The sequence below is a fragment of the Bos grunniens genome, chromosome 11, assembly GCF_055505025.1.
Source record: "Bos grunniens cultivar Pamir isolate PY7600 chromosome 11, Bosgru_T2T1.0, whole genome shotgun sequence".
Taxonomy (NCBI): Eukaryota; Metazoa; Chordata; class Mammalia; order Artiodactyla; family Bovidae; genus Bos; species Bos grunniens.
This window is the reverse complement of record NC_141175.1, coordinates 70393262-70677186: the sequence shown is the minus strand read 5'-3', so window position 1 is coordinate 70677186 and position 283925 is coordinate 70393262. Positions and strand designations below refer to the sequence as shown.

The 283925-nt window shown below is 43.7% G+C and overlaps 2 protein-coding genes across 11 annotated transcripts; one reads left to right on the top strand and one right to left on the bottom strand.

The window, feature by feature from the left end:
• Window positions 1–68992: 68992 nt before the first annotated feature.
• LOC147363306 (uncharacterized) lies at window positions 68993–72882 on the bottom strand. The gene is made up of 2 exons (XM_086326897.1): window positions 72355–72882; window positions 68993–71454 (listed from the first exon to the last, which is right to left on the bottom strand). The coding sequence occupies exons 1-2, from the start codon at window positions 72880–72882 to the stop codon at window positions 71410–71412; spliced, it is 573 nt and encodes a 190-aa protein (XP_086183023.1). The 3' UTR covers window positions 68993–71409.
• Window positions 70965–283606, top strand: SPTBN1 (spectrin beta, non-erythrocytic 1). 10 transcript variants are annotated; one of them, XR_015136915.1, is made up of 37 exons: window positions 72086–72316; window positions 136740–136936; window positions 214663–214814; window positions 225972–226145; window positions 229897–229988; window positions 231419–231499; window positions 231856–231971; window positions 235161–235273; window positions 236401–236588; window positions 237596–237713; window positions 238754–238912; window positions 239531–239833; window positions 241757–241910; window positions 242545–243415; window positions 243509–243646; window positions 244431–245187; window positions 246101–246303; window positions 251013–251103; window positions 256446–256592; window positions 257415–257678; window positions 259147–259371; window positions 259988–260077; window positions 260230–260508; window positions 261140–261270; window positions 262688–262892; window positions 263237–263611; window positions 267537–267781; window positions 268877–269015; window positions 269836–269920; window positions 271657–271853; window positions 272950–273062; window positions 273751–273814; window positions 275242–277378; window positions 278148–278386; window positions 279581–279754; window positions 281445–281487; window positions 282288–283606. XR_015136915.1 is itself a non-coding variant. In XM_086326888.1 (37 exons), the coding sequence occupies exons 3-37, from the start codon at window positions 136789–136791 to the stop codon at window positions 282504–282506; spliced, it is 7092 nt and encodes a 2363-aa protein (XP_086183014.1). In that variant the 5' UTR covers window positions 72086–72316; window positions 73006–73048; window positions 136740–136788; the 3' UTR covers window positions 282507–283606. The 10 variants fall into 10 exon arrangements, 9 of the variants coding, with proteins under 9 accessions (XP_086183017.1, XP_086183018.1, XP_086183014.1 ...); XM_086326888.1 differs by lacking the exon at window positions 275242–277378 and adding an exon at window positions 73006–73048; XM_086326891.1 differs by lacking the exons at window positions 72086–72316; window positions 275242–277378 and adding an exon at window positions 70965–71150.
• Window positions 283607–283925: the final 319 nt, after the last annotated feature.

Sequence of the window (283925 nt, the reverse complement as noted above, 5' to 3'; positions counted from 1 at the left end):
CAGTCATTTCTGACTCTTTGCAACCAATGGACTGCAGCACTCCAGGATTCCCTGTCATTCACCATTTCCCAGAGCTTGCTCAAACTCATGTCCATTGAGTCAGTGATGCCATTCAACCATCTTGTCCTCTGTCGTCCGCTTTTCCTGCCTTCAATCTTTCCCAGCATCAGGATCTTTTCTAATGAGTCAGCTTTCGCATCAGAGGGCCAAAGTATTGGAACGTCAGCTTCAGCATCAGTCCTTCCAATGAATATTCAGGACTGATTTCCTGTCCAATTGACTGGTTTGATCTCCCTGCAGTCCAAGTGACTCTCAAGAGTCTATATATACCCTCCCAATAAAATTTAAAACAAAAGAGTCCACATGGTGTCTAAGTCAATGAGAAAGGTGTTCCACTGGAACCTAAGGCATCCAGAGGAACTGTCCAGGATCTTCAGTCAAGCCCTTCAAAGCCAAGGGTAGCACAGAGAGCAGATTGCTGGAGAACACCAGCTACACAGGCATGGATTTTCCAGGCCCCACCGCCACCCAAACCCACATTGGCATCAAGATGCCTTCACTGATTCTGTGGAGCTGCCAGAAAGAGACTGAGTCCCTCTCCAACTCAAACAAGGCCGTGCTTTTACCCAGAGAGGAAACTGCTCTAATCTATTAAACTACAGGCTGGGTATTGAATCCTCCTGAATAATGTATCAGCACTTGTATCAGCGTTCTTTCAGTGAGGAGCTAGGAAAAGAGGGAGAGAACAATGGGCTGCACCCATCCAGGTGGTAATATATAAAGGTGAGAGAGGAGGCATTCAAAGCACTCATTCAAACGGCCATTTCATTGTTTGCTTGTCAGGAGGAAGGAAAAGAGGAGTGGGGGTGGGGAGGAAGACATGCCTGTTCTAATATATATATATATATATTTTTTTTTTTTTTTTTAAGAAAGGAGGTCACTAGGACGTTATCTCTGGAGAAAGCGTTAATTCCTCATCTGACCACGTCTGCCCTCTACAACCTTTACCTGTCCCTCCACCTCCAACTTACTTTAATGAAGGCTTTAGGTAGAGATTTCTTCTGAGGCTGACCTGTGTTTTAGACTTCTCCACACCGAGGGGTCTGTGAGCATTCAATTACTGAAAGGAAGCTGTCCTTAAACACAGGGCCCTCCACACCAAATGGCAGGTCTTTGGCTTTCTGGACCTTGTCAGGGACCTTCCATTTTTGATGGAACTCACCACATTTCAATCCCTTTCAATTTAGAGATCTTAAGCATTTAAGCATTCTTGCCTGGAAAACTTCATGGACAGAGGAGCCTGGCTGGTCCATGTGGTTGCAAAGAGTCAGACATGACTGAGCACACGCATCCACACACGTGTGCACACACACACACACACAAGCATTTAAGGCTCTGTTTCTTATGCGCTCTTATTTAAAATGCTGTTTTTAGTGTCAAAACTTTCAAACCTTAGAAGGGTCACTACATGTATCTCTGGGTAGAAATGAATTTGAACTATACAGATCCTGAAAAAATCAATGGAATACTCTGGTTAAACACTACAATCTGTATATTAATGTTATTTCAATATTTTTCATGTTGCTGGGATGTTCCATAATCAATACATATTCTGTGCTTGAAAGATGTTTCCATTTCACACTGGTCAGAAATTACAGAAATGACATATAGTCAATATAAACTGCACTTATATCTTATAAATGTAGAGACCTAAATTCTACCAAACATTAAAAATAATATTCTGAGGGTAATGAAGGATATTCAGGGAAAGATTTTGTTTCTTTACATGGTCAACAAGAAAGTCTATCTTTTTACCAATTAAACATGCATTTTTTATTTTTCCCTCTTACCTTAAATTTTCAAGACATTAATTTCCCTTTCAAATGTCTAATCATTATATTTTATGTCATTCATGTTAGTTAAAATTCTACTATCCTTAAAATATTATTTAAAAACCCCAAATATAATGCTTTCTAGCTTTCTGATCAAATTGTGAGGAGCAACTTGGTATGCAATTCAGAGATGGAAGGATAAGTCACAGCTCAGATGAGAAGAGCACATGGATCTGAAATAATTATAATGTGGGCAGGTCAAGGGTAAACGCACTTGAGGGTGACTGAATGTGTGAAGTTAGCAGGATGCAGTGTCTAATGATAAAGTGACAGCTGCAAATACCATAAGCCTCTCTAGCTAAATATACATCTTCCAAATTTCCCTGGAACAGTTTAGTGTGTCTGTCATTAGCAGTTATCACAGTGATGGTTTTAAAGAACTACCACATCCTTTTGTAGAAGTGAGTCGCTGGTTCATTCTACCAATCTAGACGTGAATGAAGGCTCTAGTTTCCCATTAGAGAAAATTATATGGGTTTAAAAAGGTATGTGTGAGAGAGAGAAAGACAAGAAGTCCAGGAGCCCAGTCATAAACGCACCCTTGGGCACCCAGGCTGCTAATGGCAGATCATGTATCGTGTGTTTTGCCTCACCTGACCCCTTAGGATGATTTAGCAGAGGCACTTTCTCTAGAGTCACTGAGAATTAACCCAGAAGTGCTGGCCAACAGGGAACTTTCCTTCAGCGGAAGTTTTAAAGCAAAGAAACTCCCTGGTTTTCTCTCCTGCACATCCCCTCTCTCCACCTCGAGGAAGTCAGTGAAGACCTAACTTCAGCCAGAGCTCTTATTGCTCTGGCTACTTGAGAGCATGACTCAAGGAAACTTCTTTTCCCCCCAGGGCAGTTTGTGTGCCTTGACCACTCTTATTCTACTCCAGGTGTCTATTAATTTTCTCATCTTTTTGTATTTTGGATAGTTTATGCTGGGCTTTTAGTTTTATATGCTCCATCTCAGAGTCTTTTTATCATGTCAAGGGAAAACGCTCACATTTTCCCACCATCAATTGAGCTGGCTGCTTGACTATAAGGCACATTATAGAAACATGTGTAGAAACACAAGCAGGACACTAATGTTTTTATAGTCTACTCAGCTGCCTTTCTCTGTGGTGAATGTGTATTGTGTCCACGTAGCTAAGCTTGGACTACATGTCCCAGAAATTCTCTTCCTTACACAGTTGGCTTGGGTCAGAAGAGAAACTCTGTTTGGGATTCAGAAAGTGGGAATGAGGCAGCCATATTCTTTTATGCTCAACTGGGCTGATGTTGGTGTGGGGTGTGACTGCCCCTCACAGGTGTCATCGCAGATGTGCTGGTCCCACTGCTTGGGGTGGGGCAGTGGCCTGGCCCACAGCTCCTCTGGATCCCACTAAGTCTCCTGGGTCAACTTCTCTGACTCCAGGACCAAGTCCATGCTTCTCTGTGAGAGAGGGTACCAGCTTATCCTGCAGGCCCCCTGTATCCAGCGTTGGAGGCTTGGATGTAGTTGAGCTTCCATTCCAGTACTCAGAACATTTTAAATGTTTTTTTTCCCAGCAACTTTTCTTTAGGTTCTCCGACATGAACGATTCTGGGATGGGTAGTGGAGTACTGAGAGGCCCAAGTATAATCTTGACTGCTGGGAGTGTCCTGCCGCCAGTCTTTTATTGAGGCTGGGCAGTTCAGGGCACCACAAGGCCCTCTGATCTGCCCAATAAGCCTCCCCACATTACAGGATGGGTTAAGAAGAGGGCTTCTTAGGGAAAACAGTAATCTCCTTTGGTAGCCAAGCAGTGAGAATTCATTTGACTCTTCTACGTGGGTGGTTCTGTTGATTTTAAAGGATGTGTTTTAAATTAAGAGAGTTGCCCCAAAGCCACAAAAATACATTTTGGTTATATGTGTGTTTATGCACAGAGTTGGTGGGATCTGGAAAACCCTTCAGGAAATTCTCAGCATTGTTCCCATGGCTGAACTTTCTTGAATGCCTTTTTTTTTTTTTTTTTTTTTAATAAACAAGAGTTTCTTCTGGATCCACTTAGGTGCATGGGTCATGACTCGTACTGGATCTTAAATAATCTCAAACCTAGATGAATAAGGGCAGTTCCCAAACACAGCTGCTTGACAAAGAAGATTGCCAATGTTCTTTTTATGAAGGGAAGGAAAGGATATTTTCAGAAATCTGTTTTCTTTCCTCCTGGAGTTTGTTTTTCACTCAATCCCAGAATGAAGACTTATTTTTTTATTAACTCCAAATATCCATCCTTGAAATAATTTGCAGGTAGTTTTACTGCCTTAATCATCTTTACACCTTAGCTAAATGATGCTTGCTTCATTTTGTGTAAGTTCGAGAAAAAAGACTAAAATCATATTATGCTTAGTGAAATAAGTCAGGCAGAGAAAGACAAATACTGCATGGTATCATTTAACATGTAAAATCTAAAAAATAATACAAATGGATGTAGATGCAAAATAGAAACAAAGATTCAGAAAACACACCTGTTATTACCAAAGGGGAGAGGGAAGTGGGGAGGGAGAAATTAGGGGTATGGGATTAACAAATACAGTCCACTCTGGACAAAACAAATAAGCAACAAGGATATACTGTAGAGCACAAGGAACTACAGACAGTACCTTGTAACAACCTATAATGGAGTATATATATATATATATATAGTAAAAAAATCACTGAATTTTTGCAAAATAAGCCTGAATTTTTGAAAAAGCTGAATCACCAGGCTGTATACCTGAAATTAATATAATACTGTAAATCAATAAAAAATGAATAAAATAAAATGGCTTATGAAAAAAGACTAAAATCAGTCCAGCTAGGCCTATACATGTTCAACTACATGATTCTGGCAGGAAAAAGTTAATAGACATGGAAGTCAAACATTACCCAAAAAATGGGACTACATCTTTTGATGCTAGCTCCATATTCAAATTTAACAGTGTGGGTCATTAGAAACTTGAGTGTCCCCAGGCTATACCAGGCTGAGGATACAGAGGATTTCATGCATTTAGGGTTATTCACACATAATATCTTTACCCAATTGAGTTCAATAAAAAAAAAATTAAGAACTAGACACAGGTCTCAGAAAAAATAACAATCAAATTACTGGCTTCATCACTGATTAAGTCTAAGTTAGAGGATACAGCTGGGTTGTGCAACAGTAGGCTTATTCCATGCTGTCCCAGTCAAGGCACAGCTGGACAACCTCAGTCCTCAAGCACAGGGTCAAAGGCTGTCCACTAAGCTTCCTGCATAATCAGGAATACATGAGTCAGGAGATCCCAAGAGAATGCAGGAATGAGCTGAGCACGCCTAGTTCTTCCACCAAAAATCCCCCATCAGAGGAGTCTACTTCTCTAGCGGGGATAGTGGAGTAAGGGGTAGGGAGAGAGACCAAGATACTGTTCTAGGGAAGTTCCTCCACTGGGACACTGCCACCCTTCCTGAGCTCTGCTTCAGTTTTCTACCAGGTTCCACCAGAACTTCTGGAGCTGTCAAGGAACCCCATGATCTTCCTCAAAGCAGGAGAGAATTTATCTACTCTTTGTAAACTTTAGTGGCAGTATCTTGCTAACACAATTCCAATTCTGCTCAGGTAGGCAATATAACAAGCTAACTATAGTCTTCCCCAGCCCCTTTGCATCAAGGGATGGCTATGTGACACAATTTGGACCAATGACACATTAACAAAAGTCTCTTGAGCTTTTCTGTGAAATATTTCAAACTTAAAAGATATATATATATATATATATAGAGAGAGAGAGAGAGAGAGAAAGCTATTAGCATGCTCTCCTCCCACTCCCTTCTTCCTCAGATTGGAAATGATAGATTTGTAGCCATCTTGCAATTACAAAGAGCCAAGGATGAAGATGAAAACTGGCACATTAAGGATGGTGTGACAGATACTAGGTGCCTGGTGGTACTATGATCAGCTGTGCTAAACAAGTTTCAGCCTACTTTTGTGTTTCCTATTTTGTGGGAAAACAAAATCAAGACAGAAAGACATTTGTGTAAGACACTTTGAGATGGTTTTTTGTTTTCTGTTACTTGCAGATAACTGTAATCTGAACTAACAGCAGCTGTTTCCCCAGGCAGCTTCAGGAGAGAATTTCATGAAAGCAGTAAAGGAGGAAGGAGGCACCTCACCCTCCCTTCCCTCTACCACTCAGCCAGCAGAGCACCCAAAGTAACACGGGAGACCACAGGGATGAAATCTGTGGCCGCCTGACCCCCACCCCATCCTCACTCAATTACATTGTGGGGCAGAGCCCTTTTCTTTACTCTTGTCACCCACATATTTAAACTCCACTTTCATTGCCTATACCAAGCCACCACCTCACTGACAGTAATCACAGAGTCCATCGTCCTGGCTTTCTTGTTTAACCTAAAGATCGGCTAACTTGCTGAGTCATCTACCATTTAGAAAAAACAGGGTAATTTGGAATGGTGCTTCTAACAGAGAGTCCATTTAGAATAAGTTATTTGGTCACCAACGTCTCCAGCTTTGGACAACCAATTGCTTTCTCAAAAAACCTCCAAAATTGTTACCTTCAAAACCAGATCTGTATTGAGTAGAGACAGAGGCTGAGTTAAAGAGTTTCCTGATATTATAGAGTAATAAAGAAATCATATTCTCACCCCTTAAGTGGTGTATCCTCAATTCCCAGGGAGCGCCATCTAACAACTCAGCAGTATTCTATGCTAGTCAAAGAGGTCGGAGGATTCAGGGAGGGAGAGAAACCACCACCACCTCACGCTCTAAGAGGCTGCTTCCTGACACATACAAACTTGAAAAAGATTATAAGCCAAAAAGGTGTCTGGATGCTTGTTTTATAATAAGTAGAACTATAAAATAATATATTTTTTTTCTATCAGGAAATATTAACAGATCCAGGGAGCTTTGCAACAAATAAATTCTTACCAGGTTATTAGTTTTTCACTTCCTTCTATAAGAGAACTACATTTTTCAAATTAATCTGTATATTTGTTGTGATGTTTCCTGTTCTTGTGTGGTTTCTATACAGTTAGCTCTGTGTGCCAATAGGTTTTAGTTTTGTCTGGCTGCATCAGTTAGAATGCACTGAGTTTCAAGTAACGGAAAACCTAATAGTGATTCAAACCACAAGGACATTTATTGTTATCAAGAAGTCTTAAGGCAGTCTGTCCTGGAGTTTATTCAGTGACTCGGTGATGCTGTAAGACAACATCATGTATCAAGGATCTTTCTATCATCCGGCACCACCCTCCTCAAACAGTTGGAGATGTTTCAAAATGGCTGCCACAGCTTCCAGAATCAGTCCGCATAAACAAAAAGACAAAGCAAAAAGGATTTTGTTTATGGGTCTCACTTCTTTATCAAGGAGGAAACTTTTCACAAGAGCAGCCTAGCAGGATTCCTCTTGGATTTCATTGGCCAGGAATGGGTCACATGGCACACGCTGGCTGCAAAGGGGGCTGGAAAATCCAACATGGCATTTTCAACCTTGTGCATAGGAGACGGGCAAAGAGGAAGGGCATTGGAAACAGCTGCTGGGGAGGCCACAAACATGTGCCACAGAGTATAAGCCTTTAAAGATCACCAATTCATATTTTATTTGCTCTCTGTGTCCTTTCATAACAAAACAAAAAAATGAAAACTATAATGGTAGTAAATATATTCAAATAGTACTTTGAAAAAAATAGAAGAAAAATCACCCATAATTCTATCCTTGTTACAAAGATTTCCTTTTTGTGTATTATTTTATATTCACTGCCCATAGTCTACTTATAAACATTTTTACCTTTTTACAAACTAATTTTGTACTTTTTCATTTACTATCACATCATAATTATTTTCCATTTTTCTATATATTTTTCATAATTATAATTTTTAATGTAAAAATAAATTTTTATAAGATCTAATATACATCACAATTTACTTAACCATGTCCCTATTACTGAACTCAGTTGACTTTTCATTTTGTGGCTAATATAGATTATAGTGCAATAGCATCTTTCTGTGCATACATTTCTGTGCAAGGAGGTTAAGTGTTGAAAAAACTACAAAGTCATAGGGAGTAAGGTATAGCATGGTGATTATAGTTTAAAATAGTAGTAAATTTGAAAGTTGCTAAGAGTGAATCTTAAACACTCCATCACATGAAGAAAAAATTTTAACTATCTATGGTAACAGATGTTAAGTAGACTTAATGTGGTGATCATTCTGTAATAGACACAAATATAGAATTATTATGTTGTATATGAGAAATTAATGTTATATATCAACTGTGCCTCAAAAACTATGAATATTTTTATAACTTTTAAAATGTCATAATCTCAATCTGAATGACTGTTCAAATTTAAAATACTACTAATTATATATATACACATATGCAAATTTCATCACAGCCTAACGTGGTGCTATCATTATTTAGATGCTTGTTTGTTTGATCACTGATTCACCAACTATAAAATGTTAACACTATATTTTATTTCCATTATTTTCATTTTTTCTGACAGGGAGACCAGAGAACTAAGCTAGCGAGATCTTATTTGACTACCTTTGGAGCAAGACAGTTTCTTACCCAGAGCTAAGTTAAACCAAAATGCTAAAAATCTTTTGAATCTTTCTGAAAAGTATGTGAGAGAAATTTTGTCTGATTTTTATTTCCTGCCATGTTTTTTTCTAATTACACTATATATATATAGAGAGAGAATTACTTTATATGTATTTAAGCAATTACAATATATTATTTCACTTTCAATGAGTTAAACTTTGACAGCACTGTCATAGATGTGTAAGCAAAGAAAAGAGTCCAAACAAGTCATCAGAACATGGAGAACCTAAGAATACACAGATGGGATATACAGCCAAGGCTTGGGGAGTCCACACAGACCAGTGTCCAGATCAGCAGTCAGGAAGCTAGAAACAAGGGCTGAGGGACAGCTGCTTCTGAGACAAGGCAGAAGACAAACCAGATCTTTAGACTATGGAAGGAAGAACAAATTGTACCTGAGATTACTGCCTACGCGTCTTCTTACTGTTACTGTTCTTGACTGAATTATCTATTCACATCCTAAAACCTGCCTTTGTAATTATATTCATTCATTTCACAAATGTTTGTCGAATACTCCTTATGCACCAAGCACTGTGGTAAGTGCTAGGATGCAGTATTAAAGACAACAGACATAAAGTCCCTAACCAGAGAGGAAGGTTGACTGTCACAAAGAAAGGAAAAGAAGGACAATGGTATAGAGCGTGTCTGGCAGAAGAGGCAAGTCTCTCTCTCATATAGCAGGTCCAAGAATGCTTCTCTGAAGAGGTGACATTTGAAAGGGACCTGGATGAAAGGAGAAAATAGGTATGCAAATACCTGAGCAAACAGTCTTCTAGACTGAGAGAGAGAGAGAGAGAGAGCGAGCGAGCGAGCGAGCGGAAAGCACTCCCAAGATCTGAGTGAACTGGATGTGTTCAAGTAAGTGAGGGAGAAAGTGGTAAGAGATGTGACTGGAGAGAAACCTAGAAGCCAGATCCCATAGCTTTCACAGGCCAAGGTAGGAATTTGGGATTGTGCTCCCAGTATGGGAAAAGTAGTCGGGTTTGCAAAGACTTACGTTTTAAAGGAACCATGCATGGGTGCTGTTTGGAGACTAGACTGGGGGTGGGGGATGCTGGAGGCAAAAACGAAAGCTGAGACTTATTGCAATAGCCTAGGTGAGAGGAGCTAGGGGTTTGGACTGAGGCGGAGGTGATGAGCTAGTGAACAGCTGTCAGATTCCTGATTTTTCAGGATAGAGCGGCCAGAATTTGCTGATGGACTAAATGTGGCAAGCAAGAGAAAAGGAGGAATCCAGTGTGACTCCTGGGTTCTTGGCCAGGTGAATCTATAGTCCTTTGTACTGCACTCTGGAACACTGAGGGAGGGGCAGGTATGGACGAGAAAATCAGAAGCTCAGTTCTCTTAAGTGTGAGATTAGGAGTTCCATTGAGGATGTTGAGCTGGCAGTCGAATATATTTCTTTGGTGTCCTGGGCAGAAACTGGGACTGGAGGTTTAATTTCAAAATCATCAGGTATAGGTAGTATTTAAAGCCAAAAGCCCAGATGGGATGACCTAGGGAGTGAGTACAGGTGGAGAAGAGAAGCGGCTCTCTGTCACATGGGGCCTGGCACAACCAGGAGGATCCAGCCAAGGTCACTAAGGAGTGGCCAGAGAGATGGGAAGAGAACTGGTGGGTTCAGGGTCCTGGAAGCCAGAGGAAGACACTATTTCAAGGACTATTGCAATTAACCATGTCAAATGCTACCAAAAAGTTTAGTGAGGTGAAGACTAAACGTTGATCTGCAGAGAGTGATGTTCCAGCGCTAGGTAAACTCCCACATGCCCAAGGTGGATCAAAGCATGAAAAGCAACCCCAGCAACCACCTCTCCCCAGATGCTTTCAAAGTAACACTGAGGATTCGGATCTGTCTTTATGTAAGTAAGGACTAGTTGGCTGGTAGCTGGAAGTCCCACAAGTTGCTGTAATTCCTTGTTGGAGATGAACGCTCTGGTATTCCTGAGGTTATTTTGAGAGGATTAAAGGGGCAGTAAATGCAAAGCATGAGGCACAAGGTCTGGCACATTGTAATCACCCAACACTATCAGTGTGAACTCTTACTGTAACCCTGGTGAGTCTCACCTAATGTTCAGCTCTCATTTCAGGCCACTGCTTAGCAGTCTTCCAAATATAAGCCCTAAGTTTTCTGGAGATGATTGAAAGTCATCACAATGCCTTATAGCTGAAAGGGCTACAGAGATTAATCACTCCATTCTCTTCACTTGACAGATGAGAAAACAGAGATCCACAAAGATTAGGTGACTTTCTCAAGGTCACCTACCAAATCTGTGGCAAGACTTAAACCAGAGCACAGGTCTCCAAATGCCAAATTCTTAAGAATTAGAGTAAAGCTTACAGTTAGAGAACTGAACATTCCATTCCAGGGGATCTCTCTCAGATAGCTAAAGCTTATTCTTTTTAACCAGGGAAATTTACCAACAATCATTATCACCATCATTTATCACTCTTGTTTAAAATCTTCTACTGCTTTTGATTAAAACAGTTCTGCAGAGTGGAGTTATTTCAGCCTAAAAGAGCTGAAATCCTTAGAGGAGCTTTTCTTGTTACCTCATTTCTTTACCAGCTGCTTTAAGCTTTGAGCCATCCCTTTGACTTATAAAGCAAGTGACAACTTCATTATGATAGTGTTAGAATATTGTCAAAGTGATCACTTGATATTTTCTGAAAAGACAAATCTAAGGAGTTAAGAACAGCAACAACCACATGATTCCGCATCTCAGAGTATCCACGTTATGAGTACATTTATTTATATTATATATGTATATGTAGATTTGTAAGTGTATTATCATGGAAATTTCAGTGCACAACACAGATCTGAAACTCATGGAGGAATTAATCTTAAATGAGTCTGTGTTATCTTTCAGTTTTTCAGAGTACACATGAGGCTCATATATATTTAGTTATTGAAAGTGTCTCCATAGTATTTTTCTGTAGAGAGATTCTGAACATCACTTCATTAAACACCTAAAGACTCCTATGAGAGATGAGGAATCAGATATTACTATTCCTATTCTAGAAACGAGAAAGCTAACATCCTCACATGTTAATATGCCCAGAGGACCTATATGAACAAGAACAAAGTCCTGTTCTCCCTTTGCCCTCTCATCAGGCAATCTTTGAGTCTCTCATCCTGGAGTCTGAATTTAGCCCTCAGGATTTTCAGCTGTTCCAGGAATAGGCCTTGCCAGAAAATAAAGCCCACTGATTCCTGATGCTTACAAATCCACCCTCAACTTTTCCCATCTCTGGTGACCTCAGGCTCAGCTTCTGCCTGCCTTTGAGGTCAGGGGGTCTCTGTTGCTACAACAACCATGAATCCATCGCTGTTATAAGGAAACTGCCAGTCACTTACATTGGCCCAATCTTGTTAGAGCAGACGAGCTGTGTTATCTCTAGAGTGGAGTAGCAAATAACAGGCCAGCAAAGGATTCCTTCTCTGCCTCATTAGATTTTGCTGCCTTTGAGTGATGGGAGATATGGCTGGATGTTGGGCATGTGAAAAGTCCTGGAGGAAGAAATGACACCTGAATAATTACAAGGTAGTTGAAAGGATTAATATTTAAAAAGGTAACATGTGTGAAGTGCTTGCTCAAGGGTCTTGCTCAAAGAATGTGTTCAACAGATGTTAGCAGTTGTTAGTATCTGTAGGTTAGCTGGTAGAATTTGCAAAGAGCTGATTATCATGATCACGATTGCCATTTATTCAGTTGGACTTAAATTTCACAGCAAGATTACAAGGTGATTGCCATTTTCCCTATTCCACAGAGCAGAAAGTGGCAGACTTGGGATATGACAAAGATTTCTCTGATTTTACCAAGCTTGTTCATTCATTCATTTATTCATTCACTCACAAGTACTAACTAAGCTACTGTGTACTAGGCACTGAGTTAGGCAAAGAGGAGAATAAGACAGACCTGTTCCCTGTCCTCACAGGATACGGAGCATAGACAGGAATACAGTCGGGTAAAACCCAAGGTCATTATATCCCCATTCTTGCTCCGTCACCTTGAATGCAAGCCTCTTCCCTTCTCTTCATCTTCCTAAAAGAAATCCATTCTATCAGGCAAGGAAGAAAAGGATATTTGACTGGAGAACACATAGGGGAAGAAGTTTACATTGCATAACACACAGAATTTCTCTCCATAAGTCCCCCACAAACTCTTTGTTTTTTTCTACCGGATCAACCCTAAACCTACTCACCCAACTCTACTTTACCCCCAGCCTCCCAGCCCAGGGACAGGCCCTGGCTCCTCCTTCCTTATGCAAACTAGTTAAGTCTTACATCTCCAGTACCAAAGGTCTTCTTATTAGCAAGATACCCTTCCTTATAAGATGAGCAGAGGATTCAGTTCAGTTCAGTCGCTCAGTCATGTCCAACTCTTTGCAACCCCATGGACTGCAGCATGCTAGGCTTCCCTGTCCATCACCAACTCCTAGAGCTTATTCAAATTCACATCCATTGAGTCGGTGATGCCATCCAACCATCTCATCCTCTGTCATCCCCTTCTTTTCCTGGCTTCAATCTTTCCCAGCATCAGGGTCTTTTCCAATGAGGCAGTTCTTCACATCAGGTGGCCAAATTATTGGAGTTTCAGCTTCAGCATCAGCCCTTCCAATGAATATTCAGGACTGATTTCCTTTAGGATGGACTGGTTGAATCTCCTCACAATTCAAAGGACTCAAAAAAAAAAAAAAAAAAATTCAAAGGACTCTCAAGAGTCTTCTCCAACACCACAGTTCAAAAGCATCAATTCTTCGGTGCTCAGTTTTCTTTATAGTCCAACTCTCACATCCACACGTTGACTACCAGAAAAACCATAGCCTTGACTATACAGACCTTTGTTGGCAAAATAATGTCTCTGCTTTTAAATATGTTGTCTAGGTTAGTCCTAGCTTTTCTTCCAAGGAGCAAGTATCTTTTAATTTCATGGCTGCAGTCACCATCTGCAGGGATTTTTGAGACCCAAAAAATAAAGTCTCTCACTGTTTCCATTGTCTCCCCATCTATTTGCCATGAAGTGATGGGACTGGATGCCATGATCTTAGTTTTCTGAATGTTGAGTTTTAAGCCAGCTTTTTCATTCTCCTCTTTCACTTTCATCAAGAGGCTCTTTAGTTCTTCTTCACTTTCTGCCATAAGGGTGGTGTCATCTGCATATCTGAGGTTATTGATATTTCTCCCGGCAATCTTGATTCCAGCTTGTGCTTCATCCAGTCCAGCATTTCTCATGATGTACTCTGCATATAAGTTAAATAAGTAGGCTGACAACATACAGCCTTGACGTACTCTTTTCCCAACTTGGAACCAGTTTCTTGTTCCATGTCCAGTTCTAACTGTTGTTTCTTGACCTGCATACAGATATCTCAGGAGGCAGGTCAGGTGGTCTGGTATTCCCATCTGTTCACGGTTCATGTACTGTTGAAGCCTGGCTTAGAGAATTTTGAGCATTACTTCACTAGCATGTGAGATGAGTGCAACTGCGCGGTAGTCTGAGCATTATTTGGCATTGCCTTTCTTTGGGATTGGACCTTTCTCAGTCCTGTGGCCACTGCTGAGTTTTCCAAATTTGCTGGCATATTGAATGCACCACATTCACAGTTTCATCTTTTAGGATTTGAAATAGTTCAACTGGAATTCCATCACCTCCACTAGCTTTGTTTGTAGTGATGCTTCCTAAGGCCCACTTGACTTCACATTCCAGGATGTCTGGTTCTAGGTGAGTGATCACACCATCGTGGTTATCTGGGTCATGAAGAGCAGAGGATTATAAATACATTATTTTTTCTTGGTCCCACAGAAAACAGTAAACAAGCAGATCTACTGTAGTATGTAGAAGATCATAGAGTGTCTTGGAACTTGGACTTACTTAGAGAGGCAGGGCAGGCGTCCTGGGAAGTGACATCTAAAGTGTGGTGGACATTATGGTTGCCTTCTGAACATCTATTGTTTAACCCTTGGTAATTGCTCTAATTTGGCTGGAGTGGAGTAATATTTGTATCCACAAGCTTTGGGGGAACAATTCCAAAGCCCCAACTCAAACCTCACTTCATCCCCATCCACCTGACCTCACCACAGTTATTGGTTCAGGGGTGAACAAAGACATAAGCTAAGCCAGTAAGACTGATAAAGATGTTGTGGAAAAGAGGAGGGGAGAAATGGGGAAAGGTCTAGAAAAGAAACGCTGTCTCCTCTTTAATGGATATAAATAAAGAAAGGCATGTGTTTAATCAATACTGTTGGCCGCTGATCACAAGGACCACCAGCCTCAGCAGGAAGGTTATGTGGCCCTGCAGACTGAAGAACGAAAAAGAAACTAAACCCTTTACTACCTGGTAGAGCTGCCGAACTAACCTCAGAGATGTGAATCTCTCTTATCTAGGGCAGTTTGGCTTGCGTTTTCTGATACCTACAATCACACCCAGCCTAACTGATAGAGGTGAGATTAGATCAACAAGTAGGTAGGCAAGTCTCAGATCTACAACATGAAGTTCATTTAAATAAAGATTTAGCAAATCTGTGAGGAAGAGACTTTTTTCCTTAAAACTTTATGAGGAATCACAAACAGAAAAAGATAGGCACATTCACATATAAATTTTAAACTTCTAGACAATAAAAAATATTAAAAACATAAAAAATACATAATATGAAAAATCTATAGCATATGTAACAAGTGACTGGGTCATAAATAAGATATAAAGGGAGTTTATTTAAATGTATTAGCTATATATCTTTGCTCTGATAGATAAATGGGCAAAGAACATAAACCAGCAATTCCCCCCAAGGAGAAAAACAGTAAATAAACACAAGAGAAAATGTTCAGCCCTGGTAATAATCAAAGAAATGCAAATTAAAGCAACCTTGAAATATCATTTGACACCTACTAAATTATTATTTTTAAAAAAGATGGGCTGGCAAGGTGACAGTGATATTGGCACACTCATTCATTTCAGGTGGCAATGCAAACTCGTACTGCCTTTGACAAAGCACTATGGCAACATGAGAAACATTCATGCCTTTTGACCCAGCTAATTCCAGTTTTTCTAATTAGTACTAAGGAGCATAATTTGACAGAAGCAAAGAAACACCCTCAGCACTGTTCTTCAGAGCCTTGGTGATTCAATTAAATTCAATTAGCATACACTGTATACCTTCCACCTGCCAAGCAGAGGCAACAGGGAATCAGAAATTAATAAGATACCGTATCTGACCTCAGGGGGCTCATAGTCTGGCAGAGGAGGCACGTAGGTAAATAGCTGCATTACAAAATGGTTCAGTAAGTCCAGCAAAAAACCCACAGGTGCTGTCAGGTAAGCTAGACTTTTATGATGGGGATGAGTGAGGTAGGTGAGCAGAGAGCAGGCAGGGTTAAGCAAAGGCTTACAAAGGGGACAAGGTGAAACTCCAGTCAAAATGGCAAAGAGAGTTAACACAGGGACAATGAGTGGTCCAGTACTATGGGAACAGAGATTCCAGGAAGAAGTCTGTGGAAAACCAAGATTTGTGCGCAGAGTGGAAGAAGAATTTTATTGCCCTTGTTTAACATCTGTAATCGCCAAAAAAAAAAAAAAAAAGGAACATTCTTAAATCACCAACATTGGAAATATCTCTTAATGAATTATGATACACAATGGACCACTATCCCACATGAAAAATACATAAGACACTTCAAAACATTTACGATATGCAGGCAGGATACCTAGGGGAGAGTGGCTGGCCTCGACAGCCCTAAGCATTGCTCCAAAATTCCCCTTTCTCCCTTTTGTCCTCAATTTTTAAAATTGAAATATAACTCACATACTATAAAATTCATTCTAAGTATACAAGCCAGTGCTTTTAATATATTCATAAAGTTGTGCAAAATTCACCACTAATTCCAGAACATTTTCATCACCTGAAAAAAGAACCCATCAGCAGTCACTCCTCATTCCTTCCAGCCTCTGGCAACCACTGACCTACCTCCTGTGTCTATACACTTGCCTGTTCCTCCTCACTTTGCCCTTGGAGTAGCCTCCCAAACCCCTGCTGTTCTCCCCAGGCCTGGTGACCAGGGGCAACATCTATTTGATGTGCTGGCCCTCCCCGGAGTGCAGCTGACTGAACATAAGTAAACACCATCCATTAAAGCCTCAGACAGACTACAGGGGAATTCAACATGGATTCAAGTGAAACTAAAGACTCTGCCACCGGAAGAGTTAGCTTGCTCTGTGGGGCGCTCAAGGTCATAAGCCAACTTGAGCCCCTTCTCCCTCAGGTGAGCATCAGCTTAGCTTCCCCTCCACCCCCAGCTTCCTTCTTTATATATCAAGAGCCAAGAGAGCAGGACCAGTGAAAACCAGCATGAGGAGAAAACGAGGGCAGAGCAGGAAGCACACCATCCTGAGCTAACACACACAAAGGAAACACACGGTACATTTTCATTTTTCTACTTTGGCACTTGCAGGAGGCCGCATGCTTCATGGGGCGGCTTGGCCTCCGGCTGCCTTCACCTAAGTGATTAACTCTTTTCCTCTCCAGCCTTATCTCCTGTAGGACACTGTTCTGTTCCTTTCTTGGTGACATTGAGTGTAAAAGCTCTAGTGCCCTGTGGAAATGACCACAGATGCATTTCTTTGCAATTTGGGTTTGTCGTGTTCTCCTGACCAGTTAAGGAGGACACTGTATATTTGATGGTGAAGTTTGACTTCTTTGTCACTAGGTGTCTCAAACGTTAGAAGTGGTCCCAGGGGTTAGAAGGCCTTACTCTTCACAAACAAACAACAGAATAGTTTATCACCTCATTCCGCCCAGTTTCCTGGTAACTGTGAAACACGGTGTTACAAGTTCAGTCACAGAGGCAACCTGCTGATGTGGCAGGTGGAGCACTGACCCAGGAATCAGGATCTGGCTGTAGCCTCTGCTCTCAGTTCCCTCACTGATAAAGTGAGGGTTGGAATAGAAGGAGCCCACAGGACTTGCTACTAATTGAAATTCCACAGTTTCTCTAAGTTAGTAAGGTTGAGAACCAGGCCTTTCTGTTTAGGAGTCATCTGGTCTCAGGCTCCTTGTGAGAGAAAAAAGGGGAGGGGAAGGAGAGGAGGGGACCTACAAAAAACATGGGAAGGGAGGGGAACTTCAGGAGGTGATGGAAGGAAAGGGGGTGAGAGGGGATAGGGAAAGACACAAAGAAAGGGAGGGGAGGCACAGGAAATGGGGGACAAGAGGAGAGAGAGAAGATGGACAGATGGACAGGAGGGGAGAGGAAAGGAATGGAGCGGACGGAACAGAACCATGGAGAGGACAGGAGCAGAGAAGAAGGGCAAATGAATGAGACTTCTTTGGAAAAAAGATGAGAAGAAGGGAACATTTCTGATATCCTACTAGATATTACTTCTCAAAACTGCCTCTAAGGTATGTGCCGCTACTGCCCTCTCACCAATGGGGCCCTGAAATTTCAGACTCTTCAGTACCCTCTCCTGTATGTTGGCTGAGCAATTCCTCTCTCCTCCAAGAGATTTCAGTGCAGTTGGACAGGCTCTGTAATAAGCTTGGCTAAGTAATGTGTCCAAAGTCTTACACTGAGTTAATCACAATGCTGAAATTTAGACTCAGGTCTCTCCAGTCCTAAGACCTTGTTCTTTCCACTTCTGCTAGGAAGCAAAACAGAAAACAGAAAGAGAAGTGAGGACAGGTTTCAGAGTGGATTCCTCTTCAGGTACATAATAAGAAATGGACTAAGAAACCCTCTCAATAAAATCCATCCTCAAAAAAAAAAAAAAAAAAAGAGGAAGGAAAGAGTGGGCTGAGTTAAATCTATTCAATACAAGGGAACAGATTTAAGATAAAGTCTCAGAGGCATTCCTTGAACAATAGACTTTTTCCATAATTGACACATCTCCCTCTGCACTGGGCTGGCAATAAGTCTTACTGCCTTATTCTTTAACAATGATCTTGATGTAACAATAATGCTTTTCATTTTAAAGCACACTAACCATTTTTAAAGCATGTACACATTTATTATTCTTTTTGACACTTAACAATAACAATTATAATAGGCAGGTCAAACCAAAGTTTTGGAATAAGACCTCAGTTTGATTGACACCTTGGCCACTTATGAACTGTATGACCGTGGGCTGATTAGTTAACCATTCTTAGCCTCAATATTCTCTCCCATCAGATGGGATAATAAAAGTACCTACCTCACAGAGCTGTGGTGAGCATCCAAAGAGATAATACATGTCAAGTGTTGCCCAGCACATTGTCAGTGCTTAAGAAACACTAGCCAAGTATTATTTTTACATGTGCTTGTCAGAAAAATTATCTAGCATTCCAAAATAGAGGACTTCCCTAGTGGCTCAGACGGTAAAGTGTCTGTCTACAATGCAGGCGACCCAGGTTTGATCCCTGGATCAGGAAGATCCCCTGGAGAAGGAAATAGCAATCTACTCCAGTACTATTGCCTGGAAAATCCTGTGGACAGAGGAGCGTGGTAGGCTACAGTCCATGGGTTCGCAAAGAGTCGGACACGACTAAGTGACTTCACTCGAAAATAGAGACTATTGGGCCTTCTTTCAGGGCAGTAATGGAATTGATTTTCCGCTGTGCAGAGGCTAACATGAAGGTGAAGATACAAATGTTGTGTTGTTGTTTAGTCACTAAGTCATGTCCAGCTCTTTGCAACCCCATGGACTAGAGCACACCAGGCTTCTCTGTCCATGCGATTCATACTGGAGTGAGTTGCCATTTCCTCCTCCAGAGGATCTTTCCAACCCAGGGATCGAATCTGCATCTCCTGCATTGTGGGCAGATTCTTTGCCACTGAGCCCCCTAGGAAGTCCAAAGATGCAAATAATTTCTGTTTAATAGGGCAGATAAGCACAAAGATTACAGTTTATTGTCATGTTGGACATTAACCTGTTTTGTATCTAACTTGGCAATCTATTTTTAATTAAATTATATACACACACATAGCTCTAATGCTCTTTGAGCCAGTTTTAACATCTTAATGTTCCCTCAATAAATAAAATCTTTGACATGTATTCATATGATATTTGACTGAGAGATACGGTTTTACCCTTTTATATTGTAACATACTAACTAATTCAGACAGGCCTGCCCCATTTACTGAGGAACTCTGAAACTCAAAAGTGATTTCAACTTGCCCAGAGTTAGGAGCAGAATTTGGTTTTCTCAAATTCCAGTCCTGTAGTTTTTGTTCTATCTTTTGCCTTTGTGCAAATGATTTATGAAGATAGGACAATAACAATGAAGAATATAAGGCCTCCTCTCTCAGGCTTTAGCAGCTCCCAGGCTATCTTCACAGCCATCACTCAATCAAAGAGGAATGTGAGAAACACCATGTGAAGCTGCTTTCAAATGTTCTACTTTTCTAAATGATTTTCAAACTTGTAGAGGAAAAGAACACTCTTTAACAAGACAGCAATGGTCGAGCAAAGGGATAAGGTGGGAAATCTGATATTTCACTAAACTGGTGAGTGGAAAATCAAAACTATTCTATGCAACATAAAGGTAATCTATATTGATTAGGTGGAGGGAGACTGAGTTGAATCTATCTTGGAATTTAAGCAGACTCAGCGTCTCTGAATATTTTATATTCTCTTTTCTCGGCATGAAAGGAAAGTAAGCTCTCAGAATTAGAGGGTAATTGAGAACGATCCCTGTGCCACTGGACTGAACGTGCTGTAATGCCCTCAACCCGGAAAGTAACCAAACCTAGCATGTTGCTCAGAGACCAGAGGCCCAGGCCTTTCTGGAAGGCAGAAGCACAAGCAGGGGAGAGCATGGAGCCAGGGTTAATTTAGATGAAGCAGTGCCTGAATCAAGTAAGAGGAACTACCTGTACATGTACTACAACTGTGGGTTTATTAAAACTACATAAATGAAGAGGGGTTTTGGTATTTTAAAAATTTCACCAACACTGCATTTTGGTACAGATGGCCCCTCATTTGTGCAATTCTTTTGTCTTCAAATTTCCCTGGACTTCCTCCTATCTCTCTAGCTGTTCCTTCTCAGTCTCCTGATTGTTTGCCCCTAATTCCTCAGTGTCTATTCACACAAGAGTCATTCATTCCTTGGCCCTATCTTTTCACCCCTACCTGATTTAAAAGTCATTCATAGACTAAGGCTTCCCAACAGCCTCAACCTCTTGCCTGAACTTAGAACTAATATATCCAGTTGCATATGTGAAATCTCCATCAGATGCCAATGATCAACTTAAAATGAGTATGTTCAGGACAGAGTTCTGATTTTCACACCACACCCCTGTCCCCTAGAGAACAAATTTCAGGTTAGGGCCTTTGCATAGGCTCTTCCCTGGGCCTGGAACAGACTTCTCACAATCATTCATGGAACACTCATTCAGATCTTGTCCAAACATCACTTCCTTCAGGGAGCTGCCTCTGAGCCTCCATCTGAAGCAGCTCTCCCTTCCCCAGCACAGATCATTCCAGCAGTCTTGGAGATGACCTGGAAACTGCTCCATAACCTCAGATTTATCACCATATGGACATCTGTTACTTAAGTGTTGACTTGTGACCCCTGCCCCCAAGTTCTGCCCCCACCTCAACAGAAAATGAGCCTCTGCGAGGTGGGACTCATATGTCCTAGTCACTGCTATTCTATCAACACCTAGGAACTCAATAAATTGTTACTGTATGCATACACACATGCAAAAAATGCACTTCTAGAGATCTGTTTTTCCGGAAAACTGGAGCGTAATTATCACAAAAAGCATGCATGATGACTGAGAAGGAAGAAGATACCAGTACAGTCATGACCTTGAATTTCTAAATTGATTCAGAGTTAGTAAATGCCATTGGGGTGATGAGGAGAGCAGAGGATGTGTGTGGGGGTAGGGGGAAGGGAGGAGGGGGGAGCAAACAGAACACAAGGAAGTGAATTGTTCAATTTCCAGACTCTGAGATTCCAATAATTCCTAAAGGCCCAGAAAACTAAGAGACTGACATAATCATTTTATTTATTTTGCCAAGTAAAATGATTAAGGGGAAACGTTATCATCTACTGTCACCACCACTGTCATAAAATAAAGGACATTTAATTTCCAAAGAGTAGAAAAGATGTAAATTTCACATTTTTTCAAGCTGAATAAACTTGGTTTCATGTAAACTTTCTATATTGACTATTTCTCTCATTGCTCTATGGTCCTTTGGAAAGGTCACCACGGACACTGTGGGGAAACACTGATTTAAATGACTGGTTAAGATCAATAAGGAATCACTGGGAAGTTTCCCAAGTCTGTACTTGTCGACATGTCTCTGGCTAAGTAAAGCTCTCTGATAAATATTCTCTACTAGGGCATTGTAATGTGCATGTGTCCTCAGAAACTTGGCATTGAAATGTTACTTAGAATTTTTCTCATACCTTAACCAATGATAGGGGCAGGCATGCAAAAAAAAAAAAAAAAGGAAAGTATCTGAAATAAATAAATGAATATGTGAGTGTGCTTGCATGGGTGTGTGAGTGTGCATGTGTGTATAAAGAAGTTGGTGGTGGATCAATAGTGGTAATACGTAAAAAAGATCAGTAGATCTACTTAAATTAATAACCAAGACATCTCAGATCATAGTTCCATTACATAAAATACAAAATAGAATTTCTTTCATTTTACTGTAACTTGTTTTTAAAATAAATATTTTTTCAAAAGAGTAAGATTAAAAGGAGCACATAACAGAGACAAGCAAAAAAAATATATATATATATATGTATCAAGGGTTCTTCACATTTACTGCTGAACCAATTCTCCAGGAATAAAAAACTCATATGAGAAGGAGAATATATTTTGAAAATGGAAATATGAATAATTTCCTCAGGTGATTTAGTTTATATGAAAAGAGAAAAAGCTGATTGCAGAGAATATGCAGGACACAAATGACAGTGAACAGAAACAAACTGGAAGGGGAGGAGGAGAGAAAGATCTGGGGCGAGGAGGCATCGGCCAAGCCCGTGCAGGAAAGAAGCAGGGGTGGCTGGGACCAGTGTCACAGCGCACGAGATGCCACTTTAAGAAATGAATTATTCAGGCTCGGGGGAGCACTGGGTGACTGTAGCCAAACAAATAAGCAAATAACAATAAGGACTACGTGTTCTGGTTACTTCACTGACCTACGGCTCCTGGAGGGCAGTAAGCAGGGACTAGGTGTCTGGCTATCTAGATACATAACAACAATAACAGAAAATAATAAGAGGAATAACGGCTCCGATATGTAACTCCAGCTCTGCAGGGGCAGCCGCATAATCCACTCAAGTCAAGAAGTAAGAAAACTCAATTAGCAGCTGTCTCGTCGCCCCCTCGGATGCGGGAAAGGAGGAGAATTTTCTCCCACACACTCTCTAAGCCGTAGGGGTGTCTTCTGAGCTGAACAGCAGTCAGGAAATGAGGCTATTCAGTAAGTTGATACTGTGAACCACACGTCCCCCGAAGAGCTTAAGCGGAAAATAATACCAGAAGATAGATTGGAACGCCCAAGAACAAACACCAAAGCAATTCTTTAGTTCTAGTATAAATTGTATTTTAAATAAACATTGTACTACTACATTTGTGACTTAGAAGCAAATTCAAAATCTTACCTTTTGACGCAACAAGGAGGCAAGCCTTTTACTGCTGTTCGGGACAAACAGTTGGTACCAAGTTTCTTGGAGCAGAGACCTTCCGCCCTGGGTGCTCCCCCCGGAAACAGCGTGAAAACAAAATGGCTCCTAGACCTTCTGGTTTCCCTTGGTTACCGCTGTCAGTGCGCTTCGTGGGCTTCAATACTGCGTACTGTCCGAGATATTGGGTTGGCCAAGAGGTTCATTTGGATCTTAAGGGGAAAAACCCGAATGACCCTTTTGGCCAACCCAATATATTCCCAAGCCGAAGACAACAGACCCAAAGACCCTGACCTATTTGAATTTTAGTAAAAAGGTTTCAGAGATTTCTATCATTTGTTCCAAAATTCATCTCAGCTGAACTCAGGTTAGTCTTTCACTCACCTGGAGAGTCTCTGTGACCAGCGAGGGAAGACAGGAGAGAGAAGGAGTCAGGAGACCTGGATTTGGTCTGCCTGGACCAGCAAGCAAGGCTAGTGGTGGTGGTCAGGCCTTGTCACTTACTTTCACTGTACTTTCCGTTCCTTGGCTGGGTAATTAGGGTATTGAGATCTCTCTCTCTCTCTCTGTCTTTTTTGTGTACACTGTGGCATGCGTGCCAGATCTTAGTTCCCAGATGAGGAATCAAACCCCTGCCTGAAGCATTGGGAGTCTTAACCCCTGCACCACCAGGGAAGTCCCTTGGTGATCTTTAAGATTCTTTCTAGTTCCAAAATGATATGATTTGATGTTTGTAACTGTGTGATTGGACACAAAGTTTGAATAGGTCTGTTGCCCAAGAATAAATTGGCAATATCATTCAGTTATTTGAAATGACCAGGATAACTAGATTAAAAAAAAGAAAAAAAAAAAAAAAGCTTGGTCGATTATTTCAGTAACACTGACATGACCATGGCTTCCCTGGTGGCTCAGAAGGTAAAGTGTCTGCCTGCAGTACAGACATGACCATGAAGCAGTCCTTTTGATTGCTTCTTTTTGTTGTGCTTAGTCGCTCAGTCATGTCCAACTCTTGATGACCCCATGGACTGCAGCCTGCCAGGCTCCTCTGTCCATGGGGATTCTCCATGCTAGAGTACTAGAGTGGGTTGCCATGCCCTCCTCCAGGGGATCTTCCCAACCCAGGGGTCGAACCCAGGTCTCCTGCATTGCAGGTGGATTTTTTACTGTCTGAGCAACCCAGGAAGCCCATGCTTACTACTACTACTACTAAGTCACTTCAGTTGTGTCCGACTCTGTGTGACCCCACAGACAGCAGCCCACCAGGCTTCGCCGTCCCTGGGATTCTCCAGGCAAGAACACTGGAGTGGGTTGCCATTGCCTTCTCCAATGCATGAAAGTGAAAAGTGAAAGTGAAGTCACTCAGTCATGTCCAACTCTTCGAGACCCCATGGACTGCAGCCTACCAGGCTCCTCTGTCCATGGGATTTTCCAGGCAAGAGTACTGGAGTGGGTTGCCATTGCCTTCTCCATTTGATTGCTTAAGATAGCTTAAAAAAAAAAAAAAAGAACAGCAATCCATTGATCTCCATCACATAATCTGATCTTGTTCATGGATATCTTGAGACACGAGTCCCACAAGGTTATTTTGTAAACTCTCCCCTAGAGCACAGCGTTTTTGCTGCATCCTGGATGCTTCTTCTTGCTCTGTTTTCCAACCCCTCTTTGTCTGCCCACTCCCTACATATTACTTTCTTAGCGCTCCTTCTCAGAACTTTTCCTCTCTTGTTGTATTTGCCTTCTTTGGATGATTTCACCCTCAACCCACAATAGTGTGTGGTAAATGTTAACAAGCAGCTCTTCCAGGAGGATAAAAAAAAAGCCCAGATTTGTAGTGGTTGCTGATTTCTGTAGTGTACATGCGTTCTCTCTCCACCGTTGATTCCGTTCAGTTCAGTTCAGTTCAGTCACTCAGTCATGTCGGACTCTTTGTGACCCCATGAATCGCAGCATGCCAGGCCTCCCAAGCTACCAATCATTGTGGAGCTGGGAACTGATGCACAAAGTCAGCCCTTCCCATCTGTATGAGTCCGCTCCAACACACCACTGCACCACCAGTGCTAACTACCACCTACAGGCTCAAACCTCTCTCTTTTGTGTTGGTACCAAACTCAAATCTACTTGAATGTCATATCTTTTTAACATCATCAAAGGCAAAATGGACACACAATCTTCCTGTAAAACTTTTCCCATATTCCATGTTTCTTATGGTTTGTGCTCAGTCACTCAGTCATGTCCAACTCTTTGTGACCCCATGGACTGTAGCCCACCAGGCTCCTCTGTCCATGGAATTCTCCCAGCAAGAATACTGGAGTGGGTTGCCATGCCCTTCTCCAGGGCATCTTCCCAACCTAGGGATCAAACCCAGGTCTCCTGCACTGCAGGCAGATTCTTTACCATCTGAGCCATCAGGGAAGCTCTTCCTATGGTAACTGTGATTAAGAATTGATTTCCCAAGCCTATGGGAAATATGCTAGCCTTAAGCTCTTGTGTGAATGCATCTTTTGAGCAATAATAGAATACAACCACAGGCTGGTGGGTAGATATGGAGTTTCCCTCAGGAGAGAATGGATGTTTTTTTCTCCATCATCCTGTGAACTGGCTTTTCTTAGGACAAGAAATAGGAACAGGGGAAATACTTTGAACTGGAAGAGGAAACAAAGCTATAGGATTTAAGATCAACTGAGTCTGAACCTCAGATACAGAGAAGTCTAGAGTCATTTCACTAGCACCAGCAGAGTAACTGATGCTGTGACATGGAGGCAGTGAATGTTAACATCAAGTCTCTTAGCTAGCAGTAACGTGGAGGCTGGAAATGCGAAACAAACAAACAAACAAAGAAGAGGAGGAGGAATGGTGGGGAGGTGGGGGTTGGGGGGCAACTTGTGGAAAGTTGAGGCAGACTGCCAGACTGAGGCAGCAAATGTGGACATAGTTAGTCCCTGGAGGGCACATCCCATTTCCTTGGCTGGAATGGGGGTCCACAGGCAGCCATACTCATAAGTCATCTGATCCTGAAGTCCTGATCTCTGAAGGGCATGAACAGTAGCAGCAGCAATGAAGCAGTAAGATTAGAAGGTTAGAGGGGAAGAACCCAAGAGACTTGCTCTGTGACTCAACTGAGAGGCGCTTAAAGACACAGTCAGAAATAACAAACAAGGCCCTCTGACAGGAGCTGGTTTCTAGCAAGTGGTTTCAGGGCAGGCACTCTGCTATAGGGGTTTAGCTAGACTAAGGAAAAAATCACTTTCCACAGGCTAGTGGGGCCAGCGTATTCCTTCAGGATTACGTTTATTTTTATCTAAATCAGACCATTTACCCCAATGCCTAAGCCTCAAAACTAGGTATCATTCTGCATCGTATCTAACCCACCACGGATAATCAGTCACACAGTGCTGGCAGTGCCATCACCATTTTCTTGAATCCATCCTTGTGCCCACAGTCATTCCTTCATTCAGGCCTTCAACCTTTCTCACACGGATTTCTCTGAAAGCCTCCCAACTAGCTTCCCCGATTTCTATCTTGCTTCTTCCAATCAGACCATCTACCACATTGCTACAGAGAGATCTTCAAACAAAAACCAGTTCAAGTCACTCCTTTGCTAAAAATCCTTCAGCATAAAATCCAGACACCTTGGATTGGTGTGTGGGATCCTTGATAGTCTTTCTCAGCTCAGGTCATCCTCCCCTCTCCTCTCTTTCACACAGAGTCAGCTAGGTAGGAGAGAACTTTGGACCTTTGCCCTATCTTCTTTTTTTTTTTTTATCGTAATAATATGGTTTTAAACTTTCATGCCTTTTATTGTTGGTGGGAGTACACACTGGTGTAGCCACTATGAAGAATAGTATACAGATTCTCAAAAATTTAAACATAGAACCACCATGTGCTAAGTCGCTTCAGTCATGTCCAACTCTTCACAACACAGTGGACAGTAACCCACCAGGCTCCTCTGTCCATGGAGTTCTCTAGGCAAGGATACTGGAGTGGGTTGCCATGCCCTCCTCCAAAGGATCTTCCATATGACCCAGCTATCTCACTTCTGGATATTTATCCAAAGAATACAAAGCACTCATTTGGAAAGATATATGCACACCTATGTTCATTGCCACATTTACAATAGCTAAGATATAGAAGCAACCTGGGTGCCCATCAGTGGATGAATGGATAAAGAAGATATGGTGTGTGTATATATACACATATATATGTATATGTATGCCATAAAAAGATGAAATCTTGCCATTTGCAACAACATGGATGCACCTTGAGAATATTATGCTAAGTGAAATAAGTCAGACAGAGAAAGACAAATTCTGTAGGATTTCGTTCACATGAAATATAAAAAACAAACAAAACAAAAACAAACCCATAGAAACAGTGAACAGAGTAGTGGTCATCAGAGGGAAAGGGGTGGTGAGCAGGAGGGTAAAATGGGTAAAGGGAATCAACTGTATAGTGACAGACAGAAACTAAATATTCGGTGGTGAGCATGCTGTAGAGTATACAGTAGAAATACTGTGTTGTACACATGAAACTTATAAACCAATGTTATCTCAGTTTTTAGAAATGAAAAACTGTGGGCAAAACTCTCATGCCTTTCTTCTACTATATTGGGTTGGCCAAAAAAATTGATCAGATTTTTCCATAAGATGTTATGGAAAACTTGATAGAATTTTTTGGCCAACTCAATACCACTCTCTTCTGGTTTTCCTCTTACGTCTCTGGTTGTTTCTTCTCACTTTCTTCCTCCTCTACTGCTGCTGCTGCTGCTAAGTCACTTCAGTCATGTCCGACTCTGTGTGACCCCATAGACGGCAGCCCACCAGGTTCCCCCGCCCCTGGGATTCTCCAGGCAAGAACACTGGAGTGGGTGCCATTTCCTTCTCCAATGCATGAAAGTGAAAAGTGAAAGGGAAGTCACTCAGTCCTCCTCTATAGATGCCTTAAATATTGATTTTCCCCAGGGTTCTTTCCTCAGTTCTCTTTTCTCTCATCCTGGAAAAAGAAACTCATTTCTGGGGCATCTGCTTTCATCGAATGCTGAATACTGTTGAATCTTTGCCTTCAGATGAAACTTGACCTCTCAACACCTCTACACTGTGTTTCTTAGGTATAGTAAACTCTAAACATCTATTTCTGCTTTATTGACTATGTGAAAGCCTTTGACTGTGTTGATCACAATAAACTGTGGAAAATTCTGAAAGAGATGGGAATACCAGACCACCTGATCTGCCTCTTCAGAAATTTGTATGCAGGTCAGGAAGCAACAGTTAGAACTGGACATGGAACAACAGACTGGTTCCAAATAGGAAAAGGAGTATGTCAAGGCTGTATATTGTTACCCTGTTTATTTAACTTCTATGCAGAGTACATCATGAGAAATGCTAGGCTGGAAGAAGCACAAGCTGGAATCAAGATTGCCGGGAGAAATATCAATAACCTCAGATATGCAGATGACACCACCCTTATGGCAGAAAGTGAAGAGGAACTCAAAAGCCTCTTGATGAAAGTGAAAGTGGAGAGTGAGAGAGTTGGCTTAAAGCTCAACATTCAGAAAACGAAGATCATGGCATCCGGTCCCATCACTTCATGAGAAATAAATGGAGGAACAGTGGAAACAGTGTCAGACTTTATTTTTCTGGGCTCCAAAATCACTGCAGATGGTGACTGCAGCCAAGAAATTAAAAGACGCTTACTCCTTGGAAGGAAAGTTATGACCCACCTAGATAGCATATTCAAAAGCAGAGACATTACTTTGCCAACAAAGGTTCGTCTAGTCAAGGCTATGGTTTTTCCTGTGGTCATGTATGAATGTGAGAGTTGGACTGTGAAGAAGGCTGAGCGCCAAAGAATTGATGCTTTTGAACTGTGGTGTTGGAGAAGACTCTTGAGAGTCCCTTGGACTGCAAGGAGATCCAACCAGTCCATTCTGAAGGAGATCAGCCCTGGGATTTCTTTGGAAGGAATGATGCTAAAGCTGAAACTCTAGTACTTTGGCCACCTCATGTGAAGAGTTGACTCATTGGAAAAGACTCTGATGCTGGGAGGGATTGGGGGCAAGAGGAGAAGGGGACGACAGAGGATGAGATGGCTGGATGGTATCACTGACTCGATGGATGTGAGTCTGAGTGAACTCTGGGAGTTGGTGATGGACAGGGAGGCCTGGCGTGCTGCGATTCATGGGGTCGCAAAGAGTCGGACACGACTGAGCGACTGATCTGATCTGATCTGATGTGTCTCAAACAGAGTTCTTTGACCTTCACGTGGGCTTGCCCTCCTATATCCTCTCTCTCAGTTTATATCTGTTTGGAAGTCATATCAGTTATTTACTGTTGCCTGACAAATCACTCCCAAACAATGGCTTAATTCAATAGTCATCAGTAGTCATTTATTATTGTTCATAAGTCTATGGGTCAGCTGGGCATTTCTGCTGACTGGAACCAGACTCAGCTGATCCTGGCTGGGCTCTGTTGTGTCTGGAGGCTTGGGTGGGACAACTGGACTAACTTGGGCCCTTATGCTCTCTCACCCTCCACCAAGTTAGCCTCAGTTTATTCACGTGGCAGACGGGCAGAGTTCCAAGAGAGAAAGCAAAACTATTCAAGGCTTCTGGAAGCCTAAGACAGGAATGAACACACCATTACCTTCATTATATTCTATCGACCGAAGTCACAAAGCCAGTCCAAGCGCAAGGGATGGAGCACATCAGCTCTTGATGGCAGAAACTGCAAAGTCAAATTATAAGTGATGTAGAAATGTAGAGTGATATAGAAGTGCAGTAGTTTTTCAATCTACCACAGAAGTAATCCTAGATACCTCCTTAATGATAATGTGCTACTACTGCTGGTGGTATGGTGGCGATGATGACGATGGCAGTAAAGTTTCCTGATGCCTAGTGCCTACCTTGCTCTGAGTTAATGTCAAGGAAAATACAAATCCTGCATTGTTAGAGGATATTTATTAAAATCATCTTTCATTTTATTTATAAGAAAATCTCAACTTTATGATACAATATAGAATATGTGTACATTTAGTCAACTTATTTCATAAGGATCAAATCAAAACAAAATACTTGTCATTTAGTAGTACCTTTGATTTACTAGTCCCCTTGTACTGGACTGTTCTAACTATAGCTTTAAAGACTTTCTGAATATTTTCTCCCAAATTTTTTATCAACTAAATATGGGCAAAGAAAACTGAAAGATGTAATCTTATCATCTTCAATAAAGTACATGTTCATATTCTCTAAAATACTGCATTTAGAATATGATACAATATTTATACATATTCCACAGTTGCATGTATTCACAAAGAAAATGATAGAAAATAAGTGCTGAGACTTTTTAAAACTGTTCTCAGTCTTGCAAATTTAATAATAATAAACAAATACATTTTAATGATAAATAAATTGTATCCTCTGGTTTTAACTTTAATTTTGTTGTTGTTATTCAGTCACTCATTCCTGTCTGACTCTTTGCAACCCCATGAACTGCAGCATGCCAGGCTTCCCTATCTATCACCAACTCCCAGAGCTTGCTCAAACTCATGTCCATTGACTCAGTGATGCCATCCAACCATCTCATCCTTTGCCATCCCTTTCTTCTCCTACCTTTGATCTTTCCAAGCATTAGGGTCTTTTTAAATGAGTCAGCTCTTTGCATCAGGTGGCCAAAGTATTGGAGCTTCAGCATCAATCCTTTCAATGAATATTCAGGACTGATTTCCTTTAGGATTGACTGGTTTGATCTTGCAGTCCAAGGGACTCTCAAGAGTCTTCTCCAACACCACAGTTCAAAAGCATCAATTCATTAGCATTCATCCTTCTTTATGGTCCAACTCTCATATCCGTACAGACTACTGGAAAGACCATAGTTTTGACTATATAGACCCTTGCTGGCAAAGTGATGTCTCTACGTTTTAATATGCTGTCTAGGTTGGTCATAGCTTTTCTTCCAAGGAGCGTCTTTTAATTTCATGGCTGCAGTCACTATCTGCAGTGATTTTGGAGCCCAAGAAAATAAAATCTGTTACTGTTTCCCCATCTATTTGCCATGAAGTGATGGGACCGGATGCCGTGATCTTAGTTTTTTGAGTGTTGAGTTTTAATTAAGGCTAAATCAAATATATCTGGGGTTTTTGTGTGCATACTAAGTTGCTTTAGTCATGTCTGACTTTTTGCAACCCTATGATCTATAGCCCACAAGGCTCCTCTGTCCATGGGATTCTCCAGGCAAGAATATTGAAGTGGGTTGCCTTGCGCTCCTCCAGAGGATCTTTCTGACCCAGGGATCAAACCTGAGTCTCTTAGGTCTCCTGCATTGGCAGGTGGATTCTTTACCACTAACGCCACCTGGGAAACCCATTTGGGATTTATATGAACTTTTTTCCAAATAGGTACTTTTTATTAGCTCATTTAGTTCTCATAATAATTCTAAAAGGAAGTTATTGTTTTTATTAATTCCTTAATTTATAGTTGAGGTAATAGAAGTTTAGTATGATAAAATATGTAGCTCAAGGTCACACAGCTAGGAAATGATGTGTCTGGATTCATGTAGTCTGACTTCAGCTCCACTCTTAGACAAAACGCTATATTTTTATAGTGTTATTGTTTTTATAGACAATAGCTATATTGGCAATTCTCTTTCCTTATTCCCCATTGATCTGCCAATTTGATCTCTTTCTCATTTATTGACACAACCCCTCCTCTCCTATCCGCTGGTTCTAAGTTTGTTCAGGCTTTCTTAAACTCTTGCCGAGATTATTCCTGTAGCATTCTGATTAGTTTCCATGTTTCTAGTACTGCAACTAAAGTACAAATCTGATAACTTCCCTCCCCTATTTAAAAAACTTTGAGGAGTAACATATAAATTAAAACTCGAATGTGATGCCACTATTCTATTAGCCACCTTGGCTTTCCATAACAAGATACCACAGATTGGGTGGCTTAAACAACATATGCTTGTTTCCTCCCAGTTTTGAAGGTTGGAAGTTCAAGATCAAGGTTCCAGCAGTGTTTGTTTCTAATGAGGACTCTCCTCCTGGCTTGCAGTCAGCTGCCTTCTCACTGTGTCTTCACATGGCGTTTCGTGTGTGTGTGTGTGTGTGTGTCTGTGCCTGTGTGTGTGCAGAGAGAGAGAGGTGTCTGGAGTCTTTTTCTCTTCTTTTATGGACACCAGTCCTATTATATATTAGGGCCCCTCTCTTATGACTTAGTTTAGTCATAATTACCTTTATAATGGTTCTAATTTCAAATACAGCCACAATGGGGGATTAGGGCTTCAATATATGAATTTGAGGGTGAGGCAAAATTCAGCCCATAACAATTACACACACATGCACACGCACACAATGGCTAAAATGAAAAGGACAATATCAATTGTTGGAAACTGAAACAGCTGGTACTGTCATACATGGCTGCTGGGGTTTTAAATTAGTCCAACCACTTTGTAAAGCCAGAAGAATCCAATTAAGCTGGATATCTACTCAGCTTGTGACCCAGAGATTCCACTCCTGGGTATTTTATCCAGTGGAAATGAGTACATATACTCACCAAAAGACATGGACAAGAATGTTCACAGCAGCACTGTTCGTAATAGCCTAAAACTGGAAAGTACTCAAATGTTGAAACATAATAGAAATGATAAAATTATGGCAAATTTATAAAATGAGGTCTTGTTCAACCATGAGACTGAATGAACCACATCTCTATAGAATGGAACAGGTGGTTCTCAGAAACATCATGCTGGCTGGTAGGAAACACATGCGTATGTGCTTAGTCGCTCAGTCATGTCAATCTCTTTGTGACCCCAGGGACTGTAGCCCACTAGGGTCCTCTGTCCATGGGATTCTCCAGGCAAGAATACTGGAGTGGGTTGCTATTCTCTTTTCCAGGAGATCTTCCCAACCCACGGATCAAACCCAAGTTTTCTGCATTGCAGGCAGATTCTTCACTATCTGAGCCACCAGGGAAGCCCAGAAGACAACATATTTTACAATTTCTTTTAAGTAATGTTCAAAGACAGGCAAAATAAATCTCCCATGTTAGAAGTCAGGCCAGTAGCCCCCCTTCAAGAGGGAAATAGTGACTGGAAGGGAACAAGAAGGGCTTCAGGGGTTCTGGTTACATTATGACCTAGTTTCTGACTACAAAACTGTGTTGAAGTCGTAAAAATTCATCCATCTGAGCATTTGTCATATGTGCATGTTCCTGCACATATTTTATACTTCGATAAAAATTTTTTGAAAAAAGAAATATTCTGAAGATTCCATTTCAACCCAGAATAAATTTACAATACTTTGTGTCTATGCTCAGTCATGCCCAACGCTTGCAACCCCATGGACTGTATGTAGCCCATCTGTATGTAGTCTTCCTCTGTCCATGGAATTTTCCAAGCCAGAATACTGGAGTGGGTTGCCATTTCCTACTCTAGGGGATCTTCCCAACCCAGGGATCAAACCCACGTCTCTTGTGTCCCCTGTGCCATCTGGGAAGCCTGGCCTAAAGTCCTTTGTGACCTGGTCCCAGGCCAACCTCGCCAGCCCTATCTATTCTACTCCGGGCCTAAATTCCAGCCTAAATAAGCCATCATCAATACACACAAGGCATGATGCTCTCCCTCTTTCACACTCTCCCCCTGCCTTCATACTCTCCTCACTTGGTTTATTGGTTAACTCCTTTCTCAACTTTCAAAGTCAGCTCAGACCTCATTCTCCACTCAGAGGCTTTTCCTCACTCCACTCAACCCACGCTGAGTTAGGAGCCCCTGCTCTGTCCTCGTTCAGCGTTCTATGTACGTACACCCTTACTACATGGCACCGTCATTTATGGTTTATGCATCTGTTTTCACTGCTGGACTGTGAGTGTGATGAGACCAAGGACTGTGTCCTTTATCTCTGCATTTGCAGCATCTAATAGTGTCCAGCACATAGCAAATACCCAGTGAACAGCAAATGACTTCATAAAAAGATTAATGAAATTCCCCTTGCATCTTCATTTGGGCACAGAATTTTTCTTCAGTCATTCTAACAAAAAAAAGAGAAAGAAAGAAAGAAAAACTAATTTGATATAGATTACACCTTGCCCAAAATTTCATTCACAATGACTTCTTTGTTCCCTTTGAACATTCATGTCAGGGAAACGAAACACACGTTTCTTAAAACATATAATAGTAATATCGCTCATTCCCTAAAGACTGTCCAACTGTACAAAATGATTGCATTCCTCTGGAATATGGGTGAAGTGTTAATGTTCTTGGTTGGCTTGAAACTCAAGAAATTCCTCTGACATCTAGATTGGCCATGTTGCTTGGTGGATCTGCCAAAAATTCCTCAGATAATGCAGTCTGGGATTTATGGACTGAGAGGTTTATAATATTTTAGAGTGTAGAACAGGCTATTGTTTTATGTATTAGACAAGTCAAGCAAATGCAGAGAAAGCTGTGATTGGGCTGGGGGCCCAAAAAGCGAACCTGGTTGACAACAGTCATTTTCTGTGCAAGTTTAAAACAGACTTAAACCAAGCAAAATGCCAAGCAGTGATTATATTGATTCATAACAGTGCGCCTTTTTACTTTCAAGCTTGGGTGACAGATTCGGCTTCATAAGTCTCCATAATCAAAAGCCAGAAAAGGCATTAGTGATGACAGGTGGGATGATGGAGAAATTGCCATGACAACGATTTGTGGTGAATAAAGGTACACAAAGTGCAACAACAAGTACAGGTGGGAACCCAACTGCTTGTCATCCAAAAATGTTACGGCAAAGGTAAAGAGGTAGGAGTCGAACTATTTTAATAAATGTATAATCTGGGTAGTGAACCTCGGCCTACCCTTAGGTCATTTACCCACCCACTCTTCGCAAGGACTTCTCACCCTCTCCACCCCAAGGATCCCCCTAAAGGCTGATGTGTACTATCCCTTACTCTATACATCCTCTTGAGCCACCAGCTGATAGGACCAGACATGGTCACTTGGCTCAGGCTGGACCAATAAGATGCTCTGGATTTGGAACTGAGCTGCAGTTAAACCAGGGCTCCAAGCTAGAGGATGTGCAGAACCGTGCGCCCTGCTATTTGGAGTGTGAAGTAGTGGGGAAGCAGAAAAAGTGGTTTGCAGAGAGAAGGGAGAGATACAATAAACTATCATGGCGGGAGAGTGGTTGGCAAGAAGAGAGATCAGTTCCTGACACCTTTCCTATTTCTTTTTCCAAGCCTCTGGAAAGATCTGATATATCCCCTGCGCAAGTCCAGCCTGCTCTTTTCGACAAAATACCACGTTTTGTTCATGCTGCTGTGGGTGGATTTCTGAGGTTCCAGGACTAGGACACAAGCATTGGTATTTGGGTAGGTCTGTCTTCACTCCCCCAGTGCTTTCAGAAAAGGAGAGATGGTGTGAATGAGCCTAGATCCACAGCCACTGCTGGCTGGAGTTTTAGCTCTGAGTGCTGGGGCTTCCAAACTGCTGGTTTGTCGGGGTGTTACTGTGGTTCTTTAAAAAAAGGAGCAAGGCATTATGAATGTTGACATTTGAGCATCAACAATACAAGATTGAGCCTGTGGAAAATTTTAATTAAGATAACTGACACAGGAAATTGTATTTATGTATGGAGACTAAATTTAGAAGCCTGGACAGATTGACAGGATCCTTCCTAGATCCATGTAAACAGCCTATGCCAGGTGCCAGGAAGTAACTTCCTTAGAGGGACTGGCTAGGCCAGTAGGGCCATTGGCTGTCCTAAAATCTGAAGAAAGAGAAAGGACTTTCTCTAGCAAATTATATTTTCAGAAGTCTTATCTTCCAGAGTAAGAGAGAATGGACAGTTTTTGAAAGAACCATTTTCTAGGCGGTGCCTATTCTTTCTAGGCTTGGTGTCCATAAACAAGGAAAGGGTGTGGTCAGGATTTGGATTTGCTCTGGGTGATGTTTATGCAACCCGGCCAGCTGCCAGACAGGACCCAGTGGAAAAGGGGAAACGTGAGTGCGGGTGAGGGGAAATCTCTGTGCTTCCTACTCTTAGGGTTCCCTGCTTCTCACAGCATTCCTCTTCAGCTTCCAGTTCCAAATTGGTCTCAGAGGCAGAGGGGAGACATTAATGGTGGCTGAGTAGGGTAAAGACATTGGAACTGGGCAGACATGTTTGGAGCCCTTGTCAGCTTAAAAATAGTCTTAACCTAAAGATTGAGAGTTATGTTTTATTCTGTCGGAGTTTTTAGGACTTCAAGCCTGGGAGACAATATTGCCAGTAACCCTGAGAGAACGAGGAGGGTGTCAGGTTATATAGAAGTTTGCAACAAACGGCAAGAAATTTGAACATTGGAAGAATTTTTGTGAATTAAAGAAAACCAGATATCTCAAGTTAAGGAATTTAGCACTTAACTAAAATCATGTCATCCCGTCCCATCACTTCATAGCAAATAGATGGGAAAACAATGGAAACCATGACAGACTTTATTTTCTTGGGCTCTAAAATCACTGCAGATGGTGACTGCAGCCATGAAATTAAAAGACACTTGCTCCTTGGAAGAAAAGCTAGGACTAACCTGGACAACATATTAAAAAGCAGAGACATTACTTTGCCAACAAAGATCCATCTAGTTAAAGCTATGGTTTTTCCAGTAGTCAATGTTTGGATGTGAGACTTAGACTATAAAGAAAACTGAGCACTGAAGAATTGATGCTTTTGAACTGTGGTGTTGGAAAAGACTCTTGAGAGTCCCTTGGGCTACAAGGAGATACAACTAGTCCATCCTAAAGGAAATCAGTCCTGAATATTCATTGGAAGGACTGATGCTGACGCTGAAGCTCCAATACTTTGGCCACCTGATGAGAAGAGCTGACTCGTTAGAAAAGACCCTGATGCTGGGAAAGATTGAAGGCAGGAGGAGAAGGGGACGAAGAAGATGAGATGGTTGGATGGCATCACGGACTCAATGGACATGGGTTTGAATAAACTCTGAAATTTGGTGATGGACAGAGAGGCCTGGCGTGCTGAAGTCTTTGGGGTGGCAAACAGTCAGACATGACTGAGCAACTGAACTAAACTGATGTGTGGGAAGATGCAAGAGTCTGGGCTCACTGAAAGCATTCCTTTCATATGCATCTCCACTATCTGGGGTCAGTATTCTGCAGTTTTTCCTCAGTGCTCACTATAGGGAGTGGCTGCAACCTGATGGCTGCTGGATAACAGGTATTATTCTCCTTCCCAGCTGCCCTTAGGGCTCAGAAATTCACATTTGGAGGGCCAAAATGGATGATGACTGTGACAGCCTTGTTTACTGATATGGCAGGAAATACTCCATTTCTCACTCTGGTACTATGACCAATGCTACTGTCAGATCCAGACAAGCAGGTCCTCTTCTCTGGGCCATGAGCTCTAGAGGGCTCCACTGCAGCCCTTCTCAAGGTGTGCTTCATCTCATAGAGTGAAGGACAAAATGCAGGTCAAAAAATATGCCCCGCAGAGCCGATATCCACTGCTCTAGACCTTAATAAACACCAGAATTCCCTGCCAGTAGCCATGAGCCTGCTTCCAGGACCTGTGCAGGCTCCTTCCAGGTGTGTCCTCCCTAAGGGTCATATCACCTAGATTTCAGGATGCCTTAGGGGCAGCTGTTTGTAGAGTATGGACAGGAGTAGGTCATGGATGCTGGAGAATCTGTATGTGAGTTTCAGCGGTGAGAAGAGAAGGGCACTAGGCCAAGGACTGAAATCTAACTCTCTGCACCACCTCTTCTGGATCAAACCAAGAAGTCTGAAAACTAAATCTGAATCTGATCTTTCCAGATTGTTTCAGAGACTTATTTTTCAAAGCAAGAGAAGAGAACACATTTTATTTAATTTTAGACAAATGAGTCCCCAATTGTACTTTTGCTACAATCCTCCAAATGTTAGGGGTGGGCTCTGCCACCACTTCAACACTGTATGATCTTTAATCAGTTACTTGCCTCTGAGCCTCCACTTCCTTCTCTGCAAAATAAAGGCAGTATTAGTAATAGTTACTCTGAGAATTTAAAATGTAGTTAGTTTAATTATTATTATATTCCCTTTGCAAGTTATTTACTCTCTCTCTGTGCCTCAGTTTTCTCATCTGCCAGGTGGGACGGTACTATTCCTACCTGTCTTATAGGTGTTTATCAGTTGATGCGTACCAAAGTCTTGGAACAGTGTCTGGTACATAGTAAATGCTATGTAAATGTTAGCTGTTACTGTTATTATTATCCACTGCCCATGACGGGATTAAAGGAAACAGCATATGCCGTTTGTAGGTCATAGTGAAACACGCCTCTGGCACAGTTTTTAGTTACTTTGAGACTTGCCTCATACTCCAGACTCATCCTGTGATTTCAAAATCCCTACCAGACTTAGGAAGCATGAAGCCTGTTCTTGCCTCCAACTGGGACTGTTACTTTGGCCAAGTGTAATCTGATGAATACAAACTGAGTCCTGTCCTGGGATAACCCTTCTTTTTCTCTGTGAAGGGCTTTGAGATCCACTCAAAAAGGTGCAAAATAAATCTTAAGTCTCTGGGCAGAGACACGGTGGTGGCAGTGAGTGAAGAATGGGGTGGGACATTGACCCCTCTCCTGAAATCCACAGATTACCATTCCTCGCTATGGACGAGTTTCTTCAGCCCTTGTTTTGGCAGGCACTCAGGGCTAGGCTGTCTTTGGGAATTAACTTAAAATATTAGTTTTGTAAATATCTAGAGAGGGGTAATCTTCCTGAGGAGGAGACTTGATTGTATAGGAAGAAGCTATAAGCTAGAGTAAGCTACAAAAGTGTCTCCCACCTGCAAGTCCCATTTCTTACTCCTACACAACACTGCTGCTGTGAAGTAGCAGCTCTTTCTTTTGCTCAGGACCCAGGCAGCTCACTCTGCTTTAGCTTTGTGAAGGATCATCGACCCAAGAGGCAGCTCAGACACTGGTGCTCTGCATGGGAATGAAACTTACAAGGGGTACCGGGAGGAGCCCAAATGTTCATTGCAGGCAGGTTCTTCCTATATCCTTGAGCTCTGTGTACACTTATCTCAGCAACATGCTATTCTTTATTCATATTAAGAGATGAGTAACTCAGAACAGCATACAGTATTATACCTATTTCAAGTATTTTCATTTTAGAAAGACTTAGGAATGCCCTAAGCCAAAGAAATAAGGAGATTTCAGACAGCAGTTAGCAGTTAGAGAGGGTTATTATCACATTAGTGGTCCTGGGGAACCACAGGCCTATTCCAAAGTCCTTCTCATCTCAGGATCCATTTATTCAGTCTTGATGCTTCTTTATTTTAACTTTCAGGTATTATATTAGGGATCACTCCACAATATCACTGACATCACTGTGGTTAGGGGGCAGTATTACAACTATTCCCCAGGGCCTATAAGCTGTGACCAGTGGCCATGGTTTCCAGCAAGATCTTTGCTTTGAACTTCGCTTCACATTAGGTCAACAACTTTGAGCTCTATGGACAGTCATGGAATGGTGCCTAGACCACCTTTGATTGTGTTGGATGGTTCTGACCACATACATGCACTGCTACATCATAGGAATGGGATTATTTGAATAGCTTGGAAAATGTTAGAGAGAGGTAAAGCATTGCCAATGGAAGTACCTGATTTCATTGGCTTGAGCAGTGTATTTAAGATCCAATTTGAAGCTGGATGTAAATATGTAAGTTGATTTGCATGCTATGCTGAATGAGTCCAGCAATAAATTATAAGCATCTTTGTGACATTTCTTAAAGGAAGTAGTTGCTATGTATGACTAGTAACCACTTTTTCAAGAGTTAAACATCTGAGCTATTTAAATTGCTCCACAAAGTATGAAAAGCATATTAAGTCATCATGGCACATCACTCAAATCACAAGGATGAGGAGTGCAGTCGATTTTGGGTTTTTTGTGTTTTTTTCTCCTTCTTTTAACTGGTGAGGTGATAGGAGAACATTGAATCTGATTGTCAAAATTCAGTCTCAGAATCTCTGACAATTAAAAGTTTTTAAGAGATAAAGATCCCCCAAAGAGTACTAGCTAGGATGGATGTCCTTGTGCCACAATCACAACAACATGTATTTGATTGTTGACTGCTGTATACCACAGAGTGTGTGTAAGGCCAGGGTGTGGGGAGACCATTGTACGAGTGTGTCGTGGGTGTGTCTGTGAAGCAGCAGGATTATTTTTCTCAACATTCTGTTTATGAAGCCTAATTTGTTGAACAGCTGTTGAGAAGTCCGACCATCGCTTCTCGGCCTTTTGGCTAAGATCAAGTGTGAGAAGTCCGACCAAAGGATATGATCATTAGCATGTTTCATCCATAAGACCTAATTAGAGTAAATTTAACAATAGTACTATAAGCTATATATTATACCAGCTCTTTTCTGTAAAAAAAAAAAAAAAAACACAGAGATATTGCTAGTTTGTTTCCCATGAAGGAAAAGTTTTTATTCCATCCTGAATGTACCTTTGTTTATTTGTAAAGCAATTTCCTTTTTTTTCTTATCAAAATATTTCAGCTGTAGCTTAAACTGAGAAGGTATTGGAGGCTCTATCCCAACAGAGTCAGATGAATGTGTTTAATTACAGCCCTGAAGCTATGTTAGCAAGTAGAGCACTTAAAAAAAAATTAAAGGGAAAATATTTTTATTTCAGTGTCTCCCGTGGGGAAAAAGGCAGATGGGAAGAATAGCAGTGTTGAGACAAAATTAATATATCCATATTATATAACAACCGAAAAGGCTGCTGTGTAACATTTCCATATTTCCTTCTACAAATAATGTGCATTTTTTTCTTTGAATATGTGTTTAGGCTTGAGTGGACAGTAGTCAAGCCTTAAAGGCATAGGCTAGATAATTGACTTCTGTCCCTTTAAAGAGATTTTACTGTCTCGGCCCAGTGCCATTATGTGTTGATTTCATGGTTTATCACTCAGAAAGTATGTTTGTTTCCTTATTTCCTATTCCTTGGCTGTATGTATTTATTTCTCTGTTTCCTATTTTGTGGCTGTATTGGGGGTGGGGGTGGTTTTCTTACTTTTGCCCTCATGAACCTCCTCAGTTCAGTTCAGTTGTTCAGTCGTGTCCGACTCTTTGCCACCCCATGAACTGCCTACGTGTGTGAAATCAAATTCTGAAGTAACATATTCTAACTCCCTCTAGATGACATACGAAAATATTTTACTGTTGGAGACTGAATGTATTTCTGATTGCTGACAAATCCAGCTCTGAGATATCCAAAGTTGGAGATTTTCCCCTTTCTGTTTCTTTCTATAAAGGAGTCAATAGTATTGAACAAGAAAGAATTGCATTACTTTTAGGGCAGAAAAGGGCAGGCAGCACTTAGGAGAGGTAAGAGTGAATCACGTGTCCTAAATGGAGCTGGCGGCCATGTGCCTAGTGCATCCAGTTAACTAACCTTTAATTTGTGTACTGGGCACAGAGCCAGCACCTCCAGTGGACCGGGAGAGATGATTAGGGAGAACATTGTGAAAACTGCTGACCATAATTCACTATCCCAAATATAGGCATCTCTGAAGCTAACAATCTTATTCACAGGAAATGCAATGACATGATCCAAATTGTGAGAAAAGGATTCCAACTTGATTGGGATAGGAAAGACAAAATGAAAACAACAAAATTTTGGTCCACATGTCCTTTCTGTTTGGAAAGATTTCTAAAGATTAATCTTAGGCCTACAGTGCACCTAACAGCAAGATCTGCAGGCTGCTATAATGCCACCCCAGAACCAAACCCAGCAGAAAATTAAATGGACAGAGTCTACCTTCTGAAGATGCTGTCTTTTTCTTTTTTTTTCTTTTCTAGAGGGTGCTCATCTTATCAGAGCTTTCTGAGACCTTCCATAGTGATGGTTTCCAAACTATGCCCAGCCGTTGCAGGGGGGTGGGGGGAAGGGGGAAAGAGGGGATTTGTCCATCTGTGGACATTGGATTCAATTCCTTGCATCCTATTTCCAGCTTCAGAGCAATTTCTGCCTCTACCTTATAACCCACCACAGCACGATTTTAAAGAATCTAAAGTCGTTTATTTTTTTGACAGAAACTGACCACAGAGAAAACATTACCCACTTTCAGTTATACATATAATATATGTATGTGTATAAATACATAGTGAAAAGTGAAAATATTAGTCACTCAGTCATGTCCAATTCTTTGTGACCCCACAGACTTAGGTCATCAGGCTCCTCTGTCCATGGGATTCTTCAGGCAAGAATACTGGAGTGAGTTACCATTCCCTTCTTCAGATGAATACATAACATTTATTTTATTCACACTAGAGATTTAAATCAAATGGCTGTTCAGGCTCTTTTCCCTATGTGGAGAGTTCACAGAGAAGGATCTAAACATGGTGTCTTCCTAAGTTAGGCATATTCTTTGGAGCACATTTCATAGGATGTTACTGAAGTATTCTAATTATCTGGACAAAATAATTATTTATACATACAGAAAACAAATGGTTAATTTCCTTGGTATAAAAATGAGCCTTAGACATCAATAAGTAAAAAAAACAGTTCGGTAGGGAAATAGGCAAAGGATATATACAGATCGTTCAGGGAAAGGAACAAAAACAGGAAATAAGCATGTAAAAATATTTACTCAACTTCGCTCATAGTTTAAAAATTCAAATGGTGATGAGATAGCAATTTTTACTTCCCATTAGCAAAGATTAAAAAGAGTAGTAATACCAGGATAAGATGTGAGGAAACCATCACTCTCATGCATTGTTGGTGAAAGTATTGATTGGGGTAATGTTTGTGTGGTGGCAAGTTTGCAATATCAAAGTTGACCCAGAAATTTTACTCCTAGGAAGGTAACCAGAAACACTCACATAAGTACACAAATATACATGAATGATGATTGCAGCATAGTTCCTTATAGCCAGAAGCTGGAAACAAACCCTAAAAAAAAAAAAAAAATGAGGTATACGTAGAACACAGAAAGTATTCTAAGATATGGCAACCAGTAAAAGGAGAAAGTTACAAAAATGACATAGAAATGGTTCCATTTTTGTTATATCCAAAGGAAAGAAATCTAATGGCATATATACTAAAATATAAATACTGGTTATTTCTAGGAGTGGCATTTTGTAGCACCTTCCATTTCTCCTTATGTATTTCTATAATATTTGATCTCATCTAAAAGGTAAAATAAAAAAGTTTTTAAAATAACAGTATGAACATCACTGAAGTCATTTTTCTGCCAAATATTAAATCTGAATCTCAACTTGAGGAGACAATCCCGTAAATTCAGATTATGTAATATTCTACAAGACATCCAGGCCAGACTCCTCAAATTTATCAGTGTTTTGAAAAATAGGAAGAAACTGTTTCTAGATTAAGAATAAAGAGAACTAATAACCAAGTGCAGTTTGTGATCTTTGATTGGATCCTGCATGCATAAAATATATTATAAAAGACCTTTTAGGACACAATTGCTGTGGTGAATCCAAGTGAAAGAATAGGATTTCTAGAATTATATTTTGGGAAATATTAGTATAGGAGATGCCCCTTTAACTGAAATGTATTGATGGCCTGTAAATGCCAGATGGTCCCATGGATATATTATCTTGCAAGAGAGGAAGATACTTCTTATTGGAGCTAAAACTTTAATTATTACTATTACTTCCAAGGGATACCAATAGATTCAATTCCAGAATATATTAACTGGTTTACAGATTTCCAATTAGTGCCTACATGCCAGCTAGGATTTGTTCAGTGGTAAAGAATCTGTCTGCTAATGCAGGAGCTGCAGGAGACGCAGGTTTGATCCCTGAGTCTGGAAGACCTCCTGTAGGAGGAAATGGCAACCCACTCCAGTTTTCTTGCTGGGATAATCCCATGGACAGAGGAGCCTGGCAGGTTACAGTCCATGGGGTTGGAAAGTTGAACACTACTGAGATCGAACACTTGGGGAATTTCAGAGCTAGAAGGTGTCTTTCAGATGACATGGCCAACTTTCATGGTTTTTAAGGATGGAAAAAAGGGACCCATTTGGGCTATGAGGTACCCATACTCAGAAGGAAAACTGGTTTTGGAAATCTTGCCGTAATTGAGTACACTTAAATAAAACCCTGTAGAATTATTGAACTCTTGCTGAAACATCAACAAGGGACTAGGGATCATAATGGTCCATCCTGTGATGGGCCCTTTCTGCATAGAAAGAGGCTTAACACTTAGAAAGAAACTGGGTGATAATCCCCAAAGCGCATAGAGCCTCCACCTCCCAGCACTTGTGATAATGTCGGCAGACTGCCGAGTCCAAGACGAACCAAGGCATGCCCTTTGCTTGACTTTTTTATTACATAAGAAAGCACGTGGAGTTCCACCCAACACTTTTTTTTCTCCATTAAAAAAAAAAAATACAAAAGCAAAAAGAAGTGCTTGCTTACAGAAGGTGGATAACAAAATAATCCTAAGTCCTTTACTATCCTCCTGATAAATGTTTCCCTCACGACATTCCCAGAGGACTTCATTCCATCTGGCGGAATGATAGGAGAGAGATTAAATCACTTTTTCTCTTTAAAATGTTTGTACCTCCTTCTTGACTAGACCAAGACTCCAGGTTTACATCCCCTATTTTATATTTCCTTCTGAGAAATAATCTCCTGACCTACATGGTGAATTAAAGAAAATCAAAAAGCTCCTCTCCATAAAATTATTTCCCTGACTGGCTTATCCTCTCCAGGAGTCCCACAATGGTGGTGGTGGAACTGTGACTTCTTGTAGGGGGGCAGGTACTGGCATGAGTCAGGCAAAAGTCTCTAGATGACACAGAGAGCACACAGGTGGACCAAGCTAACAATTGTAGAGGGAAGTCCAAGTCAAATAACTGGAAGAACATATACAAAGTCAAGTCAGGAGTCAACTGAGCTTGGGTTTGCTGCCTCAAGGGTTTGGAACTGAATGGAAGTGGGCTTGTAGGACAGACAGTTCAGAGCCAGGCAAGGTTTTTTGGAAAACAGTCCCAGGTTTGATCTGGCATACATGGCTCACCAGCTGTGACTGTCAGGACCTGGTGTCTTGAAACAGGATCAGGTGGACTTGGAAGAATCACTGGTCAGTGAACAATAGTTAAAAGCACCAGGGCCTGCATTAGGGTCTGGAACAAAAACTGGATCCCCACAGAAAAGGGGATCAGCATGATGTAAACTCAAGGATAAACCCATTGCTGCTCCAATAATCAAATCAAAGGAGGAGTAGGAATGGAAGCAGAAAGCCCCAATGGGAAGCAGCCAAGGTTGTCAGTATTGGAGATGTCCACATGGCGCTGGGGTGGGATGGGTTAGAGTGATGCCAGAATCAAAGGGTGGATGGTACGGCCACTCTCCATTCTGTTCCTACTGCTCTAAATGCGATGCGTCTTATGCCATCAAAAGTTCTACCAGAATATTTGTTTCCTCTGTTTCCTGGCAATTAACTGAGAGTGTGAAGGAGAAAGGACATGTTTGCTTATGGGGAAGATTGTATGTTAGTGTTGACAAGAAATTTGTCTCAAAAAGAATTCCAGAATTTTGATCCTGCAGGCATTCCTATTGGAATCTGCTGGGACAGCAGGAAATGGGGAATGCAGCCAGAAGGATTGCCCCGTGATCAGCCTCACTGAGTTTTCCAACTAACTCGTTGGGGATCCGTGAGTCAAGCCAAGGTGTTCTTTTTAGAAAAACTCTGTGAGAATGCACTTGCTTTGGGAAGGATAGGGAACATCAGCACACACTCAAGAGCTTTAACAGCTCAGCCAAGAGACAGTCATGCATAAGCCTGGAGAGAATGGAATGGAGGAAGCTTGGGTTCCAAGGAAGGCAAAGTTTCCAGCATGGCAGCCTGAGAACAGAAGGCACCAACAGGGCAGGAGGCAGAGGGAGGCTGCACCCTAGGCATGCTCCAGAGCTTGCTTGGAGGAGGCGGAGAGTGGAGCCAGCAGACCGGATGCCAAAGTACCCACCTTTACCTCCACTTCTACCACAGTAGGTCAACCTGAGTGTGTTTTGCACAATGAGTTTCTGTGATTTTCTTTCATTTGGCTTTAGATCACCTGAAAAGCACCCCTTGACACCAACAGCACTAAGTGTCGTCTATATTCTCAGCTCAGTGTCAGATGCTATCTTAGTTATTCATGTGGAAACCTCTCCTCCAAGAGTTTATATTCTCTCTGGAAATTTCCATTTTCTCTAATGGCAAAAAGGAGAGAACGCTCTAGGGTAGCACGTAAGTGCTAGGTGTGAGGGTCTAGAAGTGAATCACAGGTGCAAGAGAAAAGAAAGAGATCTCTGGGCTATGGAGGTGAGGGGCCATGTCAAAAAGGTACCCCCTCAAAAGTGGCATCTGACCCTTAAAGGAGACGAGGAGGAAAAGTGAGGAGGGTATTCTAAGCTGTGAGAACAGCATGAGCAAAGGTGTAGGGATAGGAACGCTCAGGGCCAGCTTGGAAAATAGTAGATGAAGAAAACATATGGATGACTGACTGTTTTCCATTTTCTAAATTACTTATTCAGACTGTATCCTGAGCAAGAACAATTTCCTGTGGTTTATAAATAGGTCTCAGTTATTTTAGTAGAATGTAATGCTGATGATCATTCATGGAATGTTCCACAGAGACTTCAGTTTTCCAAGAGTCAAGAGAAAAAGTATAAATGGATAAGACATAGGGCAGTATATGAAATATTATTCATTACCATAGGGTCATCAAACCTAGCACAAAGTTCATGCAGAAACCAAGTACTGGTCTCTGTCTCATTCTCTCTCCTGGATTTGTTCCTGATTTACTATGCAAAGTGGCGAAGGCTTCAGATGACATGTACCTCTGGATACAAAAGAAGAAGAGAAATCGGGAGATTGAAAAAAAAAAAAAAACAGGCACAAGAGATAAAGTCATTTGTTTGAGCTCACAGGAGGGTGGTGTCAAGGTTACAATTCAGGATGACATGTCAACTTTCCTTTCATCTAATATCTTGAAAACAGCCTGCTGCTGCTGCTAAGTCGCTTCAGTCGTGTCCGACTCTGTGCGACCCCATAGACGGCAGCCCACCAAGCTCCCCCATCCCTGAGATACTCCAGGCAAGAACACTAGAGTGTATTGCCATTTCCTTCTCCAATGCATGAAAGTAAAAAGTGAAAGTGAAGTCGCTCAGTCATGTCTGACTCTTAGCGACCCCATGGACTGCAGCCCACCAGGCTCCTCCATCCATGGGATTTTCCGGGCAAGAGTACTGCCTACCCACCTCCATAACAAGAAATCAATAGAATTGTACAGAGTTCCAATTCCTGTGATTCCTAAAATGAGGATTTTTTTTTTTTTACTAGGCTGGTATGTTTCTTGGGTTGTGGATCCCAATAGCCTATACTTGAGAAACATTCCAATGTATATGTTTCCACACAGTCAAAGGCTTTGGTATAGTCAATAAAGCAGAAATAGATGCTTTTCTGGAACTCTCTTGCTTTTTCCATGATCCAGTGGATGTTGGCAATTTGATCTCTGGTTCCTCTGCCTTTTCTAAAACCAGCTTGAACATCAGGAAGTTCATGGTTCACATATTGCTGAAGCCTGGCTTGGAGAATTTCGAGGATTACTTTACTAGTGTGTGAGATGAGTGCAATTGTGCGGTAGTTTGAGCATTCTTTGGCATTGCCTTTCTTTGGGATTGGAATGAAAACTGACCTTTTCCAGTCCTGTGGCCACTGCTGAGTTTTCCAAATTTGCTGGCATATTGACTGTAGCACTTTCACAGCATCATCTTTCAGGATTTGGAATAGCTCAACTGGAATTCCATCACCTCCACTAGCTTTGTTCGTAGTGATGCTTTCTAAGGTCCACTCGACTTCACATTCCAGGATGTCTGGCTCTAGGTCAGTGATCACACCATCGTGATTATCTGGGTCGTGAAGATCTTTTTTGTACAGTTCATCTGTGTATTCTTGCCATCTCTTCTTACTATCTTCTGCTTCTGTTAGGTCCATACCATTTCTGTCCTTTATCGAGCCCATCTTTGCATGAAATGTTCCTTTGGTATCTCTGATTTTCTTGAAGAGATCCCTAGTCTTTCCCATTCTGTTGTTTTCCTCTAATTCTTTGCATTGATCGCTGAAGAAGGCTTTCTTATCTCTTGTTGCTATTCTTTGGAACTCTGCATTCAGATGTTTATATCTTTCCTTTTCTCCTTTGCTTTTCACTTCTCCTCTTTTCACAGCTATTTGTAAGGCCTCCCATACAGCCATTTTGCTTTTTTGCATTTCTTTTCCATGGGGATGGTCTTGATCCCTGTCTCCTGTACAATGTCACGAACAAAGACTTTGACTGTGTGGATCACAATAAACTGTGGAAAATTCTGAAAGAGATGGGAATACCAGACCACCTGATCTGCCTCTTGAGAAATTTGTATGCAGGTCAGGAAGCAACAGTTAGAACTGGACATGGAACAACAGACTGGTTCCAAATAGGAAAAGGAGTACGTCAAGGCTGTATATTGTCACCCTATTTATTTAACTTATATGCAGAGTACATCGTGAGAAACGCTGGGCTGGAAGAAACACAAGCTGGAATCAAGATTGCCAGGAGAAATATCAATAACCTCAGATATGCAGATGACACCACCCTTATGGCAGAAAGTGAAGAGGAACTACAAAGCCTCTTGATGAAAGTGAAAGTGGAGAGTGAAAAAGTTGGCTTAAAGCTCAACATTCAGAAAATGAAGATCATGTCATCCAGTCCCATCACTTCATGGGAAGTAGATGGGGAAACAGTGGAAACAGTGTCAGACTTTATTTTTCTGGGCTCCAAAATCACTGCAGATGGTGACTGCAGCCATGAAATTAAAAGACGCTTACTCCTTGGAAGGAAAGTTATGACCCACCTAGATAGCATATTCAAAAGCAGAGACATTACTTTGCCAACAAAGGTTCGTCTGGTCAGGGCTATCGTTTTTCCTGTGGTCCTGTATGAATGTGAGAGTTGGACTGTGAAGAAGGCTGAGCGCCGAAGAATTGATGCTTTTGAACTGTGGTGTTGGAGAAGACTCTTGAGAGTCCCTTGGACTGCAAGGAGATCCAACCAGTCCATTCTGAAGGAGATCAGCCCTGGGATTTCTTTGGAAGGAATGATGCTAAAGCTGAAACCCCAGTACTTTGGCCACCTCATGCAAAGAGTTGACTCATTGGAAAAGACTCTGATGCTGGGAGGGATTGGGGGCAAGAGGAGAAGGGGATGACAGAGGATGGGATGGCTGGATGGCATCACTGACTCGATGGATGTGAGTCTGTGTGAACTCCGGGAGTTGGTGATAGACAGGGAGGCCTGGCATGCTGTGATTCATGGGGTTGCAAAGAGTCGGACACGACTGAGCGACTGATCTGATCTGATATGGTTTCCAAGAGAAAAAAGATATTTATAGTGGTAATTAATTAGGTTAGGGATGGATCTGTATTCTGTTGCAATTAGCATTATCCTCAGTTCCTGTTCCATTTTCCAATCTGCTTCACTAGCATTTGCTTCAGAGAAGGCAATGGCACCCCACTCCAGTACTCTTGCCTGGAAAATCCCACGGGCGGAGGAGCCTGGCCGGCTGCAGTCCATGGGGTCTCGAAGAGTCGGACACGACTGAGCAACTTGACTTTCACTTTTCACTTTCATGCACTGGAGAAGGAAATGGCAGCCCACTCCAGTGTTCTTGCCTGGAGAATCCCCGGGACGGGGGAGCCTGATTGGCTGCCGTCTATGGGGTCGCACAGAGTCAGACACGACTGAAGCAACTTAGCAGCAGCAGTAGCAGCAGCATTTGCTTTACTATATACTATTCACTTTGGCCTAAGAAAGATTATGAATGAACACATTTTTTTAATTTGAATTTTCCTTTGGGCTCCTTTTCTCATATAAGCTAAGGATAAAAAATGAACTGATGATAAACCTCAACATCCCACCTTCTAGTAATAATGCAGTTGATAAAAAAGGGAGCCTAGACTTCACAGCTTTGAGTGGTGAAAATTAAGTTTTAGTGGCAGTAGCAGCAGCAGCAGTAAACTACTTATTACAAAAAATTTCTTATAAGACAAAAAGAACACTCAGTTCTGTCTTGGGGCTTACTAGGTGGCTCAGTGATAAAGAATCTGCCTGCCAAGCAGGAGACATAAGAGACATGGGTTCAATCCTTCAGTCGGGAAGATCCCCTGGAGGAGGAAATGGCAACCTGCTCCAATATCCTTGCCTGGAAAATCCCATGGACAGAGGAGCCTGGCGGTCTACAGTCCACGGGGTTGTGAAGAGTTGAACACGACTGAGCGACTAAGCACGCACACATGCACAGTTCTTATACCTAAACTGATCACTCTCAAACATCCCCTAGACTACAAAATAACACTACAAGTGATTCTATAAGTTTTTGCAAAAATTTGAAACCCACACCCCAGCTTTCAAAATAAGAACAAATGTTATTAAGTAGCCTTTTTATTCTTAAAATTAGGTCAGCTTATTGGTAACAAGGGCTTCCCAGGCTGTGCTAGTAGTAGAAGAACTTGCCTGCCAATTCACGAGATATAAGAGACGTGGGTTCAGTCCCTCAGTCGGGAAGATCCTCTTGGAGGAGGAAATGGCAACTCACTCCAGTATTTTTGCCTGGAGAATCCCATGGACTGAGGAGCCTGGCAGACTATGGTCCATAGGGTCACAAAGAGTCAGACACGACTGAAGCAATTTAGCATTCATGCACATTGGGTAATAAAACCACCATCAATAGCATTTTGGTCATTCCAACAATCCTTCCCCAAATTCTTAAAATACTACCAAAATTGAAAAGGAAACTCCACCCAACTTACCAAATGTATTAACAGTTGCCTACAAAAATGTCCTTTGATAGGTAGAATGTGTAGCCAGTCAAAGAGTATTATTTTCACAGTGTTTAAGATTGACAGAATCCTTTCTTAATGCCTAAAATTTTGCTTAGTTCAGTCATGCCATGTGTAAGTTTTATACTTTATGAGGATTTTCAGAAGGGAGAGGGTGAAGGTATTCTTTTTTGGACATGTTATCATATCACTATAGTGATAAGAGAGCAACCGTGGATTACATATTAAACCACCAGCTAATTGGAAATTAAGTTCACAGGGATAACCCAATCCAGCATGATCTACATATATTTTTTGGTTTCTGACATCCAAACACATTTACTTAGAGTATGAAAAAACTAGACTAGGAATTGGGAGATTTCTACCATAGAAAGCATATCAAGTTTTTCCATTTTGATCCCTAAAGCAAACAATTAAACAAAGACAAAAACAAAAACCCAAACATACTGGGTTTCTGAGATGTGGAAGTTTAGATAAGGTCTTTTCTGTGCAGTTCTCAGGAAGTAAGATTCAAGTGCCCTTTGTATTTCAGTGTTGTGTATCTACGAAGAGAGGCCACAGACCCAGGTGATCAGGAAACACACCTTTCCTTCCTTTCTTCGGGATGCTCTATGTAGGCTTTCCCAAACTAGTCAGTGACCTCCCAGGGCCATTTCCACTGAATGTGATCTGAACAAAGGGCTTGGGAGTGGTGGGAGAGGAGGACATCATGATAAAATTAGCTTCAGAAATGTGAGACATATACCTTATGAAGTATGGTAGTGTATTGACATCTGAGAAAATCTGCAGTTGTATTAAGGTCTGTTTTGGATCATCTGAGTGTTTCCCAAGCCAGGCTCACCCCAGAAGCCCATTCCTCTCTAGGCCCTGGACTAGCATTCTGTGGGCTATGTTTAGATGAGCAAGAGCACTGGCTTTTGCTGGTACATGGGGTCTTCAAAGGCTTTCTCTGCCCCTTGACAACTTTGAGAATTTGAATAATTCACATTCTCAGGGGCTTCCCAGGTGGCACTAGTGGTAAAGAACCCACCTTCAAGGCAGGAGACACAAGAGACGCGGGTTTGAACCCTGGGTCGGGAAGATCTCCTGGAGGAGGGCATGGCAACCCAGTCCAGTATTCTTGCCCAGCGAATTCCATGGACAGAGGAGCCTGGTGGGCTACAGTCCATGGGTCACACATGAGGGTCAGAGTCAGACATGACTGAAGCGACTTAGCATGAATGGACCCTCTTAGGGTCCTAGTTTTCCCATTTAAATTATGTAGAGAATAAATCTAGCTCTGCCCACCTGCCCTCAGCTCCACCACAGTGCCAAGGAGTGAACCTGGGACCCACATGCTGGTGGACACCCAGTGGAGCCGGCACCAGCTGCCTTCAGACACCCTGATGTCCAAGTAGCACAGGATTCCAAGTCTGTGGAAGACATAAATAACCTCCTGCCTGCCCTTCTGCCCTGCTCTCTGGCCTTGCTGGTGTCTCAGGATCTGAGATGCTGACCTTCACTGCTCAGTTAAAGGCTCAAGAACCCATCCAGCTGAGTAAACCTGGGATGTTGTTACACCTGAGGGAAGTGAGGAGTGGGTGGTCAAGGCGCCGGAGCAAGAGCCTTCTGTGACTCAGGCAGAGGAGTGAACCTGTAACCAAATGGGAAGATGAGTGAACTTGGGGACAAACTGGGCTGACATATATAGAGAAACCCCTGCTGAAGAAGAGGTGACAGATTGACTGTACTACAGTTAACAAACCAATGAACTTTGTCCGCCTGACTCACATTGGGTCTTTGGTGGTGGGGCCAGAGATCGACTTGCCATGACAGGGACAGCTCAGGAGCAGACGAGATCCAGGTGAAGACGAGATCCAGGCTAAGCTGAGACAGGCTGGGGAGCAATTCTAGATGCTCTAGACACCATGGTTCTGCTTTGTGTCTAGCCTTCACTCTGTCCAGCCAGAGTTGCTGCCCCCACCGGTTTCCCTCTTGCCCTGTCTGTCTAATAGAACCTCAAAAGGCTTGGGGCTGGGATCCCTGTACTCCCTCTGGCTAAATCCCATCCTGGAAATGGGGTCAAGGTCACACGACCGACCAAGTGACTGCTGGTTGGCCAGAGGAGCTCTACTGTAGCCCTGGACACTCTCAGATCTGAGGTAGATTTCTGGGAACCTGGAATGAGTTCCCTTCTCCTGATTGACAGACTAGGTGCCATATGTTGTTAAACTCTTAATCTGGAACTCCTTAAACGGGGTGGGTAGTGAGACAAATCCAGTGTCCTTGCCTGGAGAATCCCAGGGATGGGGGAGTCTGGTGGGCTGCCATCTCTAGGGTCGCACAGAGTCGGACACGACTGAAGCGACTTAGCAGCAGCAGCAGTGAGACGACCAGAGCTGAAGCCAGCTTTGCTGAGAAGCCCCCTACCTCCCTGCCCTTTTCTTTCCTCCTGGAATGAACCCAAGCAGAGGTCAAGCATGGCCTGGGAGGGTAACCACTGGCTAGTCTACTCTTTTCTCTTTAGATCTCAGACTTTAAACTCACAGTCCCTCTAATCTCTCTGCCAGTACTAGGGTCTTTCTCCAGGTAAGCCTTTAATCCTGTGTTTCTGTAGCATTGCTGGCTCCCTAAGATCTTTCTTTTTAAATTAATTTAAAATTTAATTTAAAAAAGAAAATAAATCGATCTGTCATATTTTGAAGATATAGTGTATATTTAATAAACATTTACCTCCTTTTCTTTGTAATTCATGATAGAATAAATCTGTGTTTCAACAAGTGTTCCAATATCCTTTCTAAAACAACCACTTTTTTGTTCAGTCTCATTTCCCAGTAACAGGAAGAAATATTATCACTCTTTTAAAGCCAGACTGTCTAGAATGTAAACTTACTAGCTGCATGAATTGTGATTTAAGGCCAGTTACCTACCCTGTCTTTGCTTGAGTGTTCCCACCTGGAAAATGGAGCTAATAATGGTAACTGCTTCAAAGCATTGTGAAGATTAAAGCACACTGATAAAGCACTCAGAATAATACTTTGTGTAAGGCGCTCATTACTTTGCCGACAAAAGTCTGTCTAGTCAAAGCTGTGGTTTTCCAGTAGTCCTGTATGGATTTGAGAGTTGGACCATAAAGAAAGCTGAACACCAAAGAATTGATGCTTCTGAACTGTGGTGTTGGAGAAGACTCTTGAGAGTCCCTTGGACTGCAAGGAGGTCAAACAGCCAATCCTAAAGGAAATCAGTCCTGAATATTCATTGGAAGGAGTGATGCTAAAGGTGAAGCTCCAATACTTTGGCCACTTGATGTGAAGAACTGAGTCATTGGAAAAGACCCTGATGCTGGGAAAGATTGAAGACAGGAGGGGAAGGGGACAACAGAGGATGAGATGGTTGTATGGCATCACTGACTCGATGGACATGAGTTTGAGCAAGCTCCAGGAGTTGGTGATAAACAGAGACACCTGGTGTGCTGCAGTCCATGGGGTCGCAAAGATTTGGACACAGCTGAGTGACTGATCTGAACTGAAGTGCTCAATAATCTCATTCAAGCTACAGTAGTTTTATCTTCTAATTATATTTCATATTCCAGACATATGTGGCTCTTGGATACCCAAACTTACCCCTGATGCTTTCCCACATCCAGGTCTTTGCTCTTGCTGATCTCTTCACCTGGAATGTCCTTCTTAACCTTGTTCTATCTGTTGAAATCCTACCCATTCTTCCAGACCCAACCATGAACACTACCTTCCTGATGAAGCCTTGCCAGATTTCCCTTAACCTGGTTATCTTCCTCTTCAAAGGACTCTCCTCAGGGCTTCATAGCTCTCTAGTGGCTTTTGTCATGTTCACTTTGGATCCAGGGAATTTTATGCTCCTAGAGGAGCAACACACACACACACACACACACACACACACACAGAGCACTGAACAGTGTGATCTATCAGGGGCAACTTCAGGATGGGAATCAGGAAATCTGGAATCTGGTCCCAGAACAACCACTCTGTAATCTTGGGCAAGTCTTATTTATACACGCCTAAAGAGACCCTGGTCTCTGGCTGGTAAAGAATCCGTCTGCAATGCAGGAGACCCCAGTTTGATTCCTAGGTAAGGAAGATCCCCTGGAGAAGGGATAGTCTACCCACTCCAGTATTCTTGGGCTTCCCTGGTGGCTCAGATGGTAAAGAATCCGCCTGCAATGTGGGAAACCCAGGTTCGATCCCTGAGTTGGGAAGATCCCCTGGAGGAGGGCATGGCAACCTACCCTAGTATTCTTGCTTGGAGAATCCCCACAGACAGAGGAGCCTGGCGAAATACAGTCCATGGAGTCACAAAGAGTCAGACATGGCTCAGTGACTAAACATAGCACAAAGAGATGCTGGGCAGGTATCTCTTTTAGAGAGAGAGGTTCCCTGTTAGAATACATAGAAATTTATTTATTTATTTATTTGGCTGCAGTGAGTCTGAGTTGCAGGATCTGTAGCTAAGGCATGCAGGATCTAGTTCCCTGACTGGGGATTGAACCCATGCTTCCTGCATTGGAAGCATGGAGTCTTAGCCACTGGAGCACCAAGGAAATCCCTAGAGTACACAGACATTTTAAAAGTGGTTGCCTATAAATTGCTTCGGGTAGTATACTCATTTTCAGTATATTGATTCTTCCAATCCATGAACATGGTATATTTCTCCATCTGTTAGTGTCCTCTTTGATTTCTTTCACCAGTGTTTTACAGTTTTCTATACATAGGTCTTTAGTTTCTTTAGGTAGATATATTCCTAAGTACTTTATTCTTTTCGTTGCAATGGTGAATGGAATTGTTTCCTTAATTTCTCTTTCTATTTTCTCATTATTAGTGTATAGGAATGCAAGGGATTTCTGTGTGTTGATTTTATATCCTGCAACTTTACTATAATCATTGACTAGTTCTAGTAATTTTCTGGTGGAATCTTTAGGATTTTCTATGTAGAGGATCATGTCATCTGCAAATAGTGAGAGTTTTACTTCTTTTTTTCCACTTTGGATTCCTTTTATTTCTTTTTCTGCTCTGATTGCTGTGGCCAAAACTTCCAAAACTACCTTGAATAGTAGTGGTTAGAGTGGGCACCCTTGTCTTGTTCCTGACTTTAGAGGAAATGCTTTCAATTTTTCACCATTGAGGATAATGTTTGCTGTGGGTTTGTCATATATAGCTTTTTGATTCAATGCAATCCCTATCAAACTACCAACGGTATTCTTCACAGAGCTAGAACAAATAATTTCACAATTTGTATGGAAATACAAAAAACCTTGAATAGCCAAAGCTATCTTGAGAAAGAAGAATGGAACTGGAGGAATCAACCTGCCTGACTTCAGGCTCTACTACAAAGCCACAGTTATCAAGACAGTATGGTACTGGCACAAAGACAGAAATATTGATCAATGGAACAAAATAGAAAGCCCAGAGATAAATCCACGCACATATGGACACCTTATCTTTGACAAAGGAGGCAAGAATATACAATGGATTAAAGACAATCTCTTTAACAAGTGGTGCTGGGAAAACTGGTCAACCACTTGTAAAAGAATGAAACTGGAACACTTTCTAACACCATACACAAAAATAAACTCAAAATGGATTAAAGATCTAAATGTAAGACCAGAAACTATAAAACTCCTAGAGGAGAACATAGGCAAAACACTCTCCGACATACATCACAGCAGTATTCTCTATGACCCACCTCCCAGAATATTGGAAATAAAAGCAAAAATAAACAAATGGGACCTAATTAAACTTAAAAGCTTCTGCACAACAAAGGAAACTATTAGCAAGGTGAAAAGGCAGCCTTCAGAATGGGAGAAAATAATAGCAAATGAAGCAACTGACAAACAACTAATCTCAAAAATATACAAGCAACTCCTACAGCTCAATTCCAGAAAAATAAATGACCCAATCAAAAAATGGGCCAAAGAACTAAATAGACATTTCTCCAAAGAAGACATACAGATGGCTAACAAACACGTGAAAAGATGCTCAACATCACTCATTATCAGAGAAATGCAAATCAAAACCACTATGAGATACCATTTCACTCCAGTCAGAATGGCCGCGATCCATAAGTCTACAAGCAATAAATGCTGGAGAGGGTGTGGAGAAGAGGGAACGCTCTTACACTGTTGGTGGGAATGCAAACTAGTACAGCCACTATGGAGAACAGTGTGGAGATTCCTTAAAAAACTGGAAATAGAACTGCCTTATGATCCAGCAATCCCACTGCTGGGCATACACACTGAGGAAACCAGAATTGAAAGAGACATGTGTACCCCAATGTTCATCGCAGCACTGTTTATAATAGCCAGCACATGGAAGCAACCTAGATGCCCATCAGAAGATGAATGGATAAGAAAGCTGTGGTACGTATACACAATGGAGTATTACTCAGCCATTAAAAAGAATACATTTGAATCAGTTCTAATGAGATGGATGAAACTGGAACCTATTATACAGAGTGAAGTAAGCCAGAAAGAAAAACACCAATACAGTATACTAACGCATATATATGGAATTTAGAAAGATGGTAACAATAACCCTGTGTACGAGACAGCAAAAGAGACACTGATGTATAGATCAGTCTTATGGACTCTGTGGGAGAGGGAGAGGATGGGAAGATTTGGGAGAATGGCAATGAAACATGTATAATATCATGTATGAAACGAGTCGCCAGTCCAGGTTCGATGCACGATACTGGATGCTTGGGGCTGGTGCACTGGGATGACCCAGAGGGAGGGTATGGGGAGGGAGGAGGGAGGAGGGCTCAGGATGGGGAACACAGGTATACCTGTGGCGGATTCATTTCGATATTTGGCAAAACTAATACAATATTGTAAAGTTTAAAAATAAAATAAAATTAAAAAAAAAAAAAGAAAGCTGTGGTACATATACACAATGGAGTATTACTCAGCCATTAAAAAGAATACATTTGATTCAGTTCTAATGAGGTGAATGAAACTGGAGCCTATTATACAGAGTGAAGTAAGCCAGAAAGAAAAACACCAATACAGTATACTAATGCATATATATGGAATTTAGAAAGATGGTTCTGAAAGAGATGGGAATACCAGACCACCTGATCTGCCTCTTGAGAAATCTGTATGCAGGTCAGGAAGCAACAGTTAGAACTGGACATGCAACAACAGACTGGTTCCAAATAGGAAAAGGAGTACGTCAAGGCTGTATATTGTCACCCTGTTTATTTAACTTATATGCAGAGTACATCATGAGAAATGCTGTACTGGAAGAAACACAAGCTGGAATCAAGATTGCCAGGAGAAATATCAATAACCTCAGATATGCAGATGACACCACCCTTATGGCAGAAAGTGAAGAGGAACTACAAAGCCTCTTGATGAAAGTGAAAGTGGAGAGTGAAAAAGTTGGCTTAAAGCTCAACATTCAGAAAATGAAGATCATGGCATCTGGTCCCATCACTTCATGGGAAATAGATGGGGAAACAGTGGAAACAGTGTCAGGCTTTATTTTGGGGGGCTCCAAAATCACTGCAAATGGTAACTGCAGCCATGAAATTAATAGATGCTTACTCCTTGGAAGGAAAGTTATGTCCAACCTAGATAGCATATTCAAAAGCAGAGACATTACTTTGCCAACAAAGGTCCGTCTAGTCAAGGCTATGATTTTTCCTGTGATCATGTATGGATGTGAGAGTTGGACTGTGAAGAAGGCTGAGTGCCGAAGAATTGATGCTTTTGAACTGTGGTGTTGGAGAAGACTCTTGAGAGTCCCTTGGACTGCAAGGAGACCCAACCAGTCCATTCTGAAGGCGATCAGCCCTGGGATTTCTTTGGAAGGAATGATGCTAAAGCTGAAACTCCAGTACTTTGGCCACCTCATGCGAAGAGTTGACTCATTGGAAAAGACTCTGATGCTGGGAGGGATTGGGGGCAGGAGGAGAAAGGGATGACAGAGGATGAGATGGCTGGATGGCATCACTGACCCAATGGACGTGAGTCTGAGTGAAGTCCAGGAGTTGGTGATGGATAGGGAGGCCTGGCATGCTGCGATTCATGGGGTCGCAAAGAGTCGGACATGACTGAGCGACTGAACTGAACTGAACTGAACAATAACCCTGTATACGAGACAGCAAAAGAGACACTGATGTATAGAACAGTCTTGTGGACTCTGTGGGAGAGGGAGAGGGTGGGATGATTTGGGAGAATGGCATTGAAACATGAATAATATCATATATGAAATGAGTCGCCAGTCCAGGTTTGATGCACGATACTGGATGCTTGGGGATGGTGCACTAGGACGACTCAGATGGATGGTACGGGGAGGGAGGAGCGAGGAGGGTTCAGGATGGGGAACACGTGTATACCAGTGGTGGATTCATGTTGATATATGGCAAAACCAATACAATATTGTAAAGTTAAAAAAAAATCTGAAAGATTTACAAATATTCCTGGATAACTCAGGATAATATGATTAATGATTATGTCTGAAAAAAAAATAAAAAATAAAAGTGGTTACCCATGGGAAATGGAGGTGGGGCTGTGAGGTGAGTGGGGACAGAGTGAGAGAGAATTTCAATACCATTTTATACCTTTCAATACCATTTTGTTTATTTTAAAATGTGACTGTATTGCTTTGGCAAAGAAAAAGCTAGAGTTAAAAGAGAAGACTCTGACTGTGACTGTATTTTAAACAAAACCAGATATTTATCTTGTTGATTTTCAGTTTTCAGTGAGGCTAGGAAGGAACTAAGGAATGATTTACCAATTTATTGCCACAGCTTTGTACTGGGGTATAAATCCCTATGGCAAGCTTGTCATTGGAAAGAAGAAACTTTGGCAGTTGATATGTTCCTGGAGTTTTTTTCTCCAGTGAGCCACATGATGTGTCCAGTTTCTGACACAGATGCTCGGAAACCAGAGGCCTTCAGCTGTCTGGGGTGTGGCCAGTCATTGTGCGAAAGGCCCCTGACTCCAGCATCAGCACCCCTACCCTTTCTGGAAGATGGGGGAGAATTCAGTTAAGGAGGGGGACAGGGTCAGTCTAAGCAAATTCTCAGGTCCACTTGGAGGGCAAATTAAAGGAATTTATGACTGGAGTCGGCTCTTCTCTCATGGACAGGAGACAGTTGCACCTACCTGCTGATAACCAAAACATAATTTAGAGAAAGCTTTTGGATAACCTCCCCATATAATCTACCCCTCTGCATAAATCTTCCCACCAACTGGGTAAATCTTCAGTTCTCAAATTCAGTTAGCCCACCACCATAAGAAACTTAGACCTCAAAATATTTTTGTTCCTACCAGAGTCCCGCAGCAATCAGAAATCCAGTATTTGATTTTTCTCAGCTTGCTTTGGTCTCAGGTCCTCTTTGGAGAGACTCCTGAGTGTCAATTACTTGCAGCTGAGAAGGGCCCATACTGACCCAGCAGGTACCGTATCAAACCCCAGCATCCCGCCTGGCTGCTCCTGGGAAGACTTCAGAAGAGCTTTTCAAAGCAGACCTCATAAAAACAAACACTCCCACCTCTACTCCATCCTCCTGTCCCCTTCAGAAAACAAACAACAATACAGCTCTGTTCACTAAACACAGGGGGGTTTTCTGTTTCAAGTATTTTTTTCTTATTCCACATTGGCAGCACTTATTAAGGAACGGATGACTTTCAAGTTGGGTGAACTTTGAAACATAAGCACAAGAATCCAGGTGCTTAACATTTTTTCAAACTTAGACACATCCTTACAGCCCTTGCCTGAAAAATATCTTTTTAACGTTTTATTAGAACTATGTCAGTTTTTTTTTTTAAGATGACTTTGACCACGTATCTCGAATCACTGTTTGCTTTTAAAGCCTGTAGTAAAATGACTAAGATCCTATTTCTCTTTTCAAACTTTTGGAAACAGCTTTGGTGTCAGATGGACCTGGGTTTGAATTCTGTTTTCATCACCTGTTAGTTTTAAGACCTCAGGCAACTAACCCAACCTCTTTGTGCTTCAGTTTCTTCATCAATAAGATGGAGACAATTAGTACATACCATATAGATTAGTTGTGAGGGTTAAATAAGTACATGTAAAGTACTTAACAGAGTGCCTATAAATTGTTGTTGTTCAGTTACTAAGTCATCTATGATTCTTCTGTGACCCAGTGGACTGTAGCCTGCTAGGCTCCTCTGTTCATGGGATTTCTCAGGGAAGAGTACTGGAGTGGGTTGCTATTTCCTTCTCCAGGGGACCTTCCTGACCCAAGGATCAAATCCACATCTCCTGCAAGTCTCCTGCATTGCAGATGGATACTTTACTGCTGAGCCACCAGGGAAACCCATGCCTATAAATACATTGTAAAAATAATAATGTTAAAGCGATAACAAAAAATTATTATACCTTTTATCGCATTTGAGGAAAATGCATATTAACTGAAATTTAGCAAATATTTCTTTTTGTGATTTTTTAAGGGCCTCAGTTTCAGTCTTAAATGAAGGTTTATTATTAAAATTGAACTCTTATTTCCAATATGTGTGTAAAATAAAGAACCCAGAACCAGTCTGCATACCATGAAGAATAGGCAAGGTCAGAATTTCATTGCCTCTAAGGCAAATGTTCAGATATTGTTTTTGTCATGTTCTGAGAATCAGATGTAACATTTGTGCTGTAACCTCACATCCCCACTCACCCAGTATCTGAGGGCACAGGATGGGAAATAAGGATGCCCCGATGTCAGAAGTGTGATTAGGGGGACAAGATCCAATCACACAATCCAGACCAAAGAGTTTCCCCTCAGACCAGCTACATGTTAGACTTCTCTGACCTCTGGAGGGAAGTGGTTTTTCTCTCTGTTTCTCATTCCTCACCCATCAGTTCAGTTCAGTCGCTCAGTCGTGTCTGACTTTTTGCGACCCCATGAACTGTAGCACGCCAAGCTCCTCTGTCCATGGGGATTCTCCAGGCAAGAATACTGGAATGGTTTGCCATGCCCTCCTCCAGGGGATCTTTCCAACCCAGGGATTGAACCCAGGTTTCCCACATTGTAGGCGGATTCTTTAGGGAAGAACACTTAACACTGTTCAGGGAACAGGGAAGCCCAAGAACACTGGAGTGGGTAGCCTATCTCTTCTTCAAAGGAACTTCCCAACCCAAGAATCCTCATCCATCAGCCTATGAATTTTTGCCATTTCTTGAATGAATTCTAGGCACGAATCTAGTCCACTTCTGGAATCCTTTACATAGGCTGGTAAAATATGTCAAATTGGGGTGGGTGGGCGGTTTATCTTGAGGCAATGGCATGATGTCATCGCCAAGGTCATCTTTGGACTTTCCAAAAGAATGACACCAGTCATGAAGACATTAGCCATGCCTACCTTCTGCTTTCAAGAAGAATCATGGCTTGCTGCCCACAGATACCAAGGCCGTTATGATGGAGGCATTATGGGAAGCCTGGGAGTTGGAAACGACCTCACTTTGGAGTCTTTGTTTTGTGGCATATTCCAAATTCTAGTTGCTTTTCTTCAGTTTCCTAAACTTAAATAGTCAGGATGCCAGTGATTGAGGTCCCTATTGAAAATGTCTGGAACAGAGTTACTCAATAGAATTATAATGTGAGCCATATACATAATTTTAAAATTTTGCAATAGTTATATTTGAAAAAAAATAAGAAAAGGTGAATTTAAAAAACTTTTAACCCATTATACCTGAGATGCTTCCCAGGTAGTTCAGCTGGTAAAGAATCTGCCTGCAATTCAGGAGATCTCAGTTCAATTTCTGGGTCCAGAAGTTCCCCTGGACGACGGATAGGCTACCCACTTCAGTGTTCTTGGGCTTCCCTGGTGGCTCAGATGGTAAAGAATCTGCTTGTAATGTGGGAGACCTGGGTTCAATCTCTGGGTTGGGAAGATCTCCTGGAGGAGGACATGGCAACCCATTCTAGTATTCTTGCCTGGAGAATCTCCATGGACAGAGGAGCCTGGTGGGCTATGGTCCATGGGGTCGCAAAAAGTCAGACACAACTGAGCGACTAAGCACAGCACATATCCAAGATAGTATCATTACAACATACAACTGATATTTTTAAAACAGAGATATTTCCACTTTTTAAAAACTAAGTCTCTGATTTTAGTATGTATACAAATTTCATAAAATGTAAGTGCTCACTAGCCATGTGTGCTGCTGCTGCTAAGTCGCTTCAGTCGTGTCCGACTCTGTGCAACCCCATAGACGGCAACCCATTAGGCTTCCCCATCCCTGGGATTCTCCAGGCAAGAACACTGGAGTGGGTTGCCATTGCCTTCTCCAATGCATGAAAGTGAAAAGTGAAAGTGAAGTTGCTCAATCGTGTCCGACTCTTAGCGACCCCATGGACTTCAGCCTACCAGGCTCCTCTGTCCATGGGATTTTCCAGGCAGGAGTACTGGAGTGGGATGCCATTGCCTTCTCCGAGCCATGTGTGGTTGGTGGTTATTGTACTGGACGGTGCAGGTTGAGAAGAAGAAGAAAAGTGCAGGTTGTTACCTGGAGCCTTTGCACTCTGCGCTCTTCCCCTCCTCATTCTCAGCTGCTACTGACCAAAAGGAGATTCCAAGAAACTCTTTTCTAAAATTTCTAGTTTTATTCAAACAATAAGGACTCAGAATCGCTTTTATATTCATGTGGTGGGATAATTACAATCAAGCTGCCTGAAAATATGCAAGTGGAATAACTAGTTTATATCTGAGAGGTTAACTGTGATAAACCCTTTCTCAAGAGGAGCATGCAGGAAAGTGTTAAAGAATATGCAGAAGCCCATTCACCTGATGTGACAAGTGGTTGGTTGGTTGTTAAAAATGATGCTAAATGGGGAATAAATTTTTTTTCAATTTTTATTTACATTTAAAAACTGAATGAAATTCAAATAATATAAAGGTATCCATTTTAAAAAGCAGAGGCATTACTTTGCCAACAAAGATCTGTCTAGTCAAGGCTATGGTTTTTCCAGTGGTCATGTATGGATGTAAGAGTTGGACTGTGAAGAAAGCTGGGCGCCAAAGAATTGATGCTTTTGAACTGTGGTGTTGGAGAAGACTCTTGAGAGTCCCTTGGACTGCAAGGAGATCCAACCAGTCCATCCTAAAGGGTGTTCCATCCCTGGGTGTTCATTGGAAGGACTGATGCTGAAGCTGAAACTCCAGTACTTTGGCCACCTCATGCGAAGAGTTGACTCATTGGAAAAGACTCTGATGCTGGGAGGGATTGGGGGCAGGAGGAGAAGGGGACGACAGAGGATGAGATGGCTGGATGGCATCACCGACTTGATGGCCATGAGTTTGGGTAAACTCCAGGAGTTGGTGATGGACAGGGAGGCCTGGCGTGCTGTGATTCACGGGGTCGCAAAGAGTTGGACATGACTGAGCAACTGAACTGAACTGAACTGGTCCATGTTAAAGCAACTGTTTCAGCGATATTTAGTATATTTGCTGTTATGCAATTATTGCCTCTATCTAGTTCTAAAACATTTTCATGACTCCAAAATAGAACTCCATACCCATTAAACAGTTATATCCCATTCTCATCCCCATGCCTCCACCAGGCCCTGGTAACCACAACCTGTTTTCTCCTGTATGGATTTACCCATTCTGAATATGTTATATAAATGGAATCATAAAACATATGACTTTGGGGCCTGGCTTTTTTCATTTTATGCTAAGGGTTCATATGCTAAGTGTACAATGTACCAAAACACTGTAGCATGTACCAGTGTTTCATTCTTTTCATGGCTGAGTAATATTCCACTGTGTGTATCCAACACAGTATCCATCCACTGATGAACTTTTGCATCGTCTCCACCTTTTGGCTATTGTGAATAGTGCTACTATGAATATTTGTATCCAGGTGTTTGAGTACCTGTTTTCAATTCTTCCGGGAATATAGCTAGGAGTGGAATTATAATATGGTAATTTAGTTTAACTTTTCGAAGGACTGCCAAACTGTTTCCCACAGCAGCTATACCACTTTACATTCCCACCAACAATGCATGGGATTCCAATTCCTCCACATTCTCACCAGTAATGATTATTTTCTGTTCCCTCCCCCTAATTTTGTTGAGATATAATTGACATATAGCACTGTATAGGTTTAAGGTATACAACGTAGTGACTTGACTTACATGTGTCCTGAAATGATTATGTAAATATCAAGTTTAGTTAATATCCATCATCTCTTAAATATACAAAATAAAAAAATTTTTTTTGTCTTATGATGAGAACTGTTAGGATTTACTGTCTCAAAAACTTTCACACACATCCTGGAGCAGTTGTCATCATGTTGTACATTATTTATTTTATAGCTGGAAATTTGTACCTTTTGATCATCTTCGTCTACCTTCCCCACATCCAACATCTCTCGTGACCACAAATTTCATCTCTTTCATTTTACTTTTTTTGTTGTTGTTTTAATTAAAGCTACCCTTGATCCTAGTGGTTTCATTTCCCTATGACTAATAATACTGAACATATTTTCACAGGCTTGTTGATCATTCATGTATCTTCTTTGGAGAAAATTCTACTCAACTCTTTTGCCTATTTCTTAATTGGGTCGTTTGTCATTTTGTTGTTGAGTTGTGAAAGGTTTTTATATATTCTGAATACTACATCCTTATCCGATGTATGATTTGCAAATATTTTCTCCTATTCTGTAGATTTTTTTCAATTTCTTGATACGTCCTTTGGTGCACAAAAGTTTCCATTTTGCCTATTTTTGGTAAAATCAATTTTGTCTATTTTTGTTATTGTTTATATTTTTGGTGTCATAGGTGTAGCAGCGGTAACGAATTCAGATGCCAGTGCAGGAGACGTGGGTTTGATTCCCCAGGTAGGGAAAATCCCCTGGAGGAGGGCATAGCAACCCACTCCAATGTTCTTACCTGGGAAATTCCATGGACAGGGGAGCCTAGAGGGCTGCAGTCCATGGGGTCGCAAAGCATCGGACATGACCGAGTGACTGAACTGAATGGAACTGACCACACATAATCTGATGGTAATATTTTTAGCCTTTCATCAGACATTTCAAAAATACACCACTTCGTTTCCACTGAAAGAACTCTTTCATATGCATATTTAATTGGTTTATATAATGCTTAATTATAATAAATGTAATTATTAGGTATAGTAAGTATAACTGGCGTAAACAAGTTTGAGGAGAGACATAACTGCCTTGGTAAATACACAACACAACTGGTGGGAACTGAAATACACAGATATAGAAGAGTAAAGCCTTCCAGCAGGGTGTGTTTATTGTACCATAGACATCAGTGTGCATACAACACAGCAAGTAAACAGTGTAATCTAACATGTGGGTTAAGTGAAGAATCGTTGAGAACATCTAATCTACTATTCCAGAGTAGAAATCTAAATTCAGAATTACTTTAAGAATTAAAAAAAATGTAATATATACATAGTATTTACCATCTTAACCATTTTTATTTATTTTTTGATATGTCTTCATCTGTTTGCTGACTAACAGTCAATGGACAAAAGAGTCTATAAAGTACTAAAAATATTTTTAAACATTTTAAAAAATACTGCTTTTTGTTTTTTAATTGGAGGAAAAATTGCTTTACAATGTTGTGTCAGTTTCTGCCAAACAACTTGAATCAACCATAATAATACAAATATCCTCTCCCTTGTGAGCCTCCCTCCCCTCCCCCTACCCTACCCCTCTAGGTCATCACAGAGTGCCAGGCTGGGGTGCCTGTGTTATATAGCAACTTCCCACCAGCTCTCTTTTACATATGATAGTTTATATATGTCAACGCCACTTTCTCCATTTGTCCCACCCTCTCCTTCCCCTACCGTGTCTACAAGTCCATTCTCTATGTCTGCGTCATTCCTTCCCTGTATCGGTACTATTTTTCTAGATTCCATATATATGCCTTCAGTTCAGTTCAGTCGTTCAGTTGTGTCCGACTCTTTGCAACCCCATGAATTGCAGCATGCCAGGCCTCCCTGTCCCTCACCAACTCCCAGAGTTCACTCAAACTCACGTCCATTGAGTCGGTGATGCCATCCAGCCGTCTCATCCTCTGTTGTCCCCTTTTCCTCCTGCCCCCAATCCCTCCAGCATCACAGTCTTTTCCAATGAATCAACTCTTTCATTGGTCAAAGTACTGGAGTTTCAGCTTTAGCATCCTTCCCTCCAAAGAACACCCAGGACTGATCTCCTTTAGAATGGACTGGTTGGATCTCCTTACAGTCCAAGGGACTCTCAAGAGTCTTCTCCAACACCACAGTTCAAAAGCATCAATTCTTCAGCGCTCAGCCTTCTTCACAGTCCAACTCTCACATCCATACATGACCACTGGAAAAACCATAGCCTTGACTAGACAGATCTTTGTTGGCAAAGTAATGCCTCTGCTTTTGAATATGTTATCTAGGTTGGTCATAACTTTTCTTCCAAGGAGTAAGCGTCTTTTAATTTCATGGCTGCAGTCACCATCTGCAGTGATTTTGGAGCCCCAAAACATAAAGTCTGACTCTGTTTCCACTGTTTCCCTATCTATTTCGCATTAGTATACAATATTTATTTTTCTCTTTCTGACTTACTTCACTATGTATAACAGGCTGTAGGTTCATCCACCTCACTACCACTGAGTCAAATTCATTCCTTTTCATGGTGAGTAATATTTTATTGTTTATATGTATCACATCTTTATCCATTTGTTAGCACTTTAACCATTTTCAAATGTACAGTTCAATGTCATCAGTTCAGTCACATTGTTGTGCCCCCATCACCACCATCCATCTCTAGAACTTTTTTCATCTGGAAAAGAGAACTACTTTTTAATAATTAATATGCAATGCTCAAGCACACGGCTCTGATGTACTAGTTTCTAAGTAGATATCACTGTTACTTAGCACTTGTGTAAACTTAGAAACTCAAATTATGTCTCAGTTTTCTCATTTATAAAATGGGGTTAATATCTACCTCACAGAACTGACAAAAGGACAAGAAAGTATGTTATTTGCTGCTGCTGCTAAGTCGCTTCAGTCGTGTCCGACTCTGTGCAACCCCATAGACGGCAGCCCACCAGGCTCCCCGGTCCCTGGGATTCTCCAGGCAAGAACACTGGAGTGGGCTGCCATTTCCTTCTCCAATGCATGAAAGTGAAAAGTGAAAGTGAAGTTGCTCAGTCGTGTCCGACTCTTAGCGACCCCATGGACTGCAGTCTACCAGGCTCCTCTGTCCATGGGATTTTCCAGGCAAAAGTACTGGAGTGGGGTGTCATTGCCTTCTCCGTGTTATTTGCTAAAACACTGTAAAAACTGGAAAGTACTTTATAGTTGCTACTTACTGGGCTTTCCAGGTGGTGCTAGTGATAAAGACTCCACTTGCCAGTGCAGGAAACAAGAGAGACGGGTTTCATCCCTGGGTCAGGAAGATCCCCTGGAAGAGGGCATGGCAACCTACTCCAGTATTCTTGCCTGGAGAATCCCATGGACAGAGGAGCCTGGTGGGCTGCAGTCCATAGGGTTGCAAAGAGTAGGACACCACTGAGGTGACTTAGCACGCACACACATGATCCTTACCATTGTTAACAGAAAATTTTGAAGATCCTATATAGAAAGCTGAGACTATTTATTCTGATCATGTTATAAATACTGTTTCTAAACATTTATATTACCATATAGTCAGATTAATAATGATACATATATTGTACTTGTTTATTGATCATACCCTCTTCTACAATGGAAGCTCCCTGAAGGCAGTGATTTTTTTTTACTGTTTTGCCCACTGCTTTATTTCACAGCCCAGAACAGATTAAGGCATACATATTTCTTGAATAATTGAAAGAATGAATTATTTTACTGAGCAATAAATGTGCTATTGGTGCTCAGAAACTATTCATTAATGGTAATGATACTTGAAACATATAAGTCTGGAGGTTTCCCCAGTGCAAAATAAATATGTGTAAATCACCAGATGGAACATTTCTAATATGAGGAGACTTCTCAGACTAGTTCAGCGTGAAAAGGAAGTCAAGTTTAAGAATATTAGAAATGAAAAAAATTTATTCAAGTTTTCAAAATGTGTCCTTTTAAAATTTTAGCATGTTAATTAGTACAATAAAAGATGGGCTTTCTTTTTCTAAATTTTTATTGTGGTAAAATATATACAACTTAAAGTTTATAATCTTAATAATTTTTTTGTTATTTTAAAATATTGTCTGTATCCTCTGTGTTGTACAATATGTCGTTGTAGCTTATTTTATACATAATAGTTTGTAGGTATACAGGTATTAGTTGGGCTAATATAATCAAGTAAATAAAGTACCATTTCCTCTTTTCTAAATAAAACAAGTGGTGGCAGACATCACTATTGTTCATCAATCTTTGATTTTAGTTGTAGTCACCTGACAAAGCAAGTCATGTAAAATGCAAGTGGAGAAAACTTTGTGCCATTTCTGGGCAGAAGTATTTCTGATATGAAGGTACCATAGCATCTAAGTATTCCAGAATGCTGAGCTGACATTTGGAAGACAGCTTCCTCAGAGAGTTTCTTGGAACCACAGTTGACTGTGTATAAGCAACAAAGTTTTTGCTGATTCGTAACTAGCATATTATACTGAGATTTGGGGACTGGGTATTACAGCATCATAACCTAGTCTATACTGACTAATAAGTAGGTTGACAAGATTTCCCCCTACATTTCTAATGGAAAGTTAAAGTAACTATATATATCTGTAAAAAAATTTTGAAATAAAGTGCTATATCCACTTTATTGGAGACAAATAATGCCTGGCGACAAAGCCATATATACTCACAAGGTTTTGAAAATGGAGAGTAGGAAGTTACAGAGAGGACACTGATGAGTTTTAGGTTCCTTTAAATCAACCTTAAGTCTAATATGAGGAAAGACTTCAAAGCTGCATCTGAGATACTTAAGAATAATCCTTTTGAGTTACCTTTATTATTGCCTAAATGTTTTTTCTTTTTCTCGGTTCTGTCCTTCTACAGAGATATGTGCCTTCTTCAGTGATCTCTCCAGATTGACTTTTTTGGGGATGGGGGACATGTTAATTTTTCCTGGTCAGTGATACCCTGGGCTCTCCTGGGTGATGTTTTTTTCCCACCAAAGGTTGCTATCAGGTATTTACAGTGAAACTCTGAATCCTTGTCTTTCACATTTTTTGAATACTTGCTGCCACTTTACTGGAGTACCTTGCTAAAGATATGTCTGGCTTCCCTTTCTGAAGGAAAAATTTTTAAAGTAAGGGGGAGTAGACTGGGGTACGGCAGGTGACTCATCCATCAAATGAAGATTTATTCGAATACTGTTATCTGTGATAAAGGAAACAGTTAAGAGTCACAATTTCAGAATAACACTGAAAGAATTTAAACAGGCATTTCTCAGTACTGCCATTGTTTTCTTTGGTATTTCATTAACATTGTGTGTGGGGTGGGAAGGGGCTAGGGGCTCTGGCACAAAATAAGTGAAAGGGAAACAACTTTTATTTCTAGTCGGATTTCGCCTTACCTAATAAGGGCAGCCACAGACATGTTGATTCTGTTCAATTCAACAAGTATTTTTTGAGTACCTTTTAAATGCCTACTATGTATAAACAATGGACAAAGAAACCTGCCCTTTGAGAGTTCACCTGGCTGTGGTGATCAGCCTTGTGAGAAAAATGTTAAATTATTTGCCTTCCTCAATTTTTTTCATACAGTTCAAATATAAACTTTGGTCAAACATTCAAACATATGGTGAAGGCCTGAAAGGAAGGATCATCTTCACTTTGCTGAGATGATTTTGTTTAGTTTTATTTTTAAATATTCATTAAAACTACATACAAAAATACAGTAAATCTACCAGGTCCACTGATTGGAGATATAAGCATGATCGCATGGACCTGGTTGATTTATAGATCTCTCATGGTCTATTATTATTGTTATTATTAAAAAAAATTTTTTTTTTTAATTTAGGGTTTGAGGGTCATATCTTCAGGAGAAAAGCCTTAAGGCTTTAAAAACAAACAATGGAGAAAGGCCTCTTCCCTCGGAAGGCTTACACTGCCGCGTTGGGCACTTACAGAGCAGGCAGAAAGTCAGTTTCTCCAGACTGCTTTCTGAAGAGCGTTTCTATTTGTGGTCCTGGTGATGACACCATCTTTTCTCCTCAATAGTGGCGGTTCCAGAATTTCTACATAGCCCGAGGCATTGACAGGGTGAGCAAACTGGTTGAGAACCTGCTCGCACACTCGCCGAATCTCGAGGAAACGTCCGGTGTCCGTCTCACGGTATGTGGGTAAGAGGAGAACTCAGCCCTCCCGCCATCGCCGGGTCGCCAGTGCACCGGGGACGCCCCCACTCCGCGGGAGCGGCTCGGGAAGGGCACCCAACCAGGCTAAAGTGAGCGTTGGGGCGTCAGGCGAGGGAGGCAAGAGTTGCACGAACCACTTGTGGGGTCTATTACAGCTACCGCGAGGGAAAGGGTGAAAAATCACTCATGAAGGACGAAGATGTTGACTTCGCCGAGCAACAACCGCTCTCCTTCCATCACCCAGGTTCGTCACCATCGCTCTTCATCAGGCCGGGCAGAACCTATAAGGCATCACCAGCTAGATCTAAAACTAAACCAACCAAACGACTTTCCAAAGCCTCCCTCCACACGCTCTCTCCATCGCGTTTCAAACGCTAACGTCGCGGGCGAAAAGAGGCTGCACAAGTCACGTAGAAAATTAGGCTGCCCCTTTCCATGGCGATAATCGAATTAGCCTCAAATGAAACGTGAAATTGGACTTCGCCGGCTGTGGGGACAAAGCCACCACCGTCCCTTGGCTCGGAGAGCGCGGCGTCTGTGCCCACCCTGCCCAGGCCAGCCCCGGCCAGTACCGGCGGCAGGGGACAAGGCTGGCGCTTGGCCAGGGCAGAGCCTCCGCGGGGAGAGCGTGGACGCGCCCGAGGTTCGGGTCGCGCGCGGAACAGGCGCCGGGTGGGCGACTGCGGGGCTCTGGACGAGCGCAGAGGTCCTGCGCTAGCGAGCAAACGAGGAGGGAGGAGCGCAGGGGCGGGGTGGAGGGTGTGCGGGAGAGAACGTGTGAGCGCGCGTGTGTGCGCGCGCCCGGCGCCCGCCCGTCCGCGTCCGCGCGCTCCTCTCCCCGCCCCTCGCCCCCTCCCTGCAGCTCCCTCCCCTCCTCCCCCCGCCCCGCGCTCCAGCCCAGCCCCCGGAATCAGTGCAGCTGTTGCCGTGCAGGCTGCGGATTCCTCCAGTCCCTCCCTCGGCCGCCTCTCCGCCCGGAGCGAGCGCGCAGCCCCGCGCAGCAGCGCCCACTGGTCCCGTCCTGTGAGCCCCGGCCCCAGCCGCGGACAGCCCCGCGGAGTCGCTTCCCGGCCCACCCGCCCGGCCGCCGAGGAGCGGGAGGAGGACGGGACCCCGGCGCCCCCACCCCCCTATCCGCGGGAGGTAGGTAGGGGGCCGGAGGCTGGAAGATGCCAACTCACTGGGGCTGCCTCCCGGGCTGGCTCCGGGGCGGCGGGAGGAGGGGCGCGGGCCCAGGCCGGGAGGACGCCGCTGCCCCGCCGCTGCCCTACGCCCGGGGAGCGGCGTGGGGGCAGGGAAACTGCAGAACCCGGGCGGGGGCGGCGCGGGGAGCCGGGTCCCCAGTGCTTCTGAGTACTCGGGCGGTGCGGGGCGGGGGTCGGCGGGCTTCTCAGTGAGGTGGCTGCACATCCGCGGAGCGCACCGCGGCCGCCTAGCCTCATCCCCTGGGCCGAATCCTCGTTCCTCCCTCCGCCGCCTCTTCCCTCCAGCTGGGGGCCGCTGCGCGGGGGTGGTTGCGGAGTGGGCAGACGCAAGGGTATATTTTCAGGTGCCCTCCCTCTAGCCCCGGCTGGTGGCGAGCGGGGGCGGCGTTGACAGGGCCGGGCTCTGAGCGTAACGGTACGGGGGATGCGGCCAGGCGTGGTCCCGGCTGCGCCGCGCTGCAGCTGAACCGGAGGCGGCGGCCCGGCGCCCCCACTCCCGCCCATCTTCACTCCCGCCCCCCGCCCTCCCTGCGGTCCCTGCTCTCCCAGGGCTGGGCGGGAGCCGCCTCGGGGCGCGGAGCTGCCGCTGCGCCCGCCCTTCAGCTCCTGCCACCCTCTCTTCAACAGGTTTGTGCCAACGCGGGGACCCTCCGGGCCTGACTTTGGGGAGGTGAGCTGAAAGCCCCTATGGTCATCAGCCCTCACACCACGCCCGCGGCCCTCTTTTGCGGGGAGCCTTCCCTTTGTTTTTGTGATAGGAAAGATGCCAAGTGCCTGCCATCAGATAGGGGTGGGGGGGAGGAGGAGTGTTGTGGGGCTCGGTACACAAGCTGTGCCCGTTATTTTTCCAGTCAAAAGCTGGGCGAGATAGTGAGTGAGGAGAGGGCGAGTGTGGGGGGTGCTTCGGCAGAGGAGGAAAATGGATTCAGTAGGGTTTATCTGGACGGGGATGTGATTTTTTGGCAAGATGGATGGCTCCCGTTGCCTTCGCCGTGATGCAGCACAATGCAGCAGTATCGCAGCCTCCCCTGCTTCTCGCTGGCGGGGCTTGGCACGGCCACTGGGCGCCTGCGGCCCCCGCCCGGCCCCACCCAGGCCCAGGGCTGCCCTTGGCTGAGACCCGGAGCCGCTTCTACCTTGTCATGCTGCTTCAGCTGGATGGAGCGTAAGGAGGACCAGGTCACCTAGCTGTGAGGGGGGGAGGCTTCTCTTGGGGTGACCCCCGGCTGCCTCGCCTGTTGGCCGTTCTGGGATGAAGGGGTGTCCTGCAGTGCTAATGCGGGGCAGAGGGAGTCGGCCTGCGGCTGCGGACCGGAATGTAATCTCTAACCGAGGGACCTCAGCCTCGGTAGGGAGGGGCTGCGGAGAGGACCCGGCCCCAGCGGTGTGCGGAGGCCATGGTGCACTCTGTATTGGGAGTCTCAGCGTCTTTTGGTGGATCACCTGTAATCCGTAAACCACAACCCAATTCTCCATCAATTTCATCATATGTGGAAAGTTGATATTTATTAATTGAAGCGTTACAGCTACGGGATTACAGTACCTCTTTGATCAACACTATGAATTTTTCCTATAGGAAACCATTTTTTGAAATGAAACAATTGATATATTTTAGTTCATATGTCCCTGAGATATTTTTAAAAGATATTAACATGCAGTAGATTGTTTTAAAAGGAATTTACATACGTTTTTGACAGATGGTAAATGATTTCTTTAACCTGTATTTGCTTTGTTTTAGTCGTTTGCTTTTTCTGTATTCAAATACAATGACATATTTGGATTCTTTATTAAGGATTATTTAGTAAATGAGTATTATGATTGATGGTACATTGGTATTCAGGTTGGTTTTAATAGACGGGTTGTCTTCCGTCATGAATAGTGGGATTGTGGTAGTAACTGACTGCGTTTGTTTGTTTATATGTATGTATATTTTTATGCACATTTTTTTTTTGCAGATGGGGACCGGGTGGAGAAGGGCAGACCACTAAGGCCTGTGTGGCTCTATCTGGTTAGAAGGAGACGTTCCAGCGTCCTTGTCTATTTAGTCTGGGGTAGTACACAAGGAATTTCCCTTCTAAATGCCACTTCTACAGTTCAGTGTGGGATGGCCAACGGGATACATTTCAGATTGTGCACCCCTCCCCCCTCCCCTTTCTAGAATGTAGAGGTGAAAAGGGAATTTCAGTATGCTAACTGGAAGGGAAGATCAGTGTTTCAAAGCAAGGGTGTGTCTGCTTTTATTTTTTAGATCTCTAATTAGTCTAGGTTAATGGCATTTGATTTTCTGTAGACCAGCCACAGAAGTAGAATCTACTGCAGACTGTGTGGTTTACGTGCCTCATTTTGAGTTTCAGTAATAGAGGGCCATTAAAATATAGAATTTTTTAGATTTGGGCTTCGTTGTTGTGCTGGTTGTATAAAATCATGTTGCATTGAAATGTTTGGGAGTATTGTTTCCATGGATTATCCAAACATTTTGGATTTACTATGTTGTAAGAATATATCCTGTGTTGATGTCACCAGAGGTTTAGCTGTTCTGACTTAACCAGGTGCAGAATTCTGTTAGGTCAAGCTCTTTGTAGCTCTGTTGGCTCTGGTCTGACCAGAACCTTCATCAGAGAGAATGAGAAGCATCAGGCCAGTGAAGAAAATGCTGTCACTTGGTGGTCTCCTGCTGTGCAGGCTTTCAGTAAAGAGCAGCCCTTGGATGAGAGTAGTAACAACTGTCTGTGATGTTGTTGGAGCAAGGGACAAGACCTTGCTCCCCTTGTGACAGACACATCCTTAGCAGAGACTTGACAGTGGCAGAGTTTCCCTGGAAGAGTATTGAAGTGGTTATTTTGTCTTGCTGTATGGATTTTAAGTACTACTAAACAAACATAGACATGACAGGTGGAAATTATTTGATATTTTTATTGAGATAGTAAACTTTTCATTTTAAAAGCATACTCTTAGAATTTTAAAGCCCAACATATATATTTTTTACATGCAGTGATGTTATGCTCCACAATTGTGTTGTTCTCGCCACCACTATCTGCATCATAATCAAGGCTTAATTAATGCTCTGTGAATATCGTTTATGGTTGTCCTGGTTTCTTCTATTGAGACTGTTGGGAATGTAAACCATTATTCCATAAGAAAAGAGCTAATACCTAGGCTGAAAGAGCTACTTCTTTAGATCTCTGGAGGTGAGTAAAACCTCTCATGGAGTTCTCTTGTAAATTTTCAGTCTTTGCTATTTTCCCAAAGCACCTTTTCTTTGCAAAAGACCTAGTTAAGTATTCTTGATTTTTGGATAGAGATGTCCTGTATCTAAGTTTTTGTAATGTAGGAATAACGTCATCAGTCTCTACTTTGGGGGCAGAATGAAACTATCTGTACTCTTATATTTACATTTTTAAACATCACCAGAGAAGGCATTTTCATGATATCTCACTATCATCCTGAGGTTCAGCACAGGATCATTTACAAAATGGGAGCTTGTTGCATATGCAAATTCTTAGAGGCCCAGTCCTCCCAAATAGCATTTGCATTTTACCGTGACCCCTAAGTGATTTGTATGCACATTAAATAAAAAAACTGCTCTACACCTTCAGCTAAGGGACCTCCGTATCAAAAGGGTCCTTCTAGTATCTTACTTCTCTTTTGCTGAAGTATCAGCACATTTCCCCCCTTGCATCATTAAGAAATTGATACACATACTATATATAATACAGAAATACTTTTTAAAGTTCTTCTGTAACTTTTAGGTGGAAGAGTTCTATTTATTAATATTATGTTTATTTAGACTAGTCAATTTCTTTAGGTTCTTTTCTGAAACACCTCTGAAGTTGAAAAAAACAATCTTCTCCTCCTTCTCCAGAAGATGGTGTTAGCTTTGACACAGCAAAACTGGAGTCCAGGAGGCTAAACCCCTGAGCTCTACCTCTGGCATCTTGTTTTTTCTTATCAGCTGTTTTTCCTGGTATATTCAGTATCCTGACCTTCTGGCTCATTTTTCCCCCCTTACAGTTGTTTTTTATTAAGTGATTTGTATATACAGAATAATGTTCATCAAAGATGCTACTGAATCATAAACCAGTGAACACACAGGCAGTCAGCACCTAGTTCAAGAAGAAGAAACTGTCATACATTCAGAGTCACCCATGTGCCCCCCTATCATCCCATCTGAAACAACCACAGCCCTGAATTTTGTGTTTATCATTCCTTTGATCTTCTTTATGGGCTATCCTTTTTAAAATTCTTACTTATTTTTTTATGTTTCTGAACTTTATATTATATAAATGAAATTATACTTTATGTATTCTTCTGTGACTTGTCCTTTTAGATTAACATTCCTGAGACTCATTCATTTCTTTGCTATAGTTCATTCATTTTCATTGCTGTGTAGTATTCCATCATGACTTATTTATTCTTTCTACTGTAGATGGAGATTTGGATTGATTCTAGTTTTTTTCTTTTTTCTTTTATAAAAGGACAGCTATGAATGGGTCCTCTGCATGTCTCTTATTAAGTATGTAGGCGTACATGCATATGCACACAAACATGTTATTTTTCTCTCCTTCTCAGGAATGAAATTTGCCAGATCATAGGGTATGTGCATCACCAACCTTACTAGATAATGCCAGAGTGATTGTACTGATTATATTCCTACTAGAAGTATATAGCTGTTATAGTTGTTTTACAACCTTGCCAGACTTCAAAATGTTGTCCAGTAATACTTGTGAAATGTTATCTCATTAAGCTCTTTATTTGAAATTTCCCTGATTATTGGAAGTTAAGTATGTATTATTGACCTTTTGGGTTCTTTCTTTTGTGAAGTCCTGATTTAGTCATTTGTCTGTATTTCTTTTAGCTATTTTCTTATTGACTGATTTAATATAGATTGTCTTATAATCCGTTGTGGATTTCATGCGTTGCAAAAACTACTTCCCAGTTTATGTTTTGTTTTAAACTGTGGTTTCTTTTGATGAGCAATCACTCATAATTTCAGGAGAATCATAATCAGGTTTTGTTCTTTAAGGTTTGTGGGGATGATTATGTTATTACAGAATAACTTTCCTTAGTTTGGGAAGAACTTAGATTTTAGAGTCAAATCAATCTGGGCTCAAATCCTAAATGCTGTTATGTACCAGCCATGTGCTCACATCTAGGTCCTTGGGTTAGTTCATTATTCTTGAAACCACAGTTTCCTCATAAGTAAAAAGGGAATAATACTTCCTCATACAGTTGTGAGACAGCAGCGTACAGTCCTGGGCACCTAGTACGTGTTTAGCTGATAACAGTTCCATTCCTTTCTCTTTGGACTACAAGCTATACAAGCCACTAACCCCCTCTTGGAGTGTTTTCTCAAAACTACCTTAACATTTTTATGTCAAAAGAGCTTTATTCTTTTATTTTTTAAAATATTCTGTTACCAGTGGAATTTTTATATTGATTAACACAGGCTGTGCAAGACCACTTAGTGAAAACCCTTTGTCAGTTCAGTTCAGTTTCCTGTTCTTGAAAGGAGTGCTTCTTCTTCTACCAAGAAGCATTTATATGAATGTAATGCCTTTGCTCCTACTCTAAAGTTACTTTCCAGTATGATTTTTAATGCAGTAAATAATTATTGAGTACTATCTCTTGCCAAGACTTGTGATTGAGTTAGGATGATGGGCTGACCTACAGTTGAGTAAGAATCAGTTCTGATCCAAGGACTGTATACTCCTACTGTATAGAATATGCCCTGTTGCTGTGATGGAGGACCCTGCCCATCTTGAGCCAGGCTGAGGAGGTCACAGGGCAGCCGGGAGGAGGGCTGGACGCCTTGTGACAGTTGCCGGCCTCAAGACAACCTGGCTCTTACAGAAGAGCAGGTTTGGACACTGGTGTTCAGTTAAGTTCAGTCGCTCAGTCGTGTCCGACTCTTTGCAACCCCATGAATTGCAGCATGCCAGACCTCCCTGTCTATCACCAACTCCCGGAGTTCACCCAGACTCACATCCATCGAGTCAGTGATGCCATCCAGCCATCTCATCCTCTGTCGTCCCCTTCTCCTCCTGCCCACAATCCCTCCCAGCATCAGAGTCTTTTCCAATGAGTCAACTCTTCGCATGAGGTGGCCAAAGTACTGGAGTTTCAGCTTTAGCATCATTCCTTCCAAAGAAATCCCAGGGCTGATCTCCTTCAAAATGGACTGGTTGGATCTCCTTGCAGTCCAAGGGACTCTCAAGAGTCTTCTCCAACACCACAGTTCAAAAGCATCAGTTCTTCGGCATTCAGCCTTCTTCACAGCCCAACTCTGACATCCATACATGACCACAGGAAAAACCATAGCCTTGACTAGACGAACCTTTGTTGGCAAAGTAATGTCTCTGCTTTTGAATATGCTGTCTAGGTTGGTCATAACTTTCCTTCCAAAGAGTAAGCGTCTTTTAATTTCATGGCTGCAGTCACCATCTGTAGTGATTTTGGAACCCAAAAAAATAAAGTCTGACACTGTTTCCACTGTTTCCCCATCTATTTCCCATGAAGTGATGGGACCAGATGCCATGATCTTCGTTTTCTGAATGTTGAGCTTTAAGCCAACTCTCTCACTCTCCACTTTCACTTTCATCAAGAGGCTTTTGAGTTCCTCTTCACTTTCTGCCATAAGGGTGGTGTCATCTGCATATCTGAGGTTATTGATATTTCTCCCGGCAATCTTGATTCCAGCTTGTGCTTCTTCCAGTCCAGCGTTTCTCATGATGTACTCTGCATAGAAGTTAAATAAGCAGGGTGACAATATACAGCCTTGACGTACTCCTTTTCCTATTTGGAACCAGTCTGTTGTTCCATGTCCAGTTCTAACTGTTGCTTCCTGACCTGCATACAAATTTCTGAAGAGGCAGATCAGGTGGTCTGGTATTCCCATCTCTTTCAGAATTTTCCACAGTTTATTGTGATCCACATAGTCAAAGGCTTTGGCATAGTCAATAAAGCAGAAATAGATGTTTTTCTGGAACTCTCTTGCTTTTTCCATGATCCAGAGGATGTTGGCAATTTGATCTCTGGTTCCTCTGCCTTTTCTAAAACCAGCTTGAACATCAGGAAGTTCATAGTTCACATATTGCTGAAGCCTGGCTTGGAGAATTTCGAGGATTACTTTACTAGTGTGTGAGATGAGTGCAATTGTTCGGTAGTTTGAGCATTCTTTGGCATTGCCTTTCAGGGTACAGGAAGTTCCCACGATGGAGTTTTCCAACATGTACTTTCCTTTTGCATGCAATAAAGTCTTCAACTTAAAAAAAAAAAAGAATATGCTCTGTATGTGTAGAAGATAAAAGATCTTTTACTGACCAGGTATATGACTTCAGCAAGCCATTAATCCTTCTGGTCTCAGATCTAAATTTATAAAATGAAAAACTTAGGTGAAATCATGAAGAAATGAAGTGTTAGTCGCTCAGTTGTGTCCTATTCTTTGTGACCCCATGGACTGTAGCCCGCCAGGCTCCTCTGTCCATGGGACTCTTCAGGCAAGATATTGGAGTGGGTTGCCATTCCTTTCTCCAGGGGATCTTCCATAGTGAAGGTTAAAATCTGCCACAAGGGCACCACTCTCTGTGTCCCTAGCAGGCATAGAAAATCAGTCAGGGCACTCTTTCCACAGAGCTGATCTAGAGCTCCAGAAACTCTCCACACAGTGTTTGAATCCGGAACTACCAGCTGATCGTATCTGTTACTTAGTTTTTAAGATCCTGTACATCTAAAATTCTGTGATGATAGTTGAATAACACAACACTTCAGCCATGTTCAAAACACATGGAACAGAAGCTAGAAGCAGGGAGACAGGAACGAGGTGATGGTGTGAGTCCAGAGGTTAAGGGAGCAAGTGATGGTTGGAGGCTGAGAGAATGAGGAGGGGAGGGCTGGGAGAAAGGTTGTGAAGACTGGATCCTTTGCTGACTCTTTGTAGGATGACTGGATGGGAGTGGACCTGAGTGGATGAGAGCTAAAATAAAGAGTTCATATTTGAATAATGACAAAGAACATGGTCGTCATCACGATGAGAGACATAGACAAGTGAAGGGGAAGAGTGGATATCTCATTGGGAAGAAAATCAGTTTTCTTTAACTGTGCTGAATTTGAGGCTCTGGAAGAACTCTTAGTGGAGGTAATGTTCGAGAAACTGAAGGAGACAGGTCAGGGCTAGGGTGACTGGGGAGAGGCTGTTGGATGCGGGGGTCCCAAGCCTTAGGCCCTGGAATTCCTCCACCAGATCACTCCATCCACTGACCCTGGGCAAGCTGCCTTGACCTGTCTTCAAGCCCCAGTATCTTCATTTGCAAAATGGTAGCATTAAGTTTCTGTCACAAAGGACTAAGAAAGTTGAGTGGAATAATCCAGTGCCCATCACAATACATTTTAATTGTCATAAAATGTGGAAGTTTTGCTTAGTTTGTGTCACCTTTATGCTTCCTTGCAAATAAGTAGTTTGATTTATTCAGAAAAGATACATTCCCATAAGCAATACCATCTTGCACCTAAATAATGCTGTTTAGTCTATATTAAACTTGTCCCTATGTCTAAATTATAGGAAAGGAAAACCTAATTAATACTTATTTTTAATAAACAAGAAAATGCTAAAACCCTAGTGCTTAGGGAAAGGATAGGAACATAGTTTATAAAAGAAGGTAACAACGAAGCCAATAACCATATTCAGTTGTTCAAACTCAGCAGTAATATGAAATATTAACTAGAACAGTTAATTTTTCACTTAAACTGGTAGATAGGTAATGCTGTCTGGGATGCTGTGAGATTGGACCTCTGCATCACCTGTTGGAAGAATATTTGGATTAATACAGTTGTTGCTGCTGCTAAGTCACTTTAGTCGTGTCCAGCTCTGTGTGACCCCAGAGACGGCAGCCCATCAGGCTCCCCTGTCCCTGGGATTCTCCAGGCAAGAACACTAGAGTGGGTTGTCATTTCCTTCTCCAATGCATGAAAGTGAAAAGTGAAAGTGAAGTCGCTCAGTTGTGTCCGACTCTTAGCGACCTCATGGACTGCAGCCCACCAGGCTCCTCCGTCCATGGGATTTTCCAGGCAAGAGTACTGGAGTGGGGTGCCATTGCCTTCTCTGATACAATTGTTAGTACAGTAATAATAATATACATGTATTTATATGTATATATATATATATAACCAAAAACATAAAAGTTTATACCATTTGGACTGAAATTCCCCTTGTAGTTCTGTAATCTAAAGAAAATTAAAAATAAGGACAGGTTTTTAAACAAGAATTTTCTTAGCATTATTAATAGTGAAAAAGCAAATGTGGCATAGTCAAATATATTATGGAGCAGTACATAGGATGGAATTCAATGTACTGAATGGTTTGTTAGAGTCTTACTGAAAAGGGCAAATGCTAATAATATAATATTCAGTGGAAATATCTCTATGCAAAGCTGTATAATGTGGTGTAACTCCTATTTTGTTATATTAAATAAAAGCCTGGAAGGAAATACGTGAAAATGTTAATGGTTTGCTTTGGATGGTAGGTTGATGGATGATTTCCTTTCTTGTATGAAAGGAAATTCCTATGACTTAATGTTTCTCATTTGGAGTTTTAAAATATTTTACAAATAAGAGTGCAATAAATAATAGACTACCATGAGGATCATTTTTTTCTTAGCCAAAAAAATCAATCAACCCTTTAATTTTTAAAAAAAGAAAAGAAAAAAGTAAGCCTGGCCAGTTGTAGATTATTGTTAGGGAATAGTTTAAGATTCCAAAGGATTGTCATATCTGTCTTCTGCTCTTATGTGGAGCAGTGGGAGAACATCAGCATGTGTAAGTCACTTCTGAATGAGTTTGAGAGGGCTAGAACATTCACATATGCTGGAATGCTAGCTTGACTTCACAGTCTGCATCAGTTTAAAGAGTGGGGAAGACCCGGTTTCTCTTATTATGTCCAAACTGTACAGTTGCTCGAAGAGAGCAGTGGAATTCTGTGACATATTTGTTCTCACTTGCAGAAGCCCAAACACTACTGCTGGAACTCATTTTGTAACCATTAGACCATCAGGTTTCATTGGAATTGGTCAGAAATGCAGAAAAAATTCCAAGTGAAAATGTTAAGATAAATATGACTTCCGATTTAGATTTTCTTCCAATTAATGGTTTCTTGGCATTTTGAGAATATTCAGTCTAAGAGTAGGAGGAATGAATTTTAATACTGTCCTTTTTTTATGAAAAGAGATTCTTATATAATGTTATATATGATATTTCTGTATGCATATAATGATATCTTTTTGTCTGTGTGTCACATAAATGAGAAAGAGATGTGTGTGATTGAAAATCCTCAGCCATGAAGGGAGACAAAGGACTATTTTAAGACTTTTTAAGTGGGGAATTTTATCGGGATAGTGGTTTGAAGGTGAATCCCAGAAATGAGTCACTTTGTCCTTAGCCGGTGAGGGAAATGTTAGAGAGGAAATAATATTATTAATGTTTTCTGGTTTATGGTCCAAGCCCTCAAATGTACTCAGTTCAGTTCAGATGCTCAGTCGTGTCCAACTGTTTGCGACCCCATAAACCGCAGCATGCCAGGCCTCCCTGTCCATCACCAACTCCTGGAGTTCACCCAAACTCATGTCCATCGAGTTGGTGATGCCATCCAACCATCTCATCCTCTGTCGTCCCCTTCTCCTCCTGCCCTCAATCTTTCCCAGCATCAGGGTCCTTTCAGATGAGTCAGCTCTTCGCATCAGGTGGCCAAAGTATTAGAGTTTCAGCTTCAACATCGGTCCTTCCAATGAACACCCAGGACTGGTCTCCTTTAGGATGGACTGGTTGGATCTCCTTGCAGTCCAAGGGACTCTCAAGAGTCTGCTCCAACACCACACTTCAAAAGCGTCACTTCTTTGGTGCTCAGCTTTCTTCACAGTCCAACTCTCACATCCATACATGACCACAGGAAAAACCATAGCCCTGACTAGATGGACCTTTGTTGGCAAAGTAATGTCTCTGCTTTTTAATATGCTATGTTGGTCATATTATTTTAATATTTTATATTTTAATTATATTTTAATAGTCTAGGTTGATTATAACTTTTCTTCCAAGGAGTAAGCGTCTTTTAATTTCATGGCTGCAATCACCATCTGCAGTGATTTTGGAGCCCAGAAAAATAAAGTCAGCCACTGTTTCCACTGTTTCCCCATCTATTTGCCATGACGTGATGGGACCGGATGCCATGATCTTAGTTTTCTGAATATTGACTTTTAAGCCAACTTTTTCACTCTTTAACTTTCATCAAGAGGCTCTTTAGTTCTTCACTTTCTGCCATAAGGGTAGTGCCATCTGCATATCTGAGGTTATTGGTATTTCTCCCGGCAATCTTGATTCCAGCTTGTGCTTCCTCCAGCCCAGCTTTTCTCATGATGTACTCTGCATATAAGTTAAATAAGCGGGGGGACAATATACAGCCTTGACATACTCCTTTTCCTATTTGGAACCAGTCTGTTGTTCCATGTCCAGTTCTAACTGTTGCTTCCTGACCTGCGTACAGGTTTCTCAAGAGGCAGGTCAGGTGGTCTGGTATTCCCATCTCTTTGAGAATTTTCCACAGTTTATTGTGATCCACACAGTCAAAGGCTTTTTACTTTGTAAATTGTAGCTTAGAAAAATGAACTTAGTTTACATTCAGGAATTTTGTGTTTTTTCCACCTTGAACTTTAAATGATTGATTGAGAAGGGTTTCAGGTGAAGTGTGCTTTGAGATATGAAGGTAAGATGTTATAATTTCAAGATTGCTATAACATTGGCCCATGTACATAGGCATCATAGTTCCATTCTTTGTGAACTCTTAACAGTACACGTAAACACCCAAATGGTTTTAGAACCATTTGGCATCTCTGCTTTAGAATCTGGAGTGCCTTGCTGGTTCTGATCTTTTAATACATTAACTTGAAGCCATTAGCTAGTCAATAAAATCTGTATCAGAATATAACTACAAATTTTTTTTACCCAACAGATAAACTAGGAAATTTAGAATGGTGTATAATTAGAATTCATTCTTTTGAAGTGTGTATGCTCAGTGTTTAATTTGTATAATAAAATATGTCTCTGCTTAGTAAGTTCATTAGTCTAACATTGATTATCTCTGGGTATGGGATTGTGGAGGAATTCTAATTTCATCTCTGCATATTTTGGAAAATACTTAGCAATAAACTTTTGGCCTTTATCAAGAACATCCTGACACTTCCTGTAACAAACCTCATTTTAGCTGGATAAAGACTAATGAATGAAATAATTAATTGGCTAAATATATGCCCTATTTGTTTCTACTGGGGCTTTCAGAAATGCAGCATTCATAGTACTGAAGGTGTAAAGAATGCTGAAGTTTTGAAAAGATTTTTCCATTCCTCATTTAAATATGCAATTTGTTAGAGCCTTGCCATTTCCGTAGAGTGTGGGAAAAGATGTAGAAACTGGGCCACAGGGGAGCGTGATAGGAGCATCCTCTGGCTGAAGGCCAAGCCTTTGGTTCTGGATGAAATTTTTTTTTGTTGTTTTCCTACCCTCTTGGGTGGCTGTTTCAGGGATAATTTTTGTCCAGGTATGTTTGCTTCAAAGCCAAATCTAAATATTCATGGACTACACATTTTTCTGGAATGTTCTTCACCAGCTATACAGAGACTTCGGGGTGGAACAATACATATTTTTATTCTGCTCTAGGGCTTTTTTCCCCTTTTATTTAAAGGGGAAGGAAAACCTAGATTCTTCCTTAAGACAATTTTTATTTATTTTTCTCTGTGATGTTTAAACATTTTCCTTTGTATTTTTTAACCTGTAGCATGGCAGTGCTCTGATAGTACAATTGTCTTAAAAGTTAAAATATTCATTTTTTCCACCTTTTTAGAATCCTTGAATTTTTGACAGTGTCTGCTAATTTATGCAGTATGCATAGTTTTTTCTGAACAATTTATGAAGAATATATACTTTCAAAAAAATGTAAATTAGCGTAAAGTCACCACAAAATAAAAATTTTAAAAATGTCAGGAACTTCCCTGGTGGTCCAGTGGTTAAGAATCTGCCTTGCAGTGTGGGGGACACAGGTTCAGTCTATGATGGGGGAACTAATATCTCAGATGCCACGAAGCAGCTCAGCCCTGGTGCCACAACTTCTGAGCCCTGGTGCCACAACTAGAGAATCCCTGCATAGTAACAAAATGCGGTAACAGTCTTTGTGTTGCAGTGAAGATCCATGTGCCACAGCGAAGACCTTTGCTGTTGTTGTTCAGTCACTCAGTCATGTCTGACTCTGCAACCCCATGGACTGCAGCAGGCTAGACTTCCCTGTCCTTCATCATCTCCTGGAACTTTCTCAAACTCATGTTCGTTGAGTCAGTGATGCCATCCAACCATCTCATCCTCTGTTGTCCCCTTCTCCTGCCCTCAGTCTTTCCCAGCATCAGGGTCTTTTCAAATGAGTTGGCTCTTCTCATCAGATGGCCACAGTATTGGAACTTCAGCTTCAGCATCAGTCCTTCCAATGAATATTCAGGACTGATTTCCTTTAGGATTGACTGATTCGATCTCCTTGCAGTCCAGGGGACTCTCAAGAGTCTTCTCTAACACCACAGTTCAAAAGCATCAATCCTTTGGTGCTCAGCCTTCTTTATGGTCCAACTCTCACATCCGTACATGACTACTGGAAAAATCATAGCTTTGACTAGACGGAAATTTGTTGGCATAGTGATGTCTCTGCTTCTTAATATGCTGTCTAGGTTGGTCATAGCTTTTATTCCAAGGAGCAAGCGTCTTTTAATTTCATGGCTGCAGTCATCATCTATAGCAGTTTTAGAGCCCAAGAAATAAAGTCTGTCACTTTTTCCATTGTTTCCCCATCTAAGATTCCCTGGAGAGGGAAATGGCAACCCACTCCACTACTCTTGCCTAGAAAATCCCATGGACTGAGGAGCCTGGTGCAGGCTACTGCCCATGGGGTCGCAAAGAGCCGGACATGACTGAGCGACTTCATTTTAATGGGACTGGATGCCATGAACTAATGGGACTAGATGCCATGATCTTCATTTTTTGAATGTTGAGTTTTAAGCCAGCTTTTTCAGTCTGCTTTTTCACTTTTATCAAAAGGCTATTTAGTTCCTCTTCACTTCTGCCATAAGGGTAGTGACATCTGCATATGTGAGGTTATTGGTATTTCTCACGGAAATCTCCCCACTCCAGTACTCTTGCCTGGAAAATCCCATGGATGGAGGAGCCTGGTAGGCTGCAGTCCATGGGGTCACTAAGAGTCGGACACGACTGAGTGACTTTGCTTTCACTTTTCACTTTCATGCACTGGAGAAGGAAATGGCAACCCACTCCAGTGTTCTTGCCTGGAGAATCCCAGGGACGGGGGAGCCTGGTGGCTGCCGTCTATGGGGTCACACAGAGTCGGACACGACTGAAGTGACTTAGCATAGCATAGCATAGCATGGAAATCTTGATTCCAGCTTGTGCTTCATCCAGCCTGACATTTCTCATGATGTACTCTGCATGTAAGTTAAATAAGCAGGGTGACAATATACAGCCTTGCTGTACTTCTTTCCCGATTTGGAACCAGTCCATTGTTCCATGTCCGGTTCTAACTGTTGCTTCTTGACCTGCATACAGGTTTCTCCGGAGCAGGTCAGGTGGTCTGGTATTCCCATCTCTTTCAGAATTTTCCACAGTTTGTTGTGATCCACACAGTCAAAGGCTTTAGTCAGTGAAGCAGAAGTAGATGTTTTTCTGGAACTCTCTTGCTAAGACCTAATGCAGCCCAATAAATATTTTTTTAAATTTCAAAATAATATTTATTAGCAAAATAATAAATATTGTAGAGCATATGGAAAATAAACATAAACACAAAGAAGAAAATTAAAGTTACTGACTCCATTTGGTGACCCCAGAAACATGCAGTTGTCATTTTGATGTTTGTCTTTTAAACCCCTTTTCCCTCTGTACATATTTGTTCATCTCATAAATGAAGATCAATTCTCAGACCTTAAGCTCAGTATGTGAATTTTTCACAGTCTAAATCATCCCTTGGTGTTTATCACCTTTCCAGTTTGTACACAAAGCATGACAGGACATAATATCTTATTGTTACTGTTCACATTTAAAACTGTGGCTTATGGATACTGTCGGTTTCCCCGAGTTGTTTTAGTGGTGAAGGTGTTAAGGAAAATGGCAAAGATTTAGAGAACCCCACATGTGCTTATTATAGATACTTTCTTTAAAAATTGTTTTACAGTGGAAAAGTACCAGAAATCAAGTTCTCATTAGATAATGTGTGCTTTCTGTTTTGTTTTAAGAGGAATTCCCATCAGAGTTGCATGAATTCCCTTGAGCGAGATCCCTCTATGCTTCAGACAACAACTGATTTTATTTCTGTCTTTAGATTTCAGAGTCTGAAACAGCTACCCTAGAAAGTGTGGTGGATAGGATGGAGGTGGTTATCATAATCTTGGTTTTAAATGTAATAAATTTTACGGGGCTGGGTTTGGTGGTAGCTGTTGAAGGCACACAGTAGGGCTCCGCTTTCCTAGGGTCTTTCTGTTAGCTGAACTCTTGAGAATTCTATCTTTGGATCCAGAATCTATTTATAGGAGAAAAGGCAGTATTGCATACTTGATTATGCAGACCTGTTCCTTGAGTCGTGGGGCAGCCGATGGATGGATGTGATGCGGATGACTTGCTGGTGCTTCTCTGTTGCCTTAATTCTAGTAGGTGGCCTCTTGAACTCCTGAAGAAGGTGGTAAAATGATTTCTTCATGTGCTGAGGGAATGAGGATGTGAGAAGAGGGGAGAAATGCCCTTTCATTGGAAGAGAAAGAAAGCCTTTGCCATCAATTTCTGTGAGGTTCTTTGTGGTTCTCACTTGGGTTGGTTGGCCCCAAGGAAAAGTGGCAAATGACCTTCTTCCCATGTTTATACACTAAGGCCAGTGGTAGCTCCTTGTGCAATTTAGAGGGGAGATCTGAGCTGGGCCCAATGATGGATGGGGGTGAGTAGATGGATGGAGCAAGTTTGGGTGATGGAACTCAGATACATTGTGTGAACTTAACTCTCTCCAAATGAGGAATTCTTCAGAAACTCCCAAACTGATGGGAACCATTTTCTTTGAGGGTGGCCAAATGCTTGATGGTTAATGTGCCTGGGCTGACCGAAGTGTGGAGCTGGGAGGGATCTCAGCTGACCTACAGGCAGCTACAGACATTGAGTCTTGACACGAGGGGAGGCATTGAGCGGAGACAGCGCCCAGAGCCTGGCCGTGGTACCCCAGGGTGGGGAGAGCAGGAGGCTGGAATGTAGCGTTGTCTGGCCCTCTGACTGGGTGAGCATGCCTGACACTGTTTTAGAAGGTATTGGTCAGCGATATCAGTCGGGTGACTTCTGTGAGAGGGGTCTGGTCCTTCTCACAGTGAGGTTGACAACTCTGCTGCCAGCTGTCCTTAAATACCCATCTTATCTCCTGGGGCGGAGTCCTGGTGCTTCCTGGAGCAGAGACATTTGTGTGCCATTTGAGCAGAGGAGAAACCAGGGCACACTTTGTGTTTTATTCTCTGTTTTATTTAAGGTGGGTTTTGTGTGTGTGTGTGTTTGCTGGTTTTACATTGGCATCCGCTGCTAAAAGAGTTCCTGAGTTTCCCTGATAATCAGGGTGATTTCTCATTTTGAAAGGATTGTTTTGCTTTGGAAGTATATGTTCCTCGCAGTAAGAACATCAGTTTTCATCCTAGTTCTGAAAATCTCCTCTGATTCAGAAAGGATGAAAGTTTAATTAGAGATCAGGCTAATTTATTGTCTTGTTCCTGGGGAAGACTGTTTCTTGTCTGTCAGTTGAGTTTTATATATATTTATATGCATATATTTATAAATATATATTTCCAGCTCTGAAGGATGATTTTGTTAGTATACATTTACATGAATATTTTAATCTAAATTATAGTATAGATTTCCTTTGGACTATACCCTTGTAGAAATGAACTTGTTCCCATGAAATAAATATATCTTTAGTGGGTCATGCTTGAGAACTGCTTCACAGTCTTCTCAACTTTTGAAGTGAGTAGTTATTTCATGTAGAGCCTGTGTCGATAGCTGGCCTATCACTGGAATGCTGTGCAGCTGTGCAGAGCATAAGGATCAAATGTGCTAATTAATTTTTTTTTTTTTTTTAGCAAGAATGGAATGTAACATCGTGTGGTTAACCATTCCAGTTTGTTTTTGAAGAGGACTTTTTTTTTTTTTTTTTGGCCAAATATGAACAATTAGAGAGTACATTGACTTAGAGGATGTAATGCTATGTTAAATCATTCTTTTTATGGAGGTAATAGGACTCATTAAATACTGAGATTATCCTTTAAAATACACTCTGATTAATAATCTGCCTCAAAATGTAGGCAGCGGCAGCATGCCTGGGGTCTAACATCTGTAGTCAGGGTTTGAACTTGCTTTTGTCCTACAGTATCAATTCTCCTCCTGGGCTAGTGTGTAATCAGCCTTCCTCAGAACACTGTCACACAGCATTTCCTCCCAGTTTGAATAATATTCTGATCCATCTTTTGGGAACCCATGTGAATTAGATCATGTGGATTTAGCTGCATCCACGCAGATGGTGGTCTGATTTTTTGTTGTCATTGGGCAAAGTGAACGGATGGGAATAAATGGCAGGTTGGTTGTGTAATGTGGCAACATTTTACTTAGTGTGTCTTTAAAGTTAAGTGGGGTGAGATTCCAGCAAAACTGTGCATAAAAAGTTGGAATGTGTTGGAGAACTGCCAAGATTAGGAGCAAGCTGTGTGACGAGCACTGATGCGTCTTTGTCCTGTCTTAAAATAGCCACCATTTAACAAAATATCTTGAAACTTGTCATTTCACTTGAGCAAGTAAGTGAAACAGAGGTGGTGGCTTTCATGTTTAGTTTAGCAAGGTTTATTTTTACTGATTTATCTTTTTGTTCCAGTTATCTTAAATCTTGTGATGATATGGAGGCAAATATTTCTGTGTAACATCAAATCTTGAGTGGTTTTCCCTGGACTAATGAGACCTCATGTGGAGCATCCTCTACCCCACCTTTTCCACTCAAGGCAAAATATGCAATCTTTGTGGTTTGAATGAAAATTGGGACCCTGAAGTTAAAAAAAAAAAACTCCTATATTTTATATATCTGATAATCATTTGGATATGAATTATTGATGGTTGGATGCTAAAACATTGTAGAAGTAAAGCAAAAGGCATTGGTTGCTGCTGCTAAGTCACTTCAGTCATGTCTGACTCTGTGCGACCCCATAGACGGCAGCCCACCAGGCTCCCCCGTCCCTGGGATTCTCCAGGCAAGAACATTGGAGTGGGCTGCCATTTCCTTCTCCAATACATGAAAGTGAAAAGTGAAAGTGAAGTTGCTCCCTCATGTCCGACCTGCAAATTTTATTTTTTCTTTGATTACTCACTTTTTGACTTTGTTCATTGGCCATTTGTCTGTAGTACCTGATTCTTATGTGTATTGATGTGCTTTGTAACTGTAGTCTTTCAATTTTTTTTTAAATTGAAAGTCTTGTTTTTTTAAGTCAACATGATAAAAACAAGGTGGGTGTGGGGCGGAGATGTGCAGTCTTGCTGTGCAGGTCATTTGGAGCCTGATGGTGACATGAACAGCACATATGGGGGAGCTGAGGGGGCTGGATGAAGGCAGGGGGCTGCCCGTGTGGATAATCTGAACAACCTATCAGTTTGAGTTCTATGAAGATGAAATTTTCTGATACAATATTTGGATTACTGAGTGGAAATAAAAATGGAGGATTTCAATGTTAAATATAATATGAAAACAGTGAATGAACTTTATCTTAAAGGGCTTATATACAAACCAAGTTCCTAGTAAGAATTTTCTAAAGGTTTGTTTTAACAGATATCTTAATTATTCTCTAATTTAAAAGCCATTAGAAGTCTGGACTTAGAACTAATTGTAATAGTTTTATAGCTTTCTAGGGGACCGTGCAAATGGCTTTGTTTCTTTTATGTTGCCATCTTCAGATTTATATTTTGAATTTTGCTTTGCCACTTTTAGTATCTTACATTTATTTCAGAGGGCTTCTCCTTGTATAGAGACATCATTTCTGGCTCTATGTAGGTGCCTCATACAGAGGCAGATACTTAATAATTCTTAGGCGTTTGGTTAATAGAGTTAGGGTTGCTTTTCTAGGTGGTTTCAGAATCTTTGAAGAACATTTTGGTTTTTTACAACATGAAAAAGTTTTGTAGAAATTGTGGAGATACTTCTCAGAAGTATTGATCTTTTTAATTCTTAAATGACAAATGAATTCTCTATGTGATATGGTTGACATATTGGAAAATTTATGATTTCTAAATTTTTTAAATTAGTTTTTTCATTTCCCTTCTTTTACACATTCCGTGTCTTTTAAAACATGCTCTTGAATAGCCTTACTGGTAAGTTGAGTTCAGAAGGTGTGAAATGTGAGCCAGAGCCAGCAACCTTCCCTTTTTACGTACACCATAGTCTGATCTGCTTTCGAGATTCCATTTTGGGTTGTTTTCATTTCAAATCATTCCTTTAATATGGCAGAAGAGTTCAGTTATTCTCTGTAAACAGTGAAAAGCAAGCAAAAAGGAAAGTATTTGAATATCCCTTTTCTGGGTTATGGTCTAAATTAGAAAATTATTCGTTTCAATTTTATACATGCATATTGCATTTTATCTCTCTCTGTATGCCTTGTATTGTCAGAGCTTATAAGACTAGGAACAAATAAGGTTAGCATTTAAAGTATTCCAGACATAAAAATTTACAAGCATTTGCTTATGTATGTTGGGAGATGCACAGAACAGACCCACGGTTTTAATTGGTTCTTTGTGCCCTGTGAAGGCAGATGGAAACATTACAGACATCTGCTGTAGATGGCAGTGGGGTGGACAGGTGAGGACCACATGGAAGTTCATACCAGGGGTAGGTGGAGCAATGAGTTGGTTTATGAAATGCTAGCTGCCTTAGATGTTTCTACAGCTGTTGTCAGCTGAAAATAAATTGAACTTGTTGAAATGGGAAGAATTTAGCTGTCTGAATAGGCTTAGATAAAATACTGCTTCAGATGCCTATAAAAATGTCTATTGTAACATTATTATGTTAGAAAAAAATGGTGATAACCCAGATGCCTGTCATTGGTAAATAAGAGGAAGAAATATTATGGAGACAGTACAGTATAGTGGTTTAGAGTGCTCACCCAGAGGCTGCCTGGGTCTGGATCCCAACTCTACCACGGATTCACTTTGTGACCTTGGGCAAGTCGTTAACCGTACTCTGTCTCAGTTTCCTCATCTGTAAGATGGGGTCAGTTGTAGTACAGACCTTGGAGAGTTACTGTGAGGATTAAATATGTTAATATAAGTGAAGCGATTAGTCTAATACCTGGCAAATAAGTAGCTATTAGTTCTTATTAGACTGATAAAAATACTATTATTGAAAACCTCCTAATAACATGGAAAAGTTTTTAAAATAAGGGGAAGAAAGCAGAACACAGCCTTATATATGATGTGATTCCAACTATATAGAAAAACAAAGAAAAAAAGAAAAAAACAAAGGAAAAGAGATAAGAAAAATGCAAACATTAATTTTGAGGGGAGAGTGATAGGATGACTTGTGATTTTTGCTTTTGTGTCAGTGCTTTTCTGTATTTTCCACTGTTCTACAGTGAGTACATCTTACTTTTATAATTTGAAAAAATAAATTTTTTTTTGAGAAGTGCCTGTTATCCTTAGTAAGCAGTTAGTATGTTGATTATAAGTACATCCTGTTTATTCTTTAAAAGCTCAAGGTCTTTCATTTGAAAGTTTGGGCCTTTTTGATTCTATAATACTTTTACATTCTTACAAGGTGCATTAGAGTAATGATACTCCAAATTATTTTTTTTTAAGTTTCCTGATTTAGATATTTCTACTAATTCAGACTAGCAATATAAGAAAAAGAATATAGACACCTATAGTTCTATAAATACCATTTATTAGTGGTATGATCTTAGGCAAATTAGTAGAGTTTTCGTTTTCTCATGTGAAAGGGAGATGATGTGAAAAGTTACCTACCAACTATCGCAGAATCAAGATTAAAAGTAGCAGTCTGTACACTGTTTCTGAGTCTGGCACAGTATGGGCACTGGTTGAGTGATGTTACTGCTCTCACTCCCACCTGTGCCAACAAACGAAACTGCAGGCAAACTAAACTTGGCCACTTCAGTTTAGTCCATGCCATGGTATTTACTTTTAGCTCACTGATCTTTTGTTCTTGACTTAAGATTCTGTAGACCAAAGTGGCCTTCTTAAAGATGCATTCTTGTTGTATCTACCTTCCCATCCTTCAATTATTTCTATCTCTATATGTATCTTGTCTCTTAAGTCAACTCATTGATTTAAGAAAATCCACCCCCCGCCCCCGCGTCTCCCCACAAAGTGTATTAGGCAAGTTAACTGGTGCTGCAGTAACAAACATCTCCAAAATTTCAGTGACACAGAGGTGCATTCCTCATTCATACTCTATGCCCATCATAGGATGGCAGGGGGCTCTCCCCCATTTTTTCTCCCTCAAGAACTCTGACTGATGGGTCCATATGAGTTAGTAGCCAGAACTAGTCACATGACCTTGCCCAGGTGCAGGGGAGCAAGGCAAGTGTAATATGGATACCCATGTGACCAGAAAGAGAAGAGATTGGGTATGTGTGGGCATTAAAAGTTTCTGACCAATAGTATATGATAGTGTAGGTAGTATGATCTAATTCGGCATTCCTTATCAAGTTCTTCGAAGTACTAGTTTTGCAGTATGTTAACGTGTTATTTAAAAAGAGAATGCCAGGCGAAACAGACTGTAATGGGTTTCTTTCTCAGAGCCTTTATAAATAGGCGTTGTAGAAAGAAGAATGATGTATGTTTCCCAGACTTCGCTGACTTTGGAATTCTTTTTTCTTTTTTTCATAGCTTCTCTTAGATCAGGGTTTCATAGGATATACTTTGGGATGCTCTAGTCTACTCTGTTCTCCTACAAAGCAAAGCTACTAGAATCATGTTTTAATTATTACATATGCTGAGAAGAAGCTTTGTTTTTATCCTTTGCTAGAAGAGTTGATTGAAGAGTCTGATTTCTGCTACTATGAGTCAAATCACAGGCAGTGTTGTTTTAAAATTTTAGTCTATTGATTCCATGCCTGTGTTGAATCTGTAAGGTTTTGTTTTCATGTAGTTGCTTTTGTGTTCTAAACGTACCATTGAAAAGAGAAAGGTAAACAAATCGCGACCACACGTCTTTGTGGTGATAAAAGCCTAAATTGGTTTGAGCAGATGGCCTAAACATATATAATTGTTTATCGGTTTCTGCATTTTTCTTGATTCTCTCTGACTTTCCAATACAAATTTTCTGGAAGTTTCAACACTACTGAAATGAGGGCTCTGATAAGAAGCAGAGAGACAGGTTTTGTCAAGAGGTATTACTTATTTCTCAACCAGAAGGCTTTGGTTTAGTTTAAACATGATGCTTGTTGCCAGGGATTTTATGCCTGCAAATGTAACAAATCTCAATAAGCAAGTTTTCACTGAAATGTAAATTTCATGTGGTAAAACTTCGGGTGAGAAGGTGCTCCTCCTGTTTCATAACTATGCGTGAGTAGAACTTTATCATTACTAACTCCCCAGAGCGTTGAGCTTATGAGTTATTTTAAGTAATGAATTCAGTTTCTGTGAAAAAAAATCATGTGAAATCCAGGCTGAGAATTCAGTTTTTATTTTCTGTGTTTTGTTTTGTTTTTTTTTCCTTTTGTGAGTGATAAGACATGAAGGGCCATTGCTGTTACGTGACAGAAAACACACTTTTAACTCTATCAGTTGAATCAGCAGGCCCCGCCCCACCCCTTTCCCACTCCTGTTACAATTAGGACCTGACCAGTGTATATGCCTTTTGAAGGTGACTTGTGAGGATTTGAGGCAGGAGGAAAAAAGCTTCTTTGGAGCCATGATTCCTAGCTTTGTCCTTTTTGTTGATTTTACTGTCATTGTAGAAAAAGCATTCATGACCCGTCACAAAAATAAACATTGGAAACCATTTTTCACATGGCCTGGGGGTGACCGGAGTCAGGCTTAATGTATCAGCGAGTACGACAGACACAAGAACATAACTGCTTACCAAAGGCTGCTCCCGGGCCAGGTCACAGGACTGCCATCTCTTATGGTCTTTAAGGTGTTTGACCCCCTCAGATGCTTGTGTTGGCTTTCCACAAAAATAACTTTGGTTTAAGTCTGCTTTTAAGAGAGAAGTGTTGATTTCCTCACCTTTGGGGACTTGTGAAAAAAGGGAACGTGTTAGTCGTTCAGTTGTGTCCGACTCTTTGCGACCCCATGGACTGTAGCCCACCCGGCTCCTCTATCCATGGGGTTCTCCAGGTGAGAATATGGAAGTGGGTAGATCCCCCTTCTCCAAGGGATCTTCCCAACCCAGGGATCAAACCTGGGTCTCCTGAATTACAAGCAGATACTTTACTTCTGAGCCACCAGGTAATGCTGTGCTTCCGTAGACCATCCTTGTGGACCGGCCAGCTGAGAAGCCAGATGTTAGGAGAGTCTGTGGTGGAGCAGAGTTTTTACATTGTAGGTTGCAGTGGAGAAGGAAATGGCAACCCACTCCAGTATTCTTGCCTGGAGAATCCCATGGACAGAGGAGCCTGGCGGGCTTACAGTCCATGGGGTCGTAAGAGTCGGACACGACTGAGCGACTTCACTACTACTGCTAGGTTTCGGTACACGGTCAGGAAGACTGAAGGGAGCACATAGAATCAGAAGTTTCAGAATCAGGCTGGGCCCTGTGGACCTTAGTCCATCCTCTCCTTTGTATAAGGAGGAGGTAAGCTGGGAGAGGCCAGGGGGAGTCATACAACTTCAAGCGTTAAGGGCTGAAATTACCACATTAAGTGGGTGACAGTTTTTGTGAAGCATTTGCAACTGTGTGGGAACACTCAGTCTGCTTGTGACCATTTCCTTGTCCTGAGCCTTGAGGGGCATCTTACCTGTCCTTAATGGGACCACTTGTCATGCATTTCACAATGAGGTATATGAGGGGAGCCTACAGGTTATAAAAGTTCCTGTTCACTTTCTTCATGCTGTCAAACTAGCATTAATGTTTATTGGGAAGCATTTATTGGGAAAATCATGTTTTATCGAAGATTTTATTAGAAAAAATTTTTATTATTAGGGAAAGACAGGAAGTTCATTGTGTATGTAACTAAAAACCAGCACACACAGTATCTCAGTGGTAAAGAATCCACCTGCAGTGCAGGAGACTTGCAGGAGATATGGGTTCCATCCCTGGATCAGGAAGATCCCCTGGAGGAGGAAACGGCAACCCACTCCAGTATTTGTGCCTAAACAATCCCATGGACAGAGGAGCCTGGTGGGCTACAGTCCATTCGAGTGCAGAGGAGTCAGACATGACTGAGCGACTAAACAAACAGTGTGCTCACCTTTGTTTTAATAAAAATAGCCACAACCATGCTCTGGCTGCCTGGACCCAGCTGAAGGAAGATGAAGGTCATTCCAAAATAGAAAAAGATCTAGTTAAATATTACTCTGATTAGTTAAGTTAGTTTAAAAATTTTCAGACCCTGTGATGTGGATATAGCTTAGCTGAGGAATTCTCTCTGCTCACAAATGATTTTTGCTGGGTATTATCAATGATTTAAAGGCAGATAAGGGACAGATGTGAAAAACATGACCTTCACCTCTCCCCCGCCTTTACCCCACGTTGATTTGTAACCATGTAGGAAGCCTAGGGTATAATGGATAGACGGGAAAAGGTTAATCCCATCTCATTTTGGAATCCTCTTCCTGGAAGTTAGGACTGGATCCCTGTGTTTCAGTGGCTGGTTTCTGCTTCTGGAGCTGCACTGCCTAGATGGAGCCCCGCCTTTGCTACTTACTGACTGTGGGGCTTTGGTAAGTGACCATGTGCCCATCATCCACACTGGGTAATTCATGAGCATTTTAACAACTGTGCCAGCACAGTGGGCATAAACTGGAACTGTCTGAGGCAAGCTAGAAAATATTATCCCCCTAGTCTTATCAGATTACCTAATCTCTGTGTCTTGGTTTCTTCACCTTGTAAAGTGGACGTGATAACAGTACTCACTTCTTAGGGGATTAGAATTAAGTGCACTGGCGCATGTAAGGGGTTTGGAATGTTGTTTGGCACATTGTAATTGTTCAATAGAGTTAGTTATTTTAAAAAATATTGTTTATGGTGCTTAATTCACATAATAATCCCTTATATATTCAGTTTACTTTCTGTTGTCTTCATGTGATTTCTCCATAGCAAGTTTTGCTTTTAATTTTATTTAATCAATAATAGCATTTACTAATGACTTCTTCCATTTAGGGTACCATCATACTTAATGGCTTGTTATATCTGAGCCCTTTACCCCTGGCACTGTTTTATATAGTTAGCATCTGTGGTCCAGAGAAGCATAGAATTAGGACTCTTGTTTATCAGAAGGTGGCTAATTAGTAGCTGCACTAGAGGGCACAGTTTTCACAGTTGACCTTGAGATACGGGAATGGTTAGGTGCTTGAGTTCCCAAACTAGACTTCTTCCTTGCCTCTCTCAAATTGAATTTTCCCAGCATACTGATATGTAGGGTTGCTAGATTTAGGAAAAACAAGCAAGACTACTTCAAGTTTAGATTTCAGATAAACAGCATATCATTTTTAGTGGAAATATGTCTCATGGAATATATATGGGGTGTACTTGTACTAAAAGTTCATTGTTCATCTGAAATTCACCTTTAACTTGACATCCTGCATTTATCTGGCAGTTCAGTTATATAGTTGAGAAAGGTTTTTTATCCTGTAACCCACATTCAGATGTGTATACAAAAGTATAATCCCATTCCTATTAGAAGTACCGTGTCAGCTTTTAAAAGTCCATGTTTTTTATCCTCCATTGGAAACGACAGTTGAGAAGTTGTTACTGAGTGGCTGCTGCTGGGTATCCACTAAGACCAACACAAAAAGGACTTCAGTCTGGTTTGCCACAGCCTCAGGGATTACATTTGTTCCATGAGAACTTCTTGGCTGTGAGTGTGGGTGGACTCAGTCCAGCTCTTTCTCCTTGGAGGGGAGTCCATTTGTTAAGGTGACTTACTGAAGTCTTGACTGATTTTGGAGAGTTCTTAGTTTGAGATTGAACTACTTTGGTAATAATTTGGGAAAGGGATTTAACTTTGGATCATTTATATTTCACTTGTAGAGGCAATAGCTGTTAAGAGTGACCTTCAAATACTCTTCCCATTAAAATCACTTTTCCCGATTTTTTACTTTCCCATAGTGCTGTCTTGGAGAAGGCAATGGCACCCCACTTCAGTACTCTTGCCTGGAAAATCCCATGGACAGAGGAGCCTGGTAGGCTGCAGTCCATGGGGTCGCTAAGAGTTGGACATGACTGAGCGACCTCACTTTCACTTTTCACTTTCATGTATTGGAGAAGGAAATGGCAACCCACTCCAGTGTTCTTGCCTGGAGAATCCCAGGGACTGGGGAGCCTGGTAGGCTGCCATCTATGGGGTCGCACAGAGTCGGACACGACTGACGCGACTTAGCAGCAGCAGCAGCAGTGCTGTCTAGAAAATGCTGGTGAGGTTTTTGCATCAGTCTTGGAACTCTGTTAGCATTCAACCTGAAGGGTCCTGCATACCTTTGGGAAATACTGATTGGAGGATTAGAGGTCACGGAAACCTGAGTGTCTTGTATTTTTTCTTTTTTGCACTCTGGATATGATATCTCTGTTAAGCCAAGTCTCAGAGAAAAAGCTTCACCTGGTTAAGGATACACTGGGTGAGATTAGTAATGGCCAGTGAAGGTTGCCGCTGTCTGCTGAAGGACAGTGAGGCAGAGCGAATGGGTTTTGGACCAATGCTGGCATCTTAATTGCTACCATTTAAAAAGTTTAACACACCCAGTGAAAAAGCACAGGTTTCAGATTATCTTTTGAAGAAAAATGCACAGTGGTGAGAGCTTACTCTGAGGCACAGATAGTGTGTGGGTGGGTTAGCCAAGGAGAAAAAAATCCAATTATAGAGCTGTTTGTTCAGAGTATCCGATTTTGAGGTGGATTTTATCGTTAACTGGTAGCTTTCCAGAAAATAAATTACTTATGTGTAAGGACTCATGCTAGCTAGGCTTTGAATGCTGATGATTATTTGGAACAACTCTTTCTTTCCTTTCGGAGCTGGTCTCCTCATTACCTTTGATGGCCTTTTGCCTTTGGACAGAATTTGCTTCTCAGGCTACAACAAGCCTGAGGTTTATCTGACTGTAGTAGAATTAATTTGCAGGATGGCTTGAATATTCAACCTAGTTGTTTAAATGGCTTAGTACTTGGAGGTGTCTGATTGGATGAAGGTTGGCTCTTCATGGTAGGAATTTTCACCTTTTAGAGCAGTGATTCTCCATCTTGGCACCACATTGGAAATCCACTTGAGATTTTAAAAATGCAGAAACCTGGGTCCCACCCCTAAAGAATTTGGTTAAATTATCTGGGGTGCAGAATGGGCACTGTGGGACTTTTAAGGATTCCCCAGGTAATCCTGGGGCTTCCCTGGTGGCTCAGGCAGTAAAGAATCTACTTCCAATGCAGGAGACCCAGGTTCAGTCCCTGGGTTGGGAAGATCTCATGGAGAAGGGAATGACTACCCACTCCAGTATTCTTGCCTGGAAAATTCCATGGACAGAGAAGCCTGGAGGGCTACAATCCATGAGGTCACAAAGAGTCAGACGTGACTGAGCGACTAACACTTTCAGGTGATTCTAACCAAGTTTGCACATTAGCCTTTGGTCTCCTCAGAGTTATGGCTGTAATCTGTGCTGTTTGGAAGGGAAGCTAGGAGCCTTAGTGTGGCTACTAATATTTAAATTAATTAAGGAAAACGAAAGCCTCAGGTCCACGTTTCAGATGCTCAGTTGTCACATACAACTGAGAGCCACTGTAATGGATTTTGCAGATGCAGAATATTTGCAGCATGGTTGAAAGTTCTGGTAGACAGCCTGCATTTAGGCTGTCGTAGGATGTCAGCAGAACTGGGGTGGGGGGTGGGGAAGCTGTGAACATTTGAGAAGTCTGACACAGGAAGGACAGGCTTGGAATAGAGCGAATCCAGCAGGACTTGCCAGTACCAAATTGCCACATACATTTTTAGCAGCCTTTTTGTCAATGGTCTTTTGGCACCAGAAGCCCTGCCACAGTTGGTGCGATGTATTAGGTATCACATCTTGCTGAAAGGTCCGGTTTAGAGCAGGCTAGCCTGAAGGGGTGTGGTAAGCTCCGAGGGCAGGAAGATGTGAGCCCTGGGGAGTACAGGGCCAGGAAGGGGAGAAGTAAGTTTTATTCTTGCAGAGCTAAGGAAAGGCTCTTTTAGGGACCAAAGCCTGATATGTGGGGTAAAACTGGGTAGAGTAACTTCTGTCCCTTCTGTTCAAAAGACACCTGCCTCAGTCACTTGCCTCTCATGGCTCATCTCTAGTATGTGGGAGAGAAGGGTGGTAATGGCACATATTTCCAGAGAAATAAAGTTCCATGTGGGCCCCTGTGTTCTTGGAGCATTGAGGAGATAGGGCTTGAGAGGATGGGGAAGAATGAAATCACGTTTATTCAGACATCTCACCTAGACAGCCAAGTCGGGTAGGGTCTGGCAAAGAAAAGGGATAGAGGAAAAGAGGAGGACGCTAAAGGCTTGGATTTTCCAAACCACTCTCCCTTTGGGCAGGTCCTCTGCAGGAGTGGGAAACCTGCCAGGTGGAGAGGCTGCCATGAGGCTGGCGGTCTTGTCTGTACCCTCCAGCCTGAGCCCTCTCTCTCATGTTTCTCTGGACATTAGCACCTCCCCAGGAACAGATTTCTGTTGGTTTCTGTGAGCCCACTGAAAAGAAAATGCCAAGTATTCATGGGCACAGGGCAAGCACGGGAAGAGCTCTGATAACGGGAAGAACTCTGATAACACATGAATCAAAAGAATGCAAGTGGTTCCTGGTTGTGTGTGTGTGTCTCAATAGGGTCAATAGGGTCTCTGAGTCACTGGAGTTTTTCCTGTGTTATTTGTCATTGTCTGCTGTTAAATCAGGATGAAGTGTCAATGCCTGTCACAGGGCTCATTTCCTCACTTTGGGACACTTGCCAGGTAAGTGTTCTTGACATGGTTGCATCTAAATATCTGTATTACCAAATTATAACCACACAGCACTGCCTGCTTGCCCCAGTGGAGTAAGTGGTCAGGACATCCCCCCCACCCCCATTACTTACACTCTGTACTTTGGAGGAGGGGTTAATATTTTATTTATTTTTAATTTTTAGGATTTTTATTGAAGTATAGTTGATTTACAATGTTTCTGGTGTAGGTGCAGTGATTCAGTTTTATATATGCATACACACATACATATATTCTTTTTCAGATTCTTTTCCCTTATACATTATTACAAAATACTGAGTATAGTTCCCTGTGCTGTGCAGTAGGTCCTTGTTGGTTTTCTGTTTTTTCTACAATAATGTTTATCTGTGGGCTTCCCTCATGGCTCAGTGGTAAAAAAAATCCAGCTGCCAATGCTGGAGATGAGGGTTCGGTCCCTGGGTTAGGAAGAGCCCTGGAGAAGGAAATGGCAACCCACTCCAGTATTCTTGCCTGGGAAATCCCATGGACAGAGGAACCTGGCTGGCTATTGTCCTTGGGGTCACAAAAATCGGACATGACTTAGCAACTCAACAACAACAACGTGTATATGTTAATCCCAAGCTCCTAAATTATCCCTACCCCCTGTCCCCACCTTGCCCCTGTGGTAACCGTAATTTTGTTTTCTATATCTGTGGCTGTTTTTCTGTTTTGTAAGTAAGTTCATTTGTATCATATTTTAGATTCCACATAAAAGTGATATCATACGATATTTGTCTTTCTCTGACTTACTTCACTTAGGATAATCTCTAGGTCTTGCTGCAAATGCATTGCATCGTTTCCTTCTTTTTATGGCTAAGTAGTATTCCATTGTATATAGATACCAAAACTTCTTTACCCATTCCTCTGTTGATTGGTTGTTTCCGTGTCTTGGCTTCTGTAATGGTGCTACAGTGAAAATGAGGGCTCATGTGTCTGCTCTGCCTTTGACTGTTGGAAAAGAGGTATGTTTTCTTTTTGTCCCCTTGTCCGTAGTTTATACACACTTTATTAATGCTCATCTTTTATTTTGAACTACATCCAACACCTACTTTGCCTAATTTTCTGTATTCTCTTTTCTTAAGCTCAGAGAGCTAGAAAGGAAATGTTAACTTTTTTAAAAAAGCAGGAAAATGGTAGATTAGAAAGACCAAAAATAAATGCTAAGAAGATTAATAGAAAAGCAAGCATTGATTCATCAATATCTTGTGTAGTAGGAAGCCATCCTGGTAACTCATGGAGTGCAGCTGGTCCTCTTTTGCTTGTGGATTTCAGAGGTCTTTATAGAATTGAGTTTTAAAGGGCAAGTAGGAAACTTACCCCCAAACTATGGAAAATTTGTGTTCTGTAATACTGTAACCTTTCAGTTTTTAGTGTACTAAGTACACTGAGAAATCTTCCGGAAATAAATAGACCTGGATTCTTGACAGTGAGGTTAGGTTGCAATTAAAAAGATGAGGTGGTACCTTAGAGATCCTCTTGTTTGGTGGTTTCCAGACATGTACATCAGAATCACCTGAGAAACTTTTTAAACAATCACAGGTTCTGACCACATCACATCCCTGGTGAATAGAATTTATAGACATGGGCCCAGGAGTCTGTGTTTAAAATTCCTAGGTGATTTCCTAGGTGATTTTGGTCAGAGAAGGCAATGGCACCCCACTCCAGTACTCTTGCCTGGAAAATCCCATGGACGGAGGAGCCTGGTAGGCTGCAGTCCATGGGGTCGCTAAGAGTTGGACATGACTGAGCGACTTCACTTTCACTTCTCACTTTCATGCATTGGAGAAGGAAATGGCAACCCACTCCAGTGTTCTTGCCTGGAGAATCCCAGGGATGGGGGAGCCTGGTGGGCTGCCGTCTCTGGGGTCGCACAGAGTCGGACACGACTGAATCGACTTAGCAGCAGCAGCAGGTGATTTTGGTGAGTTGCCAAGTTTGAGAACCATTTCCTTCCATTTTCAGAAGAATAATCTGAGGACTAGGGAGGTGAACTGATTTCCTTGTTGTTACTGGCAGCCAGAAGGACGACAAGACCAGGGACCTTCCTAAGTCTCCCCCACCACCCCCAAGAATCAGTGATTCTCCAGTTTCACCTTAGTCAGATGTGATGTCTACCTCACTCTGTAGTCTTCTTTTTGAAATTGACTTCACGTTATTTTTAAAATTTGGCTGTCTTGAATTCTGCTCCCGTTTCCTTCCCAGAGTCCTATTTTTTTTTCTCTTCATTTTAAAAGGTGGCATGTTATAGGTCCTGTGTGGTCACACAGCTGGTGTGAGCTTGGAGGGTGATCTCTGGAACCCCTTTTCTCAGATTTCAGTGTCATTCGTTGTCTCATCCCAGTGGCAGTGAGACACTTTGGGATTTACCATTTCTTCTCAGCATTAAAATAAAAAGTCCTATCTCCTGATATATTTTTGGCTGCAAAAATAACTCCAGATGGTATGTTTTGTATAGGGAAAAAAACAACAGAGTTTTTCACACTTTCTCCATGAATTATTTTCCAGCTTTCAATTTTGATGAAGTTATTAATCTTACAAAGGACTCATTCTGTAGAGAGACTAAGCACTGAACAAATGCACTTGTATACAGCATTTAATTTTACTGGCAAAAATTAAGAGAATTGTTACTCTTGAATCTTTACATAATTTGTTACTCTTTTACATCTTTAACACCAGATGTTAAAATAACAGTCCAGTTTTCTAGAGATAGAAAATTAACAAAAAATTTTAATCCTTGGATTTGTCATTGAAAAGTGAGTGCCAAAAATGGGATCAAATAAAATGACATAATTGAAAGTACCTTGAAAAATACATGGCAATATACAGATGTAAGGTACTGATTTTTTAACTTTAAATTTATTTATTTAGTTGAAGGGTAATTGCTTTACAAAATTCTATTTGGTTTCTGCCAAACATCAATATGAATCAGCCATAGGTATATATATGTCCCCTCTGTCTTGAACCTCCCTTCCATTTCCCCAAGGTACTGATTTTTAAAAATCACAATCCTGATTTGATAGCTGATATTTTTCAGATGATTAAGAGCTTTTGCAAAGAGCATGCATACTGAAATCCCTAATTGGGACTTTTTTGCAAAATAGTATGTGGGTTATTTATAGATAATGTTCTTTGAAATGATCTTTTCACTGGGGTCTTTAATTAGTTGGATTTTTCTGGATCAAGGAGAGGACCTGTGATTATTCTTCAAGCCTAAAATATATTTATTCCTAGCTGTGTGTTTCCATAGGAATATGAGAGTACCTCAGCATTCCTCATTCAAGATTCAAGATAATCTCTCAGGCCACCCCAAATCTGTTTACTTTCGCTGGGTTGATGAGGCAGAGAATAGAAAACAACTCTTTGGAGATTTTATAAACAGATCTTTTTAATTCTGGAAGTATCTAAGGGGTCTCCTCTGGTAATGCTTTAATTCAGGTAGGGGCCACCAAAAAGGGAAAATAGGACATTTGCACAGTCTTCAACACGGAAATGGTGATAAGCGCATTCTTTCAAAAGGCAGTTTCTCCAGAAATTTTGGATTGAGAATGAGCCCTTTAAGATAACTGGATACTGTGATAAACTGACAGTGTCTGAGTTTCCTCTGAGTGGCAGAGGTGTTTTATGGGACTTAGTAGGGCCACTGCCTCACTGTCATTGGTGGACGTGGAGCTTCAGTCAGAATGTTGAGTACTTCCCTTTACAGACTCTGTGCGGGCACCTGGGCACAGAAACAAGACAGTTCTTCTCTTATGGGGCGAGTGCTCAGGGAGGAAACAGGGAACCAGTAATAAGTCTTTGTCCTGATCGGTGTAAACTGCAGGCACAGAACTGCTGTATCTTGGGCAGGTAGGTGATGGATAGGTGTAGGGACACCTTTCTGAAGAAGGATGATGCCTGAGATGACTCTTGAAGAATGAATGGTGTTAGCTGGAAAAATAAGGGTGTGGGAGGTCCCAAGCAGAGGAGGATCTCCCTGCATAAAAGGAAGGAGAAAGAAGATAGTATGCTTTGGTCAAAGGGCTCTATTACAGCTAGAACAAAGGGAATGTGTTGAGGATAAAGAGAAGTGAAGCAAGATATAAGGTCATGTACACCTTGAAAGGAAGTTTTTCCCAAAAGACGAAAGGGGGAGGGTGTTGAAAGATTTTAGGCAAGTTTGTGTGTTTTTCAAAGCTCACTTGAGCTCCAGTATGGAAGAGGATGAATTTTAGTGGGCATAATGGCAGAGTAAGCAATAATTAAGTCAAGAAATGCTCTAACCAAAGTCAAGGTTATAGTTCATAATTTTGGGGGGAGCCAAAGAAATTGCTAATAATAAACCTGACTGACAGGAAAAACTGTATCCCAGGGCATCATGGTCCATTACTGTGAGGGTGTCGGGTTAAATTGCTTCAGTCATGTCCGACTGTTTGTGACTCTATGGACTGTAGCCTGCCAGGCTCCTCCATCCATGGGATTCTCCAGGCAAGAATACTGCAGTGGGTTGCCATTTCCATTTTGACCTTTTCTCCCACATAGTCCTATATTATGAAGAGTCTCCAGATCCATATTCAAAAGTTGAAGATTTTTCCTACATGATTAATAAGACTCAAGAATTTTCAAATGTGTTCTCTTCTGATTACTGTAGAGTTAGGTAGAAAAAATTTTCATCACCTACTAGATATTAAGACTTGAGCTATTGTAGTAGTCAACGTTCTTGGTGAAGAACTGGTCAGAAATTTTTAGTCGTATTATGTTAGAATGATTTTTTGGAGTAACATATTCCTGAAGAGCTGTACGTGAAGTAAAATTTTGAACATTGTGTTTTAAGTGCCCTCTGAACGTGCAGCATTTAAATTAACCCTTTTGAAACTTCTGTGGTTTAAACAATCGCTTTTATGTAATTTTCTTCCTATTTTTCTCTTGTCTAAATCCAGATTTTCCAATTAGCCTTTGTTTACAGGCCCTTGAAGAAATTAACATCTGGCATCACTGGGGAACTTAGGTATTTCTTTAGATGTTTCCAGAGAAATAACATGGTACTATAAGAACTTAAAAAAACTGGTAAAATATTTGTTTTGCTGGTATATTGTAATTAAAATTAGCTTCTGATTATGATAGCAATACAGTTCTATAATCCCTTTTAACAGTTTAGTATACTTCTTCCTGGTCTTGCTTATTTGAACTTGCTCACACACACTTGTGTCCTTATTTAACACTTTTTAAATCGTGTTCATTTTGTTACATTATGTGTTGTATCCATGTTAATAATGTTTTCTGAAAACTTTTTTTCTGTGACTGTAAGATCCCTTATTAGGGATTTAAGTGGTCTTCAAATTTTTTCGCCCCTATAAAAAGTACAAGATGTGAGCATCATTGCACTCAAATTTTTATCCAAATACAGCTTTTCCCATACATGCCTAAGACAAGAATTGCTGAAACTAAAGAGTTTCATTTAACACCTGTTTGTAAAGCTGTGCTTTCCAGTAATCTCCTTGCAGGTATCTTACTGCCCCTGTGTTGACTGACTGACTTGTGTGGCAGATGCCTTCAAACTTAAGCAGGCTGCTGCTGCTGCTGCTGCTGCGTCGCTTCAGTTGTGTCCGACTCTGTGCGACCCCAGAGACGGCAGCCCACCAGGCTCCCTCATCCCTGGGATTCTCCAGGCAAGAACACTGGAGTGGGTTGCCGTTTCCTTCTCCAATGTATGAAAGTGAGAAGTGAAAGTGAAGTCGCTCAGTCGTGTCCGACTCTCAGCGACCCCATGGACTGCAGCCCACCAGGCTCCTCCGTCCATGGGATTTTCCAGGCAAGAGTACTGGAGTGGGGTGCCATTGCTTTCTCCAAAAGGTTTGCTTCTGGAGAAGTAAAGTGAAGTGAAGTTGCTCAGTCATGTCCGACTCTCTGCGATCCTGTGGACTGTAGCCCATCAGGCTCCTCCATCCATGGGATTCTCCAGGCAAGAATACTGGAGTGGGTTTCCATTTCCTTCTCCAGGGGAACTTCCTGACCCAGGGATCGAACCCAGGTCTCTCGCATTTCGGGCAGACGCTTTAACCTCTAAGCCACCAGGGACGCCCAATGTAAATCAGTGGTTTTCATGCTGAGGACACATGGACAAGTGTCTTATGTCTCAAGCAAAGATATTCCTAGCCTCCAATAGAAATGTAATTGAATTTCTACTGGGTGGGTTTCCTTTCTTTTCATGTGGAATAAGAATGAGATTTATTGGCTTATATCAACTAGAGCAGCAGAGTTAATAGAAATAATAAAAGCTGTCAGACTCTGTTTATCTCTATTATGCTTTTATACACAGATTCTTTTAAAACTATGTTTAGAAAATTATTATTCAGTTTAATGCATCTTCAGAATATTTAATACAATATTTACCAGAAAACCCAATCCTTTGAAGTTTAGATAGGGCCAAAGAGCAGTTTTCTTATAATTTTCTCTAGGCTCCTTATTACTTTTATATTCTATAAACCATATGCCTATATGTGTTCTGAGTTTAAATGGGTCTAAATCAAATCCCTTATGATTATACAGTGGAAGTGAGAAATAGATTTAAGGGACTAGATCTGATAGAGTGCCTGATGAACTATGGACAGAGGTTCATGACATTGTACAGGGGACAGGGATCAAGACCATCCCCAAGAAAAAGAAATGCAAAAAGGCAAAATGGCTGGCTGAGGAGGCCTTACTAAAAGAAGAGAAGTGAAAAGTAAAGGAGAAAAGAAAAGATATAAGCATCTGAATGCAGAGTTCCAAAGAATAGCAAGGAGAGATAAGAAAGCCTTCCTCAGCGATCAGTGCAAAGAAATAGAGGAAAACAACAGAATGGGAAAGACTAGAGATCTCTTCAAGAAAATTAGAGATACCAAGGGAACATTTCATGCAAAGATGGACTCAATAAAGGACAGAAATGGTATGGACCTAACAGAAGCAGAAGATATTAAGAAGAGGTGGCAAGAATACACAGATGAACTGTACAAAAAAGATCTTCACGACCCAGATAATCACAATGGTGTGATCACTCACCTAGAGCCAGACATCCTAGAATGTGAAGTCAAATGGGCCTTAGAAAGCATCTCTACGAACAAAGCTAGTGGAGGTGATGGAATTCCAGTTGAGTTATTTCAAATCATCAAGTTATTTGAAAGATGATGCTGTGAAAGTGCTACAGTCAATATGCCAGCAAATTTGGAAAACTCAGCAGTGGCCACAGGACTGGAAAAGGTCAGTTTTCATTCCAATCCCAAAGAAAGGCAATGCCAAAGAATGCTCAAACTACCGCACAATTGCACTCATCTCACACGCTAGTAAAGTAATGCTCAAAATTCTCCAAGCTAGGCTTTAGCAATATGTGAACCATGAACTTCCTGATGTTCAAGCTGGTTTTAGAAAAGGCAGAGGAACCAGAGATCAAATTGCCAACATCCGCTGGATCATGAGAGTTCCAGAAAAACATCTTTTTCTGCTTTATCGACTATGCCAAAGCCTTTGACTGTGTGGATCACAATAAACTGTGGAAAATTCTTCAAGAGATGGGAATACCAGACCACCTGACCTGCCTCTTGAGAAACCTATATGCAGGTCAGGAAGCAACAGTTAGAATTGGACATGGAACAACAGACTGGTTCCAAATAGGAAAAGGAGTTCATCAAGGCTGTATATTGTCACCCTGTTTATTTAACTTCTATGCAGAGTACATCATGAAAAGCACTGGGCTAGAAGAATCACAAGCTGCAATCAAGATTGCCGGGAGAAATATCAATAACCTCAGATATGCAGATGACACCACCCTTATGGCAGAAAGTGAAGAGGAATTTTTAAAAAGTGTCTTGATGAAAGTGAAAGAGGAGAGTGAAAAAGTTGGCTTAAAACTCAGTATTCAGAAAACGAAGATCATGGCATCTGGTCCCATCACTTCATGGCAAATAGATGGGGAAGCAGTGGAAATGGTGGCTGACTTTATTTTTCTGGTCTCCAAAATCACTTCAGATTGTGATTGCAGCCATGAAATTAAAAGATGCTTACTCCTTGGAAGGAAAGTTATGACCAACCTAGACAGCATATTAAAAAGCAGAGACATTACTTTGTCAGCAAAGGTCCATCTAGTCAAGGCTATGGTTTTTCCAGTGGTCGTATATGGATGTGAGATTTGGACTATAAAGAAAGCTGAGGGGTGAAGAATTGATGCTTTTGAAGTGTTGGAGAAGACTCTTGAGAATCCCTTGGACTGCAAGGAGATCCAACCAGTCCATCCTAAAGGGGATCAGCCCTGGGTGTTCATTGGAAGGATTGATGTTGAAGCTGAAACTCCAATACTTTGGCCACCTGATGTGAAGAGCTAATTCATTGAAAAGACCCTGAGGCTGAGAAAGATTGAGGGCCAGAGGAGAAGAGGACAGAGGATGAGATGGTTGGATGGCATCACTGACTGAATGAACATGGGTTTGGGTGAGCTCCAGGAGTTGGTGATGAACAGGGAGGCCTGGCATGCTGCAGTTCATGGGGTCGCAAAGAGTCGGACATGACTGAGTGACTGAACTGAACTGAAATTGGAGAGGGTCCCAGCCTAAGTGTCAAGATAGGATATTTCTATGTAGAATTGCTTTCTTTTTTCAGCTTATGTTGTACTAACTGCTGAATAGGCCTTTGCACAGAAGGCCTTTTAAATCTCCCAACTCATTTTGGGTGCTGATAGGGTGGCTGTCAAAGGCACAGAAAGTTACTATACCTCCCCCAAGTCACATGAGTGGGTTACTGTCTTTTCTTGGAACACATACAAAGAAGGATCCTTTTCAAGACTGATATAGTTACCACGTCATGCTCTTTCTTACAACACTGCTCTAGAGACTTCCAGTGAGAGAAGCAATTGAATGGTGCCGTCCAAATCCTGAAAAGAACAAGGCTCAGTGTAGGGAAATTGGTCAGTGGACAGAACGCAGATTTTTATATAACTGTAATTAATATAGGCATGACTCATTTGCATGGTAAAAAAAGCTTCATATGTGAAGATTGAATTTTAAAAGTCACAGAGAATGTTCACACTGTAAAATGACTCGTCTCTTATAAAAGGATTTATTATCTTTCTTTAAAAAGGATATTCCCCTGGTGCATCTGCTCATTGATTTCTGCTTTTTTAAAAAAATTTTATTAGAATGTCCTGTCGTGCAGTTTCTTTAAAAAAAAAAAAAAAGATCATTTGACCTTTAATATGACCCAAGGATTCCTAGGCATTTACGCAAGAGAAATGAAAGCACATTTTCCACATAGTAACTTGTACACAGATGTCCATAGCAGCCTCATTTGTGGTAGCCCTAAATGGAAACAGCTCAGGTGTCCATCACAGGTAAGCAGATACATAAGCTGAGTTATAGCCATATAGTTGAATACTACTCAGCAATAACAAAAGAATCAGTTATTGCTGTATGCAGCATATGAGTGAATCTCAAAATAATTGTGCTGAGTGAAGAGGCCAGACAGAAAAATAGTTCATACTAAATAATTTTATGTATATAGAAGATGCGGACTATAATCTGTGGGGACATAAAGCAGATCGGTGGGTATCTGGGGGTCAGAGATTGGAGGGGGGCGGTTAGGTGGAAGTGGGCCAGGAGGAGCGAAACATAGAGGGGAACAGAGAACCTTTCTGGAGTGATGGATATGCTCATTTTCTTCATGGTGGTGATGGTTTCACGGGTTGGTGTATTTATGTCAGAACTTATCAACTCATGTAGTTTATGTATGTGCAGTTCATTATAGCTATTAATTGTCAACTCTCCCTCAAGGAGTTCTGTCTCCACTTGTCTACTGACTCTCCCACTCTGCTTGCTGTATCCCTCCCAACTCACTCACAGTCAAGAAGGTGGGCAGGAATGAGCCGATGATTGTGGTTCAGTATGCAAAATGCTGTGCACAGGGATTACCATGAAGGCCCCCTGTGGGAGGGGAGCTTGAGCTGAGTGTGAGTGAGGGGTGTCTCAGTGGACATGCAGAGTCTGGGAACTGTGAGAGAGTTGAGCTGCCGAGAATTGAGGGTGTGCAGGTTTGTGGCAGGGGGTGACACTGGGGGAAAGCAGGGGCCTTGTGTGCTTATCATATAGTTGGAATCTTTCAAAGTTTGAAACTTTGTTTTGAAAGCCTCGGGGCATCATTGCTGGATGGTAAGCAGGAGAAAGATAAAATCAGCTCGGGCCTTTCCCCATGTCTATTGTCTAGGAGGATGGGGAGGCGGGAATTACCAACTTGAAGCTCAAGGAGCCCTGATGAGATTCCACTCCCCAGTCTGTCCAGAGAATGTTCCTGCCAGAGAGAATCTTGTTATCCAAGAGGGGCTGCCCTGCCAGACAGCTCTGCACTGTCCAAGAAACTGGACACCACACTGGAATCCCACCTGTAGAAATACTTAACATTTCTCCTTTCAAAAAATGCAGTGTTCTTTGCAGAAACTAAGGAGAACATGGTTTTCTTTCAAAAATAAAATTTAAATTGCCTTTTATACCATCACCCAGTGCTAAGAACTACTTTTAACATTCTGGTGTGTATATTACTCCTGATAAGTATACGTTTTCAAACAGAAATAGAATCATCATCTGTTTATTTTGTTACCTGGTATTTCATCTGAGCATTGTTCCATGTTTTACACCTAAATATTGATGCATGAGAGTCAACATATTACATATATCATGATTTATTTAACCAAACTTTGTTTTGGAATATTTTTTGTTATAAGATTTTATTATAAAGTTTTTAAAATTCTGGAAAAATGCAGAATTTTATTAAAATTAAATCTATGAATGTACAATTTATTAAAATTTGATTCAGATGTATTTTTTATTTATATTACAGAAAAATAGCCTTGATCTAGTGGATATTATAACTAAATGAAGGAGAGGGAGGTCCACTGGTACAATTACATGTAGATACATACAGTGATTCTTTGTTATCCAGTGATAATTATTTCATCTGTGCTGTTCAGAAAAAGTAACCACCAATGTGAACTCTATTGTTTCAAAGAAAGATTTCTTATCAGAAATAAGTTAAAAAGTATAAATAATAAGTTATTTTTAATGTTCTATGAATTGTTTTAAGCTTTTTATATGCATTAACTCAATTCTTTAAACAGTTTTATGAGATAGAGAATTATTATTATATAATAAGTGATATTATTATTATATATTACAATATTATAATTATTTTTATAAATTATTTTTCCTGTTTTACAGATAAACGGAAGCATAGAGAAGTTAGTAATTTGCCCAAAGAAGTGATCAGTTTAGATAATGAAAACGTTCAAGGTCACATCATTAGTAAGCAAAGACATGCAATTGAATCTCCTTATTTCTTATCTTAATTGGTGTGATCAGGGTGAAAGGAAAACAGGCCCTCTCCTGCAGTGCTGGTGGGAGAACCCATTTTTCCAGGGTAGTAGGTTTCTTATCTTGAAATTGACCCTAACAAAATAATGGACACAGTTAATAGTGATATTACCACATTCATGAAAATATTTTTGAGAATAGTGAACAAAACTTCCCTGGTGGCTTAGAGGGTAAAGCATCTGCCTGCAATGTGGGAGACCCGGGTTTGATCCCTGGGTCGGGAAGATCCCCTGGAGAAGGAAATGGCAACCCACTCTAGTACTTTTGCCTGGAAAATCCCATGGATTGAGGAGCCTGGTAGACCTACAGTCCATGGGGTCGCAAAGAGTCAGACACAACTGAGCGAGTTCACTTAGTAGGAACTTGGTTAAATAAAGTTATAGTACATCTATACTGTACAACAGCACTCAGCAGCAATCACAAATGATGATGTGAGCACATGTCTGTGGAGATAGTTGTTCAGGAAACTGTATTCTCATCTCTTGGTATCTGGGGGCATTGGTCCCAGGAACGCTCTCCCACTCCATACAAAATTCTACAGATGCTCAGGTCCCTTATATAAAGTGGCATAGTAGAGGCGGCCCTCTGTGGATGAACCCATGGATGCAGAGGGCCAGCTGTGAATGGGGACAGCCATATGGCATGGAACATGAAGATCTGATGTCCAGCCACATTGAGCTCCTGCTGCTGCTACTGCTAAGTCACTTCAGTCGTGTCCGACTCTGTGCGACCTCATAGATGGCAGCCCACCAGGCTCCCCTGTCCCTGGGATTCTCCAGGCGAGAACACTGGAGTGGGTTGCCATTTCCTTCTCCAATGCATGAAAGTGAAAAGTAAAAGTGAAGTTGCTCAGTCGTATCCGACCCTCAGCGACCCCATGGACTGCAGCCTACCAGGCTCCTCTGTCCATAGGATTTTCCAGGCAAGAGTACTGGAGTGAGGTGCCATTGCCTTCTCTGATTGAGCTCCTGGTTGTGGGTATTTGATGCCACCACCCCCACCCTGAGCCAGGAGGCCAGCATACCTGGCTCCCTCCTCTGTTTACTGCCAGAGAAACTTGTCATCTGTTGACCCATATGATGCATGGGTGTCAAGGAAACCCTGGAGTTTCTGTGGGGAACCCTCTGGAGTTCTCTGAAAGGAATCATCATTTTTTAAAAAATGCCTAGTTTAGAAAAGGGAGAGAAGGAATGCAAATATAATATTTTGTTATAGATCTTTTATTGGCTTCATTTAACAGAGAGAGAATTTTACAACTGGGACAGCCACAGCAGAAGTATGAATTCATTCTGTTTTGTTTGTTTTCAGTCTTCCTACTTTCATTCTTCTTCCCTTGATACTCACTCCACCCAAAGTTTTTTCCACTTTACTTCTTTGTTTTCCTAGCCCTTAGTTCTGGGACTTGACTCTTTTTCTACCAAAGTTTACCCGCCCTGTGTCTCATTTCCCCTTAAGTCTTTTTGGGTTCAGATGTTATATTGAACAATGATGTGATGTGTTACCCTTCTTAGGTAATTAAACTTTCACAACTGCTATTTTGGGAGTTGTAGTTATTTTGGGAGTTGCAGAAATCCTAACACCCCCTCCAGTCCACCCCTCAAAGGCAGCCCACTCTGAATCCTCCTCTGAGACAGAATTTAAAGCTGCCTTGATACCAAAAGCTTTTGTTTCCATGTTACAGAAAGAACCACATGTGATATGCGTTTTGCATTTTTTTTTAATGTCCACAAATATTTTGGGAGCTGAATTTTGGGAAGGGCTACCCTCTGGCTGAACTCTGCTTACAAAATCTATAAAACAGAATTTCTGCCCTTCACAGCAGGACAGGTGCAAGTGTGCACCAGTGACCTAACAGCCAGAGACCATTTCTGCAGACATCCTGCCAGGAGAAGAATAGAGTATAACAAAGGAAAAAACAAGCCCAGCTTTCTTGTTGAGGACATCTATCAAGAGTCAAGCTGCTATCGTTTTTACATACTTTTGCTTGAAGAATGGGTGTTACAGAACTCCAGTTGGAAAGCCCCTTCGTGTTCTATTTTGCTGCACTGGGGGCTCAGCACGGAGGTGGGAGTGCAAGGTCTGGGGCCACAGCCAGGTGGAGAGGCCGCAGTGGGGCATCGCCTGAGAGTGGAGACCACGCTTCCAGTGGGGCTTTCTGCTGTGGGGGAGTGTTCCCCCAGGCATGGTTCAGTTCTGTCGCCCTGAGCTACATGTGGTTCCTGAGTGCACATAGCTAGTACATTGAGGGGTTGAATTTTGATTTTCATTCCGTTTTAATTTATTTAAAATTAAATAGCCTCATGTGATTGCAGCAACCATATTGGACAGCAGAGGATAGACTCAGGAACTAGACTGGTTTCAAATCCTGACTCCACTAACTTTCTTTGACCTTAAGCAAGTTCCTTCACCACTCTGTGTCACAATTTTCTCATCTGTAAAATGTGAAAGATAAGCATGCCTGCCTAGAAAAGGACATTTTGAGGATTAAACGAGTTAGTATTTGTAAAGGTCAAAGACCTGACACATAGAGTTCTTAATATAAGTGTTTGTTAAGTAATACAAATATACATACATACATAAAATTAAAAATTACAGCCAGATCCATGTTATATTTCTTTCAGGAAGCTACCAGACATCAATCATCAATGCATCTTTCTTAAAATCCTTTAATACTGCAGAGGTGAGAAAAGTCATTATTTGGTAAATATTGATTGAGCCCTTACTTTGTGGCAACTGCTGTGCTAGGTGCTGGAGATACACACCGTGGGGCATAAGAGACATGGTTCTTATCCCTCGTCCTAATAAAATAGGTAACAGTCTAGCAGAGTGTTCTCATCTAATGGTTGTTGGACTTCAGAACAGGAAGGGACTTCAGAAGTAATGTCCAGGTAGAGATGCAGACGCCTGGAGGAGCCTTGTGCCTGTTCCTGATCAGGTGACTTGGGTTTCAGTGTTCGTCATCTGCCTACCAGCTTATGCTTCCCTTTGCACCTGTGGGACCAGGTGTGTCGTGGGTCACTCACTGCCCACTTGAGAAGCCTGATGTGAGATCAGCGTTTGTCCTCTTCTGCATAGGGTACATACAGATCTTTGCATTTTCCGATGATGATGGTGATGGTCCTTGGAGTCTTTATAGAATAGTGGCAGTATCACGTAGTAGTCTTTCTTGTTTGTTGTAGTTTTTGTTCTTTACTTAATAGAAGTTAGAAACCTGTATTGGTCCCTTTTTTGTTGTTGTTTAGCTTTAGAGGTTCATGAGATTGAAAAGCCTGTACTGGACTTGTACCACTCCGTTTGGCTTTTATAAACGTTTCAAGAAAATGATAGAAACCCCAACATTTATGAAGTACTGAAAGTGAGAGACTTTTGAGCCATAATTGATGTGACAAGAAATGGACATAAGGAAAGAAGGGGACTGGTTGTTGGTCTGGTGATTTGTTTTCCGCACTTGCTAAAGAGTGGAGCCAGAGGGGAAGAACACTGACCGGTTTGCGTTACATATGAAAGATATTAAAATGTCAGCATGGCCCAGCCACTGACGTAAGAAAAATTGTTTAACGTTAAGTATCTAAATGATGTCCTAAAAATATAACGTTTGTAATTACCTAATTAATAAAGCCTCCAGGTAATAGAAATAACGTGGGAGGCATTTTCTGGCAAATAGAACTTCAGAAACGTTCACATCTGCACACGATTACGAAGCCCCTGTTGTTACTTCGCTTTCTCCATTCCCTAGCCCACGTTTCTCACTGTGAACTAATGGTACATAATAATAAAACCCTGGATGTCAGCCAGTCCAGAGTTCTGGCTAACTTTTAGAGTGTTTGTGTAAGTTGAAAAACCAATGCAGCTGTTATCCTGGGTACTTTCCAGCGGAGGATATGTTTTCCAGATGAAAGCGCAAATAGTGATTGAAATGTAATCAGTATTTTTGGCATCTTGGTATTATAATTCTTTTCAGTTTTTTGTTATGTTAATTGTTCATTTCTTAGGACTTGTTTTATGTTTTTTTCTGTGATCTGTTATCCACTGAAAGTGAGGAGATGAACGAATGCTTAAGTAGTTTTTCATTCTTTGTTTAAAAACAAATCAACAATGGCAAACAGTCTCATTTGTTAGCTGAAGACTTATTTAAAATAACCACAACATTTTCGTTGAAGATATAGTTTATTGTGAGACTCATGTTTCAGGCAGCATAGGGAAGAAAATCTAAATCCCAAATCCAGTGTCCACATTTCAGAGCTGACTGGAAACTTGAAGATCCTTCAGGGCGGCTGCAGCCTCTGTGCTCATCCCGTGTTCCTGGGGCCGGGATGGCTTTGACAGTACTTGCCTTACTTAGCAGTGCACTCACTTTTTAAATCCCCATCCACTGCCCTTTAAGGGGAGGAGCGCAGATGACGTCATTGATATTTGGGGCTTAGGAATTTTTTTTTCTGTTTAAGTTAGAAGGGGCTCTAGTTGATCCATTATTCTCAACACTTAAGTAAAGAATCGGCCTGCAATGCAGGAGACCCTGGTTCGATTCCTGGGTCGGGAAGATCCACTGGAGAAGGGATAGTCTACCCACTGCAGTATTCTTGGGCTTCCCTTGTGGCTTAGCTGGTAAAGAATCCGCCTGTAGTTCAGGGGACCTGGGTTTGATTCCTGCGTTGGGAAGAGTCCCTGGAGGAGGGAAAGGCTACTCACTCCAGTCTTCTGGCCTGGAGAATTCTATGGACTGTATAGTCCATGGTGTTGCAAAGAGTCGGACATGACTGAGCGACTTTCACTTTAGTTTTACAGATCCTGCTGCCTGAGTCTAATTTAATCACAGAATCACCAAAAGTGATTGTAATGTGTGCACAGGGTTGGGAACTGCTGTTCTGGCCCAGTCCTCTCTATAGACGAGGCAGCCGAGGCCCAGAGCCTCTGGGTTACCTGTCCCAAGCCTCCCCTGGTTCTGACCTGAATGTGGGGTAATTGGTTTCTGGAAGGGACAGCAGAGTCTCTGATTGCAGATCCCTGGTGATCTTTCCCCAAAGGCCCTTGGACTGCCCTGTGCAGAGTCAGGCCAGGAGGCTTCGGAAAACAGGACCCAGTGCAGAGGACAGGGCCTTGAGCTCCCTGTCCCTTTCCCCCAAGTAGAAACCCCCTCTGTTTTCCCACTGGAGCTGCCTCATTCCTCAGTGAGAAGGGAGGTGAACTGCCTCAGGTTCTTCTGCCCCACAGCCCGGATCCCCCCCCACCCCCCAGAAACAGATTTGTAATTAGCTAAATGAGATGGTAGCTTCTGGACCACTTGCTGTTTACCACCAAATAGCCGGTCCCCTCCTGCATCTCCCAGATGCTTCCTTCTCTTTTAGGGAACAGTATGTATTAATTAGGCACAGTGTTTGCTATAACTGACCATGGCTAATGCTGTGTATGTCCATTAAGGATAATTTAAGCCAATTAAGTGCTAACCTGCTGGACAACAAGGTGCAGGTGTGTGGTATCCAATGAGAGGGGATGGACCATGTGCACTCTGAGTTGGTCGTTTCCACCTCTTCTCATGTCTTTGTCTGCGAGGCCCTCCTCAACTGTACTTCATCTTGGTGGTTACTGCTCCGGCAGGTGGGTGCTCTGGCTGTGTGGTGGGCTGTGGTGCTGGGGGTGGTGACCCGGCTCACCCTGTCTGCTCACACCGGGCACTCCACTCGGGGGTAGAAGCCCCCTCTCCTAGAGGAGAGGAGATCACGAAGAAGGAGGACTGGGGAGTTGTGAGAGGAGAGGAAGCCAGGGGGTTGGAGCAGTTTATGTGCATGGAGACTTTTCTTGAAAGTTTGAAGAAATTTTGGTAAGTATGTATAGCTCCCTGAAAATGTGTGCTGCAGTAGATGATTAGCATATTTTGGAATGTGTGATAGAAAAACATTTGCATTGTAAAGCAAGACTGGACTAAAGAGCTTCGGTTCATTTCCAGACCTGCCGTCTATTCTTGTAATATGACAGTATCTGTTTCCAAATGTGGAACTCAGGGAAATGGAACAAATGAAGGAAAGGAAAATGTGTGTGTTTTTATTCTCAGGGTGTCAGTTGGAGAATTCACACATCCTTTATTTAAAGTACTCACTGGCCTTTGAAGTGACCCTGCACCCACACCCCTCCCAGAGAGACTGTGGCCGTGATGGGGAAGCTGGTGATTTTCTGCTTTCTGGACCTGAATACCTTAGCTCTGCTGTCATCGAGAGGCTGATGTGAAGGTTTGTGACTCTAGGAGCCGGTCACAAGGACCTGAGAATTGTAGGCTGCACTGGGCAGCGTGCGCTGAGCTCCTGTGGGATGGTCAGGCCGCCAGAGTGGTCTGATTTCCCTGCCTCCCACCTGCTGCTCTGTGAGGAGCTGGTTTACATCAGAGAGGCTGCTCCTGACCTCACTGTCTGTTTCTGGCAAGAGAGGCACAGCAGAGATGGAAGAGACCTCCTGCCATTCAGAGGAAGTCAGATAAATACTCACTTCAGAGAGTGTGTCTTGAGCCAAAATGCATATGAGTAGGTGACAGCTCCCAGCCTACATTGCCTGCACAGTCCTGGATGTAAAGATTAACGGATTTCTATTGGAGAAGGAAATGGCAATTCACTCCAGTGTTCTTGCCTGGAGAATCCCAGGGACGGGGGAGCCTGGTGGGCTGCCGTCTATGGGGTCGCACAGAGTTGGACACGACTGAAGTGACTTAGCAGCAGCAGCAGCAGCAGCTCTGAGTCAGAGACGTGTTAATGAAAACTCTCCATCAGTGCAAAACCAAGGGCAAGTGCTGGCCTTGCTGATTTTGTTTTCTTCTTCTTTTTGAAATGTACGCTGAGAGCAAGGGGGAGGGGACTCCTCATCCTTCACCTGGAAAGCCTGTCGAGCTGGTTAGCAGGAACTTTCTGGAACTTTAGAGAGAGTTCCTGGAGTGTGTGTGAGTGGTGAGCAGTCAGGTTGAAGAGAGCGAGTGTTTGTTGGCTGTGCCTCCCTTCAGTCAAGAGGGAGCTCTGCACAGAGTCCAGGGCTGACACAGCAGCCAGCTTGCCTCTGAGGAGAGAGCACTTGTCAGCACTGCATGGTCCCTCTGGGGGTGACCCTCCCTGCCTGCGAAGCTGGCACTGGATTTTCCACTAAGAAGGGCTTCAGCAACTGAGTACATTCTTAGTCTTCTGGTAGTGATCCCGAAGTTTAAAACAAATTTTGTTCCCTTGTAGAGCTTATTCTACTGAGCTTATTGGTTTAAAAGAAGAGACATTTTTGGACCCTGGTCATCCAATCTCCACCTGCCCGCAGAGGCTGGAGTCTCCATTCTGATGTATTTCACTCTGTTTCTTTCCATCTGGAGACAGGAGAATGATCTCGCGGGAACTTGGCCAGTCTTTCAACACTCTGTGTACACGGAAGACTAGGCGTCATGTGAGGGGTCTGTTTGCTCACTTGCTTAGTGCCTTTGCAGTCAGAGCATACAAAGAAGACCAGCACACTTCCTGTCATCCTTCTACAGACCAGTGTGGGGCAACATGCATTTTAGAGAAATCTCTTCGACAGCGGCTCCCTAGTCCCTCAGAGAATCTGAGGAATTTCAAAGTATCCAAGGTGAAAATGCAAAAAGTCTCCATAAGCTTGAGAATGATCATCATTGTAGGTCACCATGTTGATCCATACTCTCATCCCTGGTCTTACAAACAGGCCTTCTCTTTCTGTCTTTGAATATATCAATCAGTTCTTTTCAAGAAGCACATCAATGTCAGAGACCCATCTGACACTTTGTGACCCCAGGGACTATACGGTCCATGGAATTCTCCAAGCCAGAATACTGGAGTAGTAGCCTTTCCCTTCTCCAGGGGATCTTCCTAACCCAGGGATCGAACTCAGGTCTCCCTCATTGCAGGCGGATTCTTCACCAGCTGAGCCATAAGGGAAGCCCTAGAGACCCATCACCATAAGGCAAAAACAACCAGCTTCTGGCTTAGGAACTGCTAAATGCCTAACTCTTCATTGTCCCATAGCTTAGTGTGATTGCAGTGAATGGCTTTCTCATGTTTTCTTGATGCTTCCAAACATGTACGTTCACTTTTTTTCAGACATGTTTTGGTGGTATCATGATCTGCCTATAAAAAATGGGTGAGATAAGGATGCTTCTGGGAACTGCATTTTAAAATAGCCAAAATAAAACCAGTTTGGCAGCAGTGTGGTACCTTGGTTGTATATCTGGTTTGTCACCAGCTCATCTTCTGAGTATCCCCATCCTCATGTCAGAACTAAGCTGCAAAGTGACTGATGCTGGATATGTGAGCACCTTTAAGTACAGTGGGTGGGACTGATGCAGTCCAGTCCCCACCGTTAGAGCAAAACTCTGATCAGGAGAATCACAGAGTAATTTCTTAGGGAAATTTGAAACGCAGGTACAGTCTCCTCCTCAGACTGAAGAATCAAAGAAAGGTTTTCGTATAAGCTGTATCAACAGAAGAATTATAACGCACAAGCTGTTTCATATTGTGATGTTCTGTGACTTCCTTAGATTAAAAACTTTTTGCATCTTCACACCTGTTCAGATAGCAGGAATGTCTCCACTTTTTGTGAAGGACAAAATCCCTGACTCAGTAATAATGCCCTCAAAAATATGTCACATCAGCATGGGCAGTATTTTCTAAGGAAGTTTTTTTTTTTTAATGAACAGATGTTTTATTTGCTACCTGTGATATTAAAGAGTATAAACTTAACTAATAGTTGCAATGATAAATATTTCCAGTGGTACTCTTAAAATTAATGTTTGCATTAAAATATAAAAGGCATTCTCAAAACCTTTTGCCCATTTTTTTCCATGGGGTTGTGAAACCCAATGTGAATGTTTATAAATGTTTGCAGAAGAGTACTTTTATTTTAAAGAGAATGGAGACATTCTCTTAATATGAAAATACCCCAACAAAGAATGGTTGTAATTAAAGTAATAAAAGATTCCATTAAAAATACGAAAAACCGTTCTTTCGGAATATGCTCAGCCCGACGGAAGAGGGTATGGTGCATGCCTGGGGAACCACATTGTGAGCACTGTAGTTATGACTACAATGTGTGATCAGAAGAACGGTGAACACTTTGTGGTTAACCAAATCACAGAGGCCTGTTAGTTGAAAGGGATGTTGGAATTCCTGCAGCCCCTCTTTGCACCCAGTACTCAGCATGCTGCGGCTGCTCTGTCAAACGATACTTACCCACCCTGGGTGAGCCTCTGCCGATGCTGGTGAACTCCCTTGCTCTCTGGCCAGCCCTTTGCATTTTTGGACAGCTCTAGTTGTTAGAAAGCTCCTTCTAACCCTGAGTCACTATGAATTTGTTGCTCACAGCCTGCCAAGGAGTCTGTGCCAGTGCCCACATGAGAGCTCCTAAGCTACTTAAAGAGAGTTGTCTGGTGTTGCTTTAAGAGTGTTTTCCCCTCGGGGGTCCTAAGTTTTGTCCTGGACTCCCAAGGTGTCTTACAGCCTGGCTGCCCGCGTCTGGACCCTCTGAGCTGCTCAGAACCCTTGGTGATTATTTTATTTCTGACAGTTGCCCTGCCTTCTGCTGGTGCTTCCTATTGAGCTGACCACATTTTCTTTGCACTGCTGTCAGTTTTCACCTCTTCTAACTTTGGGTAGTTAAAAAATCTAAATGTAGAATGTGTTCTTAAATAAATAGGAGCCCCTTCTTGGTCCAGGGTCCTCTGTGTTGCTGACTGTGCCTTCTGATGAGGAGGAAAGTGTTGACCAGCCTGGGCGCTAGGCTTTGAATCTCTCCCACTACCTTTTAGTTTTGCAGTCAACCCTCTGAGTATTGCTATTCAGCCAGCAATAAAGACTTGACTTGGGAAATCAACCTTTGTAATTTAGATAGACATTTGAGGTTGCCATTTGAAGTTTTTCCTTTGATGATTATGGGAAATCAAAAAATTTAATGTTATAAGTATAGTAGAAAATGTAAAATATAAATAATTCTTAGATTTATTTCAGTTTTGTTTGAGTTTTTACTATTTATGGCTTTAATTTGAACAAAGTTACCTTTGGATAAACTGGAAATTTTTTGTTGATACAGCTGCTCTGTTAGGGACAGTGCCTCTAATACCGTTGGATGATTAAAAATTTTTCCATATGAAGTTTATTCATTAAATGTTTACCTATTGTCTACCATGTGCTACGCATTATACCTAGGGATATGTTGCTAAAAAGAGATACCTAGTAATTCATAGAGAGTATGGTAAATAAGGTGAGCTAATCTTTTAACAGGTAATTTTTTAAACACTCTTGGTACATGCCACGAGGAAAAGATTTAACAGGATGCCCTGGGTTGGGGGCTTCAGAATAGCCTTCCTGGAGAAAGGAATGTTTAGGCTGACTCAGTTCTTATTTGTCTGTTGTCCCTATCTTTAAAGTCACAAATGATTGAGAGAGAACGTCTCTGCTGATATGAGATTAGAAAGCCTTCCTGGGACTTCTCTGGTGGCCCAGTGGCTAGACTGTGTACTCCCAGCACAGGGGGTCCGGGTTTGATCCCTGGTCAGGGTACTTGATCCCACATGCCACAACTAAGACATGGCACAGATAAATAAATGAATATTTTAAAAAAGAAAGCCTTCCTAATTAGGATACTTTCTGGGTTGAAATTCGCATTTAATGCAGGAAAGGCAGCTTTAGAGTTCTCTCAGACACCACTAAAAATTGAGCCCCTGCTGAGGTGCCCACTCCATTTTCTCTCTGCACAGAATCAACGGATGCTAACATAATTTGATTCCCTCCAGTTCTCTAAATTGTCCTCCTGTCCTGTTCATTCTTTACTCCGTTGCTGAGTTTGACAAAAGAAACAGCAAACTTCTTTGAAAGTGTTTGGAGGAAGAAAAAACTAAAGTGTGTGTTATGTTGTAGATATTTTGGGAAGTAGAAAATTGGTTTATTAATAACGTATTTTTAAAATACGTTATTAATCACATAACAAGGAGATGACAGTACAGGCTTGACTTTGGTCAGATAAGAAATTTAAAAATAGTTTCCAAAATCACATCACCAGGGAACTCTTAAAGAAAGTCAAAGCTGTTTGGATCCTCTGATTCTTGTTCTTTTAAGCCTATATCCTTCTGCAGGAACAGGGAAGGTTGCTGGTTTCCTTTGCATTCTCTCCTTAAAAAAAATTTTTTTTTAATTATCAATATTTTAATTCAGGTATAGTTAATTTATAGTATTATGTTAGTTTCAGGTACGTAGCATAGTGATGCAGTATTTTTGTAGATTATACTCCATTGTAGGTTATTACGCTTGTTCCTACAAAGAAAAGGTATGACAAACCATGTGTTAAAAAGCATAGACATCATTCTGCTGACAAAGGTTGGTATAGTCAAAGCTATGGTTTTTCCAGTAGTCATGAGTGGATGTGAGAGTTGGACCATCAAGAAGGCTGAGCGCCAAAAAATTGATGCTTGGACACCAAGGAGATCAAACCAGTCAATCCTAAAAGAAATCAACCCTGAATATTCATTGGAAGGACTGATGCTGAAGCTCCAATTACGTTGACCATCTGACGTGAAGAGCTGGCTCATTGGAAAAGACTCTGATGCTGACAGAGATTGAGGGCAAGAGAAGGGGGCAACAGAGGATGAAATGGTTGGATGGTATCACTGACTCAATGGACATGAGTTTGAGCAAATTCTGGGAGATGCTGAAGGACAGGGAACCTTAGCATGTTTCAGTCCATGGAGTTGCAAAGAGTTGGACACAACTGAGCAACTAAACAACAGAAAATAAGTTGTTTCAAGATAATGACTGTAATTCCCTGTGCTGTACAGTGTAGCCTTGGTGTGCTTTTGCTTTTGAACCCGATTGAGGACTTCACCAGCTAAGACCTCATTTTCATTTTGAAGTAATTTGAGCAATAGAGCGGGAGCCAAGCAAAATATGGACAGGTTGTGCTTGCTGCTTTGCCTTTCTGCCCAGTTTGGAACATTGGTTGGGTTCTGGCTTGGCCCTTCAGTGGATGTGTGTGCTTGTGTCTGGTCACCTACAGTGAACACATACTTGGTTGTGTATCAGAGAGATCCTCTGTAATTCTAAGCTTAGGCAGTATTTTAACCAGGGTAGCTCATTTTTCTCCTATGCCATGCTAAGTCACTTAGTCATGTCTAGCTCTGTGCGACGCTATGGACTGTAGCCTGTCAGGCTCCTCTGTCCATGGGATTTTCCAGGCAAGAATACTGGAGTGGGTTGCCATGCCCTCCTCCAGGGGATCTTCCTAACCTAGGGATTGAACCTGTGTCTATTACATCTCCTGCATTGGCAAATGGGTTGTTTACCACTAAGGCCACTTGGGAAGCCCAATATCTGTGTTTAAATATTACCAAAAGTGAAAGGGAATCTCCACATTTGCTTTAACTGACCTTTGTTACCAGGCTTGGTGCTGAGGACCTTTGTAATCAAGTTTTAAACAGTAAAGTGTAAGATTCATATGGATTTCAGTCTGTATTGTTAAAAGTTTTTTTAAAAAAGAACAAACTTTTTTTTTTTCAAATTGAGAAAGTTTAAACAAATTTTGGTAGTAGAGGTTTGATCCTGTTAAAATGGTGATTATTTGAATGTTTCTTTCCGGGATTGATGTCATTTTTCCTTTTCGAGTATCATAGGCCAACCTTTACTCATTTTGTTTATTTGAAAAGTTGCAGATTTCTAAATAGTTTGGGAAACATTTACCAGTCACACAGAGGGGAGGGTTTGCTGCTAAAGTGTAAATCCAAGCAGTGAGGCTTGTTTGAACTGCTCTTCAAGACAAATGAATTCATATTATAATATTTAAACCTTTGGAAATTGGTATTATTAGACAAGCCTAAGATCTTAGCCATTTTGCAAAGGAGAATGATTCTCAGAATATGACATATTTAAGATCAGTATGTTTATTTATCCCAAATGAGATTTGTGAAATTTGTGATTATTCCATTCCTCTCCAGATAGGACCCTTCATACTTTGTGAGTTGAAAAGAAATTTCTTATAAAAATTCATTCTTTCCTAAATGAATCTGAGTTAGGAGACTGTCACCCCTTACATAACAGTTACAGTTTATCTGGATCCAGGATTCATAGAATTTAGGCAGAAGGAGGCATTGTGGCCCAGCATTAGAATGTTCCTTGGTGACACTGCCCATGCCTCGCGCCGTTTTCTTTCACCATTGTTTTTGAGCATCTGCGGGGGCTGAAGTGCTGGTGCTGAGGGTATAAAGGTTAGCAGGACAGGGAGGACCCCAGCTCTCACGGATCTTAGTGTGTGTGCCTTGTTCATCATTTCCTGTAGCGCTGCCTTGCGTTGTGGTTTTACATTTTTCTGTCATTTGATCATTATTCCAGAAAATTGAGATATGCGTTTTCACTTGATAAGATTTGCAGAGGATTTTGGCAATGGGCTGTTCTAGAAGTAAAAGTCAGCTTCCAAATAGCACGTTATTGCTCCTGTGTTGTGCAGGCACTCATTCCTGATACCATTTCCCAAAGAATAAGGCTGTGAAATGCCAAGCTCACTCAAAGTCAGGATTGGCGTTTTGGCAGCAGTACCATTAGACCGACATCCTAATGTAATTTAAAACTATCTGGAAGTAAAAGTAAGACCAAAGTGGTTATTTATGGTGGCTCAGAAACTCCACGTTGGCTATAAGACCGTGATGTTAGGTCTGCATTGAGGTAATGATTTCAATTGTAATTGCCTTTCTATGTTAATAGAACAAAAACAAGGATAACTGTAAAGTATATGAGGAAACCTTGTATTTTAATAGGAATTATTTTTAAATGTTTTTAATTGGTTCACATTAGGTGATTTTCAGGCTTATAGGTAGATACAGGAAAAGCTGACCTTACTTTTGCAAGTCTTTTTTTGAAATAAAGCTAGTGCTAAAAAATTTTAGACCTTACAAATTTGTATTTAGAATCTAGATGGTATCATATGTAGGTAGAGAAAAGAAATAAGGTACTTTGTTTAAAATTTTAATGTATGAATAGTACATGGGGATAAATTTCTATGCAGTATATAAGAATTTTTATTTTGTTTAAAGACACTCAATAAATCTGTTTATAATTTCACTGTTCATTGTAAAGTTTATAAAATGGGAAATGCTTTGTTATTCCCCCTACATTGTAATTTTCCTTAGAGAATAATATTCTTGGCCATACTGTATAGTAATGATAAGTTTTTAAGCCACCTTGATGTGATATTTTAAACAGATTGTTATAAAATGAATTATGGTCAGTGTATCTTCTGATAGTGAATCTTTTAAAATATGTAATTTTCTTTATAGTAAGGGTTAATTTTGCTCCTCCAAGTAGTAGAACCTATTTTAATTTGCCCATATTAGAAAATAAAATTTATCGCTAGAACTTTATTCATAAAATTAGAACTGGCCTTCCAGTGGCATCTATCATCTGGATAGTAAAGAAGTTACTTCTGAATGTTGGGAATGAAAGGGTCTTAGTCTGTATGGGCTGCTGTTACAACATATTATAGTCTGGGTGGTATATAAACAACATTTATTTCTCGTAGCTCTGCAGGCTGGAAAGTCCACCATCAAAGTGCTGGCACATTTGGTGTCTGGTGAGGGCCTACCTGCTTCCTGGTCCGTGTCTTCCTGGTCTGTGTCTCCTGCTGTGTCTTCACATGATGGAAGGAATGCCGACACTCTGGGGTTTCTAATTCCATTAGGTGACCTAATCACCTCCCAAGGCCCAGGTCCAAATGCCGTCACATTGGGTGTTAGGATTTAACATGTGAATTTTGGTGGGAGGGAGCACAAACATTCAGTCTGTAGCAGAAGGTTTGTTGTGAGTGCTTTAGGCTTTGAGTGTTGTAGACAGAAGATGGCTAAACCATCACCGCTTCCCTGAATTACTTATGTTAGTGTGAGGCAGGAGTCACTACTGTGAGTTTTTACATCAGAGATGTGATGAATGGGACCCATGGTATATGAAATTCCAATTCTTTAGTACAAAGTAATGTGCTCTTATGTTCTTGTCTTCTAAGCCCTGCCTTCAAATCTTAATTTGTTTAAAGGTAATACACACGTTTTCTTTAGCCTGAACAGTGGTTTCTTAACCTGTTTTTCATATTCCTTCATATCTTTTCACAGATATACCATATCTGTGCTTACATGAAAGAAACTTTTTTTCCCCAACCCCCAAGTGGGAATTTTCATTCTTCGGGAAATATTGTCCCCATTTGGGAATATGTGAGCTAGGACATCTGGCTACGTGGGTTGCCTGCCTTACATGGTAATTAGGCTTTAAAGGAGGCTAATCTATTTTCTTATTTATTAAAGAACTTTGGGTCCATTAGATAGTTTTCTGATATGGATCACTATTAAAGGGTTGTTCCTCAAAACACAAGCTATTTATTCATTCATATAGTCATAAATACTTGGTTCAAACCCTCCTGGCTTCCTCAGTTCCTTGCTCCACCACCACTGGCAGAGCAATTAATAAATAATTAAATTAATAAATATTAATTAATAAATTTATTAATCTATAAAATAAGGTAATAATGGTATCTAGCTCTGAAGGTTACTGGAGATGACTAATGAAAAAGCAAATAAAGCACCATGCTCAGCATAAAGTAAGCCAGCAAAAAAATTAAGTTGTTTTTAATAGTACTAGAGTTCTCATTCGGAGAAGGCAGTGGCAACCCACTCCAGTACTCTTGCCTGGAAAATCACATGGATGGAGGAGCCTAGTAGGCTGCAGTCCATGGGGTCTCGAAGAGTCGGACACAACTGAGCAACTTCACTTTCACTTTTCACTTCATGCATTGGAGAAGGAAATGGCAACCCACTCCAGTGTTCTTGCCTGGAGAATCCCAGGGACGGGGGAGCCTGGTGGGCTGCCGTCTATGGGGTCTCACAGAGTCGGACAGGACTGAAGCAACTTAGCAGAGAGAGAGAGCAGAGAGAGAGTGGTCATTGATTGCCAGCCTCATCAGCTCTCTGCATTTTAAAGATTAGATGATTCTAGTGGCTCTAGATTCAGTGGTGATAAAAAATTACAGATGTTGGGTTCATGGCTGTATGATTTGATCCTATTGTTTTAAGTCTTCAGGCCCCAGTTTCCACATTTTGTTAATTAAGATAGAAAGCAAAATAATTTGGTTGAAACTTCAAATATAGCAGTAATCCTAATAAATATACATGGGTTATATTTGCCCACTAACTGACAGACTCTTGGATTAGAATAAAAAATAAGAGACATACCTAAAACAAAATTAAAGAGCAGAATGAGGGTGGGGAGGGACAGGCAAATATTACTATCAATAAAAGTAGAATTAATATATGCATGGGGATAAAGTCAGAATATTTCATAATGTTGACAACCCACCAAGAAGATAATTATGATTTTGCATGTATCCAGGGAGCTACAAGGAAAGCGTGTTAATCCACAATCATAGCGGTAGATTTTAACACACTCTGTCACTCATAAGTAAAGCAGACAGATGTTAAGATGACTATAGAGTATTTGAAGACCACCTTTGTTAGTGAGATTTAAGTTTAAACAGGTCTTTGAGCACCCTTCCCTCTCAAAATGGTCTGAGTCGATGAATTTAGGCTGCTTTATGCAGCCGTATCATACTCTGTACAGTAGATGTGTTCCCATAAAAAGTTTCAAGTAAACTAGATAATCGCATAAGTGAATGGTAAACGTTTCTGAAGGACTTTGTGTGCCTTTTGTTATGTTGTCAGCTATCACACTGGGACTTTTCCTGGGCATCCTGGTGTTGGTGAGCAGAGAGCGTTGTTTAGGATGGACTTCTGGGCCTTTTTGTGGAACTGGCTCCATGAACCTGAGCAATGCTTGGTTAGCCAGATTTATTCATCACAGTGATTCCAGGTGTGGCTTCTTGCAAAGACTCCTCCCTCTTGGCTGACACGTGCTGCGCTTCAGAAAGCTTCAGGAGCAAACTGTGAACAGGGTGTGACTCTCTTGCTTTCTGGCCACTGAAGAGTTGAGAGGGTTAAGGCAGAACTCTCAGAGGTCCCTTTCTGGAACCTTTCAGATGTAGTTTGGTCCCTCCAGAGTCCCAGAGCAAGATCTTTTTGTTTTTTTAAGATGAGACCACCAGCAGTCCAATGTATCCTTTTTCAAGTTTTTTTTGTGAGCGAAGTGAGAGGGTTTTTTTTTAAGTGTTTGAAGAACATTTGGATTTGTAAGTCCTGTTGAAGTAATGGTTAGCATATGGTTTTCCTCCTCAAAAAGGGTTGGCAAATGTTAAGTCACCTTCTTCTTTATTTAGTTTATTTAAATCTTTAATTAATATTGGGTACTAATGAAGTATGTTTGTGCATGTATGTAGTGCCAATGGAAATTCCATTTATTCTCTCTTTGTTGCTTTGCTGTTTAATATCTGAGTAGTTGGGACAAAAAATAAATTACTTTCATGGACAAAAACTAAATTAAAAAGGGAAACATACATTTTAATATATGTGTATAGAGAAGCACTTTATTAAATGTATGTTCATTTTCATTAACTGCCTAGTCTAAAAGAGTGACTGCCTTGAAAGCAGAGAGCCCAGCATATCTGGGTAGCTCAGGAGAGTGTGTGTTCTGGGCTTTATATGACTGATGGAGATGGTACCAGTGTGGCAGCTTGAATTGCCGTTGCTTCTGTGGCCTCACCTTCCCATCTTCCATCCAATCTCCCACTCACCCAGCCAGTTCATAAATAATTGGCCAGCACTTAACTTCTAGGTACCTTGCTGGGAGTTGAGAAATATAAGGACATTGTGATGGAGACTTGAACTTAAGAGTTTGTGTCCTGCTGATGGTTAGTAAGTAGATGTTTTGAAATTATGAAACAGTCTTACAGTGATAGGGTAGAGGTGTATGAGAAGCCTAGGAGGGAGGACATAGGTGGGCTGCCTAACTCAGACCGGGTGGTGGTGGTGGAGGAAGCACCAGGTGTGGCTTCCGGGATGAGGTAACAGCTAGCATCTGTGGGAAGAGCAAAGAGTTGTTCTAGGCTGTAGTTTGGAGGTGAGACCAGAGTGTGCCTTTTCCTTCACGAGTTGTAAAACTTGAGAAGACTATTGAAACCAGGCTGGAGAGCTGGGCTGGGCCCTCACAGATGTTCTCATTTCTCTTCACAGGGTTCTGGGCATTATTCAGAAGGCATATGGATTTTTTATTCTGAAGGTTGGGGGCATTTGGTGGATTTTAGTTGTGGGAATCAAGTGATTAGAATTACATAGTAGAAAGGTCCCGCTGGTGGCAGTGTAAGGGGAGTGGGTTAGGGATTGAAATCAGAGGTGAGGCTCTGGAATGAGAAGCTATTGCTTGAGCCAATTTGAGATTTTTCAGGAGGTGCAGCAAACCAGGGGGCCTGCATATGGGAGGAGAGAAAAGTGAAGGATGACCACAAGGTTTCTAGCTGAGGTCGGTTAGGAAAATGAGGTGTCGTTCAGTGAGGGAGTGAGGCAGCAGTAAACGGGATTTGGAGGAAAGAATGAGTTTAGTTGTAGACACTGGCTTGGTGATCCTTAGGAGACTCTGCCCTTAGCCATCTGGGTTGTGATTGTTGGCACAGAGTAGCGGATAACATCATCCCACAAAACAGAAGAGGGCGTTGGAAGGAAACCTGGAGATAAACCATAAAGAACAAAACCCTGTGCGTTGATCTAATACCCATGTGACAGGGAAAATAGATTTAGTACCTTGGAAAATAAACAGATCATGTTTTCCCTCTAGACTTTGCCAGGTGTTGACTTTCAAAGAAGAGGAGAACTAATAACTCAACTCCCAAAGCTGGGAGTGGTGAAGCTCCAGTTTCTTTTCTGTTGTTTGTGACCTTGTGGCCACACAGGCCAAAGCCGGTGGCACCTCTTTGCCTCGTAGGGCTACAATAATAGTTTCCTCATCTATTTCTGTCTTTGCCAGCTTGAAGGAATAAAGTTGTCTTCTTCATGAAGTAGAAAATGATAAAGCTTTGTGGAATGTCTGTATTTTTGGAAAATTCCAGTTCATAGGAATTAGAGAAGGACAGAGGATTAGAGCAGACTAATTTGTGGAGGGGGCTTGTCTTTTTAACTTATTCCTTACTTAAACACACACACACACTCTCACGTGGTAAGAAAAGAGCAGAGATGCCCTTCTAATTATCTTCCCAATATGTAGCCACAGAAGACATGGGTTTTATTCATATCACATCTAGGGTATCAGTGATTTTTATTCACTCAAGGATTATTTAATGGATTCCTGCTGTGGTGATCAAGTCGGAATTCAGGCCCTCACTGAGCCAGGGAGGCAGTAAGAACCCCTCTCAGCAGTGGAGGTGGTTTTATCTCACGCCAGCCTTAAACAGTCCTCTCCAGCTTTTCTGATGGCAGACCAACCACCAGGCAGGGTTCCAAGATGGGCAGCCCTCCTCTCTTCTCTCCTCCTAATCTTCCCACAGCCATTGAAGTACAGATTGCTTCACTGGCCCTTGGGACACATGACTGATAGCACCTTGGGAAAATCTAGCCCTTCATAGATAACCTCCTGGGGACACCTGTATGTGTGCTGCAAGTTGGCCCCGCAGCTGACACCGTTGTCCTTGTTGAAGTGGGTTATAGGATAGTGATGTGTGTTGCTTGCTGGGCTTTCTGGAATCCCTGTGTCAAGGACATGCGCTTGTCCATGCTCTTGCCTTGTCTCTGAAGTTCCTTCACCGTCAGGTTCCTGCACGGTTGCTCTTGAATACCTAGAGGCACCTTTTCACTACGGCCCTGATGGGGAGGTGGGATTTTCAGCTTTGACATACCCCTGAAGTTTTTTTAAAAATTTTGTCATCATAAACACTCTATAGTTTGGCACGGGTATTGTCTTTGGACAGAGAACATTGAGGAAAAAAATGCCCCTGGTATCCAAGTTCTTAGGAGCTCAAGTGAAACAATCAAAAATAATATAATCGTATTTCTTTTGTTTATAGACTCATAGGAACTCTTGTTTCCCAGTCCCCTCTTGAGGTTTGGAGGAGCAATGGCATTATTAAAGAACACCATTAAAGAAGAAAACTTAGAGGGACTTCCCTGATGGTCCAGTGGTTAAGACTTAGCCTTTTAATGCAGGGAGTGCAATTTGATCCCTGGTTGAGGAATCCCGCATGCCTTATGGACTAAAACATAAAACAGAAGTAGAATTGTCATAAATTCAGTAAAGACTTTTAAAATTGTCCACATCAAAAAAAAAAAAAACTGGAAAAAAAAAGAAGAAAATGTAGAAAACCTGTGCTTATATTCTTAAAATTACTTATTTTAAACTTGCGTTAAGGACCCAATACTTGCTTGTTGAGGAATTTGTGGATAAGTCAGTGGTTGGAAGATTTATGGGTTGTAGTTGGTCTTACTGTATAGTCAGAGGTTGGCGGAGGTCAGGGTGGGGGGTGGCCGTTGGTGGAGCCCAGGTTGGTCACTGCCCTGACGTGGTGTGGGTTGCTCTCATCGGGCAGCAGGTGGCACCAAATAGCCAAAACAAATCTGGAAAGAGGTACGTGGTAGTCAGATTTCACCTTGGGTTGGCTTAAACATTTTGGAATTAACAGTACTTTCACATTTTTCCCCTTAGAGATCACATCCTCCAAGGCTAAATTTTGTAGAAATCTTTGGTTTTAATGGAGTCCTAAAAATTAACATCTCCAGGTTAAATGGTACATAACAATATTGATTTTCTTTTTGAAGGGATTATGACTGTGGATGTTGAAAGCAACTGTAAGATTCTTCTGTAGATACACTCACTGGCTTAGGTGTCTGAATTTTACTGTTTTTATGAAATCTTCTAAATACATTGCTAATGGAGGTGTTAAAATTAATCTACTGTTAAATGTATGTTGTTGACATGATAATGTCTGCCTCGATGGGAATCTGGGAGTGTACTCCCATCCAGGAAGTTTCTGTTTGAGCAGAGGTGGCTGACTCTGTGAGTTACAGCTGCGTGGCTCAGTTGTGAGGTGGACACGATACCTCTCACTTAGGAACATGGAGGATGTGCTGGTCGACAGCTTGTGAGAAAACAGCTAGTGATGAGAGGGGGTGTCTGTGCTTTTGGCACCACAAGGTGAACTGCACCTCAAGCAGTGCTTTTGTCCACAGCTCAAGTGGTCCCTTTGGGATTGCCAGGTGGTGTCTGGTTTGATTAGAGCTCCAGCGATTGGGTCTGCTGACTCTGGTCTCTGTGCGCATTCTTGGTGCACACTGAATGAGGTTTTCATGAAATGAGCATCCAGGTACAAAATCTTATCATTTTTGAATCTTAAGATGGGGCAGGTGGGGCAGGATAGTTGGGGAGATGACAAACATCTTTTTCCTTGGGACATTTTCCCACAACTAAGTGGAGGAGGGTAGGCATCTTTCTTCCTCTTCCCTTTTTTAATTTACTCGGATGGTTGTGTATACAAAACATGCAGGAATTTGACTACACTGATACAACTTAAGCACATATCGTTGCCTCCTAGAATCTGTTTTTCACACAGCACCAGGATTGACCTTTTAAAGACATTCGTCCAGTAACGTCAGTTTTTGGGTTAAAAGCCTGCTGTGTCTTCCATCACACTTAACAGCCCTTCGTGTCTGGCCCCACCTGCTGTTGTATCCCCATCTCCTTGTCTCTCACCCTGCCCACCTGACTCTGGCCACACCGAGCTCTTCATTCCTCCAACAAGCTGTGCTGGTCTCACTGTAGGGCCGTTACACGTGCGGTTTCCTTTGCCGAGAACGTTATTCCTCTTGATCTGAGTGTGAAAGATCATTGAGGTCTCAGTTTACATACTGACTCAGGCCTTCCCTGACCCACCACCAGCTCTAAAATAGCCATTCATCCATTCTTCTCTGTTTTATTTTTAAATTAAGATATAACCGACATATAAGATTAAGCTTGTAAGTTTAAAATGGTGTAAGATATGTTGTTTTGATATGTTTATATAATATAGTGTGATTACCACTGTAGCATTGGCTAAGACCTCTATCACTTCGCATAATTATCATTTCCTTTTTGTGGTAAGAATGATTAAGTCTGGCCTCTGAGCAGCTTTGAAGTTTATAACACAGCTAACACAGCATTATTGATGTTATCCTCTGTCACATCGCTATAGCTTCGTTTTATTTTCTTTCAGCTGTCTTGCCTTTTCTTGTGTGCTGTATGTCCAGCTCACCCTACTAGGGCGTAAGCTTCACTAGTGCTGGGTCCTTACCTTGTTTACTGTTATCCCCGGCACCTGGAACAGTGCTGAGCATGTACTGGGTCCTCAGTACATTTTGGTTCCATGAATGAATAATAGCTATATTGAAGGGAGAAGCTATATATTTACAGCTAAATATGTTTCACCTAACTCTCTTGAGGGCCCTGTGATAAAGCAAAGATGTCAGTGGGCCAAACATTGAGACCAAAGTTCTGAGAATTCCCATTTATCCCTGTAAAACACTGTGGCCGTGGTTGGGCCCCTGAGGCGGGGGTATTGGGGTTGGTAGTAGAATTTGAAATAACACAATCATATACGTAATTTCAGTCATTATTTAGTCACTTTTTTGATGCCTGTTAAACACCACCAGTACTGTCACTCAGTTCAGTTCAGTTCAGTTCAGTCTCTCAGTCGTGTCCAACCCTTTACGACCCCATGAATCGCAGCACGCCAGGCCTCCCTGTCCATCACCAACTCCCGGAGTTCACCCAGGCTCACGTCCATCGAGTCAGTGATGCCATCCAGCCATCTCATCCTCTGTCATCCCCTTCTCCTCCTGCCCACAATGCCTCCCAGCATCAGAGTCTTTTCCAGTGAGTCAACTCTTTGCATGAGGTGGCCAAAGTACTGGAGTTTCAGCTTTAGCATCATTCCTTCCAAAGAAATCCCAGGGCTGATCTCCTTCAGAATGGACTGTTTGGATCTCCTTGCAGTCCAAGGGATTCTCAAGAGTCCTCTCCAACACCACACTTCAAAAGCATCAATTCTTTGGTGCTCAGCCTTCTTCATGGTCCAACTCTCACATCCATACATGACCACTGGAAAAACCATAGCCTTGACTAGACAGACCTTTGTTGGTAAAGTAATGTCTCTGCTTTTCAATATGCTATCTAGGTTTACTATGTCATTTAATATTAGGCATCAGTTTTCTAACATGTAAATGAGATGGTTAGATAAAGTCATGTTAGTTCTCTCGCATCACGTTGTATGAATTTCTAGGAGAAGCTAAAAGCTTACAGTTTATGATGACATACAATAGAAATAAATTTGTTCATTCAGGGACTTCCCTGGTGGTCCACTGGCTACGACTCTGTACTCCCAATGCAGGCGGCCTGGGTTCAATCCCTGGTTAGGGAACTAGATCCCACATGCTGCATCTAAGACCTGGCACAGCCAAATAAGTAAATAAACATTAAAAAAAAAAATTTGTTCATTCAGAAGCCTGAGGGAGGTGTTCATCCAGCTCCAATGAAATTCTAAAATTACAAAGTTTAAGTATTAGAAAGAAGGAAGAACCCACCCTTTGTTGGGCATCTATCATCTCATGCAGTCTTCTCAACAATCTGTAGAGTATCTTCCCCCTTTAATGTCTGGGGGAACGGAGTCTCAGATGTTAAGTGCTGCGGCCAAGGTCACACACATGTTATGAGGCATTGCTGACCTTACAAACCAGCTCTTATGGACTCCCAAGACCTACTCTTGGCACGTAGGACCTGTGTTACCTTCTGCTCACCTTTGCTCAGTAGATTTGTAGGGACCAACGGCTTAGACATCTGACTAGGGTTTTCCTTTTCTTTCTCAGAGACCTGTAAGAAGGCGCTGATGTGGAGGAGCAGCTGAGACGGTCCAAGATGACGACCACAGTAGCCACAGACTACGACAACATTGAGATCCAGCAGCAGTACAGCGATGTCAACAACCGCTGGGACGTGGACGACTGGGACAATGAGAACAGCTCCGCACGGCTCTTTGAGCGGTCGCGCATCAAGGCTCTGGCAGGTAGGTCTCCCTCCCGCCCCACCGTCGAGGCCTGGGATGCCTTACAGATCCCTTTGAAATCAGGCACTCTGTTGCCCTTGCACGATAGACTCATATCTACTTGACCATGTCCTCCGAGAGCAAGCTGACCATTTTAGAAGATGGCCAGTCCCCTATTTGGAGAATGGTCGGTCTCAAGGCCAGAATGATTCAGAGCACAGGGTGTTTGTATAGCCATTCAGAAAGAGTTGCCCTGTGTTTGTCAGACTGTTTTATTTTTAGCACATCTTACGTTTCAGAATATTGAAGTGTACTGTACCTTAGACATAAAAATACAGTTGACCGTGGAACGACATGGGAGTTAGGGACACTGACCTGCTGCACATTCGAAAATCCACATTTAACTTTTGACTCCCCCAGAACTTAACTTCTAATAGCTCACTGTCAGAACTTAATACTAACATCCCACTGTTGACCTGAAACCTTATCGATAATATAAACAGTTGATGAATACATATTGTGTAAGTTAAATGTATTATATATTATATTCTTGCCATAAAGTAAGTTGGAGAAAAGAAGAAAATGTTAATAAGAAAATCATAAGGAAATACATTTACTGTGTATCTGTATATTTATTGAAAAAAATTGTGTAAGTGTACCTGCACAATTCAAACTCATGTTGTGTGAGGCGGGGGTCCCCAGCCTCTGGGCCATGGACTGGTACTTCCTGTCAGATAAGCAGCAGCTCTAGATTAGAAATAAAGTGCACAACAAATGTACTGCACTCGAATCATCCCAAAACCATCCCCCTACTCCTGGTCCATGGAAAAATAGTCTTCCACGAAAGTGGTCCCTGGTGCCAGCAAGGCTGGGGACTGCTGGTGTAAGGGTCAACAGAATACAAATAAACACGTTTACTTACGGACTGTGCTACATGAATTAACCAGATGTGTTACAGTACTCACTTTGAGTGGCTAAGGTTAGTTTGTATCACATGGCAGAAGTTTTTGATCTGAAGAGCAGTAGCTTAATCTGGTGAGGGCACATTTAATACAGGTAAGTCTGCCATTGATCAAGTTGACAGGCACGTGTCCCCTACGTTGTGATTTCTCACCCCCTTGTTGCTGTTCAGTTCTTAAAGCACACTTTTACCAGGGCCCTAGGTGAGCAGGGAGTGTTCTGTCCTGAGATGGCCCTGAAGATCAGGAAGGGGCTCAGTCACAGTGAAAAGTCAGCAGTACTGAATACATGTAAACCATGTGGAGTTTATTCAGAATCTTGCCTCTGTACTTTGAGATTTCAAATAAAATGATTTCTGAGTGAGAAAATCAGGTTTATGTATTTTTTCCTGATATCTTTAATTATGACCTATAAATTGAAGTCACAGCTTAAAAAGGTAAGTTTACTGTTAATTGTGAAGATAGCTCACTTTTTTGTTACCTTTACAGCATAATGTGATTAAGAGGCATGTACTGCTTAGAGGAGGAACTTAATCCTGAATGGTTTAGATGACAAAGAGAAGTGACAGAGCAGTAGATAAATTCACCTTTAAGCTAGACTTGCTCCTGACCTTAAATGGTGTGACCAGGATCCATTTTCTGTCTCTCTGCATTTTGGCTTTGCTTGCTGGTGTAGACGCCATTATCAGGTAGGCTTTTGGGTCCTGGAGTCCCAGGATGGCTGCCCCAGGTTCCGGATCTGTCTGAAAGGACATCCAGCAGAGAAGCACACCTCTGATTGCCCAGTCTTGTGCTTCTCCGAGGCCCTGGGATCGCCTCACCAGCTTGACTGATTATGCTCATTTCACATGCCTCTCTCAGAACCTTTCTCCACTGGAGTCACAAGAGGTTATGCTGGTTGACATCAGCTAATCAGGGTGCATCTTGGAGTGCAGGGAATGGGGAGTGGTGGGGTTGATGAGGGGTCAGTCCCACCCAGACAGCTAGGTTAAAAAGTGTGGAATATAATGGGAAAAGAGGAAGAGGGAAATGGATGTTGGGGATGAAGCCAACTGAATGCTGTGGGAAAATTCTCAGTTGCCCTTAGGAGAGTTTGTTTCTTGAGTGGTGGTGACTTAAAGATCTTTCTTGAACTTACCTGACTTGAGGTAAGTTGACTCAAGTAAGTGACTAACCAGATAGTCACTCTAGAATTGGAGTGTTGTTTTCTAGCTTATTCACTAACATGGAACCTCATGGAAACCATGATCCTGTCCTGTGCTAGTGGATTGATTTGTACTTCAGTCTCTTGCCTCATTTTCTTGAGTTTTCATTTGAGCCTTTAGACCAGTGTGGTACTATAGTGACCAGTCATCTTTGATCACCAGTCAGCTGCTTTCTGGTTCCAGACTGCTGTGTACAGTTGACCCTTGAACAATGGGGATTTTTAACTGTGTGGAGAATTGGTGTCCCTCACCCCTGTGTTGTTCAAGGGTCAACTGTAGTATTTTGCTTTTACTTGCCGATTGCAGAGCAGATCCTTGTTCTTTGTTACTGTAGTTCCAGAGGAGGTCCCCATCTGTTCTAGGATTAATCAGCTGTCCTTACACTTCCTAAAATGTCTTTCCTTCTGTGTTATCCAGGTGCTTGAACAAATGATAATGATAGTAAACATGCTTCCTGTGTGTCAGGCACTATTCATGGCATATTTTAACAGTTAATCCCTTAGCAGTTGTGGGGGAGGTTATTATTACCTGCAGGTAAGCCCATGAACTGACTGAACTGACAGGTGAGGAAACTGAGGCACAGGTAGATTAAGTAGCTTGCCAAGGTCACACTGCTGACAAGCGGCTGAAGGCAGACCAGCTCTGAAGTGTATAGCCTACTATTTTTTTATATTCGATAAAATGCAAAATGATTCAGAGCTCATGGGTGAGAGGAATGATAATGGGTAATTCAGACGTGTTAGAAAGATCTTGAGAAGGCTCAGGAATGCATCCTGTGGCTTGAAGAAGCCATGAATAACTGTAAGGAGTTATTGAAAAGAAAACATGCTGCCTCCAGGATATTTAACGTGAAAAGAAAAAAGAAATTGCTTTTAGTGAATCCAGAAGACTCCAGGAAAACTATCTGTTTATTGAGGAAACTATCTTGCTTGTTTTCTGACTTCCCAGGTCTGTGTGACAGAACAATCTCTGAGCTCTCCAAAAAGCCTACCATGCTAATGGCAGGAATAACAGTCCAGTCCAGCAGTGTCTAGAACCGTGGTTCTGGAATTTGAGTGGGCTTCAGAATGTTGTGGAGATCTTATCAAAGCACAGATTATGGGCCCACTCCCAGAGTTTCTGATCCAGTAAGTCCAGGATGGTACTTGATGATTTACGTTCCTAGCAGTTTCCCACATGATGCTATCACGGCTGTCTGGGGAATCATGTGTTGAGACTGGTGTAGAGGACTGATGGTCATCTGGTCTACTTTGTCAGGTGTCTGAGGCCATTTCATCTAGAAACAAAACAAATGAACAAATAAACCAGAAACAAACTCACAGAGATCAGATTAGTGATTACGGTAGGGAAAGGGGGTGAGAGTGGGTAATGGGGGTAGAGGGTGTCGACTGGTGAATGGATGGTAACTGGAATTGTGCTGGCAATCACTTTGTAGTGTATATAGATGAGAATTCTATTGCTGTGAGCCTGAAGCTTACATGCTTTTTTAAAAAAAAGCTTTTACTCTTTTAAAGAAATGTAAAAGGTAAATGTTTTCTTTTTACAAGTGATGGGTGTTTATGGTTTAGGTTATATTTTGTAGAATCAACACAAATTAAGGCAGGTAGAAAAAGTAATCTTTTTTAAAAGTGTAACATTTAGCCTGATAAAGTAATTAGAATTAATATCTTTATATCAACACTCATAAACAGTGAATTTTAAAAAATAGGAGGCTGTGTACCAAAATATTTCGTGTTTCTTTCTGAGTGATTTTTTTTTTTTGTATCTGTATTTGAACTTTTTCCTGAAATAAATCTGAACAATTTGGTAATTAGGGAAAAAGCATAAAAACATCTTAACATCTAATATCACATCCCAAAATTTTGATTAATGTCCTCCCCCCCAATATAATGGCACAGAGAAGTAGTAGGAGAAAGCCTGTGTACAAATGAACATTTCAAAAAATGTCAGAAATTAAAACCAAAATGACTTTGGGAGTTGTCACTCATCAGCATTTATGAGCTAAAATTTTTCAGGAGAGCCTTTCTGCAAAGCTGTGGGAATGACAAAAGAAATTGACCTTGAGTTTATGTGGTTGTGGAGAATCAAGGAAGCTGAGAAAATGAAGTGAAAGCACCTAACTGTATCTTTTACATTACATGGATAGAGTAAATAACACTTATTTAGTAACTATGTATCAACTAGATTCCCTTTAAAGGGAAGTTTTCATTGGGGTGACCAAGCATTTCTTGCTGAAATCCCTGTCCTCATTATAGGCCCCTTCAGGGTGGATCCTCCTCCAGGAGGTGATTGAGGTTCCCCCCAACCCCCACTCCCACCCCCAGGCCCTGTGGTTGTATGGGTCTTTTAATTTGTAATCTCCGGGAGAGCAGGAAATTTCTTAGGGCACTAAATGAGCTCTCTAGTGCTAATTAAAATTAGTGGGGACGTTTCAAAACTATATCCTAAAAAAACTCTGCAGTTACAGATAAAAAAACTTAGGCCGAGGTTTTCTCCAGAAGAAAAGACCTGGATTCTATACAATGAGAGTTAGAGCAGAACTTGCCTCTACTTTCTGCCCGTTGATTGCAAATTTCAAGCTATCATTAAGGTTACATACTTATATGATTTAGTATACTTAATTCGCAAATGGGTAGACCTGCACAGATGGTGGAAACTTATTTTGAAACTGCAGAAGAGGAGATTTCCCTGGTGGTCCAGTGGCTGACTCTGAGCTCCCAGTGTAGGGGGCCTGGGTTCGATCCCTGGCCAGGAAACTAGATCCCACATGTGTGTGCTAAGTCACTTCAGTTGTGTCCAACTCTTTGACTATGGACCCTAACCCGCCAGGCTTCTCCATCCAAAGGATTCTCCAGGCAGGAAGACTGGAGTAGGTTGCTATGCCCTCCTCCAGGGGATCTTCCCAATTCAAGGGCTGAACTCCTATGTCTCCTGCATTGGCAGGCAGATTTTTTTTTTTTTTTTACCACTAGCGCCACCTAGGAAGCCCGGATCACATATATCATAACTAAAGATCCTGCATGCTGAAACAGACCCAATGCAGCCAGATAAATTAATTAAAAGCAAAAAAATAAAAAAAAAAAACAGTAACTCCTGTTTAAAAAAAAAAGTAGAAGATTTTTTTAATTTACCTTTTTTGAGAGAGATGTCTTATTTTTTCTACCAGTAATGAGTTTTTTAATTAGATGGTTTAGATACTGGCTTCATATTTTTTAAGATCTCCTGTACTATAGTGGTTTTACATAGAATTCTGCTTCCCAGAATACGCCTGTTAATGTACAATCCATCTCCCCTGCCAGGATGAATACATAAACAAACAAATATATATAAAATATTTTACTTCCTTCTAGTGAAAGTATGGCGCCAGCTTGCTGTTGAATATGCAAAGAGATCTATAAAACATGGTCTGGAATGATCCAATTAGGAAGATAAAAGCCTGTTTATTTGTATGCCAGTGCCAAGAAAGTAGTGTAGGCAACTAGCACTCTAGTAATTTAGAGAGACAGATTGATTGCAAGAGGGAAAAAAACCAAAACCATTTTTAAGAGTCTGAGTCTAGTAATATAAAACCCATTGGAACTTGGAGAGAGACTGAGTCTTGAACCTTTGTGCAGCTGCTTCCGTTTCCACTGCAGCAGAAGAGGAGAGGCTGGGCTGCAGGGCTCTGAGAATGCCTTTTATGAAAATAGAAAGCACTTTCAGCCTTCCAAGATGGTACACCACCTTGAGCTTGGACTCATTCCTTGAAAATTAAGCTAGAGCTTTTCTTATTCGCGTGCTCACCACCCTGTTCAGATGGAACACTTTTATGCCCCAAGGGAAAGGCTTTTTGCATGATGGAGTGGGGGGCTTCTCTGGTAGCTCAGTGCAGGAGACATGAGTTTAATCCCTGGGTCAGGAAGATCCTTTGGAGAAGGAAATGACAACCCACTCCGATATTCTTGCCTGGAGAACCCCATGGACAGAGGAGCCTGGCAGGGTTGCAAGAGTCAGACAGGAGTTAGTGACTAAATCACCAGTCTCTGTTCTCATCTACTCTTGAGGCTGTTTGCCTAAATTATGCATTATTTGGGATTATTTCTGAGAGCGGCATGGTCCCTAGTGCCCAGTAAATACACCACCTATTGTTTGTGAAATCTGAATCTGGAAGAATATTTCATATCAAAGGGGTTTATGCAAAGTTATTGAGAGAAAGTCTGTTTAGGTCATTACATGCAGTCCTGGATTATACCCTCAATTTATTTTTTGTATATATAAAGCTTCAGTAGTGTCCCATCCGTAGGACTACAGAAATCTTTTCTTTCTCTTTTAGATACAGATTCCTCAGATTTCCCTCCCATCTCTTTCTCCTTGCTGCTGTAGATGACCCCCTCCTGACTTTTGAAATCTGCTTGGATTCCTGCTCCTGTTCCTTATAGTCTTCAAATTCTCTCTCATCTCAGCAGTGGCTGAAACTCCATAGTAGCTGAGATGAATGATCCTGTCTGGGAGCACCAGCCTCTTCTTTATCAAACCTCTTAACCACACACCATTCCTCTTCCTAACCCAGCCCCCATTCCTGCCCCTCAGTCACTTTCAAGTTTTATTCATTTGGCAGAGAACTTCTCTATCTTCATTCCCTTATCATCTCTTGCTGCATCCCCGGTGGCTCAGACAATAAAGAATCTGCCTGCAATGCAGGAGACCTGGGTTCTATCCCTGGATCGGGAAGATCCCCTGGAGAAGGGAATGGCACCCCACTCCAGTATTCTTGCCTGGAGAATGCCATGGATGGAGGAGCCTGGCGGGCAACAACCTATAGGGTCGCAAAGAGTAGGACACAACTGAGTGACTAACACTTTTACCTTCACTACATCTTAGCCCTTTTCTTAACTTCTCACCCAACAAGAAAATTTTCCTTAAGTCAGTCTCTTATTTTTGAGGAACTCCGATCACCATTTTTAGGGGGAAATTCCTTATATTTTATGGTTGATTTATGATTTAACTTAGGGAATGTGACCTGTCTTTTGTTGGAGACTACCTAGGTAAGCAAAAGAGGAAAACATTATCATTTTTATCCAGTCTTCTGCTTTTCCTACTCTCTCTGCATATGTACACCCCCTACCCACAGCCATCTGTCTGTCTGTTAAGTATCAGCTTTATTGAGATATTACTTCAGTTGCTCAGTTGTGTCCAACTGTTTGTGACCCCATGGCCTGCAGCACGCCAGGCCTCCTTGTCCATCACCGGCTCCTGGAGCTTATTCAGACTCTTGTCTGCCAAGTCTGTGATGCCATCCAACCATCTCATCCTCTGTTGTCCCCTTTTCCTCCCTCCTTCAATCTTTCCCAGCCTCAGGGTCTTTTCCAATGAGTCAGTTCTTCGCATCAGGTGGCCGAAGTATTGAAGTTTCAGCTTCAGCATCAGTCCTTCCAATGAATATTCAGGACTGATTTCCTTTAGGATTGACTGGTTGGATCTCCTTGCAGTCTAAGGAGGTATTACTTACATATTGTAAAATTTACCCCTGTAAAGTATACAATTCAGTGGTTTTTAATATACTCACAGTTATATTTAATAACACTAATCTCAGAACATTTCATCACCCCCAAAAGAAGTCACATACACATTAGCAGTCACTTCCCATTTTCATTCCTCCCCATCTCCAGGCAGCCACTAATCTAGTTTCTGACTATGGATTTGTCTACTCTGGACATTTCAACTAAATTGAATCCTACAATATGTGGCTATTTGTGACCAATTTCTTTTACTTTAGCAAAATATTTTCATATTGCTTGCAGTGGCGTGTGTCAATACCTCATTTCTCCCTCTGTTCTCTTATGTAAGTAATGGTGGTAGATGAGTGGGAAGAACAGAAAAAATTCTGTAAAAGTTGCCAACACCATAATACTGTGATTTTATTTGGCAGTTGCCTTGGAGCAGGTGGCAGATCTCTCGTAGGCATCTGATACTGTGGAGTTAAATACTTCTTCATTTACTTGGATGTGGTCACCAGAAAAACCTACTGATGGATGTTTGGTCATCTTGTATGGTCATCTTTGTTCCCTCTGTTGAATTCACTTATACCGTTCAACTCTTTAGCCAGTGTTCCACCAAAGCGGACCCATGAGCAAATAAAGAAGAAAATATAAGAAAGTAACAAGATAATATATCATTTACATGCAAGGCATTTATAAAGTCTTGTCCACTTTAAAAACACATCTCACAATGAGAACAAACTAAAAATATCACAAAGTCAATTCTACAATGAAATTCAGATAGCTACGGTTTTTTATTTAACTGCCATTTTCAGCAGTACCATTCAGTTTAGTATTCTAATTTGTAGAGAAAACTGATCTGGGGAGATGTTAGTTTCTTGAATTACAGTTTTGATGTTTGACACCAAGCTGATTTAAGAAGATGGCTTTGGTTATTAAACGGTGTATCTGTCATGAGTTTTTACATGATCACATTCAATACAGTAATCCAGTGGGAAGGTTCTGGGTACCATGGTAACAAGCATTTGGTTTATGCCTGCTGATGGGCTTCTCTGGAAAGAATTCTGCATTCAGAATTATTATGGCTTCGCCCTTTCTGGTTGTCAGAAACAGGGATTCACTTAAGTATCTGAATAAAAAAAGGTAGAGTGTGGTGAAGTAGGGGCACAGGTTACTGCAAAGCTTCCAGCTTGGGAGACCCAGAAATTCGTTAGTGACTGAGGTTGCGGTAGGGCTGGAGGCGATCTTCATCTTTCAGGTGGGGTGGGTGCCTCGCTGACGGGAGCCCTTTGCATAGTGCTGGTGTCTGCTCACCATACGTCAGCTCACACGTGGCTGTGGTGTGTTGTAGTTCCAACTCTACCTCCTGCCAGTCTTTTCTGTTCTGGTCTCATTGCTAAATGATTCAATACCTTGGCTTCTCTAGTCCACATCTCTGTGAGGTTGAGCATGGAGATGGGGCTCCAGTTGGCCCAGAGAATCTTTTTATACCAGGTCATGACCAACTGATTACTTACAAATGACTACCTTTAGGAGCAGTATCCATAACATTGGTGAAGAGTAAGAAGCTATGTGGATAAAACACACCAACCCCGTCCATCCATGGCTTAGAGAGAATTCAGCTGGCAGTTGGAGGCTGTGGTTGGCATTTCTCATGCAGAATTGTGGTGTGGTGGGGGAAGGCACTTTATGTTAGGACTTTGGGGGAAAGATACTGGTGTATTTTGTGTGACCAAGGGAAGAGCCAAACAGCCGATCAGAAGAGAAGGCAAGGTGCAGACAGGCCCCAGAACAACAGAAAGTAAGGGTTTCTATTCCTCAGTCTGTTGATTTTAGCTTCTATTTCTGCTCCTGCAGGTAGTCTTCCAGGTAGCAGGGAATGTAGCTGCCATGTGCCCCTGAGCTTTGCTATCCACCTCTTGCCTCATTTTTCTAGTTTCAGTTGGCAACATTGGTGGCTGTTTGATAAGGAGGCTGTAATTTACTAGACTTTGGTCAAGGGGTAACTCCTGAACGGGTGAACTGTGATGTGGGGGTGCAGAGGGATGGAAGAACATGGTAGCTCTCCCTGGAACCACATGGAGCTCTTCCTACAAAAGGGGGTGGGTGCTGGGCAGATGGCAGTGCATAACAGTAGATGCTCATGGCCTGTTTTCGGATAGATTGATGTTCTTGATTCAGAGATAAAACTATTTTATAAAATGGCACGGTGACTTTCACCATTGATTAACTGCTTCTTTAAAACAAAGCAACCAGTAAGCTTATAGCTTCCTTTTGGTTAGTCGCTTAGTCATGTCCGACTCTTTGCAACCCCATGGACTGTAGCCCACCAGGCTCCTGTGTCCATGGCATTTTCCAGGCAAGAATACTGGAGTGGGTAGCCATTCGCTTCACCAGGGAATCTTCCTGACCCAGGGATCGAACCCAGGTCTCCTGCACTGCAGGTAGATTCCTTACTGTCTGAGCCACCAGGGAAGGCTCAGCAGCTTCCTTTAATACCTTTGAAAAAATATAGAGAAATGAACATTAGTGTGTCAGTCTTTAGAGTGTGCCTTATTAGAGTTAACTGTTCAGTTTGTACCTAAATTAACTTGTGAATTTGCTTGGTGATTTAGGGACTTGGAAACAGTCTAGACTGTTGTTTCTTTTGGGGCCTCAACGACCAGAAGAGTGTGACAGGTGCCTGGTAATAGCATGTCACTCCAGATTTCTTAGCAGTATAGTGACGTAAGTACATTAGCATGTTCCTTACCAGTACATTTTCTATTTTGGGCAATAGGCTATATAAGACAGTCAGTACATGGGACGGTTATATCAAGGTGTCACAGTTTCCCAAAATCTGAATCTTAGTCTCCATTTTCCGATTGATAAACATACCCATTTCCCACAATTCTGATTTCAGATTATCATTATTTAATTTTCAAGGGAAGTTTTGATCTCTTTTCTGTAGACCTGTGAGTTTTCAGAACCCTAAGGTAGTGATGTATTACTGGGTGAGGCTGATAAAAATTTTGCCACACACGTTTAAATTTCTTCAGAGTCCTTTGATTTTTTGAGCATGTATGTGAAATGGCTTTATTAGCCACATGATTGTGTCTGTAGGCATCGTAAGAAACAGATAGCTGAAGTCAGGGAGATGCTGGGCCATTTGCCAGGTCCCCAGGCACCCTCTGCATTGCACATTACCATTTGGGTCACCTTCTTAAGTCTTCGGGAATACCAAGCTCTCACTGCTGCTCCAGCCTGAGTCTTATTAATTTTGTGTGTGTGCTCAAGGTGGATGTATCCGTGCTTTGTCTCTCTGGCTGATTGCTAAGAAGTCCTCAAAGACAGTAAAGGTGTGTCACATTTTTTCAACATTCTTTGTGTAAGTCAGAATGTGATACTGCTACTTGTGCTGAAGAACCAGTTTATGGTCAGAACTAATAAGTGTCACTTCATTGGGGAAAATTTCTCCCTAATTTCTGTAATACCCATTGAAAAATTAGTTCTATGTATTTAAGACTTTTAGCTTAAAATATATTATAAAATATTAATATTGCATTATATATCATACTTTGCAATACATGCACTGTAAAAAAAAAAAGAAAATCCAAACTCTTTGGAAGTAGACAGTGAATGTTCCCCTCCCCCAAGCCTGTCTCTATTCCTAAAGATAATTCCTTTTGAAAGTTTGATGTATGTCTTGATGACTGTTTTATACAGTCTATTTCCTCAAAACAGATTCCATGTTGGTGAGGAACATGCTGATGTTGTGCTTAATGTCACCATACTGGGAAAAAAATCTGGAATGGCACTTTCTTACAGGGCACCTGTCGTACTATAAAAGTTTGAAATATTTTCCATGTAAATTATTGTGAACAGTAGCAGGACCAGCTGATTGTTAGAATTGGGAGTTTAGTCTTCCCCCACCAAAGAGCATTGCTTTAGACTTCTGTCCTTGCAGGATCTGATCTCCCTACTGCATTGTTAATTGACAGTGAGGTTTCTAGGGGTTTGGGAAATTGTTTGGAAGCTGCTATAGACCATTATACGGTGGATCAGACATTCTTCCACGAAGCCGTCAGTATGGCCCCTGCCTCTTTTTGTTCTGCACAGGTCTGCCCCTAGGTTTTTTTGTCTGTTTGTTTATTTGTTTTTTGGCCAGAAGAGTTAAAGCTGAAGATTTCTTGTTTTGTCTGCTCCTCCTTCGGGTCACTGCAGTGTTTCTGGGCCTCTTCCCTCTTTGTCTCTCTCTCTCCCATGTTTCTGGGATACTATAGATGCTTAATGTGGGGCATCTCTAAAGAGGCAGGCACTCCTGGATGGTCCTGAAGTTTGCCTGTGTTCTCCTGTGTGTCATTGTTAACCTCAAGTGGGTGCCAGCAACTGGCGTTTGATAATTTAATGGTTCATCACAAATTTGTATGTCAGCCAGTTTTCCTCCTGGAATACTGTATCCTGACTTTAAGGGCATAGGGAATTTGGTACATGTGGTGAACATGCATGACAGAGAAGGGAATGCTATCAATATAGTGTGTGGCTCCTAGATTACTTCCCATTTTGCTGCGGTGGCTCAGATGGTAAAGCATTTGCCTGCAATGTGGGAGACCTGGGTTCGATTCCTGGATTGGGAAGATCCCCTGGAGAAGGAAATGGCAACCCACTCCAGTATTCTTGCCTGGAAAATCCCACAGATGGAGGACCCTGGTAGTCTATCGTCCATGGGGTCAGAAAGAATCGGACACAACTGAGTGACTTCACTTTTGCTGTGACAGCCAAGGACCACTCCTCTGTCCCCCAGACTAGGCTCCAGGTGGACTTGAGTGCTGTTGTCATGGTGGTTGCTTTCACTGTTGTATAATTTAAGCCTTTTTTTTTCTGTGGTTAGCAACAACAGAAACAATCTAGTAACTTTCTAAATCCACAGCGCTAGCAGCCTGTCATTTAGCCAGCTTGGCCCCCCGGTCAGTTTTACCTTTCTTCTAACCAGTATGTGGGTTTGATAGTTCCATGGATTGATAGTCCCAAAGCTGTGTTATATACTGATCTTGGAGAAATAAGATTAGAGATGAAATCTGTTACCCTCCGTGTGATTCTGCAGTGAAGATACAGACTTTTGTATTTGGAACTGGTCATTCTGCAGAGGATCAATGTATGCCTCCCGAGTTTGCCCTGAGCACACCATCCCTGGAACTGCCTCCAAGCATATGAGGGAAAGCCCATGTTCATAGGATGCTTGTAAATAATGGAGAAGTATTTAAGACTGCCTTGAGAAATACAGGATGGCAAGGAGGCCACGCTGGAGGAGGCACTTGATACTAATTTGAAACCCCAAACCCCTGGCACTGAATTAACAGGTGTGCTTGTGCCGTCTTTGTGCATTTAATCAGCCATAATCTTCAGGTGTGCCCACATGTAGTTTTTTTTTTTTTTTCTTTTTAACTCTTTCACATTCAGGGAGCCATTGTAATTGGCACACTCAACATCATTATTATCTGAACTCAATTTTATCACGAAGCATGTAGTTTCTATGTTTTTAAAACTGAATGGAGGACCTTAGAGTAATCACATTGATCTAACCTATAACTGATTTAAGATTTTGAAACAAAAAATTTGAGGGAAATAATCAGTAAGAAATGAATTTTTGTAGCAGTACAGTATGCACATAAATTTGTGTCCAGATCTTCAATGAGGTTATGTCCTGATAAACCCATCAGCAAGTTGAAAATGTCACAAGTCCAAAATGCATTTAATACACCTAACCTGTCGAGCACCATAGCTTAGCCTAGCCCGTCTTAAATGTGCTCAGAACCACTTAATATTAGTCTGACTCTAATAAAGCCCGTTTGATAATAAAGTGTTGTCTGTCTCATGTAATGTATAGTGTACATGTAATGTACACTAAAAGTGGAAGCCAGAAGGGCTGTAGGTGTATTTGCCCTCTTGGTTGTTTGCCCTCTTGATCACCTGGCTGACTGGAGCTGCTGCACAGCATCACAAAGCAGTATCATAATGCAGACTGGTACTCTGGGAAAAGATCAAAATTCACAGATTGAAGTATGGTTTCTACCGAATGCATATTGCTTTTGCAAAATTAAGTTGAACTATCCTAAGGGACTATATATGGGTATATGTGTGTGTGTCCACCCACATTTGAATTTTGCGAAGTAGTGTTTACATGTATTTCATGCGTTGCTCTGATGTTTTCAGTTTCTATTTTTTAATGCTAGTATTGATATCCTCCTGCTGCTGCTAAGTTGCTTCAGTATTGTCTGACCCTGTGCGACCCCATAGACGGCAGCCTACCAGGCTCCCCCGTCCCTGGAATTCTCCAGGCAAGAACACTGGAGTGGGTTGCCATTTCCTTCTCCAATTCATGAAACTGAAAAGTGAAAGTGAAGTCGCTCAGTTGTGTCCTACTCTTAGCGACCCCATGGACTGCAGCCTACCAGGCTCCTCCATCCATGGGATTTTCCAGGCAAGTGTACTAGAGTGGGGTGCCATCGCCTTCTCCGATATCCTAGTTCAAGTTTATAGCAAGTGTTGGAAGATCCTGTGGTAACAGGTTCATTTGAAAGTACATCTGCATGGTCTCTGTTTTGAAACTATGAATCACGATGATTAGAGTGATTATTTCATGTTTTGTTTTATTCACTCATTAGTGAATGAATGAATGAAGTAGTTATTGAGCATTCATTATGTGCCAGGTACTGAGAATAGCATTAGAAATACAACTGATCCTGCAACAATGCAGGGGTTAGTGATGCCAACCCTCCATGCAATAGAAAATCTGGATATAACTTTATAGTCAACCTTCTGTGTTGTGGTTCCTCTGTATGTGTGGTTTTGCATCTGCTGGATTCAGCCAACCACGAATCATACAGCACTGTAGCATCTACTGTTGAAAGAAATCCATGTATAAGTGGACCTGCACAATTCAGACCCATGTTGTTCAAGGGTCAACTGTATAGAGATAGATGATGAAGTGGAAACAAGCCTGTGGTCAGCAGAAAAGATTTTCTGTAGTTCTTGCAGAGGAGAGACAGTGTCAGTAGATGCAACAGAGTTTCACGGTGAGCAGGTGGTGCCCTGAATGGCATGATGGTGCCCAGCTCCCTCGGGGAGCCACCAGAAGTGAGAAGGATCTCAAGCGAGAGCCATAAGAGTAAATGAGGAGGGCCTCGAATGTCATGCCAAGGAGTTCAGTCCTTCGTCCTTCAAGCTAGTGGCTTTCTACACTTGAGTTCAGGAGAGTTTTTAGGTAGACTCATACTTGTTATTTCAGTATGTAAAATGGCAAGCCTGGAGCCACTCTGCATGAAACAGAATGGCCTCACCTGGTTTTTTTAGCCCCAAGGATCCTGAACCTTCTGGTGACTTAACCTGAGAACACTGGTAGGTGGGACTTGAGCCCTCCTGGGGACACCATGGAGGAAGGCCAAGGAGAACAGCTAGATGGAGGGAAGCCATTTAAGGAGACTGTCAATTTGTCTGGAGATGAGGAGGAGGCCCTAAAACTGGGGCGATGGCCAAGGGTTTGAGAAAGCAAGGACTTAAACTGGATCTCTAGGCCTTGCTCTGTAGTGGACTGTTGAGGGGTGGGGTGGGAAAGGGCAGCTGGGGGAGAGGGAGCTTGGTTCTGCTCATATGAAGCCTCATGCTAAGTTGTTTGCTCTGGTGCCAGAAGCTGGGGTATCTTCAGAGTTTCGTGGGGCATTTTGGTCGCAAATATGCAAGGCAGGTCACTGTTAATTTTTATTTGTTTTTGCTCTATCCCATGGCCTCCAGTTTTCAGGACTATATTATGTTTTCCTTAGCTTGCATTTGCCTCTATTCTCCCTGGCTTTGGGGAACCATATGGGCCCTAGGGCGCTCTCATCTGCTTCCCCACACACCTATGCGCAGGTCCTCCTAGGGCCTGAGCACCCGGCTACTCCTAGGTTTGAATTCAGGCATCCAGGGCTGCCCATCTCCGGTCTGATGCTGAGACAGGAGAGTGGCTTTTGAGGCCTGGAGTCTGGGATTAAATGCCTATTCTGCTGCTTACCAGCTGTAAGGTAGTAGACAAAGTTAATTCTATAGGATGAGAACCATAATATCCTCCCTATGGAACTGTTGAGAGAACTTTAACATGGAAGGTGCCAAGCTCAGCATCTGTACACGGTAGGCATGCGGTAGGGGCTGTGAATTATAACACTGCATTAGGAAGAAGGGTGGCATGATAACCCACTCCAGTATTCTTGCCTGGAGAATTCCACGGGCAGAGGAGTCTGGGGGCTACAGTCCGAGGGGTTGCAAAGAGTCGAACCCAACTGAGCACCTAAGACACACACACATTTGGAAGATCAGTCTTGTGAAGAGAGGGCTCCTCTCTCCTCCTACAAGGAGGCCTTGCATATTGAGAAATGACACATGAATGCACAGTGGGTGGATCAGAAGTCAAGTGGAAAAACAGGAACGCGGGCATATGTCTGATGGCCTGAAGACAGGGCTGACCTGTGCCCTTTTGTGCTGTGGTGTTCACAGGGCATTTGTGAGGCCAGGCCTTCTCCTGGGAGTGGGGGAGGGGGGTTGGGGGAGGGCATTGGAAAAGCCTCATTTTTTTAATTAAAAAAAAACTCTTAAGAAGTTCTTCACATTTGTGTCTTCTCTTGCTGCATTTTCCTATTTTGGGGTTTTTGCACTCAGTGCACATTACATGATCAGAACCTTAAACGTTTCTTGAGAGAATGATTTAGGGAAAGCGTGTCATAAAAAATATTTTAAATCTTTTCTTGGAGTGGAGGTTGACAAAAAAAATTTTTTTTCTCTGCAAATAGCTAAGATTGGAGGGAGCGGGAGGGATGGAGATGTAAGTGGGAGACTCGTGTTCCTTGGAGGGAGACAGACGAGCTTAGCATAAATCATCGAAGTCGAGGGACTTCCCTGGCCATCCAGGGGTTAAGACTCTGCCTTCCAATGCAGGGGACTTGGGTTCAATCCCTGGTTAGGGAACTAAGGTCCCACATGCTGTGGGGCACAGCCAAAAAAAAAAGAACATCCAAGTCAAGTTGCCTGCACTTGCTGGGAGAAGGCTGGTCCTCTGCGGGGGTTATTAGCTTTAGGGCCCTGTTCCCTTTTGTTGAGACAGCTGTAGTCTGGTATCAGGGGATAGTAAAGAAGAAATATTGCTAGATTTTCAGGGGGATTATTTGTAATACTCAAAATTTGTGTATCACTTTCATCTTGGGCAAGATTATAAAAATATTACTATAATATTAAGAGCAGTCTTCAGTAGGGGGCATTAGCCCCTGTTTCACAGATTTCAGTCTGAGATTTTCTGAATTAGGTTGTTATTTGCCCAGCCTGCCTGCTTTAGTGGTGGTATAAATCAGGGGCCCTGCGTTCCAGGGCAGTAATTGAAAGCCTCTGATGCCTATCTGTGACCCAGCTTCTCTAACTCCCTTGGAAATTGTCCTCCTTCCCATAAGTATTTGTTGGCCTCTGAACACCCTTTAATTCATGGAAAAAAGAATATTGTACCTCTCCCTGTTAGAGAATTATGAATAAGACTTTGAGATACCTTGAGTAAACTTAGAAGATTAGAACTACTGTAGGAACAGATATTAGAACAAAGCTTTTAGATTTTTTTTTTTAAAGTAATGAATACTCATTTGTGGCATCAGTGGTGATTAAGCAGACTTTAAAACCTTTCCTGATAGAGTCAAATGTCACCAATGTTTAATAGGAAAGCTGAATAAAGAATCAGATATTTTATAGCGTTCTTTCTTCTGATTGTCAAGCACAAGAGAAGTGTGACCAGTTTTAAAAGGGAGACCTAAGTGACCTATTTTTTTTAAAGGTCAAACATTTGTGTTAAGTAGTATACTAAAAAGGTATGATGGTATAAATTACCTTATAAGGTATGGAGGTATAAAATATATCCTAGATATGACTGTTGGTAGGTTATAGAAACAACTTGGAAAACATCTTTTGAAAAGTGGTACGTTTTATTTAAGGAAGGATGAAATTAAATTAGTAAAGGTATCCTAGGATCCTGCAAAGTGACTGGGCACTTTATTTAAATACCTACTGTCCCACTGCTCTTCTACTGTTATAGAAAAGCCAGACATTAAAGATGGGCATTAAAGTCTAGGGAAAATTATTTTTAGGTCCCAAAGCTGTTTATGGCATTGATGAAAGTGCTGCTGTCAATACTATTAGTGCAGTCCGGAGATTGGGATGCTGCTGGGCTTGGCTAGTTGAGACTTTAGAGAAATCATCTAGCCTCTCTCAGCTTCACTGTCCTCATTTGAAAAACAAGGAGGTGGACTGGTTAGATATAATAAGGTCCATAGGCCCCCATGGACATGTGGTACTGGAGAAGACTCTTGAGAGTCCCTTGGAGCTCAAACCTAAAGGAGATCAACCCTGAATAGTCATTGAAAGGACTGATGCTGAAGCTGAAGCTCCAGTACTTTGGCCATCTAATGTGGCCAAAGAGCCAAAATGTGAAGAGCCAACTCATTAGAAAAGACCCTGATGGTGGGAGAGATTGAGGGCAGGAGGAGAAGGGGGCGACAGAGGATGAGATGGTTGGATGCCATCACTGACTCAACGGACATGAGTTTGAGCAAACTCTAGAAGATAGTGAGAGACAGGGAAGCCTGGCGTGCTGCAGTCCATGGGGTCACAAAGAGTCGGACACAATTTAGTGACTGAACAACAATAGGCCCCCAAGAGTGTGTGTGGGCTCCTGAGGAGTTAGCAGACTGCCTTCCTGTGGTTGCCAGGGTGAGTTATGGCCTCTTTTCCCAGTGGTTTGTGTGTACACAGTGAGATGTAGACTGTGTATTGATAATAGCAACCTTTGTCCTTCTCCAGGAAATATTAAATGCCATGTGACTCTGACTCAAGTCCTAGTCTCTTGTTAATTTTTTGTAAACTTTTTATGTTTGATGAGTCAGAAATGCAGGCTCTTACAGAGTGTTAACAAGACTTTGAGTATAATCACGTCCAATTACAGGCCCTTCTTCTATGTAATGATTTTTGCCATTTGCCCTTCCATACTCTTACCTAGGCAGGATGGAGGACACTTTGATCAGTCAGAGCTGTGATCCATTGCTTAATGGGCCCTTTTTACATGAAAATTATTCTTGACAGAAAACTATGGATGTACCCACACTAAGAGGGTATCAGTGAGTCTGAATATTTCAGGAGAGTTGATGATGGAGTATCACAAAACCTTAGGAGTATGGAAAGCATTTCTGTTTAATATCTACCAAGGTGATCCTGTGCACCTGTGGGCCTGCTCATGGAGACACTCACTCACACCTGTACCCACACCCAGATTGTATAGGTGTGTGCATGCCTGCTGAACTATGATGTGTTGCCACTGATTCTTCCTAACGTACCAAAAACTGCTATTACAAATTTGTGGTTTGGGGATTCGACCTCAAAGAGGCTGATTGAAAAAATAATTTTTGAACAATTTCATGAAAGTTGGGCATGTAGAGATCAGAAGGCCTGACGTTAGGGGTAACTGGGGTGAACGGAAGTGACTCTGGAGGACTATGTATGCAGACATGAGGCTTGGAGGCAATTTGGAGTCAATAAGTAATTTATTGGGACTTTTGTTGTAAAAATGGGAGTTGGCAGAATTCCCATCCAGGTTTTTCTTTTTTTCCTTCTTAAGGGTTAAAGAGAGGACTTGAAGGAATCAGTGTGTTGGTTGATAGCTTTTGAGAACGTTTTGTTCAAGTTTAGAGTCATAGGCACGAAACTTGGCCTTAGATCTGCTTTTATAGCCATGCCCAGTAGTGGGTTCCCCCTGAGACTGTAAGACCTTTTTAATTTTATTTTTAATTGTGGTTAAAAAAACTCATTACATAGAATTTACCATGTTAACCATTTTTAAGTGGACAGGTCAATAGTGTTAACTGTATTGACATTGTCATGCAACAAATCTCTAGAACATTTTTATCTTGCAAAACTGAAACTCTATTCCCGTTAAACAACAGCTCCCAGGTTCCCCCTCCCCCAACTCCTGGCAACCTCCATTCCACTTTCTATTTCCTCGAGTCTGACTGCTCTACATACCTCATGTGAGTGGAATCATACAATACCCATCTTTTATTTTTAACTTTTTTATTTTGAATTGGAGTATAGGTGATTGACAATGTCATGATAGTTTCAGGTGAATAGCGAAGGGACTCAGCCATACGTGTACATGTATCCATTCACCTCTGTACTCCCCTCCCATCCAGGCTGCCACATAACATTGAGCAGAGTTCCATGTACTGTAAGTACCCGTCTTTTTATGACTGGCTTATTGCATAATGTCCTTGTAATGACAGCATAATGTCCTTAGGGTTCTTCCATGTTGAAACATGTGACAGGATTTCCTTCTTTTTTGTATGTATATGCCACATTTTCTTTATCCATTCACTCCTTCATAGACATTTGGATTACTTCCACCTCTTGGCTGCTCTGAATAATGCTGCGGTGAACATGGGTGTGCAGATATCACTTTGAGATTCTGTTTTCAGTTGTCTTGGGTAAACCCAGAATTGACATTTCTGGATCATCTGTAATTCTATTCTTAATTCTTTGAGAAGCGATCATACTGTTTTCCATAGCAGTGGCACCGTTTTCCATTCCCGTTAGCAGTAGACAAGGGTTCCAGTTTATACCCATCCTTTATTGAAGCATTTATTGTTATTAAGTCAAAGGTGCAAGTGGAAAAAAGGTATCATCATGGTTATAAGGCCTGGTTTTCCTGGTAGATGGTAATTTAAAAGGGTGATAGAAATGGTAGCAAAAGATGAGTGGAGAGGTGGTTATAAGTGAGCATAGCAGGTTTTAGAAAAGAACCTAGTCTCTCTCCTCTCTCTCATTATTTACCTGTCATTGAAGTGCTAGCTATAGTGAAAAAATCCATTGGTCAGATTAAAAAAAAAAAAAAAAGCCTCCTGAGTAAACTGTTCCCCTGAACATCATAAGAACAATAGAGGAAAGTCCAGTGAAGAAAACTGAGAGAGGTCGGGGCCGGGGTGGGGGGGGCGGGGAGGGGGGTGTCTTTGCACAACAGGCCTTGGGATTCAGGTTTCTGGTAGCTGACTGAGTCCAGGTCTCTACTAGGCTGGGAGGGTGGTATCAAAGAGGCCAGTACCATAGTCCAGGGCCTCCTTGTCTCTCTGCTGGTACAAGTTGGATATCAGAAAGATATGGGCCATCTGCCACTTAGTACCAGCCTGTAGGCTCCGTAGGCTTGGTGTTGGATGCTAGACAGGAGGCAGGTTGGATGCTGCAAAGGAGGCAGGTTGGATGCTGGAAGGGAGGTAGGAGATGGGATGAGTGTGCCCTTTCTCTGATTTCAAGCCCTGGACTCACTTCCCTGACCATAAGGCACAAGAAATGCGTGCCACTTCCTTTGTCCTCAGCCCCTGTTACCTTCAGGTTTTCCCTGGAAATGAAAGAGCAGCAAAGATTCAGAAGGCGTGCTTTCTGATTGCTGGTGTGCAGCAACTACCTGTGTCTCTGGGCATGCTGCTCTGGGCCTTGTTTTTCTTCTCTGTAAATAAGATGGTTGGCTCAGATGGGTGAATTTTGAGAAGGCCCTTTTTGACCCCGGTTTGGAGCTCTAGCTCTCATCCTCTTGTGAAAGATTAAGGTATGGACAAGGGAGTATAACATAAGGTGGACAGGCCCTGCAGTTCACCATAGAGTGTCAGTTCCCTTCACAGAGCCCTGACTCTGTTCTGTGTTCAGGCTTCTGATGTGGCTGTATCGCTTTTGAACAGTTGTTTCTTAGAGGATACTGGACTAGGTGTGAAGATTATGTGAGACTTGCGTCTTCCCTAAAACAGATCATGATGTATTTCCAAGAGCATTGTATCCATAGGACCCTGGAGATTTGGTGCTTCAGATCCCTTGGTTTTTAGCGAGAACGTTGTGAGCAGCCGAGGGACTTGAGTCAGGTCAGCAAGGCTGGTCAGCGTCAGTGGCTGAGACTGCAGCCCACTTTTCACTTCTGTGTAGCTGGTGCACTTTCCATTATTTTAATTAGGTAGATAAGACCGGTTCTTGGGAAGAGATAAGCAGTACTCTAGGGCAGCGGCAGCCCATGAAAGGTGCCAGACAAGGGGGGCCGACAGTGCAGGTGTAGGGTTTCTGAGAAAGAGCCAGAATCCCAGCTAGGATAGTCTGGGAAGCCTTCCTGGAGGAGGGAAGTTTTGAGCTGGGCTTGAAGGATGGGTGGACTTCAGACAGAGGGAGAGGAGAGGGGAGTGCCAGGACTGGAGGCGTGGAGATGGGAAAGCCTGAGACAGGTGATGGGGCAGGGACTGGTCTGGCTGAAGCAGACAGACAGGTAGGACGAGGGGATGGGGACTGACATTTATGGGGCATCTGTCTGGTGTCAGGCACAGCATCTGGCCCTTTACCTATGCATCTCAGCATGCTGAGCAGGGGAATGACACCCTAACCAAGTACTTGTTTGAGGAAGTCACTCCCCCGCCACTCAACACCATCTATACTTGGGACCCTGTCCTCCTTAGAGTAAAAGTCAACTACATTTAGATCTGGTGGAAAAGTACTTGGTTTCGCTTGGGAAGAAAAAGAGCATGGGGAAGGATTGTCAGTTCCTGTAAAGAAGGTCTCCGAGGTAGTTGATAGTATTTCATTCTTTCATCGTAGGCCTGGAGCCTGCCTCCCAGTTAATGCCAGCTGGCGGGCCTTGGCACTACTGAGTGACTGGGCGGACAATGAATTATTCAGGGCCTGTGCCCAGTGGGTGGCTGCCTCACCAGGCCCTGTGGGAAGGAGGCTGTGCTATCTCCTTGAGGGATCAGCAGAGGCTCAGGTGCTGAGAATGAAGAATGACTGCTCCCTTAAAGTATTTCACGCTTCGTCATGCTGGGGCCGTGAGCACTCTTCCATGGCCCTGCAACTGGGTTATCGGGGCCTGTTTTTCCAAGAGCAAGAAATCACATTTCTGCACCCCCCTTCCCCCCGCAATTAATAAACGCACTTACACTCGTGTTCGTATGGCACACGTTGGCAGAGATGTGGTGAGAAGCCACATTGAAACTGCTGACAGGATGGTGTGGCAACAGAGAGCGTTTGGGTGGAAGGAAGCCTGCTCTGCTCTGTTCTTCTCTCAGCAGGAAGAAAAGTACTGTTGTTGATCCATTCAGAGTGGTCCTCGCTGTGACTGTCACTAACCTAACTGTTAGGCATTACCACATCTTTGCATTTGGGTGTGTATGCGTGTGTTCTGTGTCCTCCACTAGGCTGAAAGTGCCTGCAGAGAAGAAATCACTTATAACGCTGTAGGTCCTTCCAATGGCCGGAGCTGGGGACATGGGGGGCCGAGAACTTGCTGGAGGGGTTGGCTTTTGCACTCCCCAGACCAGGAGGGGCGGGGCCTATGTCTTAAATGGAGTTTGCACCCCCTACTCCCTTTCCCTCCTTTCCTCTCCAGGTGCCTGTTCAGCCTGCTGTATTCCTCTTATTACAGCCTGGTCTGTGTTAAGCTCCTGGAAAAGATAAAGTGGGTGTGAATACCGGTGGGCAGGGTCCAAAGGCCTATTTTCACAAAGAATAGATTTGTATTTCCTCTTTTCCCGGGTCTTTCCCACGAGTTGTGCCACCAGGAAGCAGCGTCTTGTCACTGTCCCATCTGCCCCTTTGTGAAACGCTGGCCTGATGGCTCTGAACACCTGGGTGTCAGCCTTTCCCCTCCAACTTGGAGGTGGGGAGCAGAACCAGAAATCCTGGGCAAGAGCAGACCTGGCCCCAACTGCATTCCTCACATGTTCTTTCCTTTGAACCACTCTACCTGTGTACAGGAGCCTTGGCTCTGCCTGGTGTTGTATATTCACAGGCATAGCAACACCTGTTTGCCAAAGGTGGGGCTTCTAGACTGGGGCATTCTTTTGCCTGTATGGGGAAGCTTTGCATGTACAGATAACAGATGAGATAAGAATGCAGGATTAGCTTTGGCTGGGCTAGAAGATTCAAAAAACTGCATTCCTTCCTTCTCCGGGACCTTGGGTGCTTGTTACTGAGTGTAACTTGCCATTTTTTCTCCTTCTCAGCAGAGATGTCGGTCGTTTGTATTCAGTTCTGCTGTGACCCGTGAAACAAGAAACAGGAAAAGGATATAAATAAAAATTAGGTTTGCCTGCTTATTTCAGCCATATATAACTAGATGATTTTGTGGGAGGGGTGAGTGAGGTGTGTGTGTGTAAAGAGAGAGATCCATCCATCCATCCATCATCTTCAAGGCACAGAGACAGCAGTTGTGGATGCAAAATACCTTTAGCCCTCCCTTTAATCTTTGTTCTAGTTACTCTTAGTCTTGAAGTATCATATCTGATGTGCGTGTGTGCTCACTTGTGTCTCACTCTTTGTGACTCCATGGACTGTAGCCTGCCAGGCTTCTCTATCCATGGAATTTTCCAGGTGAGAATACTGGGGTGGGTTGCCATTTCCCTCTCAAGGAGATTTTCCTGACCCAGGGATCGAACCCGCATGTCTTGTAACTCCTGCATTGGCAGGTGGGTTCTTTACCACTGCACCACCCAGGAAGCATCAGCCCCACCTCAGAAGAACATTGGCCTTTCTAAAAACATAGGCCTTTTGTAACTTGTTTTATAGTGAGTACTGTGTTCTTACTATCTCTGAGATATTATTACTTTGACTATAAAATATGGTTTTGAATATGCCTTTCCCAGTGCATAATAGGGTGAGTTAAAGAAAAGGGAATGGGGTTTGTGAGTGCTTTCCAGGTGGAGGACTGGTCTTGCTCTTCCAAGTTGCCCTTGTCCCCACATCCAAAGGGATTCCCAGCCCGAGAACAGTGGTTTCATATGGAACCTGCAGCATCCTCCAGCTGGGAGCCTTCTTGGTGAAGAGGTGGGGCAGAATTAGTTTTGAGATTTCCTCCATGAGATGTTTAAAGACTATTACTCATAGCTGCTATGATGGCACTAAGATCTCTAAACATTTAACTCACTTAATTATACTCACTCAGTGAGGTTGGTACCATTTTTGTGCCAGTTTTTCAGTCTCAGAGAATCACAACAGTTAGAAAGTGGCAGAGCCAGCTGCCTAGATTCCAAGTCTGTCTTTAACTACTTTTCCCTCCTCTAGCTTTGCATTTCCAAGCCCTGACCCAGACCCTCAGTGGGCAGTGCTCCAGGGTTAAGTGTTGGGGTGGTCTCAGCCCTGATCCCGGAGTCGTGTGGGTTGTGAGGGAAGGGGAAGTGCTGCTGACTGCTTCCAGCTGCCCAGGCCCTGAAAATGGAGACATTCTGGAGAGGCTGGCAGGCAGGGAGCGATGGCACAGAAATGCCAGCGTCACAGATGTGTCTGCCAGTGGGACTTTGTGAGAATTGCTCTTTGTGGTGGAAAGAGGAGGTTTCAGATAATTTCTTGTTTCGGGGTTTTGGCTGGATTATGGTTGTATACTTGGTTGGTTGGTTGAGTTTTCTTCTAAGTGAGGCCCTTTCGACTGAGAAAAGGGATTTTTTTTTTTTTCCTTTCCTGAGAGCAGCTGCTTGCTGAGCAGGCTGTGGGGAGTAAGGGCAACGGTAATAGGTAGTTATTGTGTGGGAGGCTCTCCAGGCATTATGTATGGAAATAGAAGGAGAATGAAGACTGGAGGAGGTGGGCAGGAGGCTCCTGGAGGAGGGAGTGGCTGGACCAGAGAGGTAAGACAGACTGAGAATCAGGCAGATGAGACAGAACAATAATGATTGGAAGCTTGCTGGTCTGTCTGGCCACATGCTTGGAAGAGGATTATTTTTGTAGTAGTATTTTGGTTTCCTGTAAAGAACCGCTTGGGAGAAATTGGCTGTGGTCGTCCAACTGTCAAGAGATTTGACGGCAGTGAGCACGAAAGACAGATCTGGAAACCACAGAAGAAAGTGGCAGAGAATTTGGCAAAACAGTTTGTATGTGAAACCTTGTTTTCTGTCGCTCCCTGTTCCTACCACTGCTTTCCCAGCTTTTCAAGTCCTTGAATGTGCACAGATCCCATCACAGCTTAGCATTTTGGCCATCCTCCCCAGACATTTCAATCTCGCTAATGTTTAGATGTTCAGGAAATGAACACCCCGTGGTTTATACCCTGTCAAGCTTGCTGTGATGCAGGAAAAGCATTCCTTTTTTTTTTCCTTTTGACCTCCCAGACTACGTAAAGCCTTTTGGCACAACCAGAGGTTTAATCTCAACCCCTTAGTGTTCTCACATGCTCCATGCTAAATCATACTGAATGTTAGTTACAGGTCCACCAATTATGAGAAAAGGAAGAAAAACAAGACCAAACAAAACCTGTTCACAACAAGAGGACCCTCCAAGTGGTGACTTCGGTGTGAACCAGCAGAGAATGTGCCTGATCCTGACCCAAACCGAGTTTTGTCTAGGCGTGTGGAGGCTGTCTTGGGTTTTAGGTTCACCTTAATACCATTTCAAGAGTCTTAGGGCTTCCCGCATGGCTCAGCAATAAAGATCCATCTGCCAATGCAAGAGACGCAGGTTCAATCCCTGGGTCGGGAAGATCTCCCAGAGGAGAAAATGCAACCCACTCCAGTATTCTTGCCTGGGAAATCCCATGGACAGAGGAGCCTGGCAGGCTACAGTCTATGGGGTCACAAAGAGGTAAACATGACTTAGCAACTAAACAACAACAGGATTTTTCTGAGAAGCGCAGACACCATTAGTTAGCTGATATTACACTCTGAACACCTAGGAGAAACAGCACTAGACCAGTAGGTCTGCTGTCCAGCTGTGGCTCCGACTCAGCACCTGTGGGCCCTGGGCCCGCTATCTCTCTCTGAACCTTAGTTCCCTTGTCTGAAAAATGGACACCATACCTACCTTACTTGAGAAGATGCATGTGAAGGGTACAAGGTGCTATAATAATGTGATGTTGTTATTGTTATGGCCACTCAGTTTATGTGGAGATTGAACCAAAATCACTCATACTTTTAGAACCAGAAGGAGTTTTTATGACCATATATTCCAACCTGTTTGATTTGGGGGCGAGGATTGCAAGGTCCAGGGTGGTAAGGCACCCATGCAATTACTTAGCTCCTTGGGAGACCCTCAGGAGTTGAGGTGATCCTGAGTACCTGTCTGTGGACTTGAGTCTTTCCACCACACCCTAGCACTTCTGATTTGTGCTGTCTGCAGATAACCATAGCGACTGGGCTTTTCCCGTTCTGTCATCACAAAGATAGCAGATACATGTTACTTGGGCTTCAGTTGCTTTAGTCCCATAGCTGACTTGACCAGTTGTGTCCATTCATTACACCTTGGAACCGTTTTTTGTTTTTTTTTTCTTGGCAGTGCCATAAGGCTTGCAGGATCTTAGTCCCCTGACCAGGGATCAAACCTGTGCCCTCAGTAGTGAAAATGCCGAGTTGTAATCACTGGCTGCTGCTACTGCTGCTAAGTCACTTCAGTCGTGTCTGACTCTGAGCGACCCCATAGACGGCAGCCCACCAGGCTCTGCCATCCCTGGGATTCTCCAGGCAAGAACATTGGAGTGGGTTGCCATTTCCTTCTCCAATGCATGAAAGTGAAAAGTGAAAGTGAAGTCGCTCAGTCGTGTCCGACTCTTTGCGACCCCATGGACTGCAGCCTACCAGGCTCCTCCATCAATGGGATTTTCCAGGCAAGAGTACTGGAGTGGGTTGCCATTGCCTTCTCCGACCACCAGGGAATTCTCACGCCTTGAAATCTTGATGCAACCTGAAGGCAGGCACAACCAGTCCTCAGGGCTGGCCATGCGTGTTGATATCCTTGGCATGGGGGAGGGACAGTAATTTTTTAAGTTAGAGAAGATCGGCGGGGATAGGCCAAAATGGCAGGGGCTGTTTCTGTGGGCAGCTTAACTGTTGAGCGTTTTGACCCCTGATGTTCCTGACGCCATCTGATGTTCCTATTCACATGCTGCATGGTTCTGCCATAGGTGTCCTCAGGATTCTTTTTCATAGGTCACTATAAATAAAACTGTGACTTGGACCCTTGATTTCTTGCTTTATCAAGTTGGAGTTGGGCAAAGAGTGAAAGTGAAGTTGCTCAGTCGTGTCTGACTCTTTGCGACACCACAGACTGTAGCCGGCCAGTCTCCTCTGTGCATGGGATTTTCCAGGCAGGAATACTGGAGTGGGTAGCCATTCCCTTCTCCAGGGGATCTTCCTGACCCAGGGATCAAACCCGGGTCTTCCACGTAGCAGGCAGAGTCTTTACCATCTGAGCCACCTTAAAGAGCCTTAGAGATGGGCAAGCTCCTTTAAATTCCTCCTTTCCTCCTCAGAATATCTCTAGCCCTCTGGCCTCTGAAGGTAAGGGGGCCCCCTCTTGGCTAAGACAGCCTGTCCACACCTGTGAGCCGTTTCCCATCGGCTTTTTCCTGCCTGCACCAGCTTGAGGTTGAAGCGAAGGACATGCCAGCCGGACCGGCCCTAGAACCCTTTCCTAGTCCTGAAGCTCTCTTCCCTCATCTTGACTTCACCATAGCTACCTTCTTGTCCTCCATCTTCCCTCTTGTTCTCCAACTCCCCGTGGCCTCGCTTCAGCTCGTATTATCCCCATGACCTAATTCACACACTGGACCACCTGTTCTCTGTTCCTTGCTCTTTCTGCAGCACGTGCTGCCATCTGTCTGCCACCTTTCCTGCTTGAGTATCTCTTCCCCTCTCTGACTCCCTTGGTATCTCCACTGTTGTTTCTCCTTCCTCCCAGACACCAGCTTTCCCCACAACTCCCTGCTCGGCTACTTGCCTCTTATGCCCTTTCCTAGACCTCAGCTACTGCAGTCTCCACTCTGACCCTGTACGTGGACTTTATCTTCAGCCTTGAGCTCTGTTTCCACGTCCCTGACCACATCTGGACATATCACCCCATGGAGCTGCAGCCTGTCTGGAAGGAAGTGTTCAACCCACCCTGTACACCATGGCCATCTCTAAAATCCCCAGAGTCTGAAGTTCAACCCTGACCTTTGAACCTCCCGATGACTTTGAAGTCCTATAGGACTCGAGTTGGTTACCAAAGTCCTGTGGATTAACTCTTGCATCAGCCCATTCCTTTCTGTTTCTATTGCCACATGCTAACTAGCCTTTTGACCTGGACAACTGCAGTGAACACCTAAGTGACCTTGCTGCCTTTGGTCTCTCTGCTTTCTATTAATTCTACCTACCCTACCCTGCCAATTAATCATCCCTATAGCCCAACCCAGACCCTGTCCACCTCTGGTTCACAAATTTCTGTGGTTCCAAACCTGACTCTTTTGGCTTCTCTCTTGCCCTATCCCCCGCTGGTGCAGTTCCTTCAGTGCAGTCCCGCTCTTTTACTTGGGCTGCTCCCCGCCCCCAACTAGGAGAGGGGCTTCCCCCTCATCTTATTCTGTAGAGGGTCTGCCTGTGCTCCACGGTCTGGCCAGATGCCTGTCTCTCCTGGAGTTGTTCGTTCCTGCCTCCCTAGGCAGGTGTGCCCTTGTCTTCTGAACTCTAGTAGGTCCCCTGCCGACCCCACCTTCTGTTCTTCTGGTTTCGGACTATTGGCATACGTATCTGTCCCATTTCTTCTGGCCACCAGCTCTCCCAGTCATCTCTGACACCTCCAAAAACACCAGGCAGCGTGCCCTGCACACAGTTGGTGTCCAGGAGATACTGCATGGAATAAAGACTGAGCGCCTCTGGCCTGCCTTTCCCTTCTCCTCCCTGCTGAGGTGGAGGTGGTCACGTGAGCCATTAGGGTTGGGTCCTTTCTTCTTCCTTGGCCCCATCACACCAGACATTCTCACGTTTCACGTCTTGCCCCTAGGGGGTTATTTAACCCTTTGCTAACCTCAAAACCTTTCTAATATTTACACATGTTCACTTTGCCTGGCTTGTTCGAAGTCTGCTCTTTAGGATCAAATGTGGCTACAATAGTCCCAGCCGTCCCCTCCGCCATATCACATGTAACCTGGCTAATTAGAAAGCTTATTTTACCTAGTTCCCTATATCAGAGGGAACTGAAAGGGAGACTAAGAGTGGGGTGACTCATACTCTATTCACTAAGTGGCTTAAAGATTTAAATTGTGTTGTAAGTTGGCAAGCACTTTGCAGTCCCATTTTCTGTACCCATAGCTAGACACTTAAGAGACTTACCACACCACCAATATATTTAATAGTGAAGAGGGGCCTGTTAGGAGGACATTTTCAGTTCTGCCCTTTGTAGCTTTGATGTGATACATAGGGGGAAAATAAAATACTCCTAATTGTGAATACTATGATGACTTTTAGGGCATTTTCACATCATTCCCTCAGTAATCTTGTGGGTAGGCATTAATTATCCCTGCCTGACAGTGGAGATTTAGAAAGAATCCAGGGTTTCTTCTAAGGTCATAAGTGATTAAGCGGCTTGGCCAGGACTAGAAACTCAAGTCTTGGGAATCCTCCTCAAGTGCTGCTTCCAAGATCCCACATTTTGCCACCTTGCTGTCAGTGTTTTGAACTGCAGTAAAGTGGCTTTAGAAAATGCTCTACCTCTTGGAGGAGGAATAGCTTCGAATCCTGGGACTGGCTTTAGCACGCTGAGGGTTGACACTGGATGTATTAAAAACCCAGCAGTGTGGATGGGAGGAATGGAGGTTGTTCCAAGTTGAGCAGTTAGCTGGATGCTGGATTTGTTTTAACTTTAGCCCTGAATAGGATGCAGTTGCTTGAATTACAAGTGCCCTGGGGACTAAAGTAAACCTGTGGTGGAGGCCCACCTCTTTAGTGCAGGTTGGAATCCTTTAGGAATGAAATTACCTTCTTCAGCAAGTATGGCTGCAAGGCTCCACGCTTGAAACCCCAAGTTTGTAATTTGTTGTCTGCCTGTAGTTACTAAAAAAGGGGATGGCTGGGCGCGGGGTAATTAGGGTCAGTTATTTTCCAAGAACACATTTTGATCACTGTTCTATGTTGGGGGCTTCCCTGGTGGCTCAGACTGTAAAGAATCTGCCTGCAATGCTGGAGACCCGTGTTCCATCCCAGGGTCAGGAAGATCCCCTGGAGAAGGGAATGGCAACCCACCCAAGTATTCTTGCCTGGAGAATTCCATGGACAGAGGATCCTGGGGGGGGGGGGGGACACCCCATGGGGTCGCAAAGAGTCGGACACGACTGAGCAACTAACACAGACATTTCCTATGTAGAGGATTTTATTTTGAGTTGAGATTGGTGGGAGAAGCCAGGGAGGAGAGTTTTAAAGTCCTGAAGAACTCAAAAACTGAAAGGTTTCGTTTTAAAAATCACAATAGGATTTGAGCGGGGTTTCTTTTATCTCCTCACTGGTTCCTCAGATCATCCAGGTCAGTGATCCCGGAGGTGTTTACCTGTGTACCTTTCTCCCACAATGCCTTGCAACATGGTGCTCCCAGAAATCTTGCGTCGTTACTGTTATGGGGCTGGTGTTACCCAGAGACCCTCCGCTTAACATGGCGTGCCGGCAGCAGAAGCCTGCTGAGAAGATCCTTCCGTGAGACTGAACTTACAGCGCTCCCCCCATCCCCTCGCTGTGTCCCTGCCCCGGAGCCCAGAGAGACTTTGTTTTACTTTCACCCGCCGACACGGTGCCACCGCCGCGTGGTCGGCGCCCGCGCGCTGAAGACAACGAGCGCCCAGGTGCGCGGTCCGCGTGGCCTCCTCAGACGCTGCCTAGTGGATGAGCCGCCGCGGCCGGGGACCTGCGGGACTCCTGACCCTCCAGGGCCGCCTTCTTTTCCTGTGATAGTAATCGGAGACTTTTCCGTTACGTGAGGCTCTCAACAAAAGATTGTAATTCCAGCAGCTTGGTTCGGGAAGGTACCACCGCAGCAGGCGCGTCCTGGACCCGGCCTGGGGGTCGGCGGCTCCGCGGCGGCCGATGGGTGGGGGGCCGCGGCCCGCCGGCCTCCCCCGCGCCCCTCGTGGTACAGCCTGCGTTTCCTCTACAATGCTGTTATGCTAATCAGGTGACATCACCGCCCAGCGCACGGCGAGTGGCTCCTGATTAAATTACAAACCGGCGGCCGCCACGGGCAGCGGGGAGGAGGTGTGTGCGCTGCGCCCGCGAGCTCCTGGGCTCGGCGACTAGGGCATACTCAGGATTGGCCGTATTTTTAAAAAATTTTAAGTGGGATTTGCGGCCTCCCTCCCTCCGCCCTCCCGCCCGTTCTCGGTAATTTATTTCAAGCCTGGAGCCAAGGGCCACAAAAGGAAGGAAAGCCACAGGAATTGGATGCGTGAGTGACCGGGCTAAGGTAGACTCTCCTGCGGCCAGCTTCCTATCAGATCACCCTGCTGGTCTTTCACACCGGCATGGGGCTTGCCTAAGGTCCAGCCCTTTTCGCCGGGGCCGAAAGCCAGGCGTTGCGGAAGCCGCTGCGTGCTGAATGGGGGTAGGAGGAGGCCGGAGAGGGATTTCCACCGTTCAGCCCGCCGGGGCGTTACGCTGGGCATAATGGAATTGCAGAGGACGTCTAGCATCTCCGGGCCGCTGTCGCCGGCTTATACGGGGCAGGTGCCTTACAACTTCAACCAGCTGGAAGGGAGATTCAAGCAGCTCCAAGGTAAGCTCCGCACTCTAAGGCCGGGCCTGCCCTGGAGTCGTGCCTCCGGGGTTCTGAAGCTTTATTTGTGCCATATGGTACGTGACCCTGCTGAAGCCCGGCGGCCGCATGCCCAGCTCCAAAGCCTCTGGTTGGCTGCAGGCAGCCCATGCACTACTTAAAGGAGACGGTTTCTCACTCTTGACTCCAGAGAAGCCACCATTTGGAGTCTCCCTCTCCAGTTTCCTTTGGGCTCTCTCGGTTGTCAGGTATCTACTGCCCACAGCACACACATTTTCTCCCTTTTTAACTGTCCTTGCATTTCAGTAGACCAATGCTAATAGACCTATTAGTATGCAAATATTTGATTCCAGGACTTCTGTATCTCCCAGTCCCTAGCCTGGGAAGCCTAAAGGTGTAAAGTGCACTGCTGGACACCCTGTAGCACAATGGCAAAGGGAAGGAGGGAGTGGTCTTTTTGAACCTAAGCCTTGGGTAAATTACAGTTTTGATTCCGGAGCTTAATTTTAACTCTTTTGATGTTTTGTGTTGGGATAGAGCCTTCCCATCAATTTAGTGGGCTATGTAATTTATAATGAAAACCAGTTATTGCCATTCCAGCGCTATTGGGTTGGATTAGTTGGATCAATTGCAAGTTTCTTGGAGTCTTTATTAGTCTCAAACAGTTGAATGAATCTTTTACCGCACGTACTTTTATGGGGAGCACTTTGTGGGGGTAATGGGCCTGCAGCCTGTGGCTGGGGTGGGCCTTGCCCTTGGCGGGCCCTGCCCTGCCCTGCCAGCAGGCCTGGCCGGCGGAGTCTCCTAGTTGATTCATGAAAAAGGATTCATAACTGAAAACACAACTCCTTCCATTAGGAAGCCCCCGGAATCAGCAATAGACTGGAAATGACTCTGGTGCTCTGAAAAGTAGCCTTTGCAGACCTCGTTTGTGTTTCTTATTTTAACTCCTCTCAGTGCCACAAATGTGGTTCCTGTGAGGAGGAGGAAGGAAGGAAGCAGCCCAGTCTTCCAGTGTTTTCACTGGAAAGAGGGGGGAGGATATATTTCATTCACAGGTTTATTTGTCTTGTGAAATAGTTGACAGTAATGACACTCTTCTGGAAAACAAGAGGCAGAACAGGACGTGATTTTAAACATTAGCTAGGCTGTGCTGCATTCCTCCAGCAGTTAGCTAAGAGGAAGCTCCATTCCCGCTAGGGAACAGTTGTGGGTCTTTGCCTCCTTTCTCTCCAGCTCTTCGAAGGTAGAATTTGCTTTTTGGTGCAAATTTAGCGAGGCCGGAGCTGGAACTTGCAGGTGGAAACTGGAGGAGTTGGGTGTGTCCGTTATCTTCTGGGTGTGTGATCAAAGGCCCCAGTGTGAAGTTTGAGGTTCTGAGAATTCAGAATGCACCTCTTCTTCAAATGACCCTTTCTCCCCACTTCATTGTGTCACACTGCCCAGGAGAAAACACCACAGGCTGTCCTCGACTTGAAAACCTGTTGCTAAGGTCCAGTCAACACTCTCCTGTAGTCTCTGGAGAAATACAGAACCAAGGTGAAAATATACAAAGGTGTGGGGAGGAGTGTGCCCACAGGGCCACCCATAACAAAAGACTGTTATTCTGAAAGGTTTGAGGACGGTTGTAAAACTGCTCTCTGAGAAGGGTGGAGTTAACACACAGGAAATGTCTTAAACTGTCCTCTCTGGAAAAGTAAAATTTAAAGTTCAAAAAAAAAAAAAAAAATCAGTGTGTCCCTTTGATAGTTTATCTCATAAGTGTTTCCCAAGGAAATTCCTTCAAAAGGGATGAGCTTCACATTTTGTGTGGTGATTTTTTTAAAAAAATGACCTTTGCCCCCTCATTTAGTTCCAGATAGCTTTCTTATTTCTAAATATCGTGGTTTAGAAGTTGCACAAGTTTAGTGTTGGTATTTCTATAACCCATGTTGAGGAACTGAGAAAGGGTGAATTAACTCCCAAGTGTGGTGAATCCCAGGAGAATTACAAACAGTTGGCATCGTCCTTCGTTCCAAATGGGATAGATTGCATTTGAAGCACCTTGAGGAATTTTTTTGATAAAACTTTTCCCCATCCCACCTGCATCCCCTGTGTGGTGTATATTACTAGTTTTTTAGTATTTGTAGTTCTTCCTATCATCATATCTTTGATAACATATAGATTTTGTCTGCTGATTTAATTTTGTACATGCCTATTAAGCAACCTTTTCCCTCTTTTTAATCCTTCCTAGTACTTCCAACCCAATACTAGCAAACAGTGCCTCTGAATCAGTATTGATTTTTTCTTTTTCTAGTGCTTCTTGTTCTAACTTATTCATTTAGCATCTATACCTGAGAGTACTGTGATTTTGTAGGAGATATTTCTGCATTTTTGTTGATTTCAAATATTTTCACACTGGATCCTAAAAATCTCAGGAGGGACTGATTTTTGATGTTGTCGCATAGGGAAATACAATGTTATAAAATGAGCCTGGTCTTTTAGATAAAATAGTTTATAGAGATTTATCATAAGTAAATAAGTACAATTAGAAACAAAACCTCACTGACTTAAGGGACTGAGATCTTTTTCATACTGATGCTCCTGACAAAGGTAGGACCTTCCACCTGTAATGGCTTCAATCGTTAACCACCAACACCCAGCACACACCTGACAGGCACACCCCTGCACACTGAGATCTCTTTCGAATTTTTCACCTGTAAGATCAAGTTACCACCTTACTCAGAATCTGTTCATGTAGCTAATACAGTTGGATTTGTTGTTTTGTTTTTCTTTGTTAAGTAAGAGAGGACTGCTGAAACACAACAAAACTCAACCTCACATGTTTTTAAAAATGTGTTCGTAGTAACAGAGAAGTTCATGATGATACCTTTTCTCCAGTTTCACATCAGCTAGCTTCCCTTCTTATCAGCTGGATACTCCTGCTCCTCCCCTACTCAGAACCTGTCTCGCCTGCCTCTTGCATAAATTAAATTCCAGGCTCCTTAGCCTGGCATTCAGGACCTTCCTCCAAATGGCCGCAGACCACGAAATTCCTATACCAGCTCTTACATTCCTACCGAATAAATCTTCCAGGTGGGCAGCCTGCAACTCTTCATGAAACCCAGCACTGGGTTTTGCCTTCATTGTCTACCTTCTGCCTCAAAGGCCCGGTCCTTCCATTTTACCAATAGAAACCCTTCCTACCGTTTTGTTTTTTAAGACTGTGCTTACGCTCTTTTATTCCAGTATGGTTCTCCTTGTCTCCTCTGATGAGTTGGTTGGAAAAAGATTTCATGGAGTGCTCACCATGCATCAGATGTGTTAGTAGGAGCTTTGTCTATATCTCATCTTGTGTGCATACCTGTAAGGTTTTTTAAAAATTGAAGTATAGTTGATGTACAGTATAAGTCACTCAGTTGTGTCCGACTCTTTGTGACCCCATGGACTGTATAGTCCATGGAATTCTCCAGGCCAGAATACTGGAGTGGGTAGCCTTTCCCTTCTCCAGGGGATCTTCCCAACCCAGGGATCGAACCCAGGTCTCCCGCATTGTAGGCAGATTCTTCACCAGCTGAGCCACAAGGGAACCCCAATATATAAGTTACAAGTGTGTATAGTGTAGTGATTTGCAATTTTTAAAGGTTGTACTCCAATTATAATTACTATGAAATATTGGTTCTGTTTTCTGTGGTTACAATATATCCTTGTAGCCTTCATCCCTTATCCCTATATTGCCCATCCCTCTGAGGTTTTAAAGATTCGGTGAAATTGCTTGTTCCAGGTCCCAGGCCGTACTAAGCTCAGGCTGCATATTGTTATTCTAGAACTTTCTCCTCCCAGACTTCTAGATACTTAGATAAATTAATACTTAATTTCTACAAAAAGAAGAGACAAGGTGACCTTGTGAAGTGCTTCCCTCTTCTTCCTACCTGCCTGCCCCTCAGAGCACTGATCCTATCAGTTTTAGCTGTGGAGTTGTAATGAAGACAGAATCTAGTTGAAAAACATCAGAATGAACTTTTTCCTGCCTTCTTTGCATCCTGACCCTGATGTCCAGCACCTGATGTTTCCGGAGAAGGTATTTTCTCTTAGCTGTCTTGGTTCCGTGAATTTTTCCAACTGTTTAGAAGGAGAAATGGAGAAATTCTCCACTTGTCTTCTTTGGGACATTGGAATGTGTTACTCTAAAGTTTATTACATGCTATCTCAGGGTTGCCTCCTTGAATTTCTTCATCTTTTGGTGTTGATTTCTAAACTGCTAGGGAAAGAATATTGCTGGTTTTATACCCAAGGGTCATGAGGAAAATGCATTCTTAAGTTTTTAAAAAGAATGTTTCCAGTTTGTTATGGTACCTAGATGTTTGTCTTATATAATTTCATAAAGCTTATAGAGAGATGATTGCTAGGTTTACACCTGCTTGTCATGAAGAAAACTTTTAATTTCTTAGATATAAAGTAATAGCCTTCAAATACTTCCCAATGTGACAGTGGAAAGAGTTGGTGACAAATGATAACCCTGATCAAATGATAACCCTGGTTGGCGGGGTGGATGGGTGGGTGGGGAGCAGCAAAGATTTATAAGAACATTCTGTGTTTACCGAAAGCGTAAAAGATTGGGGTTTTGGTCTGGATACTTTGAATACTGTACTATAATACTATAGATTTTCTAAGCCCAGATAACTATGTGGGACAAATCATCAGGTAAAATTATTTTCACCAGTTTGCCAGAGTTTCAGCTTAAAATTTAGAAGTTCCTAAGAGATTTGTAAATTTGAATCCTTTTTGAGTGATGTGCTACTACTGCTAATTATTAATATTTATAGCACTTTAATATGTACCATCTTCCTTAATTAACTAAATGAGATTATTCAGAGTGCCCAGCATGGGATCTAGTACTTTGTTCTAAATAAGTGGGCATTTCCTTGGAACTAATAATAATCCTGTGGGGTATTCTCTTCCTTTTTATAAAGAAACTGATAATGGGTTAATCAACCAGTATGATGCTGCCTTTCCCAGAATCCAGGTTTTCTGTTTATTTTTTAATTGGAGTATAATTGCTTTACGTAGAATCCAGGTTTTCTGACTCCCAAGTTCAGTCTCCTCCTGTAGGACCATGCTGCTGCTGCTGAGTCACTTCAGTCGTGTCCAACTCTGTGCGACCCCATAGATGGCAGCCCACCAGGCTCCCCCGTCCCTGGGATTCTCCAGGCAAGAACACTGGAGTGCATTGCCATTTCCTTCTCCAATGCATCAAAGTGAAGTCGCTCAGTCGTATCCGACTCTTAGCGACCTCATGGACTGCAGCCTACCAGGCTCCTCCATCCATGGGATTTTCCAGGCAAGAGTACTGAAGTGGGGTGCCATTGCCTTCTTTGTGAATACGTTTTGGTGACATGGAAAATTAACAAGCCCAGAACCGCTCAGATTTCTGAACATGTGACACCTTCAAATTTTGATGAGCTTGAAACACTGATTCTTTTAGCTTAAGTCCAGTGTTTGACTGGGATGACTGTTAAAAGGACTCTTGGAGACTAGTTAGGAAAAAGAGGAGGGACATAGATATTCCCTTTGAGGAAAAGATACCACTTCTCTTAAGGGAGTAAAAGAATGGGACTGTAAACATTGTGGCTCAAGGAAGTTTTTGGGTGACTGTTGTCAAGTTGTCTCCTCTTACACTTTGAACCTAGAAAGGGGTTTGTCTACAGCCCCACTGCCTCCTGCTCTGTGTTCATCTCTTTCTGTGGTTTCCTTATGCCCAGCTGGCCCCATGCAGCTGCCCTAGCCTCCCCAGAGGCAGACTCTGATAAGAGATCTCCCTGCACAAACATGTGAGATTTGACTCTAGCCAGCCTTCCCACCTCCAGCTTTTCCTACTTCTAGCTCCACAGTATTCAGGATTCCCTAAAATTCCCCTGCATTTTCCTGGCTTTGAGACCCTGCTCACCTGATCTCTTCCCCTAAGAATTATTTCTTTTTTCAGGACCTTTTTTTTTTATTTTGAGGTTCCATTCAGATGCCACTAAATTCTAAGTATTCCTCAAGGGAGAGGTGATCAGAATCTTTTCTTGGTTTCTTTTCCTTTAAGATTTAAAGTCTAAGTACTTGGTCATTCTTTTGGGATTTTCACATCCTGCCTTTGGTTACAGTTTGAGAATCTGCCTCTGCATGCTTTACATTTCATGAAGCCTGGGTGGGTAAAGATCAAAGTCTGATACAGCCTGTCTTACCTGTAGCAGTCACTAAGTATTTGTTAAAGGAGTAAATGAATGAAGGTAGTATTATGAACTATGTTATGGGAATGGTTCTCGAAATGAGGTTCCTAGACCAGCAGCATCATCATGACCTGGAAACTTGTTAGAAATGTAAATTCTCAGGCCCTGCTTCTGACCTAGTGAACCAGAAACTCTCAGGGTGGGGCCTGTTCATAGGGGGTTTTTGAATTATTATTCAGTTCAGTTCGGTCACTCAGTCGTATCTGACTCTCTGCGACCCTATGAACCGCAGCACGCCAGGCCTCCCTGTCCATCACCAACTCCCAGAGTCCACCCAAACCTATGTCCATCGAGTCAATGATGCAGTCCAACTATCTCATCCTCTGTCTTCCCTTTCTCCTCCTGCCCTCAATCTTTCCCAGCATCAGGGTCTTTTCAAATGAGTCAGCTCTTCACATCAGGTGGCCAAAGTATTGGAGTTTCAGCCTCAACATCAGTCCTTCCAATGAATATTCAGGACTGATTTCCTTTAGGATGGGCTGGTTGGATTTCCTTTAGTCCAAGGGACTCTCAAGAGTCTTCTCCAACACCACAGTTCAAAAGCATCAATTCTTTGGCTCTCAGCTTTCTTTATAGTCCAACTCTCACATCCATACATGACCACTGGAAAAACCATAGACTTGATGAGATGGACCTTTGTTGGCAAAGTAATGTCTCTGCTTTTTAATAGGCTGTCTAGGTTGGTCATAACTTTCCTTCCAAGGAGTAAGCGTCTTTTAATTTCATGGCTGCAGTCACCATCTGCAGTGATTTTGGAGCCCAGAAAAATAAAGTCAGCCACTGTTGCCACTGTTTCCCCATCTGTCTGCCATGAAGTGATGGGACCAGATGCCATGATCTTCGTTTTCTCAATGTTGAGCTTTAAGCCAGCTTTTTCACTCTCCTCTTTCACTTTCATCAAGAGGCTCTTTAGTTCTTCTTCACTTTCTGCCATAAGGGTGGTGTCATCTGCATATTATTGATATTTCTCCCGGCAATCTTGATTCCAGCTTGTGCTTCCTCCAGCCCGTTTCTCATGATGTACTCTGCATTATTAATTTATTTTTAATTGAAGGATAATTGCTTTACAATATTGTGTTGGTTTCTGCTATACACCAGCATAAATCAGCCATAGGTATACATATGTCTCCTCTTTCTTGAACGTCTCTCCCACTTCCCACCCCTTCCCATCCTTCTAGGTTGTTACAGAGCCCCAATTTGAGTTCCCTGAGTCATACAGCAAATTCCATGGAAAATACACTACCATACATTCATAGGTTTTTAACTAGCCTGCCAGGTGACTGTGATGCACATTCAGGTTTGAGAAACACTTTCTTACTGGATCATGTGTACCCTCTTTACAGTTTGGGGGTGGAAGGGTTTGGGAAGAACAGACTGCATGATTTGTTCCCAGATAGCAGTAAATACTGTTATCTGATTTATTACTAAAGAATGAAGAGTTGGGGGAAAGTATATTTTAGAACAAAATTGTGTAGCAGCGGAAAAGTATTTAACTAGTCAGGAATGAGCTCAACCCTGCTCAACTAGAGGAGCCGTTTAGCATCTGCAGGCCTCGGCCACCTCATGACTGCCAAACGGGTTCAATCATCTATCTGGGCTTCAGTTTTCAGGGAACCAGAGCTTCACAGCCACTCATCTGTTCCTTCTAGAATCACACTTATGCACATTATCAAAAATACGCCAGGTAGATCCCAGCTGTTCCCCCCCCCCCCCCAGCTGTTTTTAGATCTTAGTGCCTGGGCTTCCCTTGTGGTTCAGCTGGTAAAGAATCCACCTGCAATGTGGGGAGACCTGGGTTTGATCTCTGGGTTGGAATGATCCCCTGAGAAGGGAAAGGCTATCCACGCCAGTATTCTGGCCTAGAGAATTCCATGGACTCTATAGTCCATGGGGTCGCAAAGAGTCAGACATGACTGAGTAACTTTCACTTCACTTTACTTCTTTCTCCCTTTTGCTTGACAAGCTTCTATCAACTCCTTGAAGCCTCAGCTTCAATAATAATGGGGGGAGATAAGTGATAGAGGCATTGTAATGCCTTTTTGCACTTCAGTATTTTTTGCTTAATTGGCTTAATTAAACATCTGGCAGTTTGTATATTATGGGTGCAAAGGACTTGTCATTTAAGCGCAAAGTTGTTGTTTAGTTGCTAAATCGTGATTGACTCTTTCTTGACCCCATGGAGCCCGCCAGGCTCCTCTGTCCACAGTAGTATTCTCCAGGCAAGAATACTGGAGTGGGTTGCCATGCCCTTCTCCAGGGGATCTTCTCAACCCAGGGATTGAACCCGCGTCTCCTGCATTGGCAGGCATGTTCTTTACCACTGAGCCACCAGGCAAGCCCATAAAAGGCCAGTAGTTGGTTACTAATCTAGGCTTTTTTAAAGCAAGAAGATTCCTAAGAAGTAAAATGATAAAACTGATTTAAATAACATAGGGCTTGCTTTTGGTTCTGTTTATTAATGCGTAATACTTTCTGATTGCCTGCTTTTCAGTAAGCAGCTGTTCTCTGGTTAGGAATCCTGTGAGTAAGCGTGGTTCGGTTATGCTGGAAATGCTGGCCGAGCTGATGAGTAGAAGCAAGTGGAGGAATAAACATGTTCCAGGTGAGAGCCCAGGTAGGCAGAGCTCAGAGTACAGAGAGAGGAAGGGTTGTTAAGAGGGGTTCTAGAGGCCAGAGGATGCATGGTGGTGTCAGTCACGTCAGGGAGCTGGGGAGTCAGTCAGGCAGTGGGAGACTGCTGAAGGATTTTAAGTGAGTGACTTTTTCAAATGATTTCTTTCTCCTTAAGGGAAAGCTGGTCTGCTTCCTGAGTGTAATAATTGTCTTGGAGGGTGGATGATGGTCAGGTGAGGATGTCGGAAACCACTTAAGCTATTGCATTTGCTGTGAGGAGAAACAGGAACAACATAACCTCCCTGAATTTTGAACTGCAAGATATTTAGAACCTTATTACTCAGTGTGTTCTGTAGATGGGAATTTGTTAGAAATGCAGAATCTCAGGCTCACACCCCAAACTCACTGAGTCATAATTTCATTTCAACAAAATCCTCAAGTGGTTTGTAGGCACAGCCAAGTCTTCTAAGAAGCACTGCCTTGGAAATAAACTCTGCCTACTCCTCTAGCCCTTGAGCTGGGAAGGACATGGCCTAAAGAGGCTATGACCCCTCTAAGGTTTAACATTTGTGTTTCATACAGAGTCTGCTTTAAAGGAAGGTGTTTTGGGGGGGTGTGTTTTAAGCAAACTGGATTATTTTACCTGTAAAAATAATATAGTATCTAGATAAATAATAGTTAATTAAAGCAATTTATTATTACTCTAGGAGATTACAGGGCTTTAAAGCATGGTTGGTTAATTCCTAGCTTTGTAAATCTTTGTAGAATTTGGCTAGGATTCTCTTACTTAATAATCCTGCAGTTCTAGACATTTGTGAGATTTATTTTTAAAAACCCGCAAGTTTCTTTTCATTTATCCATTTGGTGTTAATAGAGAATTAAAAAAATACTCGGGAGTACTTTCTCTAAGTTCTTCCAAAATTTCAACATGGTGTCCTGGGAAGTAGAGGCTTATTAAGTCCATTCTTGCTTCATGATTTAAACCTTTTATATACTTTTAAACTATTTTTTTCCAGCAAAAATACCCCCTTTCTCCCACACTCCATCTTAATAAAATAATCCCAATTAAATGAATGTTGATGTTCTTACAGTTGGTTAGACTTCAGTCCAGTCTCATATATATCAGACTTACCCAGCAGTGCCTTTAGGTTTTGGTGTTAAAGTGGATTTGAAATACATTAAATATCTGTTACTTGAGAAGTGCTCATTTCCTGTGAGCCTGCAGGTGAAGCTTCAAAATGACTGGTTATTGATTAGGTAGGGGAGAAAAAGCACCTGCTGAAGCTTGTCGGCCAGAATTTTTCCCTTTTAGAAGAAAGAAAAGGGGTGGGGAGAAAAGTGACTTCTGTTCTTGACTGGCTTCCGTCCAGAACCTTTGTGACCAGGGAAGGGGCGTGGGTACTGAAAGAGTAGTAGTCAGGAGGTGACTCAGATGGTGTTCTTTCAAAGGCAAGGTTGAAAGTTATTAATAGACAAAGTTTAAACGTTTAGCTGTTCTTTGTATTACTTAAAAAACTTTTTTTATATTATTATTTCATAGCCATATTAGGTCACCTCCAAAAGGAATACAAATGAAACAGTAATCCTGCAGTCCCAACAGATCTTAACTTTCTTAGAGTTCTTGTCTACATACAGTGTAACACTGTTATAGTCATTATGTTTTGATTCTTTACTTAGCATTTTATCATACACATTTCATATGTGATTATTTCTATGCCTCTTGCCAAATTGCTTTCCAAACCAAGGCAATTTATCTAACGACCCGAGCCTGCTGTCTCTGCTATGGGGTGGGGTTAATACAAGTTCTTTGTAACAGGATTGTAGGAAGAATAAGGGAGATTGTCCATGGAAAGTGTCTTGGCACATAGTGGGCCCTCAGTAGTCAATGGCAGCCTTTATTATTACAGGTCTAGGTGGAAAGGCAAAGCAGAACCCAGCAGGGGCGAGTCTTTGAACTTGAGTGCCTCAACCCCCACCCCCACCCCTGAAACCTGCTCTGGGTGTGGCTTCCTTTACCAGGTTTAGAAAAGTGTCAAGTTTGCCTGAAAATGCACCCAGCCGGAACATGGCCTTTTATGTTTCCTTTTAGAAAGTACACAAGGTTGGCAGCGCTCTCTCTGACCTGGTGACTTTTGATGTAGGTTGAAGACACAGTAGTGGGGCCTCTTCCGAGTTCATAAAAAGTATGCGGAGCAGCTAATGCTGCAGCCAGAGCATCCACCCCATCGTCAGAAGAGACTACTGTAGCCAAACTCACATTAACCGCCCTCTGTGGATTGTTGAATGCCTCTTCTGTGTTTGCTTTTGAAAGGCCTTTCTTAGCCTTTCTCTCTCTCTCCCCCAACCTTGTTTTCAAGTAGCACAGGACCTTTAAGTCGGAAATCCAGTAATCACACACAGTAGCATGGAGACACAGGCTGGCCTATATTTGGTCTCACAAAGGCCCTATGAAAGCTCTGGCCTTAAAGTCTTTTTTTAATGCTTAAATGATGCGAGTGGAAAGTTAATTTGAGGATCACTGAGGCACGCTTCATTCATGAAGAATGTGAGCAAAACATAAAAAGTCTGGAGGCTCTGTTCTCCTGTGGCAAGGAAATTACATAGGGTGTGTCATTACTTGGGTGAATTTTACCCCCCCCCCCCCCCCCCCCCGCCAGCTGAGGGTGCAGTTGTCTTGGAATTTTGGAACGAGAGCTGTGGGTTTAAGCACAACCAGTTGCAGGAGTGTGTGTGTGTGTGTGTGTGTGTGTGTGTTTTGCCTGAAATCCTTATGCAAACCATAGACATTATTTTGGCCACACTGACAGGCAAAAATGGTGGTTATCCCTTGGAATGTGGCCTTGGCATTTTGAATTAGGTTTTCTTTTTTCCTTTTTTTAAAGAGAAACTTTGAAGGTCTGTTTTAAAGTGGATGGAGCCTTTGAAAATCTGCCTAGTCTGTTTGAACTGTTAAATGCCAGTGAGTTTCTGTACATTGCTAGCTTGAATGTATAGTAGTTGAGAGGTGAATACAACTTGAGTGCAAAGTATGTTCTTGGTGCTTGAAACATACTTTTCCTGATTCCTATTGAGGGAGACGTTTATTCCTACAGAGGTTTAAACGACTTGCTATAAAAAAAATCTGGCCTTATAGTGGTAGAGGGAGATTACGTGTTATCTGCGAACAACTGCCAAGCAGATGAAATCCCAGCTGCACTCAGCCTGTGGTGGAGGCTGGGTAGCAGCAGCCAGGGGAGAGCGCTCAGGGAAAGTGGTCAGAACCTGGAGGTGGAGAGAAAGGCTGTCGTGTTCAGAAGTAGGACATTTTCTCTGTCATTTCAGAAACACAAGGGTGGTGGAAAGCACACGGGCTGTGGATTCACAGAAGCCAGCATTCACATTCTGGTTCTGCCAGGGACCTCATTGAGCTCCATGTTCTTCATCTATAAAAACTGGGAAGAATAAGTAGCCCCCGGAATGGTTGGGAAGCATGAATTAGTATATTATCTAAGCAGGGTGACCACTCATCCTGATTTGACAGACTCTCCCAGTTTAGCACTGGGCGTTCCACATCCAGGGGATCACTCCAAGTCCCAGGCAAGCTGGGCGCTGGGTCACCCTAACTGTGTATGAAAGCACCTGTTACTGTGTATGGAGGACAGAGACGATGTCTCTGTGTGTGTGTGTTAGTTCATCCCTGCATTCCTTCCTGGTGCTTGGCACATAAACAAATGTTTCACAAACGAAGGAACGTATGAATGGATGAATAAAGTAATGAAGGCAGTAATATCTATGGAGTTGTTCTAAAATGAGTTAGCAGCTTTTCTTCCGTGTTGCCTCTTACTCCCTAGGAAGAGGTGGCCTCATGGGCCACGTGGTGAGAAATATGTTGAATGAAAGAATGAATCACTCACAATAAAGACTTTAGCTCTATGATGTGCCTATATTATAACTTCAGGAAGGGCTTATCTGGATCTTTCTTCTTTTTTGATAAAATGAAATTTTGGTAAGACCCTCGGGACCTCCCTTAAGTAGTCCCTGTACCCTGAGCAGCACCGGGAGACTAACTGAACTTTGATGGGGAGGAGAGAAGGGCGCCCACAAGCACTACTGCAGTGCTTGCGAGAGGGGAACTGGTGCCTGGAGATTAATGTAAGCATGGGGTTGTCTCTTCCTTTTGTTGTTTTTCTTTTTCCTTGACTGAGTGGCCAAGAGTAGTTGGACCAGGAGAAAAGTTTAAGGGTGATGTTAATACACGGCAAAAGAGGTAAAAGTGTGCCCTGAGAAACCGCCATCCATTCTTCTGGGTGTGGTAGCCATTCAGAGTTTTACATTGTATGGCTGTAAAATAAAACTCATGATATTTCTTTCTTGGAGTGATGTCGCATGAGTAATGTTTTTCTAGAAGACAGGCGGTTAGTAATACTCTGAGCAAATAAAGGCAGAGCCTCAGAAATTTAGATACCAGATAATGTGCAAGCTTGGCCTTTGAAACGGAAGAAACAGCCATGGAGAAAAGTCATTTTGGCCCAAGAACTACTACTTCCCAACCCTCAGCGCCTTCCAGTTTCTACCCCCGCCCCCCCCAAAAAAAAAGAAAGGCACAGTTTTCCTCAGTAAATATGTATGATTTCAATTTTGAGATAGGTTGTTTTTTCACTGGACACACAAGGAAGCAATTTTTAAAAGTCATACTCATTCTGCAGTGGGCTTGACTGTAGCTGGGCTTAACCAGGAGTCCTTGGCCCCAGAACCACACGCACTCTTTATCAGGGTAGCAAATTCACATGGCCCTCCGGGAAGGGAGAGGATTGCAACTGAGGGAGGGACATTGGACCCGGCTGCCTCTGTGAGGATTTGCCCCCACCCCCCGGTGTGCTGGTGGTCAGAGGGGAGGGCAGGCCCAGATGTCCATCCCAGCCATTGTCACCCAGGAATTCTGAAATGACCTCTCTTACCTCATTTTCCTATGAGCTCATAGTTGTCTGCACACATGAATTGTGTCCTGGGTCCTGGCTCCCCCTTTGTTTGATCAGGAGCCGCTTTAATGCTCAGGTGCTTTTTGGGAGAGGAAAGTGAGGCCCAGGTGATGCATCAGTTGATTTGGGATCTTCTGTCTTTGTCTCCCCACCCCCACCCCCTCCATGGAAATTCACACTATAAGTCATTTGCTAAGGTTCCCTGCATGAAAAACCCAGAAACCAAACTTCTATTGGAGCAGGAGACCTGGTTATTAGAATAATGAATGGCGTTACTCAGCCCCTGTTGAGCTTTGTGCCTGATGAGGGCCTCTGTCTGTAGTTCCTTGCTAGGCAGTGGGGTACAATTTCCATCTGTGTCCTCAAGAAGCTCACAAACAAGAGACAGGAAAACCATTTTTGTAATAGGATTTGATTGGGTGTCTATGAGGAAGGGGAATTGCTTTGTATACTTGCCTAGTGGAGAACACCAGCCCTCCCCTAGCTTCTGGGGTTGCTGTAAGAATCAGTTTACATGATAATGTACAAACTCCCTGTGAAAAATACAAATTCGTAATTGATTCTAAGAAGTTTTTGGTGCGGAGAAGGCAATGGCACCCCACTCCAGTATCCCTGCCTGGAAAATCCCATGGATGGAGGAACCTGGTAGGCTGCAGTCCATGGGGTCGCAAAGAGTCGGACACGACTGAGCGACTTCACTTTCACTTTTCACTTTCATGCATTGGAGAAGGAAATGGCAACCCACTCCAGTGTTCTTGCCTGGAGAATCCCAGGGATGGGGGAGCCTGGTGGGCTGCCGTCTATGGGGTCGCACAGAGTCAGACACGACTGAAATGACTTAGCAGCAGCAGCAGCGGTTTTTGGTAAGAAAACAAAAGGTGAGACTGTCCTCATGCTCAGATCTACTCAACTGGCCTGGTGTCCCCGGAGGACAGAAGCAGAGACCTTTCAGTAACAGTAACCTAACTGTGCCATGTATCACACACATTACCTCGTTGCGCTCTTGAGAGAACGCAAGAGATGGGCACAGATGTTATCTCTGTGTACAGATGAGGAAACCAAGCCTTGGAGAGGTGAGGCAACTTGCTCAGCGGCAGACAGCTAGTACTCGGTGGGCCTGGAAGTCATACCTGGCTGTGTGTCCACAGAACCCTCCTCCTCACCGCCTCTCAGAGATCGTTATCACCCGAGAGGGTCTAGGTGTGGTGCGGTGTGGAGGGAGCAGTTGGACCACATCTTCCAGCAGCAGCCCACGTGGTTTCTTGTCTGCTTTGAAGCATCTCTCTCAACACTGGCTCCTCAGAAAGCGTCCTCCCCTCTGGGAGTGAGATTTATGATGAGGTTTCCTGCCTCCTGCCTCTGGAGGCCAGCACTTCTGCCCCAGGGTCAGGAAGCCCCTCCACTGCTGGAGTCACTGCCCACCCTGTGTTCAGCAAGGGTCATGCCTGTGTCACCCTGCGGTGAGCTGGGGTGCTGTGAGTGCTGTATCAGTGTGGTCTGGTTTGGAATTGGAGGTCACACCCTTTCCATCACATTGTTCATGAGTCTGCTGATGCCGGTGATACAGAAGTTCAACCACAAGCTGCTTTCTCTTGCCCTGAATGTAACTTAAAAAACGTTTTTGTGGGCCCTCCAGCCTGAAGTCTAGGTGTAAATCAGGTGCCATCACCTACATAGGATTTACCTGTCCATTAGCCCTGTGAGATAGTTGGTATCACACCTGCTGAGCAGATTGAAGAACTGGAGGATCAGAAAGGTGCAATGAGGTGGCAAGGTTCTTATCCAGCATGTGGCAAAATGGGTGACTTTGGGAAATTCTGTAGCAGGAAGGAACCCTTTTCAGCATTTCTTTGAGCTTGAAGCATGTGCTTTTTCTAAATAGATGGAGGCCGATAGCACGGCTTGTGTACATGGCTGTCAGCACAGAGGTGGACTGCATTGGTTTTTATTATTGTTTTTAATTTTGTTTAAAACCTGTATTCAGTCATTCTTATTTGCGATCTCACCCAATTCACAGGTGTTTAAAAGTGTACCATTTAACCTAGGAACACATTGAACACATGCTTGAAAACAGAAGGCTAATAGTTTTCTCATGTGTCAATTTCTGATAAGACTGTTGTTATTGCTGAGTAAATCCTTCCATTAAAAACAGTGTAATCTGCTGATTTGCTTATCATTGATATTTCAAGGGGCATAACATTGTGGGGATGGGTAATGTATCTGCCTGTCTTAAAGCAGTGATCCTCGACTCTTTTGGCACCAGGGACAGAATCTGTGGAAGACAATTTTTTCACAGACTGGGGGTAGGGGAAGGTTTTCAGGATGATTCAAGTGCATTACATTTATCACACACTTTATTTCTATTGTTGTTACATCAGCTCCATCTCAGATCATTAGGTATTAGATCCCAGAGGTTGGGGACCCCTGTCTTAAAGGACAGAGCTAACGCTCACCCACGTGTGGATACAGTGTTTGGTAAATGCACTTAGGCTCTTTGTGGGGAGTGGGGTATTGAGCCATGTAATAGCCTAAATTCAGGTGATTTTTCAGCCTTGGCATATCAGGGTCCTTTTGAATGTAGTTATAGACATGGATATAGATCCACTGCTAATACTGTAGGGCACTGGGTACTGAGTTGTTGGCCATGAAATACCTGCAGCCAAGCCTCTCTTGTGATACAGTGGTGACTCAGTGGCAACCAGACTGCTCAGCTTCCTATATACCAGAGGCTCACTTGAACCTGCCCACAAACCTCTGAACCAAAAGGGGAGGGAAAAACATGCTCACCTACATTTGGAAAACTGGGTCCTAACACGCCTCTGCTTAGGCCATCGTGGAAACCTTGTATTTCTTCCTTTCTCCTAGGTGAGACAGGAATCGACCTGTAGCATTAGAGAAACATGTTTGGGTGGGTGCTTAGGACAGCTTCCAGAGCCTGGTTCAGTTTAGGTTATGGCAGCAGAGTTAGAGGGAAAGGTGGATATGTTGATGGCCTTTGTTGATTCCTGTCATCACCCAGATCTGCCTTTTCTGCTACCTTTGCTCAAATAATGACTTAAAGCTAGAACACTGATGGGAAGTTTTGAAGATCAGAAAAATTGCTGTTGGCTCTAGTTTCTTTATTTTGGTGATAAATATTATCTAGAACTTGTCTTGAAAATTCAGCTGTCAAAAAACCTGAGAGTCAGTTGCTTAGAATGCACTCTAGTTGTTTTCCCAATTCATACTGGTGATTGGAATAGAGTAGCCTGCACCTCTAATTAATAAGAATAAGTGCTATGGAGGGATTCCCTAATGGCTTAGTGGTAAAGAATCCGCCCGCCAATGCAGGAGATGCAGGTTCGATCCCTCAAGTCGAGAAGTTCCCCTGAAGAAGGAAATGTCACCCACTTCAGTATTCTTGCCTGGGAAATTTCATGGACAGAGAAGTCTGGTGGGCTATAATCCATGGGCTCACAAGAGAATCAGACACGACTTAGCGACCAAGCAACAAGTTCTGTGGATGAAGGCGGTTAAGTTTTTAGAACACCTTTATAGCTCTGAAATCTCTAAAGGAGCCAATGAATCCATTTACCCATTCAGTCTGCAGCAAGCACAAATGAACACGTTACAGTACTAATAAGCAAACACTAGAGACACAGGACTTGATGGACACGAGTTTGAGCAAGCTCTGGGAGTTGGTGATGGACAGGGAAGCCTGGTATGCTGCAGTCCATTGGGTCACAAAGAATCAGACATGACCGAGCAACTGAACTGAGAGACACAGAGGTGTAAAAAGGTAGCCACTGTCTGAAATTATGTTCTAAAAGAGAATACTTGGTGGAAAGTGGCTGGTATTCTGAGACATGCAGGTAACATCCCTGGGTTGTGGGATCTGAGAGAGGCTTTTTGTAGGAGTTGACATTTGAGCTCAGGACCAGGATTAGGTAATGAGGTGGTGGGTGCCTAGGAGTGGGAATGGGGGCTTCAGAACCTTGAGATATGTTGGAGAGACTGGACCTCTGCCTCAGATATGATGTATAGATTTCAGTTATTAACGCTTATTATTTTTAGTTGGGATTTTTGCCTCCTTTTTGTTAGCCAGCATTCAGCTGATGTTGGCACAGGTACAGGGAATCAGGTGCCTAGCAGCTGATGTTGGTGAAATGACCTTGCACATGCAACTTGCATCTCAACTTCTCTCACCTCTTGGGAAGGGTTATTAGATCATCATTGGGTGCAGATTTAAGGGCCCCTGCAAATAGATGCATTGAGGGTGCTCCTGGCCATCTGTGGTAACTTTCATTTCACCAAAAGCTCCTTTGAGGCCCCACCAGGTAGATGCCCACTGCCAAAAACGTGCAAGCATCTCTGGCTTCTCTGTTCTCTGGCTCACAGGACCAGTCCAGTAGTGGAACTTACAGGCTAGTGAAGAAGGGGAAAGCAAAACCAGCTATATATCCTCTTGCAAAGACAGAAGGAAAGTAGGTCCCTCCTTACAGTCTAGCCTAGCAGTCATCGTGGCTGTAATGGTAATACAGCTAAAACCTCTTGATCTGTAACCCTGGGCCAGCACAGTTCTATATAGTAAGTCCACTGCGTGTGTTGATTCACAGGCTCCTTCCAGCATCCCTGTGAGATGAGAATCATCTCCATCCTACGATGGATGGTGAGGAAACCGAGGTGTAAGGGACCCTTGGCCCAAGGACACATAGCTATGAGTGGTAGAGTCTGCATCCCAACCCAGGCAGGCTGCTTCTGGACTCTGAATCCTTAGCCCTGAGCTGTGCGGCCTCTCAAGAGTATTTCCTACATGATGAGTGAGGCCTATGGCTGTGTAGATCTTTGATTAGCATTTTGTTGCTGCTAAGTCACTTTGGTCGTGTCCGACTCTGTGCGACCCCATAGACGGCAGCCTACCAGGCTCCTCTGTCCCTGGGATTCTCCAGGCAAGAACACTGGAGTGGGTTGCCATTTCCTTCTCCAATGCATGAAAGTGAAAAGTGAAAGTGAAGTCGCTCAGTCGTGTCTGACTCTTAGCGACCCCATGGACTGCAGCCTACCAGGCTCCTCCATCCATGGGATTTTCCAGGCAAGAGTACTGGAGTGGGGTGCCATTGCCTTCTCCAGCATTTTGTTAGGACCTGGGAAACCTTGATTTGGTGAAAGTCATTGCCGACAAGTGGAAATTCCTGATCCTATTCCAACTAGTAAGGATTTCTGCTGCCTTTCGCTCTTAATTGGCAGCAATAGTGAGGGGGCAGCATGATAGATGTGATATAAAATTCAAACCTTGCTTAATCTTGAAAGACTTTGTTTCCTTTTCTTTGATGGTAGTTTACTTTGGCCATTCTGTCAGAATAAGAGGAACTGAGCTGACAGTGCACACTCTGATATTTTCCCCCAGTGGTACAAGTTATTCATCACCATATCATAAACTCTCCATTTCTATTCTCACAGTATTGAGTTTTTGTTGTTTAGAAATTTTGGTTTGGGTAGTGGTATTTTTTGTTTGTTTGTGTCTGTTTGTATCTGCCTGGTATCTTGCTAGTATACAAAATTATTTGTAAAGGAACTTTGAGAACATAGAATGAAGGACACCAGCCCTTAAGTATTACTGATAGAATTTTGGAGTTTAACATCTGATAAATGCAGTACTTGGATGCAATCTCAAAAATGACAGAATGATCTCTGTTCATTTCCAAGGCAAACCATTCAGTATCACAGTAATCCAAGTTTATGCCCCAACCAGTAACGCTGAAGAAGCTGAAGTTGAATGGTTCTGTGAAGACCTCCAAGACCTTTTAGAACTAACACCCAAAGGAGATGTCCTTTTTATTATAGGGGACTGGAATGCAAAAGTAGGAAGTCAAGAAACACCTGGGGTAACAGGCAAATTTGGCCTTGGAATATGGAATGAAGCAGGGCAAAGGCTAATAGAACACAAGAGAAGACTCTACACACGGACATCACCAGATGGTCAACACCAAAACCAGATTGATTATATTCTTTGCAGCCAAAGATGGAGAAGCTCTATACAGTGAGCAAAAACAAGACTGGGAGCTGACTGTGGCTCAGATCATGAACACCTTATTGCGAAGTTCAGACTTAAATTGAAGAAAGTGGGGAAAACCACTAGACCATTCAGGTATGACCTAAATCATATCCCTTATGATTATACAGTGGAAGTGAGAAATAGATTTAAGGGACTAAATCTGATAGATAGAGTGCCTGATGAACTATGGACAGAGGTTCGTGACATTGTACAGGAGACAAGGATCAAGACCATCCCCAAGGAAAAGAAATGCAAAAAAGCAAAATGGCTGTCTGAGGAGGCCGTACAAATAGCTGTGAAAAGAAGAGAAGTGAAAAGCAAAGGAGAAAAGGAAAGATATAAGCATCTGAATGCAGAGTTCCAAAGAATACCAAGGAGAGATAAGAAAGCCTTCCTTAGCGATCAATGCAAAGAAATAGAGGAAAACAACAGAATGGGAAAGACTAGAGATCTCTTCAAGAAAATTAGAGATACCAAAGGAACATTTCATGCAAAGATGGGCTCAGTAAAGGACAGAAATGGTATGGCCCTAACAGAAGCAGAAGATATTAAGAAGAGGTGGCAAGAATACACAGAAGAACTGTACAAAAAAGATCTTCACGACCCAGATAATCACGATGGTGTGATCACTCACCTAGAGCCAGACATCCTGGAATGTGAAGTCAAGTGGGCCTTAGAAAGCATCACTACGAACAAAGCTAGTGGAGGTGATGGAATTCCAGTTGAGCTATTCCAAATCCTGAAAGATGATGCTGTGAAAGTGCTGCACTCAATATGCCAGAAAATTTGGAAAACTCAGCCGTGGCCACAGGACTGGAAAAGATCAGTTTTCATTCCAATCCCAAAGACAGGCAATGCCAAAGAATGCTCAAACTACCACACAATTGCACTCATCTCACACGCTAGTAAAGTAATGCTCAAAATTCTTCAAGCCAGGCTTCAGTAGTACATGAACCGTGAACTTCCAGATGTTCAAGCTGGATTTAGAAAAGGCAGAGGAACCAGAGATCAAATTGCCATGATCCGCTGGATCATGGAAAAAGGAAGAGAGTTCCAGAAAAACATCTATTTCTGCTTTATTGACTATGCCAAAGCCTTTGTGTGGATCACAATAAACTGTGGAAAATTCTGGAAGAGCTGGGAATACCAGACCACCTGACCTGCCTCTTGAGAAACCTATATGCAGGTCAGGAAGCAACAGTTAGAACTGGACATGGAACAGCAGACTGGTTCCAAATAGGAAAAGAAGTACGTCAAGGCTGTATATTGTCACCCTGCTTATTTAACTTGTACGCAGAGTATATCATGAGAAACGCTGGGCTGGAAGAAGCACAAGCTGGAATCAAGATTGCCTGGAGAAATATCAATAACCTCAGATATGCAGATGACACCACCCTTATGGCAGAAAGTGAAGAGGAACTCACTCAAAAGCCTCTTGATGAAAGTGAAAGAAGAGAGTGAAAAAGTTGGCTTAAAGCTCAACATTCAGAAAACGAAGATCATGGCATCTGGTCCCATCACTTCATGGGAAATAGATGGGGAAACGGTGGAAACAGTGTCAGACTTTATTTTTGGGGGCTCCAAAATCACTGCAGATGGTGATTGCAGCCATGAAATTAAAAGACGCTTACTCCTTGGAAGGAAAGTTGTGACCAACCTAGATAGCATATTCAAAAGCAGAGACATTACTTTGCCAACAGAGGTCCATCTAGTCAAGGCTGTGGTTTTCGCAGTGGTCATGTATGGATGTGAAAGTTGGAGTGTGAAGAAAGCTGAGCGCCAAAGAATTGATGCTTTTGAACTGTGTTGTTGGAGAAGACTCTTGGGAGTCCCTTGGACTGCAGGGAGATCCAACCAGTCCATTCTAAAGGAGATCAGTCCTGGGTGTTCTTTGGAAGGAATGATGCTAAAGCTGAAACTCCAGTACTTTGGCCACCTCATGCGAAGAGTTGACTCATTGGAAAAGACCCTGATGCTGGGAGGGATTGTGGGCAGGAGGAGAAGGGGACGACAGAGGATGAGATGGCTGGATGGCATCACCAACTCAATGGACATGAGTTTGGGTGAACTCTGGGAGTTGGTGATGGACAGGAAGGCCTGGCGTGTACAATTCATGGGGTCGCAAAGAGTTGGACACGACTGAGCGACTGAACTGAACTGAACTGATGGACTCCTTGGTGCAGGCTGTACAGAAGGTAATCCTGGAGCAGTTTTCAACAGAGATGGCATTAACTAGGAGCATAAAGTTGAGCCCAGACCTACATTTTAAGTTCAGATTCTTGAAGTTGGCAGATTTTTCTTGACTTTAAACATTTTCAGCTGCTGGAGCATTTGTGGGTGTATTTGGGCCAAGTTAGTTACCTTTTGTTCTGTGATTTCCAATGTGTGAATGAAGTAGATAATCCCTATTTCTGGTTTGGCTGCTGCCAAGTGTATGTGAAGACTTCCAGCTGCTGTTCAGATATTTTTCCCCCAGGCCACCTTTTGAGTTCCCTGTAGCAGATAGAAAAGTAGGTTTTTAAGAGGGCCACTTATTCATCCTTACTTCTTGTTCTACCCTAAAAGCACAAGTTTGATTTTGTTTACCATCTATTGTGCATTTGGCATAAAAGAAGCAAGTAATTTGGTTTTCTGTACCCCACCTAGTCCAAGAAATTAGTTAATTTGGCCTGGGCAAGTGTCTCCTGATGGTCATGTGCTTGTGTGTGTGTATGTGTGATGATAATTCTACTGCTGGAGAGTCAAGAATCACAAGACTTGTCATGGGGTCTTTGGTTTGGTGAACACTAGGTTTGTTCTCTCCCTGCACACCTCTATCCAGAAAAATGTGAACGTCTTTCATCTTTCTTGGCAAGGTCTGACATTATTAAGCTGAACGGTGCCATGTCACTGCTCCACATTTTCCCCAAGAAATTTTCTGTTGAGAGTGCTATGGAAAATTCTCATATGGCAAGTGTGTGTGTTGTAAACTCCCATTTTGATCTGAGGGTAAAGCTTATTTTATGGATTTGTATATAGTTCAAGTGATCTCTTTTACCTTATCTGCAGAGATGCAGTGTGCTTCAGATGTTGGAAGGAGCATGCAGTCAGAAGCAAGCATGCAGTCAGAATGAATAACAGCTTCCATGCAGCCTGTGGTACCCCACACGTGAAAGAATGTCCCCCAAAAGAGGCAGAATACATGATTATCAGTTACAGGGTTTTTTTATTCTGTAGAGATGACAGCCAGTGTGTTTGTGATATTATATGATATATGGGTAAACCATATAATATCACAAACCAGATGTTTCTGAAACCACCTAAACTCACAGTCTTTCACATTTCACATGGAGGGACTGTAGCACCCAGTGAGGGTTGCTTCTAATCTGTATAGTAGAAAGAGCACAGGAGACAGGAAAGTGCTGCTGTCTTAATACCAGCACTCTAGGCGGACCAGATCCTCACTAGCTGGGGTGCATGTCCAGAGGGGGCACATCAAGGGAGCTGAGCACCGCTGCTGGTCCTGCTTTTGAATGGGGAACACGTATCTGCCATGTGCAGTTCTGAGTGTTGACCTTTAGGTTTAGATTAATGTCAGTCTCACAGGGTTGATGAGAATGTCGGAACCGGTTCTAGCCACCGTATGAAGACTGGAATGACTGTATTGTTTCAGATCTTTCCAGAAAGTACAGTGTGACAGAGATCCTAAAACTGTAAAAGTAAATACCCTTGAGCAGTTAATTGTATTTACTTTGGAAGCAGGTTATAAACTCGAATCTCTGCTGAACTAATGAGTGTTTCTTTTCTCTTCTCCCAGAGTCAGAAAGCTGCTGGCAAGAACTGCTCTCTGGTGTTGCTAGGACAAATGTTGTATGACCTTTTTTTATGTCAATAATTAATGGGAATAATTTCATTTACATTAAAGCCATCTAGGAAAGTGTTCTCCAGGCTGGCACTAACAGCCTCTGGTCCTCGTGGGGAAGGAAGCAAATGCTGAAAAAATTCAGGCTTCTCCCTAGAGTACCCTCTTCATGGCAAAGATGGCTGCAAGGCTGTTTTTCTTTGAAGTAAAAACCCAGTGTGTGAAGGTTACTCTGGGGTGACTTTATTGTTACATAAGGAGGAGATTTTGTTTCTTGCTGGTATGCTGAATGGTGGAGGTTAAAGATAGAACTATGTGTAGAACTAAAACAAAGAACCTGAAACTTTTAGGAAACCAGCAACATTTAGAGGCTCCTGACCCACTTTGGCCATGCACTTTTCAGTTTTAAGGCCCACACTGGCTCTTCATAGCCTGTTTCTTAAATATATAAAGAGCAGATTCATCCACATTATTGAGAAGGCAATTTGAAGCACAGGCCTTGTCAACTAGGAAGATAACTAGTATTGCCATCAGGGGTGTGTGTGTGTGTGTGTGTGTGTTAGGGGGATAAGATTATATAACTAGTATTGCCATCAGGGTGTGTGTGTGTGTGTGTGTGTGTTAGGGGGATAAGATTATATAACTAGTATTGCCATCAGGGGTGTGTGTGTGTGTGTGTGTGTGTGTGTGTGTGTGTTAGGGGGATAAGATTATATAACTAGTATTGCCATCAGGGTGTGTGTGTGTGTGTGTGTGTGCGTGTGTGTGTGTGTGTGTGTTAGGGGGATAAGATTATATCCGAGTATAGTCAGATTCTCTTTGAACAAAAAACTTCCCTCCCTTGTTGTTTCTTGATAGAAGGAGAAACTTGCTCCTTGTTGTTCAGTCACTTAGTCGTCTCTGACTCTGTGACCCGTAGACTGCAGCATGCCAGGCATCCCTGTCTTTCACTGTCTCCCAGAGTTTGCTCAAATTATGTCCGTTGAGTTGGCGATGCCATCCAACCATCTCATCTGTGCTGTCGCTTCTTCTCCATTTGCCTTCAGTCTTTCTCAGCATCACCATCAGGGTCTTTTCCAGTGAGTCTGCTCTTCACATCAGGTGGCCAAAGTATTGGCGCTTCAGTTTCCCCATCAGTCCTTCCAGTGAATATTCAGGGTTGATTTCCTTTAGGATTGACTGGTTGGATCTCCTTGCAGTCCAAGGGACTCAAGAGTCTTCTCCAGCACCACAGTTCAAAAGTATCAACTCTTCAGCAGTCAGCCTTTTTTATAGTCCAACTGTCAGATCTGTGCATGACTGTTAGAAAAACTATAGCTTTGACTAGATGGACCTTTGTTGGCAAAGTGATGTCTCTGCTTTTTAATATGCTGTCTAGGTTTGTCATAGCTTTTTTCCCAAGGAGCAAGTGTCTTAATTTTGTGGTTGCAGTCACCATCCGCAGTGATTTTGGAGCCCAAGAAAATAAAGTCTGCCACAGTTTCCACTTTTTCCCTATCTATTTGCCATGAAGCAATGGGACTGGATGCCATGATCTTAGTTTTTTCAAAGTTCAGTTTCAAGCCAACTTTTTCACTCTCCTCTTTCATCTTCATCAAGAGGCTCTTTAGTTTCTCTTCACTTTGTGCCATTAGAATGATATCATCTGCATACCTCAGGTTGTTGATATTTCTCCTGGCAATCTTGCTTCCAGCTTTTGATTCATCGAGCCTGGAATTTCGCATGTTGTACTCTGCATATAAATTAAATAAGAGGGTGACAGTATACAGCCTTGACGTACTCCTTTCCCAGTTTTGAACAAGTTTGTTGTTGAATGTCCGATTCTAACTATTGCTTCTTGACCTGCATACAGGGTTCTCAGGAAACAGGTAAGGTGGTCTGGTACTCCCATTTCTTTAATAATTTCCTACTTGTTGTGATCCACACAGTCAAAGGCTTTAGTGTAGTCAGTGAATCAGAAGTAGATGTTTTTCTGGAATTCCCTTGCTTTCTCCATGATCCAATGAATGTTGGTAATTTGATCTCTGGTTCCTCTGCCTTTTCTAAACTCAGCTTGTGCATCTGGAGGTTCTGGTTCATGTACTTTTGAAGCCTAAACTTGAAGGATTTTGAGCATAATCTTGCTAACATGTGAAATGAGCACAGTTGTACAACAGTCTGAACATTCTTTGGCATTGTCCTTCTTTGGGATTGGAATGAAACTGAGTTTTTCCAGTCCTGTAGCCACTGCTGAGTTTTCTAAATTTGCTGGCATATTGAGTGCAGGACTTTAACAACATCATCTTTTAGGATTTTAAATAGCTTAACTGGAATGCCATCATCTCAACTAGGTTTGTTCCTAGTGATGCTTCCTAAGGCCCACTTGACTTCATACTCTAGGATGTTTGGAGTAACCACACCATCGTGGTTATCCGGGTCATTAAGACCTTTTTTGTACAGTTCTTCTGTGTATACTTGCCACCTCTTCTTAATCTCCTCTGCTTCTATAAGGTCCTTGCAGTTTCTGTCCTTTATTGTGCCCATCTTTGCATGAAATTTACCCTTTGTATCTCCCAATTTTCTTGAAGAGATACCTAGTCTTTCCCATTCTGTTTTTTTTCCTCTTGTTTCTTTGCATTGTTCATATAAGAAGGTCGTCTTATCTCCTCGTGCTATTCTCTGGAACTCTGCATTCAGTTGGGTATATCTTTCCCTTTGTCCCTTGCCTTTTGCCTCTCTTCTTTCCTCAGCTATTTGTGAAGCCTCCTCAGACAACCACTTTTCCTTCTTGCATTTCATTTTTTATGGGATGGTTTTGGTCATTGCCTTCTGCACAGTGTTAATGAACCTCTGACCTTGGTTCTTCAGGCACTCTGTCTACCAGATCTAATCCCTTGAATCTATTGGTCACCTCCACTGTATAATCATAAGGGATTTCATTTAGGTCATACCTGAATAGTTTTGTGGTTTTCCCCATTTTCTTGAATTTAAGCCTGAATTTTGCAAAAGGAGCTGATAATCTGAGCCATAGTCAGCCCCAGGTCTTGTTTTTGCTGACTGCTTAGAGCCTCTCCATCTCCGGCTGCAAAATACATAATCAGTCTGATTTTGATATTAACTGTCTGGTGATGTCAATGTGTAAAATCATCTCTTGGGTTGTGGAAAAGAGTATTTGTTATGACCAGTGTTCTCTTGACAAAAACTCCGTTAACCTTTGCCCTGCTTCATTTTGTATTCCTAGGCCAAACTTGCCTATTATTCTGAGTATCTATTGACTTCCTACTTTTACATTCCAGTCCCCTATGATGATGAGGGCATCTTTTTGGTGTTAGTTCTAGAAGGTGTTGAGAGTTTTCATAGAACTGGTGAACTTCACCTTCTTCAGCATTAGGGGTTGGGCATAATAGACCTGGATTACTGTGATGCTGAATGGTTTGCTTTGGAAACAAACCAAGATCATTCTATCATTTTTGAGATTGTACCCAGGTAGTGCATTTTGGACTCTTGTTGACTGCGAGGGCTACTCCATTTCTTCTAAGGGATTCTCGCCCACAGTGGTAGATAATAATGGTCATCTGAATTAAATCCTCCCATTCCTGTCCATTTTAGTTCACTGATTCCAGAGACATTGATGTTCATTCTTAACATCTCCTGCTTGACCATGTCCAATTTACTTTAATTAATGGACCTAACATTTCAGATTCCTATGCAGTATTGTTCTTACAGCAAAGGACTTTACTTTCACCACCAGACACATCCACAGCTGAGTGTCATTTCTTCTTTGGCCCAGCCACTACATTCTTTCTGGAGCTATTCATCTTAGCTCCAGAAAAAATGGAGCTCTTTCCCATTAGCATACTGGACACCTTCCAACTTGGGGGCCCCCTCTTCTGGTGTCATATCTTTTGCCTTTTCCTACTGTTTGTGGGGTTCTCTAGGCAAGAATACTGGAGTGGTTTGCCATTCCTTCCTCCAGTGGACCACATTTTGTCAGAACTCTCCACTATGACCCGTCCTACTGGTCATAGGACGGCCCTGCACAGCATGGCTCATAGCTTCATTGAGTTATGCAAGCCCCTTCACCACGACAAGGCTGTGATCCATGAAGGGGAATTTGCTGCTAGTAACTAGTTAGTTCTGAAAGGATTTGGGTTCCTGCTGTGCAGTTTTTAAAATGATGATCCAAGCGCAGGATGGAGAGCAGAAGAGATTCCCTTTGTTATTAAGTGCTGCTTCTTCATAATTAATAGCCTTTTAAATATTCTTAGTTTTGGGGAGGAAGGGATGCTCAGAATTGAGGATTCTCTGTAAGATCTTCAGTGAGACATAAGATGGTGACTGTCCAGCTTCCCCAGGGTGTGGTCACTCTTTGATGTTGACAAAATTTGGTGCTGCTCCTTTGGGAACTATGGCTGGTGCCAAGCTGCCACAGCCTCTGGGCTCCCATAGCCACTCCTCCTCATCTGGTGAACCAGCTCTGGGGAAGCCAGCATTCATGCTTTGGTTTCTTTGCCTTTAAAAAAGAAAAAAAAATTTGTTTAATATGCCCTGGGACCACTTTGAGGTTTTCAGGAATTTTCTTGGGGGTATAGCCCCACAGTTTAGGAGAACTGTCCAAGGCCTGGGCTCATAACAGGAATAAAGCCCCTTTTCCCTTGTCAGTACTGCTTTCCTCTTCACTGACTAATTAGCCAGCTGCTGCAGGTCTCATTAAACTTCATTAATTCTGAGCATTTGTCTATTGGAACTGCCTCAAGATAAAAAGGGAGAACTCAGCTAAACACTTTGGTTGCTCCTGCTAATTACCCCGAGCTATGTATTTTTATTAAATAATTGCTCTACTTACTTTCAAATCTGAATGAAGACCTTTCCCCATGCCAGACATCAGGCGTTTCTCTCTGCCCTGGCTGAGGAGGCACTGCTCTGTGGTTTGGTATGTGGAGTGCCTGTAGTTATCAGGGCCAAAAATAGGATGGCTCTGGAAACCAAGCTAAAAGGAAAACACACCTGGAGTCTGGCTGTGTATAACCTAGGCCTGTTCAAAGCTTTGGGTTGATATTGATGCCTTTAAAAAAAAAAAAAAAAAAACAAGTACAATGTTAAATGATCTCATCTCTCTGAAAAAATACATGATGGCAAAACAATCACAAAGCTATTTTCTTGACTCAGTGGTTCCAGAATCTAAAAAAATACTTTAAATGGGGTTTGGGATAGGAGAGAATCATAAGACATTTCTGTGTTATAGCTAAAGGTGATGGCAGAAAGAAAGGTGTTGATCTTGGGTTTGGATTGGTGGTGACTGAGGGCACGGTGAATTACACCCCTCCCCAGTGGGAGGCAGGGGAGAAGAGCACCTGCCTTGATGTACCTTGAAGAGACCCTGGTGAAAGGGGAAGAACAGCTGAAAACATGGAGGGCTTTCTGATGAGGACCTCTGCCATCATTGAATTATAAGTAAAAGTTTTGGTTTTGGAATTGTCAGGAATTAAGGTGGATGGAACTAAGGGAATTAGTTCTACATAGTCCCTGTAGGTTGGGAATAAACCAGTTCATCGTTGAGACTTGAGCCTAATTTCATATTAATTATGCTGGTAAGGTCTTTGCTGATGTACAGTTCTGTTTGGAGTAGTGAGAGCTGTGGCACCAGTCCTTGCGTCTGGCTTCTGGAACTGTGCTTGCTTTGTGACTGTGGGCAAGCCACTGAACCTTTCGGAGCCTTATAGTTTATTCTTAGGCAAAATATGTTTGATGATAAGAGTACCTGCTGCACAGTGTGGTTGTGAGAATTAAATAAGTTTGGGTGAAGTGCTCAGAAGGGCGTTGTGTGGCCCTTCTGGTAAGTGCTCCATAAACTCGTAAGTATGGGGGTGGATATGGGAGATCCCCAATTGTTCAGGATCACGTCCGTGGAGCTTCCCACTTGAGTGGCTGGAGTGCTGGTAGGTAGATCAACCCCAGCTGGTGGGCTCTGATCCTCTCCTTGCTGCTGATTTGTGATGTCATCTTGAGTCAAATCTCAACTGTGAAGCTTTGACCCCTTGACTCATGTCTGATCGGTTAATCTCTCCGGTGCGTTGCTTGTTCCTCATTGCCGTGCAGTATAATTACCTGTCATCGAGGCTGGTGTGTCATTAAACAGTAAACTGCATAATATCTCTCTTTATTTCCCGTTGCTCAGTACAGCAGTTTGCAAATACCTTTTAAAAATAGAATTTGTTTTTCCCATAAATCTGAAGTGGAACTCCAGTAATGGAATGTTTCTGACCAAAGCACAGGTGAGAAAGTGTACTTGGAGCATGCCCTTGGGGATCCTGATTTGAAAACTAGTGTTTCTTCAGTGATTGTCACTAATTTTTGTGTTATAATAATATCCTCAGTTCCCTATTGAAAGGGAGTATTAATATTTGTTTGCCTTATTGTGCTTATAAGTGTTTTATAAGGTTAAATACTCATTGAGTAGTCTCCAGAAGAAAGACATGGAAATTCAGGTTGGTATTTTATTTATTTAGGAGTGCTCACTGAAGGCAGCATTTCACATTTGACCCTTTGTGGTGCCCAGGGAGAATTTGTTTTTCTCTGGTGAGTGCCCCTTTTTTCCCCCCCATACTCATCAATCTCAGACCCACTGGTGAACCTTAATTCTCTTATCAAATAAAAATGAGTTACATGTTTTTCTCTGCAAATGGAAATGCCCTTGACATATTTAAAAAATGGTATGTGTTCATTAACAACAGCAAAAAAAACAGTGCAGAAATACAGAAACAGAAATGCCTTCTACATCTGCTGCTCTCTTGGGATAATTAGAGTTAATGGTTTGAAAAGTATCTTCCTATACCTTTTTATATACTTAAACGTAAATAAATAGATACTAATAGGATCATGCAAAATATATATGTGATTCTCTAAGTAACTCTTCATTCGTTTCCCTTACTCTATTTTGGCATGTATATAGTGTTCTTTTATATGAATGAATCATAGTTTAATCAGTCTATTAATATATTTAGTTGTTTTTGGTCTTATGGTTTGTTTTTTTTTTTTGTAGGGGTGGGGGGCAGTAAGGGCTTCTCCAGTGGTGTAGCGGTGAAGAATCCGCCTGCAGTTCAGGAGTTCAGTCCTTGGGTTGAGTTGGGAAGACCCCCTGGACAAGGAAATGGCAACCCACCCCAGAATTCTTGCCTGGAGAATCCCATGGACAGAAGAGCCTGGAGGGCTACAATCCATGGGATCACAAAGAGTCTGACATGACTTAACAATTAAACAACATGTTGTTTTTGCCCTCCATTTATTACAATTATTTAAAAAAATCTGCAGTTCATATCCTATACATCTTTATGTACAAGTATTTCTACAAAGTATATAGAGGTGTGATTGGTACATGGAGGAAATGCATTTAAAATTTTTTTATATTGCCCACTTAGCCTCCTACCCAGTACATACTCATATGTCCATTTCTCTGTGTCTTTGGACAAGATTTGTTTTTCAAATTCAAGAAACAGTTTATTTTCGCCTTCCTTCACCTAGTCCTGGAAGTGGAATTTCTGCTATCTACCACCCCAACGGAACATCTCTGAGCCTCCAGCCCTTCCCACCCAGTTCCAAGATTATTATCTTTATAGAGTCTGTTGAGGAGAAACAGCCAAGGTCTTTATTAAGCAATAAAATGTCCCAAAGAACAAGTCAGCTATAGCAGTAGAGTTCCCAGGCCACGTCTAGGTAACCAGGAGTCAAGCTTCTCCTGTGACAGGCCCATTCCCTTACAGATGGATAAAACCACAGCAGCCGGGTCAACACACCTGTCATAAGCCCTCAATGTTGTGAAGTGAGAGTTAACATATTGCTTGTAGTGATGGGAGAGAAAAGGGATGGGTGAGGGCCTGCATGTGGGGTGTGTGCTTTGGGACGTTATATAAGTTCTATGGAGGGACTTTCCTAGTGGTCCAGTGGCTAAGACTCTGTTCTCTCAATGCAAAGGGCCTGGGTTTGATCCCTGGCCAGGGGACCAGGATCTCAGTAACTCAGGTCTCACATGCTGCGACTAAGAGTTTGCATGCCACAAATAAAGATCCAGCATGCCCCAATTAAGAGCAGGTTCAGTTCAGTTCAGTCTCTCAATCATGTCTGACTCCTTGTGACCCCATGGACTACAGCACACCAGATTTCCCTGTCTAACACCAACTCATAGAGCCTACTCAAACTCATGTCCATTGAGTTGGTGATGTCATCCAACCATCTCATCCTCTGTCGTCCCCTTCTCCTTCTGCCTTCAATCTTTCCCAGCATCAGGGTCTTTTCAGATGAGTCAGTTCTTCACATCAGGTGGCCAGAGTATTGGAGTTTCAGCTTTAGCATCAGTTCTTCCAATGAATACTCAGGATTGATCTCCTTTAGGATGGACTGGTTAGATCTCCTTGCAGTCCAAGGGACTCTCAAGAGTCTTCTCCAACACCACAGTTCAAAAGCATCAATTCTTCAGCACTCAGCTTTCTTCACAGTCCAACTCTCACATCCATACATGACTACTAGAAAGACCATAGCTTTGACTACATGGAGCTTTGTTGGCAAAGTAATGTCTTTGCTTCTTAATATGCTGTCTAGGTTGGTCATAACTTTTTTTCCAAGGATAAATAAATATAAATAAAAAAAATAGAAAGGTTCTGTGGGAAGACACTTGCATTTAAGTTAAGCAACACTGTGCAACAGATTTAAGTTTCTAAGACAAATAAAACAGCGAAAAAACTAATCTTCCTGTTCACGCCCCCTTTTGTTACTTTTTCATTTTAAGAAATTAAGGTAAATGACCAGTTGTAAGCTAGGAAGATTCCACCAGATCTAGGGCATACCTGGTGCATTGTCTTCTGTAAAACTGTACTTTAAAGCTTTGATGAGAGTTCCCATCAATGAGAAATAGATACTGATTAAAAAAAAAAAAAAACTAGTTAACTGTCCTGGTCTCCTTTGATTAGAGTGAGGGCCTGTCCAGGGACACCCTCCGCCCAGCTGTTTGACTAGATCATTAGAGGGTTTGACTGTGAGGCCATCTCCTCCTCCAGTTTTTCTGTCCTCCTTTATTAAAGCAAAGTACTGTACACTGTGTACTTATAGAATCTGCCCACCAAAACTGTACTATTTGGCTTTGTAAGAAATCTTGGGTGACCACTTATTCTATGTGTGGGGTTGAGGAAAACCACAGAGGAAGTTAGCAGAATTGTTTAACCTGTGAGTGATAATTTTCTCTTTTTCATTTTGACACCCTAAAAATAACTAAATGGTAGTTGAGCATGGGCATCAGTTACCTAGTGCTATGAATTCTTAAGGAATTGAAAATTGCTGGTAAGCTTTTTAAAATTGAAATGCAGTTGATGTAAAGTATTACCAGTTTCAGGTGTTCTATATAATGATTTAATGTTTGCATATATTAGGAAACGATTACCATAGGTAAGAACTCAGAACTTTTAGGTGTTCTTTCCAATGTCTTTATAGCGTTTACTCAATAAATCATTGCTCATTGGTTGATAGATTGACCCAAGTTGGGAAAAAAAAAAATGACCGTAGACCTGTATGGCTGAGTGTCAGATACTAGACTGTAGACCATTTTCTGTTCTATGTGGAGTCAATTTCCAGCAAAATAGTTGGCTGAGTTAAATATATAATCGAAGATTGGGTCAGAATTTATCATTCAGTTATTGCTTCTTGGATGAAGAATATACAGTAAGAAGTGAAATTTGGGTTTGATGCATTATGATATCATGTAGAAAATAGTGCTAAGCTCTAGAATTATTTAGTGCAGTCCAGAGAGGAGCTTATCTTTATAGCATCATGCATTTTGTATTTTCATCTTGGCACAACTGCTAGTTAGAAATCCAAGTGTAGTTTGGACGTCTTTCCCCAAACACACATGAAAGCTTGGGCTTATTTAATTTTGAAGTTTGGCACTGAAGTTGAGACAGCCTTACTTAATTTATTATTCTGCCACTTCATCCCTGATAGTTTCTGCGGTGCATCGTGGTTACTGGCAAGAAGGGGTGTAGGTGACTAATTTGTAATGCTCTTCAGGAAAGAAGCCAGTTTTAAAATTGGCCAGTTTTAAAATTTTGTTTCATTTGTTTTTATACATAACTTCTCTTCTCACTAAGTGAAACCTTGTCATCATTATATAGATACAAGTGATAACAGGCATCACTGTGGCTTCTTTGTTTCAAAATGCCAGTTCTTTTTAGATTAAATTTACACACATAGCCTTCTTTGGAGGCCTTCCATGATACCTTAGATTTTTGTTACATGGGCACTTCCATAGTCAATTCATTCAGAGATGATTATTTTAGTAAACACTATTGTTGTTGTTGTCATTTAGGTGCTAAGCCATGTCCGACTCTTGGGACCCCATGGACTGTAGCCCACCAAGCCTGTCTGTCCGTGGGATTTCCTAGGCAAGAACACTGGGGTGGGTTGCCGTTTCCTTCTGCAGGGCATCTTCCTAACCCAGGGATTGAACCTGCGTCTCCTGCACTGGCAGGTGGATTCCTTACCAGTGAGCCACCAGGGAAGCCCAGTGAGCACTATGTATGCATGCTAAGTCGCTTCAGTTGTGTCCAACTCTTTGCGACCCCGTGGACCATAGCCGGCCAAGCTCCTCTGTCAGTGGGATTCTCCAGGCAAGAATACTGCAATGGGTTGCCATGCCTTCCCCCTCCCTCCAGGGGATCTTCCCTATCCAGGTGTCAAACCCACGTCTCTTACATCTCCTGCATTGGCAGGCTGGTTCTTTACCATAGTGCCACCTGGGTTTTCTTGTTGCCTCTGACAGTAAACACTATACTATTCGTGAAAAGCAGACAACTTTAGGGTGACTTTTAGGTCTTTGCTCCTTCCTTCTTGTTTGTGTGGTTTAAAACAAGAGTCTTTTGGATCTGAGCTTTTTGTCCTCAGTGAATTACAGTTAATTTGGACATCCTCACTGTATAGACTAGCTATCAGGAACTGTACCGAGAGGCTGGAGTTGGAGCAGTCATCTTGTTGGCAGCATCAGCCTCTTTGAAAACACCAAGTAGTAAGTATCCTCTTGTATCTTGAGTATCTGACAATAATGTGACTCTAGTGTATGAAAGACATTTCAATTTTACTCCCTGCACCATTGACCTGAAGAATTCTGGAAAACTAGAGAAGAAAAGTCATCAAGAGCTAGGGCATGCGCTGTTTGATTTTCAGTGTACTGTCCAGAATAGCTCCCTTTTTTGCTCATTACATGAAAAAAGATGCATAGCAAACTCCTCTCTCACCACACGTACCTGAGAGTCCTGTAATACAAACCTCCCTTTAAGCCCTTAAAAATGAATTGCAGGAAAAGCCCTTAACAATGACTTGCAGAATTTTACCTTTACCTGTGAATTTGTGTGCCATATAGTAGTCTGGTTTAGAATATATTATTCACTGTTTCTTTAGTTGTTGCTTAGAAAAAGTAATACCACACACACACCATCATATATTGCAATTAAATTACCTTCATAAAGGCTTTAGTGTACCTATTATGTTTGCCCCTTAGAAAATTCTCTCCTAGTTAGTCTGTATTAATGTGAGCATTCTGCATAAAAGTTTATTAAGGATGTACCATCTTTTTAGATCCAAACCTGTTCCATCTTTTGAGTATATTCACCTTTACCTAATATTTTGTAATCTCCCAGGAAGGACTAGGGAGGAGAGGTGATGGTGAATAAAATGTCCTTCAGAGTAAGAATCGAGAGCCTGAGGTGTGTGTGTGCGCACGCACGTGTGCAGGGGGCAGGGCGGGAGCCTGGAATCTGGGCCCAGCCTCATGGCCCTTCCTCATCCTTTGAACAGGAAGTGAAGGTGTGGCCTTGAGTTCCAGCGTGTGGTGTTCACCATGCCTTGTCTCTCCTGACAGCCAGGGTAGCGCTGTTAATCCTGTTGTGTGGTGGTAACCAGATAAATACTCCTCAGCTGAGAGGGTCCCCCCACCTCCTCACCCCGCCCCTGCCTGACCCGATGTGTGGGCAGAGTCCTAGTAAAAAAAAAAAAAGGAAAGGGCATGTGGCCATAGCACATCAGCCTAGCTGCATGTCCTTGAAAACAGAAGCTAGCAAATGGGATGTGAGACCAAGGATATTCTAAAAGATGTTTTAAACCTGGACTCAACAGACCTTTTCTGTGGAGGTCAGATAGAAACTATGTTAGGCTTTGCCGCCATGCAGGGTCTCTATCTTGTCTCCTCATCCTCCTTCAGTGACCCTTCCCAACCCTCAAAAGAAAGAAAAAGCCCTCTAGCTCCCAGGCTGTACAGAAACAGACTCTAAGGCCAGAGTTTGCTAATGCCTGTTTTAAATTTTGGTCATGAAGAAACTGAGCCAAGATGGATGGCTGAGGTTTTTGTGCTGTTTGGGAGATAACGTGTTTTCCGCAAGCACAGTAGGAGGGGATGTGAGTGGGAGCTTCAGGATTCCTTTAGGCTCTGATCCTGGTGTGCCTTTGCTAGCCGGATGCCCTCAGCAGAATCCCCAGACCCTTTCTGGGCCTTGTCTAGTCAGAACTGGCAGCTTACAATAAACAAGGTACTGCTGCAGCGTCCAGCAGTGCATAGGAGTGAAGGAGGACTCACTCCATCCCTCACCCTCTTGATTTCCCTGGCTGTAGTTTCAGGCTGATCCCTGCTGGCCTGACCCACAGAGATGGAGAGTAGCAGAGCCAGTGGGATGGATTTCTGTCTGTAAAGGTGTTTTGAAGCATGCCACAAATTTCTAGGCAGGTTGAGCAGATGATTTCAGAATATTTCTTCCTGAGGTTGTGTCTCTGTGTTTCAAGGCACTCACTCGTCCCTTCTGGTTTGGTGGTGTTCACCCTGGTTCTCATCTCAGGGGAGTCAGTGCTACTGTTCTGCCTTGGTTTCAGAGTTGGCCCCTACTGTCACCTCTGGCTCCTCCACAGCCTTGGTGTCGGTGTTTGTGACTTTAAGGGGCTCACCTTGAGGTGATAAAATGGCAGGGCGGGAGCCCTGGAATATGGCCTGCTTTCTCAGTTCATCACTGCAGCCTCCTCCAGAGCTTCCCCCTGTGTGCCTTGGTTTCCACCCTGGCAGAGCCGGGCTGTGCTGCTTACAAGAAAGACCCTCAGGAAGCTGCAAGCCCTGCCCCCTGACATAAACTGTAGGCGCCGGGTTACGGGGAGTTCACGGTTGTTTTATAGTCTGCACATCAGAGTGTTAAGTGTTAGCAGAGAATTTCATATTTACTACACATGCATTTAGAACAGATGTTTACATGTGTTTTGTCCGTGAAGCTGGTTAAACTGTTGGGAAAGTATTTTAACTCAAGTTCTATTTATATACAAATCAGCAAACATAAATTAAAGGCCCCCAGACTAATCCGTCACAGGGCCTTCAGTCAAAAGATTAGTTTCCTTCCTTTTGCTGCCTCAAGATAACAGTTTGATTCTCTATTATCAATTCAGCCAGTTGCCTGTTTCCGGTTTCCTGCTCTGTGTATTTTGCATGTCACTCTTGGGAAATGATTTATTTATTTTTTCAAGCCAAGGCACATATGGGGCCTCCACCCTACTGTATTCTTTTGTTTTGAGTTAGAATTCTTTAAAAAGAAAAAAAAAAAACCTCAAGAATTGGGCTTTAATGGATAAGTTGTTAAAATTAGTATAAATTAAGTCTTGTGACTTTTGGCTTGTTTGGGTCATGTTGAAATAATGTTATAATTATACCCTTCTGTGTTTTTGTAGCGTCACTCTTATTGTATGGGCATGTGGTGGCAATTGTTCCCAAACAAAGCAGAAACAAAATTCTGTGAAACTACTTTTTAGATTAGCTTTTGGACCCCTTCTTATCTGAAAGACAATATCACAAAATTGCATTTTTATCATTTATCAGACCCCAAAGAACAGTTGCAGTTCAGTTTTCTTCATGAACAGTTGGAACCAGCAGTGGAAGCCACAAGACTTAACTTGAGAGCTTATTTGTTAGGCACTGGATGTTCAGCAAATGTTTATTGTGCATCCTCCACCCCCCAGTCTCCAAGCGCATGCTAAGGCTCTAAGCGGATATGGAGTTGGGTCCTTGGCCTGGATGCAGTTACAGACAGATAAGGAGATAGGACACAGGGTACATAATAAACAGAGGAGAGAGAGACTTCATCCCATCAAGTACATTCCTCTTAGAAGAACTAATCTTGACTTGGGTCTTAAAAGAAGTACTTTCCAGGTTAGAATGGTGTAAGCAAAGGTGGAGGAAAGGAATGTGCAAAGTGAGTGTTGAGAACATGATGAGTAGGGATCTTTTGGGTTGGATTTGAGCAGGGAGATGGGTGGGTATTGGGAAGGATCCCAGAGAAAGCAGGTGTCCTGCCAGAGGCTGCTTAGGACCCTTGAATGCCAGGCTTAGATTTGAACTGTCTTATAGATGGCTGGGGGACACTGAAGGTGCTGGTGCAGTGGTGCCTTTGAAACACCACTGTTTGGAGGAGACAATTCTGGCACTGATGTTTAAGAAGGGTAAGGATAGGAAAAGCACGAGGCAAGGGATTTCAGTAACTGTTGGATGATGGGGCCTGAACCCATCCTAACTATAGTGGGTTTTACCCTCCAAACACCCAAAAAATAAATTGCTGAGGTCATCCTCATGGCAGCTGTACTGCTTTGTAATATTTTTTGTTATTTTTTAACTTTCCATGTAGTTTCCCCAGCTAGGCTTTCAGTTCATCAAGGGCAAGTCTTGCGTAGAGAGTTCTGCATGAAGTATGCACTTTGTAAATACTGCAGCTTATTAATACTCTCCACTTCAGATGAGTCTTTACTCAGCTTGCTCTACAGTATTGTTGATTTAAGTAGCTACCTGTGGGATGTATTCATGGAATGATTGTCTTGTCTCCTTTTGATTTCTGCTTCCATTCTGTACCTCATTTCCTTCTCTGAACCCAAGTCTATACCTAACTTGACTGTGTGTTTATATAGAGAAAAATTACATGGTTGCCAACTCTTGCTTAAGATAGGTGACTATCTTAGCATATCTGAGGAAGATCCTGATAGAAAACACTAGGTTACACCAACAGGTTCTGACTGTTTGAAAAGTAGAAGAAAGATTTTCCTTCTTTCAGTCAGGTATAAATTCAGTCATTGAGAGAATAATAAATGGAGGCATTTGTCAGTCCTTGTTTCTGTGTTTCCCTTATTTTTCCATCCAGAGATGGTTTCATGCCTCCAGGCCTTTCTTCATCCCTGGCTGCCATCCGTCCCTTTCCATAGCTAGAGCTGAAGCATATGGTGAATATGGTTATGTTTAGCTTTCTGTACAGAGGGTGTTGTGGAAAGATACTGTACAATCATTTCCATAACACAATGCCCTTCTGTTCGTCAAAGCTATTTCTATAACCTGTAGCTTAACTCGTGCTAACACAGTGTTCATTTTTCCAGTTAGAGTCAGTTCTCTAGAGTAAGTTAGTTTTAAAAAGTGTTCCAGCCTTCCAATACTGATCATAGTTATTCCCTAAAAAGAAAGTCAGTTATGTGCTTATAGAAGGCGATGATGAAGAGGATATTCGCAGCCCTTTGGTTGAAATTAAGCAGGTATGTTTCTCTGTTCTACATATCTCATCCTCTTTCTATGAGACGTCTTCTGAAAATTTCAGATTAGGCTATAGTCCATGGGGTCACAAAGAGTTGGACATGACTGAGCAGCTAAGCACGTACATACACACACACACACACACACACACACACACACACACATCAAAAACAAAAGACAATGCGTCTAGATAGCAGAGGAAAAGATCCTAATCCTTCTTAACCTAAACAGTGGAAGAGATAGAGTGACACCTCAGGACACCCAGTACAGTCAGTGTCACTGGTGGCTGATGACACTGAACAGCCCACCACCCCCCCCAAGCCTCGGGCTTTGCTGGAGAGCACGCTGGTGTCCCACATCCCTGACCAAGTTAGTCTTCTGAGTTAGTGAGCTTTGAGAAAGTGTAAATTATTGTTCAGAGGCATGATAGTGTCATCTTGTAGAATTCTATTTTCAGGAAAGAGCACCATGCTAGAAAGTCAATGTAATTCACCCCTTCCAATCAGAGGCCAATGCAAATGTTGTTACTCACTCAAGGTTGGGTTTCTTATTTGCTTCCCAGTGGTCCTCACTGACCTGGTGGTTGGCTAGTTCCTGTCTGAGCCTGTGGAGCTAAGAAGACTTAGCTGGTTGGATCTTCGTGTTTGGAACTGCTTTTCAGTTATAGGTTCTCAGGGTTCCACAATAGAATTTGTGGTCCTGGCAAACTTATTTTTGAGAGCAGCCTTACAAGTCCTTTCTGACTGCCAACCCCTGCACCTACACACTGACCACCTCACCACTCTCTCCCTCCGAGGGCTAGGGCTTCATTTTGCCCTTCATTTTGCCCTTTCCTCACGTGGTTCCCCACTTTTCTTGTATCTGAGGGTTGCACCTCTGATATGTTTGTTGTTTAGTCACTCTTTTGTGACCCCATGGACTGTAGCCTGCTAGATTCCTGTCCATGGGATTCTCCAGGCAAGAATACTGGAGTGGCTTGTCGTGCCGTCCTCCAGGGCATCTTCCCGACCCGGGGATTAAAGATCCCCAGTTAATGCTTCTGGACTGCTGTTGCTGTGGCTACTTCAAGTCCGAACTTGTATTGGTAGGTGTTCGGTGATATTTAGGTCTCCAAGAGGTGGTCAAGTCTTCAGGTACCATCTTGGGTTTCAATCTGTGCACCACATTGTGACCGTCATGCAAAAAGGGATCAGTGAGGAGTGTTCAGACCTGAAGGCTTTTATGTGAAGGACTGAGGAAATCTATTTTCCATAGCATCAGAGGTGGAGCAGGCTTCCTCGGCAGGCCACAGAGCCATCTAGTCTTGATGGAGACAGCACCCCAACAGTTGGAGCTGCTCAGTGATGGAGTGGACCCTTTAAAAAAGTATAAACTTGGATTACGATGGTGAGATGAGGGTGATTCATAGTATTATCATTGAAACGTGTTTTTTTGAATATTGTGGTAGAGGCATCATTGAGTAGTGATTGAGAACTGGGCTCTGGAGCCAGCCTGCCTTGGAGAGTTAATAGGTCCCACGTCATGGAATAGTTAGGGGAATAAAGTACACAGATCGGTACCAGGGATACAGTAAGTATGTGGTGAATGGTATTGTTATTTTAAAGAGAAAGAACAAGTTGTTTTCTTTCTGTACAACTATTAGCCTCCTGCTCTACTGTATACACCGGAGAAGGCACTGGCGACCCACTCCAGTACTCTTGCCTGGAAACTCCCATAGACGGAGGAGCCTGGTAGGCTGCAGTCCATGGGGTCGCTAAGAGTCAGACACGACTGAGCAACTTCACTTTGAGTTTTCACTTTCATGCATTGGAGAAGGAAATGGCAACCCACTCCAGTGTTCTTGCCTGGAGAATCCCAGGGACGGGAGAGCCTGGTAGGCTGCCGTCTGTGGGGTCGCACAGAGTCGAACACGACTGACGTGACTTAGCAGCTACTGTATATACACAGTTCCCCCTTTTAAAAAAAAAAAATTAAATAGCTGGTTCAGGTGCAGTAGAAGGGAGTTTTTGCTTTTGAAAAGAAGTTGACTCAGGGACTGCCCCGATGGTCCAGTGATTTAGACTTTGCCTTCCAATGCAGGGGGTGTGGGTTTGATCCCTGGCCAATAAAAAAATAAAACAGAAGCAATACTGTAACAAATTCAGTAAAGATTTAAAGAAAGAAAAGAAAGTTGACTCAGATGACTTGCAAGGCCTTGTTCTACCCTGAGATATGATTCCATGATCCTTGGGAAGGTACTTGAATGGTTGGGGTTGTTGAACAGACTACTTTGCTGGGAAAGGGAGAGGGTGAGAGAAAAGTGTGAGAGTTAGAACGTGACAGGCACTTTGATGTCCTCTCATTGAATGCCAGACCCACCTTTAGGTGAGTCCCTCTGCGTAAGCATAAGGCTGGAGGTGAAGGGCAAGCATGGCTGAAATACATTACAGGGAGCAGCTATGGGGTACCTGTTCCTTTCAGACACCACTGCTGAGTTTGGGGCAGACATGGATGGGAATTTGCCACAATGTCAGGCTCCTCAGGGTGAATTCTTAGGCGGAGATACAGGCGTGATTTGGATTGATTAACAGCAGTATGTGGCCCTGAAAGGGCAAAGACGGGTGCAGATGGCATGGGGGACAGAAATGCCCATGTCACACTGACCACCACTAAGCCCACTGCCTGTCCTACCCTGCCAGAAAGTGGCAGCTCTTTGTGAAATTGAATGAGCCTGAGGGCAGGGAGTTTCTTTTGCCATCAGCCAACAAGCACACTATCCAGGTCAAAAAGCCTTTGACCTGGGCAAAGGGAATAAATGAATAGTACCCCTGCTGGGGTGTCCTAGTGTCAGCTTCAGTTGGTGTAAGCCCAGAGGTCTAACCCAGGATTTCTCCTGGTTAGTTCCTTGTTGCAGGGTCTGCCCTGTGCCCTGGAGGATGTTTAACAGCATCTCTTTACTTCCACCCACTCGATTCCCAACATCACCTTATGTGCTCTCAGGAGCAGAGTGGCCCCCAGTTGAGAACCACTGGTCTAAATAAGCAGATCAAGTGGAGCTTATAAGTGCTCCCTTTTCCAGAGCTGCTCCTATTTGTAGAACTAGAAGTAGGCGCTCTTTTTCTCTGGTGCCCTGGCTGCCTCCTTACTTAGCTCAGGCCCAGCAAAAGCAGTTTGAAGTGGGGAACATGCCTCTGAACTGTCTTCCATTGTCTGCCTCTAGGGCTCCCAGCTCCTCCTTGGGCAGGCATCTGGGCAGATCTACCCCGGCCTTGCTGGGTTGGGAGTGCAGGGGTGATGTCACTGCGCCTTCCCGGGAAGGGCAGAACAAAGGATGGAGTCCCCAAAGACAGGAGGCCTCATCCTCAGCTGGCCTGCTGGGGAGATTTTTTTCCCCCTCCCTTCCCCTCCTTCCGGCTTCAGAAATGTTTGTTGTTCACCAATTACTCCATTGTAAGAGGAAACGCTAAGCCGGCCCGGCTCTGTGTCTCTCGGCTGAGCCCATTTCCTGCCCCTCATGTCGTAGGGCATTGGTTCTGGACCAGTCCCTGGATGGAATCTTCCATGCCTTTTCCAGTGAGTGGTGCAACCCTGAGGAACTTGAACCCTCTAGTTTTTCTAGCACGCTCACACCACGCAGAGCTTGCTCTTGAGGCTGGAGGCAGAGGAGAGAGCGAGATGTGGGAGAGGGGGCTGGAGAGCAAGTTCTCCTTCTTTCTGTTTAGATTTGGTCTTGAACTTCTCTTTCTCCTCTTCTTTCCCCACTTCTTCCTGGAGGTCCTGGGGACCTCAGTCGCCCTGGAGAGCCTCCCCCTCACAGAGCCTCAGCCTCGTCTCTTTCCGCTCAGCTCCCTCTGTTCCATCCCCCTGTGGCCTCATTGTTTGCATCTTCCCAAGGACAAGGGTTGGGGTTGGGCTCTGACTCCTCGGGACAGGGTGCTGTAGGGGTGGCTGACTGTCTCTGGAAGGAGATCCTCAGAGTCTCCTCGTAAAGGAACCTCTTCGTTCAGAACCTGAAAGCAGCCGGAGGTGTTTCTATAAGGTGAGATTCACCTGAAGGAGTGACAGTTGGCTGGGGGCACATGTGGTACTTGTTGATACAGGAATAACTTTATTCAAGCAGGTTTTCATTTCCATCTTGTTCCCGTGAGAGGCTGGGTGTGGTAGTGACATGGAGCCCCAGACCCTTTAATTACAGCCTAAGATACTATCAAGGGCTTTATTAAAGACATTTCCAACCATGTAGCACATAAAAGATATATAATTTAGAAAGAAATTAGCTGACCCTGAACACCTCTGAGCCACAAGTCACTCTCCATCTGTGGCATGCCCCGAGGGGAAGCCTTATGTGTCTGTGTGCTCTGCTCTGGACCTGCTCTTTCAGAACAGCCAACCTAAGGCCAAAAAATGCAGCTCCCTTGTCCCTGTTGTAAAGATACCAGCCATCAGGATGATTATGTGATTAATAATGCATGGGGTCTTTTCTCTGCCACCAATCATGATGTTATTGGCGCAGCTCCTTTTTCAGTCTCCACTCTGGCCCTCACTGCCTTTTTCCTTGTTCTGTCAGTCCTGCCCTCTTTGATCTTTTGTCTGTTTTCAGTAGGCCTTTGTCGTGGGGGAAGGCCCTCTTTTCCTCTGGTGGGCTGTTCTCTCGGGAGATTGGGTCCAGGCAAGCTGTTGGCTGTGCAGGTGGGCAGCTATCTTGGAAGGTGCCCCGGTGGCCTCACCTGCCTGGTTGGCAGCAGTAAACGCTCATCTCTTGTCTCTGTCTCAGATGGTAAAGAATCGGCCTGCAGTGCAAAAGACCCGGGCTTAATCCCTGGGTCAGGAAGATCCCCTGGAGAAGGAAATGGCAACCCACTCCAGTATTCTTGCCTGGAGAATCCCGTGGACAGAGGAGCCTGGTGGGCTACAGTCCATGGGGTTGCAAAGAGTCGGACACGACTGAGTGATTCACACAGACTTGTCTCTGTCTAGCTTCCTCCCTGTGGTGGGTGGAGGCCTTAGCAGAACCTTCCAGGCAGATATTCCCAGGGCCCCCTGACCATCCTAGGAACCCAGAACATCCAGGCCACCAAGTACACGCCCCATCAGCAAGGCTGCTTTTTACTTGCCACTTGGTGGTGCAGAAATACATAAAACGTTGTTGGAGTCTCCTCCCTTTCTTGTAGTTTCTTCTTGGTGGGCTTGGGCCTCACACAGGAAAGAGGAAGTCTTGGGTCCTTTCAGGACAAATTCATGCTGTTGGCGGTGGGGTGAGTATGTGATTAAAGGATAGCTTGGTAGAGGACAGTTGGCGTTTGAGTTAGTGGGCCTGGGCACACTCTGTGGCTCTCTGCTGAGCTTGGTAGAGAACAGTCAAGGAGTTTTAATCAGTGGCCTGGGCACACTCCATGGCTCTCCATTGAAGATCTGCAATGGCCTGCGTTTAAAACACTCTGCAGAGCAAGGAGATGGGAAGCCTGTTTGTATGGGGTGCGAAGGGCCTGTTCTAGGCAGTTGGGTCTAGAGTTTCTGGCTTTGGCTTGGACAGACTGATCACTGAGGCTTGGAAAGCTTAATCCTGTTTCCTTGATGATTTAGATGTACAGCCACCCCACTTTAGACTGTAAACCAGCAGTGGTGTTTTCCACGAATGCACAAGCTTCCACGAAAGCTTGGAAATGATGGTCGTCCACTCTATGGAAGGGGACACTGAGCCCAGGGTCTCAGAACATATTTGACCAAGTCTCCTCAGGCCCATGCCCTGCTCTCCCAGGGCTTGGCCAGCGCTCCTTGTACTCTGCCACACTGCCCACCATCTTCTCTGTTGTTCACTGAACATCCAGCTAAGCAGGCAAAAGGGTCATAGTAGATCAAGGTCACAGGTGAGTTTGTCCTGTCAGGTGATGCCTGACCCTTTGTGCATGAAGAAGCAGTTGCTGGCCGTCTGCTGAGTTTTTCTGCCCCATGTCCTTCTGCACAGAGTGCTTCTCCTGCACTTGCCTTAGAGGAGTGACTGCTGTGACGCACACATTAGAAACTTCGCCAGCCAAGTATATACTATCGGGCGGGACTGCCCACTGTGGCCTTCCATATCCTGCTGCCCCCTCAGCAGAGGTGGAGAAAATGAAGTGAGTGCAAGCAAAGGATGCTCTGCCGGTGGTTATGCTTAGGGGCTCAGACAGTCAAGGGTTGTCCAGTTCTTCTGTTCCCGAGTTGTTGACTTTGAGGTTCATTACAGTTGAGCTTTGCTCTTCTTCCTTTGGCTGGCATCTCATGCCCCTCACCCACCACCCCCAGGCTGTGATTGGTGGTAAAGCAAGTTCTCCTCTGCTTACAGATGAACGTGAAGCTGTGCAAAAGAAGACCTTCACCAAGTGGGTCAACTCCCACCTTGCCCGGGTGTCCTGCCGGATCACAGATCTGTACACTGACCTTCGGGATGGACGGATGCTCATCAAGCTACTGGAGGTCCTCTCTGGAGAGAGACTGGTAAGGGGGGTGGTGGGTGGCGGCTGTGAAGTGTCTTGTACCATAGGTGGGGAAATGTTTTTGAAAAATCAAGTCTGGGCTTGTCTCTTGCAGATTTATGTGGTTAATGACTGATACTTGTGAGGTGCAGAGACTTGATGAGTGTGATGAGCACGGTGGGGAAAGCTCCAGGGTAGTTTTGAATCTGGATGATTTTCTTGAACTGTAATGAAGTGGCCTTGTTCTGGTTATTGGCAAAGTTATTGTCTTTGGTCAGAAAGATCCTGGCTGGTGTCCCCTGTTAAACAGCATGATGCCGGAAATTTAAGGAGCAGTCTTGGGCGCTGGCCTCCGGGATGAATCTGTATCCCTTGAGATCATGGAATAATTCTAAGCTTGGGTCTTAGTGATTCTTTGGAAAATCTGAGGTGCCATTTTAAGGTAGCAGGAACTGAGTTCAGTAGTGTCTGGCGTTTTTTTGTTTCTTCCACACACACTTTTTATTCTGGGCTGGAGGGAGAGGCTGGTGTTTTGTCTCCTTGGAAACGTGGAGCTTCTGATGAACTCACCCAGCCTTTTTGGGCAGAGGAGTTGTCAGCCTATTGTGAAAATGTTCTCCCCATTCTGTTTGCCCAGAGCTGCCACCGCTGTCTCTGATGTGACTTTTGTTTGTGAACCTTAGACCCCAAAATCTTAATGCAGTCACTGTAACTGGCCCAACAGGTTTTGTCTGGCCTTGGTGTAGAGATGGATGCCGTCTTCTACCAGAGCATAGACAGTTCCATAGGTGGCAGTGGGGCCAAGCCAAAGGCTGACGCCCAGGGATCGAGCCCACATCTGCAGTGACATCACCAGGAAAATATGATGCTGGTGGTTGGCAGGGCTGCCAGAAAGCCTTATTTTTAACTTGATCTCCACCCTGCAACTTGACAGCCACAGTGGGTCTGTATGTAGACCAACCCACACACCTCTAACCATAGGCAGAGGTTGTCCCCTGTTCTAACATTATCCCACAGACAGAACTGCCTCTTTGAGCCCGGGTAGTAATAGTCAGGTTTCTGTCTCCTGAGCCCTCCGTTCAGGAACAGGGTCCCCAGAAGAGAGCAAGCACTGTCTCTTCTTCAGCACCTCTGGTCCATGTTCTTTGTTCCTGAGCATGCATGTCTTGCTGCCTCATTTTCTTTGAGGTTATGGGTCAAACTGGACGAAACAAACAGACAAAGGAGTCTCCTGCCTCCATGGCCATGATGCCTCCTTGAAGGCAGTCTGTGAGGTGGGAGTAGGGGCAGTGGGTTCACACGGGGAGGACTGGTCATTTAGTGCATTTTGGTTTGTTTTTTGACAGTCTAGACCAGAAATATTGTGATATGCACCTTTAAATATAATTTTTGTAACCAGAGTTTCTCACCAACACCACCCCCTTTTCCCTCTTAAATGTTCAACTGAGTGTAATTGTCTGTTGATTTGGGGTAGGGGGAATGATGTTCTGAAAGTAGCTAAAAAAATCATTAAAGGTTATGTGAAAATTAGTTTGAACATTTATTTTTGCCCCAGTATGGTCTCATGGGGAGTAAATGGTTCACCCTGGAAGGCCTGTAGTTCTTTTATACCAAGAAGATTGTTGTCTGTGATAATGTCCACATAATAAATGGGGTCAAGCCCATTGCCCTTCATTCTGAACAGGGCAACAAAAATATGAGAAGAAGAAAACAGCCAACAAAGCATAATTCTTGGTTGTTTGTAGAAACCTCCCACTCCTGTCTTTATTTGCTGCCAGCAGGATATATATTTCCTTTTTTTTTTTTTGCAGTGTCCTAGAGGCCTGGGGGAGCAGGGGAGCAGGGGTGGAGGAACACGAGGGGGCTGCTGTCTGCGTCCTCTCAGGCAGTCACGGGCAGAGATTGTCTTTAGCAGTGCCCTGCCACTTCGTAAAACCCCGAGTGCCTTGGCTTCTTTTACTATCCATTCCTCCCAGCCAACTCTGACTGTTGGTTGCAGAGTCTTATCGGTCTTCTTATTCCAAAAGTGAGGATACCATGGGGAGTTCCCTGGTGGTCCGGGTGGCAGGACTCTGAGCTCTCACTAATGAGAGCGCTGGTTCCATCCCTGGTCAGGGAGCTGAGATCCTACAGACTGTACCACAGGGGGAAAAAAAAAAAAAAAGAATGTTAAAAAAAACAAAAGTAAGGATACTATAGATAGGCTTCCCTAGTGGCTCAGATGATTTAGAATCTGCCAGCATGCAGGAGACCCAGGTTTGATCCCTTGGTTGTGAAGATCCTCTGGAGAAGGGCATGGCAACCCTCTCCAGTTTTCTTGCCAAGAGAATTCCATGGATAGAGGATCCTGGTGGGCTACAGTCCATGGGATCAGGAAAGAGTCAGACATGACTGAGTGACTAACACCATAGAAAGAGCGAGCTACAGCTCTTATTCATTTGTACTGGAGATTTTTGGCTCTTTTGGCCCTGTGGCTTATCTGGAGTCTTCTGGAAAAGACACAGACCACACTCTGCTGTTGGCCACAGATGCTGCCAGGGACTTACATTAGAGATGCTCCCCAAGGAAGATAAGATTCATCCATGAGGGGTTGCCCCAAATGATTCTTGAATCTTCAGATTCCAGAATGAGCGCTATTGCTAGAACTTCCAGGCCTAGGTAAATTAATGTCCACAGATAAATGTGTCTCATCAGATAACATTCAGTCAGCTCTGGGCTTTCTGCACCAGTGATCCAAATCCCTGGGCTACACAAACATTTGCACTCCATCTGCAGCTGTGTCTCCGGCGGCATATCAGCACAAGCACGCACCACCAGCTTGGCAGTGTGTAGGAGATAGATGTTTGAGGGACTGGAGTATCTAAATTTATTTTATTAGCAGATTCTTGGAGCCAGCTCATCCTTCTTCACAGAGGAGGAAGTTTTTCTTGATTTTTACTGTACCAAGTTCAAAAAAACAGATTCACTTAATGATCCACATCATTTCACCCTAACCCCACCCTGCATTTCTACTTAATAAAATCTGGGTTAGATTTGAGCAGGTTTGGGGTTAGATGTTGGAGTTATCAAGACACTTGATTCTTAAGTACTGTAGAACATGAGAAGGCAGGAATCTCCCCCACCCACCCCTAGTCATGACTTGGGTTGGCTCCATGTCGCTGTCTTTGCCTCAAGGTGTGTTAGCTCATGAGGCAGTGAGGAATCTCTGAGGCTGAGCCCGGACGCTGCTGCAGACTGGGATTGGGTTGATGACAAAACCGTTCCTTTCCAGTGTGTTACTCTGAAATTACCATGGACTATAACTTCATAAATATCTGACTTTAAAGTTCCAGAAAGAATATAGACCGCCTCTTACATATATACAATGGAATATTACTCATCCCATTATAAAGGATGAAATAATGCCGTTTGCAGCAACATGGATGGACCTGGAGAGTGTCATACTGAGTGAAGTCAGTCAGACAGAGAAGGAGGAATATCCTATGACATCCCTTATATAAGGAATCTGAAAGGAAATGGTACAAATGAACTTACAAAATAGAAGGAGACTCACAGACTTAGAAAACTAACTTATGGTTGTCAGGGAGAAGGGACAGGTAGGGAGTTTGGGACGGACATGTACACACTGCTGTATTTTAAATGGATAACCAACAAGGACCTCCTGTATAGCACATGGAACTCTGCTCAGTGTTATGTGGCAGCCTGGATAGGAGGGGTATTTGGGAGAGAATGGATACATGGATATGTATGGCTGAGTCCCTTCACTGTTCATCTGAAACTATCACAGCATTGTTTATCAGCTGTACCCTAATATGAAACAGAAAGATAAAATATAAAGAAGGCCCCCCAAAAGAATATAGACCGCCTTTGACTTTGGCGTCAACCGACCAGATAGAAGCGGTGAGCACAGAACTGTGCTGGTCACTTTGCCATTAGTTGCAGGTCCCAAAGCCAGATTAGAAATGGGACATGAAGGGTTAGGGTTGCATGACCCACTGATATTTGGAAGGACTGAGGCCTCTGGACTTTGGGAGTGAAGTAGAGCCCACGGGTCCTCATCCAAGTTAGAAGCTGGCCTGTGCCCCCTTCCCTCTGTGGGCCTCAGCGTGAAGACTGGTTCTGTGTGAGATGGTTTCCTGCCTTGCTCCTGCCAGACTGAGCCCTCTTCTCTGACTGAGAGGACAAGGTTTTCTGAACACCTCTACTCTCCCGCAGCTCCCACCATTACCAATAACAGGTATCACTGATTTCTGCTGTCCTGTTATTTTCCTAATATTCTGTCTTCTTATTCTGTTAATCAGTCTCAAAGAAGACAAAGCAACAAAAACAGGATTTTTTTTTTTTTTTTTTTAACCACCGTTACTTCCAAAACAGGCTGAACTAGGTGGAGAAGATAGACTTACCGTGAGATTTGCTAAGCCTTAAATAAATCCCATGTTGAACTACCCTGAGTGCATTTTATATAAAATCTTTGTTAGGAGAGCCGTGCTGGCATGTATTGTTGTAGAGATGGGATTTTATGGACTGGCCACAGAACCTGCCTGTTTTTTATATCTCTTGTGAGGGAGCATTTGCTTTTGTTCTAACAACCAGCCAGAGAAGAATGTCCCTGTTAAATTCAGGTCTAATTGCACAAATACAAAAAATGAACTAATAGTAACAGGTAATAGTAATACCATGTGATAAAAAGCTGAAAGAATGGCCCCAAAGCACTAGAGTTCAGAAGAGGAAGTGGGCCTTCTGGATGGAGTGTCAAGAAACCCTACCCATTGGGTGGGGTTGCAACTGGATTCAAGAGGAGAGGCTCAGGTGTGGATGGCCATAGAATAGAGGGGCCGTGTGTCAGCGTGAGGAAGAGTGAAGAGAGCACTTGGGGTGGCCGTCAGGAGGAAGCTGGTGTAGGGAGAGCATCCTGGCTAAAGTGGAGTTTGCTTTCAGAAGGAGTGATGACAGTCAGTCACTTTCAGTGTTTGCTGTTATACACATAATCTGTTTAATTCTCAGTCTAATGAAGTGGACAACTTACACTTTAGAGAAGAAGCAGTATCACCACTGAGGAATATAACTTAGATTCCAGCCACTCTCCTGTATGTTGGGCCCCTCATTTCTCATTGAGCCCTACTGAAGGAGAAGATTGTCCTGGGGAATGGGTCCCCACCAGGAAGGAAATGGGCAGGAATTAATGAGATGCGGTATGTTGTTTCCCCTTTAATTTTAATTGGACAAGAATCATTTTATACTCTTCTTAAAACTGAAGAGTGTGATGTGTAGGGAGGTGTTTGGGGACTTAATGTGAAATAAGTTTGACTGTTGTATCAGACGAGATTTTGGAATTAGTGTTTCCGTCCTCCTCTCTGTATTAAGTAGAGGCATGCATATGTGTGTAGCAAGCATTGATTTTTGATTAAAAGGCAAAGACATAAGCAAGTCTCCGTCACTCTGGCACACTGACCTGTAGTGTCTTTTTCTCTATTTCTTCTACACCTGAATGAGAGATGAGCAGGCACTTTAGAATTTGCTTTGTGTGCTAGTGAGTCGTTTCCCCTCCAGCTTACAGACTGTGTTTATAGCTGGAAGGGACTAGGGGCCCCAAAGCTAGATCCCTTGATTTCACAGATGCTGTAACAGTAAGCAACCAGCAAAGCCATCCAGCTGGTGTTCGGCAGTCAGCTTCTCCCAGCTCCCAGGATTGGCTTTCTGTCTCCCTGCAGCCCTGGAGATCTATTGCTCCAGGTGGCTTCAAGGTGGCTCTGGACACATGGAGAAAAGTCAGAGGGAGCGGGGCTTAGCAGGGTGGAAGAGTGGCCCAGCTCCCCTGAGTCCTCCCAAAATCCCCTGCCAGGAGTCCTCCTTCAAGTCATCCTCCTCTATTCATGGAGGCTAAAAATAGCTCCAGGAAACGTTTGCTTTGTCTTTCCCATCTCTGCTGCTGCTGCTAAGTCGCTTCAGTCATGTCCGACTCTGTGCGACCCCATAGATGGCAGCCCTCCAGGCTCCCCCGTCCCTGGGATTCTCCAGGCAAGAACACTGGAGTGGGTTGCCATTTCCTTCCCATCTCTAGGCTCTGACAAAAACCCTGCCATTGTAATCACTCCACCGTTCTACAAACCCAGATGCCCCACAGCGTGTAATTGGTCTAAACTCAAGGCTGAGTCCACCATGAACCTGGAGGGGCCATCCAGCTCCCTTTTCCCTTTCTAAGGCGAATTTGCCCAGGACCACCCCACTTCTGAGGGGCGGGGCTTGAACTGGCTGCTCTACTAAGCAGTTAAAATTACCTTGTCAGTTGCTGGAGGTTGGTTACTTAGCCCTGTCATTCCCACTCTTTTGGAGCTGGAAAGATGATGGGTCTGGAGCCAGCCCAGATGGATTGGAGCTGTGGTTGATAAAGATTTGGGACCAGAAGGGACTAAGGAAGGGAAACAGGAAACGTGACCACAAAGCAGAGGAACACAGCCCTGGTGTGGAAGAGCAGGAACCCTTGTTAGGATTTAAAGGAGGAGCCATAAATACAGGCATTTCCTCAGAGGAACCCAGGCCTGCAGCGCACCCCCCTTTGTTTGAGTTGCACGCGAGTCTGGTATTGATCCTTGACTCCACATTCATGGCATCTCAAACTGCCCCATCAGAAAGGACAGCAGAAGACAGAAATGTGCATGTTGCCGTGGGAACGGACCTTAGTCACACTGGGAATTTGACAATAATTAATGGAGACAAGACAGGGAAGGTTTCTCTTCCTGGCAGAAAGAGCCATTCTTGGGGTGAGGCTTCAGAAAGTGTTTATTACTGAGAGATGCGCCCCTCCCCCAGATCCTTTGTGTTCAGTTTTCTCCATTGTTATCTCTTCTTTCTTTTGAGAAGGTGGAAGTTGAATAAAATAAAAATAGCTCTTCTGGAAAAAAAAAGGAAAACTGTCTGCCAGATCGGGACCCAAGCCTCGTTATTTCCTTTCACATACTAATGTGTTTGTACTGCACTTGGTTCCCGGTGTAGCCTGAAGGGGGCACATTATGGAATCCCAGCTCACCACACCAGCCAGCCATGCCATCACCTCACCCCTCTAAACAGATGTGTTCTCATCTGTACAATGACAAGAATAATAATTGTTATTACTGTGTAGTGTTAGTGTGAAGATTAAATGTGATAAGATAGAAACCACCTAACAGGTTAACCCAGTCGCCCAGAAAATGGCAGCTAAGAATTGTTAGATATTGAGAGCTTTGCTGTTTTCATGACCTAATATATGTTTCTGCGTGTAGGTCTGTGCAATCATTATTAACCCTTCTAAATTAATTCCCTGTGATGATTCTCCCTAAACCTGCCCAAATACCATTTAAAGCATCAAAACACTTCAGAGACCGTCTCTGAACACATCTTAGGAGTTGCTATTCTTGAGTTTTAGTCTTAATTCCTACTTCTCCTCCTGTATCATCTAACCTTGCCACATCTGGTTTGTTCATTGGGTTTAAAGGAGATTCATGTGCCACTGAAGCTGAGTGAGTTTCAATTAAGATGAAATGTGGGAAAGTGTTTGAAAAACATGGAGAGAGGTGCAGTGAGGCGATGAAGCAACTTTCACTGCCTAACAGTTAACCTGGCTTGAATTACTAGCTGCACAGCATAATAGTAATATTTAAGCTATCTCTGTAAATCATGCTTTCTAACCTTGTTTCCTAATACGCTTTGAATTGCAGAGGTCTTACTATGTCTAGACACCCCAAGTGTCGAGGTTTGGGTATCTTCGCATCCTTGCCCCTCCCTCCTTCCATCTCCTCTTCCCTCCAGATACCAGCTAGTCATAAGTTTTCTCTACCACCATTTCCTTTTATTCCTGTAGAGTACCATTTAGGGTGTCAGGATTAGAAGAATAATATCATTACCACTGTTTGGGGGCACATTCCAATCTGGTATTAAATTTGTCTTTCAACTGATGTGTATCAACTTCTCTGGCTCTCAGTGGGAGAGTTCTATCTAGACCCTGAACATTTCTTGTTTGTCTACAGAGAAGTGTGTTATTTCTAAACAATTTGAAATTCAGGTGGGGCATGCTCCCCCCGCCCCCCCCAACAACTTTAAGAAGAATTGTTGGGAGGAAAATCCTTGAGGTGCCTCTGTTTGTAGACCCATTTTGTGGATTTGAGAACACCATAATGATTAGTTCACCATTTCATTTATGGAGCAGCTGTTTGAGATTATTACCGATATTATCCTCATGTTAGAGGTAAAAGTTGAGAAACAAGGCGCCAATTTGCTAGAAAGTGGGGAAACTGTAACTTAAATTGTGGATATTTTAACAAGAGCAGCAGCATCTATACTGAATTGCCCAGCAGAAGCATATTCATGGATCTGGTTTGTTCGTGTTTCATATTTTAAAAGATGTAATGGCCAGGAGCAGTAGGAAAATTAAAAATAAAACAACTTTAGAGAGAGAAAAGCAGAGTATCAACCCCTGCCCAAATCTTGGTTTGATTTTTGGAAGAATTGCAAAAAAATAAAACCAAAGTGGGGTGAGGGGTCTCCTGAAAGTTTTCCATTTCCTCGACTTTTGGAAATGGGTGAGGTTTGTTTTTTTAACTAAGAAGTCTAATCATTTACCCAACCAAAGAGGTTTCTCTGCCATCTTTATTTCAGTTCCTTCCCTTGTGTTCCATGCAGTAGTGTTTCTGATGGCTGGTGTTAACAGGAACTTGCGTTGCATTTGGGTCAGGGTGAACCATCCTCAGCCCCCACCTGGCATGGCCAGTCAGCATCAGTGCGGGGTCCCTGCCACTTGACACTTTTCCAATCTGCAGGAAAGCATTTGGACCCCTCCCGTACCTCCCACACCCCTGCACCCCATATTCATATGGAAATGAACACGCAGTCCACTGGGATTTTGTAGGAGAGAACAGAGGCTTGAGGGGTCTCCTGCGTGTTTGAGGTTGTTCTTCAAGATCAGGTCAGAAAGAACTGTAGTTAGGCCTGGAGCAGCCTGAGAAGGTCCTGACAGCCCCCAACGTATTCCCTATCTTGCTGCTCAGATTCTGTCAGATGACAGAACTAAAACGGTGTGGTAGAGAGTTTGATGTCTTTTATTCAAGGGGACATAGTCCATGGATGGGGCAGTGCTGCCTCACAAGCAGTGGTGGAGCTCTCTGTCTAAGAGAGTGACCCTTTGTGTTCAGGCTCCTTGACAGGCCTTTCTCTCCAGTGCAGGCTGACTTAAGTTTGTCATGTGGGCGACCTCTGTTTTGGGAGTCCTGATCTTGGTGGCTCAGACCCTAAAGAATCTGCCTGCAATGTGGGAGACGTGGGTTCGATCCTTGGGTTGGGAAGATCCCCTTGAGGAGGGCATGGCGACCCACTCCAGTCTTCTTGCCTGATGAATCACATGGACAGAGGAGCCTGGTGGGCTGCAGTCCATGGGGTCACAAAGTCAGACACGGGCTGAGTGATGAACACTTTCACTTGACGTGTACACAAGTTGACTTTACAAACGCTAATTCCACCCACACTGTTTCTCTCACAATGAGTTAGGATGAAACCTTTTCTGGCCAGTCAGAGGCGGACTTGGGAGACTATATGAAACCTTTTCTGGCCAGTCAGAGGCGGACTTGGGAGACTATCTGCCACAGTTAGCACAACATTTGCATCCTTGCCACTCTGCAACTCCAGGCCCAACCTGCACTGTGTGGTCATGGGCTCACTGGTCAGGGCACAGGCCGCGAAGAGGAAGAGGCCTCAGAACAGCCCTGAAGAATGCCAGGAGCCCTCCCCCCAGAATTCACATGCTTTCTTGGAGGCAGTGAGTCCACACCCCTCGACTTCGGTCCAGTTTCAGCAGGAACCTCAGTTGTCCACCTTGACAGGAGGAGAACGGGGGCTCACTGTAGGAACCTTAGATGGAGTCCACCCCTTTTTATGGACATCTGAGATCAGACCTTTTTCTTACCTCCCAGATAGCTTGATTTGCTGTGCCGTTGTCACTTGACCTAACATGAATCACGGATCCTAGCATTCCTGACATTCCAGGAATGTAAGTTGTGAGTATAAAGCATAGTCCATGCTCCCAAGCCAGTAGTCGGGTTAAAAGTAGTAACAGTACATGTGAGTAACAGCAAAAATGTAAGATATGTGATGAGTTCCTGAACCCTGTGGTCCAGACCATAAATGTATGGGTTTGGGGGGAAGGGGGTCCTGTGACAGTTGAAGTGGTTGGAAATGACTTCTAGCAGGAAAGATGTGCCTTGACCTGAACCTCGAAAGGTGGGTGGGGTATGATGAGAAGTCTCAGGAGAGAGGATGGCAGCCAGATCGGGGACATCTCTGAGCCAGGATGGGTATGTGCAACCTGGTGGCAGCTTTGTGGGCTTGTGAGATCAGCTCGAGGTGCAGCTTCCATAGAGGGGGGAGTTATGGGTGAAAAGAGGGGTAGGAAGGGTGGAGCCAGGCAGTGGAAGCGTGAGCTTGCTCTAGACACACAGGAGGTGATAGTGACCCATTGAAGATTTTTGAGTGTGTATCTTTATCTATTGCTCTGTTTATTTAAAATATTCACCTTGAAAGGGCCTTTTTTGGATTTTAATATAACTAAATAAAAGGAACAGACATTTTGGGGCATTCCAATTAGACCACTGTTGTATTTTCTTTCCTTTGACTTTTCAGCAAGTCACACCCTTTTACTCAACCCCCTCCATCATCCTCACAAACCACCACTTGAAAATTCTCCTGATTTTATAGCATGTCCTCCCTTTCTCATTTTGAGCAAACTTCAGGAAACAACCCAAACCAGCAGGTGGCAAACCTATTTTTACATTTAAAGCAGCCAGAAAATCCTCAGCGGTGTTCTGCCATGCATCTGCAAAAATTCCATGGATGGCAGTGCTAGCTATGAAATTCTTTGTGAAAATTGGGCTCCTTTTTCTCTGAACTTCCAGCTTCCATGCTCACGTAAATTATGTCGCTTCCATGATAAAACAAACCTCTGAAGGGTGATCGGTTACCATCCCTTAAGTAAACTTCTCTTTTTCTCTTTCTTAGTATTAGATAAATACTGAATGAACATATATTTTTTTAACATTTTGGTGTGGGTTGGAGAGCACTGCGTGAATGGGCCTATGTGAACTCTCTGGACTGTAGCTCTGAGCTGATTTCTGCCCTCCTGGATGATCTGTTTCTACCTTCTGCTCTTCTGTTTTAGCCTAAACCCACCAAGGGACGAATGCGCATCCACTGTCTGGAGAATGTGGACAAGGCCCTTCAGTTCCTGAAGGAGCAGAGAGTCCATCTTGAGAACATGGGGTCCCACGACATCGTGGATGGAAACCACCGGCTGACCCTCGGCCTCATCTGGACCATCATCCTGCGCTTCCAGGTAAGGGACTCGGCCTGGCCACCGGGCCTCCCTGCCGAGTGTGAGCATCCCTGCAAAACTGGGCTCCCCTTCCAGGGCGACCAGAAGGACCAGGTGGAAATGGCATCTCAGAGTCAGGTGTGCTGCACATCACATTCGGCTGCCCTCTGGGCATGTGGCAGCTGCTATCTCCTCCCTCAGTTTTGCTGCTCCTGAAAGTCTCGACTCTCTTGGCAGTTAAGGGGGTTTCTGGGCCTAGTCTCAGCCCACCACTGGTGTCTGCTACTCAGCTTTCAGGAGCAGAGGTGTATAGGTGTGGTCAACGCTAGGTTACTACTGGTAGACTATCTGAACTTCAACAGATCATGGTATGCGTTGCAGAATATTTTAGGCTAAGCTGCATAGGATTGTGACATCTGTGTGGGTTCTGTTTTCACCTTCTCATTCTCCTTTGGGTGTAAGGAAGCAGTTTTCAGGGGAGTGTGCAGAAGCCTTATGCTCGTTTGAACTGACGATTTTATGGGTTTTTTATACCCAGGGGTAAGGTTATAAGTATAGAAACACTCTCAAGGTCATTCTGTCAATTTGCTTCACTTTGTGAGGGGAGGGAGGAGCCTTGCAAGGATCACGAGGCCAGTCAGGGCTGCCACGCTTGCTTCTGACCCCTAAGGAGAGAGCTCAGCCTTTCCTGTCTGTGTGGCACCTCCGGCCTGATGACTGGTTCTTTCTCCAGGCTGTTGCTTCATGCTTCTGCTTTTCAATTAAAATCTGAAACGCAGGAAACGCTTCTTACCTAGCATCAGGTTACTTTGCAAACAAAAGTTCTAACAGTTCTCTCTTCTCAGAGTCTGTTTTCTGTGTCTTCCCTCTTCGTTAAGCCCCTCTGATGATGCTTGATTGATTTTTTCTTCCCTAGGTAAATAAAAAGCTCACCAACAAAGAGCCACAACAGAAATCACATTATTCAGTTCAGTTCAGTTCAGTTCAGTCGCTCAGTCGTGTCCGACTCTTTGCGACCGCATGCCTCCCTTTATATTCTTACTAAAATGCTGAAATCACCCTCTAACCCGTCGCTTTCCTTCTCGCTTCCCTTGGGATTGGGCTATAGCTTAGTGGTGTGGGTGGGTATGTGGAAGGAGGCTAGGGGTCTAAACCAGAGCTGTTCAGAACCTGAATGGGGGGTTCCTAAGCCTGGACCGATAGATCATCTGACTTCTTGGGAAGGCTTTTTACTCAGGTTCCCAGGTTCCAGCCCCCAGTGCTTCTGATTAAATGGGTCTGAACGGAACTGAACTGAGGCCAGGAACCATTGTTGAAGATGACATTATTAATGCAGTGACTTTATTTTGCAAACAGAACTCTTCTATAGGTTTCTGTTGTTTGGTTCCTGAATGATTTGAAAATAGAGTGAACACCATTAAATTCACTGATCACTGCTCTTGGCCTTAGGCCAACAGAGGTGAACTGAGCAGGCCCTCCTTGGGCCTTGCCTCAATTCCCTGGAGTAAGAAGTTCTGTTTCTCTTGCCTTTGGCCTGTAATCAGAGCGTGGAAGGGCATCCTGACAATGGCCTCCCTTGACAGCAGGTTGGTGCCCACAGCCCTTGGGTTGTGAATTGGGTTGAGTCACTGACTAATTAATTTCTGGCCAGCTTGCCTTTTTCTGTGCTTAAACCTGTAAATGCCAATACGTACTTTCTCCCTTTCCTCTAAGAAAAGAAACACAGGCTTATGTCACTGCGCGGCCTGTGGGGATTGGTGTCTGCCATGCCCCTGCCTCCTGAAGCAGTTTTATCAATCCATCCCCTGTTCTGCAAACACTTACTGACTCCTCCCCAGCCAAGGCCTAGCTAACATTCTGCCTCCTCTGTGAGGCTTCCCCACGTATTTGCAGAGACCTCTCTCCCCACCACCCCCCAGCTCCTGAATGTACAATCTCGTCTTATATTACCTGTGTGTGTGTGTGTGTGTGTGTGTATGTGTCCAGGAGCCCCCAAGGTGTGGCCAGCCCTGATGTGTGTATCAGGTGTGCATTAAATACCAATGGTGACTGACAGGTTTTATGCTGCTTTCCCTTTAAAAGAGAGTAAAAGATGATGTGAGAAACTGGAATAAAGGTCTTTGAGTTTGCTTAGTCCACATAGGGAGATGTCTTCATTTCAGAAGGGTAGGTTCTGTTTGTGAATGACCAAGTCTGAAAACAGATTCCATTCCTGAAATAGAGGAAAGCTGATGGAGGTTAATGTGTAAAATTCCACCTGCTTTCCTAGTAAGTCTGCGTTTTACCCCTTGAGCGAGGGTTACTCTTGCATACTCTTTGTAGTTTAGAATTTATGCAAACTCAAGACTTCTCTTGGAGAATTTTTTTAGAAGCGTAATAATTTCAATTTCTAGGTGTTTTTCCTAGTTGAAAGTTTCTAACTTTTTAATCTTACACATGTCTCTGTTTTATCCTCTTCCTACTTCTTTTTCCTAAAAAGAATTCTGGGGTATGTTTCTAGATTAGATGGAAAGACCTTTGACAGGGGCCAGGACTGGAAAACTTGGAATGGTTAGAACTGAGAGAGAATGGATGGCCTTCTAGGCTGAGACCATTTTCCTGCACTCCGTTCCACATTTTATTAGTATAGTCAAGAAAACTGAAGACAGAAGAGCATTCAGAGCATTTGTCTAAAAATCACATAACTGGTAGGCAGCCCGTGATCCAAAGAGCTGACATGTAGGTTTCCTTACTAAGAGCCCAGCTCTCCATATTTTGCATTTCTTCAAGTGCACAGCAGTGCCCTGAGATAGCCACTCCTCAGTGGGGAAGCCGAGGAACTCACTCAAGGACACGAAGTATGTGAGGGAACCTGGATTCAAACCTAGGAAGTCTGACTTTGGTCCTAGTAGACCAGGCTCTACGTCCTGTTGAGATTCAGCAGACTATGAGTACCTTACGAATATAGGCTGTCTTAGTCCGTTCAGGTTGCTAAACAAAGTGCCTCAGGCTGGGTGGCTTCCAAGCAATAGACATTTATTGTTTACGGTTCTGGAGGCTGGAAGTCTGGGACTAGAGTACCAGCAAGGTCAAAGGACAGCCCACTTATAGGTCACAGACTTCTCTTTGTGTCCTCACTTGGTGGAGGGCTCTAGGAAGCTCTCTGGAGCCTCTTTTATAAAGCACGCATCCCATTCATGAGGCCCAGGACTCCCAAAGTCCCTACCTCTTCATAATCACTTTTTTGAGGGGATTAGGGTTTGAGCATAAGAATTAATGAGAGTTGGGAGCACAAATATTCAGACCATGTAGCACAGAGCATGGAAGCACAGCATTTAAGGGCACTGTTTCTCTGAGAGTTTGGGTCAGTTTTCAGGAAATGGTGCATACACAGTCCTCATCAACAAAGGACTCACTGACTCTGGTGTGGGAAATTTTTGGTTGTGCAAAAACAGTATTTTCATAGAGTATGCTGGGATTCAAAGTGTACCATACCAGCCACCATTCTAGCCTGTGGTTGAGAAAGATGGGCTATGCTGGGAGTAGAAATGACCCCTGATAGGTTCTAGGAAGTCATGGCAGGTAACTAGTCTTCACTTTACTCTTTGTGCAAAGTACAGAACCTAGTTCTGGTCGTTATTTCCAAGAAGGGGGAACCCTGGCTTCAGAAAGCAGTTTTCATTGATCCTCAGAGTAGACATTCTGCAAGGCTAGGTGTTGACCTAAAGTTTACTCATTATGTATATGCAGACCTGACATATCTGTTCGTCTAATATTTCTCTGTAAACCTTAGATCCAGGATATCAGTGTAGAAACTGAAGACAACAAAGAGAAGAAATCTGCCAAGGATGCTTTGCTCTTGTGGTGCCAGATGAAGACAGCTGGGTGAGCATGAACCTGGGATTTAGGGGCTGCTTCTCCCCAGACTCAGTTTTAGCAGAGTCATCACTTGATCGGTGTTGACAAGTATCTTTTCCACTGCTTCCACTGAAATGTCTTGTTAACTTGTAAGCGGTTGAGACGTTGACATTTCAGCTAGCTCTTGGGACGGAATGAGTTGATTTATATTCTGGACCTGTCATCTGCACAATCATTTTTCTTCTGTTTGATTATTAAGGAAGTTCCAGAGAGAATTTTATCTTGAATTTTAAAACCCTGAAACTGTGTTTAAAAATCTCATCCATGGTATTTGTAAAAGTTGTGGGCTTTCTCCTCTAAGTTCTGTGCTTTGGGAAGTTTTGTGCAGTAAACTTAAGTGGACAAATGTAATGTACAAACTTAATCTCTGTATGTTATCTGAGTTTGCCTGCCTTTTAGTCTTTCATTGAAATTTCAGTGAAGATATTTCTTAGAGAACTGCATCTTGTTTATTGCTCACTGAAACTGTTGAAGCTCCCAAGTACTAACTGAGAACTGGTTTTGTCCCAGGTTGATTTTTTTTTTTTTTTTTTTAGTTTCTATTGAATTTGTTACCATATTTCTTTTGTTGTTTATGTTCTGAGTTTCTGGCCATGAGGCATCTGAGATCTTAGCTCCCCAACTGATCAGGGATGCAGGGATCAAACCCACATCCCCTGAATTGGAAGACAAAGTCCTAACCCTTGGGCCACCAGGGAAGTCCCCCAGGTTAATCTTGTAGGTCAGGGCTACATGGAAGACAGTTGTAACTGTAATGGGCATGATCAGTCAGTGATAACTGTGGAAACCATAAAGAGTGTAAGGCTTAGTAAGGGGATCAAGTGAGGAATGAACTTTTAATCAGCCACGGATAAAAAGTTATTAATAATCAATATAGTGTAGAGTAGCTGATTGATTATTGGTAAGCATTATAGGGAAGTGTTTCAGGAAGGTACTTGATTTATGAAACTTCATCCAGTTCAGTGATATAAGGAAGAAGGAAAGCTGAGTGTTTGAACAGGTAACCCCGGCTACTTCCTCTCCCTAAGTGATGTGTGCACTCAGGTATCGTGTTTGCAGGCTTCTTATAGCTGCGCTGGGGGCATGGAAAGCCAGTGAAGCAAGGAAGCCTTGGAGGCATCTAGTCAGGGTTGCCTTTTTCTCAGTAAGCGTGGTGTTTTCAATCGAGGACACAGATCACAGGTCGAAGTTACCAAGAAAGCCATGTGAATATGTGTTTGTTTTTATTTTTCAACAAGCAGAAGTTTAGGCAATCTTAGCTTCAGCTTGATTGTCTTCAGTGTCTTTATTTCGTTACTGTCTCACATTTTCTCAGTACCAACAGGCTTTTCTTTAAACACTGCATTTAGCAAAACACAGAACTTTATTTGGTAATTACCTTGTGTTGTGTTTCTTAGGTACCCCAACGTCAATATTCACAATTTCACAACCAGCTGGAGGGATGGCATGGCCTTCAATGCACTGATACACAAACACCGGTGAGTCCTTCGCGGTCACGCTGACCACATGGGGGGAGAATGTTGACACCCTTTTATAGCCAACCGGGGTGATGTTCCATCTTCACATTCGTTGCCTTAGATTTGCACCACGGTGGAAATCCCTGCCTTCTACTTGAGAGTGGGAGAGAGTGTGTAAAGTGTCCCAAACAAAGGAAACGAGTCTGCCAATTCTCTTCAGTTCTCTTAATAAACTTTGAGGTTGTTTATTCAAAACTTGGGTTTCATTGTTTGATGATTAAATAATATCTAGGTTTTACTCCTAAGCGGACACCATTGGTCTCATGGCGTGTTTTCAAGCTGCGGTTTCTGTTATGTTCCACTGTTGTTCTCCACAGGCCTGACTTGATAGATTTTGACAAACTAAAGAAATCCAATGCACACTACAATCTGCAGAACGCCTTTAACCTGGCAGAGCAACACCTTGGCCTCACTAAACTCTTGGACCCCGAAGGTAAGGAGTCGAGGGGTAAGAGGAGTAAATAAAAAATCTGCTTCATGTTGGTTTGTTTACGGGCACCGTGTGCTTTGGGAATTATCTAAGGAAGAGGAGCTTAATGTTGGTCTATGAATTACTTGAGGATTTGTGTAAAGGATTATACCTGAAAAGGCTTTGAAAGGTGAGTATGATTTAAACATGTTCCAAAGGAGAGGTCATGGTAGGCAGAGGGATTTATATGAGCAGAGGAACCAAGAAAGAGGAAGGTATAACAGGGGACTAACAGTTCATTGCGGGTAGTATTAGCTTAGCAGTAGGAAAAATACAACCAGAAAGATGAGTGGGGGCCCATCAGGTAACAGTTTTTCGAGGTTATTCAGTAGGCAGTGGGGAGTCACCATAGGTGCTTAGCCTCTGTGTTTAAGGAAGAGGGCGTGAGCAGGCTCTCCGCACTTGTTGGTTGACTGATAGTCGGCCCACTGGGGCAAGAGCGTGGTTTGGCCTCAGGGCAGGAAGGTTTAGGAGCCTCCTTAGCAGACTGCGCAGTATTTGCTTCTGGGTAAGAAGAACTTAAATGAGGACAGTGCACCAGGAGCCTGTGGGTGGCAGAAAGAGTAACACGCAGTCCCTCCTTGTGGCCCGCTGCTTGGTGGCACAGCACCTTACTCTGCACAGAACCAGCCTCTCTCTGCCCCACAGATCCCTGCAGCAGAACCTCAGAGACTGACTGTGGACGACACAGAGCAGACCTGTGTGGGGCAATCCAATGGGCTGTAACTCCTTTATTAACAAAATCCTAATTGTAGGCTTCATCTTAACATGAGCTATCATAATGTTTTCTCGTTTGGAGAAGTATTCAAAATGCAAAAGGATTTGTTTGTAGGGATGGAGCTTTTTAGATGCTCTCAGCTGTGAGCAGATACTGAGAAAAAGCTGTTTGTGAGTGAAAGTTTAAAGTTCTTACAAATATAGAACAGGAAGTTAAACTCCCCAAGGGCAGATCGAGGTCATGAGGCTGCCAGGCAGGCTTCTTGCTATTTTCCAGTGCATCAGATTCCCTGATAGGTTTACTGCAGGAAGCTGAGATAAAATTATCTTTGTGCCAGCCCGTTAAGTGATTTCTCAATATAAACACAAAACTAAAATTCCTTTGGCTGTGATAAATCTTTGTACTTAACCCCTGCCTTACTGTGGAAAGACATCCTCCCTGAGCCATAGATGCTGAGATAAACAATCTTTTTTTGAAATCACTGTGATAAAAAATTTAATAACTTGCTCATTAGTTGATCTTTCTAATCACCACCCAGTATGAAAAGGGGATTGATGTTCCCCAGGTCATTTGAAGACAAGGAGCTAAAAAAAGCAGTTGCTGTCATTCATCCTGTGGTTTTGATCTTGATTATTATTTGTCCCTAGCTATTGTTAGTTGCCCAGTGTCCCAGAGAGCATCCGTTTAAATACAATTGTAAACAAGTTTAAAAAGGTCTTGCCTGCTCACTCCTTCCCAGTCATTTCCCATTTTGTGTTTATTAAATTATACACAGGGCCAGGGCCGGCACTTTTTCCCTGACCTTCCTCCAGTTCTGACTCCGTGGGGCCCACATTGACAGAGCCAGACACAGGAGTTGGTCACGGGGGCCCTGGAGTGGGAAGAGTAGCTGTGGCCCCCTCTTCTATTGGCTGCCTCAGTGATCCTGGGCAGGGAGCTTTCCCACCCTGTGCCCCGGTGGTCTTGTCTTTAAGAGAAACAACCCTATCCACTTCTATCCTCCTGGCAGCAGTGGAGGTGCACAAGTGAATGCACATTGAGAAAAGAGCCCACTGTGTCAGCAAAGAGCGTTCCATGTGTTCTCTCCTCGGTGTATCCTGAACTGAGTACCTCCATCATTGCCATACCCCAAAGACTGGCCACCTTCATTCATTTGCTCCATCCCTCAATAAATACTTATTGACCACTCACTCTCTATATATACAGCACGTTAGGAGGGCAGGGGCAGAGTGGCACTCAGTCTTACAAGACTAATGAAATGTGCATAAGTAATCATAGAGCCTGACAGAAAGCAGAGTATAAACAAAGTCCTTTAGAGGACAGAGGAGACAGTCATTCCAGCTAGAAATGACTGTGAGGGAGTGTTAGTTTCTAAACTGGACCTAGAGGATAGGAAGAATGTGATGGGGGAAGGGAAGGCTCTTTCAGGAAAAGGGAAGTTGAAAGTGGAAGGAATATTGGAAATTGCTGGGGTGGTGATGGTGAATAGTTCAATTTGGTTCGGATCTATGGCGCCTTAGAAGAACTAGTAGGCTATAGAGTGAGAAATGTCTAGAATGGTGCTTGCCACTTAGAGGAAGCTTGATAAATATTTGATGGATGGATGAAAGGAAGGAGGGAGGGAAGGAAAGTTACGGGAAGTTGTAGAGGACTTCGGGACTTATTTTTCAGACTGCAGGGCACTTTTTAAGTAGTTTGGGCTTAGAGGAAGTATGCTCACAGCTCTGTGTCTGGAACATCAGCTGGGTGCAGTGTGTAAAGGGAATTGAGTAGCAGGGAGACCCATTGAGGAAGCCATTGCTTCAGGTCGGGCTATGTGACCGTGAGAGTCTGACCTGAGAGTGACAGTAGATTCTGTGAATAGAATCCTTTGGTCTCAGCCCTGGTGACTGACTAAATGTGAGTAACAAGGAGATAAAGATGTCCATAGGCTTAGTGACTGGGAAAAACTCTGGTGCCATTGGCCAAAATAAGAAGCACAGAGCAACCTGGGGGTAGGGGAGGTGAACATGGTGTGTCTGGGTAGTACCCACATCGCTGAGTTATCTGACTCAATTCTAACTATGTTATTCATTTCCATGTAGTAGTTTGTGTGTATTTCATCATCTCAGTGGCCTAGGATTCTTGAGAGAAAGAATCAGGTCTTTTAAGATTTTTGTCTAAGAAAAAAAAAAAAAAAAACAAAAAAAAGATTTTTATGTTTTTATTGGCAATAGGAGGCAGTTTTGAATGTTCATATAATAAAAGAGGCGGTGAGGTGGTTTCATCTTCGTTAGTTAGCCTTACAATCAGCACTCTGATGGCAGAACTTTCAAGCCCCCCAAAAATGAAGGCACGGGCCTGTTGAGTGTTGAGCAGCTCTTCTGGGTTGTTCCTGTTGCCTGGGTGGCAATGCAGTGAGCAGAGCACTGAACAGAATCTTCTCTGGGTTACAGATATCAGTGTGGACCATCCTGATGAGAAGTCTATTATCACTTACGTGGTGACTTACTACCACTACTTCTCAAAGATGAAGGCCTTGGCTGTTGAAGGAAAACGAATTGGAAAGGTGAGTTCACACCAGTCCTGTAAGTTGTGAGACGTATTGAAGGTTTGTGTCTAAATGTGTCGCCACCATGCCTCAGACACTGAGGTGCTGGGAGTTCTTGATGAAGTTCACCAATGGCAGGGCAGTGGGCAGAAACCTGCCATCCCAAAGAGGAGCAGGAGGTGGGGGTGGTGGCTGAAACACTGAGGAAGAAAGTACAGGGGGTCTCACACCCAGGGCTTCCCTGCTGGCTCAGCTGGCAGAGGATCTGCCTGCAGCGTGGGAGACTCTGGTTCCATACCTGGGTTGGGAAGATCCCCTGGAGAAGGATAGGCTACCCACTCCAGTATTCTTGGGCTTCCCTTGTGGCTCAGATGATGAAGAATCCTCTTGCAATGCGGGAGATCTGAGTTCGATCCCTGGATTGGAAAGATCCCCTGGAGGCGGGCTTGGCAGCCCACTCCAGAATTCTTGCCTGAAGAATTCTGCCCCATGGACATAGGAACCTGGCAGGGGCTGTAGCCCATGGGGTTGCAAAGAATTGGACATGACTAAGCAATGCTGCACACAGGCACACAGACCCGAAACACCCCTCCCCTACAGCCTTGCCAGAAAATTGGATATTAAAAATCTGATTGAGTTGCCTGATGTTATAGATGTGAAAATCCTACTTAACATGCTTGGAAAGGCCTTAGAATAAGGCTTTTAAAATTTTTTTGTTTGGCTGATGCTCCCGTGCCATATATTTCAAAACACCTCAGACCAGAGGCCCTTGTCTTCCCAGTGCAATTGAATGGAAAATCCACAGGCATTCATGGAATATGACCAAACCAAATAGAGCCCTTTTTGTTTCTCTAGGAATTTTGGAGCCCAGGCATCAGGAATCATTCAGGATCTTAAACCCTTTGCCTGGGGGTTGGGAGGTTACAGAACCAATTACAGTTGAGTTAAGCTGTCATTGCTCACAAATAATAGCCACAGTTTGAGTGCCTATTAGCAAATGGTTCTTGGAGTTTAGTGCCAAAGTCTTGGAGAACCATTTCAAAGCCAGTCATTAAGCATGTGCCGCCTCTTGGAGGGCTGCAGTCAGGTTCCCCTTACGTAGTGATACTATCTTGCTTTTCCATTTTTCTAACCCTTGTTTACAGGTGCTTGACAACGCTATTGAAACAGAAAAAATGATTGAAAAGTATGAGTCCCTTGCCTCTGACCTTCTGGAGTGGATTGAACAAACTATCATTATTTTGAACAATCGCAAATTTGCCAACTCACTCGTTGGGGTCCAGCAGCAGCTTCAGGCGTTCAACACTTACCGCACTGTGGAGAAGCCCCCCAAGTAAGATGCAGATTGGAATGCATTACCCTTCCTACAACCACAGACCCCTTTTTTCTGATTCACATGGTCTCATCTCAAAGTGAATGCCTTTCCCCAGTGGCCTGTCCTATTTCTTTTCATCTGAGTCTGTGTTGCTGAGATTTATTACAAATTGTACCCACTGTGAGCCCTTTCCAGTAGAAATGTGCCACTGGGACATGTGATACATGAGAATCCTAAGAAATGGTGCAGGTCCCCAGTTCCTTCTCCTGAGCGCTTGTGCCTACTGTCTTTCAGAATTCCATCATTTCTGGATTTTAGAGAAATAGCAGATATGTTGTGTGTTATAAACCTCCAGGTAGTCTGAGGCTGTTACTCATAATCAAGCCCACTAACGTATCAGTAGCAAAACATGTAAATATTCACAAAGTGTGAATGAAGAAAAGATAGTTTCATATCAGTTCAGATCAGGTTTTGTTGCCCCCCCCCCCAGAGTTTGATTGTTCACATATTTTAAAAATTCATAATTGCCCAATAAGCATTGTGGATCTTATCTCTTGCTTATTATGACTAGAGTCATTCCTCCTTTTTTCTGAAAACTCCACTCAGTAGTAAATTCCTGGCTGAAGTCCCTGCAGCCTGTTGACAGTGACACTAGGTGGTTGTTTGAAATAATCCTTGTTGAATGCATTCAACTGTGAAGCAAGTTCATCATCCAGGGTTGGTGTCTAAATTTTGATGGAGTTGATTAACAAAAGAGTAGCACTCTGTGCCCCCAAATGTAAATGTCAGGAACAGTAACCACCCGCAAGAAAAACCCCACATTGGGCACATATTGAGGTCTGCGGTACCCAACAACTGTGGTTTCTGTAACACACACGTATTTCGCATAAATCAGGATGGCGAGAAATGGCTTTTAAAATTGCGAGGCTACATGAAGTGTCTTTTTCTCCAGAAGCAGATGAGTTTTCCCCTTTGAAGAAACAAAATATAGTAGATAATGTTTGTGGCTGGTTTTCTCTGCCTAGATTTACTGAGAAGGGGAACTTGGAAGTCCTGCTTTTCACCATTCAGAGCAAGATGAGGGCCAATAACCAGAAGGTCTACATGCCCCGGGAGGGGAAGCTCATCTCTGACATTAACAAGGTATAAGACCCATCCATCTGGCCTGCTCTGTGGGCCCCAGCCTCCTGTAGGTTTTCTGGTACTCTCAGTGGGTCTTGATTGCTGAGAGATCTTGGAAGACCCCTTCCTGGCCTGTCGAGTTACTGAGTGACAGTCGTTGCTCAGATAGTGCTCAGGATCAGTGGAGTGCTTGTGGTGATTTGGGGGACTTTACTGGAGGTTTGGGGGGATGTTAGATTTTATCAAACCAGGTTTAGCCTGTTTACCTTGCTACTCAGATCCACAGTCAGTGTACCTCTCATCTGTCCCAGGCTGCTGGCTCAGCCATCTTTCAATTGCAGAGAGGAGAATTCAAAACCTTATGTATCTGGAATCCCTAGAGGTTAGGGCTTAGGATTTTGACGCCTTCTGTCAGGGAAGCTGTCAAAAAAATTGTTTCTATACCTGTTATGTCTGCAAGTATTTCTTTTTTTTTTTTTTTTGCAAGTATTTCATTTCGTTATTTTTAAGCAGAAACTTGAAAAAAATCTAGAACCATGATCAGTTGTACACATTTAGATATCTTTTAAGAGGACTTTGTTAAATAATGTGAAATAAGATATTTCACAGGAATGAATTTAATTGGTGAGGATTTAGAAAAAAACACTCAGATCTATGAATTAAAAATAAGTGGCTCAGAGTGCAGTGAATGAAAGATTGATAATATGATTTCTTAGAAGAAGTCGTTTATCTTTTTTATATGCCGAGAGCTGTTGAAGATACTTTGCTTCCTCTCAATGAAAGTTAAGAGATTTGTAACTTAAGTTACGTTGTTCCGTATCTTCACTGTTTTGTTTTCCAGATGTAACACAGGATCTTTAAATTTAGATAGGGGAGAGTATTCCCATGGGGCTCAACTGAGAGACAATGATTTTTTTCCCCCAAGGCTAAGAGTCACTGAGGGTGGGAATGGGATTCCCCTTTTAAGTTCTTAGGTCTTTTTGAGAAGCACTGGCTGTTAACTGCAGCCTAGGAGTGGTTCCTTGAACATAGCCAGAAACCATTCTCTTTCATTTCCATAGGCCTGGGAAAGACTGGAAAAAGCAGAACACGAGCGAGAACTGGCCCTGCGAAATGAGCTCATAAGACAGGAGAAACTGGAACAGCTCGCCCGCAGATTTGACCGCAAGGCAGCTATGAGAGAGACCTGGCTGAGCGAGAACCAGCGTCTGGTGTCCCAGGTCTGCTCCAGAACTGTGTCCCTCAGAACCTAGGCCACGCCCAGGGGCCTTCGGACAGCTGTTGTCCACATCCAGCATCCCATCTCATCCACTTCCCATGGAGAGGATGTTTATGATTTCCAATACAGTTTCTCTTCTACTATTTATCTAACTTTTCAGAGATCTGGAAGTAACTCAAACAAAGTTTGTTGAGAGCTAGTGGGTGTGTGTGACCATTCATATTTGTATAGTTTTTAAAATTTTCCCTTTCTTCCAGCCTTTGGCCTTCAAGGCAGCTAGACTGGCCTTGAAATAAACCAGTGGCTCCTTTTCTTCTTGGCTCAGCATAAGCCATCACCTGCTCCAGTCTCATAGGTCAGGTGCTGCATACATGCCTCACACCTCTGTAAAGTGAGGTGTCACTGGTTTGCTCTGGGCCCATGAGCAGTTCTGCGGGCCTCAGGGAAGGCAGAGTCCAGTGGGGTCAGGACTCTGGAGTCAGTGTTTGACTTTGGAGACCCCCCACCCCCCAAAATTAATGGGTGTGCTCAGGACTCCACTTCCATTTTCTGTTTCTTGGTTGCGCACTGATGGCTTTTTGAATTTTGTGTTTGTTTTTTCTGTTCCCTTATCTCTTAGGACAACTTTGGATTTGACCTTCCTGCTGTTGAGGCCGCCACGAAAAAGCATGAAGCCATTGAGACTGACATCGCTGCATATGAGGAGCGCGTGCAGGCTGTGGTGGCTGTGGCCAGGGAACTGGAGGCAGAGAACTACCACGACATCAAGCGCATCACAGCACGGAAGGACAACGTCATCCGGCTCTGGGAGTACCTGCTGGAGCTGCTCAGGGCGCGGAGACAGCGCCTCGAGATGAACCTGGGGCTGCAGAAGATATTCCAGGAAATGCTGTACATCATGGACTGGATGGATGAAATGAAGGTGAAAGACATGCCTGCCTACAGGCTGGAGCTCATTCAGTCAGGCCTCTCTTCTGGGCCCCGCCTACTAACCCCCAACACACAGTAATGCCCCTGGTCTAGTCGCCCACGTACAGCCAGCAAAGGGCCATGTCACTCATGGGAAGGCTTGTTGGCTCACATGTTAAATGAGCTGTGAAGTGAGAAGTTGTAACAGGACCAGTTCCATAGCTGAAGGTCTGCTGCTGTGACTCAGATCTAAGTTAGATAGATTCCATAGTAGGTGATCAGTAATTGTGATTTTCTGTGGTTTTAATTCTTTAGCATTGAGCCAGATCTCTGTCTCATTGGTCTATGTATGAGTGGCTCTGCTTTGGGGAAGGGCCCAGGCAGGTGGTATAGAAGAGCAGGAGGCAGCGTGGACAGAGTGCAGCCCTGCCACCAGACAGCCAGAGTCCAGATCTTGAGTGCCACAGCTTTCCTGCCTTCCTCTGCAAGTGGAGGATGTGCTTACTGTCTCCCTTGTGCGGTTACAGAAAGAATTAAGTGTAGGACACGTGTATGTATCATAGGACGGGGGCTGGAGGGTCTGCCAGTGCTCCCCTTCTGTTACTGACAGCTCTGAGTATGGAGTTCCCAGCTCCCTCCTGACCCAGGAGGAGCCCTGCCTGTCCTGTCCTCTGATGCAGGCCCCTGATGAGAGCTCACTCATGCCCAGCCATTCTCCTCCAGCGTTCAGCCCCGTAGCCAGGGCAGAGTAGGGCAGTTTTCAGGCAGGACCATGAAGCCTCCTTTATCTCGCACACTGTGTTCATTTCCAAGCTTGACCTCCTGTGAGATTTCCTTCCTGGGATGTAAGCCCTTTCTTGTGCTTACCTCTTGAACTGTTCCTGGCAAGGGTGGCAAGGTCACTTCATACCATTAGTTTTTCCCTTTTATGGTCCCAGATTTGTGATGTTCTCATATATGTTCTCATTAATCTTAACCACCTAAAATAGAAATGTTCATAAAATCTAGCAGAGAGGTGCTTTGCACTTTAGAATTCATCCTCCACTTTGTAACTCAGATTGGGCCAGAGATCTCCTCATAAGTAAGAGTGAAGTAGAAATTCCATCTGGAGAGGATGTCTGATGAGACCACCCTTCTCCCCAAATTGGGGTGATGGAAGAAATGAAAGAAAATGTTAGCCTGTTCAAACTTAAACCTGAGACATTGCTTAGGGCGTTGTCCTAAGGATGATAGTCACCTGAGCTGACCCTGTTCTCCTTATTTGATTAAAGATGTGGTCTGTAAGGAGCTTCCCTAGTGGCTCAGATGGTAAAGCATCTGGCTGCAACATGGGAAACCCGGGTTTGATCCCTGGGTCAGGAAGATCCCCTGGAGAAGGAAATGGCAACCCACTCCAGTACTCTTGCCTGGAAAATTCCATGGATGGAGGAACCTGGTAGGCTACAGTCCATGGGATCTGTAACCTGATGCCTTTTCCCATTGGCTGTGTAAGTACAGAGGTATACCAGGCAAGGAGAGCATCCAGTTAAGGGGTCAGCAGCTTCGAGGAGATGTCTTTAAACTGTGATATGAAGCAGCTTTCACCTTTATTGTCTTTTCTTGAATAGTTGTTACTGTACCGGTTTCTTCTTGAAGGCCCAGTTTATTTCATACTGATGCCCCCTCCCTTCCTTTTTTTCCCCCCTATTCTATACCTTTTAGTGTAGGTTTGACTTCTTATTCAACATAAATGATCATTAGTTTGTTACGTCTCTCCTGCTGCTCTTGGGTTTGTTTTGCTCTGATTTTCTTGCCATCATCTTCCTTTAAAGATACGGGGAGGGTGGCTGGAGGGACGGTACAGCTTGGCTGCTGGCTCGCATCCTGTCCACAGATTATGAGACACTGAAGTCCAGGTTGCGCTCACGGTTGTCTTCTCTGTGCCTCTTGTGTACAGGTGCTGTTATTGTCTCAAGACTATGGCAAACACTTGCTCGGCGTGGAAGACCTGTTACAGAAGCATGCCCTGGTTGAAGCAGACATTGGCATCCAGGCAGAGCGGGTGAGAGGTGTCAACGCTTCTGCCCAGAAGTTTGCAACCGACGGGGAAGGTAAGGATGGACCGACCCCCACAGTACCTCATCACCAGAGGCCCATCTCTAGAGACTTGGATGAGCTATGTGTGGTAGTGCAGCCTTGAAAGGTACCAGCCACTTGTGGGTTCCCAGTGGGCCGTGTTGGGGATATAACATGATGCTGTAGGGTGGCCTTCTGAACACTTTTAACTCCTTCTTACATTTCTGAAATGGACCTATCTTTCCCTTCAGTACCCAAGTGCTACTTGCTTATGTTGGGCAGTGAACTTTGCCAGACCACACTCTGCACACCCACTGCCTGGCATGGCTCTCTTGGCTTTCACACCTGGTCGTGCAGATATTTGTTCTAAGTTTGTTTGGAAAGGATTGGTTTTGTGCATGTTCAGAAACATTTAAATGCAGCTGCCTTCTTGCTTATAGTTTGCCTCGTTTTTTGGTTCCTGAGTGACCCAAAAGAAAAGAATACTTCGGGGGAAAAAAATAACATTGCTCCTCCCTCCTCTACTAATCAAGATTCTAGAAGGTGGCCCTGCACTTTGCATGAATGGGGGACCTAGGAACGAGAACAGGGGTGTAGCCGACTGCCTATTGTGCACGGGAGCCCATGCTACTGCTGTCACACCCATGTGCCCGCCTTGATGTTACACAGGTTACAAGCCCTGCGACCCCCAGGTAATCCGAGACAGGGTGGCCCACATGGAGTTCTGTTACCAAGAGCTTTGCCAGCTGGCGGCCGAGCGCCGGGCCCGCCTGGAAGAGTCCCGTCGCCTCTGGAAGTTCTTCTGGGAGATGGCAGAGGAGGAGGGCTGGATCCGGGAGAAGGAGAAGATCCTGTCCTCCGATGACTACGGCAAGGACCTCACAAGCGTCATGCGCCTGCTCAGCAAGCACCGGGCATTCGAGGATGAGATGAGCGGCCGCAGTGGCCACTTCGAGCAAGCCATCAAGGAGGGCGAAGACATGATCGCCGAGGAGCACTTCGGGTCAGAGAAGATCCGGGAGCGGATTGCCTACATCCGCGAGCAGTGGGCCCACCTGGAGCAGCTCTCGGCCATCCGCAAGAAGCGCCTGGAGGAGGCCTCGCTGCTGCACCAGTTCCAGGCGGATGCCGACGACATCGATGCCTGGATGCTGGACATCCTCAAGATCGTCTCCAGCAACGACGTGGGCCACGATGAGTACTCCACCCAGTCCCTGGTCAAGAAGCACAAGGACGTGGCGGAGGAGATCGCCAACTACCGGCCCACCATCGACTCGCTGCACGAGCAAGCCAGCGCCCTGCCCCAGGAGCACGCCGAGTCCCCCGACGTGCAGGGCCGGCTGGCGGGCATTGAGGAGCGCTACAAGGAGGTGGCCGAGCTGACGCGGCTGCGGAAGCAGGCGCTGCAGGACACTCTGGCCCTGTACAAGATGTTCAGCGAGGCCGATGCCTGTGAGCTCTGGATTGACGAGAAGGAGCAGTGGCTCAACAACATGCAGATCCCAGAGAAGCTGGAAGACCTGGAGGTCATCCAGCACAGGTGAGTGGCTGCCGTGGCTTCGCCCACCCACCCTCCCACCCTGCACAGCTTCAGTGACCAAGCAGTGACTACTCTGTCGAATTGCCTTTGCAGATTCGAGAGCCTTGAACCGGAGATGAACAACCAGGCTTCCCGGGTGGCAGTGGTGAACCAGATTGCCCGGCAGCTGATGCACAGCGGCCACCCAAGTGAGAAGGAGATCAAAGCCCAGCAGGACAAGCTCAACACGAGGTGAGCGTGAGGGCAGTGGCGGCAGGCTGGTTCCTATGCCCAGCCAGGAGGCTCGGGGTTGGCCCCTGAGCCTCATGGTCAGGAATTTCCCACATGGGGTCACGGACACTGTGGCGCCATTGTCATGGCATCAGCATTTGTCCTTTGACATACCTTGGTTTTCTGAGAAGTGTCCCTGGGGGCAGCGTGGTTCAGGGCATCCCTCCCCCATGTGGGAAGTGAGAGCCTGCGTGAGACCCATGCCCAGTATAGTGGGTCATGGCATCAAGGTGGCACTTCTGCTGTCCCTTTTAAAGTGACTTCTGGAACAGGGTTTTAGCACGTTTGAGATGTAATTGGTGGACGAAAGTCCTAATTACCAAGGTAGACTTTTGTCCTGGTCTTAACCTTTCTATTGAATAATACGTTTGAGTGGGTCGTGGTAGCAGCTGAAGCCTTGGGGGTATGGGGCATGTTTAGTAGGTGCAGCTTGGAGGTAAGAGGTGCATTGCAGTCAGGAGTTAAGTGACCTCAGGGGACAGATGTCTTGTCATTGCTCACCTTTCCGCTCTTTAAGGCCCTCTCCTTGTCAGGCTGCTTACAGATTAGAGTGTGTCCTTGAGCTTTTGCAATGGTGGTACTTGGTGTCCACATACTGAGGGACGTGGTTTTCCAAACAGTACGTAGTCAGAGCAGAGATGGCCGGAGAATGGCAGCTCTGACCGTCACTATGAATTTCATTGTCCAGCCACCGCTTTTTGTCCTGTCTCTCACACTGCCTTCTCTGCCACCCTGGCACCCACAGGTGGAGCCAGTTCAGGGAGCTGGTGGACCGGAAGAAGGATGCTCTCCTCTCCGCCCTGAGCATCCAGAACTACCACCTCGAGTGCAACGAAACCAAGTCATGGATCCGGGAGAAGACCAAAGTCATCGAATCCACCCAGGACCTGGGCAACGACCTGGCGGGTGTCATGGCCCTGCAGCGCAAGCTGACTGGCATGGAGCGGGACCTCGTGGCCATCGAGGCGAAACTGAGTGACCTGCAGAAGGAGGCCGAGAAGCTGGAGTCCGAGCACCCCGACCAGGCCCAGGCTATCCTGTCTCGGCTGGCCGAGATCAGTGACGTGTGGGAGGAGATGAAGACCACGCTGAAGAACCGTGAGGCCTCCCTGGGAGAGGCCAGCAAGCTGCAGCAGTTCCTGCGGGACCTGGATGACTTCCAGTCCTGGCTCTCCAGGACACAGACGGCCATTGCCTCGGAGGACATGCCTAACACCCTGACCGAGGCTGAGAAGCTCCTCACGCAGCACGAGAACATCAAAAACGAGATCGACAACTACGAGGAGGACTACCAGAAGATGAGGGACATGGGTGAGATGGTCACCCAGGGCCAGACAGATGCCCAGTACATGTTCCTGCGGCAGCGGCTGCAGGCCCTGGACACAGGCTGGAACGAGCTCCACAAGATGTGGGAGAACAGGCAGAGCCTCCTCTCCCAGTCCCACGCTCACCAGCAGTTCCTGCGGGACACCAAGCAGGCCGAAGCCTTCCTGAACAACCAGGTAAAATCCCCCACCGCTTGGCGTGCTCCCCATCAGGCTGGGCCTCGGCTGCCTGTGGGCTGCTGGTTTACACCTGCTTATGTGAAGTTAGAAGAGCAATGGGCAGACATTTGTTTTCCCTGACTTCTAAGGCACTGAAACCCATCGCAATGAAGGGGATAGAACTGAAGATTCCCATGGAGGCTGCCTTGCCTTGCAAAGTACAGTTCCACCACAATAACGGTCCAGGACCTCTTAATGTCTCATAGTATGTCATCATACTGTGATGTAGTTCATTACATGGGCAACATTCTGAGATGTATTAATCCAATCTAAAAGTATTTGGGGGGACCTTTTTTTTTTTTCTGAATGGTTCTGTCTTCCTTGCTCTTAGAAAGGTCAGGGTCTTGATCAAGTGACACAATGCAGAAATTAGAGAAAGAGCTAAGGATGGTCACCAGCAGCAGGGTTGATAATGTCTCTTGAAAGATTAGGTTTGAAAAAAAAAAAAAAAGAAAGATTAGGTTTGAAGTGTCTGTTGCTATCACCTTATGGGCACCTGAGCGGATCCTTGTGGCTGATGCACAAACCTTCATTTACTTTCCTCACTTGCTTTGGAGGAAAAATGAGAGCATTTAACCACTTTTGGGAATCTAGTCACTTTCGGCATCTCATTGGGATTTTCCCCCGCCTCCCAACTTTTTACATTGTCTGACTCCATAGATAATTTTAGCTAAGTGTGACAAAGCAGTTGTTGCAAAGTGTGTTGCACGGAAATGGGGAAGACTGGTTTGTTTTGTTTTTTTTTTAATATTCTGACAGGCGGGGATACTCACCACTATACTAACGAGGATGGCTGCTTTTTTTAATATTCTGAAGGCAAGTTGTATCTCATGATTTTTCATCCTGCTGTGATTTTCCCTTTTTAATTAAGGAGTATGTTTTGGCCCATACTGAAATGCCCACCACCTTGGAAGGAGCTGAAGCAGCTATTAAAAAACAAGAGGATTTCATGACCACCATGGATGCCAATGAGGAGAAAATCAACGCGGTTGTGGAAACGGGCCGGAGGCTGGTGAGCGATGGGAACATCAACTCGGATCGCATCCAGGAGAAGGTGGACTCCATTGATGACAGGTGCGGAGTCCTGGGGCTCTTAAGGGAGTCTTGCACCCTGGGGATCTCAAGCATCTGTACCATTGGCCAACATCTTTGGGGATGTGGGTTTAAATTCCAAAGTGGGCAGGATATGGGCTTCTAGTAAAATTTAATCTACAAAAGAAAGCCTGAAAAGCCAAGCTAATCCCTAATCAAAGACTGATAGAGCTGGAGTGCTGAGTAGCAGTGGCGTATAAGCCTGCCCTGTAAGAGGTGACTGACACTCAGCACATCACCCAATGGGATCCTGAGAGCCAGACACTTCCCCATCCAGCCAAACGCACGTTCACCTTCATCCAAGCAAGACTCCTCTGAGGTCTCAGGAGGGGTAGGGAGGAAGGGCAAGGTTTGCTTGTCCTGAGTACCTGGCAGAGCCAAAAAGGGAGCATCATTAGGCCTTTATTAGAAGGCCTAAGGATAATGCTGTATTGGCATCTTGTTTATGACAAAAGACCTTTTCCTCTTCAGCCAAGCTCTCTCCACCATTAGATGTTGTTTTGTTTTTATTTTCAGTTCCAAGAGATTTTTCTTCCTGGCCACATTCTGTGTCAGACCCTCTCTCCTAACACTCACTCTGCCTTGGTTATTACTAAAGCGGGAAGTCTAGTGGATCTGGTTTGGACACACAGCCTGGCCTGGTTCTGGCCTGTTCTGAGCTGGCCACTTCTCTCCAGGGATGGTCTATCTGAGTCAGTCACCAGTTTCTGTTATAGCTGATCTCCTCTGGTCCCAGTTTGGGCCAGATTTACAGGCTCATTGTAAGATGATGTCATCAAGAAACAAACTCTTCCTCAAGGCTCCTCTAACCTTCCAGTGCAGTGAGAAGGAAGACCTGCCAGTGGGGAGCAGTTCCTTACTTACCGTGTCCGAGAGGGTGTCCTGGGACCCTGGGCCACACAGACATGCCATGATCTGCAGTGGAGAGGGGACCAACTCAGTGCCCGTAAAGATCGCGCCCCTGGCTTTAGCTAGTCCTGTGCACTGATTCAGATCCTAAACCATATGCTCTAAAGATGGTACTGTGGAAATAGGATATAAGGCAGATTATAATTTTGTATCTGTTGCTTTTAAAACAGCTACAAAAAAAAAAAATCTCTCCATCTTCAAATGAGTATGAGAAACAAGGATTGAGCAAGACAGTTTTAACAAGGAGAAAAGAATTTCCTTTTCTCCTGGTATTAAATCTCACTATTTTGTAAACATGATATCCCACGTTCCTCCACGTTAGGTGCACACAGCTGGTTTCCTGAAGATGGGCTGAGCCACTGGGGACACTTGTGTTTAGGCGGGCGTGCAGCTGCCTGGCCGCTTCCTCAGTGTGTTGATCTCCCCCCACCTCACTCCCATGCCGCAGCTGCAAGGGCTTGTTGGAAGCAGGTGATGTTGTCAAGACTGGAGACTCCTGGATAAGAGAGAACATTTTAGCAGCTCTTTGTTGCAGCTTAAGCTTCCTTTTGTCCTTGACTCAGAGCCTGGGTGCCTGGGGCTCCACGGCCTCCTGGGGATTTCTGTTGTTAAAGCAGTGGGAAGACGATCCTCTACTGTCCTTAAGCTTAACAGAGAGAGAAGGGGCGGGGCTTTCTGGTGATTTACCCTCAGAAGGATTACATTTTCTAACTTTCCTCAGCATTTGTTCCCCGATTTCTGGTTTCACTTTAATATCCCCAGAGACCTCAAAATCTGAAACTTGACCCCAGAGGATACTGGTCTATTATAAAAATATACAAATCTGAGTTCCAGGTGGTGTCGGAGCACTAGCTAAGTAAATATCTGAACCTTCGGGATCTGATCCCCATACAGAAACATTCTGATGCTCCCATGAAGCTATTTTTGTAGAATGCAAAATCATTATAACGTACTTACATTCCGGAAATCTTGTCAATTACCGCTGAGTCCGTTGAAATCAAAGTGCTAGAACAAAGACACTGACTTAACAGATGTGGGTAGGGTTTGAGTGGCCTTTATAGTGCCTTTGACGTGGTGGGAAGGAGCCTGCAGTCCAAGCCTGCTCAAGGGGAGTAGGAACGTGTGAGCTTCCTGGCTCAGAGGGAAATTCTAGCCACAGTGCAGTCCTGGGAGAAAAGGAAATCTGTCCAGTTTCATAAAGCCAGACCCTATCTCACATGGGAACAAAACTTAAAAATTACCAGCACGCTTTACTCATTTACCTGTGGTTCTTCACTTTTCATAAGAGCCAGAGTTGAACCTAGTATCTGCCTCTTGTGGTGAGGAGCTTTTGAGTCTCATTATAGGGGTAGGAGGTGCGGGATAGAAAGAAAGCAAGAAATTTAACCTCATCCCAAACAGCACTCTAAAGAGTAAGAGAAACTATGGCCAAGTTCTGGAAGGTCCTTCCCTTTAATTAAATCCATGACCCAACCTTGAAGGACCTCCCTGAGTTTCACTATCTGTTGGGCATGTGTGAATCTTTATTTTATAAGAGATACGTTCAAGATTCCTTCTGGTGGTATTTCTCTCTATGTTGAATTTTCTTAGTGTCTGAGGTTATTTTTAGCTGTTACTTCAGTGAGCTTCAAGGTTGCACGACCTGTTTTAACCGCCCGTGTCTCTGATTACTCCTTGCCATGACAGCATTTTCGTGTGATGCTCGGGAAAGAAATGAGATCTTTTCTTCCAGGCCTTTGACTCAAAGCAAAACTCTTGCATTTGTGACTTAACTCCAACTCAGATTACCTTCCTCTGAAAGACTTGCTCTATTTTTCTTAAACCACCATACAAACAGTGACTGGAACTTGAGGGTTGGGAACTTGAAGGACTTTGCTTGACATTCCTTCCCCACCCACGTTTTTAGAAGACTAATTCCTTTAATCCGAAATCACAATCTTTAAAAGAAAGTTTTTTAAAGTTTTCGTCTTTGAGAAAGGATCGCACTGAAGTAAAGGGATTTAGGCCTTTTAAAATTATTATTATAAAAGTCACAGTGTTAAAAATGTGGGGGTAGAGGGTGGAAACTACTACCTTTTAATCTCACCCTTAGCACATGCCACTTTGGTTTTTGCTTTCTAATCTGCCTTGGAATTTTTTTTTTTATCATTGATTATGCATTAACTTTTTTTTTAATTTAGCATTATATAAGAAGTAGTTTTCTATTGTTGCATTTTGCTTAAGTGGTATAAACATATTAAGACCCCTTTACCTGAAGCTACAGAATCTCTTTCAACTAAAAACAACAAAGTAAAATGTCATCTTACGTGTTGAGCAGTTCCCTGACAGTGTTATTTCCATTCACATCGTCCCTGTGATCTGGGACCTGAAGGAGCAGTGAGTGATTCCCTTTGGTCCGCAGGCAGATGGTGGCAGCAGTGCTACCAGTGTCCCTTGTCAGTACTTACTGCAAACCTGTGTGACGCGTGGGTCATTACGGTCTTCTTGCACTTGAAGAAGGTATTTTAAAAGCCAGCCTGTAGCAGGTACTCCCTGAGCTGCCCTTTCTTGGCTTCATGGAGAATCAGAGGTCATGTTCTTCCTCCTCCTGGCCATGGGGGTTGTTGGGGTTGATCACGAAATCTTGCCCAGACACTGCAGCAAGAACTTGCCTTGGGATTTGGCAGGAAAACCCAAACCTTCCCATTTGCACTCTCCCTTCGGGAGACCTGGGTTCATCCCTGGGTTGGGAAGATCCCCTGGAGAAGGAAAAGGCTGCCCACTCCAATATTCTGGCCTGGAAATTTCCATGAACTCTATAGTCCATGGGGTCACAAAGAGAGACACGACTGAGTGATTTTCACTTTCCCTTTTCACCGTTCTTCATACCCTGCACTTAGGCCAGCTGGCACTTGGGTTCCTTGGGAGTGTGAGGAGCTGTGTTACGGTGATGCTTCTCGATTCTCGGTGTAGTATGGCTCTTCTCGAGGCAATAGGAGCACATGAAGGCAGTAGTGTCCACGGCACTCACAGCATTCACGTGGCTCTTCTTCACAGTCCAGTGGAAAAGCCCCTGGGAGTGGAAAGAAGTCTTGCCGGGGGCTTCCTGTACCTCCATGGTGTGTGCCAAGAAGCCCTGTGGCTGCATCCGAGCTGTGGGGTGAGCGCCCGGTGTCGCTTGTCATTTCACCAAGTTCAGCAGCTCCTTCTAATTCTTCTGAGTTTCTTGGTATAGGTTTTGTGCTTTAACTTTTGTAAGCCTTGGTTACCCTTATGTATTGATAAAGATGGGGATTGAGTAGGTAGACAATCTCACAGGTCTAAAAATTTTCATTCTTTGTTTACTGTTGTTTGGGACAAGTTTTCTCATGATGAGAATCTTATCATCAGGAAATGTTCTTTGAAGCCAGTTACATGGTTTTCTGTATTTTCTTAGCCATGTACATGGTCTGTCACCCAGGTATGAGCTTCCTAAAGATCAATTTTATTTTTTCCCAGTTTCTAAAATGGAAAGTTGTGCTGAGTGCCTGCCCATGGTGTCTTTCCCTAGCACCAGAGTCACGAAGCTCTGTTGCTTGCATCCTGGCTAGCTGTGTGGCTGGGACAGGTGTTCTGGCTTCTTGTACCATGGCTTACTCATTTGAATGCTTGACTCCCTTGTTTATTTTGTCTCCTTGACATAATCAAGAACTGTCAGCAGATTGTTTTCAACGTGTGGAGAAACCCAGAAAAGAAACTGAATTGTAAATTCTGTATTTTAAGAATTCCTTTTTAAAAAATCATTTTTATTATCGTTATAACAGACACAGGAAGAATCGCGAGGCAGCCAGTGAGCTTCTGATGAGACTGAAGGACAACAGGGATCTTCAGAAATTCCTGCAAGACTGTCAGGAGGTACATCGCCCTTTAACGCCTCCTTTCCTCTTTTCTAACAAGAGCCACCAAGCATTTGGCAGAAGAGCCCTTGGGATTGTAAAATGAACTGAGGCCAGAAATTCACATCACTTATATAATTTGCAGGTGGGGCAGTGTCAGTTCTCCAGCCTACAAGCTACCACTTAGAGTAACCAGATTATTACAGTCTAGAACTGTGCTGTTCAACACAGCAGATACTAACCACATGTGGCGGCCTCATTTTAAATGGAGTTAAGACTGTAGTTGTTCCATCACGCTGGCTGTACTTTAAGTGCTCAGCAGCCAACTGTGATTCATGGCTGCCATATTGTATGGACAGTGCAGATGTAGAACATCACCATGGTCAAAGACACTGATATTCTCAAATATTCTATAGCCTAAAAGCATCTATTATTTAAAATAAGGCAGAGTTACTAGTAGGGAAGGAAAGAAATGAAAGGAACTGCAGTTGGCTACCGAGGTAAGAAGAAAGATTTCAAAAATACACACGGTTTTCTTACTCACTGAAGACCTTGAAATATCCATCCTTCAGTCTCCTGCCAAGAGCAGTAATCCTGATCTCAAACTCTTGACTTTTAACATGTGGTATTCATCTGATGATTCTCAAACTGTTTCATACTCCCCTGATACATGCATAAACAAACTGGGAAAACTAAAGTTAGCCAGTAAAACGCAACCTCTCTGCAAGCTGGTTGGAAGGAAGCATCTAGCTGACTTCACATGCATGAGATCACAAGCACATCATATTTCACTATCCACCAGAGAACCATGGTGAGACTCGGTCGTCTCTAGTTTATTAGACTAAATCTCATCAGAGGCAGAAGTGGAATGAAAAATATCCAAGGGAAGCTGTAGGGATCTTGGGGAAGGGGAACTGGAGATGGAGAGGGGAGGATCCAGGTCATATGCTAAGAATATGACCAGACTCTTCACGAATCCTTTGCATGCAAACTTGTAGCTGTGTGTTAACTATGGCTCTTATAACAGTTGAATCAGAGCCAGAGACAGAAGCAATCCTTCGTGTCCATTAAACTGCTCTCTTACTGTGAATCTTAAAATGGGTGCTCCAGCAGCTAAACCTTATGAAGAAAGCAAAGCCCCTCAACTGTGTGGCTTAGGGTCTGTTGATGTTCAGGGCCACGCTGATGAATCTGGGTCACTGGAGGGGTTTGCCTGAAGCCAGACAGGCGAGGCCAAGAGTGCCTCTTCAAGTCACTCCCGAGCATGAATAACCCATTTGAATAGGATGCTTGTTTAAAGAGGCATTCATGTCTCCAGACAAGACCAGGGAAGAGTAATGGATTCAGGGTTAGCTGTGTAGAGTCGCATGATGTGCTGCAGTGAATACCAAGTGGCCCTTCAGCCCTGGAGGGAGTGAAAAGTTGTCAAGAGACGTTTGCAGCCTGGGCTGTGCCCTCCCCAGATTGGAAGTCCCTGAAGTACCTTAACGTTGCCCCTGAAGCCCCACCAGTGACTTGTTTTAACCTCACATCAGATGGGAAGGGGGTCTGCTGGGGAAACCAGTGGGACCCCATCCCTTTGCTTAAAGAACAGATTACTGAGATGAAATCCATTGACCTGAGCATGGTGAAATCTGGACTGAATTTAGGGAAAAGAATGCCAGGAAATAAGCAGGAAGTGAGGGGACAGAGGAACCTTTGAGAGAGGCTCAGTTGAAATTTCCAACCTCTGATTTTCCACTCACATCCGTGTGGATTCATAAATAGAAACATGTGGGAAAAGTAAGTAGATAAGATGTAGTCCTTCCAAGTAGAATCACAGGAAATAGTTTTCAGTAGATCTTTAGATCTTTGTTAATTCTTGTTCCAGATGAGCGTCCTTGGTTATAAGGAATTTACTCCCTAACACACACCAGTGACCTATAGGCACACCCAGAGGGCTCAGCCCTGTGTGATTGCCCCTCCAAGAGTGCCCAGAGGTTTTGGCCGGGCTTCTTCGTCCTGGAGATGATTTGCAGGTCTCTTTGTGACTGCTGTGTCAGGTCTCCCTGGCTTATCTATTTTTTCTTTCCTTGAACCTTGTTAAAAGTTAGTACAACCATAGGATCTGCTGGGGGTACCACCTCAGCATATATAGTTTACAAATAAAGACTGAATTTAGGTCAGATTTGTCAAAATGTGTCAAAGTGTTAGTCACTCAGTCGTGTCCAACTCTTTGTGACCCTATGGACTGTAGCCCGCCCAGCTCCTCTGTCGGTTCAATTCTTCAAGCAGAACTACTGAAGTAGGTAGCCATTCCCTTCTCTAGGGGTCTTCCTGACCCAAGGGTCAAACCCGGGTCTCCTGGATTACATGCAGATTCCTTACTGTCTGAGCCACCTGGGAAGCCCAGTAGTTTCTACAAAGTGACAGAATTTAGGTCAGGTTTGGGGGCTTCAAAACCCTTGGTGTAGAAGTACCAGCAAAGGGTGCTACTATTATTAAGGAATATTCTTCTTTATTAATTGTCCATTATTTAGCCTCATTAAAATACGCCCGTTTTAAACCAGAATCTCTGAGAAGGAGTCTGTGGGTGGACTAGCCCTACATATGAAAACCTACTTCTTACTGTGTTGGTGGATACTTACAGAGCACCCAGAAGTCAGATTTAATGCTGCTGCTTGCTGTTGGTACTGTTCAAGGTCTAGGAAATCCAGATGGTCTCCTTGCCACACCTGCCTCCTGGTTGGTTGGAGGCTAGAGGAGGCTGGGTTGTAAGCTCTGCCATTGTTGCCACCTACCACAAATATTTCCCGGAGCGGGGAATTCATTGCTGCAGTGCAGGGAGGATGAGCTGCTGCTGCTGCTGCTGCTAAGTTGCCTCAGTCGTGTCCGACTCTGTGCGACCCCCTAGACGGCAGCCCGCCAGGCTCTCCCATCCCTGGGATTCTCCAGGCAAGAACACTGGAGTGGGTTGCCATTTCTTTCTCCAATGCATGAAAGTGAAAAGTGAAAGTGAAGTCGCTCAGTCATGTCCGACTCTTAGCGACCCCATGGACTACAGCCCGCCAGGCTCCTCTGTCCATGGGATTTTCCAGGCAAGAGTACTGGAGAATCCCATGGATGGAGGGAGGATGAGCAGGGCCTAGCTAATCACAGTTATAGATGGCAATGCAAAGAGCATCATGTTTTTTGTGTTGTTATTTTAATATGATACCCTGAAAAATGAGTGATTTAAAAAGTCCTGCTTTTCTATTCTATTCCTTGTCTCCATACCTCCTGTTTTCTGAAACTGATTTCTTCCTCCCCTGGAGGGCAACATAACTAAACATGGTGGCACCGGCATAGCGGGTTCAGCGCTTTGCTTTGAGCTTAATCCAGTAATCAAAGCATTTGTTCCTATCCTTTTCCAATCTGCACAGTGTTCTATTCTGCAGAGAATGAGCATATTCTTAAATGACCTTTGTCAATGCCCACGGGTAATAACTATGGGTCTGATTCCAGAATGCTGGTAGAGGTCTGATGAACTAGCAAGTTCCACAGCTCTGTCTCATTGTGCTGTGTCACATGCTGCTTTATCTGTAGGATGATGTGTTCAGCAAAGAGCAGATTTGTTTATAAGCCTCTGATTTTTATGTGGCTCCTTTTTCTTTTAATCTCTCTTGGGTAGGTGGTTATGAATAGAGCAAATATGTGGATGTCCTTTGCACTTTGGATCATTGCCATTTATTATGTTTAGTGTGCACGTGCAGAATACAGGGTAAAGTTTTTCCATTTGCTTTCCTCTTAACATCTTTTCTCCTTAGATTGAATAGCCTTAGCCTTTCAGGCCTTAACTACTCAGATAACTGGAAGGGAAGTAGGTGATTCTTTTAAAGTAGGAAATTCAGTGCCTTGGTTGTTGTGTAACAAATCTATGGTCCTTGCTTACCAAGGGCTTTATAGGACTTGCCGTTTTTTCCTTAATAGAGAGTGACATCAAAAATCTCACTACTTTTGCTTTTGATCCCCCTCCCTCCCATACATGGTGGTTGGTCTCCTGAAAAGGGTAGGGAGGGTGCCTGGGGGTTCAGCCACAAGCAGAGCTGGGGTCCTCCCGGGACCTGCATCCCCCTCCTTGACGTGGTTCCCAGAGAACAGACTTCGTGTTGTGGGAGCCCTCTTATGGGGAAGCCTCTCCCAGCAGCTGCCCAAAGTGCAAGGGAATGGCCTCAGAATGGTTGGTTGTGTAGGGGTTTATACACCATTTCTAAACCCTTGGTGGTGGGCCCATGACACAGTTTGGGTGCAGATTTGTTATGGCAGCAGCTGGTGTAAGAGTGGCTTCTTATGGTCACATGGAAGAAGGGCACTGCCCCTGAAGACTTACTGGCTTCTGGTTCCAGGCTGACCCTGCGTTCGTTTGCGTATCTTCCAACTGGGCAAACTGAAGCTCTCTCTTCCTGGTAGGAATTAGGACCCTGGTGTGGCCAACTGCAGGCAGGCAGTGAGGAGCCAGGCAAGTTGAGATGAGAGCCAACAAGCGGAATGTGTCCATGGCCTGGGCTAGGTTCAAATCTGTCAGTGGCCAGCAGCGTCTGTGAAGAGGCTTCCCAGAGTTCAGATCCAAGCAAACACGCTGGGTCTCAGAATCCAGTCCTGTGAAGTGTTCTTGATCTTAGTCAGTCCTGTGAAGTGTTCTTGGTCTTCTACAGACAGAGGCTGTAGAAGAAAACTTGAAGGTGACTGAAACATGAAGGGAGCTAAGAGGGCATCGTGGTTGCCTCTTAGCAAGCAAGTTCCTCATGCTGTTTGTCATCCCCGTAGATAATGTCCGCGAAGAAGAGGGAGGGTTGAAAGAGTAGGCACTTTGGTTTCTTTTATAGTAGAATTAAAAGAGTAGAAAGATTACCAAATGTAGTAGAGACAGTTAATCTTGTTTAGCATGGTATAGCTAGCCATGGGTATTTGAAAAAGAAAGAAGGTTGTGACTTAGCTTGCTTAGCACAGAATTTTAAACACAAGTGTCTGGAGGGAAAGCTGGTTAAGAGTGCCAAACAGTTTGAAAGCTGGCTCAGCGTGCTTTCTACACTTCTGGATTTATTGTTAGATGCATAGTTTGGAGCAAATCTCAAGTACAGCACCCATACAGTGGAGATAGCTGTTGTGCTTTTTACACTTCTGGATTTATTGTTAGACGCATAGTTTGGAGCAAGTCTCAAGCACAGCACCCATACAGTGGAGATAGCTGTTGAGACGGGTTAGAGTTGTAAAGTGAACGTTTGGTTGTCTGTCGACGTGGAAACATGGTGCTGCGCCTAACAACGTAACAGCTGTTTTCAGGCAGAGAAACGGCTGCTGTCTGTGATCACAGTCTCTGAACCTGATTTTTTTCTTTCCTAGCTGTCTCTCTGGATCAATGAAAAGATGCTTACAGCCCAGGACATGTCTTACGATGAAGCCAGAAATCTGCACAGTAAATGGTTGAAGCATCAAGCCTTTATGGCAGAACTTGCTTCCAACAAAGAATGGCTTGACAAAATCGAGAAGGTGAGTCTAGGGATTGATGGTTCTCCATCGGTGTGGCTGTGGTGAGAAAACTAACGGGGTGGAAATGAGCTCCTTTGTATTTAGCGTGTTTTCCAGCATATTTGAGTCCTATTTGACCACATACGGAGTTACACAGCCAGGAGCAGTCCCACTTTTCACCTCCCAACTCCTACCTTCAAGCCAGCAAGAAAGGAGACAAGCAGAAACGCAACCAGGTGGCACAAAATGCCTGCCTTATCTTGTAAAGAATCCTAGGAGTTGAGTTTCTGTTGTGTGTCTCCTCTGTTGCACTTGATAGACTGCCAGCCCCTGGGGCAGCATCCTCACTCTGTTGATCATATTATGTGTGCTGGACTGTGACAGACACTGAGTGGATCCACAGAACTTAGAAATATTATGTATTTTAAATTTCTCATTTTAATAATTTAAACTGTATTGTTTTGGCACAGCAAGATTCTCTGCTGTGTAACTGAACATGAATGTGACATTCCCCACCCTCCCTTCTCTTCCTTCATATGCTATATTGTTTCAAAATCTTAACAGTTTAAGTGTTAAGGTCTCTTGGGATGATGTGGAAGGGATGAAGTTTTAGGTTACTGGCAATAAGTATCCCAGAGCCCCAACCATCACTTGCTGCTCCATGCCTGTGAAAACCAGTCAGGCCATCACTGATTTTGTCGAGCAGTAATTCCATATAGAATGACTTGTTTGTGTGTGCAAATGTGTGTGTTGAGTGAATAGGTAACTCATAATTCAAATATGTCAGGCTTGTTTTTCACAGTGACACCTGTTCTGCAAACTGTATTTATGTGTGTTTTCCAGGAGGGAATGCAGCTCATTTCAGAAAAGCCAGAGACAGAAGCCGTGGTGAAGGAAAAACTCACAGGTTTACATAAAATGTGGGAAGTCCTTGAATCCACCACACAGACCAAGGCCCAGCGGCTCTTCGATGCGAACAAAGCCGAACTCTTCACCCAGAGCTGTGCAGATCTGGACAAATGGCTGCATGGCCTGGAGAGTCAGATTCAGTCTGACGACTATGGCAAAGACCTCACCAGCGTCAACATCCTTCTGAAAAAGCAGCAGGCAAGTGCCTGGGCTGGCGCACCACAGGCTGTTTCCCCGCTGTGGTCCTGCTGGTCTCAACTCGCCCACCATGTCCTCAGACATTCGCTTGGAGTGTGAAGGGATTTTAACACACCCAGCACAGTGGGCTCTGGTGGTGGCATCAGGGGACATTTCCAGAATCAATTTGGAAAGACACCATAGGAGTACTGGGGTCCATGCATGGGAGTATATTTTCATTATCATCTTAGTTGATAGATGGTATCACCACCTAGCAGTATGGTGAATGTTCACTTCATCTAGTTCCACAGTTTACTTGAAGAAAAGTTACCATGTTTGCATCCTCATTGTATAATGTCTAAATATGTGATAGTTATCTGAGTGGTTCAGGGCACTTCTAGATAATAAGCGAAATTTGGGGTTTTTGGATAACAATAGAGTCCTTCTCGGAGAAGGCAATGGCACCCGACTCCAGTACTCTTGCCTGGAAAATCCCATGGATGGAGGAGCCTGGTAGGCAGTCCATGGGGTCGCTAAGAGTCAGACATGACTGAGCGATTTCACTTTCACTTTTCACCTTCATGCACTGGAGAAGGAAATGGCAACCCACTCGAGTGTTCTTGCCTGGAGAATCCCAGGGATGGCGGAGCCTGGTAGGCTGCCGTCTGTGGGGTTGCACAGTCGAACACGACTGAAGTGACTTTGCAGCAGCAGCAGAGTCCTTCTAAGAGCAAATGAATTTACATTGATGAGAGGAAATAGCTGTGATAAGATTAAGCAAGCAGGTTGGTGGTAGTATCTTTCAGGAGCTCCCCAGGCCGAGTTTGCAGTGTGTGGCCAAGTGCTCCCCTAGCTAAGAGAGCAGTCAGTGTATTTGCCAGCCTCTTGTCTCTGGGGAGAGCAGTGTGGTCTTCCCAGGGTTGTGTTTCCTGGGCAAGACACCTCTGCTATGCTTTCGCCCTTTTCCCTCATGTAAGACAGCAGTTAGGCTGTCTTCAGCTGCTATCGAGTATTTTTTAAAAAAAGAATCAGTTTTCTGATTAAAGCAATTGGGAGGAGATGGTTAACGTTAGCTATCCTTCTGGCCTAAAAGAACTGGAAACTGAAGACCTGACTCCTTCCTGGTGATTAAGCTGGCTTTCAGTGTCTCTGTGACTTCTGAACAGGCAGATGAAGACCATCCTTTCCCCATAATTAATTATTTCCCCTGTCATTTGCCTCTGAAGTTCCTAGATAAACTTGACTATTGCTCCCAAGTTTAAAAATCCTTAGAAAGGGAGGTTTTTGTTTTGTTTTTTGGAAAAATCAGCTGACAAAGTGGAGCACTAGTTTCTGGCTTGCTAGCCATGCAGAACCATTTCTTGGGCTCTCCACTGTATCAGTTAATATTCCCAAGTCTTCTGTTTTGGTCAGTGCCAAAGGGGAGCATGTAAAATCACTGTGTTTCCTTTGTCTCGGGTGTGAAGGTGGGTGTGTCTTCCATCTTCAGATGCTGGAGAATCAGATGGAGGTGCGGAAGAAGGAGATAGAAGAGCTCCAGAGCCAGGCGCAGGCCTTGAGCCAGGAGGGGAAGAGCACGGACGAGGTGGACAGCAAGCGCCTCACCGTGCAGACCAAGTTCATGGAGCTGCTGGAGCCCCTCAACGAGAGGAAGCAGAACCTGCTGGCCTCCAAGGAGATCCATCAGTTCAACCGGGACGTGGAGGACGAGATCGTGAGTGCCTCCTCGCATGGCTGACCTGCATCCCGGGTTCCCACTGCCGTACCTGGCCTGCCTCAGTCCCTGGGTGGGCTGAGTTGTCACAGTCCTGCACTGTGTCCACACAAAATACACCTCCGGATTTCTGTCTAGTTTTCTAAGGATAAATTGAGGGCTTTAATGCCCCAGAACAATCGTTTTAACAACAAATAATAGGGATTCCTGGAGAGTCTGGCATTGTGGATAAAAGTAAGGTCTGGAAGACTAGCCTGTACCCTTCATTGGAGAAGGGCAGGCTCCCTGGGCCGCCCCTCCCAGTGGGGTAGTTGTTTATTTTTTCTTTTTTAAAGAATTCTTATTAAAGTATAATTGATTTACAATGTTGTATTTCTGCTGTACAGCAAAGTGACTGACTTACAGATACATATATTCTTTCCCTTTATGGTTTGTCACAGGACATTGAATGTAGTTCCCTGGGTTGCACTTTAGGGTCTTGTTGTTCATCCCCCACTAGGGTTGAACAGGCTTCCTCTCCCATACTGGCCTCCTTGCTCTCCCCTCCTGCCCTTATCTGCATCAAATATTTGTTCCTTTTGAGTGGCCCTGACTACCTGTTTACAATTCCTTCCAGTTGTGGGTTGGAGAGAGGATGCCTTTGGCGACCTCCACGGATCACGGCCACAACCTCCAGACTGTGCAGTTGTTAATAAAGAAAAATCAGGTAAGCGTGTCTGCTGGGGCGAGCTCCACGGTAGGAGGCAGAGAAAGGGGAGCTCAGAGGACAGGCAGGTTCTCCTCGGCCTCAGGGCCTGGCACAAGCAGCGTGCTGCTGTGGCTCAGTGAGCTTTGGGTGTGTATTCCCCAATCGAACAGACCCTCCAGAAGGAGATCCAGGGGCACCAGCCTCGAATCGATGACATCTTTGAGAGGAGCCAGAACATCATCACTGACAGCAGCCTCAACGCCGAGGCCATCCGGCAGAGACTGGCTGACCTGAAGCAGCTGTGGGGCCTCCTCATCGAGGAGACGGAGAAGCGGCACCGGCGGCTGGAGGAGGCGCACAGGGCCCAGCAGTACTACTTCGACGCGGCTGAGGCTGAGGCGTGGATGAGCGAGCAAGAGCTGTACATGATGTCCGAGGAGAAGGCCAAGGTGAGGAAAGAGGCTGAGCCTGTCCCTATGCCCGGGGAGCCTCTGACTCAGACCTGAAGCTTGTGCTGCTGGGGGTGGCATCCTCGTGCAATGTCTGATTGTTGCCTTGTTTACGGGGGCAGCGTGGTGGAAATAAGTGACTGGAACCTGGCTATTTGCCCCTTGGTACAGAATTTTCTTTTCTGAATCATGGTATTTATCTGCTCTCCCCTTTTTTAAACAGAAATTTGCCAAAGATTGTCTTTTACAATATACTAGATGCTTTTGAGACAGTTTAAAAGTACTTGAAAGTACTCCAACCAGAATGCTATCATCTACATCTGTTAGATGTGGAGAGTTTTTCCAGCCAAGACACACTTGGTTTTCCTGGGCTTCGCCTCATATATCTCAGGGTCCTCGTCACTGCACCACCCTCATGGCCATCTTTCAGAGGCTCCTGCAGCCCAGTCCGCCTTGCCACCCCTGAGATGCTCCGTATTCCGCTGCCCATATCGCACTTGGGGCTTTTTTTCTCTCTACCAAGTCCTCCTCCTGCTCCCCTGTGCTGTGCAGTCAGCCGGTCCCGCTTTCAGGTAGCTTGGATTTGGGGGTGGGGGGCGGCTGTGGGTGTGACGGTCCCCTGTCTGTACAGGATGAGCAGAGTGCCGTCTCCATGTTGAAGAAGCACCAGATTCTGGAACAAGCTGTGGAGGACTATGCGGAGACGGTGCACCAGCTCTCCAAGACCAGCCGGGCCCTGGTGGCCGACAGCCATCCTGAAAGGTGCGTGCCACTTCATGAACGTGAGACTGGCCTGGCAGTTCCTCCTGGTCAGGGCCTCCTGCTTGAGTCTTTGGGAAGATTTTTAAAACAGACCCAATAGGCCTGTGCTGAGCAGAAAGGGTGGGCTGTTATGTGATAGGTGCTTGCTCTCACGGGTTAACTGTCTCCTGCTGGCCAAGCCCTATTGAGAGATTATTGGTGTTGTGAGTCAGGAGTGCAGATGGATTTGCGTGGGTATACAGGGTGATAGGAGCACCTACGCTTGGGTTTAGAAAGTCATCCATTTTGGGGAAGTGTTGTAGTAGAGCGGTGTGTGTATGCTCTTAGTTGCTCAGTCATGTTTGACTCTTTGCAACCTCATGGACTATAGCCAGCCAGGCTCCATGGGATTCTCCAGGCAAGAATACTGGAGTGGGTTGACATTCCCTTCTCCAGGGGATCTTCCCAGCCCAGGGATTGAACCCAGGTCTCCTGCATTACAGGCAGATTCTTTACCATGTAAGCCACCAGGAATCGCATAGTAGAGCAATGGATAGGGATATGTGGACTTGTGAAATAAAAGAGCTTCCAAGAGAACAAAATGATGCCACTCTTAACTCTTATACTTTGAGTCTTGATAATGCCTCAAGAATAAGAAAAAGAGTGTGTGGCACCCTGCCCTGTTACGTACCAGACTGACACACTCACTGCAGTGGTAGCCATTTTAGGCTTTCTCTGGAACTGCCTTTTGTGTCTCAGACAGACAGGGATTGGCTTTGGGCATTAACCAAGGCAAGTTGGAGGTGAGGTCCTTGGCTGTCTTGGGATGAGGCTCTTTCAGGAAGGTGGCCTTCCTCATCTCCAAGGCTGGGCATCAATGAGTCCTTGTCTGACCACTTACCTGCTGGAAGGCTGTCCTTGAGAGAAGTTAGAAGCAGGGTGGAGGGGTGGATGCTGCTCCCCCAGGACCCAGGAAATGGGAGCAGCAGGGCCCGCCTTCCTGGCAGGGAAGAGCGTACAGCCCAGAGAAGGTCAAATGCATGCAAACGGGGATGTCTTCTGTCCCTTTGGCAATGTAGCCCGTGAGAACAGAGGACGGCTCCTGCATCCTAGGCTAATAATTTTTTAACGTCAAAGGAAATCCTGACATTCAGAGCCATCAGTGCAGAGCATTTTGATTTCTCTCCCCACCCTCCATCATCACAGTCAGGGTGGCCTTTGTCCTTAATGACTGTGTTTTGTTACATGTTGGTGTTCTGTTACCTGAAGTTGAGGTCAAAGTTGACTTTTATTTTGGGCTAACTGAGTTAACCTTCAGATTCCTTTGAGAAACTTTGTATAATGTGCCCTCCTGGCATTTGCCTTCATTTGCTGTCTCCCTGAAGAAAATATGGCATTTAAGGTCCGCCCCCATCTCACCCCGTCTCACACCCCTCAGTGAACGTATCAGTATGCGGCAGTCCAAGGTGGACAAGCTGTATGCAGGCCTCAAGGACCTGGCCGAAGAGAGGCGGGGCAAGCTGGACGAGAGACACCGGCTGTTCCAGCTCAACCGCGAGGTGGACGACCTGGAGCAGTGGATTGCCGAGAGGGAGGTGGTCGCGGGGTCGCATGAGCTGGGCCAGGACTACGAGCACGTCACGGCAAGTAACACAAGCAGAACTCGGGTGGGCGTGCAGCACACAGTGGGCTGTGGAAGGCCCCTTTCGTTCCCTGTCTGTGAGCAGAGGAAACACTCCAGACTCGAGTCAGAGGTCATGGGGTTTCATTTCAGCTGGGCACTTTTATCATCAAGCAACTTGGAAGTTGTTGTGTTGGAGCTGTGCCTTTCTCTGCTGCCATGTGTGAGAAGGAAGCCTGATTGACATGAGGCTTTGGATCTGACATCTGTTAAGTCAGGTGTTCTTTTCCAAAGGTGTTCGAGTGATCAGTAAATGATGTGTTCATAGTGGTCTCTCTGGTTTCTTTATGCCCATCCCCATTTCAGATGCTCCAAGAGCGATTCCGAGAGTTCGCCCGGGACACGGGGAACATTGGGCAGGAACGCGTGGACACAGTCAACCACATGGCAGACGAGCTCATCAACTCCGGACATTCAGATGCCGCTACTATCGCTGAGTGGAAGGATGGGCTCAACGAGGCCTGGGCCGACCTCCTGGAGCTCATTGACACCAGAACACAGATCCTCGCTGCCTCCTATGAACTGCACAAGTTTTACCACGACGCCAAGGAGATCTTTGGGCGCATCCAGGACAAACACAAGAAACTCCCCGAGGAGCTCGGGAGAGATCAGAACACAGTGGAGACGTTACAGAGAATGCACACCACCTTTGAGCACGACATCCAGGCCCTGGGCACCCAGGTAGGCGGGGTGCCACCCTGGGCCGGGGGGAGGTTCTCTTTCCATACAGTGTCTTTGTGCCCCTCTCAACATCTCCCTCCCTCCTTGGCTTCTCAAGCATGCCTCAGAGAACGGCCCAAATTAAGTGCACATGCGTGTGCACACACACACACACACGTTAGCCATTATTGTAATGCTCCATTTAGGAGAACTTACCAGGCCATAGTGCTCTCTGTCCCATTTGCAGACACTGTCGGATATCCATCCTCCATGATTAAGATAGTAAACCAGATGTGCACACACATTTACAGGTTATGGACCTTCTCAACAAAAATTTGAATTCTGTTGGCATGTCCATCCAGAGTCAGCTTCCCAGGTGGTGCTAGCGGTAAAGAACTCATCTGCCAGTGCAGGAGACGTAGGAGACATGGGTTCAATCCCTGGATCAGAAGATTCCCTGGAGAAGGGCATGGCAACCCCCTCCAGTGTTCTTGCCTGGAAAATTCCACGAACCGAAGAGCCTGGCAGGCTACAGTCCATAGGGTCACAAAGAGTCGGACACGACTGAGCACATCCATTCACAATAATTTCCAAAATGATACCTTGTTGTTTTGCATCAACCAGAGTCTGAGTTATGTATTGGAGAATAGAGAAAACAAGATTCTAACGTTTTAGTGTGCCTGGCCCTTTCCCCTCTCATAGAGTGGTTAACACTCAGGCTTTGTTTAAAAGATTTCTGATAAAGTGGTAACAATATAACAGCAAGGATCTGTAGTGTAGTCACTTTCTAGTTCATATACTCATTTCTGCAGTTTCCTGCTCAGTCTTATATCTGTTAGATGAAAAATAAATTGTATCTGTTTTTTTCCCTTAAATTTCATGATCTTAGAGAAGTCTGTTTTATTAAAGATATCAGCCCTGAGGACATCAGAGGATTTGTTTTTGTCTTTCAGAAGCACATCAGTGATCTAGTACAGGGCTCAGCAGACTTCTGTAGAAGCCCAGATGGTCCATATTTTTGGCCTTTGTGGGAGATACAGTCCATTACAACTACTCTGCTCTGCCATTCTAGCATAAAGCAGCCATGGACAATCTGAAAATGGAGGGCGTGTCTGTGTGCCAACAAATCTTGGCACAAACAGGCAGCCTGGGTTCTGCCAGCCCCTGAAACCTAGTGTGTCTGCCTCCTTTGGTGTGCTCTGAGGGTTGCTCTATGGAGGGAACGCCTTTACTGCCATTCTCTTCCCCTTAATCTGCTCCTTATAGAAGGAAATGTAGGTCACAGGCACAGCTCCACTCAGATTAAGTGGCTTCACCATGTCCATCAAAGAGGTGGAAAATGTGGGGGGAATATTTAAAAGAAATATGTGGAGTGGCTGAGGGTCTGCATCAGGCAGAATTTAAAAGAGCCCACCATGCAGTGTGAGGGTTGCTAGTCTTTCCTTCAGAGCTGGCAGTCTCCCTGTTCAAAAGTTCATCAGCTTCCCATAAAAGGTCCTGGAGTTACCATGTGAGCATGTCAGGATCCTGAATGCAGTCTGATCTGTTGTGCGCTTGGAGCGAGGCCACTAGAGAAGGTGAGACCCAGGCCTGAATTGAGCTTATCTCACTATCTCTGGGAGTTTAATTTTCCTTTCTAACCTTGAGTTCCATAATGCTTTTAACGATTACAGCGTGTACAGAGCATACGCCATAGCAAGAACTCTATTTGTTGTTGTTTAGTCGCTCAGTTGTATCCAACTCTTTGTGACCCTGTGGACGACAGCATGCCAGGCTTCCCTGTCCTTCACTAACTCCTGGAATGAATGTTCTTTAATTATTGTTACCATTTCTAAAAAGCTTCAGAGAACTTCCACAGTACCTAGAAGGCTTACTAGCAGCAGGTCTTTCCTCTGCACCTATAAAATCATTTAGAACTTCAAGAGACTCCAGAAATGGGGAGTTGCTCTCACTGTTTCATTAAATTCCTTCACCATGTGAGGCTCAGAAAGATGAGGGAGCCCACTGCGAGTCCAGGAATACCCAGGGCAGGAATCTGCTGTCAAGCCTGATGGTGTACACCTCTCCGTACCCGATGGGCTAGGCCATTTCAGCCACAGAAGTGTGTGTGCCCCACCCCTCATGCACTAACAGCAGAACCAGAGCGTAAGGGAGGGCTTGTGGGTGGACTCCAGAAGCTGGCAGAGTTTGAGGCCAGCTGACCGCCATCATCCTCCATTCTGCGGGGAGCAGAGGACTGAGGGAGCTCAGTGATGCTCTGCAGGGACTTCTCAGACAGTAGTTCGTTCTTGTGCACATCCTACTGTTGCTGTCCTCGTCCATCTTGTTTTCTTGTTGTGAGAACAAATTAAAAACAAGTAGAGGCATAGGAAAAGGTTGTTTTTGGTTTTTTCTTTACTTATTTGGAAAGATAGGTTAGCCACACAGGAGACTGGGCTTCCTGGGTGGCACTAGTAGTAAAGAATTTGTCTGCCAGTATGGGAGATGCAAGATAGGGCTTCAGTCCTGAGTGGGAAAGATCCCTTGGAAAAGGACCCATTCCAGTATTCTTATCAGGAGAATCCTGTGGACAGAGGAGCCTGGCAGGCTATAGTCCATGGGGTCACAAAGAGTCGGACATGACTGAACACGAACACACATATGCACACACACACAGGACACTATCTATTCAAACAGTTTCCTAGGAACTTGCTTATTGTCATTTGAGTGTATACCTGAGCCATAATTGCAGAATACTTACAGAAGTCTCTTAGGATATGGAAATCAAATCACATATATGGCATTACTATTATGTACTTTATGTAAAACATAACAGAGGGTAATTTTTGGATATCAGATAAGCTGTGGTTAGGAGTTTCTCTCGTAAGGATGTATCCTCCCTCCACCCATCCCTATCACCCCCACCAAAAACATGAAAGCCTCTTCTTCTTTTTTCCCCTTTTTGCACAGAAAGTTGATATTCTGTACACTCTGTATGCTTTGCTTTTTCTGCATAGCCCCGTCATCTTGGAGCCCTTTTCCTACAGCCTGTCCCCTGTCTTTATCGTGCCTGCCTGGGAGCCTGTTTGCCACATTTGCAGACACTGTTGGATGACCATCCTCGATAATCAAAATAAATCAGATGCACTCATACACATTTACAAGTTAAGGACCTTCTCAATAAGAATTGAATTATATAATTACTGTTGACATAATTACAGGCACTGTGACAATAAATAACCTTACATGTATATCATTTCCTAAAAGTGTAAAAGTATATGTAGGATAAACTCCGCCAAGTGGAATCATAAAATCAAAAGGCACGCACGTTTGTGGTTCCGGTGGGTACTGCCTGTGCCTCTGTAGAAGCTGTAAGCTGTTTGTACCAGCAGTGGTGAGTCAGCTCACTGGCGTAGACATCACGAAGCTTCCATTTTTGCCAAATGAGAGATGACAAATTACAGTATCTCCATGTAGCATCTTCTCGTAAGACTTATTTTCATTCTTGTTCCCCAAAGCTTTTTGTTGAAATTTGGCTGTTAAGATTTTATCTTTGGCATCAGTTTTTATTTTTTCCAACTATGTTGAATGTGGCATTTTTGTTTTTCAAGTTGGAATAATCTGTTGTGGGAGCTCTTACAGGTGATATGTATGTACTGTTTCCAGCAGCAACATCACGTAGCAATGGAAAAGGCGTTTTCAAAATGAGTTGTTCTTGGCAGTTTTTCTCATTTGTGATAAGGAACACCTTCTATACCGTGCAGAAGCAAATTAGGTATTGATTTTTGGTATGTGAAGGCGTACCGTGTGTTTCTGTACCAGCTTCACCCGCCGGGCCACCTCCAAGGACCTTTCCTGACCAGGGCTCCATCACTGGCCGGGGACAGTGTGCAGAGGGAACAGGCAGTGGGGGGTGGTAGCACAGAGGCCCAGCTCTGGCCCGGCTCACCTCCCGGCGGCTCCACAGGTGCGGCAGCTGCAGGAAGACGCGGCCCGCCTCCAGGCAGCCTACGCGGGCGACAAGGCCGACGACATCCAAAAACGGGAAAACGAGGTGCTGGAAGCCTGGAAGGCCCTGCTAGACGCCTGCGAAGGCCGCAGGGTACGGCTGGTGGACACGGGAGACAAGTTCCGCTTCTTCAGCATGGTGCGCGACCTCATGCTGTGGATGGAGGATGTCATCCGGCAGATCGAAGCCCAGGAGAAGCCCCGGTAACGCTGCCTGCCTCCCTGACCAGGACCTTGCCCCAGAGCTTCCTGTCCAGAGGAGGGCGGGAAAGGGCCTGGGGGCGAGTGGGGCACCGCTGTTTCACTCTGCACACAGTTGTCAGGGAAGGAGGCGTCCAGTGTCATCAGGAGCCCTGTGGAGCCCTCCCTGGTCCTCCCCTACCCTGTCCCCAGGGTCCACGCTCACCCAGGCCCTCCTACCCTCGTCTGTGGGCCTCATGCCTCACAGCAGCCATGGATCTCGGGTCTGATTAGTGAATGTTACCCCTGGAACAAGATGGCTTTTCTGTGTCTGTTAGGTTAAAAGAATACTCTGTCCTTTCTTATGCACATTACTAAAGGTACCTCTGACCCTCCACGTCTGCTCTAATGGGGTCCTGGGATTTGTATTTAGTATTTGTCCTATATCTTCTCTTTGGCCGTGTTTCATGCAGAGCAGTGAAAAGAAACTTGTAGGTGAACAGGCAGGCATGCCCACAACCTCCCGTTCACTCCTGCTGGCTCCAGCCCCCACCATAATTGAGAAAGGGACTGTGCCCCAAGAGGAGAAATGTGGTTATTACATGTATGAAGCAGTTAACGTTTCCCTTGGTCATTCATGACTTCCAGTCAGTAGGTTTTGATGGATGAGAAGTCTTCATGGTGTCATTGATTTCTTAGCTGGTTTCTGCTCTGTCTTCATGTCTAAATAAGGAGACAGTATTTACTGCTCTTTGAAACATGTCCTGAACCTTTGGGAGTTCAGTAGGGCATGATCAGGGATGCCTGTTACTCGTCTGAACCTTCGTGAAGAGGATGAACTGGATTTTAAACTAGAAGTTTGAACAGAGATCCAGTGGTTTTTCTGGTCTCCATTGAGAAGAATGACTAGAGCACAGACATATGCAGAGAAAAGTGGGCAGGCCACAAAGCTGGCCCTGAAATACTACTCTCTGCTGCAGCTCTGTGACCCAACCTGGGCTCAGACTGAATCAGACACTGTGCTGTCAGTTCCCATCAGAATAATTATGTGTTTAGAAACCTGCACGAGCATTTGAAAAGCTTGGTCTCATAAAGAAAGTATTATTTGTATAATTTTAGGGATGTGTCATCTGTTGAACTATTGATGAATAATCATCAAGGTATCAAAGCTGAAATCGACGCTCGTAATGACAGTTTTACGACCTGCATTGAACTGGGGAAATCCCTGCTGGCAAGGAAGCACTACGCATCTGAGGAGGTATGTGCTGCTTTGCTCTGGGGCCCAGGGGTGAGCGCAGCTGGTGTTCAGGTGTAGAATGCCTCTCTTGGGTGTGTATGTGTGTGTTGTACGTATGTATGTGTATGCGTATATATTTACACACACAGAGAAATCTGTGTTTGCATTCATACATACATAAGCACATGCTTACATGTATTTCAAAACTGCTTGCTTCTTTCTTGTGTGTTAGAATAAGGCGTTTAGGCAAGACTGTAGGTCTAAAACCAATCAATTTGTGGCCCAGAAGACAATTTTCAAGGACCATGGCTGAGGGTTCGTCACTCTCACCTCCTCCATCAGTCCTCCACATGGGTGACACCCCTTCTCTGTCCCCTATGCCCTAGATCAATTTGCTCTTTAGTGCATGATTGCTAAGTCAAGTTACGATGCTGGTGATACAGAGGTAACTGGCTATCAGTGTGAGGCCCCCTTCTAGGGCTCAGACGTGCCCTCAGAGAGCTTAGGGCTTGGCCCTCTCACTGCCCTTCTCTTCTGCATGTGTGCAACCCGGGAGCCCCGGAGTCTGGAGAGGGCTTGAAACGTTGTTGGCCACCTCACAATAGAGCAACTTTGGGTGGAGCTTGGCCTTCCTCCCAGCCCCCTGGAAAGGAACGTCGCCATGCTTTTCTCTCCTCTCCTGGCACACAGATGGACTGAGTGGTCCTCTGATCTTTCCTATATTAGTGGTGATTTCTATGTAAAATGTGTTTTTCATACATAAAGTGGCCCATCAAGGGGCAGACTAGGAGGATGTGGTCCAACCTATTAAGATGTCCCTGGGGTCCTTCTTTTCTCACAGATCAAGGAGAAGTTACTGCAGTTGACAGAAAAGAGAAAAGAAATGATTGACAAGTGGGAAGACCGATGGGAGTGGTTAAGACTGAGTAAGGATATACCGAATTTCTCTGCTCTTTCTGGGTCCCCACTGAAAGCAAGCAAGTTTATTTACCTGCTTTAATTGGTTTGATACAGTGTTATCTCTTACTGACTTTTGGAGCCTCTCTGAATGTTTGTTTTTTAATATCTTATTTAACTCTTCCATGCTAGTAAGTATTTTTCAGTGGTCCCTGTGTCACCTTCGTTGTCTCGTCCCATGATTGGCCTCAGTGCTGTGAGTGGTGTCAGGTGTGCAGGAGCAGCACGGGGACCACAGCCTGTGCCTCCCTCTGGGGGAGTGCAGTAAAGAGACCGCCACCCAAGTTATCTTGAGGAAGAATTGTTACTGCACAGTCAAGAAGGTGGAAAGTTGGCTTGGTTAGGTCTTAATGAAAGCTAACAATGACAAAGAATTCTCAGTGAAGCAGGCATTATTCTAAGTATTCTATATGTTTTTTCTTTATTTACTTTGCACAATAATTTTCTGAGGTAGCTTCTATTTTTAGTTTCATTTTATAGGAGAATGTGTGAGCTAACAGAATTTATAACATGCAGTATTGGGAGTAGGATTTATGAACACCAAAGGTAGTCCAACTGAAGCATCACGTACCATATTTACTGTATTCTGCCATTCTGTGCTTGGGCCTGCAGGCTTCAGCCTTATTCTCAGGTACCAGAAGTGCTTTCTAGAAGCAGAATCCGAGGGTCCTTTTCTAAAAAATGTTAGGCCTCATTTCTTGAGCGCCTCAGCTCAAGAAGTGCCGCTCTTGACCATTCTCTGGGTGAGAATTTGGTCTGTTAATCTCGCCCACTCCCTGGGCAGGTTCATTTCAGTTCAGCAAAGCCCAGGGTACACCCCGCACTGTGAGCTAGGCACCAGGTTGTGTGCTGAGCGGTCCTGATGAGGTGAAGGGTCCCTCGTGTGGTGCAGTGTTGGGGGCCACCAGTGTGATGCCGATGCTGCCCGCAGTGTTTTTCTTACCTGAGTGGCCCCAGGCAGTGCTGCTTAGTGTGTAATGAAAGTGCTGGCCAGCCCTAGCACAGACAGAGCAGGATCTGACCTGCCTTCTCACAGTGCAGGAGGTGGAGGTCACGCTGTGTGTCTCGAGTGGAGGACAGAATGCATAAAGCAGAAGCCCTGTAGCCCATACCATCTCCATTTTGTGTAGGGCTCCCAGACCCTTCCCTCCCTTTCAACCCCCAAAGTAAAACATAGCACTTCCAACCCAGAAAGTGTGATCAGTGAATGGCTGCTCCATCAGGTTCGTCTGGTTGAACATAGGTTGTGAATTCCTGCAGGGCTCCAAAGCTTACTTCACTGTAGTAGGGCTGAGTGAGCAGAGCGTATATTCTGGTCCTTCATGGTCTTGTGGCAGCTACTGTTCTCATGGGGCTCTTTAGAACCTGTACTGGGCTGGTCCAAATTCAGATGTGCTCCAAGTATAAAATTTCAAATACAGAAGAAAGACGATGTAACACAGCTCAGTACTTTTTCTTTTTTTTACTGACTACATGTTGAAATAGCACTTTGATATATCAGGTTGTCTAAAATGTGCTTCTGAAATTAATTTCACCTGTTTTTAATGTGGCTAGTAGAAGTTGCATGTATAGCTCCCCTGATGTTTATGTGGACAGAGCAAGTCTGGACTAGACGGCTTGTGCAGGCAGCTGCCACTAGAGGGCAGCACCACCCCCGGCTGCCCAATCACCTGCCCACATTCTCACTCTTGGCTCTCCTGTGCAGTCTTAGAGGTCCATCAGTTCTCAAGGGATGCCAGTGTGGCCGAGGCCTGGCTGCTCGGGCAGGAGCCCTACCTGTCCAGCCGAGAGATAGGCCAGAGCGTGGACGAGGTTGAGAAGCTCATCAAGCGCCATGAGGCTTTTGAAAAGTCTGCAGCGACCTGGGACGAGAGGTTCTCTGCCCTGGAAAGACTGACGACGGTGAGTGACCCCTGGGAGCCAGGGTGCTCTGTGGTGGTTCCCGTGGGCAGCTCTGCTTCCCGCTCACCTAGACCTGGGAGCTCATGTCATTGCTTTGTTCCTAAAAGCATGAAGTGTCTTCCTGGAATTGGTGTTTCTCTTGGTACTGGACCTGGGGAGACGGCCCAGGGTGACTGCCCCCTTAGTCACTTCCTGGGCATGGAGATCCGTGATCACTTGCTGTCTGGGCATTGATTGACTGGGGTTTGCTTTCCTCTTTTGATCTGATTTTCTTTCCTATATCTCATAGAAGCTGGTTCCTAGGGATCGTAGCCATACAGTTATCTTCCGATTTCAGAATTGGAATTCCCATCAGGCAGGAGTAGCTTATCCTAGACCACCAGGCTCTCCCCAGTCCTGATGATCTCTTCTGCCAAAATAAAGGCTTTAGAATAGGGCTTGCTCACTGGTGATCTCTCTCCCAAGACACTTGCACTGCCGGTGGAAAGCTGATTCTTTATGCTGTACAGAAATGGTGTTCTTCTTAGGATTCTGGGCTTCTCAGCTATGCATGTATACTTCTGTGCTAAAATGGAATGCTGTGGTACTCACATACTGCTCGTGAAATGGGGTAGTTTCAGTTGGACTAGTTTGTGGCTTTTTAAAATGTGTTATTGGGTTTTAGCTAAACCCAATCCCCACTGCAGCATAAGAAGCCTCGTTGGGAGTTACTGCAGTGCTGACTTAGTGGTGTTTGAGCTCTGATGGGAAGTCCGGCACGGATCTTCCCACTCAGCTGCTTTCTTCCTCAGTGAATTCAAAGGCTGCAGAGTTCATGTAGCAATTAAACTCAGTGTCCCAGTGCCACACACAACTCCCAGGGATTCAGCCAGCGTGTACAGTGGATCTGCTTCATCATGCAGACCTTGGTTTCCTGTGGCTTGGGGTTGTAGCCTCAGTTCCTATGACCTTAATGAGCTTTTGCTTAGGATGTCAGAGCTCCAGATCGTCCTGTGTGATCCAGTGTAGAACACTTAAAATAGGGCTCACCTGGAACCATTTCCTTAAAAGAGGCAGAGTTTGGGGCTCTGCCAGACATCATGGTGTTCTCCCTCAGTTGGAGCTACTGGAAGTGCGCAGACAGCAAGAGGAAGAGGAGAGGAAGAGGCGGCCGCCCTCCCCCGAGCCGAGCACGAAGGTTTCCGAGGAGACTGAGTCCCAGCAGCAGTGGTGAGTCACAGGCAGCCCACCTGCCCGCACCCAGCTTCAGTGACAAGTGGGGTTTAGGGAGCACGTTTCTGAGCCTGTGCTGCGCTGTGCCCTTCCTGTCAGTCATTGCCTGTCAGTCATTCTGCAGGCAACATAGACCCCACACAGTCACATCTGAGGACACTGACTTGTCCATAGTAACATTGCTGTGTTGGCAGAGAAAGTGGAATGTAGACAGCACTCTCTCTGCTGTGCACACGTGTGTATACACACACACAACTTCCCCAGAAGTAAATGGATGGAGTGAACCACCTGGATTTCAGGCCAGTGACTGCATGGTGATGCTTTCTGAAAGTTCTGGGTGATTTCAAACAAAGGGCAGAAACTACTCTCTGTTTCTGAAAGGCTGAGTATTTTGCTGTGGTTAAAGCTCTGTGACAACTAATGCCACCTCTATGGGCACTGATGCCTGAGGTCTCACTCTATAGAGTCCATTTGAAACACTTGAAAATTTTTAGAAAGAAATCCCATTATGCGAAAGAGGGATGTTTATGTTTTTCTGAGAGAGAGGCTCTAATAAAGTTGATCTGTGTTCTCCCCCATCCTGCCTTACTCTTCTCTTTCTCCTCTTTTCTTCTTCCCTACCTTCCATCCTTCCCCATTTCCTCCTCTCCTCTCCTCCATCTTCTCTTCCCTTTTTTCCCAACAGGGATACTTCAAAAGGAGAGCAAGTTTCCCAGAATGGTTTGCCGGCTGAACAGGGATCTCCACGGGTTAGTTACCGCTCTCAAACCTACCAAAACTACAAAAACTTTAATAGCAGACGGACAGCCAGTGACCAGCCGTGGTCTGGACTGTGAAGTTCGCTACTGTTTGTCAAGAACCACTCTTTCCAAATCCCATTGGTTTGACCTTTTGGCGTCCACTTCACCCACAGTGTTAAAAATTTTACCGAATTCGTAGTCTTCCTTGGTTTCATATTTGTTTGCATTTAATTCATGTTTATTTGAGTCTTTTAACTGATGGATGCTCCATTGCCTGAAAGCAACCTACATAATTTTTGTTTATTTATCGTGAGCTTTTTACTTTATTAAGATGTTGCAGCAAAAGCCTTACGTGAGTAATTGAAATTAAATGAGATTACAGCAAAATGAAGAAGAAAACTAGAATCGACAGGTATGGCACATCCAGTTGTACTAACAGGGTGCAGTCCTGCACCATACGTAGCTCCCGTCACAGATGTTATTAACCTGCGGCAGTTCACCAGGAACTAGGAAGACTGGTGGATGAGGAGGGAGACCTCCGGTACTAGGATTAAACCTAAGGTCAGCTGTGTAACATTCCATGAAGGATGCAGTCATTTATTGAGAAACAGTAGAAAAGAGTTGAAGCTGCTTTAGGTGCAGAATCTGAACGGTTTTGAGACCCTCAGGTCATTTATTACCTTTTTACAAACCAGTTCCTCTATTTTTTTCTGCCAAGTCCCGAGCTGAGAGTGGTAGGCTCGCTTACAGCAGTTAACACAGCTGGCCTCAGGAGTCAGGTGCCTCCACCTCCATCTGGGTCACCGTCAGTGCTGCTGGGGCGTGGATCCTGGCGGGTGAGGCAGCACTTCTCGGCATCTCTGGGAAGCCTGCCCAGCCAGACTTCCATGCCTTTCCATCCAGTTGATGACTTCAGGGTGTCAAACTGTTTAAATTTTTCCAACCAGTGGAACAAAAGCCATGCTGTTTCACCCTGACTACTTGAACGATGCACTTGAGAGACCACCCCAGGAGCCATTGCCTGCCTTCAGGCTCCAGAAGTTCTTTCGGTGTCTCTTTAGACATAAATTCCATTGTGTGTCTCGTATGGATCTTCCAGTTCATTTTTCATTTTCTTAACGACTTTTTGTGGCACTCGCTAATAAGGAGTCTTTTAAGATATTGTTATCAGACCACCAGCAGGGATTGAAATGTTTTATCAGAAATTCTATTCCTTAGGAATAAAAGCTAAAGAAAGAGATGATTTCCTGGTACCGATAAAGACAAAACCAAACCAAGTCCACATTACATGAAAGCCGTGTGAGACATTCACTTACTCATTTGCCATATTTAGATGTTAGTGGAATCAGAAGACCTGTTTTGATATGTGTTCTCCATGAGTTAAGTCTAATTTGTCTTTTCATTTCATGATGCATGTCTTTTTTTTCTTTTGTCAGGATAACATCATATAGCATCTTGTTTGTTTTTTCCTTATTTCTATGTACATATCTATCTACTTGGCGGCTGTAGATGGGTATATAGATAGATGCCAAGCTTCTTATGTTCTGGGAGTAGTATGCACCATTGTTGGGTCTCTGCCTTAAAACATACCAAAATTCATTTTAGAAAAAAATACTGCTTCATCTTTGGTCATTAGGGAGCCCAGTTCCTGGCTCCAAATAGTATGTGTCATTGATCTCTATGTATATATGTGATGTGTCCATATATATATGTTTAAATTTTGTATCAGTAGGACTAATACACAATTTTATGCCTTTTGTATTCAGAAGACCAAAAAAAACAGAAGCCACATAAGCATAGAGGGAAGGAGTGCTATGATGTTTTTGGCATTTGTTCTCATGCCTATTTTTAATCTAGATTTTTAAATTGTAGCTTGCCAGAACAAATTTTTAGTTGTAATTGGATTGTATCAGAAGAAGAAAAGCTCTTTTCATTCTTCTGAGTTACAGTGCAGAGACTCAAGTTAATGACCTTTCGACAGTAGCGCTGCTTCGTGCACTTAGAAACCGATCAGGCCTTCCGTGTGCTACTAGTTGTCACGTCGCGTTTATGTCCACCTTCTGATTGAACTATCTCAGGTGTATCCAGCCACTAAAGCACTCTGGACTAATTGCTAAAGAGAAGCAATGTCGGGTGGGGGCGGGGGGATCCACGGTACCCACTGTTTGGTCACAGCACCATGATTTGCTTTTGATGTTTGTCTCTAGTTGCGTGTTGTCTGTTGGCATGCTTAAGCACATGTCCATTAAAATTCATTTTGTTCCTTTTATTTTTCTTGTTTTCTTGATTAGTGATTCATTTGCATAAACATTAATTATCTCTGCATACTGGTTTGGGGTTTTCTCTTTCCTTCTAACTCTAAAGAAAAAAATTTTTGCTGCAGAATTTCCCCCAGCTGAGGCTTCCCCTGGCCTTCACCTGCCTTGGAGTCTGACCGAGTATGAGAAATTTTAGCCTTTTCCCAGTAAGCATTCCGCTGTCCAGGTCATTGCTGTCACTTGCAGTTTTTGAGTCACACCTGCAGCACTAATTTTTTTTTTAACCTGGTTTCTGTCCACACTAACCCCATGTCTCCTTGGACTCACGCCTGACACAGGCCTTCCAGACCAATCTCATACTTCCTCCCCACTAGAAGTCTCTTGAAATCTCACACCAAAACAGACTAGTCAGCCTTAAAGTCCACTCACTTTCTTTCGACTCAGGGGTGTTTTATTGTTTGGTCATTATTTCCCCTCTGTCTCTCCTTTAAAAAAGTGAAAGGCAAGAGAGATATTTAAATAGCCCATTGCTTATAAGCACATGTCTGCAGGCTGTCACTTGCAAGGCCAGGATAATCACCATGCATCTCCTCGCCCATGCCTCTCTGCCCTCACGATCCTGTTTCCACATTGCTGTGTGGATAAAGAGGTCTAATCACAAACACCCTTCAAGTGCCTTGCCTCTGGTCCCACCCTAAACTCCGATGCTGACAGTGATAGTTTGTTCAGACAGAATATAAACTTGACTCCTGCCCTGTCACTTAGGTAAGACCCAGCAGAGACATTCAGTTTCCGAGAGTTGACATATCTGATGTTCAAGCAGTGGTGGCCAGTCTGCCATTGATCCTGTCGAGGTTGTTGCTGCTAATTTGGTGTCACTTGGTTCTGGGCAGCAGTGGTGGGGGACGTTATCTAATGAGCGTGCCATTGACACCTCCATGTTTGTCCGTGTACAAGGGGTGCAGGTTGTCTGTAATCCACTAAAGCGTCAGCCACACCCAGCTTTAGTAACTCGCTAATCCCACACCCTGGGTGTATCAGCCAGGGGCCTGCTACAGTTCATGGTACACAGTTGATGGCACACAGGCTGAAAGCGATAATGAATGGAGACCCTACCGCATTTCCCAAGCCGAAAAGCCGTGAGGGTTACCATAGCAATGAGCTTGGGAAGGAACAACTCCCGAAGACGACTCCAGCCTGAAGGGTCAGAGCTGCAGGAAGCCTGGCTGGCTGGGCTTCCTCGTCTCAGTGCAGCAAGGCACCGTGATCAACCAGCACGTGATGGGGAAGGCCCTGGTTCTGTCTTTGTTTGGGGGTAAATAGCCGTGTGGTGTTGAGTGACTGTGATTGGCTTTTCCAGCTCCTTTAACACAAACTACAACCCACTCACGATACAACTTCGGCAGACGTGGTTACATTGATGTTCGTTGACTTGCCTCATTTCCTTCCAGCTCTTAAGTTCCAAAGTCTAACGGGGATGGTAGACATGAAGTGCATGATTGCTGTCTTAATTTCTGCATGTGTTTATGACCACGTGTCGGGGGGTGGGCGGGGAGGGGAGCTGGAGAGCATTTTCAGAAACTGAAGGTCTTTTTTGTCTGACTCTGGGGGAATGCTGTGTAGCTCTGATAGAGTTGTCTATCCATCTGTTTGTGAATGCCCTTTCGCTTCAACTTCCAGCCCTTCTGGTGGCGTCCTTGGTTGTAAGGTGGCTGCTGTATAACGTCCGCTCTTTCATATTTAATACGTGTGATTGTTACTGTTGTCCTTTTGTTTTAACATAACCATAAGAGGAAATATCTGAGTTCTATTAGAGAAAATGGATTGATCAGAGGAGCAGAGTGCAGTAAAACTCATCCTGGCATTTCGCTTTTCTCATCTCCCCGTAAATGGGCGGGTATTAATCCACCCCCACCTTCTAATGTCCTTGGTGTCCAGCTGGCTTTGTGGGATGTGCAATGGTTTTACTGTACTGCCTCGATCTGTGCCAGGCATTTATACACAGCCACGTGTGCGAGTCAGAGCGTATGTGGTCCCCCCCAGGGCTCACGGGGTTAGCTGAATGGCCTCTCCGCTGTCCCTAGATGGCAGAAACAGTGGACACCAGCGAAATGGTCAACGGCGCTGCAGAACAGAGGACGAGCTCGAAAGAGTCCAGCCCCATCCCCTCCCCCACCTCTGATCGCAAAGCCAAGACTGCTCTCCCAGCCCAGAGTGCTGCCACCTTGCCAGCCAGGACCCAGGAGACACCTTCGGCCCAGATGGAAGGCTTCCTGAACCGGAAGCACGAGTGGGAGGCCCACAATAAGAAGGCCTCGAGCAGGTAACAGCACAGAGGCCGGCGGTCCTAGGGGAAGTCAGCCCGTTAGAGGTGGAGGTGGACGGCTCTCGATTGAGAGGGGAGTGTGTGTGCATGTGTCTGGTTGGTTCTGTAGCTTCTTGGACATCACATCCTTCTGAGGAAGTGGAAGTAGAGTGCTTTTTATTCACCAAGACAAGGAAGGGTTAAGTGTGTGAGAGAACAGGAAGAAGAGGCCTTAGTAGGCCTGAGAAGGAATGCCACTAGATTGAGAGGGAGGAGTCTTCCCTAGAGTGAAGTGATTTCACTGTTATTTTTCCTCCTTGTGGGTTGCTTAATGTGGGGTGTTTAAGTCACCTTTTCTCCTAGCAGTCTTTATATTGATTATCTCCCAATAGCCCTACTTTTATTATGTTCATAACTGAGGCTCTGGGAGGTTAAGAAAGCTCACCCTGTGTAATACCCTAGTAAATGGCACAGCTGGCACACCCTAGTAAAACTTACCAGACTCCACAGCCTGTGTGCTTAACCAGTAAACTAAACTGCCTGGGACCCACCACTACAGTTGTACAGGTTGTACACTGTACAAGGGAATCCCATCTAAGAGCTGCCATCCACATTGAGAACGGTATAATTTATTTGTTAACACAGGAAGGTGGCAGTAAAGTGTCTTCTGGTAAAAGCAGTGTCTTAGGGTAGTTTGCCATGTCCTGGCAGGAGGAAAGCTGCCTGTTTCTAACTCAGGCAGTGCACCATACGTGTTCATGGCCCTGAATCTGCTTTCCTATCAGGTTGCCAGGCCACATTACAGAATGAAGCTGAGATTGAAGAGCCACTTAAGGACAGGCATGTTTCCAATAAGGAGCCTGGCCTGTACCCCATTACCACGAGAGGGTATCAGACACCCACAAAAAGCTTTTGGGTCAGAGCCAAGAGTCCCTTTCTTTAATAGAAGAGGACACTGTGTTTTTCTTCAAAGTCAGAGCAAAAAGTATCCTTCAAAACCTGCCATTGTAGCAACATATGGTTTTGTCTTGGGAGTCTGCAGAGGAATTTTGTTGCACTGTTTATGTTTAACAGAATTTAGGAAGGGCTTTTACTATAACAGGGAATCGTGCCATGTTGTGTGGGGACCATCTTCGTATTAAACGGACTGTCAGTTCTTTAAGGGGGTGTGGCATGGAGCGAAACCTTGTCGTGCCTTTCTTTATGGCTCAGGTCCTGGCACAATGTTTATTGTGTCATAAATAACCAAGAGATGGGTTTCTACAAAGACGCAAAGACAGCTGCTTCAGGAATTCCCTACCACAGCGAGGTCCCTGTGAGTTTGAAAGAAGCCATCTGTGAAGTGGCCCTTGATTACAAGAAGAAGAAGCACGTGTTCAAGCTCAGGTGAGAGTTGCTAGAGAGTGGGTGTGTGTTCACACCAGGCATTGGTTTTCTTAGATGCTGTGATCAGTTGGTTCCTCTTCTCTACCGTTTAAAAAGTTCCCAACAGAGTGATAGACAGGATAGGCACACAGCTCAGTTAGGGTCCCCAGCGTCTCTGTGGTGAATGGCACAGCTGAACATTGCAGAAAAGGAGCTTTCATTTTTTATCAGCTGGAACTTAGTATTTCTAAGACAAGGTGAGCTCGTCACATCTCACAGTTTAAGGGACACTTAGAAAAAGTTTCCCCATCGTGCAGCTAATCCAGTCCTAGGACATGCTATTCTTTTCTCATGACTTTTCTGGAGACAGCTCAACTGAGTCATTCAGGAGCCAGATGGAGACAAACCAGAAGGAGGGGGCCCTGTGCTCCCCTGACTCACCCAGTGGATGTTCCAGACGCCTCTGGAACCATCCAGTCCACATGTCTCTACCCTACAGAACACATTCGACTCCCCCAGGAGTGGATCCAAGCTCAGAAGTTCTGCTTATCCTTGGGAATGGGCAGAAAAATCAGGTTTTTTTTAATAAAAACATAAAAAGTGAAAATGTTAGTAGTTAGGATGATACTAATACTAATCTGATCTGCTGCTCTGGGATCTGGAAAGCCTCGGTCCTTGGTTACGGGTGTGTCTCACGCCAGCTGGTCGAGGCCAAGGACCACAAATGAGAGCGATTCAGGCGGTGTGATTTCTTGAGCTCTTGGTGCGCACAGAAGGCAGGTCCGGACCTGGGACGCTTTACGTACCGTAACATCTGGCGCAGACAGCCAGGCTCCCTGGCTGCCTCCCTCTGTGCTTCCCTGACACAGTGTCAGAGGGTTGGGATGTTGGCAGAGAGCACCTGACTCCTGCACCAGTAATGCCCCCTTCCTCTTGATGCAGCCCTCCCAGCCAGTCCCCTCCATGTCACAGCAATGGCCTCACCAGGGCAGTTTCTTCAGTTCCGAGATGTGTTTAAGAAGAGAAATCTAGGAGACCTTTTCTGTGACTTTCTGTCAGTTCAGAAAGTCTGGTATTTGTTAATGTGGGGCATATAAGCTCAGTGGCAAGATTTCAAAAGGGCTTATGATTTTCGAAGAGCTTTCTCTTGCATTCAGTTTAGAGCAGTGATCAGTCATCCAAGTGGTCTTTGCCACAACAGATCGGGTATAGATACATTTGGAACATTTTTGATCCTTCCAGTGAGTGAAACGGGGCTTCCCAGGTGGCATTAGTGGTAAAGAACCCGCCTGTCAGGAGACCTAAGAGACGTGGGTTCGATCCCTGGGTCAGGAAGATCCTCTGGAGAAAGAAATGGCAACTCACTCCACTATTCTTGCTTGGAGAATCCCATGAACAGAGGAGCCTGGTGGGCTACAGTCCATGGGGTCACAAAGAGTCACACACGGCTGTAGCAACTTAGCACACATGCAGTGATTGAAACACACAAGTCACTTGCGTATATTGGCCCAATTGTATGGCCCTTTGATGTCCGGGGGGTGGCTGCTGATCCCGTGCAGGCCCGAACACATTGAGTGATGTGTGCAGGGTTCCGACGGGCATTTCTAGTGTGATTCCTGTGGCCTGCTTCTGTCCCACAGAGGATATGAGAGTTAAGGGTTTTTTTTTCCTTACATTATATTGTGACTGACTTTCTTCTTTCAAATTACAGACTAAATGATGGCAATGAGTACCTCTTCCAAGCCAAAGATGATGTAAGTTTTTAAGAATTTTTTTTTTTTCGAATATAAGTTTACAAGTGTTTGTGGCCTGATGAGCATTATATATTATGATGCTCTTCACATAAGTGATGATCAGCGGTGGCATCTGTCCTCTGGTCTCCACAGTCACAGATGCTGGAAGGTTTTGTGCTCTCCTGTGTCTGTCAGAGGCAGTAAATGTCATCTCATTGTTCTCCTACCCTGGCAGGAAAGCTAGCGCGGGGTCTCTTGAAGTTCATGGAGGAGAACTGTGGGTGACGCACAGGGAGGTGGTCTCCAAACTGGTGTGGAGCCCACAACCCAGCCAGGAGCCTCCCCTCTGTGCCCACTGCACTCCACTGCTTTTAACCAACCATCACTTGGCTGTATGGTCTGCCGATGAGAAAACAACATGTGTAGGGCATTAAATTCAAAAAAACCAACTTCTGTTAAGTTTACACAATGTGGTATATCAAATAGATTTCAATTTCAAAAAAGAAAAAGCACTTTCTAGGGTAGGACCTGACCCCCATGCTATAGGCCAGTCTTCCAGCTCGTCACATTTGTAGAACCATATACTACACTGGGGACCTTCAGGTACTGTAAACTGAATTCTGGTGAGCGTCAAACCATGCTCACAACTGTCCTGATGAAGCAGGCATTTGTTAGAGAGCCACTGTCCCTTCTCAGGCAGACGTGCTGTCCCCAAGCTTTCCAACCCACAGCAGCTCAGACGGTCACCCAGGTGGAGTGAGAGTGTCTCATGTCCATCCAACTTAGATGAGTCTCACCTGTGTCCCCCCTCCTTCATCCAGGAGGAAATGAACACATGGATCCAGGCCATCTCCTCTGCCATCTCCTCTGATAAACACGAGGTGTCCGCCAGCACCCAGAGCACGCCAGCATCCAGCCGGGCTCAGACCCTGCCCACCAGCGTCGTCACCATCACCAGCGAGTCCAGTCCCGGCAAACGGGAGAAGGACAAAGAGAAAGACAAAGAAAAGAGGTTCAGCCTTTTTGGCAAAAAGAAGTGAACTCCTTTCTGTCACTTCCTGCCCTTCTCTTACCTTTTCAGTGAAATTCCAGCATGCAAGCTCAGAACCAACACATTACTCTCTGTGCCTAAATGTTCCTCCATGTGGTTGATTTTTTTTCTCTTAATTTATAGAGCATTTCTCGGGGAGGGTGGGGAAAAATACAACCTAAACACTTTATCTCCAAGTTAACAAAAGTTTGAGGTGCAGAGGGAAGACCAGATTTTTTTTTTTTTTTAACGAAATTATATAGATTAGATCTCAGTATTTAAACTGTTCCTCAATTTTGTGAGGCTGTGTTGGAAATAACCCGCCTCTAGTGCTGTTGGTATGCAAGGCAGCGGTGCTTAAACAATATTTCCTGTGCTCACCACAGATGAGACATACCAATGTCCCGACACCATTCTCTCCCATTTACTCCCAGTGGTTTGACTATTAGAAGCGCCCATGATGGGTCTAACCTGGATTAAACAGATTGTGTGTGATGATCTCGCTGCAGCCACAGTGCAGCCCCACTGTTAACTCTACAGACCAAGCCACTTGTACCTGGCATCACTTACTAACACACGACATGCAGCTTTTCTGCATCAACCTGGACAGCAGTTAAGAATGTCGGGATACAAGAAGGAATAGAAAACTGATACTGTTTTAAATAATCTGTAATTTCAATTTTTTTTTTTGCTGAAATACATTATATTGTATGTTTGAGATAATTCTAGTACAAAGTATAATAAAACTAGATGTATAATAAACCCTTTAAATCATTGGTAAGTGTACAAGTGGAACCGAGGCATTTACTGGACAAAGTCATGTTACCGTAATGGTTACTTGCTTGTGCGTTACCACACTGTGTTATAATTTGCTTCATTACCTTGCTCTTTGATACATAGTGTGCATTTCTCTGTCACTGTAATGATTATAATGACAAATTTTCATCTTACTGCACAATCAAAATGGCATTGATAGGAATGAACTCCAGAGGCTGGGCCTGACAGGGAGGTTGGTCACTCAGGCCCGGTGCTCAGTCGTATGACCTGTACCTCTCAACTTTTGCCCTATCTGTTAAATATATGCGATGTCATTAAATGCTTTTAAATCTAGCGCGGTGGGTGACTGTGGTTTTTCCTCTCCTTGCGTGCACGCCATGTAGGGAATTTGCACAGTGCACAATAGCAAACGGGAAACAGGAGACTGTCCATCTGGGCTCCTGTTGCGCATTCTTGTGTATGTCTGGTGTGTCAGCTTTGAAAAATCACAGGAAACAGAGCAGTAAATATGGAATGTTTTGTAGCCATACATCCAGATTTTATCTTTTATTTATGAAAATGTAATCAGAAAGCTCGCCAAACCTGAGCTCTGGGACAAGGGTTCAAAGCGTCTTCAGTAACTAGAGATAAGGAGGTGTTTCAGGCTTTGTAG

Excerpts from the sequence above, each read along its gene's own strand:
- LOC147363306 (XM_086326897.1), bottom strand. The coding sequence starts at position 72,882 with ATGGGCGGGAGTGGGGGCGCCGGGCCGCCGCCTCCGGTTCAGCTGCAG. Across the intron at positions 71,455-72,354 it reads CAGCCCGGGAGGCAGCCCCA|GTTCTGCCCGGCCTGATGAA; the intron begins GTGAGTTGGCAT and ends GATGCCTTATAG.
- SPTBN1 (XM_086326891.1), top strand. The coding sequence starts at position 136,789 with ATGACGACCACAGTAGCCACAGACTACGACAACATTGAGATCCAGCAG. Across the intron at positions 259,372-259,987 it reads GGGACGTGGAGGACGAGATC|TTGTGGGTTGGAGAGAGGAT; the intron begins GTGAGTGCCTCC and ends AATTCCTTCCAG. Across the intron at positions 263,612-267,536 it reads TCCAGGCCCTGGGCACCCAG|GTGCGGCAGCTGCAGGAAGA; the intron begins GTAGGCGGGGTG and ends GCGGCTCCACAG.